Here is a 214,815-nt window from a genome sequence, read left to right as displayed (position 1 = left end):
GTGGAACCCCCCAGGACTGCATTCTGCGTAGGTGACCTGTGTGGCGCGGGCCGGGCGGGGCCTTTTTGTCCTTGGGCAAACGTGGTATACTTTCTCAGTGGTGGTTGGAAGGAAATTTGTTGCCCTGTCATTTCGCAAGTATGGAAAAAGACCTAAAGGAGAATTTAGCAGCTGCAGCCGCTGTTTTTATTGCGTACTTTACTAGCGCCAACTCTAATAATCGCTTGTTAGTTGTTACCCCTGTTTTATGGGTCAAGAGACTCAATATATCAGTACTTTGGTAAGGCCAGGCAGCAGGTAAGTTGTAAAACCAGTAAAAAAAAAAAACACAGGTCATTAGTCAAAAGAGTGCTTCAGGTCTCCTGACTCCAAATCCGAGAATCCTTTCACTGTAGCATGTTTACTGCTCAAATATTTCTACAACCCTATTGCTTAACAACAGGAATGAATTATTTCACCATTTGTTGCAAACGTGTGGGTCACGTTTTGTGCCAGCAGCAGAAAATACAGAAATTAGTAAGAATTACCTGCCCTCCAGGGGCATCACCAACCTGGATTCCCCTCTCGGCCCAGTTTTTCCACCCTTATTGCCTTCTCCCTTCAAGAATAATGAACTCGTCCTGGAAACGTACCTTACTTTTTAATATGTCTGCCTTGTCATGTGCTGTTCGTCTTACCAGGAAACTACCCTGCTTTTCCCCCAGTTTTGGTCTGTGAACACATTTGGGAAATTCTTCTGATCCTACCGCTACTCTCTTGAGGTACAGTAAATTGTCTTTGACTTCCATCACCTTTTGTAATATTACAATTGCCATCTATTGAGTTCCTATGATCAGCCTGGCATTGTACTAAGTGCTTTATATTTTCTTGTTCATTTTTTTATGCCAACATAAATGAGTTTGACTCAATTCTTATTATAACCTGCCAAAATAAGTATTCCTCTTCCTTTTTACAGAGAGAGAAACAAGGGGAAAAAAAGTTAATTGCCTGAGGATACACTGCTAGTGTTGCGGGACAAATAGAGACGGGAGAGGCCAAACAGAATTCAGGAGAACCCTTTATTATTAAGGTGATCACTGGCTCAGTCGGACTGAGGTCCAGAAAGTCTGAGCCCGGAACAAAGGGATCAATCACCTTTTAAGCAGTTTGTGGCGGGAGTTTGGTGCTACAGGAAGCCTACTTGCAGAAGCAAGAACAAAGGCAGTTAATTATTCTTTTACATTTGTTACACCACATGTCTTACATCCTTGGGAATACATGCTTTTGTAGCAATTGCTTATCAACCTTGTGACTTTACAGCCGCGCTAGGGAGGGAAGCAGGAACTCGTGGTGCCTCAAGGAACGTGAAACGGTGGAACACAGATAAGCCTCTCCGTGCGTAGAGGAGAAATAAGCGGTTAATATTCTCTCTTAACCCAGGCCTCCAGAGGGTGGGGGGCTATATTTCATTCTACCTCTAAGGAAAAGAATAAACTTCTTGACTAATATACTTATAAAATTCATTAATTCCCCCTTCACTAGTAAATAATAAATACCTGACTTAGGATTCCAAAATAGGTCTTGAATTTTTCTGCAGGAGCTCCTCAAAGTCTCTGAATTCCCACAACCTTTTATTAGATCACTTATCCCATTGTATTATAAATATCTGTTTAACAATTTTTCCTCACCCCTAAAGGACCCTGAGCTTCTGGAAGGTAGGGACTGTATCTTAAAATCTTGGCATTTCTGATGTCTAGAATATTTCATTTAAGAGAAGGGCTTAGTAACTGTCGTGTGGGTGGGTTAATGAGTTAACTGTCAGGCAGGTGAACTAATAGGCTGAAGATAAAGTTTTTCACTGTTGGAAGTGAATTTGGGATTAGTCATCCTAATTCCCTCACTTTTAGAGATGGGGCAACTGAGTCATGCGCGGTGGCTCACGCCTGTAATTCTAGCACTTTGGGAGGCCAAGGTGAGCGGATCACCTGAAGTCAGGGATTTGAGACCAGCCTGGCCAACATGGCGAAACCCCATCTCTACTAAAAATACAAAAATTAGCCAGGCATGGTAGCAGGAGCCTGTAATCCCAGCTGTTCGGGAGGCTGAGGCAGGAGAATCACTTGAACCTGGGAGGCGGAGGTTGCAGTGAGCTGAGATCGCGCAATTGCACTCCAGCCTGGGCGACAAGAGCAAAACTCCGCCTCAAAGAAAAAACAAAACAAGACATGGGGCAGCTGAGGCCTTTTGTATACCAGGCATTTATCGAGTTATTCATGTGGGCCAGTTTCTGTGATAAATGATTTGCAAATAATACCCAACTTAATCTGTATTGTTATTTTTATTTTTACAGATGAAGAAACAGCTCAGATTTGACCAAGATCACACAAGTAGGAGTTGAGGAATTGGAACCCACTATGACTGACTCCAAATTAATATAGTGTTTATAGCCACTTACATAATAATGGTAAAGGTTTTATTTTTTTCACTATACAATATGTAGTAGATAAATTTACTGAGGAAATGAGACAGCACATGACAAATCCTTAAAGGATACACACATGACAGGAAGGATTAGAAGAGGAAACAGAAACAGGTAACAGAGAAGCAGAAAAAGTAAAATCTCCCAAAATAAAAATAGAAGGAATTAAAAATAAAAGCAGACTCCGGGTGCAGTGGCTCATGCCCAGCACTTTGGGAGGCCGAGGCAGGTGAATCACTTGAGGTCAGGAGTTTGAGACCAGCCTCGCCAACATGATGAAACCCTGTTTCTACTAGAAATAAAAAAAATTAGCCAGGTGTAGTGGCGTGCACCTGTAATTCTGGTTACTTGGGAAGCTAAGGCAGAAGAATCACTTGAACCCAAGAGGCAGAGGTTGCAGTGAGCCAAGATCATGCCATTGCACTCCAGCCTGGGTGACAGAGCAAGATTATAAAGTCTTCTCAATAAAATCGTCTCAAAAATAATAAAAATAAAAGCAGAAGTTAATGAAATAGCAAATAAAATTGATGATAGTAATTAGCTGGTGTTTGAAAAGAACAATAAATAGAAACTCAACAAATCTGAGGAAGAAAAGGAAAAAAAATGGTATTGGAAACAAAGGAGCCCATGGACGGAGGATGGCTTGAGCCCAGGAGGTTGAGGTTGCAGTGAGGCATGATTGCACCACTGCACTCCAGCCTGGTCAACAGAGCTAGACACTGTCTCAGAAAAAAAAAAAGAAACAGGCCGGGCATGGTGGCTCACGCCTGTAATCCCAGCACTTTGGGAGACCAAGGCAGGCGGATCATGAGGTCAAGAGATCGAGACCATCCCAGCCAGCATGGTGAAACCCCATCTCTACTAAAAATACAAAAATTAGCTGGGCGTGGTGGCAGGCGCCTGTAGTCCCAGCTACTTGGGAGGCTGGGGCAGGAGAATTGCTTGAACCCAGGAGGTGGAGGTTGCAGTAAGCCGAGATCGCGCCACTGCACTCCAGCTTGGCGACAGAGTGAGATTCCGTCTCAGGGAAAAAAAAAAAAAGGGCAAAGGGACATCTTACAAAGGAGACTGTGAAAATCAGAAACAAATTATTCTGTATAACATTATACACGTTGAGCACCCCTTATCCAAAATCTGAGATTTTCAGTCCTTATCCAAAATCTGAAATCCTTATCCAAAATCTGAGTGGCTGAGATCACGCCACTGCACTCCAGCCTGGGCAACACAGCGAGACTCTGTCTCAAAAACAATAAAGTGAGTGTGGTCCAGAAGAGATTAAGAAGCTAAGAAAAGCACACTGGTTTTAGCAAGAAGTCATTGATAATAAGAGTAATTTTAATAGAAAAGCTAAGATGCAATATCCAGACTGCATGGGATTTCAAGGTAAGTGCCTGACTATGGAAGAAATTTTTTTTTCTTTTTTTTTTTGAGACAGAGTCTCGCTGTGTCACCCAGGCTGGAGTGCAGTGGTGCAATCTTGGCTCACTGCAAGCTCTGCCTCCTGGGTTCACTCCATTCTCCTGCCTCAGCCTCTCCGAGTAGCTGGGACTACGGGCGCCCGCCACCACGTCCAGCTAATTATTTTTAGTAGAGACGGGGTTTCACCGTGGTCTCGATCTCCTGACCTCGTGATCCGCCCGCCTCGTCTTCCCAAAGTGCTGGGATTACAAGCGTGAGCCACCGCGCCCAGCCTGGAAGAAGTTTCTTAAGTGAAACAGGGTTCAGAATACATCCTGGAGTGGTCATCTCAGTATTCTAGAGAACTGGAACCTTTTGTGAGTAGGAAGGAAGGTATGATTCCAGTTAGTAAATATGACTAGTCCTCCACTTCTACCTCAGTTTTTCTAAAGTGGGGTGATAAAGCAGGATATCATAAATCAGCTTTTTACATCTTGTTTCAGAGAAGGGAGCAGGGCCAACCCCAGGCAAAAACAAAAAACGAAGTGGGTATTGGTGACAGTCTGTACTCCTTTCTGCCTATGTGCCATTTTCTGTTATTTCCCAGTCATTCTTGTTCTTTTGGTGCTCACTCCCAAATCTTCACAGGGGTACTCCTTGGGTACCTTTTGGCTCTTATTTAGCTACTCTTCCCCACCTGCTCAACACAATGCCCATTATCTCTGGGAGCTGACCCCATTTAGGATTAGGAAAAAACTTCCCAATTCTACAAGAGTGCAGGTCTTTCTTGATAATAGTCTTTATTTTCCATTTCTACCTCCATTTAGGCAGCTACATTTTTCCACCTGCAGCATGGTTAGATGCCTCCTCAGATTTTCCTGAATATTTTGTGTTAACCTCCATTAGGTTGCTTACTTGGTACTAAATTGTAAGGTCAGTCATATAAAAAATATGTATATACTAAGCTGTTACATGAGAATGTTTTAATTTTTTATATGTAATTCCTTATTTTTCTTCCCAAAGCTTTTTATTTTTAGCTGAATTGCAATGAGATTGCTTTCTATTTTCCAAAGCATCAAAGTTGGACATTTTCAGTGGGAAAATTACACTAAAACCAGGAGGATATAAACTTAATGAAATCTTTAGATTTTAGGAAACACATACTTTTCCTTTTACTTGTTCTCTCAAACTTCAATTCAATTTAAAAGAAAATGTTCCATCATCTCTGAGGCTTCATTTAGTTTTCCTTACTGCACTTTACAGTGTTAGATTACTACTTCTAGCTAACAGTGTTATGTATTGACTCTTTCTATCTTTGGGGATGCTGTTGATGTTGATTTCTGAATTATTTACCAGATCTGGCTGTTCATTAGAAAAAACTATGGAGCTTAAATACTAGAAGTGCCCCTGGATGCGAATCAACTAAATGAGACTCTCCAGAGATTAGGAATCTCTTAATATTCACTAATTCTAAGCCAGGTGTAGTGGTGTGCACCTGTAATCTAGTTACTTGGGAGGCTGAGGTGGGAGACTGGCTTGATCCCAGGAGTTCGAGGCCAGCCTGGACAACCTGGTAAGGCCCCATCTCTAAATTTAGTATTAAAATTTGTTTTAAATTCACTATAATTCTAATGCACAGCCAAATATGGGGCAGATCTGGATCACTGCCTTACATCTGGCCTTCTACCTCAAAGAGAAAATAAGAATTGAACTCAAACCCAACTGTAAATACTAGTGGCCATCTTGGAGAACACTGGCCCACCTCCATTCCAAAGCTAAATCCTTCCTGTGCTTTTATTATTTTTTTTGCAGACAGTGTCCCTCTGGTTTTTCATATATTTGGTAGCGACGGAGTTTCACCATGTTGCCCAGGCTGGTCTTGAACTCCTACACTCAAGCAATCTACCCACTTCATCCTCCCAAAGTGCTGGAATTACAGGCATGAGCCACTGTGCGCCGCCCCTCCTGTGCTATTGTTGATACTATCTTGTTACAACCTTGAGACTGGTATACCGGTCATCTCCATCTTCAACCCATTTCTCCACTGAGCTCCTCTTAACATGCTAATGCCTCTCCTATTTGTCTAACTACAATTCAATCTCTGGAGTTAAACTTCATTTAAAAAAATAGCTTTTAATATTTTGTTACCTCTCATCCACACTACCCATTGCACCAGGTGTTGGCACCCATACTCAGCTGTTCTTAGGTCAACAGTTACAGAGTATTTCTCAGTCTTACATATTTTCTTGACTTCATTTTGTTGACTACCTCGTCCATTGAAATTTTCTTCCTGCGCACACCTGTAATCCCAGCACTCTGGGAGGCCAAGGCGGGCAGATCACTTAAGGTCAGGAGTTCGAGACCAGCCTGGCCAACATGGTGAAACCCCGCCTCTACTCAAAATATAAAAATTAGCCAGGCGTGGTGGCGGGCACCTGTAATCCCAGCTACTTGGGAGGCTGAGACAGAAGAATCACTTGAACCCAGGAGGCAGAGGTTGCAGTGAGCCGAGATTGTGCTGCTGCACTGATCCAGCCTGAGCAACATAGCAGGACTGTCTCAAAAAAAGAAAAAAAAAAAATTTTCCCATTGCTGGTTTTCCCATTTTCTTTCTGACCTTCCCACCTACCAGTCTTTGTTCCCCCATCCTTGACCCTCTTCTCCATGTGGATACCGTTGATACACTTTTAGGTTTGAATATCACCTTCCTTTTAGAATGTTCCATACCTTTAAGCATTTGATAAAAGCTATGGTGGTTTCCCCAGAAAAATGTTCAACAGGAAGTTTTGCCTACATTTTTGGATTCACAGACCTCAGTTCCTATGGCGGTGTTCATATACGTAAGTTCAGCTGTTACCTGTTTACAACTCAAATCCAATGGCTACCAGTTTTCCCACTGGACCTCTCTGGATTTAGCAATCTCTAAAATTGTATTCACTTGATTCTTAAAAAAATAAAAAAGCTTAAATGCAGATAGGATGTCACCTCTGTTTAAAATTTCTAGTGGCTGCTCTGGTCATCAGTTTAATAAAAATTCCTTAGCATGACCAAGAAGGCTCTTCACTACTTAAAAATAAAGGCTGGGCACGTGGCTCATGCCTGTAATCCCAGCACTCTGGGAGGCCAAGGCAGTAGGATCACTTGAGCCCAGGAATTCGAAACCAGCCTGGACTACATAGTGAGACTCCATTTCTACTAAAAAAATTAATGGCTCATCATAATCTCCTATTCAAAACTACTGAGTTTTAACCATAAGTCAATTTTTGAAAACACAAAAGTATTTCAAGCCTTTACATTTGCTGTTCATTTTCCAAAGATACCCTTCCCATCAGTATGGACTCCACTCCTGGTTATCCTCCAAGACTCAAATGTCACCACTTTTGTAGAATCTTCCTTAGCCACCTTCCAGTAGTTTGGTGTGCTTATTTCTATCCTAACAAACAATTTGGGGGTATCTTTTAAAATTGCAGAAATTGTATGGAATTAGAGGAAACAAAGCCACGTTCAAATTCTGATAAAAATTTTAAAGTGAGTGGCTTAATTTAATCTGTAAACTGGGGACACCATCTACCATGTAGTTATTAGATGTGAATACCAGAGAAAATACATGTAGAAAGTGCTAGTGCCTGCTACATACTATGTGCTCAATAAAACTCAGTGTTTTATATGCCTATCTCCAATAAATGGCAGAAAAGACTAACCTGTCTCAGAGTGCCTGGCTCATAGCAAGTACCATGTTCATGTTTCAAAAAACAGATGAAAGACAACAAGAAAGTCACATTCTAAAGCTTTTCAAGAAATGAAGAAGTACAAACAAAGTTTCTTCATCATTCTATTTATTACATGTATGAATATTAACATCTCATGGTGTCCATCTAAGTCAAAACCAACAAAAGAAAAAAGTTAACCATATCTCAAGCAAACATTCTTACAGATTCCCGTTACTTAAAATAGAAATATGTTCATCTGCATTAAATCATTTGACAATTTGAAAAAGTCTTTTAAAAAAAATCACCTTTAGTACTTAAATATATTTGTTAACTGTTTGATGGCATCAGTGTCCAAGTTCAAGAATAAAACTTGCATCATTAGATACTTTCAAAAGTGAACATCTGGATGGTTCTCTATACCTGGAGATGTGTTTGTGTATATATATATATATATCTGCAAAATATGTCCTATTTTGTCTTTAAAATTTTTTCAAAATCTGGCTTTTCTATTTGAGAAAAGCCCTACGGTGCTCTCTCGGAACCCCCTTTTGAAGGATGAAACTTCAAACTTGCTTCTTTAATCAGTGGGAGGCTACTAGAAAAAAAATCTTATGTTGAGGTTGCTGTTCAATTCCATTTTTACCCAATAAAAAGTACAGAAACTATTTGATGGTGTGCATAAATATTACACTCCATGAATAGCAAAAATATTTTTTATTTATAATTTACAGTTGCACAGTGAAAAATCGTACATTTTTACACATACAATTTCATTTTGTTAAATTTGCACACATCTACAGAACTTTCACACAACAAGCACCTGAAACTCTGCAGGCAGTAGGAAATGCAAATACTAAAATGTATTTATTAACCAAATGATAGCTGAAGGCCCTGCCTCAGCCAGACAATTTATATAGATATGTCTATATATACATAAAAAAATTCTTCACCTTCTAGATCCAACAGCAGCTTTTTTAAAAAAGAAAAACATACCTTTCTCATTTTATTTAAACTGACTCGACTGTGTCATTTTCTGTTTTAATTTCAGAGGGTGTTGCTATGCTTTCCTCTGTACAAGCTGGTGGTGTATCAATTCGTTCTTCCTTAACTTTGGGACTTTCACAGGGTTCCTGCAATTCGTTTTTGACAATGTTCAACATAATATTCAAGGGGTTTTCAACTGGTGTCTTGCTGGGAGATGGTGTACAATCAAATGAAGATGTCTACAAAATGAAAGGCCCTATGAGTACTGATGAAAGTTCAAAATTCTCACATTAAATAACTTTTAGTCTTGTAAGACCCTTGTATGGACAAGAGAACACACATACAACCAAATGCAAATGAAACACCTGCCTCCCAACAAAATGTGCCATAAAGACAACCAAAAATAAAATATATTTTGCACGTTCAATATGTACTCAGCAGTGAGTTAAGCAGTTAACAGCTAAGTTATAGGACATTATACAGCCAAAAAAAGTTGATTAGACATGCTTCTACATTTTAATCTCTACATAGATGTTAAACTCATACATATATCCTGGGACTTGTTACTACCCTAATTTCAAATAGTCTGAGGATTTTTTAAATCCCCACAAACCATCACCCTCAACACTAGTCTTCTGACAACCTAAATAAACCTTCCAAATTGCCTCCAACCCATTATCTCTAAAAACCTATTTATTCCATTACTTGATTTTAAAAACAGACTACAAATATGACCATTTGAACTTTTTTTTTTTTTTTTTTTTTTTTTTTTTTGGAGACAGAGCTCACTCTTGTCGCACAGGTTGCAGTGCAGTGGCATGAACTCAGCTCACTGCAACCTCCACCTCCTGGATTCAAACAATTCTCCTGCCTCAGCCTCACAAGCAGGTGGAACTATAGGCACCCGCCACCATGCCTGGCTAATTTTTGTATTTTTAGTAGAGACAGGGTTTCACCATGTTGGCCAGGCTGGTCTCGAACTCCTGACCTCAGGTGATCCACTCGCCTCGGCCTCCCAAAATGTTGGGATTACAGGCGTGAGCCACCACGCCCAGCCGACCATTTGAACTTTTAAGGTCAACGACTGGTATCATTTTTAGATTCCGTATGTGATCATTAAAAAGTACACCTATTTTGGCCGAGCACGGTGGCTCACGCCTATAATCCTAGCACTTTGGGAGGCCAAGGTGGGTGGATCACTTGAGGTCAGGAGTTCAAGACCAGCCTGACCAATGTGGTGAAACCCTGTCTCTACTAAAAATACAAAATTAGCCAGGTGTGGTGGTGCATGCCTGTAATCCCAGCTACTTGGGAAGCAGGGGCAGGAGAATCCCTTGAACCCAGGAGGTGGAGGTTGCAGTGAGCCGAGATTGCGCCATTGCACTCCAGCCTGGGCAACAAGAGCGAAACTTTGTCTCAAAACAAAACAACAAAAAGAATATACCTATTTAGATGGCTGAATAGAGATGTAAGAAAAAAAAATAGTAGTAAATGCTACCCATAGCTCTAGAAACGTATCCCCATCAGGATCCTTATCTTCACTTTTCCTCACATTTCTTTGGGCCTAGTGGACTAGTAAAAGATACCATGATTCAAGTGAATAAAATGCAAGGAATGATAAACTTCAAAATTTTAATTGTTTGCGTTATCACAGAAAATGATATTCATATATGTCAATTCTGTCAATCTGGCACCAATTTTTACTGAACAACCTAAATGCTATATCAAAAAACAAAAACAGTTCAATATATTAAGTTTAAAATAACAATATTGCTCTGATGCAAAAAAAAATGAAAAGTAAAATTTATTAATGCAAATGAGAACAAATACAGTAACCAAAAAGAACTTACATTTTGATAATCTTCATAACATGATGGATGATAAATCTGAAGCAAAAAGAAAAAAAGTAAATATGTGCGTATTCATTTCTAATGGGCTATTCTGATATTTCTTTTTAACTTTAAGCCAGAAGATAGTCTTTGGAAAGAAGACAAAAATTATTTGGTCCCAAAATGGATAAAACCAAATTTTCATCTTTATGCTTAAAGAGTCTGAAAAACTGACTTCTCTTGGCCCATTTAAGTATCTAGCCTAACTTGCTTTGTTTTCAGCACAGTATAGTTTGATGATGAAAGATAAATCCACAATCAAAATAGTGTGGGTAGACAGAAAAACAACTAACTAGATTCAGAAGACCTAGTCCTGGGTCTGTCACTGACTAATAGTGCAACCTCCTGTGTAAAGCGTACAGAACCGGGTGACTGCTAAGATCCCTTCTAATTCAAACATTCTATTACTAAAGTCCAATACCTTTTTTATTAAGACCAAAAATCAAACAAAAACTATTATGAACCCCCTCCTTTCAAAGTAATGTGTTAACCCAACAAAAAAATACTAATCTTAACACTTCCTTATAAAGAAATGAAAATTACCTTTCCATCTACTCTAATAGCATTTTTCAAATGCCATTCCTCCTCTTCTTCATCCCAGTATTGTTCAAATTGTTCTTGACAGATTTCACAACTCTAAAATAGAATCATATAAAATGAAATTTACATAATAGACCATATTTAACCCCATTAAGTAAAAATATACAAACACTGTTAAGTGGAGTAAAGAATTTATGAGTGTTCCAAAAGTTTGAATAATGTCCAATATACAGTATGATTCAAAATACATTTATGGGATTCTGTCAATCTTTCCAGTAAAAAGAGTAAACATTTCACTGCTTTTGGCCACTGTAGTTATGAAACTCAAAGCTAGATTGTAAGAGTAAAATTGAAGAGTAGAGCTTTCAAGAAGTCTTAAAATCATTAAAACAGGGATATAAATATAGTGATGTGTTTATGAGTATTTACATAAAGGAAGTGAGGGACACTCCCACTGTGAGAAAACTTAAACGTTCTTCTCTCACCTCAACTGCTCCAGCTGGTCCAGCAGGTACACTTTGGAACTCTTTTTCTTTAGCAGCCTCTTGAGTTTTGAGCACAACTTCTTCATGCACCTTTTCAAAAAACTGGCTCTTTGCCCGTTCTTCCAGATCAGCTATCTCCTCAAATTCTATCCAGTCCTTAAAAGGAGTTGATTTTTAAAAGATTATTCCATTTATTTCTAAATTTTTACTGTGTATCTTCAATATAATGCCATTTAAAGGTAGGGGTATACTATTTTCTACATTATGCTCTAATATTATTTAAAATTATACTTTGAAACATATAACTAATGACAACATGAAACAACTAATAATTAAGATCTTTTCCATTAACTCTATAGTTACAACTACTAATTCAAAAAAGACAAGCTTCAAGTATATATTTTTTTTTTTTTACAAAAAACAGTCCTAGAGCCTTGGAATTTTAGAGCTAGAACAAGCCTGTAGGCTACACTCTAATCTTAATTTAAAAAAAAAAAAAAATTTCCCTTCAAAATTCATTTTTTAAAAAATCTGTTTATATTCTAGGGGTCAAATTTTATTCAGGAAATTTAAATGTTAGATTCCAGCAGTTATTAAAATTATTAAATTATTTAATTAAAATTAAATTTTAATAATTATTAAAATTAATATACTTTTAGAATGATATAATTTAAGCCTAAAAGATACTATGGAGGCACATGGGTTACTTACTGTTAAACTGTAGTACCAACGTCTATGAGTGACTTTTCTGCTAACATCCTTTTCAGTTCTATTTTGCCGATAATGCCAGTCCAAATGATCTGCATAAACATCTGTCTGTGATGTTGTAAACCTCATTCCACAAGAGTAACACTGAATACCAGTGTACAGTCGATTTATAACACTGTCATAACGTCTATTTTGAAAAAGAAATAATCTTTAGTGTTGATAATATGTCTTAATGGCCTTTAAAAGCCAATTACAAATATTTCAATTTTCCATATTGTAACAATGGTGAAACCAAGAGCTGGCTGAAACAGTTAATACCCAAAGATCAGTATTATTCTCTAACAATGTGATTGACCCTCTTTACCTTAACTTTGGTGACTTTTGGAACATGGAGCCTGTCTTCTTATTGATAGCCCTGACCCAGTTATTTATTTCCTTTTAGCTAAAAATGAAATGATCCTGTGCTAGCTAACAAGGCAATAGTTAGCTTATTCTAGTTTGGAGTCAAGTCAAGATGGACATGGCAGAACAGTTAAATTTCACCTCTCTAGATCTTTGGCATTCTGAATAATTCAACTTCTCCACTCTGGTGTAACAGTGAAAAAAGTACAGAAGAAATAATAATAGTATGGATAACTAAAGAGAAAACTTAGAATACCATTGGGAAACAATAATTAGTTTGCTGTGGTCAACAAATAATTAGTTTTTTAAATTCTGGGCTCCCTATTTGGGAAGAAACAGGTATATATAGAAGACCAAGTTAAGTGAACAAACAGAGCAGTTATTAACTCCAAGAAAAAAAAAAAATAGCCGGGCGCAGCGGCTCACGCCTGTAATCCCAGCACTTTGGGAGGCCAAGGTGGGCAGATCACGAGGTCAGGAGCTCAAGACCAACCTGACCAACGTGGTGAAACCCTGTCCCTACTAAAAATACAAAAATTAGCTGGGTGTGGTGGCACATGCCTGTAATCCCAGCTACTTAGGAGGCTGAGGCAGGAGAATCACTTGAATCGGGAGGCGGAGGATGCAGTGAGCCAAGATCACGCCACTGCACTCCAGCCTGGGCCACAGAGTGAGACTCCATCTCAAAAAAAAAAAAAAATAGAATAAAGCAAATAACAGAACACTGGTACTTTGTTACAGCAACAAAATAAACATCTAGTCACAATATTAATACTGAATAATAAAAAATAGTCTTATAACTACATGGAGGGGAGTTAGTAGGACACTACAAGAACTAGCTAAATCCACCCCCCGCCCGTTTTTTTTGGAGACGGAGTCTCGCGCTCTGTCACCCAGGATGCAGTGCGGTGGCCCGATCTCAGCTCACCAAAGCCTCCGCCTCCTGGGTTCAAGCAATTCTCCCCACCTCAGCCTCCCGAGTAGCTGGGATTACAAGTGCCCACTACCACGCCCAGCTAATTTTAGTATTTCTAGTAGAGACAGGTTCTAGTAGAGACATGTTACCATGTTGGCCAAGCTGGTCTTGAACTCCTGACCTCAGGTGATCTGCCCACCTCAGCCTCCCAAAGTGCTGGGATTACAGGCATGAGCCACTGCACCCAGCCTAAATCACTTTCAGAAAGTTAAGAGATTATGTCCAGATGTGGTAAATCAAGAAACAGAAAATTATGTGTATTATAAGAAATAGGTGGCTCAAACCTGTAATCCCAGCACTTTGGAAGGCCGAGGCGGGCAGATGACTTGAGCCCAGGAGTTCGAGAACAGCCTGGACAACATGATGAAACCCCATCTCTACTAAAAATACAAAAATTAGCTGGGCGTGGTGATGGGTGCCTATAATCTTAGCTACTCAGGAGGCTGAGGCAGGAGAATCACTTGAACCTGGGAGGCGGAGGTTGTAATGAGCCAAGACAGGGCCACTGCACTCTAGCCTGGGTGACAGAGTGAGACTCTGTCTCAAAAAAAAAAAAGAAAAAGAGGTAAATGGCAGAAAAAATAGTTTGAAAAGTTAAAAAAATAAAATGATTGCCTCTAGGGTACAGTGCTGGGTGAAGGAGAAAGGGATGCCATCTTTTATTAAAAGCCTTTATGTGAAAGTATTACTTTGAAAAAAAAAGGATTTTACATTATAGTATCTAATTCAAATTTTAAAAATGATTTTAAGAGTGAAAAACTCATTCACTGTTTTTTTTTTATAAAGTACAGGATTAATGAATTTATTCACTAGAAAAATCTTTAAATGTTTTTTATAATACAATAGAAAATTATGAAAAGATATGCACCAAATGTTAACAGTTGTTATCCATAAAGTGAGAGTTGTACGTTTTCTTGATTTTATTTATAGTATGTTCTAATTTTCCACAATTAACATTACTTATAAAATGAAAAATAGATTTTTTTTTTTTTTGAGACACAGTCTCGCTCTTTCGCCCAGGCTGGAGTGCAGTGGCGCTATCTCGGCTCACTGCAAGCTCTGCCTCCCGGGTTCACGCCATTCTCCTGCCTCAGCCTCCCGAGTAGCTGGGACTACAGGCACCCGCCACTGCGCCCGACTAATTTTTTGTATTTTTAGTAGAGACGGGGTTTCACCATGTTAGCCAGGATGGTCTCGTTAGCCAGGATGGTCTCAATCTCCTGACCTCGTGATCCACCTGCCTCGGCCTTACAAAGTGCTAGGATTACAGGAGTGAGCCACCGTGCCCAGCCGATTTTTTTTAAATTGTAAATGCTTAACTATGAAAATCTCATTTCTGAACCTCAAAAATGTTAAGAATATCAATACAGAAAAAATGATGATAAACAGAAAATGAAACTAAACAGGAATACATGAATTATCAATACCTAATATTTAAACTCCCTAAGTTTTCTGTATCACAGATTAAAAAATGAAAATTTTGAGGGACCAGGTGTGGTGGCTCACACCTGTAATCCCAGCACTTTGGGAGGCCAAGGCAGGTGGATCACTGGAGGTTAGGAGTTCGAGACTAGCCTGGCCAACATGGTGAAACCCCATCTCTACTAAAAATACAAAAATTAGCCGGGTATGGTGGTGCACACCTGTAATCCCAGGAGAATCACTTGAACCTGGGAGGCAGAGGTTGCAGTGAGTCAGGATCACGCCACTGAACTCCAGCCTGGGCAGCAGAGTAAGACTTTTGGGGGTGGCCTTTGGCCCAAGTACTTGTACAGCAGACATATTTTAAAAGACGATTTAAAAATAGGCTTCCCAACGACTATGTTATGTATATTTTACCACATTAAAAAAAAAAAAGACTTCCTAAATGTTAAAACAGTAAAAGGGATAAAGGGAAAGGGAAAGCACTAATAGTAACAATGTCCACTATAACAGTGTTATTAAAGTCACTGCCTCTTTATCTTAAAGAAAATTAGATTACATACTGTTTCAATTCTTCAACTGTAAAATTAGTAAGATCTGGAACATCTTGATCTTCATTTTGATCTTCCTCCTCTTCAGGGGGAGGCTGAGCAGTTACTTCACTTACTTCTTCAATTAAGAAGAGACATACAAATTTCTTAATACCATTCTCCATGTATTCTCTACAGAGGAACACTATAGTATTATAAGCAAATAGAGAAATCCACCTAGTCCATTCAGTGCTTCTGATCTCAAGTTTACTGGCCAAGGAACCTAATACAATTTTTTATTTTGATATGTGATGTTAACTCTGATCTCTTAAAAGTCATCTATAATAAAAGTCATTTATTTCATTAATATTCAAAACCTTTTCAAAAGTTAATCTAACATACCATTACTGGTAAAAAGCCTGCACATTAGGTATGTTAGTTAACTGAAACACATGTCCACTATAAGGTAGTTCAATCTTAGGAAATCTAAAAGAATTTCATTATAAACTGAAAATCAAAAATAAAAGCTATACCTAGGAATTCAATTATTGTAAGGACCTTTATCATAACTTATATCATTATATTACATCATACATCTCAAAAACTTAATGAAGCTTTGTGTAAATTTAAGTATAAAATCACACTTACGTGTTGTAGCTGAATCAGTTTGGGACAATTTGAGAATTCCTGTTTTTAGCAATTTTGAAAACAATTCATTTACATCCACCTGACTGAGATGATTATCAGGATATGCCTTAGGGAGGGCTCCTAACAAAAAAAAAAAAGAAAGAAAAAAAACCACTTTTGAAGTGAATGTAGAACTTAAAGATGCAAATTATACTAAGCATTTTTCAAAGTTTTCTTCAAGATGTCCTGCCAACAGTAAATTTGACAAAATCTAATTTATTAATAAGTTTAATTTCAAAAGCCCCTAAGATTATCTTTTCATTTAGGTCTACAAGTCAGCATGACTTGAGAATATATTCTTTTTTCCTTCTTTTTTTTTTGTTTTTTTATTATACTTTTAAGTTCTAGGGTACATGTGCACAACGTGCAGGTTTGTTACATAGGTATACCTGTGCCATGTTGATTTGCTGCACCAATCAACTCGTCATTTACATTAGGTATTTCTCCTAATGCTATCCCTCCCCCAGACCCCCCACCCCCCGACTGGTCCTGGTGTGTGATGTTCCCTGCCCTGTGTCCAAGTGTTCCCATTGTTCAATTCCTACCTACAAGTGAGAACATGCGGTGTTTGTTTTTCTGCCCTTGTGATAGTTTGCTTAGAATGATGGTTTCCTGCTTCATCCATGTCCCTGCAAAGGACATGAACTCATCCTTTTTTATGGCTGCAAAGTATTCCATGGTGTATATGTGCCACACTTTCTTAATCCAGTCTATCATTGATGGACATTTGGGTTGGTTCCAAGTCTTTGCTATTGTGAATAGTGCCGCAATAAACATATGTGTGCACGTGTCTTTATAAAAGCATGATTTATAATCCTTTGGGTATATACCCAGTAATGGGATTGCTGGGTCAAATGGTATTTCTAGTTCTAGATGCTTGAGGAATCACCACACTGGAGTTGAGAATATATTCTAAAACAAATGCTGACAACACTGAAAACAATGACCCTTTATGCTCCCTTCTCCCAAGCAATGCAGCACCACCCCATCTCCAACTTTCCACCTTTCTAATTCTCTCTTCCTCATCTTCTAAGTACACTGGAAAAAGTAGTTTTATATAGATGAAATAGTTTATTACCTCTTAGCACTAAGCCTAAGTGGAAGTACTCCTGACCTCAATGCTCCCTGACGTAACAGGAAAACTGAAACAGGGAGATGAATCAGATGGCTCAGAGTATACCTGCTCCTATGACCTTTGCTAAAAAGCATACTGCCCTTGCAAAGCAGCTCAAGCTATTGCTGAAAAGGTGTCATGGTTACTAAAGCTTCAATAACCTGAATAAATAAGATAAGCCTAACAATCTTGTTCTGCTTGATAAGGAATCCTCACTGGTGAGGAATCATTCCAGTCTCATATTTTTCCAAGCACTATTCTAATAATTGTGATTCATTTTTTGTTTTTGTTTTTGTTTTGAGACAGTCTCGCTCTGTTGCCCAGGCTGGAGTGCAGGGGCACGATCTCAGCTCACTGCAAGCTCCACCTCCTGGGTTCACGCCGTTCTCCTGCCTCAGCCTCCAGAGCAGCTGGACTACAGGTGCGTGCCACCACACCCAGCTAATTTCTTTTTGTATTTTTAGTAGAGACGGGGTTTCACCGTGTTAGCCAGGATGGTCCTGATCTCCTGACTCCATGATCTGCCTGCCTTAGCCTCCCAAAAGTGCTGAGATTACAGGTGTGAGCCACAGTGCCCGGCCATAATTGTGATTCTTTCACTCAACTATGAAAACAATATTTTAGGCCAGGTGCAGCGGCTCACACCTGTAATCCCAGCACTTTGGGAGGGTGATGCAGGTGGATCACCTGAGGTCAGGAGTTTGAGACCAGCCTGGCCAATATGGTGAAACCCCGTCTCTAATAAAAAATACAAAAATTAGCCGGTTGTGGTAGCCCATGCCTGTAATCCAGCTACTCAGGAGGCTGAGGCATGAGAATCGTTTGAAACTGGGAGGCAGAGGTTGCAGTGAGCCAAGATCACCCCACTGTACTCCAGCCTGGACAAAAGAGCAAGAAGACCCTATCTCAAAAAAAAGAAAACAATATTTTAATGTATTTGTATGTCACTATGATGCATCTCACTACACCTATACAGAAAAGTTCTGAACCACTAAAAATTCCTCTTAATGGCAGAAATTCAATTTGCATCCACATACAGATAATCCCTACCCTTAACCACTGTATACATTTATCATACTGCCTTATATATCGTAGGCTAATTAATGTCTGTTCAAACTAAATGTCTGAATACATGAAGAGATCAACTTCAATAATCAATTACAGTAACATTTAACTCACTAGTTTAACCTTTACTTTCCTTTAAATTAGCTATTTATATGCCTAAGATGCATAATTAGCTATTCAGATGTCTGAGGGCAGCCAAGTCTAGTAACCAACAGCATAAACTGTGGAACCAGACTCCAGGGATTTTAACCAGAAATTCCACTTTCTAGTTGTGTGACATAATCAAGTTCCTTATCTATGCCTCAGTTTCCCGTGCCTGTAAAAAGGGTAATAATAGTTCCTACCTAAGATTGTTATGAGGTTAAATGAATTAATATTTCTAAGGAACTGAGGTGTTTGGCATTATTATGTGTTTTTTGTTAAACCAAAAAAAAAAAAATCAATAGCCTTTCTATATTATAAAGCTCTTTGAGGCCGAGTGTGGTGGCTCATGCCTATAAACCCAACACTTTGGGAGGCCGAGGTGGGAGGATTGCTTGAGTTCAGGTGTTTGAGACCAGCCTGGGCTACATAGTGAGCACCCTCTTTAAAAAAAAAAAAAAAACTTTAAAAATCAAAATAAAGGTCTTTGAAGGATGAACCTTATTAAATTCATCCTAGCATACTGCCTAGCATACAGCAGATGACTAATATATGTCTGAAAAATGAACATGGGTATATTTCCTACTAGAAAAGGGATGTTTACACTTTCAAATTAGAGAAAGAACCTTGAGAGAAGCTAAATATAGCACACTGAAAACTGTTGACACATCTTTTAAGAGTAAGAAGAACTTGAAGAATGAAGACACACCTAATGTCCCATTCAATACCCCCTAACAAGGGGAATAATTATGATTTCCTCTGTGACACTGCTATGTCCTGTACACATACACATATAACCCAAGGTTGTAAAAGCAAAACAAGGCTGGGCACAGTGGCTCATACCTGTAGTCCCAGCACTTTGGGAGGTCAAGGCAGGTGGATCACCTGAGGTCAGGATTCAAGCCACCCTGACCAATATGGTGAAACTCTGCCTCTATTAAAAATACAAAAATTAGCCAGGTGTAGTGGCATGTGCCTGTAGTCCCAGCTACTGGGGAGGCTGAGCCCGGAAGAACTGCTTGAATCCAGGAGGCAGAGGTTGCAGTGAGCTGAGATCATGCCACTGCACTCCAGCCTGGGTGACAAGAGCAAGACTGGTATCAAAAAAAAAAAAAAGAAAGAAAGAAAGAAAGAAACAAGAAAATTTGTAGTTTCTGTAGAGCATCTCATGCCACTAACCCCAATATAACAAATCCTCTGCTCCACAATAAAAACTGAGTTCTAAAGGAAAATACATTAATATAGCACTTGACAAGTTACAAGTTACAAAGTACTTCTGCATATACTATATCATTTGATTCTCTAAAAAAAAAACAACAACAACAAAACAGACAAATACTGATACTACCATATCATGTTTTTTTTTTGGTTTTTGGTTTTTTTTCTGAGACAGAGTCTCACTCTGTCGCCAGGCCTAAGTGCAGTGGCCTGATCTTGGCTCACTGCAACCTCCACCTCCTGGGTTCAAGCGATTCTCCTGCCTCAGCCTCCTGAGTAGCTGGGACTACAGGCACGCACCACCACACCCAGCTAATTTTTGTATTTTTAGTAGAGACGAGGTTTCACCATGTTGGCCAGGATGGTCTCCATCTCTTGACCTTGTGATCCACCTGCCTCGGCCTCCCAGAGTGCTGGGATTATAGGCGTGAGCCACCATGCCCGGCCCATATGCTGTTTACAGAGGTAAAAAAACTCAACCTCAGGGGAGATACTTGCTTAAAGCCTGCGCATTTATAAAGTAACATAGTAGAGATTCCAACCCTGGTCTTCTGGGCTTTAGATCCCAAATTCTTTCCTTCTCTTTTCATTATAGTAACAAAATAATAATAATAACAAATATTAATTAGTCATAATTGTCCATGTAGAAATTAAAAATTAAAAGCTTCCAAATTCATTGAATTTCTTGACACAATTTAAGGACTAATGTATAAAAAAGAGCTTGGCTAGGATTTCCTAATTACTTCAGAAGTTTTGGAAAACTCCATAAATTTATTGTAAACTGATTAACTCAATACTACAGTAAAGCATGTTTCTGAAACAGCTGTTTCAATGATTCAGAAATGAAAGCAAGTATCACTAATGTATGTACTTCCCTATTACCACATATTAAAACTAAAATTCATTTTGCTGGGCATGGTGGCTCACACCTGCCATCTCAGCACTTTGGGAGGCTGAGGCGGGCAGATCACTTGAGGTCAGGAGCTCGAGACCACCCTGGCCAAGATGGTGAAACCCCGTCTCTAGTAAAAATACAAAAGTTAGCCCAGTCTGGTGGCGCACGCCTGTAGTCCCAGTTACTTGGGAGATTGAGACAGGAGAATCGCTTGAACCCCGGAGGCAGAGGCTGCAGTGAGGCAATATGACACTACTGCACTCCAGACTGGGTAAGAGAGCAAGATTCTGCCTCATAAATAAATAAATAAATAAAACTAAAATCCATTTTAAAAGTCCTTTTATCTAGTACTAAGCATCACCCCATAGTAACAAAGATGCTTATCAGTGAACCTGGCTAGGAAAGCCGCTTTTTGCTATTTGAGTGCCCACAAAAACATAAAAATTAATCAACTTTATTAATGCAGTATCCTCAGTATTCACTGAGATTTCTGAGGTCTGTCATTTATTTCATTCTATCTCAACACAAATGTCATACCTTCCCTCCCACTCCCAGTTTCCACCCAATAGGTTTCCTTCCCTTTGTTTAGTGGACTACAAGTCCCCGCTAACCATCTCTAGCTGTAAATAGGGTCATTATGAATACACATCCACAATGTAAATAAACTTAGAAAAGGAGCAAAAATATGTCAGCCAGATTAAATTTCTCTAAATTAAATATACCTTTGCAAAATTGTCATTTCCTAAAATTCACAAAGTTAGCTATTCAACAAAACAATAATCATTTGTCTTTTGAAAAACAAAGTTCAGAAAGTACATACCTGAAGGATTCTGAACAAATCCAGGATTTTGTGGATGAACTGGTAAAAACTGTTGTCCTTGACCAAAAGCTACTGGCTGAGCAACACCACTCAGAACCTTTAAGAAAAACCTTAATTTTAAGAACATGCTTTCTATATTTCAAGTATAACTTTTAACATCCTAATTACATAAAAATATTCATAGATGTCACAAGGCCTGGCTTATAAATAAAGATTTAGAAAGGTAACTTGGCTGCATCACTTCACTTCTAGGTCTTCTACAAACAGGAACAATAAAACCTTCCCTTATCTGTTTCATAGAGGTATAAGTTACTGAGAATGGGTTAAAACTTCTTTGAAAAGTTTAAGGTACCTACTAGAGAGGCAAAGTAGCCCCCCCAAAAGGAAACTGTAAGATACCATGCAAATATAAGGTAACTAGCTGTGTTACTTTACACAAGTCACTTTACCTTGCTGGTGCTTTCCCTTATTTTACAAATAGAAGAACTGACATAATGCAATATGAGCTATACACAATCACAAGGGCTAGTTAGGAGCAAAACTGAGGCCAGAACTCCTAACCCTTGCCACTTTTCCACAGATATCAAAAACCTGTTCTAATTAGCAATTTGAATTACCAAGCAGGTAAGCATCTTGCTTGGCCATCATCTTTGCACATGGTTATAGCCACATTACAAAGTAATCTTGTAAAAGGTCTTGTAAAAGATGTCAAAGGGAATGTTAAAAAACAGAATAGTCATGGAGCAAGAACTATACTGGCATACAAATACAGCATTTGCAGTTCAGAGGGAGGCAGGACTTCTACATATTGCTGGTATGTGAATAAATATCCATTTATAATCCTTGTTCAGTATACATGTGGACTTTTGGTAGTGAGTACACATAATAAAAACCCCACCGATTCTGTGTAATGTAGAAACAAGACTAAGTAAGTACCATTCTAGAGTATCTGTCAATAACAGTATCATTTCTTTCAAGGATATACAGTAGAGTAAATCTAGGCAGGCCAACTGTTTTTTCGTACCATTAGAGATGAACAGAAGGACTACTTTCTATCAATAATGTTCCTAACGTACTTTTAAAATCTTTCTTATTTTGTATTTTCTTCCATGCAATCTTACTACTATAAAATAAATCTGTCATAGTAAGAAAATGTCAGCACCTGGAAAAGAAGTAAAACTCAGCCTAGGAGAATTTCAGCATGCAAGCAAAAGTAGTCATTCAAAACTAACCGAATTAATCACAAATTGTAAACATACTGCCTTAAAGTTGTTTCAGTATGCATTTTAAAATGTATACAGAACAAGTGTGAAAGAATACCAACAGGTAACTGTGCATGTTTCGTAACCAGAGTGTATTTGGAAGGCTATTCGCTATGTTGTCATTAATATCAAACAATTGTGTTTAACTGAAGTGACTGGAAAGGTGGTAAAAAGTAGGAAAAAAGGACCAAAAAAAAAGAATTGTAGACTGTGAAAGCAGGGACAAAATTTGATCTTCTTATTTAACTCAGGTTAAGGAAATTCTTGGTCAAAGAACAGTTCAATCAGTTCTATGGCTACCTTAAAGCACATCAGGGCTCAACAGTTCTGCAATGTAGAGGTCTATGAAACACAATTGTATAATATCTCAAAAGCTTTAAAGCAAAAAAAAAAAGAAAAAGAAAAAACAGAGCTGCAGGTGGGGGTTTGATTGAGATATTTCCCTAGATCCTGAAAGAGCTAAAATCAATTTTGGATTTAAGTTGCAAATTTCATCCCCAAAAGATGCTCATCCCACTTCCTTAGCATGTGGCTTTAGAGTACATTAAAAACTTCTTTCCAATCTACACAATAAACTATGTCCTGAAAACCCTCCTAGAAACATTAAAAAATGGTTAACTTATCTGCATACAATGCAATTTTAGAATAACAGACTTACCTGTTGAGATGCCTGAATATTTCCTACTGTCATTGGAGCAGGTATATTGCCAAAGTTTCCAAATTGAGAACTCTGAAGATTTTTTTCATCAAAATAGTGTCCAGAAGCTCTGTTAAGTGGATTAGAGAAACTCTGGTTTCCAGGGCCATGTGGTCCATTAAAATTTGGTCCTTGAGGTGAATCAAATATTTGTTCATGTCTTTGGAACTGTAGTCCTTGGGATGGGGCATTAAAAGCATTGCCAGGTGGATCATTATATGGACCAGTCTGATTGAAAGATACTGATTCAAGCCTTTGTGAAGGATGATTGTCAAATCTTGTGCCTTGAAGACCAAGAGGAATATCAAACCTTGATGCTTGCTGATGTTGTGGACCATCAAATCTTTGAGGTACACCGTCAAATCTGGGTTGAACCTGCTGTCCAGGTGGTCCATCAAACCTCTGAGGGCCTGGCTGACCAGGAGTCCTTTCAAATCTAGGACCTGGCTGACCATGTAATCCATCAAATCTTGGCAAGAGTGACGGCTGACCTGGCTGCCCATCAAACCTTAAAGCATGACAACCTTCAAATCTTGGACCACCTTGACCCAGAGGCCCTTCAATTCTCAGGCCACCTCCTGGTACAGAAGGACCCTCAAACCTCATTCCACCTCCTTGTTGGACTAAAGGGCCTTCAAACCTGATACCAACCCCTGGTTGACCATGTGGACCCTCAAACCTAAGGTTCCCACCAAGTTGATTATGTTGTCCCTCAAATCTCAGACCAGCTACTGACTGACCATGGGGGCCCTCGAACCTCATTCCAACCCCTTGCTGTAGCAAAGGGCCCTCAAATCTGATTCCACCTCCTGGCTGACCATGAGGTCCATCAAACCTAATCGCAGCCCCTGATGGACCATGACCCCCCTCAAATCTAAGTCCACCTACAGGCTGACCTCGGGGATTATCAAATCTAAGTCCACCCACAGGCTGACCATGAGGTCCCTCAAACCTTAGACCACCCACAGGTTGACCACGATGTCCCTCAAACCTCAGACCACCCACAGGCTGGCCTCCTGGTCCCTCAAATCTCAAACCACCTGGAGATCCCTCAAACCTCAGACCAGGGGAACCTTCAAACCGAAAACCACCTCCTCCTGCTTGACCAATTGGGCCCTCAAACCGCAGAGGTGTCCCCACTGGTCCTGGAGGACCTTCAAATCTCAAAGGACACCCACCTCCTAGCTGACCTTGTGGCCCCTCAAATCTCAAAGGGCCTCCTCCCCCCATTTGTCCTGGTGACCCATCAAACCGAAGAGAAGCTGGTGTGGGAGGTCCATCAATTCGAGGGCTTAATTTATTAGGTCCTTCAAAAATCATCTTCGTTGGGCCATCTCTTGCTACTGATGGCCTACTAGGTCCATCAAATAACGGTCTGTCTTCAGCTAAAGCTGTAAGTCGCTGATTTGTATCCAGGCCGGCGAATCTTGATGCTGGACTATCTACAAATGGTTTATCTGAATCTTCATATCGAGGTCGCTTAAGTGGAAAACGATCATTGAATGGAGATCTCTGCTCTTCTCGCACACCTTTTAAAAAGGAAAAAAATTATTTTCACTAAATCTAAAGTTATCTTAAAATCTTCTATTTTCGTATGAATGTTTATCCAAATATATAACTATCTCACTACATTAGAGGGGCAGGAGAGACCGACAGCATAAAGCAGCAGATAAGAGGATGCCCTCTAGAGTCAGACACACCTGAGTAACAAAAAAATTACCATCCTATCAACATACTAATTATTTCATTTTGAGAGCAAGTTATTTAACCTCTCTTTTATTTCCTATCTGTAAAATAGGGAGAATATACACTTCATTGTGTTGTTGTGAGGATTAAATCAAATTACATATAAAAAATACCTAATGAAGTACCTGACACACAACTGGCCTTAGAAATATTAGCTCCCTTCCCTTCCCTTTCCTTAAAGGGAAAAAACATAACAAAATAAATGGGAAAAAAAATGGTAATCTGAACAGTCACAAAAATCCATCCCCACTTAGCTTGTTCATTTTCCCTTCACTGCTGTGTGATTCAATAGGCATAATCTGATTTAACTTTTTCTACCTTTAGCAGAGACTTGCTCGTCATGTCTTCTCCGGCCCTCATGGGGTGAAAGATTCTCAGCATAAGTACGACTCCCAGATATAGGAGAAAGACGTCTTGCTCTTTCACTAAATTGTTCTTTTCTGTCAAACTGTGCTCCACTATTCCTACTTGCATGTTTACTTTTGGATGGCTCACATTCTATTCCAGACAACAAGGCATCAGTCAAAGGGTAGTCAAAAATATCAGGATCTAAGAGATCAAGTCTTGGAAATGAATGCTGAACCTGTGTCCTTTTCAGTTTTGCTTTATGTTCATAGTAGGTTAATTCAGCATCAGATAAGAGAGGTTTCTTTTTTAATCCACCTTTATTTTCTTCTGTAGGACTATCCCGTACATTGCATCTATGTTTACCTTCTTGATACTGAAATAGCTGTCGAATTTGATGCACAACAACAAGGAAGTCATCCTGTGTAATTTCACCAGATGCTAAACGTTCACTCGTCTGTATAGGGGTGATAAAAGGAAATAAAATATTTTAAATATAAAAAAATACCAAAAAAGTAGATGATAGATAATGATGACTACATGGGATTAATCATAGTAACTACCTTTTGAAGTAATTCTCTTTTGCTTGCAAGAGTTAACTCTTTAGGAATCTGAAGATTGGCATCTACACTTAATCGATGCTGTTGCTGCTTTGGGGCTCGAGGTGATAAAATTCCTTTAGTGCTTGACCAGCTCTCCCTATGCCTCAGATGAGGAGGTTTACTATGTTCATCAACCTGTTGTAAGCTGAAACCATAAAAGCAGTATGTTACATTGAAATGTTTTTTTAAAAAATATTCAGGACCATATTTAAAGATTCTTTTCAAAGGATATAGTTAAAATGGGCATATGTAACCACAAAAAGTAATTAAATAAATGATTAAGAGCATAAAATATGAAATCAGCAAAAACAGATATGAATTCTGATTCTTGCATGTCCTGGACTGCAGCCTTAGGTAGATTAGTTAACCTTTCTAAACTTCAGTTTCCTTATCTGTAAAATAGAAATAATAATAGTATTTAACCCACAGAGATGTAAGAATTAGATGGAAAAAAAGTACTAATAGCACCTAATAAACATTTTCCAATTTTTAAATTAACACTATCTTTTGAAACATATACACTACTACACTTGACTTGAAATGTTAACATCATACCTTTTATTTTCTTCCCAACCAGATTTCCATCTTTTGGCAGACTTGGAACTTTGCCAGTTTTCTACATTCTCCTTTGGTTCAGTGCCTGACTTTGTAGAATGCTGATTTGTAGTTTCTTGTGGTCGCTCCTCTTCAGTCTTTTTCATTCGCCTTGGATCCCGAATATCCTGTTTAGTACTTCTCTTAGCATTTCTGTCTTCCCTAGAAGGTGGTGTAAACTCTTCCATATGTGACTGCTTAGCTCCAGATTGGCGAATTTTTCCAGCTTTAGGTGTCGATGTTGGAGACATACTTCTTTGCCTTCGTTTGGGTGACCGCCTATCTCTTCTCTTTGGGGAATGTATAATTGGTGACCTAGACTTGGGTGATCGAGATCTTGATCGCTTTCTAGTACTCGATCTCCCTGGTTTTGTCCCCTGTTTTTCCGACTCTTCTGTTATTGTATCCTGTTTTTGTACAATGCCATTTATGATTTTATTTCTACTTCCAGCCAGTCTGTGTTCGGATGACTTCATGTGCTCATCTTTATCCTTTTTTTCTGCAGTTTTTCTCTTCTCTTTCACATCATCATCTTTGCCATCGGTCTTATCCTGAAGATGTTTTTTTAATCTTGGATCTCTCTTGTTCATATCAGACAACCTCATACTTTCCGATTCTTGATTTTTCAAGTCTTTTGTGTGAGATAATTTGTTTTTCAAAGGTGAGGGTGATTTCGATTTCGATTTCGATTTCGAATCTAATTGGTCAAGTTCTTTCTTGGTTATTTTTTCACCTGATTTACTTTTTTCTTGCTTGGATGAATTTAGTTTTTCAGAGGGTATAGTTTTACTTGTCTTAGTATCAGACTGGTTTAATGTGTTCATTAGAAATTCTTTCCTGTGACTCTGATCTTTTCCATGAGAATGTTGGCTTATCCTGTTCAGACGAGGATCCCGGTTAGTTCCTTTTAAATCCTGAATTTGTAAGGATGGTCCTGGACGGCTTTTCTCAGATTGCACAGGAACCTGATGAGGAGCTTTAACTGCCATAGGGGGAATCTGTGAAACATGTAATTTGGATGGTGCAGATCCAGGACCTAAATTGGATGTTTCCTGCTGAACACTAAGAGAAACTGCCTAAAACACAAAATAAATGTTCATGTTAACACTGTAAAACATGCAGATTGTCAAGAAATTGCAAACAACTGAAGAAGATAATGCTTTATTCAATAAATATATTTACTCAATACTACATTTAAATTGTACACTTATAATGTATAAATTGAGATTACAATGAAAAGAAAAAGTCCATGATTTAAGTTGCCCATTATTTCTTACTAGTATTTTTTGAGACTTTATAATATAATCTCTAAATAGAATGAAAAAAAAATTGTTTCTCTTCCTTATTGTTCAGGATTCTGAGCCATACTGCTCCTAAGAAATTGCTAAATCACTACACTCCGGCTGCACAAGAATCAGAGTCATTTCAGCTAAATTCTAAGTCCTAAAATTTAGTTTCTCCCAAAGTGGTGCTATTAATGAACTTATAAAATTCTGCCTTCCTGCACCTCACTGTCGAATAAGCTCAGATGCTAAGCAAAATAACTTAGTATAAAGTCATTTACGTGTAGAAAGATATAATCTTCCTGGCCTCCTTAATTTTGTCATTTCTGTTCATGAAGCATAAGCTCATAAAACATTAAAGACTATGCAAAAATATTTGCCACAACATGCCTACCATCTTGGGACTGAAATATTAAGTCCACATAATGTAATGATTAAACAAAATTAAGATGCTATTTTATAAGATAGCAATCTAACAGAAAACTGTTTGGAGGAAATAGTGTAGTTTTGTAGTTTTTGGAGGGTTTTCTTGAGACAGGGTCTTGCTCTGTCACTCAGGCTAGAGTGCAGTGAAGCAATCATAGCACACTGCAGCCGCAAGTGATCCTTCCAACTCAGCCTCTCGAGTAGCTGGGATCACAAGCATGCACTACCCCACCTGGCTAATTTTTTTTTTTTTTTGGTAGGGCCTCACTATGTTGCCCAGGCTGGCCTCAAACTCCTAAACTCAAGCGATCCTCCCACCTCAGACTTCCCAAGTGTTGGGATTACAGGCATGAGCCACTGCGCCTGGCCTATGCAGTTTTTAATCAAGTGAATTTTACAATAAAGATATAAAAGTATAGTCTAATAAATATACTGATTTGTAAAATAAAAGTGAAAAAAGAGTACACTATTAATAAAAGTAACATGTTAATAAAATTCAAACATTAACATTACTTCCCTATTGTTAGACAGGTTTAAAATATTTAAAATGACAATCTCCCTTACTTACCAACTGTGCCTTAGCTTGCTCTAGCTCAAGCTCCAGCTTTTTCTGCTGAAGTTCTAACAACTGTTTTTGCTTTGCCAGTAACTGTTGCCTTATTAGTTGTTCTTGTGTAAGATTCTTTTGTATATCAGGAACAATTGGAGGAGTGGAGATGCTAGGGGAACTGACCACTGTACCAGGTGTTGAAGGCTCCTCGGGCTATAAGAAAAGACAATTTGTTTAAGAAAAACATATCAGCTAAAACGAAAGCTAGGGAGTAAAAATTATCAGCTTAACTCTTAATATTATCCAAATTCCTATCACACAGAAAACTTATCAGAAATTTAAAACCCAAAATAAATGTTACATAATACCTAAACAAGGTGAATATATTTCTAAATAAAAATTCCAAACATATACGCACTATTTTTTTTTTTTTTTCAAATTGAACCAATTCACTACCGAGTATTCTATTTTGACTTTCTGGCAGTAAGTTCTGTAGAAGAATTCAAAATGTGATACTTAAAAGTATGTTACTTACTATTCATATTAAAACTTACCGATTTATTTAAAAATTTAGGATTCACATGGATGCTAGACGTATTCACATTGGGGGGTAGAGGTTTAATAGGCCAAGCAGGATCTAATGAATTGACTCTGACATCCAGGGCATAAAGTTTCTTCAAAGGGAATATTTCATCCCATGTAGAACGTAACTTAAATAAACTTTTCCTAGTATTTTCATCCACCTAGAACAACAGAACAATTCTATGGCTTGTTAAGTTACTATAGAATATTTTATATATTAAATATAAGTTATATAAATCTGCTCTACTTCACATATAGAACTGTACTACCCATTGGTAAGTATATACAACAGTAATAATTTATTAAAGGTGCATTTCTCCTTCAAAAACAGAGTAATTAAAACCATTTTCACCTAGCCTTCATGCAAGCAACCAACCAGGTGAGCCTTTCTATATACAAAACGTTTCCACATCTTAGAGCTTAGCATAATATTCCTAAAGTTACTCTTTCTCTGGGAAAAAAAAAAGTAAGACAACTAGAAAATATAAAACTAAAAAATATAAAACAACTAGAAAAATTGATTACCCGATGGCTTAAATGTTTTAAATTATTTACATAGTAGTACAAAGTTAAAATTAAAGCAAAACTATCTCACTAACTAATGCTCAGCAATACTATACGGTTGGGTACATAGGAACAAGATATTGTGGTGTGGAAAGCACTTTAACAACTGAAATTCACAAAATCTTAACCACTGATAAGCCTTAGTTTTAAATAACTTATCTGTTCAGGTTTGTGATGGCGTAAAAATGTTTAGAAAATTTGCCACTGCCAGGCACGGTGGCTCACGCCTGTAATTCCAACACTTTGAGAGGCCGAGGCAGGTGGATCACCTGAGGGAGTTCAAGACCAGCCTGACCAACAATGGTGAAACCCCGTCTTTACTAAAAATACAAAATTAGCCAGGCATGATGGCTCATGCCTGTAATCCCAGCTACTCGGGAGGCTGAGGCAGGAGAATCACTTGAATCCGGGAGGCGGAGGTTGCAGTGAGCCGAGATTGTGCCATTGCACTCCAGCTTGGGCAACAAGAGCAAAACTCCATCTCAAAACAAAAAAAAGAAAAAGAAAGAAAATTCGCCATCAAGAAACCTAGGACTTGGGAAAACTGAGTTAGATTTTCAACATTAGGATAGACAGTAAAGCCTTAACTATATTCATAAGTCTTCAGATAATAATGTATTTATTACAAGGTCATTTTAATCAACTGTCATGTTAATGCCCAGTTAGATTCAGTAAAGGTATGCTACCAAACACCCAAGTGAATTTGAACATACTGAAACCGAAACCAAGAGGTTGGTTAAGGTTCTCCTTAAGACTACAGCCTCTGGTTAGCAGTATTCAGCAAATGTCTACAATATTCTATTAACAAGCATTTTAATGCTATATGATATAGAGCTTTCCAAATTTCTTCTGCATATACTGTTTTTCTCTAAGAACTTAAAAACATTTCTCAAATAGCAACTACTTATTTTCTAATAAACATGTAAAATCTAATACTGAATAGTTCTTCCAAAAAAAATTCCAATTCTACAAATCTGACAACTGACACACAGGTGTTCATCTACTAAAATATAATAACTACCACCAAATATTGACGTTAGGAAACAATCTTTAAACCTAAGTATCTCATAAGTGCCTTTTTGTTCAATGTGAAAGATATAGCCTGACAGGCAGAGAATTACCTCAGCAAATCCCTTGTCCTCCTCAACATAATACTGCTTTAACCAAACCACCATGTTACAGTGTTATGGAAGAAATTTACAACCTCTAGATATGAAAAATAAGCCTAATTTCTGAACACTAAGGTAGGGGGAAAAGTATTTCCAGAATAACCAACAGCAATTAACTGGTCCACCATTCACACATACCAACAACATTCACCTAAAACATACTTGAACAATGTAACAAAAGTAAACATTTCCAGAAAACAAAACAAAAAAACACACAAGTTTCAGGAACCAATCACAGGTTGAGACACTGAGGGATTATGCTTTTTACCCCCCCCAAGAGAACAGTCAACATCCTAACACCAGAAATGTAAACAATGAAATTTTAATTACTCTTGACGATTTCAGATCTTTTTGCCTGGTTTGTAAGTGATGAAACAGATGTTCAAATGAACACACTCAATTTTTTTAAAAAGCACAATTCTAAAAGCAAATCCATCTATTCTTAAATGGATAATGTAAACCCCTAGAATCTGTTCTAAAAATCTAACATAAAACATTAACTTCAGCCTCTTTCTTTGAAACGGTACTAACGATAAATGTCCAAAAGTATAAAACATTTCACCACCCAAGAAAACCCAACACAAAGCAAATATTTATTTAATCAGGAACACATTTTTTAAAAAAAACGCAAATGTTTCTAAATGCATATGTACCTTTTCAAACACACAAATAAATGTTGCAACTAGATTTTTAGTAAAGGCAGTGAGATACTCTCTTCCAACGTTTTTCACAATAGAATCCATAAGGTACATAACAGGAAGCTTCTCTGAGGAAGGAGCCTGAATAAAAAGAAACTGAGAAGTTTAGTATAATGAATTACCACCAAATAATTATTTAAAAATGAGTTTTTAAACCTACAACACAGACCTCTATTTTTGTTGATACTAAATATTTTTGAAGTAATCTTTATGAAACTTAAGTGTTCAATCAAGCTCTCAACTCTCACAATCCTTAGTTGAGCACAAAAAAGCTCAGAATTACCAGGATGAACAACAGCTGTAATCCCTAATATACTCATTTAACACTCAATGAAATTTCAAGTTCATGTGGTAAAAAGACCTGTGTTTTAAGTGACAAAAATAAAGAGGAGGCAAGGGAAAATTACTTTATATAATCCAAGTGTCAGTTTTGTGACCCATATTAACTTACAACGGTGTGCCTACACTCAAAGCAGTTTTTAGACCTCTTGTAGAAACTAATTTCCATGGGCATATTTTATATGTTCAAGTCTATGAAGCTTCTGTTACCTGTAAAATCATTAGGATTACTTCTCTATAATCCAAACGAACAAAAATTAAAAACACTTCACCTAGGAAGTCAATGGCAAAACACTGAAACTTGCACACGAACATGCAGGAAGTTGCAAGTTTGTTACTCAGACAAGAAAAACTGGATGGAGCAGCCGCTGAATCATGTAAATCAGGTTGAACTTGACTCTGGAAACCAGGATTTGTCCTGAAGATTTTCTTCACAGCCTGGACTCTCCGCCGAGATATTTTCCTCTGACATGCACAAACCAGGGGTTATAAATTTGTGCAGAGCCAGTGTGGTGATGCTGATACAGGTGGCCCTTTCCAAAGTAAAGAAATGTTGCCCCAGTTCAACTGCAATGCCTACCCACCACTGGCTTTTAGAAGGCACAGCAAGCTTCCAGAAAGCATCAGCAGGTTCACAGACTTGTTGAGGAGCATTAAGACACACCATAATAGTTTTAACTCTGACTCCAAAGGAGCACCCATGATTTAAAAAAAAAAAAAAAGACAAAAAAAAAAAAAAAAAAAAAACTTAGGTTATCCCCATTTACCCACCCCACGTGTATAGGAATCTTAACCCTAAGTAACACTTACCCATAGCTGCCTGAAGCTAGGGTAGGCTCACAGTTCTGGAGTACACAATGCCATCATATATAATAAAACCAATTGCCCATACAAGTGTGTGGAAATGCTCTTGCTTCTGATAACACCTTTACAACCAAAAGTTGGCTAAGGGAAGCTTTGAATAACTTTGTATGAAAAATTTCTTTTAAGGTACTGTCTAATAAAAGGGTTCACCCACTGCATGTGGGTCAACTATATTAAGTACGAATATGTCAAATGGTTTACTGCTGTGTCTTTACCTTACCATGTCATGTTTTACACCATTTTAGTCATTATTGTACTTATGAAGATAAACAGGCTCTCTTAAACACCAAAGTCTGTTAAGTAGGCTAATTTTTTATTGTACAAGTGAAGTCCTTTTATGTATTATTTTTCGCTACTGCTCTCTCGGGAGGAGTCAAATTAAGTGTGAATCCTTTAAGTTTAGTAACGCAGAGAAGCTAAAGAATAAGGACACAAACATTCACCTCCAAAACACAAAACCAGGCCAGTTTGCTACCAAATAACGGAAATCCCTCCCCTCACCCTCGATCCCAACCCAGATTAAGATAGATCCCCCAAAGTGACTTTTACATCTTTTCCTCAACCTGGCTTTACAAAAATAACCAGGAAACGTGTGCCCCCAAAATTTCAGCTGTCTTTTACCAGCAAATAGCCCATCTATTTTCATCACTGTGTAGCGATATACAAACACAAGTTTTATGTGGTCACTATATTCAGCATTTAGTTTTCGGTTCTCGAAGGTCTTCCGGATCCATTAAAAACCAGCAAGGAAGCTGTTCTTTGAGTGACAACCTGAGCTGCTAAATATTAGGCGCTGTGGAATATTAAATCCCAAGATACGAGGTAATTAGATTTTAAAAATCAATGTTTTTGCCTTAAAAACACAAGTGCTTTAAGGCATTTAATGTCAAGTTAAGCCTTCAACAAGGCAAAAACTAAGTTTTCATGTCCAAGATGTTTGTGGTATCAATAAAAAGCATGTTGAGTATGACGAATGCTTCCTTTTTAAATCTCACACTTAAAAAAAAAAAGCTGTTTTACATACACTTTCACAGGAAAAAGTGAACGAAAACTTGTATCTTAGCTGTCAGACTGAGCATGATAAACTTGTTGAGGCCCTTAAAAGGAAAAAGGAAAAAAACCCTTCCTTTTCGTCCTCTTTAAATTATGAAAGGACCACCTGAAACCGTGTATCTTGTGAAGAGGTTTACCCAAAAGAGTGGATGGAACCTAAAGAAGAATGAACCCAAGTCACTTAAAGACTTTTGTTTAAAACACACAACCACGTAGATAAAAATAAGTCTTGGAAACAGATTCTACACCTTACAAAGGTAAATAAAAAAGACAAATACATATTTTATATGTTTTATTCACAAATTTTATAATACCAGTCACACATTTCAAAACCATTTATTAGAGTCAGACCACTCAAGTTTTACACTAGACAGAAACCGTCTCTAAACAATATATTGGTGGTTGTTGTTAAAGTGGCCTTTAAAAAGGGGTTCACTCTGCTAAAAGGAGGCTCATCCTGATAATTGCAATCACTAACAACTAGAAAAAACTAAACCGTGAGTACAAGCTTGAAAAATAAAATGTAGCACTGGGACGCTATTAAAACTCATTGTAACTAAGTTTAACAGTAACTTTACTTAAATGACATATCGCTCCCATATGAATCCACAGAAGAGGAGGACTACAGGGAAATATAAGGTGGCAGAGGACCACTTCTGTCAAGGGGTAAAGAAAAACACTCCTTCGCTATCAGGGAAGGGAGAAAAAGAGAAAAGGAAGAGGAGGAGGGACTGAACTTTTCAGAGAAACTGCAAGTACTTGTTACCCTCTGGGCCAGTTCTCCACCTACAGGTTGGATAAGATCTCCTCCCCCCACCCAAATCCCACCCTCAACCCCACTTGCCCCTATTTTGGGACAAATTAGACCCTCCAATAGGAGAATAAAAGTTTTATCTAGCCGCCCCCACCCCAAAATGGGGCTGACGGGAGTGAGCAGCTGCCTGGCTGGCAGGGAATGGATTCTCCTCTCTTCCCTTTCGCATCATGTGCTTTTCAGGCGCCATGTTGGGCTCCTAACAGGCGGCTGCTCCACTCGGGGCCAAATCCCTATTCCCACCCACCAACAGCTCGCTCCCAGGTCCCCCTTCACCTCCTTCCAACCCACAGAACACAATTACCAAAAAGGGTGCTTGGGGAAAATGGGAGACCCACTCTCCCACTTCCCAGGGGATTAAAATGGCTTATGTTAACTCTTACTTCCCCAAACCACAAACTGCCTTTAAGTCTCCCCCACCCCAAAGGGCTCTATTCAAAGCGTGTGTGTGTCGGGATATACAATGCGGTGGCCTAAAAAGGGAGTTGGAAAGCGGAAGTGGGACTCCACCCTTTATCCTTCCCACTCCCTCCCCCCCAGAGGCCCATGCTCGAAGCCTGGGCCAAAGACCGAGCCTGAGTTGGAGGGGGGTGGGGGGGTTGGAGAGAAGGAACACTGTCCCCCTTGGGATGGAAGCGAGACCTGGGATGAGGCTGACACTAAAATCAGGGAGTATTAGAAGTAATAGGAGGCTGCGGGGTGTATAAAAACCTTGGCGGTTTGGGCCTCGATGAGAGAGACGATCTCCTTGGCGAAGGGCAGGTTCTCCTCGGCTAGAATGGTCAGCATATTGATGTGCGGCTTGCTATTGAAGGTCAGGTCTTCGAGCGATGACTGATAATCCCGACAGGCGTCCTCCCGGGCCCCCGCAGCACCGGCCTCGGCCGGCGTCTGCTCTGACATTGCGCCGCGGCCCCCCTCCGAGGTCCGCTGCAGCTGAAGCTGAAGCCGCTCTGGATACCCCGCCTCCCTTCCGACTCCTCTTCCTCTCCCCGGCTCTCTCGCGGCTCCGGCTTCACCACATGCTGACCGCGGAGGGGGGATGGGGGACGACACAGGGGGAACCTCGGGTATGAAACGCCGCCGTCTCGCGGGTGATCTCCGTCCACTTCCAGCCGCCACAGAAGCTTCTTTCTCCGCAGACACAAAATGGCGGCGGCAGTGGCGGCTCCAGCTCCGAAAATGTCTGTGTTCCCAACCGCTGCGTCGTGCGAAATGAACTAGGGGAGGGGAAATGTGCGGTAAAAGGGCGGGGCCGCTGATAAAACCAGGCGTGATTGGCTGGCCCGGCAACGTCACGAGCCCCGCCCCCGGCCCTTCCGCAGGACGTCCTGGCACCGCCTTCTTCTCCGGCCTCTACCCGGACTTTCGCAACATCTACTGTTCGGAGGCGCACTGGAAAAGACGGCCCTTCTCATTGGCCGATTCATAAGGGACTGTTCGGTCATTTGTTACCATAACAACCCATTCAGGGAAGCCAATAGGCCTGGGAAGGCAGTTCCCGCGGCCCAACCCAACCACTTTAAGAAGAAGACTCAGCCGTCCCCTCTTCGTCCCTCCCTCTAGCTTCCCAGCCACTGAGCGGGCCTGTCAATCATCTTTCCTCCCGCCTGCCCCGTAGCGGCTACCGACGGTGGGGGTTGGAGGGAGCGGAGGCTTTCTGCCGCCGCACCCCCTCTCCCTTAGCGTCTCAGGTGCTCTGGAGAGCCAGGGCGGGTCCAGCTGCCCCTCTGGGAACTGGGAAGTGGGAGGGAGGTGCCGAATTTACCCGGAACTTCGGAAAGCACTGCTGGAGAGTTTCTTCCAGCACGCCGCTTCCCACACCCACAAAAATACCTAGGCGAGCTTGCCTGACTTGAATCCCCAGGAAAATGCCTTTTATTTAGAGGTTAAGTGTGAAAGGCTTTTTCCTTGGGGGTTTGGAGGAGCTCTTTAAGGAGCCCACTATGAGCTCTAGGAAGAGTTTTTCACAACAGCCACACCCAGCTGGACCGTAATATCTCCACTGTGAATCTGCATTTCAGAACCTCCTTAGCATACACTATTTGGGGCACGTAGGAAAACACACACGCGCATGCACTTTTGTTTTAAACTTGTGGGGCTGTCTTCCCAGGTTGGAAATGATGCTCGTAAAACACACAAAGCTTTCAAATAGTTCACCGTGGAGCTGCGACATAACACAAACCAAACGTAATTTTTTCATTGAGTAGCGATATTGACCTAAATATAAGCTTTTAAAATGTGTCCATTACGGGCTGGGCGCGGTGGCTTACGCCTGTAATCCCAGCACTTTGGGAGGCCGAGGCGGGCGGATCACGAGATCAAGAGATCGAGACCTTCCTGGCCAACATGGTGAAACCCCGTCTCTACTAAAAATACAAAAATTAGCTGGGCGTGGTGGCGTGCGCCTATAGTAGTCCCAGCTACTCGGGAGGCAGAGGCAGGAGAACCGCTTGAACCCGGGAGGTGGAGGTTGCAGTGAGCCGAGATCACGCCACTGTACTCCAGGCTGGTGACAGCGAGAGTCTGTCTCAAAAAAAAAAAAAGTGTCAATTACCTAAAATTGCTCTTCCATTGCCTTCCGTAGGCTACTAGGCATTTGAGAGATAATTTGTTGCTCCCCAGAAGAAATTGCTCTTAAAAAATAAACTTAGCCAGGCATGGTGGCGGCCGCCTGTAATTCCAGCTACTTGGGAGGCTAAGGCAGGATCACTTGAACTCGGGAGGCAGAGGTTGCAGTGAGCCGAGATCGCACCACCGCACTCCAGCCTGGGCGACAGAGTGAAACTCTCTCTCAAAAAATAAACAAACAAACAAACTACTCTTTACTTGTCCCATATAAAGTAACATTTTCATTTCTTCTTTTTGTTTCTTTGAGTTTTTTAGCATCTTTATTGTTGTCTAATTGAAACATACTGAACTGCATAAAGTGTGCTGCAAAGGTTAAGTTTTGACATGTATTTTCCATTTTTTTCTTAGCATGATATCACACATGAATGAAAAGTAAAACCTGGGGAGGAAAACTGGTCTTCCCTCATTTGAAGCTAAGAAGTATTGTTGAATAAGTATTTATAATCTCAATAATTTCACACTATTGTTAGTGGTGCTATTTAGATATACTAGAAAGTTTCAACTAATAACGTCCAAAGGTTTTATTTTCTGGAGGGAAATGACCAGGGTGAAATAGTCCTCTGTTCATTTTCTTTTCATTTTAAAGGTGAATTTCATTATAGAAATGTCTGCCTTTTACAGTTTTTAACTTTCTTTTAACAGCAAAGTGAACTTCTAAAAAAAAAAAAAAAAGGCTCCAAAGCTCTAATTTGGCTTTTATTGTATCCCTCACAGACTATATACAGAGTAAACAATTAATATATCTTAGCCCATAAATCAACAAACTTATGTCCCCACAAATGACATGGAAAACTCAAGAGACTAGCAATCTTATTCAAATCATGTGCTGTACTGTAACAAGCATATTTTTTCTTTAAATACTCAGGACAGGGCACAAACTAGATAACTGGAATTTTAAATACAAATAAGTGCACAAAACTTCTCTCATGGATTTTCACTACCAGTTCTTTCATCAGAATATGCAACGAATTTACTTTCCACCAACATTAAGCCCCGGTTATTTCCTATCTCTATGCTAGGTGCAGTGGTGAACAAGATAGCCCCTTGGCCATACCTTCATGAAATGTATACCTCAATCATAACCTCATGTAGTAATGTGAAAAAGTACTACATTTGTCCAGGAACCAGTGGTATCCCAGAACTATTTTCAATAATCAAATCCACTAATTATTGTGTTTCTGCAGAATATGAAGCATTTCCATTGTTTTTGAGGAAAATAACTATACCCTTCCCTTGGTTCACAGAGTATTTACAAGAGGAGTTAATTCCTCCTTTAAAAAAATCTCTCAGCCTGGGAGTGGTAATAATTATCAAAAAATAAATTAATTAAAATTTTAATTTAATTTAAATTTTAGAAACCTCTGTTGTATCTAATCAGTAACACTTCTCATGTAAATTTTTTATATCATTAGAAAGACAGAAATGTGGATACTAAACACAAAAGTAGAAAGGACATAGGCCAGGTGCCATGGCTCATGCCTGTAATCCCAGCACTTTGGGAGGCCCAGGAGGGCAGATTGCTTGAGCTCAGGAGTTCAAGACCAGCCTGGCCAACATGGCAAAACCCTGTCTTCTACCAAAAATACAAAAAATTAGCTGGGTGTGGTGGTGTATGCCTGTAATCCCAGCTACTCCTTTAAAATTTATAGACTGGGCGCTGTGGCTCACGCTTGTAATCCCAGCACTCTGGGAGGCTGAGGTGGGAGGATCACTTGGGCCCCAGAGGTTGCACTGAGCTGAGATCATGCTACTGCCCTCCAGCCTGGGCGACAGAGCCAGACTGTGTCTCAAAAAAAAAAAAAAAGGAAATGAAAATTGAAAGCCAATCCCTTTAAAATCAAATAGTTATCGAGCACTGTCAGCAGGTAGAATTTCCCCCTTTTATATGTAAACCCAGTGTATGTAGATAATATGCAGCAATAATATTTACCTGTTATATATGCATATACATTTATTTATTCTTGCTAGAAATATGTATTACTTATATAAACTTTTTTTATTTTTGGAGACAGGGTCTCACTCTGTCACCCAGGCTGGAGAGCGCAGTGGTGCGATCTCAGGTCACCGCAACCTCTGCCTCCAGAGCTCAAGGGATCCTCCCACCTCAGCCTCCTGAGTAGCTGGGACCACAGGCCTGCACCACTACACCCGGCTAGTTTTTTGTATTTCTGATAGAAGATGGGGTTTCGGCATGTTTTCCAGGCTGGTCTTGAACTCCTGGGCTGAAGCAATCCTCCCACTTTGGCCTCCCAAAGTGTTGGGATTACAGGAATGAGCCACTGCTCCCTGCAACATTATTATTTACATGTTTTATAACCACAAAAGTAATGCATGCTTATTTTAAAGAATTCAAATACAAGTACACAAAGAAAAAATGAAAATTCCATCTCTCTGCCCTTGGCCATAAGGTAACCACTGCTCACAGTTTAATATCTATCTTTCCATGCCTTTTTCAATGAACGTACACATAAACACAATATGTAAAGCTTTTTTTTTGTTTCTTTAATTTCACCACCTTTCTGACTGGGAAGTGTAAATCTATGTTTTATTTTTACAAAAATATAATACACATGTGCATATATATCTATTTAATATTAATTGCTTGCATTTATTTATTTATTTATTTATATTTTATTTATTTTTTTTTTTTGAGATGGAGTCTTGCTCTGTCACCCAGGCTGGAGTGCAGTGGCACAATTTCGACTCACTGCAACCTCCGCCTTCTGGGTTCAAGCAATTCTCCTGCCTCAGCCTCCTGAGTAGCAGGGATTACAGGTGCCCACCATCATTCCCAGCTAATTTTTGTATTTTCAATAAAGAATGGGTTTCACCATGTTGGCCATGTTGGTCTCAAAGAACTCCTGACCTCAGGTGATCCATCTGCCTCAGCCTCCCAAAACACTGGGATTACAGGAATGAGCCACAGTGCCCGTCCTAACTTGCATTTTAAACTCAAGGTGTCACATTCATCCTTTCATGTGCATGGACTTCCTTTAAAGAACAGTCGAGATGCTGTATAATTCAAAGCATTTGTTTTTAAAGTCTGTGGCTTAGAAAGATAGCTACGGCAAGAATCAAGCCATTCTAATGTTGGCTCTAAACCAGGCTCTAAAATTGGCATGTAGTAGATATTCAATGAATATTTGTTGACTGATCCAGGCCCTGATTTCAATTTCACCTTGCTTGTCCATTGTTATCCTCCAACAGTATGAATAGACAAATGCAACATTAGTTGAGAACTTAGGGTGGAGGTTGAACTTAGTATTATGGAGTTTAGAGATAGTGATTATCAGGAAAGGACCCTGGCTCACAATTCAAATGCGTGATAACCAAATTCCAAAAACCAGTTCATCATTTTAAGACTTAGAAAATATATTTTGCCAGCAATCTTTTCACTTATTTGCAGAAAAATATGATTTAGTGAACAATAGTTCTTAATTTTAAGTTTTGCTCCCATATATTTATCTTATCTATTGGCATCTCCTTCCAGATATAGATGAAGAAAGCAAAAGAACAAGCAGCAAATGAATACTCACCTCCAAAACATGAATTCATAACTAATTGTACACATAATAATCTGCATTATTATATATTATTATCTGGGGTCTCTCTCTAGAAATAGAGAATAAAAAGTCTAAGCTAATAGAAAACTTCCAAAAATATTATTTCATAAATTTTATTTATAAAATGTGTAGTATTCTCTGGAATATATATGTGTGTGTGTGTGTGTGTGTATTTGTATACACGTATTTAGAGAAAGAAAGAGAATAAAAGATAAAAAGTTGCTTCTGTTCGTTCTTTCATTTGTTCATTCAGTGTGGCCCATGCTCTCAAGGAGCTCATAGTCAACTGGGTGAGATAAGAAATTAAACCAGGGTGGGGCACCGTGACTCATGCCTGTCATCCCAGCACCTTGGGAGGCCTAGGCAGGCAGATCACTTGAGGTCAGGCAAATATATAACATATAACAGGTAAATATTATTTGCCAACATGGCAAAACCCCGTCTCTACTAAAAATACAAAAAAATTTAGCTGGGCGCGGTGGTGAACGCCTGTAATTCCAGCTACTTGGAGGCTGAGGCAGGAGAATCACTTGAACCCGAACTTAAGAGGCAGAGGTTGCAGTGAGCTGAGATCACGCCACCTGCACTCCAGGACTCCAGCCTGGGCAACAGAGCACGACTCATCTCAAAAGAAAAAAAAAAAAAAGAGTTGTCTGCTTTGTGTGCCTAAGTAAAATATAATGTTGCTTAATGAAGGGTGACAGAGTGGAAGTGTCATGGGGAAAAAGCAAATGTACTGTATATCATACATTTGGTGGGGGTTGTAAGATTGTTTATTTTACACACTGCCATGGTTTGAATCTCTATTTTTTGTTGTTGCTTCTTCTTTGTCAAACATGTTATTTTGACATATGGGTTTGGTTATAAAGTTTATTCTAAAACTTATGTGAATTAGTTGTTTTTGTTTCTTTTGAGACAGAGTCTTGCTCTGTCGCCCAGGCTGGAGTACAATGGCGTGATATCAGCTCACTGCCAACTTCTGCCTCCCAGGTTCAAGCGATTCTCCTGCCTCAGGCTCCCAAGTAGCTGGGACTACAGGCGCGTGCTACGACACCCAGCTAATTTTTGTATTTTTAGTAGAGACGGGTTTCCACCATGTTGGCCAGGCTGGTCTCAAACTCCTGACCTGAAGTGATCCTCCCACCTTGGCCTCCCAAAGTGCTGGGATTACAGGCGTGAGCCACCTTGCCAGGCCTAAATATTATGTGAATTAGTTATAACTGCATTATATTCTAAAATTCATTTCCTGGCTGGGCAAGGAGACCCTATCTCTATAAAAAAAAAAAAAAAGTTTAAAAAAGGAAAAATAAGTAAAATTCATTTCCCAAATTGGTGGTGGTTTCTGTGAGTCAAAATAAAAGAGCTCATTCTCATCGCATAAGTGGTTTTCTGCTACTGGTTTTTGCTTGAGAGGCCTGGTTCATCTGCTTTCTCCAGAACTGTCCTGTGCCAGGAAATAACTTAAGCCAAGGCAAGCATAGAGCCTGTTATCAGACAAGAGAGTTAAACCAAAGGGATGTATACATGGATTATTACATGGAGAAACCATAATCAGAATAGTGGTTTAAAGCATGAAGTCTGATGAAATGATTGATTGTCTCTGCAGCAGCTTCTTAGCCTCATGACTCTTAGAAAGTTATTTAACTTCTGTAAGCTTCCGTTTTCCCATATTTAAAAAGAAAATAATGACAACTCTCACCTTGTAATGTTGTTATAAAGACGGAATGAGATGTCATACTCTATTGTGAGACTTTACCATTGTATATCTGACCCAGCAATCCCACTAAAGACCAATTTACTCAAACACGGGGAAATAAAATAAAAGAATGAAGAAACTGTACTACTGTAGAGCAATCTTTAAGATATATTTCGTTTCAACCATACCACAAAGCAACCATTTAAAAAAAAATTCATTGAAAGAATAAGTAAAAAAATAAAGGCAAGATACAGAACTGTTTATATGATATTCCAGCACTGCATTAACTAAAAAAAATTCAAGGAAAAAATATATACATATAAATATGTATTTGTATGTACATGTAATATCACTGGAAGAATATAAAAAAGAGCTGGTAACAATAATTGCCTGTGGACCAGGCAACCAGAAGACAGGGCAAGAAGAAATCTTTTCAGTTAATTCTCTTTTTAGTGTTTTAAACTTTTTACCTTAAGAGGCTGGGCACGGTGGCTCATGCCTGTAATCCCAGCACTTTGGGAGGAAGAGGCCAGCGGATCACCTGAGGTCAGGAGTTCAAGACCAGCCTGACCAATATGGTGAAACCCTGTCTCTAATTAAAAAATACAAAAATTAGCCAGGTGTGGTGGCACATGCCTGTAGTCCCAGCTACTCAGGAGTCTGAGGCAAGAGAATCACTTGAACTCTGCAGGCAGAGGTTGCAGTAAAAAAAAAAAAACAGAAAGAAAAACAAAAAAAACTTTCTGGCTCGTAAAAGTATTAACAAATCTTAAAAATAATTTGTTTTTAAATGAAGAGATTATATATGTATATATTTATGCTTTCCACATGCCTGGTAGATGTTCAGTTAGTATAATGCCTTTTGATTCTGAGATAAAACCATTATTTCAAAAGCCTTTTTAACAATAGGAAAAATGTAAAACAATTGAGAGAAACTTTTATCCTGAATGCATACTTATTAAACTGCCTTAGAATTAAATACACAAAATCCAAACATCCTGATTATTGCAGTTATTTTAAATCTTTTATTAGAATGATCATAATAATTGTGGAGATAGCCAAATATGGCTCTAAAAATAATGTCCAAGTCAATCAGGCAGTAAATATGAGTTATCTAGTCAATCCAATAGAGCCAGATCAGCATAAACTTTTAAAAAATGTTTTATAAGGGCTGGTGCAGTGGTTCATGCCTGTAATCCCAGCACTTTGAGATGCCAAGGCAGGCAGATCACTTGAGATCAGGAGTTCATGACCATCCTGGCCAACATGGTGAAACCCCATCTCTACTAAAAATACAAAAATTAGCCAGGCGTGGTAGCAGGCGCCTGTAATCCCAGCTATTCCGGAGGCCAAGGCAGGAGAATCGCTTGAACCTGGGAGGTGGAGGTTGCAGTGAGCTGAGATTGCACCACTGCACTCCAGCCTGGAGGAGAGTGACACTCCGTCTCAAAAACAAAACAAAACAAAAGCAAAATGTTTAATAAGAACAATTGATTTGAAAGTTTTTGCTGCCTATCAATCAAGTTTAAACTCTCAATAGCTTATAGCCACAAATATTTATTTCTCCTCTCATAGTTCTATAGATTGGCTGTGGCTCTGCTGTGCTTGGCTGGAATCCACTGGGCTTGACTTCAGACTGCTGATTAGGTTCAAAGCTGCTCTACATATTTCCTCATTCTCCTTGGACCAGTGGCTACCGCAGACATGTTCTTCTCATGAAGGGTCACTGGAGTCTAAGAAAGTAAGCAGAAACGTAAGATGCCCCTTGAGATGTTGGCCTGGAACTGGCACAGTTGTCACTTTGGCCCACATCTCATTGACCAAAGCAAGTTACAAGACCAAGCACATCATTAGTTGGGAGGAGGAGATGTATCCTCTGCTTAGTCATATGAAAGACACTGAAGACTTATGTGGTAAGGATATAGATGGAGAATGCTAATACAGGAAGGTCATGAAGCATTGGAATAATAATTCAATCTATCACATCATTTTAAAAGAGCTAAGAGTGGTCCTTACTGGCTCAAGAACAATGGTTCTGGGTATATGCAGCCCAAGACAAAATCTCTGATCCATAAACAACTTCATTCTACTGAGCTGGTAACCCCAGTTTCCTTGGATTCGTAAATAGAGAGACAATGAAGTAAATCAAAACCATATAGGGATCACCTGTATGTATTTGGTATTTAAAGTCCTTATTGGAGGAGAAGGGAACAAGAAAGTGGCAGCAGTAGGGGTTTGTGGCCAGGGTAAGCTGCCACTTTGCTCTGTCACCCAGGCTGACTCTTCAGCCTTTCAACCTTGTTGAGTATGTCAGCTCAAGGTGCTGTTGCCCCCACACACTGAGTCATTCTGGAAGACGGGAAGATCCAGCAGCAGGATTTTGGCTCAGCGTGTGACAGAGCATAAAATTGAAACCCTCTATTATACATAAAATCTGTATTTCCCTCGAGACATTTGAAACCAAAGATGAGATGGAACTAATTAAAGATGCAGCCCATTCCTGACCAGTTCAACTATTGATTTAATCAAAGTGATGAGCTCCTTAGATTCTTGACAGAAAAAAAGGCATGCCCTGGGTCGGGGGTAGGAGGGTGTTAAATTATATACTTCAGTGCATAATTTGGTTGGCTGGTGGCATGTTTTGTTTTGTTTTGTTTTGAGACAGGTTCTCTCGCTATGTTGCTCAGGCTGGTCTCCAACTCCTTGTCTCAAGTGATCTTCCTGCCTCAGCCTGCCAAGTAGTTGGGACTACAGGCACATATTGAGTCTATGTTTTTTTAAACAATATCTTGCAGGCAGAAATTAAAAATTAAAAAATTTAAGATGACACAGGCAACGTGACTAAAAATCAAAGGAGAAAGAAAGGTCAATAAAAGCAAATGACCCAGATGGATTAGTGTACAAGGACATTAATAAACTACTATAAATGTATTCAAGGAATTTGAGAAGATATAAATGAATGAATAGAAAGAGAAACAATTTCAACAGAGAAATGAATCCCTAAAGCGAGAAAAAAGAACGAAATGGAAATCTCAGAAATAAAATTTAAAAATCTAAAGTTAAAAATGTAATTCAGTAAACTTCTGGCAATTATATCCTAGTCACCTTGATTACATAAGTGAGATAGTTTGACATAACTGATAGAGACTTGATAAACATCTTGATCTCATCAGCAGCACGTTAACATTCTAGCTCTGTAGTGAATCCTTTGCTCAGAGAATTTGCTTCCTTTTCTTTCTCTTGGTGCATATTTTACCTTTTACCAAAAGTCTGTTTTGGACTCATGACCTTTACATCTTCACTATCTAGAACATTTAAGAGGTATTTCTATAACAATGAAGCAAATACATGCATTTATTTTTTAAATAGTTTTTATGTTTATAGTTTAACCCAGAAAAAATCAGCTGCTCTGTGATCACAGAGGAGCCAGGATTTTCATATGTTTCTATTTATTCACTTCATTTGTAATCAAAGAAAGATTCTGTTTGCAAGTTTCTATGGTCTTATTTGTACCATCCATGAAATGTTTTTACTCCTCCTGTTACAAATCAAAGGCCTCAACAACCAAAGACTCTAAGAACTTGCTACCTCTGAATCAGAATTGTCACACCATACCTCAGATAATCTGTATTTCCAATGATACTTTCAGAGACTCTTGTTGTATTTGAGATAGGTGGTGTTTAAATAAATTGAGTATTATATTAATTTAGGCATGTCTTCTTAAAAAGTACTATTTATAATTTTAGATAACTTTGCATTTTAGATAATCTGACACTTGACCTTCCAATTCACAATTAAAAATATGTAACTGAGTAATTGATTTTAGGCTTATAAAATAATTTTACTGTTTATAAATAGTATTCCAATATTTAAAAGAACTTAAGAACTTAGAAAGGTTTTGCTTATGAGGCCAACCATTTAAAGTGCTTAAAAGCAAATAAAATGGGCTGGGCGCACTGGCTCACGCCTGTAACTTTGGGAGGCCGAGGCAGGCAGATCACGAGATCAGGAGATCGAGACCATCCTGGCTAACATGGTGAAACCCCGTCTCTACTAAAAATACAAAAACAAAATTAGCTGGGTGTGGTGGTGGGCGCCTGTAGTCCAGATACTCAGGAGGCTGAGGCAGGAGAATGGCATGAACCCAGGAAGCAGAGCTTGCAGTGAGCCGAGATCACGCCCCTACACTCCAGCCTGGGGGACAGAGTGAGACTCCGTCTCAAAAAAAAAAAAAAAGAAAAAGAAAAGAAAATGTATTGAATTTATAAATGCAATTTAAGTGTTTAAAGAAACTCAATTAATTAAGTTGAAAATAGGTTTGTTTGATAAAGATTTATTTATTCAAATTGAGTTGATTGAACATTAATAAGGTAAATTTAAATATTTTACAATATAATAATAATAAAATAATTAGCTTTATTTTAATTCAAAGTCCTTCAATTGTCATCTTAATATATGGAATATTAATTTTTTAAAACTCGTGAAAAGTCTTTCCTATTTATAAAAACAATTCTAGGGCCAGGTGCAGTGGCTCATGCCTGTAATCTCAGCACTTTGGGAGGCTGAGGCAAGCGGATCACTTGAGGTCAGGAGTTCGAGACCAGCCAGGCCAAAATGGCAAAACCCCATCTCTACTAAAAATAGAAAAATTAGCCAGGCATGGTGGTGCACACTTGTAATCCCAGCTATTTGGGAGACTGAGGCAGGAGAATCACTTGAACCTGGGAGGTGGAGGTTGTAGTGAGCCAAGACCATGCCATTGCACTCCAGCCTGGGCGACAGAGCAAGCAAGATTTCATCTCAAAAAAAAAAAAAATTCTAGAACAGTTTAAAAATTCTCATTAAAAAAATCCTTTGTTGAGTCAGATTAGGTAATACAAGTTATAGGTATCTCTTATTATTTGAAAATAACATATCAATTTTTTTTGTTTAAATACAACAATAATCAGCATGTTAAATAATCCAAGCTTCGGATACATTCCTGACAACCTGATATTCTTCACTTGAAACCATCAAAGAACTTGGAGGCTATGTAGTGTACTGTGGGTTCCTATTTCTTTATTCTGCAGCCAGAGCCGTCATTCTAAATATCTGCAGCAAAAATTTAAAAAAAAATTTTTTTTTAATTTTTATCCCACACTACACTGATGTAGTGCTGCAAAAACTTAAACCCCTCTACAGCTTCTCATTGTCCCCAGTATCAAGTCCCAAATCCCACAAGGTACTACTTACTCTGCCCCTTACCTATCCCTTAAATCTCAGGAAGCCAGTCTTCCTTGGTTCTCTCTCTATTCCAGCCACATTAGCCTCTTTTTCGCTAGGGCTTTAGCAATGCCATTTCCTCTGCTTGGACTGTTTCCCTCCAGCATTCCCTCTCTGAAACATATACTTGATTATTGTCACTTTCCCAAAAAGGATTTTCCTGATACTCCAGACTTAGTGAGGGACCCCTGGGTTTAAGTTTTTGAAAAAACTTAAATCACTTCTCTTTGTCATAGGTTGTTTAGGCAACCTTAACCCCTCCCTTCTGAAGTAAAATATATTTCAGTTGTTTATAGTATTTTGCTATTATAAACAATGACCCAACTAACACCTTTGTACATTAATCTACTACAACAGATACTGTGGGTGCCTCACTGATAGTCCCTTGGCACTCATTGTTTCCTTAAGCATAGTGAAATCTTTACTTTGACCACCTGTGACTATGCCTTAGGCTTTCTCAGTGGTAGGAGAGAGCTTGGTTCACAGCTGGGTAAGGCATTAAGAACCCCCTCTCCCCAGCAGCCCACCATCCAATGATGGATAGGAATTTGTAAATATCCCAACTTCCTTGGGTAAGGCACCGCTGAGGCAATTTTTTTTTTTTTTTTTTTTTTTTTTTTTTTTTTGAGACAGAGTTTTCCTCTTGTCACCCAGGCTGGAGTGCAATGGCGCGATCTCGGCTCACTGCAACCTCCACCTCCCGGGTTCAAGTGATTCTCCTGCCTCAGCTTCCTGAGTAGCTGGGATAACAGGCACCCGCCACCACACCCGGCTAATTTTTTGTATTTTTAGTAGAGACAGGGTTTCACCATGTTGGTCCGGCTGGCCTTGAACTCCTGACCTCAGGTGATCCACCCGCCTCAGCCTCCCAAATTGCTGGGATTACAGGCATGAGCCACCGCGCCCGGCCTGAGACAAATTTTATATAGTCTCCTTGAGTGGGATTGAGCCTCAGTTTCCCACATTAGTAACCTTGCATTGTGTATGGTCTTCCTTCTTTTCACTTTCTCATTTCCCTACTCCTTCACCAGTGATTCTGGGGTCACTGTCCAAATAAACTACTTATACTCAATGCCTTGTCTCAGCGACTGTTTCAGGAAGAACCCGGCCTAAAACACTGTATTTGCCTATTTAGAGTCACTCAATAATTATAAAGGTGGAATTGCTAGTTCAAGGGTTAAGCATTTTAAATTTTGATATATGCCAAATGGCTGTCCACAAAAGTTGGTGTAAGAGGCTGGACACAGTGACTTATGCCTGTAATCTCAACACTTTGGGAGGCCAAGGCAAGAGGATCGCTTGAGTACAGGAGTTCGAGACTTGTGTGGGCAATATAGTGAGACCTTGTATCTACAAAACATTAAAAAATTAGCCAGGTGTAGTGGTGTGCACCTGTGGTCCCAGCTACTCGAGAGGCTGAGGCAGGAGGATTGCTTGAGCCTGGGAGGTCAAGGCTGCAGTGAGCCATGATTATGCCCCTGCACTCCAACCTGGGCAACAGAGCAAGATCTTGTGTCAAAAAAAAAAAAAAGTTGGTGTAAGAAATGCCTATTTTGCAACGACTACAACATTTTTATTATTTAAATGTATATTCTATTTTATTTCATATGGGATTTGAGACACATTTCTAGGGTTGATCAACTGTTAGCCAAATTACTACTAGCATCTTTTGGTAACCTGTTGAGAGAACAAGGGCTTTGAAGTCACAGAAACCCAGGTTAGAGTTCCACGTCTTACTTTTTAATTATGTGTTAATATGACTTCTTAACTATGTGACCTTGGCAAGTTATTAATATCTCTAAGCATGAGTTTCTTTATGTCTAAAACAAGCAAAACAAACAAACAAAAAGCAATATCATACATTATTTGAGGAATAAATGTGATGATATATTTTAAAAGTAAATAATGAAACTTACTATAGTGCCTGGCAAGCAGTTAGAGCCCAATACATGGTAATTATTATGGTAGCAAAAGAACAATGACATTCATATTCATGTCCCATAGTACTAAGGACAGTAACTAGGACCTAGAAAATGCTCAAATGTTATTGAACTGAATTACCTAGTCTACACAGTTATTGTAGAGATCAAATGACAGAATGTGTATAAAAGTATTTCAAAAAAACAGAAAATATTGGAGAAATGTGGTGCTACCTCTCCCCTACCAATGAGTCAAAGCCTCAGTTTTTATTTTTCAGGAACAGTTGGCTAGATATGTGTCCCTCTTCCTGTTCCTCTCTAAAATCAATATTTTGAGGCATTTTTAGACTTCACTGTGTGAAACTACCATTTCTCCACCTATCCTGCTTGCAGCTGCCCCACTTACCTGTCAGGGGCAACTGCCTTCAGTGTGGAATCTTACTGCCAATCATCCTCAATCAAGCTCCTCTAAGCCAGTGGGTTTGTGCCACAGGCAGTCATATTGAAGCCAAGAGTATACAGTTTTGATTTGGACATTTTGAGACAGTCTAAATTTCAAATATTCTGATATTTTATTATTTTATTTTATTTCTTTTTGAGACAGAGTCTTGCTCTGTTGCCCAGGCTGGAGTGCAGTAGTGTAATCTCTGCCCACCTCAACCTCCTCCTGCCGGGTTCAAGCAATTCTCTTGCCTCAGACTCCCAAGTAGCTGGGATTACAGGCATGCAGCAACACACCTGGCTAATTTTTGTATTTTTAGTAGAGACCGGGTTTCACCATGTTGGCCAGGCTGGTCCCGAACTCCTGGTTTTAAGTGATCCACCCACCTCGGCCTCCCAAAGTGCTGGAATTACAGGCATGAGCCATCGTGCCTGGCCTATTCTGATATTTGAAACCGATTTTTGTGAATTCTTATAATCCTTTTCATATAAATTTACTATTATCAATGTATTCGTTCTATCCTTGGATTTTTGTTGAATACCTATTATGAGATAAGCACTGTTACAATGTTGAACAAGACAGACATGATCCTTGTCCTCAAGAAGCAAGCTCTAGATGTGGTTTAATTTTTATGTTTTTGTAAGACTTTCTATATGAATAAATTCACAAACTGGAAAAAAGTTTTTCAAAGCTAGTGTCCAGATTTTTCATTTGTAAAAATATGGCCACTTTAGCTGTGGAGAGACACAAAGAACAGTCCTTTCAGAAAATAGAGGAGGAAGAAAGAGAATTTTACTTTAAAACCAGGCACTTTACTTAAATTATCTAATTAAATCATAACAACTTGTGAAGAAAATGTTCTTATCTCCATTTTAAGAAGAACTGAGACTTAGGCTAATAGTCTTGCCAAAGTCTACCACTAACAAATGCCATTACTAAAATTAGAACCCAGTGTTTCCTGATTCCCCAACCCAAGATTTTTCTCCAACTCCATTCTACCCCAAAGCAAGCAACCAACTATTAAGCCAGATAAGTATTATGAAATGTTACTTACAATGGGTGGGATACAAAAGAACATGGTTCTTAAACACGAGGGCCTGACATCTGGTTGAGACACAAAAATAACATGAACTAAGCTAAGTGACTTCAAACATATTAAGAGTTCCTGGGAAATACACATGGGTATATTGAATAGTTCAAGGAAGTTTTCATAGAAAATACATAAATTGCCCTAAATTCTCCCAGGCATCTCTATTTCCCATGCCACTAGGTGATTTCTCTGATCACATTGTATTCCATTTGTTCTCTTGTCTTTCTTCTCTCCAAGAATGTGAATTCTGTGAGGTCAGAAACCATGTTTGTGTATCATTAACCTTGTGGCCCCATAATCTAATGCAATGCCTACTTCATAATAGATAGTAGGAGTTTGAGAAAAGTTGAACTAAAGTGAGATGTCACTTGAGGACTGGGTATGAAAGCATGATTTAAGATTAACAAGAGAAGAGCATTCCAGGTGGCGGCACTAGTGGAGGAAAGAAATGAGGAAGTAAGATCGAATGTGGTATGTGTGGTAGTAGTAATCTGGATGGAGCAGAGGTAGAAGTCTGAAAAATTGAAGGCCATAGCTATTCCAGTGTTGATGGGGCCACCTGTGAGCTGGAAGGGAAGACTTCCCAGTCCAGAAGGCAAACTTGAGATCTTATAGGCCCCATAAGGGAAATGGGAAAAGGTAGCCACAACCATCGTGAGAACAGAAGCTGTAGGAGCACTGGAGAAACTTGCAAAGTGCTCATGATCTCCCAACAACAACACAGATTCTGTGTACAGCCAGCCCAGAGGAATCGGACTATGGCAACTGCTTCATCAGTGCTGCTAGACTGCATTCCAGGGCTGAGTTAATGATCCCATATTTCCATTTGATCCTACGTATAGCTCTGGGTGAGGTCCGAGAAAACATCCCTGAGTGCTAAGGGTAGCAATTAGAAAGCACCCCTCCTGGCCGGGCGTGGTGGCTCACGCTTGTAATCCCAGCACTTTGGGAGGCCAAGGTGGGCAGATCACGAGGTCAGGAGATTGAGACCATCCTGGCCAGCATGGTGAAACCCTGTCTCTACTAAAATACAAAAAATAGCCGGGCATGGTAGTGCATGCCTGTAGTCCCAGCTACTTGGGACGCTGAGGCAGGGGAATCACTTGAAACCCGGAGGCAGAGGTTGCAGTGAGCCGAGATCGTGCCACTGCACTCCAGCCTGGTGACAGGGCAAGACTCCATCTCAAAAAAGAAAAAAAAAGAAAAAAGAAAGCACCTCTTCCATTGCAATCTTCCCCTGTCTCTTCATACACCCTTCCCACTAAATCATGACTGCCCCTCAGAACTCAGAATCCATTGGCTGAGTTGTTAAATTCTTTAGCCTACTAGAGCAAATCAAAGTAAGACTCAAAAGATCAGAGCAAAACAAAATGAGTGTGATGCTGTTTCTTTCTTTCTTTTTCTTTTTCTTTCTTTCCTTTTTTTTTTTTTTTTTTTTTTTTGAGATGTAGTCTTGCTCTGTCGCCCGGTCTGGAGTACAGTGGCTCGATCTTGGCTCACTGCAACCTCCGCCTCCCGAGTTCAAGTGATTCTGCTGCCTCAGTCTCCCAAGTAGCTGGGGTTACAGGCGCCTGCCACCATGCCTGGCTAATTTTCATATTTTTAATAGAGAAGGGATTTAGCCATTTTGGGCAGGCTGGTCTCGAACACCTGACCTCAAGTGATCTGCCTGCCTTGGCCTCCCAAAGTGCTGGGATTACAGGCATGAACCACTGCGGCCAGCTATGTCTCTTATCATACTCTGAAGAGACACAATTTTGAGAGGCTGAGAGGAGGAGTCTTCCACATGCTGGAGCCATTTAGCCCAAGTTTCAAGCACAAAAAGGCCTCAGATTTTGGCTGTTGTTTGGCGTAGAATTTTCAAAGGGGAGGGAAAGGCCTTATTGTAAATATTAATACTAAATACATATGAATCCCTATGACAAGCTATGTCAAAGGGAAGAAGACTGATTCAAGAAGACTGATTTCAAAATTTGAAAGCTGCTCCAGCTTCACAGAGGCTCTTTCAAGATCTAAGAATAGAGAGCAGACCAAAACTACTGCATATTTATCTATGTGCCTCAAGAACTGGGAGGAGAATTTTACGGGGATTATTGTTGTCTTAAAAAGGACAAACTCTCCACTTGGACAGTTTTAAATTTGTTCTTGCCTAATAGTATAGTTTACAAGAAGAGCTTTTGTCCACAGTTGTTGACTTGAGCTTCACAACAGCCCTGTGAGGTCTTTATGTCCCAATTTATAGATGAGGCGTCAGATGTTCAAAGAGGCTACTGTTGCTGGGTAGGAAGCTCCAGGACTGGGACCAGAATCCAGGTTGTCCTTCTCTTGGTGCAGCGCAGCTTGAGGTTTTATTTCCCACTAAACATGTAATCCAAAAGTGCCTTTACAGTTTTTATTTCCCACTAGCAGATTCAAATCACATCCTCAGATCTGTGATCTTACTAAGAACTTGGCAAACATACACTGAGTCTGACCATTAGCCAGGCATTAGGCTAGGTCCTAAGAACACAGAGTTAAGTAAGTCATATACTTTACCCTTCAGGTCCCAGAATCCAGTCTAAGAGGCAGACATACAAACAATTAGTTGTAATGTAGCATGCTAAGTGCTATAATTCATTTAAGAATTGGATATAGAGTTGAGTAAAGAAAGATCGGCTCTACTTGTGGTGACTGGGGTAGAGTCTCCTGGAGAAGGTGATGATTAAGGGAAAACTTTAGAAATAAGTAGTAGTGTGTCTGGTGGGCAAGGGGGAAAAGACATTCTTGGCAATATGAACAGTTCATGCAAAGGCATAGAAGTATAAGACAGTATGAATTCAGTGTTTCATTATACACTAATGGGTGCAAAAGTTATACTTCCTAATGTGACTCTTATGAATCAGCAGTGCCCACTCCTTGCAGTGCAAACTGCAGTTTGCAGTTCCTGGCACCATTCATTTATTTAGAAAATATTTACTGAACCCCTACTATATGGTGAGCACTGTTCAAGGAGCTGGGGATACAAAAAGCCAAGAAAAGTCACTGTCCTTAAAAAGTCTAGTGGGAAGAAACAGGCAATAAAAAATAAAAAATAATACATTAGGGGTTGATAAGGGTTTTGTAAACAGGTAGCTGCCACCACCACAGAGAATATCAGCTCTGGAAATACATTATTCAAGATTAGTTTGGCTACACATAACAGAAAAATCCAATACAGGAGAGACTTACACAATGCAGAATTTATTTCTCATGTAAAAGAAGTCTTGAGATAGATGGTTATGGCAAGTTATCAGACTATCAGAGGCCCAAGCCCCTTCTCTCTAGTCCACATCCTTAACAGGTGGCTTTAATCCTTATGTTCCAGGACAGATGCTGGAACTCCAGGAATCCTATCATCATCTAGACAGCAGGATGGAGAAACAAAGAAGGGTGGGGCTTCTTCCTTTTAAAGAGATGTAAGAATCGGCCCGGCGCAGTGGCTCACACCTGTAATCCCAGAACTTTGGGAGGCTGAGGTGGGCAGATCATGAGGTCAGGAGTTCAAGACCAGACTGGTCCACATGGAATACAAAAATTAGCCGGGCGTGGTGGTGCACGCCTGTAATCCTAGCTACTCAGTAGGCTGAGGCAGGAGAATTGCTTGAACCCAGGAGGCGGAGGTTGCAGTGAGCTGAGACCACGCCACTGCACTCCGGCCTGAGTGCAGAGAGATACTCCGTCTCAGAAAAAAAAAAAAAAAAAAAAAAGAGAGATGTAAGAATCATATATCATTTCTACTTACTTGTGGCCCTACCTAGCTACAAGGGAAACTTGAAGAATAGGGTTTTTCTTTGTTATCATTTTTTGTTATTATTATTTTTTAAGATGGGTAGCAACGGGCCCAGCTAAAAATGAACATTCTGTTACACAGGTTATGTTTTGCATCTAGTCCTCCTTCTGTCTCACAGGTCTTCCTCCTCTGTATTCCTTCTTTAATTATCCTATGCCTTCTCCCTGCCTGGTGCTAATTATACTATTTTGACTCTTTCTGATTTGGGTTCTACCTATCCAAAAGACAACACTTCACTTCCAACCTCTTGATCTAGAACTAAACACTCACTGACTCTGAAACTGTCCTCATGGGGTGAGCTCCCACTTTGATCTATTTCTATCCTGGGAAAAAGACAGTCCAAACTTCATAGAAATTCACAAAATCTCAAGTGTAGAGAGCTCATGAATAATGATGAAAATTTACTTTAAAGATCAGCATTCTTCAATTTCAGACTAATGACTAATTTCAGAATTTTGGTCATCATTTTGCATTTTTACTATTTTATTTCGAATCTGCTATTAATTGGAGTGTCCTGCTGGTCTTTTTTTTAGATAGTTTAATTCCAGGTGTCAGCTAATAATAATTTTAAAAACCCATAAATACTTCCTCAGGCTTAACAATCACTGTCTTGGTGTTCCCTGCTGAAGGTACTGATAATGAATCCAATAAATAAGTCCTGGAAACAGGGAGGCCAACCCACGCACAATTTCTGATTATCAGATAAATATCAATGCCTATGGGGTAACCACAAATCCTAGGAGAAAAACTTTGGATGCTAAGCAAAGATCGAGCATTTCTGAGAGTTTCCTCTTTTATGGTTGGTTTTTGTGGGCAGTCTGTGTAGTCAGTAGCTACAACTTCCACCACCAAAGCTGTTCATTTTTTCTAAAAGTAATACAATGATTTAAGGTTAACAAATCCTAAGATCATAATTATTTTATTTCTATAGAGAAACCACCATTAAAACTTCAGTATTTATATACTTAGAACAGAATTAGTAGAATTAGTTTCAATACGGTCCCAACCACTTTGTGTGACTTCAGGCAAGTTACCTCACCTCCTAAGCCTCAATTTTCCAAACAAAATAATAGTAATAATAATCATATAATCCTATATCAGATGTGTCTCCATTTTTTATTTAGATGGATGGCTTCCATAGGTGTATTAGGCCAAAGTATCCAAAAAGAAGGTAAAAAGTCCAAATGACAATAAACAAGAAGGGAATATAAAGCTAAATTACCTTATACAGCAAGATAACTCATTGAGAACCTGGGTGTACATTATGCAATCAATTTATCTTTAGTGATACACTCCATAGGTGCTTTGCACAATGTGGACTACATTGTAACGAGGGTCTTCTCTACATAGAACCACCAGTTCACCTGGCATATTGGTTTACAAATGCAGATTTCTGAGTTCCACCCTGGATATTTTGATTCAGTTGGTTAAGAAGACAACTTTGGAATCTATATTTTAAAAGTGTATCCAAAAGATAAAAAAAAAAACTTTTCTGGGGTAACTTTTAAAAATTATTTTGCATTATAGCTTTGTTTTGTTTTCTAATTTTCCACGTTGACCATGTACAGTATTAATTTTTTGAAAGGGAAAAGAAAAACCGATATTTTATTTTTATTAAAAATAAAGCTTTCAGGGCACAAAAAGGCAAACATCACATGTTCTCACTTATTTTTGGGATCTAAAAATGAAAACAATTGAACTCACGGACATAGACTGTAGAAGAATGGTTACCAGAGGCTAGGAAGGGTACTGGGGGCTGGGTGGGTTAGGTGGGCATGGTTAATGGGTAAAAATAGATAAATAAGAAGAGTGAATAAGACCTACTATACGATAGCACAACAGGGTGACTATGGTCAATAATAACTTAACCTTGTATTTTAAAATAACTAAAAGAATGTAATTGGATTGTTTGTAACACAAATGATAAGTGCTTGAGGGGATGGGTACCCCATTCTCCATGATGTGTTTATTTCACCTTGCATGCCTGTTTCAAAACATTTCATGTACATCTACTATGTACCCACAAAAATTAAATTTTTTAAAAAATATATTTTTAAAATAGTATTAATTAAATAAAGCTTCCAGGTTATGTTCTGGAAGAATAGTTTTTGGCTATGTCCAGTGTAGAGTTTAATTGACTCCCTCATTCTCTTAGGTGCTAGAGCAAACTTAGTTACTTTTTGAGAATACTCTGTAGCCATATCTACAGGGTACACTTTTGGTCTCTCCCCTCTCAGATTAATCTCAATCAATTGACAGGTTTTACATTATTTTCTGAAAATTGCAAGATCAGATCAAGACTTGGGCCCCAGTGGGTCATTTCACCATTAATCTAAAAGCATTAAATGACTAAGGTAGGTTTAAAGTAGATGAAATAGGGGAAAGGTAGAGGGATTAAAGTTCTCGATTAAATGAAACAGATAAGAATAATACATAATGTGTATAAATTAGTGTTTTCCAAAATACTTACTTAGAAATTATGATTTAACTTATTAACAATAAAAAGTATATATAGTTCCAATTATAAGTTAATACACACACATTAAATACAATTTGGAAAATACTGAAAAGAACAAATTGATTGGTTGCCTATAGACTACAAACCAAAAACAACCACTGTTGCATTTCAGTTCTTTCTTTTTTTTAACCGTCAAGCTAGACATTTTTATTTTCCTAGGGTATACAAATAGAGTTACTACAACCATCCACACAGTCTATTATTTCTTTTTTTAATTTTTTAATTTTTTTTTTTTTTTTTTTTTTGAGACGGAGTCTCGCGCTCTCTCGCCCAGGCTAGAGTGCTGGAGTGCAGTGGTGCGATCTTGGCTCACTGCAAGCTCCGCCTCCCGGGTTCACGCCATTCTCCTGCCTCAGCCTCCCAAGTAGCAGGGACTACAGGCGCCCGCCACTGCGCCCGGCTAATTTTTTGTAGTTTTAGTAGAGACGGCGTTTCACTGTATTAGCCAAAATGGTCTTGATCTCCTGACCTCGTGATCCACCCGCCTTGGCCTCCCAAAGTGCTGGAATTACAGACGTGAGCCACCGCACCCGGCCCACACAGTCTATGATTTCTAAACATTTAAATATCAATGGTTTCTGGAAGATGCTGTTATCCTTCATAGTTCATTGAAAGTTCACATCCCTTCTGTGAAAGCCAAACTTTTCTTCGACCTATAAAATTGTCTTTTCAGAAGTCTCATGGGATGTTTTGTTTGCTTCTCCATATTGATCCTTAATGTGATAGATTTCATTTTCTTTCTTTCTTTCTTTCTTTTTTTTTTTTTTTTTTTTTGTGAGACGGAGTCTCGCTCTGTCGCTCTGTTGCCCAGGCTGGAGTGCAGTGGTGCAGTCTCGGCTCACTGCAACCTCCACCTCCCGGGTTCAAGCAATTCTCTGCCTCAGCCTTCCGAGTAGCTGGGATTACAGGCACCCGCCACCTCGCCAGGTTAATTTTTTGTATTTTTAGTAGAGACGGGCTTTCACCATCTTGGCCAGGCTGGTCTTGAACTCCTGACCTCGTGATCCACCTGCCTCGACCTCCCATAGTCACAGGCATAAGCCACCGCACCCGGCCACATAGATTTCATTTTCTAGTTGAACAATAGTCTGTTCAATCTCATAATTCTTACTGACCAGGGATACCCAATTTGACTCCATTTCTCTCAATTTAGATCCAGCGAGTTGCATGTTCTTTCTCTGCCCGTTAAACTCTTGAATATGTTTTCTTACCTTCTGAGTTCTTTGTGTGAGTGTTCAATCATACGAACTAGATTTTCATTGTAAACTTTCTAGGCATTATATCCATGCTGTGACATTAGTTCCAGAGTCTCAGTTCTAACTGCTTGCTGCTTTAACTGGGCAATAAAATTGTTTACACATTCTTACCATGCAGCAGTGTCATTTTTTTGACGGGAGAAAGGGGCTGGAAGCTCATATCATTTCGTACTGAGCAATTCAATTGGTTGTCGAGCAGCCAGTCTTGCAAATTCATTTCTCATTATGTCAGTCATTATAATGGATTATTTTCCTTCCCCTAATTCTTCTCTGGGTTAAATGCTGTCTAGAATTTCAAATGCAGAATAATTCGGGGCTGTTAGGCAGCTCAGGTAGCTCTTAGTAGGTGAGTTTGCTCTTCCACCAGCACCTCAGCAGCTTTCCACACACCAGGGGCTTCATAACCTTGATCAAAATAAGGCAACGCCTCCACCACAACCTCTTCGGCCACCAAACTTGTGCCTGCCATTCTGGGGACCTTATGTTGGCCTATGTTTTCTCCATTTCAGTTATTTCCATCCAATTTTTAATAATATACATAACATCACATAAAATGTTATTTTATTTTTCTTACTGCTACTTTTTTTTTCTCTTTATGGAGCTATAACTGACAAATACAAATTGTATATATTACGCTGGGTGCCGTGGTTCACGCCTGTAATCCCAGAACTTGAGGAGGCTGAGGTGGGCGGATCACTTGAGGTCAGGAGTTCGAGACCAGCCTGGCTAACATGATGAAACCCCATCTCTACTAAAACACAAAAAAATAGCCAAGGGTGGTGGCGTATACCTGTAGTCCCAGCTACTCGGGAGGCTGAGGCACGAGAATCACTGGAACCTGGGAGGCAGAGGTTGCAGTGAGCTGAGATCATACCACTGCACTCCAACCTGGGCAACAGAGTGAGAATCCATCTCCAAAGATAAATAAATAAATATTGTGTATATTAATATTATACAATGTGATATAAGTTGTTTTGATATGTATATACACTGTGAAATGATAGCCACAATTAAGCTAATTAATGTGTTCATCATGTTGCATTGTTACAATTTTGTTTTTGGTGCTAAGAAAATTTAAGATATACTCTTTTAGTGAGTTTCATGCACACGATACAATATTATTAACGATAGTTATTATGTTGGACTTATTAATCCAGACCTTATTCATCCTGTTTAACTGAAATTTTGTTCACTTTGATGAACATTTTCCCACTTCTCTCACCCCCAGCATTCTCCTCTCTCCTTCTGTGAATTTAAACTTTTTCAACTCCACATAAAAATGAGATCATGCAGTATTTGCCTTTTGTGCCTGACTTATTTCACTTAGCATAATGTCCTCCAGGTTAATCCATGTTCTTGAACATGACAGGACTTCCTTCATTTTGAGGAGTGAGTAATATTCCATTATGTATAGCACATTTTCTTTATTCATTCTTTGTCCCTCTGTTGATGGACACGTAAGTTGATTCCATATATTGGCTATTGAAAATAACACTGCAATGAACATGTATATACATATCTTTTCGACATACTGATTTCATTTCCTTTGGATGTATATCCAAAAGTGAGATTGCTGAATCATATGGTAGCTCTATTTTTAATTTTTTGGGGAAATTTCATGCTTTTCTTCTACAATGGCTATACCAATTTGTATATACATATAAAATATTTTTTTTTCCAGCCTGGGTGACAGAATGAGACTACTGTGTCTCAAAAAAAAAAAAACTTTTATCAGATAAATGGTTTGAAAATATCTTCTGCCATTCTGTAAGTTGTCTCTTCACTCTGTTGATCATTTTCTTTGGTGAGCAGTATAATTTGTGCTGTATAGTTTGATGCAATTGTATTTATCTGATAAAAGGATTTTTGGTTGTTTTTGATTTTGTTATTTGTTTTTGTTTTTGTTTTTTTGTTTTTGTTTTTAGTAGAGATGGGGTTTCCCCATGTTGGTCAGGCTGGTCTTGAATTCCCAACCTCAGGTGATCTGCCTGCCTTGGCCTCCCAAAGTGCTGGGATTACAGGCATAAGCCACCATGACTGGCCTATTTTATTTTATTTTTTGAGACAGGGTCTTGCTTTGTCACCCAGACTGGAGTGCAGTGGCACTATCTCGGCTCACTGCAAACTCTGCCCCAAGAGCTCAAGTGATCCTCCCACCTCAGCCTCTGGAATAGGTGGGATTACAAGTGTGTGCCACCACATCTGGCTAATTTTTATATTTTAGTAGAGACAAGATTCCACCATGTTGCCCAGGCTGGTCTCGAACTCCTGACCTCAAATGATCTGCCTGCCTCGGCCTCCCAAAGTATTGGGATTACAGGCATGAACCACTGCGCCTGGCCTGGTTTTGAGTTGCCTTTTGTATATGGTATGAGATAAAGGCTTCAGCCTCCCAAAGTGCTGAGATTACAGGTGTGAGCTACCCTGCCTGGCCTCTGTCTTTGACTTTTGAGAATTTCACCATAACGTGTCTTGGTGAAGATCTCCCTTAGTTGAACTCATTTTGTTCATGAATTGTTTTCCTAATAATCATTTAGTTGTCTGTGTTCTCTTATAGCTCCTTGAGCTTCTTTAAGATGATTATTTTGAATTCTTACAAATTTTCAAATAATTACAAATTATTTTGATACACAAATTCATGAAGTTTGCGTATCCCTATTTATTTTTTATTTATTTTTACATTTATATTTTGAGATGGAATCTTGCTTTTGTCACCCAGGCTGGAGTGCAGTGGCACGATCTGGGCTCACTGCAACCTCTGCCTCCCGGCTTCAAGGAATTCTCCTGCCTCAGCCTCCTAAGTAGCTGGGATTACAGGCACCCCCCACCGTGCCTAGCTAATTTTTGTATTTTTAGTAGAGACGGGGCTTCACCATCTCTACTACTTTCTTGGCCAGGCTGGTCTCAAACTCCTGACCTCAGACGATCCGCCTGCCTCGGCCTCCCAAAGTGCTAGGATTACAGGCATGAGCCACCATGCCTGGCCGTGTATCTCAATTTTTTAAGGTCAGTTATTAGTGCTTTAATTTTTTTTACCTTTGGTGGTGTCATGTTTCCCTGATTATTATTTTTTGATTCTGGAAGGACCATCTGATGAGTTCAAGGCTTACTTCTGAAGTCCTCAGATGGGCTGATCTGGTGTCTGGGTCTGCAGAGGTGAATCTGCAACCCTGGTCTGTGGATACAGTCCTTAATCCTGAGTCCATGGAGATGGCCTGGCACTGGGGTTCACTGGTGTGGTCTTGGTGACTGGGTCTGCTGGAGAGGGCCTGGAGCCTGAGTCTGCAGGAATAGGCCTACAGCCTGTGTCCACAGGGGCTGACAGGAAGCCCGGGTCCATTGGAGTTAACCTGGCCCTGGGATGGGTCTTGAGCATGAGTCTGCTGGGGAGTGTGCTGGTGCTAGGGCAGGCCTGGTGTCTGGGTTCTCAAGGTGGGCCTGGTCTACAAGGGCTAGCCTGGTGCTCGGACAGGTCTGGAACCTGAGTCTGCAGAGCTGGATCTGGGTCCTGGGTCCATGGGGGTGGTCCATGGGAGGGATCCCAGAGCCTGGGTCTGCTGGAACTTGGGGCCACAGGTGCCAGCCTGGTGGCTAAGGCCATGGGGGCTGGTGGCATGGCATTGGGGCAGTCCTGGAGCCTGGGTCTGTGGGGCTGGTCTGGAGGCTTAGTCTGTGGGGGCCAGCCTAAAGCCTGGGGATATGGGGGCCAGCCTGGTGTTGGGTGAGCTTGGGTCTTTGGGATGTGGGGTCTTGCCTGGAGCCCAGGGATGCAGGGGATGGCCTAGAGTCTGGATCCATAGGGACCAGCCAGCCACAAGGGTTCAATGAGGAGGGCCTGGTGCTGTGGTTCATGGTGAAATGGGCGTTCACTCCTCTTCCTCCCTCAGAAGGCTTGGAAGACAGATAATGTGGGTAATGTAAAACTGTCCTTCCTACCCTCTTTAATGCATCTTTTCTTATTTCTGTGTTCCACCTACATACTGTCATCTCTTACCTGAATTCCTTAGCTCTTATGAAAGTATTTTTGCATGTAGATAGCTATTTAAATTAGTGTTTCTGCAAGGAGACAGGCACTAAAACCTCCTATTCTGCCAGCTAGCTGACATCACTCCCAAAACCATACTGTATTTTAAATGTTCCTCTATGGTATTAAAATTTTATTAATTTATACTCTGGGAAAGCGATTTACAAATATTTCACCATCAAGTACATTTTTTGGTACACATAGACCCTATCCTTCCCATCATGGATCCCAAATTTTGAAAAGTATTGTCAGCAAAGCTATATTAATTCATAATTGTTTCATTATTTTTTAAATAGTCAAGAACATTTGTGAGTGCCCATCAGAGCTAATCTGTCACTCTGAGTTGATCACCACAGCCCCTAAGTTAACACATGACTTAGCCTGTACAGCCCCATTTGAGGTTGAAGTTTGTTCTGAAACCTCCTTTACCACTTCTACAGATCCCTTAAATATCCAGGAACCCCATGTTATGACTTAATGTTTAGAAGAAAGGGTTTGCTAAGCCAAAGTATACTTACCCAGAACCCTGTCAAAATTATCTCTAAGTCTAAATAGATGATATCTAGATTAATAAGCATTCAGAATCCATTTGTTATCTTGCTATAAACTTGATCTTCATCTTAGAACTGGATAATTTACTCATTTAAAATATGCCTTAAGATGGAATCATTCCGGGTTTATTTTTGGATAGCACGTAGGTTCTCTTTAAAAATATAAATTCCGCTGGGCATGGTGGCTCACCCCTGTAATCCCAGCATTTTGGGAGGCTGAGGTGAGCAGATCACTTGAGGCCAGGAGTTCAAGACTAGCCTGACCAACATGGTGAAACCCTGTCTCTACTGAAAATACAAAAATTAGCCGGATTGGGTGGCGCATCCCTGGAATCCCAGCTACTTGGGTGTCTGAGGCACTAGAATCACTTGAACCAGGAAGGCGGAGGTTGTAGTCAGCTGAGATTGGGCCACTGCATTCCAGCCTGGGTGACAGAGTGAGACTCTGTCTCAATAAATAAATAAATACATTCATGGCCGGGTATGGTAGTCACACCTATGATCTCAGCATTTTGGGAGGTCAAGACAGGAGAATCGCTTGAGGCCCTGAGTTTGAGATCAGCCTGAGTAACATGGTGAAACCTTGTCTTTACTTTAAGAAAAGTTAGTGTCCATAATGGTTTGAATAAGGAGCACCAACATCAGTGGTGTCAACAATATTCCTAGCCACATTCTCGAATGTGCTAATGGGACACTCACAGTAAAACCTAACCAGCAGGGTGAAATGTTAGTAATACTGAAACAGGGTTAAATACAGTTGAGGTCCAGGGCTTTTACAATTCATCTTTTTATAGCAGTCTGAATCTTCAAAGTGTTTTGGTATCATTAATTTTGATGGATAGAGCCACAGACTGGCTGGAACAAAATGTTTTCTGCCCATTATCATATCCTCAAATCAGAGCTACTAACTTGTTGTCCTGAAGACTTACTCTAAATGTTCTAAGAGAAACTGTTATTGCCAGTTACACCCCTGATTGTTGGTTGAGAACGCAGAGTGCTTCCAAATTTTTTTTTTTTTTTGAAACGTAGTTTCACTCTTGTTGCCCAGGCTGGACTGCAATGGCGCAATCTCAGCTCACCGCAACCTCCGCCTCCCAGGTTCAAGCGATTCTCCTGCTTCAGCCTCCCAAGTAGCAGGGATTACAGGAATGTGCCACCTTGCCCAGCTAATTTTTGTATTTTTAGTAGAGACAGGGTTTCACCATGTTCCTCAGGCTGGTCTTGAACTCCTGACCTCAAATGATCCACCTGCCTCGCTCTCCCAAAGTGCTGGAATTGCAGGCGTGAGCCACCGCTCCTGGCCCTTCCAAATTTCTTTGTTTTTGAATCAGAGTCTCGCTATGTTGCCCAGGCTGGAGTGCAGTGGCAAAATCTCGGCTCACTGCAAGCTCTGCCTCCCAGGTTCACGCCATTCTCCTCCCTCAGCCTCCCAAGTAGCTGGGTCTACAAGCATCTGCCACCACACCCGGCTAATTTTTTGTATTTTTAGTAGAGACGGGGTTTCTCTGTGTTAGCCAGGATGGTCTCGATCTCCTGACCTCGTGATCTGCCCGCCTCCGCCTCCCAAAGTGCTGGGATTACAGGTGTGAGCCACCGCACCCGGTCTTTTTCCCTGTTTTCTTTGCACCAAACTGTATCTGAGTTTTAGACTGTGCAAAGCAGCCAACTGTTTTTATCAAAGACTAGGTAAGATGTGCTTTTCTGGGATGTGTGGCGGTTATTCTTTGCTTTGGAAAAAGAAATTAGAGGAGATATTAGAAAATATTTATTGAGTTCCTACTCTGTGCAAGACATAAGTGAGAACAATATGATGTGGTTGGTTATGAGCATGGACACTGGTACCTAATTGTATGGGCTGTACCTCTTACTAACTACAGGACCTATAGGGATGTCAGTTTCCTCATCCTAAAACTGGGGTTATGGCTGGGCATGGTGGTTCATGCCTATAATCCCAGCACTTTGGGAGGCCAAGGTGGGAGGATCGCTTCAGCCCAGGAGTTTGGGATCAGCCTGGGTAACATAGCGAGACTCCATCTCTACAAAAAATCAAAAAATTAGCCAGGCGTGATGGTGCACGCCTGTGGTCCCAATACTCAGGAGGCTGAGGTGGGAGGGTTGCTTGAGCCTGGGAGGTAGAAGCTAAAATTAGCCACGATCATTCCATTGTACTCTAGCCTGGGTGACAGAGCAAAATCCTGCCTCAAAAAAAAAAAAAAAAAAAAAAGATATAAATAAAGTTATAATAGTACCAGTTGTAAAGATTAAATAAGACCGTCTTTGCAAAATTCCTTTAGTGGAGTATATGACACATTTTATGTCCTACATGCTTAATAAATTCGTTTTGATTATGTTTAGTGTTTATGTAGATCTTGATTTTTCCCACTGGATTATAAATCCCCTAAGAAATGAATGAACCTCCTAAAGGGAAGGGGAAATTCACATTTCTCTTTATGTTAGATAGTATCCCTATATCTACTCTGTGTTAGATTGTTTCTTATATACTTCATACACATTTAACTCCCATCTTTTGTTATAGATGTTATCAACTTTTTATAGACAAAGAAGCTAAATCCCAGAGAGGATAGGTGAATTGCCTAAGGTTGTATAGCATTGGAGACAGAATTCACATCTGGTCTAATGCCAAGCCCCATAATTATAGACCTTAATAGTTATAAAGATATGGAGGGGAGAATCCAGTGCTTGTTGCATAATCACCTTCCGCTGTTGTTATAATCTCTTAGCAACTGTCCTAAAGTGTTTAGTGCGTGTTTCCCAAATATTAAAAAGACATATATTCAATATGGGTTATAAGTAAAAAAGTATTCATTCTACTTTCCAAAAGCAAATATAGATTTATGTCAGAGAAAAGGAATAATTAATAATTATATTTTCAGGGAGGAGGGCAAAGGAGTAGAAGGGACAAAAGGGGAAAAGAAGAGGAAGGGAAGGGAAGCTATTTTGCTGACCTGAAATACTATTAATTTAATTTACAACACTGATGAACATGAACATGCAAGAAGCCTCATAAGAAACACAGAATTAGCTTCTGCCTGGAGGAAAGAGAAGGTCAGCAGATAAATAGGTCACAGATTACCAGGAAACACTGACGTTAATAGACTCAGGTGCCGTCAAGCATAGGAAGCATTCCAAAGACAGATGAGTTTCAATCAAAATATTAATAAAATAAAGAGTAACAGTAAGGAGAAAAGGGAGCCCATTGTCATTGCTAGTGAACTTCAGATAAGTCTGACAAACCAGCAGCTTTTGGAACTGAGTTTTATTTTTATTTATTTATTTTTAAGACGGTCTTGCTCTGTCACTCCAGCTGGAGTGCAATCACGGCTCACTGTAGCCTCAAATTCCTGGGTTCAAGCAATCCTCCTGCCTCAGTTTCCCAAGTTGCTGGAAACTACAGGCACATGCGGCCATGCCTGAAAAATGCTATTCAAAGAACTTGTGAAAGATTGGTCCATAAGAAACAGAGTGTGATAAGAAGAAAGGGAATGAATAGGACAGTTGTGGAACAGACAGGAGGAAAGAAAAGGGGGAGGAGAAAATAGGGTTAGTGAAGAAGAATATCAAAGGTAAAGAAAAAATCAGTGCCAGTGTGGTGGCTCATGCCTATAATCCTAGCACTTTGGGAGGCTGAGGTGGGTGGATCACCTGAGGTCTGGAGTTTGAGATGAGCCTGGCCAACATGGTGAGTCTCTACTAAAAATACAATAAATTTAGCTGGGCATGGTGGCAGGTGCCTGTAATCCCAGCTACTTGGGAGGCTGAAGCACAAGAATTGCTTGAACCCAGGAGGTGAAGGTGGCAGTGAGCCGAGATTAGGCCAATGTCCTCCAGCCTGGGCGACAGAGTGAGACTCCAGCTCAAATAATAATAATAATAATCCGACCATCTAGCAGATATTTTAATTTTGTATCTACTACATGCAAAAGACTGAAACTATATGCTCTCTGAGGATACAACAAAATAATAACAAATAACACCACTTTTTGAATGTTTACAAAGTGCCAGGTATTGTAATAACAGGTTACATACTTTTTTCTATTTTAACAGCTCACTGAGGTGAGGATCCCAGACTTGAGAAGTCAATTGCAGCTAGTTAGAGGCAATGAGGGATTTCTAAACCAGGCCTATCTGGTTAAGAAAAATGCACTTTCCTTCTCCTCCTGCCTTATCCTCCCTTCAATTTTCATAAGATTTTGAAAAGTGCATATACATATTGTGTTAATTATTAAAAAGGATACATATTTATTATAGGAAAATTGGAAAACACTGTTAACAAAGTAAACAATTAGTAAGGTTTTCCTAATCTATGCTATTTTAAAGAAGTATAAGAGGCCAGGCATGGTGGCTCATGCCAATAATGCCAGCACTTTGGGAGGCCAAGGTGGGCAGATGACCTGAAGTCAGGAGTTTGAGACCAGCCTGTACAACATGGTGAAACCCCGTCTCTAATAAAAATACAAAAATTAGCTGGGCACAGTGGCGTACACCTGTAATCCCAGCTACTTGGGAGAATGAGGCAGAAGAATCGCTTGAACCTGGGAGGCGGATGTTGCAGTAAGCCGAGATCCCACCACTGCACTCCGGTCTGGGCAACAGAGTGAGAGTCTGTGTCAAAAAAAAAAAAGAAAGAAAAGAAAAGAAGTGGAAGAAAGAGCACTGCTAAAGCATGTAAGAAAAATCCTGTTCTTTCACCCTCATCAACATGGAGTATCAATCTTTAAAAAATGTCTGATGAAAGAAAAAGGAAACTCATTCTTTTAATTTGTGTTTCTCTAGTACTACTGAGGTTTTGTGGTTTCTCATGTTTTTGGCCTCTTCTGCTTCATGTGTGTGTCACACAAATATACCTGCTGTTCATTTTCTTTTGGAATGTCTGTTTCTTACTAATTTGCAAATTACGTTAAGAATATTAACATTGTCTATTATAGGTAGCGATTTTTTTCTAGTTGTTTTTGTTCTCTTTACAGTACTTTTTGACATAAGGAATCTTTTCATTCTTGTGTCATCAAATCTACTAAACTTTTCCCTTTGCATTTTCCTCTTTTGTTTTCTTCTCTTTGAAAAGGCTTTCTCCACCCCAAGGTTGGCTATATTATCTTCTAAAAAGCTGAGTTTTGAAGGAGGTAAGGGACATGGATTGGCCCAGAGGAGGAGGGAAGGGATTTGAGTATTCAAGGCAGGAGCAATGATGGGGCTCGTGCAGCCAGATGTAGGGATGAGGCCCAGATCTGAGCAAATAGAAATTGGACTGTATCAGTCTATGGAAGACAGATAAGGCAAAGAAAATAGAAGGGCTGGGGTATCTTGAAGCCTCAGCTATGGAGCCTGGTATTGATTTGTTAAATAGAAAATCAAGATTTATGCCAGCTTTCCCCAAAGGGGAATCCCAGATGGGAAAAGGAGACTATATAAGGATACATTTGCTAGGAGGTGTACAGATGCAGGAAGCCAGAAGAGCTAAGACACTGTTGCTGCAATCTAGGCCTCAGGTGATGACATATTAAATGGGCAGGACAGACTGGAGAAATGGAATGAAAGAGGAAGAGGCAGATATGAGAAGTATTTCTGTAGGGAAGACAACAGAAAATAAATAACTGCAATAAAAACAAACCCAGAACTTTGTAACTGAGTACACTAAGAAGCATACAAAGGAGAGAGTTTTAAAGGTGTCTGATGTTTGGAGAAGTAGGTAAGATTTCTTTTTCTTTTTCTTTTTTTTTTTGAGACGGAGTCTCGCTCTGTCACCCAGGCTGGAGTGCAGTGGCGCGATCTCGGCTCACTGCAAGCTCCGCCTCCCGGGTTCACGCCATTCTCCTGCCTCAGCCTCCCGAGTAGCTGGGACTACAGGCGCCCGCTACCACGCCCGGCTAATTTTTTGTATTTTTAGTAGAGACGGGGTTTCACCGTGTTAGCCAGGATGGTCTCGATCTCCTGACCTCGTGATCCGCCCGCCTCGGCCTCCCAAAGTGCTGGGATTACAGGCGTGAGCCACCGCGCCCGGCCTGTAGGTAAGATTTCTATGTTTCAATGGCAGCAGCTGGGTGATCTGGAAGGATAAACTGTGTCAGGAGCAATGCAAAGGAGGAAATCTATGCTTAGTGTTTGGATGCTCTTAATTTGGGCTCGGTGGAATATACACAAATATCTATCCCTCAGCTGAGAGGAGAGAGAGCAGCTCACTAGTTGAATGAAGGAAACTTCAAATCCAGGAGAAAAACTGAGGTACTTGATTCTCCCTTCCCCAGCACATTACTCTGAGCAAGGCCTGTTCTTGAAGAAGATAAAGCAGCTTTCTGTCTCCTTAGGGTGTTTGGAACAGACTAATTAATGAGCACAGGGCCTAGGCTGGGTGTGGTGGCTTACACCTGCAATCCCAGCACTTTGGGAGGCCGAAGTGGGTGGATCATGTGAGCCCAGGAGTTCAAGACCAGCCTGGGCAACAAAGTGAGACCCCATCTCTATAAATAAATAAATAAATATCACAGAGCCTAAAAGGTGTAGTTATGAGAAATGACAACTTCTATGTTAGTGTCAATACTTGTGGTGAGATCCTGTAAATAAGGTTGCCACATAAAATGCACTGTAACATTTGAATTTCAGATAAGCAATGAAAATTTTCTTGGTGTAAATATAACTCAAATGTTGAATGGGACATATTTATACCTTTACAATTTTTATTCATTGTTTATCTAAAATTCATTTTAACCTTGGTGTCCTATATTTTTATTTGCTAAATCGGGCAACCATTCCTATAAAGGGAGATTCCAAAAGCCTCCAAGAGTATGGCAGTTAGTACCAGTGCTTGGTGGAAGTTGAGAAGTGGAAAACACAGCAGGAAATTTCAACTTTCCAGAGAAGAGAAGATGCCAGGGAAGCAGGAGGAAGAGATGATAAATACAACACAGATAAATTAACCAATTTGTGTTTCTTCAGCATCTGCTATGCATTCTGCTAGGTACTTTGGGGGCTTGACTCAAGGAGATTACAGTGAGTTGTAAATTAATTCCTATAGGCAGTCATTGTACAAATATGTATTGTGAACACACTATGTGATCATACTATGTGCTAGGTTCAGGCTTTGGTACTAAATTGTCAAATAAAGAAGATAGTGCTGGAGCTTACAAAAAAAAAAAAGGGGGACACTAGACTAACTCAAGTAAAACATTCAAAGAACAATTTGAGGTGAAACCCATTTGGAAACTAAAAATGTGCCTTCTGCAGAGCATGCTGTTTCACCCCTGTAATCCCAACAGCTTGGGAGGCTGAAGCAGGATGTCCACTTGAGGCCAGGAATTTGAGGATATAGTGAGTTATGATTGCAATACTGTATTTCAGCCTGGGTGATGAAGTGGGACCTTGTCTCAAAAAAAAAAAAAAAAAGTGTGACTTTTAAGAGCAACTGGGTGAACTTGCAAGATGTGTCTCCTCTAAATCTGTGGCTTTGCTTAGCTTCAAGAAGCAACCATAATTCAAAGGAACTGGCAATCAACTGAGGGTCACACATTAATTAAAGAATGGAGGGTTTTAGCCAAGCCTTGAGTCACTCTGAAGCTTTTTTGCACGACAGCACACTGCTGCTGTAAGAACTAGCTCATGAAACATGCTAATTATTTGCAATGCTATGAGGATGAAAAGTCTGCTCTCACTACTGAGCAAAAGCATTCTTCCTCTAGACCCTCTTTTCCTTCAAGTTCTTGAATCCCTTAGAAAAGATTGCTTATGTGAAAATGTTGAGGGTACAGGTGAGCTTTTCTGATCAGGGTGAGAGATGGTGAAAGTTTCCTTGCTTGACGGGCCTGAGACAGCTGACTTTGAACTTTTTTTGTGTCAGAGCTGTCCTTTATGTCCCCTTCTACCCTGAAATGTCAGTGGCCTGGCATCTGAGATAAGTGTGGCTGTTAGGTCATGAGACCTTCGCAGCCCATCTGATGGGAAACCTCGCACCTTACCTTACAGGACTATATATACTTTATTAGGGCAAGACTGTTACAGGGCCAGAGACTAAAGGACTCACTACGGTTAAAAGTGTCACAATTTATAAAGGGCTATAACCCACGTTATTTCTCTTATTGCTCAGAAAAATCCTAGGACTCATTTTCAGATGGGGAATCCAAATCTCAAAGATGATATGTGATTAGTTCAAGTACACATTGCCTGAAAGTGTCAGGGTCAGAACTGGGGGCCTAGATTCTTCTAATCCTAAATCTCATGCTGTCCCCACATCACAGGTGCTTGTCTTCTAGGCAATTCCTTGTAAACATAGCAATAAAACACTGCTTCTGGCGACTGTCTGGGAACTCTGGTGGATAAGAGAAATTATTGTCAAGGGATTTGGCCTCTCTTTCTGTTCTTTCTCTGATAATAGAAACTATCATTGGCTGAGTGTGGTAGCTCATGCCATAATCCCACCACTTTGGGAGGCCAAGACAGGAGGATTGCTTGAGGCTAGGAGTTTCAGACCAGCCTGAGACCTTGTTTCTTTAAAAATAAAAAAGCAGAAAAAAAGATTATTTACTGAGGACATTCTGTGTACTATGCATCATTGTGATAAGTACTTAACAGTAACCATCTAATCTTACAATCGTGTGTGTGAGTGTGTATGTGTGTGTGTGTGTAGTTGTATATGTGTATGACTTGCTCAGCCTCACCTACGAGTAATTGACTGGGCCAGAATTCTAGCATTCTAGCCTAGGATTGTCTGACCCTAAAGCCACTATTACAGACTTTCATTTTCTCCCTTCTAGACTAATGTTTCTCTCTTTGAAATGCACAAACATGCTTTCGTGTTTAAATTTTTACATTTCTTTCCTATATGTTTTCTTCTGTTGCAGACATAAAACAGTTCAAAACTATGATCCCTAAGAGGACTCTCAAATTTATTTTACAAAATAAAATCCAAACTTAAGGATTCTTTTGGGGATCATAGTTTTGTACTCTTCTATGTCTGTGGCCAAGAAAATCATTTGCAAATGTGTTTTTAGGGTCGTGTTTATATTCCTGTTGTAGGTCAAGATATGTTTGTTTAAACTAAGGTCTCCAAAGCTTAACCATTGATTTATTCAGACTTTAAACATGTTTCTTTCTAAAGCAACATGAGACCTGCTCATCCACAGGAATGTTACAGTCTTTCTAGTGCCCAACTTTAATAGTCTACCACAGTTTCTCAATTAGATGTGGATGGCACATTTTTTTGAACTTTGGATATAATTTTAAGGGTTGACTTCTCAAGGAAGGCTCAGGTTTTTGTTTACATCCTCTCATCTTCCAATGAAGACCTTCTGTGGATTTTCCTGAAGCTTTAAGGTGAGGAATGAAGTAGCAATGAAGATAGGGCGACGGGAGCAGAAATGAGTGTGGGTGCAGCTCCTGACTGGGAACATCCAGACCAGAGCTCCTGGGTGCTCACCCCTCCATTTATTTGATTAACAAGTACTTACTGAACAACTGCAGTGCCTACATACTAGCTGTATAGGAACTCTGACCATTTCCTCCTAACAGATAAGGACAGACAGACAAGTTAACAGGCTGTTTTCAGTTTCTTCCTACACAAAATGCTTGCAAAGAATAGAGGGTCAGTACTCCTGATCTGCAGGTTGGAGACTGTTGAATTTCTTTTTAAGCTCACCTATGGGTTTTCACTATTTGCTTGGTGATGTACTAAATATTTTTATGTTTTTTGTTTGTTCATTTGTTTGTTTGTTTTGTTTTTCTTTTTGTTTTTGAGATGGAGTCTTGCTCTGTCACCCAGACTGGAGTGCAGTGGCACAATCTTGGCTCACTGCAACCTCTGCCTCCCATGTTCAAGTGATTCTCCTGCCTCAGCCTCCCAAGTAGCTGGGACTACAGGTGCATGCCACCATGCCCAGCTAATTTTTGTGTCTTTAGTAGAGACGGGGTTTCGCTATGTTGGCCAGGCTGGTCTCAATCCCCTGACCTCAAGCGATCCACTCGTCTTGGCCTCCCAAAGTGCTGGGATTACAGGCATGAGCCACCGCACCCTGCTGTACTGAATATTTTTATATTCATCATCCAAGATTCTGTTTCTTTCCCTGTAAAATAGAAGTAGCTACCTCATGGGTTTATATTAATGAGATGATGATAATAATAGCTACAATTAGTTGACAGGAACCTTGTGTCAGGCATCGCAGTAGGCATGGCAATTACTTCATTTAATCCTTATGAAAATCATGAGGTGAGTACCCTTGTTAGCCACATTTTGCAGATGAGCACACTGAGGGTCAGACAGATTAAGAAAATTGCCCAAGCCCATAAGGAAAGTAAGTGACAAGTTTGGACTCTAATCTAGGTTGGTCAGAGGTTGAAGTCATGTACTGAACTACTGAGCCATGGTGACTTCATAAGAAAAGTATAAAAGTTTCGAATGCACTGTTTGGCAATGGCTGCTGTCTGTTGTTTATCTGAAACCCATTTTGCAACACTATAGATAAATGGGCTTTAAAATAAAAATTAAACTTTTTCTCTGTTAAACAACATGGATAGGTCCATTCTTGACCAAACAAACAGAAAAACAAGGCCATCTTTAGGGGCTTAGAAACCGAAAGTGAATACATTTCCACTTCATGTTTCCTCTTTGCTTTCAATAATTCTTTTTTTTTTTTTTTTGAGACAGAATCTCGCTGTCACCCAGGCTGGAGTGCAGTGGCGTGATCTCGGCTCACTGCAACCTCCGACTCCCGGGTTCAAGTGATTCTCCTGCCTCAGCCTTCTGAGTAGCTGGGATTACAGTCGTGCGCCACCACGCCCAGCTAGTTTTTGTATTTTTAGTAGAGATGGGGTTTTGCCATGTTGGCCAGGCTGGTGCTTTCATTAATTCTTGTTTATTTTTTATTATTATTTTTTTTCTGGTTAAAAATAGGTCTTGGTGACCTTTGGAAGTGACCTTGAAGAGAAAAAATTCGCTGAAGGGCTACGTATAGCCTGAACTGAAGGTGAGTAGGGTAGAGAGTGGGAAGATAATGAATATTTATTTATTTATGTATGTATTTTAAAATTCTGGCCTTTATCCAGATGAAGAATTAATATTTATTAAGCTCCTCTACATGCTTGTCATCTTAAGTATGTTATTCACTCATTTTGCTCAACAAGATTTATTGTTGCTGGAGGCTGGATGTGGTGGCTCATGTCTATAAATCCAGCACTTTGGGAGACCAAGGTGGGAGGATCATTTGAGACCAGGACTTGGACCAGCCAGGGCAAAAGAGTGAGACCCTATCTGTACCAAAAAAAAATTTTTTTTGAGACAGAGTCTCACTCTTTTGCCCAGGCTGGAAGTGCAGTGGCATGATCTCTGCTCACTGAAACCTCTGCCCCCGGTTCAAGCGATTCTCCTGCCTCAGCCTCCCAAGTGGCTGGGACTACAGGGGTGTGCCACCACACCTGGCTATTTTTTTGTACTTTTAGTGGTGGGATTTCACTATGTTGGCCAGACTGGTCCCGAACCCCTGACCTCAGGTGATCCACCCACCTTGGCCTCCCGAAGTGCTGGGATTACAGACATGAGCCACTGTGCCCAGCCAAGAAATTTTTTAAAAAGTAATCGAGCATGGCGACACATGCCTGTAGTTACAGCTACTTGGGAGGCTGAGGTCGGGGGATGGCTTGAACCCAGGAGTTTGAGGCTACAGTAAGCCATGATTGTGCTACTACATCCCAGCCTGGGCAACAGAGCAAGACCCTATCTCTTTAAAAAAAAAAAAAAAAAAAGGTTTATTGTCCCTGGAACTGTGCTGATGATGGCCTACCAAATTTTCACAAGACTATTGCAAAATGAGGACACAAAGTCTTGAAGAAGTTAAGTAATTTGCCCAAGATCATGTGACTGGTTGTTGACAGAAGCTAGTTTTAAACTCAGGTTAATCTGCTTTCTATCTGTGCTATTTCCATTACACCTTTCTGCTTTGTCCAAGTGATCCTAGCAAAGGAATTCGCCAGATTCTAAGTTGATAAGCCCAAAGGTTGAGTCTAAATTGATAGACTCACCTCCCCACTGTTCTTCCATTGGCTGACTCATGCTTTCAGAGAAGCTGGGAAATTAGGGGAGACCAATCAAAGAGTGCCTTTCTTGCAGATTCAGGAAACTAAATGTTGCTTTAAGCACTGTTCTAGAAAATTCCCAGTAACTTTAGAGTGTCCTTTAAGAGCTCTTAATGCTCTGGAAAGTCTCTCAATACCAGTTTTCCAGAGGCTGGACGCTTTGCCGTTGAGTGTAGTGTTTGCAGCACATCGCAGAGGCAGGTCACTAGAGCTAGTGGGGACACATACATCACTGACATGTGATGGGAATCCTCCAGGGGGCAAACAGGCGGGGGCCAGCTTCTGCTCTGAGCAGTCTAAATGGAGCTAGAAACAAGAGCCATCTAGTAAAACATTTCACAGGATAAAGTGCAGAGTCTGTTTCACACTTAGCTGTGTCAGTTCTGTGGAGAGGCAAGTGTTTGTAGAAAGTTTTGAATTCTTCTCTCATGCCCTGGAAAACCAAACACCATCAAAGAAAACAGCCTGCTTCTGAATTCTGCAGCTATAGTTTTTACACTCACCATCCTGTTTTTTCTTTCTTAAATTGCTTCGTGTGATGAGGACACAAATCAAAATAGTCTACCTTTTAGAAAAGATGGCAGATTGTGGCATTTACATCTCATAAGTAACTGATTGCTTAAAGAAAATCATCTAACTGTTCAAGTCAATAAACTTTTACTGAACACTTGTCATGCGCTAGTCATTGTGATAGTGGTGATGATGAAGTGATGTATGGTTCTTCTTTTCAAGAAGCTTTCAGTCTGGTGGTGAAAGAGCACAGACATGAATGATACTTGGAATACAATGGGATCTCTTTTACAGCTGAGATACTTTCCAGGCAGGCTGCAGGGAGTTGGTGCCAGATAGTCCTGGATTCATAATCCCTATTGCTTCTAACAATACAAGGATCTCAACCAGATACTCAATCTCATCCATCATCAATTTGCCTCTCTGTTAGAGATAAACAATGTCACCTCATAGGACTGTTTTGAGATGCAATAGACATCAGAATTGATATATGAGATTTACCAGACTCATACCATCAAGGTGATCTGCCATGACTTGCTTAACCATTGCTCTGTGCCTGATGAAAAAACTTTGCCAGAGTAGTCTCTCTACCACTCTGAATCCCTTGTCCCTTGCTCACCTCCTCAATAGCAACCACTCCCCTTAACCCCTGTATATCACTCCAGAGATATTTTAATATTTAATATATATGTATATATTTTTAAAAATTTTATAAAAATTATACTACATACACTGCTCTGCACTTCACTTTTAAACTTTATTTCAGAGATCTTTCCGTATCAGTACACGCACATCACTTTTTTTTTTTTTTTTGAGACAGTTTCCGTCTGATGCCCAGGCTGGAGTGCAGTGGCGTGATCTCGGCTCACTGCAATCTCCATCATTTGGACTCAAGTGAGTCTTGCGCCTCAGACTCCTGAGTAGCTGGGATCACAGGTGTGCATCACCACATCCAGCTAATTTTTGTATTTTTAGTAGAGACAGGGTTTCACCATATTGCCCAGGCTGTTCTTGGAACTCCTGGCTTCAAGTGATCTGCCTGCCTCGGCCTCCCAAAGTGCTGGGATTATAGATGTGAACCAGTGCACCCAGCCTGCATTATTCTTTTTAATGGCTCCGTAGGATTACATTTTATGGATAGACTGCAGTTTACATAACCATTACCCTGTTGATAGACATTTTGGCTATTTCCCATCTTTTGGGATGCTTATGTTATGATACTGCAATGAATATTCTTTGTATATATCTTTGCATGTGTATTTCTGTAGGATAAATTAAAAATGCTGGGTCAAACTTTTGGTCATTCTTGATAAATATTAAGAAGTTATTCTCTAGGCCAAACTTGGTGGCTCATGCCTATAATCCCAGCACTTTGGGAGGCTGAAGCGAGGGCAGATGGCTTGAGGTCAGGGGTTTGAGACCAGTCTGGCCAACATGGCAAAACCTTGTCTCTACTAAAAATACAAAAATTAGCCAGGCGTGGTGGTATACACATGTGATTCCAGCTACTCGGGAGGCTGAAGCACGAGAATTGCTTGAAACTGGGAGGCAGAAGTTGCCGTGAGGTGAGATCAGGCCATTGCACTATAGCCTGGGTGACAGAGTGAGACCCTGTCTCAAAAAAAAAAAAAAAAAAATCTGTTATCTAAAATGATGGTTCCAATTTGTCCTCCTATAAACTTTGAGAATGTTTCCCCACATCCTGGCCAAAATAATTTATGGTCAAACTTGTTGATCTTTGCCAAACTGATGAAAGCTAATATCTTAGTTTTAATTTGCACATCTCTTATTTTAAGTGAACATCTTTTTCATGTGTTTTAAAGTCAGTTATAGACTGGGCACGGTGGCACACGCCTGTAATCCCAGCACTTTGGGAGAGCAAGGTGAGTGGATCACCTAAGGTCAGGAGTTCAAAACCAGCCTGGCCAACATGGTGAAACCCCGTCTCTACTAAAAATATAAAAATTAGCCAGGCGTGGTGGCACACACCTGTAATCCCAGCTACTTGGGAAGCTGAGGCATGAGAATCTCTTAAACCCGGGAGGTGGAGGCTGCAGCGAGCCAATATTGTGCCACTGCACTCCAGCCTGGGTGACAGTGCAAGACTTCGTCTCAAATTAAATAAAAAGTCAGTTATAGATCTTTTGTTCAGAAAGTTTGCTATAACCTAATCCAATCACAGAAAACGTCAGAAGCTGATAGAACGGGGTGGTAAACATGGAACATGCTGTTTGACTACGGAGATGCAAGATGAAGGAGACAGGATCCCTGCAATATAAAGATTGGTCATTAAAATTATTTAGGCAAGAAATGTTGACTCATAATCAGAACTGTGTTTTGAGAAGCTCTGGACAGTGTGGAAGATGGAATGGAAGTGGCAAGACTAGAGGGAGTGAAAAAAATTAGTTAAAAGGTCGTTGCAATCCTGAACTGAGGATTCAGGAAAGAATGAAAATTATGAAACCAATTGGAAAAGCATTGCAGAAGCCAAATCAAAAGAACTTGATGACATAATAAATGTCGGGTAAGGAGAGAGAGAAATTACTTAGGCAAATGAATGGCTTAAAAAGAAAGCGAATACATGGTAGGGAATTTGCTCTCTGACATTACTAAACACCTACTAAGTAAGGGTTTATGTTAGTTATGTATACATTTATGTATATGGAAATCAAATGAGTGAAAATAAACACATTGCATTTATGCAATTTCACAGCATCTTTATTAGGGAAATATTATAATCTATTTAAGTATGAAAAAATTAGAAAAGTAACATGTGCAAGATAAAAAAACTATTAGATTTCTCCAAAACATTCATATCAGAATGCAAAGTCAGACATCTCTAATAGGATAACCAATGATTTTTATTTTATTTTATTTTATTTTAGAGGCAGGGTCTCACTATGTTGCCCAGGCTGGTCTTGAATTCCTGGGCTCAAGTGATCCTCTCACCTCAGCCTCCTAAAGTGCTGAGATAATAGGTATGAGCCACCACACCTGGCCACCAATGCTGTTTATACTAGTTCAAATTACCTAGATTTAAAGAAAACATTCAGGGAGAAAAATTATCTTACATCATGCAGGATGCAAAATGCCCACAACACTTGCACCAGGAATTATTCCCCGAGCTATCAGATCATCAGTTTAATTTAAACATGGCAATTCTCAGAGGAACCCATTATAACTCACAGCTGTCTCTAATTCTGAATTGACCAGGGTTACCCTCTTTATAGAAAAATCACTCTTCTCCTCTTGTCATTTTTCTGCAACTCATTTGGGAAAACACAGCAAATTGTATTAAGACTTTTGATACTGTAAATTTAGTCCTATTCAAATGCTGCATTAAAATGCCTTATCAAGAAGATAATATCTTCATTAAATATATTGATGGTTAAATAGGATGAGGATTTTGAACACATGATTAACATAACTATTAATACTTTGGAAGAGTAGTGGACTGTTGCCCATTTTAAAAAAAGGTTGATTATTTGGAAATGGATATTATAATCGTGTCTGTAAAAGCAGACTTTGTATCATCGCCTATCTTGGATAAATAAAATATTTCTATTTCACTTGTAACATTTATCAACATTTATCAACTTCCTTCCATATGTGTTATTAGTTTTATTCCCAGGCTTTTCAGTCGACAAATACTTTTGTAATGGTAATCAGCTAGTGTTTGCTGAGCCTAGCAAGGTAATTGATTACATAGTTGTTTAGTATATTGTTTCCAAAGCTAGTCATACACTTGATATAATAAATTCCTAAAAAGACAGGTTTTTTTTTTTGTTTTTTTTTTTTTTTGGGTTGAGCCTGGTGGCTAATGCCTCTAATCCTAGCACTTTCGGAAGCTGAGATGGGAAGACTGCTTGAGCCCAGGAGTTCTGTGCTGCAGAAGGCCATGATCCCACCACTGCACTTCAGTGGGAACAGAGCGAGACCTTGTCTCTAATAATAAAGAAAAAAGTACACATTAAACCAAAATGAAAGTATGAATTGATACCATCATTGCTTGGCCACTTTCTGGCAGACTGGAGTTGAAGGCTGTGAGTCAGTCATTAAGGCACATGAAGAAATTAATGAAGACCATGCAGTGGAAATTCATGAATATTTGTCAATGCTTGACAAATTACACTGGTGCTGTGGATAATATGCTAAAGACCATGATGTCTGTTTCTTGAAATGAGTTGTTGCAGAAGTTGGACCCACTTAAACAAGTGAAAGTGGATTTAGTTTCTATGTACACATTAAATTTAAAGTTTTGAGTTTATTTGGCAACTCAAGGAGTTAATACTAAGAAACAGCTAGTAAAGCAGGAAGGAATGGGAAAGAATCAGAATATATATGAACACAGTCAAGGAAATAACAGAAAAAGGCTGGCAAGCTGGACAGAGGTACATCTTCAACATTTGTAAAAAATGACCTCTGGGAACTGAAACCTAAAAATGCATCATAAAACTGTAGGGACTAAACTCTCCGGTTACTTAATAAGTTAGTAAAAGCTGGGTGCAGTGGATCATACCCGTAATCCTAGCATTTTGGGAGGCTGTGATCCCAGCACTTTGGGATTGCTTGAGCCTCGGAGTTTGAGACCATCCTGATTAACATGATGAGACTCTGTCTCTACAAAAATTAGCTGGGTGTGGTGGTGCACGCCTGTAATTCCAGCTATTTGGGAGGCTGAGGCACAACAGTTGCTTGAACCTGGAGGTTGCAGTGAGTGGAGACTGTGCCACTACACTCTAGCCTGGGTAACAGGGTGAGACCCTGTCTCAAAAAACAAAAAAAAAAGTTGTCAGTAGAGGCCTAGCACAGTGGCTCACGCATGTAATCCCAGCCTTTGGGAGGCTGAGGCAGGAGAATCACTTGAACCCAGGAGTTCAAGACTGGCCTGGACAACATAAGGAGACCCTGTCTCTACAAAAAATGGAGAAAATTAGCCAGACATGATGGCACGTGCCTGTAGTCCCAGCTGCTGGAGAGGCTGAGGCAGGAGGATCAGTTGAGCCTTGGAAATCAAGGCTGCAGTGAGCTTTGATGGTGCCATTGCACTCCAGCCTGGGAAACAGAGTGAGACCGTGTCTCAAAAGACAAAACAAAAAACAAGAAACAAACAAAAAGCTGTCAATAAACAAAAAAGTAAACATTTAATTTTTGGTTTTGATGTATACATATTCAAAAAGTATGTCATTTTTTCACAAAATAAATAATTATGTGGCAGTGCAAGGTTTAAATGTCTACTGTATTGAATTCATATGTAAATTTGCTGTTTAAATTTTTGTTTGTTTGTTTTTGAGACAGGGTCTGGTTCTGTCACCCAGACTGGAGGGCAGTGGCATGAGCATGGCTCACTGCAACCTTGACCTCCTTGGTTTAATTAATCCTCCTATCTCAGCCTCCCAGATAGCTTGGGCTAAAGGCACATGCCACCATGCCCAGCTAATTTTTGTATTTATGTGTTTAATTTTTTTGTAGAGATGCGGGTTTCACCATATATTGCCCAGGCTGGTCTCCAACTCCTGGGCTCAAGCGATCCGCCTGCGTTGGCCTCCCAAAGTGCTAGGATTACAGGCATGAGCCACTGGTCCCAGCTACTTGAGAGGCTGAAGTGGAAGGATCTCTTGACCCCAGGAGGTTTAAGGCTGCATTCAGCCATGTTTGTGCCACTGCACTTCAGTCTGGGCAACAGAGTCAGATTCTGTCTCAAAAAAGAAAAAACAAAACAAAAGCAAAAACAAAAACAAACCAAAACAAACAAACAAAAAACCCAAAATTAACTCACAGAAACGTTAATAAGCAACATTCAAGCTAACAATGACCAGTTTGGAAACATAATGAAGAAAATAACTTTATCAACAATACCAACAAAAAAGATAAATGTCTAGAAATACATTGATAAGAAGTACACAAGATCTATATTAAAGTATTAAGTGACACAAACAATTTAAACCATTAGAAAGGTTGCTAAGCCTGAGCCACATTGCCCAGCCAGGAAAGAGACTTTCCAAAAGAGTTGTCCATTTCTATGAGCTTCTCCAGAGAAGGGAGTGAATCTTCATTACTTCCCCAGAGACGGGAGTGGATCTTCATTATCCATGTTTTCTAGGGTCCCTCACAGTACCTGACAAAGAGCAGGGTTTGTGGAGTGAATTGAATAAATTGAATGGCTGACATGGGAGGTAGTGAGTTCTCTACCACTGGAAGTAGCCAGGAAATTGTAGTGAAACTGAGAATGCAACGGGTTAGAGACTCTTGATTATATTTACGGTCTCTTCTAATAAACTATGATTCTTATATTCTAAGATTTCCAAGAAGTTTCCAAATCTTTAGAATAATATGATTAACCTTTCTCTGCCACATATTTGACCTCCAAAATATATCTCCCATCTCCCTACTTCTCTCTACCTCTACTGCCACTCTCTTAGCTCAAGATACCATCTTTTGTTACTGGACACCTAAATGATTTTCTTGATTCCACCTTTGCAGCCAATGTAATCTTTTGATGTTGTAATCAGATTAGATTTAAGCAGGAGGGCTCTCCTGCTTAAAATCTCTTAATAGAAATCAGTGAAATAAAAAACAGGCAGGAAGAAGTAAATTACATGCTGTTTAAAAATTATATAAATTGCTTACCTGAGAAAAACAAGAGAATCAACTGAAAAACTATTATAAACAAGAAGAGAATTTAGTTCAGTGGTTGGATTACAGAATTAACTCACAGAATGACTGGTCTCAGTGGCTCATGCCTGTAATCCCAGCACTTTGGGAGGCCAAGGCAAGAGGATTGCTTAAGCCCAGGAATTTGAGACTAGCCTGAGCAATATAGTGAGACCTCATCTTTATAAAAATTAAAACAAAAAAATTTGCTAGGCATGGTGGTGCACGCCTGTGGTCCCAGCTACTTGGGAGGCTGAAGTGTGAGGATCTCTTAAGCCCAGGAGGTTAAGGCTACATTCAGCCATGTTTGTACCACTATACTTCAGTCTGGGCAATAGAGTGAGATCCTGTCTCAAAAAAAAAAAAAAAAAAAAAAAAAAGCAAAAGCAAAAACAAAATAAACCAAAACAAACAAAAAACCCAAAATTAACTCACAGAAAGGTTAATAAGCAACATTCAAGCAAACAATGACCAGTTTGGAAACATAATGAAGAAAATAGCTTTATTAACAATACCAACAAAAAAGATAAATGTCTAGAAATAAATTGATATATGCACAAGATCTATATTAAAGTATTAAGTGACACAAACAATTTGAACCATTAGAAAGGTAGCCCTTGGACAGGTGCAGTGGCTCACTTTGGGAGGCCGAGACGGGCAGATCACCTGAGGTCCAGAGTTCGAGACCAGCTTGCCCAACATAGCAAAATTGTCTCTACTAAAAATGCAAAAATTAGTGGGACGTGGTAGTGCATGCCTATAGTCCCAGCTACTCAGGAGGCTGAGGCAGGAGAATCACTTGAACCTGGGAGGCGGAGGTTGCAGTGAGCTGAGATTGTACCACTGCACTCCGGCCTGGGTAACAGAGTGAGACTCTGCCAGAAAAGAAAAGAAAAGAAAAGAAACAGAGAAAAAGATAGGAAGGCTCAACTTTTTTTTTTTCTGAGGCAGGGTCTCACTTTGTCACCCAGGCTGGAGTGCAATGGCACAATCTCAGTTCACTGCAGCCTTGACCTCCTGCCTCAGCCTCCCAAAGTGCTAGGATTACAGACAGGTGTGAGTCACTGCACCTATCCGGAAAGCTCAACTTTATAAATAGAATCTATAACTTAAGCTCTCCTAATAAAAATCTAAATAGAATTTTGTCTTGGAATTAGATAAGCTGATTCCCAAATTTATATGAAAAATTAAATAAGAATAGAAATATATATTCCAAAAATAAATAAGAAGATCTACCAAATATTAAAACATTTTAAAGTTACAATAACTAAAAGAGAAAAGAGTTCAGTGATCCAAAAAAACCCACAAAAATGAAATCAAATACACATAGGAATTTAATCTATTATAAAGGTCTCATTTCAAATTATTGAGGAAAGATGGTTTATTTAATAACTGTTACATAAAAATCAGGATATCCATCTGGGAAAAAAATTAGCTTAGAGCCGCACTGCATACTCAATGCTCAAAATAAACTCCAGATAAATAAATTATTTAATCATTATTTTTAAAGTACTTATAGAAAAGAGGAGACATTTTAGAATGTCAGAGTGAGGAAGAGGAAGAAATAAGCTGGCATTATTTACAAATGATATAGTTATATACATAGAAAATCCAAAAGAATCTACAGATAAATTATTAGAATTAAAAAGTGAATTTAAGAAGGTTGCTGGATAAAGGACCAATATGCAAATCAGATATATTTCTACATACCAACAACAAACAGTTAGAAAACTTTTTTTAAAAGATACAATTTCCACAGCATCTGAAGTTTCAAATAGGAATAAGTTCACACAAAGAAAAAGTACACAACCTGTACATAGAAAACTATAAATCTTACTGAGAGAAATTAAGGAAGAACTCAAGTTGTCTCTGCAGCCTGTTCCCAGAAGTGCTGCTGCTTGTCGTGAGCATATGGCTTCGAGGTTATGCCACAGAGTTGGAGTGCTGCCCTTGCAGACTCTGAGGGCCCATGGTTCCAGTGGGTGGCCTTGATGTGCTCCATGGCATCTGAAGGTGGTGTTCCTATTGATGATGATGTGTCTGGACTGGAGATGTAGGTCATAATGGCTGCATGAAAGGGACTGGACCCATAGAATACACTACTCCAAAAGGAAGCTTCTGGCACCAAAGAAGACCCTAATTTAGTCTCCTCCATCACCAACAAGTGAATAGTGGGCTGCATCTGTGAAGAGTACAACAGTGCTGTCCTCTAGTTTTTGGCTGCACAAAGGTGAGACCCAGCAATGCCCTAACTGTGAAATCCATTACCATCTGGTGCCCCGCCAGTTGACCCACTGAGACTCTGCACTAAATTGCTCAAAATGCGCTGTAAAGTTTCTTCTTTCCAATAAAGACTAGACATTGAATTGGCTCCTTCTCCCCCAACCCACCTGAAAAAAAAGAAGAACAACTAAATTAAGGAAAGGCTGTACCATATTCATGGATTGGAAGACCCAATGACACTAAAGATACTGCTTCATCTCAGATTATCTACAGATTCAATGCAATTCCAATCCAAATTCCAAGAGGACTTGGTTTATAAGACTCCATAAAGTGATTCTCAAATTTATAGAAACATGAAAAGGACCCAGAATGGAAAATAAACTTTTGAAAAGGAACAAGGTAGGAGTAATTGTCCCATTGAATATCAAGACTTATAAAGCTATAGCAATTAAGTCAGTATGGTAATGTTGCAAGGATAGAAAATACTAAGCCCAGAAATGAACTTCCATAAGGACATCTAATTTATGACAAAAATGACACTTCAGAACAGTAGGAAAAAGTTTTTCAATAAATGATGCTGAGTTATTAGATATCCAAGTGCTAAAAATGAAAAGATAATACAAAAACTCCAGGTGTACTATATTCCTAAATATGAAGGATAGAACAACACACCTTATAGGAGATAACACAGGAGCGTATCCACCTTGAGACGATGAAAAGTTCCTACACATAACCCAAAAAAGCACAATAAAGGAAAAGACTGATAACTTGATTACATGAAAATGAAGAGCTTTATTCATCAAGAGATAGCATTAGGAAAATGAAAAAGCAAACCAGAGTGAGAGAAGATATATGCAACACATATAATCTACTAGGACTCATATCCCTAGTATACAAGAAAAACAGCTACAAATCATAAGAAAAAGTCTAAAAAATCTAATTTTATAAGTGGGCAAACGTCTTGAACAGGCACTTTATAAAAGAAGATATCCAAATGGCCAATGAATGTCAGTATTCAGGGAAATGTTAATTAAAACAACAATGAAATATGACTGTGCACCCACTCAAGAGGACAGACAATCCCAATTGTTGGTGAAGACATGGAACAACAGCTCTCATACATTGCTAATGGGAAGGTAAATTGGTATAACCAATCGGGAAAACTCTCTGTATTAGCTATGGAAGTTGAATATATACATTCCTACAACCCAGCAATTCTACTCCTAGGAATGTACTGGATAAGAATGCATGAATATGTGCATCAGGAGACATAAACAAGCATATTTATAGCAGCACTCAGCATTATTCATAGCAGCAAAAAACTGGAAACAACTAACATCATTATAAACAGTAGAATGAATAAATAAAAGCTGGCATATTTTTACAACAGAACACTACAGTGGAACAATAAACACACAACAACATATTAAGCTAAAGAAGTCAAATATAAAATAATATTACTACATAAATGATTTGATTCTTAAAGTTCAAAAACAAGCAAAAATTAAACTATCATGTTTAGAAACTTATGTGGTAAAATTAGAAAGAAAAGCAAGAAGTTATTACCATAAATTCAGGATGGCGGTTATGTGTTGATGGGAGTGAGGGGGCACAAGGGGACTATGAGGATGCTACCTTTTTTTTTTTTTTTTTTTTTACAAACCCCTGTGTTGAGGGCTGACTGAATAGATCACAGCGAGGGAGCTGCTCGGCTATGTATGAAACCCCAACCCAAAAGCACATTTCTTGATATTGGTGGTGGTTACATGTGCTTGTTTTTGATCATTTATTGAGTTATATATTTTTGTCTGGTCAATTTTTCTGTATATGCATTACACTTAGCAATTTGAAAAAAATTTTTAAAATCCTCTCTCTAGAGAGACAGCAAATATGGCAAAATGTCAACAATTGCTGCAATAAGATGAAGGGAATATGAGTATTCTACTATTCTCCAACTTTTCTGTACATTTGAACATTTTTTTTAAAGTTGGAGAAAAACCTCTTTTGATCTAAATTCTCCTGTGGCCGGTGACCCATTTCAAATCCCTTACCCTTACAGCAAATTCCTTGAAAGTGTTGTCTACACTCTGAATCTCCAGTTTCTTTTCTCCAACTCTCTCCTGAACATATTCCTACCCAGGTTTCATCTCCACTATAGCAGTGAAACTGCTCTTCTCAAGGTCATCGATAACTTCCCCATGGCTAAATCAAATGAACATGTGTTGGGCCGGGCACTGTGGCTCGTTCCTGTAATCCCAGCAGTTTGGGAGGCTGAGGTGGGCGGATCACTGGAGGTCAGGAGTTGGAGACCAGCCTGGCCAACATGTCAAAACCCCATCTCAACTAAAAATACAAAAATTAGCTGTGTGGGGGGGCACACGCCTGTAATCCCAGCTACCCGGGAAGCTGAGGCAAGAGAATTGCTTGAACCTGGTAGGTGGAGTTTGCAGTGAGCTGAGATCATGCCACTGCACTCCAGCCTGGGTGACAGAGTGAGACTCTGTCTCAAAAAACAAACAAATAAAAAACAGATGATCATGTTTCAGTCCTCATCTTTATTTACCATCTGCAGCATTTTACATGGTTGCTTTCTCTTCTCCCTGAAATATTTTCCAGCTTTCAGGACATGTGCCTAATTTTTCTTTTACTTTTCCCAATGGTCCTTGTCATTCTCCTTTCCTGGTCTTCTCCCTGACCTTTAAATATTAAAGTGGCCCAGGATTTTGTTCCTGGGCAGCACATGGACACCTCAAACCTTTACTTAAATGTAAGTTTTTCAGTGAAGCCTTATCTGGCCACTCTTACCTAAAATTACAGTCCTACACTTCTTAACTCCTTTCCTTGGTTTGTTATAGTCTCCTTAGCACTATCTAAAATTACTATTTTACTTATTTATTTTGTTTATTTCCTATCTTCCCCACTAGAATATAACTTTCAAGAGGGAAAGATTGTTATGTTTTGTTACTGCTCCATGTCCAGCATCTAGAATAGTGCCTGGCACATATTAGGCACTCAGTTAGTGTTTGTCGAATGCATAATGAGTTGTACTTAAAGTAAAATCTATAGTCCTAGTTTACAAAACCCTGCTTAACTTGTCTTCTGCCAACCTCTCTACTCTCCTTTCATTTCTCTAAACCTATCAAGCTCTTCTCCAACTCAGAGGCCTTGCATTTAACCTTTCCCCTGCTGAGAAACCTTTCCTGGCTCTTCACATAACTGGCTTCTCATTCTTCAGGACTCAGTTTAAATATTCTCTCCTCAGAAAGGTCCACTCTGACCACCCCATCTCTCTTTGCATCCCTCTCTGACCAATTACACTATCCAGATACAGTTTCTTTATAGTACTTGTCACAATTTTCTTGTTCCTTATCTGATGACATGTTTTTTGGTCTGCCTATCCTGGTGGAATGTAAGTCTGCCGGTCTTTCTCAGCAATATATCCCCAAGATCTAACACAGGCCTGGAACATAGTTGTTGCTCAATAAATGGCTATTAAATGAATGAATAAAGGCATATGTAAATAAATGAGCAAAACAACTTTCTCAGTGCTTAGGGCAGGGTTTGAATATACATAAAGAACCAATGCCATCACTCTGTATCCAGAAGAAGACAAAGGGGATTTGTTCTGATGCATCAAGAGCTCAAGAATGAAATATTCAGCATTCCTTTAGAGCCAACTGCCTTGCAAGATTCTTTTTCCCTCTAAATAGTCTGACCAGTTACTGAGGTATAAAGAGCAAATGTGGAAATAGTCCACCTGCACCAAATGGATGCATTTGATGTACTAATCAGAGATGGCCTGAAATGGTTGGTTATGGACAATTAAGGACAGCTGGCCTTTGAGATCCTTTAATGTGTGCTTGAAGCAATAATGGCTGTGTGGGAAGAGAAGTGGGAAGGTGGCTTCCTAGTTAGGGACAAAGTACATGGTGTATTCTACCCACTTCTCCATTTATTATTATTATTATTATTATGTGTACAAGAGCAGGTTTTACAGCAAATTAAGGTCAAGCTTAAAGGAAAAAGAAGACACAAAAGATAAAAATGCAATGTGGAGGCCAGGCACGGTGGCTCACGCCTGTAATTCCAGCACTTTCGGAAGCCAAGGTGGGCAGATCACCTGAGGTCAGGAGTTCGAGACCACCCTGACCAAAATGGAGAAACCCCGCCTCTACTAAAAATACAAAATTAGCTGGGCGTGGCGGTGCATGCCTGTAATCCCAGCTACTTGGGAGGCTGAAGCAGGAGAATCGCTTGAACCCAGAAAGTGGAGGTTACGGTGAGCCAAGATCGCAGCATTGCACTCCAGCCTAGGCAGGAGTTAAACTCTGCCTCAAAAAAACAAACAAAAAAGCAATGTGGAGTGCAGAAGTTGTAGAGGCAGAGCACCCCTATATTGCTTTTGTGAGAAGGAGGATCCATTAGGGGCCAGGCATTTCACTTACATGAACCCACTGAATCTTTATAATAACCCATCATAGAATGTATGTGTGTCATTCCCATTTAACAGATGAGGGAATGGAGGTTTAGAGATGTGAAGGATCTGTTCAAGTTCACACAGAAAGTGAGTAGCAACCTCTTTGAAATCCTGATCTCTCTGATGCCAGAGCTTGTGCTTTTTCCACCATACCTGATACTCTGCCCCCTCTTCCTCCCAATGAACAGCCCAGAACCCCCATACTATGAAGCCTAAGATGATTGCCACAGTTTCCTCTGCAATGCCACCTTGTGACATATTTCTTTCCATACTAGCATAGTGCCTGGAACATAGCTGGCTCTTCAATAAAAGAATCTATTGAATAAAATAATGAAAGAATGAACATATGAACAAAGAAGATATTTTAAACAATGTGACTTTCCTTGTGAATCACATACTGAGAGTCAAAACACTTAGTTCCTAGGGGTCTTTCTCCCCACTGCAGTTCACCAGGAATGGACATTTCTTCAAGAATAGCACAAAGACCTGGCAAAAGAAGGCTATAGTCATTCTGGTGTTGTGTCTCCTCTGTCCTGCTTTGGGGAGCACTCTGGTTGTAAAGCCCACAGGGTTATCTTCTGATGGTGTAGTAGTTGTCAATAGCAATAGCTAGCACCTATTGAACACATGCCATGGGCTAAGCACAGTGGTGAACCCTTTTAAAAATTTTTATTTAATTCTCTCTCTCTTTTTTTTTTTTTTTTTTTGAGACGGAGTCTTGCTCTGTCACCCAGGCTGGAATGCGGTGACATGATCTTGGCTCACTGCAACCTTCGCCTGCCGGGTTCAAGCAATTCTCTTGCCTCAGCCTCCCAAGTAGCTGGGACTACGGGTGCACACCACCACGCCCGGCTAATTTTTTGTATTTTAGTAGAGACAAGGTTTCACCGTGTTGCCCAGGCTGGTCTCGAACTCCTGAGCTCAGGCAATCCACCTGCCTCTGCCTCCCTAAGTGCTGGGATTACAGTCGTGAGCCACTGCGCCTGGCTAATTCTCTTTTTTCTTTACTTTATTTAATCCTCCAAAGCCTGAGAGAGAGGCACGTCTATTGTCTCAGTTTCACAGGTAAGAGAAGGGAGGTTTTGGCTTGTCTAAAAATAGCAACTGCCAATTTGTAAGACAAATACTGTAAAGTCTCTTCTCTCTTTTTTCTCTTCTTTCCTTTCTTTCTTAAGATGTAAAAATATAATCCCTACACAAACTCATTCTTTGAAAATAGAGGCACCAGCAAAAGGTTTGTGCAGTCATCCAAAATTCAGGAATCCATAAGACATTGTATTTTCCCTGGTGAATGTGGTAGGACAGGACTGCTCTCAGAAAGAAATATTGCTTTTATAGATGAGAATGCATTGAATTTTATATCAAAGAGCCTAGTTTGAGTCCTAGCTCCATGAGTGAGTGTGGGTACTGGCCGGCATTAACCTTGAAGAGCCTTAGCTTTCTCGCATATGAAATGGAGATAATACAAATTCTTTCCCCATAAGATTCTACTAAGGGTCAAAAGAAATAATATGATTTGGATAGAGTGAACCAGTCTACAAATGCGGTCTATTCTTCTTCTGTTTGGAGAACTCTCTAAGATCAGGGTCCACCATGCAGCCCCAGTAGAGTGTTCCTTGCCATCCCCGCTACTAAAAGTAACCTTGTGTCCAGGACTGGATACAACAGTGCTGAGATTAACAGCAGCTGTTTCTGAACAGTTTTTAGTTCTTCCTTTTTTTTTTTTTTTTTTTTTTGAGATGGAGTCTCGCTCAGGCTGGAGTGCAGTGGCGCGATCTCAGCTCGCTGCAAGCTCCGCCTCCTGGGTTCCCGCCATTCTCCTGCCTCAGCCTCCCGAGTAGCTGGGACTACAGGCGCCCACCACCATGCCCGGCTAATTTTTGTATTTTTAGTAGAGACGGGGTTTCACCGTGTTAGCCAGGATGGTCTCGATTTCCTGACCTCGTGATCCGCCCGCCTCAGCCTCCCAAAGTGCTGGGATTACAAGATTGAGCCACCGAGTTCTTCCTTCTTATACTGACATTTGTTTGTAGCTGACTGATCCTCCTCATGGAAGAACTGGAGGCAGGAAGTTTTCTGAAGCACAGGACTTGGGTTCCAGGTAGGATACTATATCCAGAGCAATAAAAAGTAGGGTGAAGGAGACAGTGAGTCTGAACATGGCATATTTCTCCATTGACTTATGTCTTGTTTAATGTCTCTGAACAAAGTTTCAGTCTTCCCTCTAGAGATATATACATCTTTTGTTAGAGTCCTAGGTACTTGATATTTTTAATGCTATGATAAATTTTCTATCTTTAAAACTTTAAAAAACTATTTGTAGCGGATATATAAAAATGCAATTGATTTTTCCATATTTCCTTGTATTCAATAAACTTTCTAAGTTTCTAATAAGTCTAATAATGTATATATAGTGGTTTTTAGATTTTGTTTCTTCCTTTTCAATCCTTAATACTTTTTATTTATATGAATTTTGTTTTACTGAGCTGGCTAGGACCTCCAGGACAATGGTAAATAAAGAAGTCTCTTATTCTTGGTCTCAAAAGGATTTTTTTTTCTTTTTTTTTTTTTTGAGACGGAGTCTCGCTGTGTCGCCAAGGCTGGAGTGAAGAGGCGCAATCTCAGCTCACTGCAACCTCCACCTCTTGAGTTCAAGTGATTCTCGTGCCTCAGCTTCCCGAGTAGCCGGGGGTACAGGCATGCACCACTACGCCTGGCTAAGTTTTGTATCAAAAGGAAATTTTTCATTCTTTATTAAGTATAATGATATACTTTTAAGAGATACTCTTTATCAATTAAAAAAGCTCTGCTTTTTTAGCCGTATTTTTATAGATACCCATTATCAGTTTAAGAAATCTACACTCAATTTGCCAAGAGTTTTATTTTTAATGAATAAATGTCAAACAATTTTTTTTCTATATCTATTGAAATGACCCTATGTGTTTATGCCTTCAACCAGTTAAGGTGTAAATTACAGTTTTGTTTTGTTTTTTTTTTTTGAGGCAGAGTCTTGCTCTGTCGCCCAGGCTGGAATGCAGTGGCACGATCTTGGCTCCCTGCAACCTCCTCCTCTCCGGGTTCCAGCGATTCTCATGCCTCAGCCACCCGATTAGCTGGGACTACAGGCGCCCGCCACCACGTCCGGCTAATTTTTTATATTTTCAGTAGAGACGGAGTTTCACCATGTTGGCCAGGCTGGTCTCCAACTCCTGACCCCAGGTGATCTGCCCGCCTCGACCTCGCAAAGTGCTGGGATTACAGGCGTGAGCCACAGTGCCTGGCTGTAAATTACATTTTTAATTTTTAAAAATATTAAATGAAACTTGTATTTCTGATATACTTGGTTATGATATATACTTTGAATTTGGTTTACTAGTATTTTATTTATGATCTTTGTACCCAGGTTCAAAAGTGACAACAGTCTATATATCTCATTTACTTTGCAAAGTGAGTTTTACCATCTCCATTGTATTTGTGACGTCAAAGAGGTTGAATAACTTGCCAAGGTCATGTATACCTAATTGGTGGCTACGCCAGGCCTGGAAGTCAGGTCTGTCTAAACATGAAGTTGGCTTGTGTCCTCTTAATGAATAAATGTCAAACAATTTTTTCTCTGCATCTATTGAAATGACCCTATGTGTTTATGCCTTTAATCAGTTAGGGTATAAATTACATTTTTTGTTGTTGTTGTTGAGGTGGAGTCTCACTCTGTCACCCAGGCTGGAGTGCAGTGGCACCATCTTGGCTCCCTGCAACCTCCACATAGCTTCCATGAACATTTATATTTATTAAGTCTTCAAAACTCACTGCCCGGCTCCTGAATGTTTCCAAAGCATAGGACTGTGGCTGTGGGTGGTGGCTAACACCTCTAATCCCAGCACTTTTGGAGGCCAAGGCAGGTGGATTGCTTAAGGCCAGGAGTTCAAGAGCAGCCTGGGCAACATAGTGAAACCCTGTCTCAAAAAAAAAAAAAAAAAAAGTCATAGGATTGAGGGAAGTAGCATGATAAGCATGATAGCAACAGATAGTCTGGAGAGGCTGTGTTGATGATCTGATTCATCAAAGTCAACAATAAATAATTCATCCGCATTTGAGCAAAAAATATGAACCAAGAGCCTAATTAGCTATCCAGGCAATTCCATAGAAATCAATTTTGCAAGTAAGTATGAAAAAGAGAAAAACATAGTAATATATTCTAGTTGAAAAATATGCCATGAGATCATTTAGTTTACCAAGGGTAATCCAAATAACAGGAATATAATGAGTCAAGCTAAAAATATGGCTCCAGCTAAGTACTGTATGTCCTGAAAATTTGTTAGAGTAAAGGAAACTATGGGTTACATTCAGGCCGACTTGAGGAAAAAATCTTAAAAACACTTCAGCTCTTTGATCTGAATAAACAGAAAACATTGTTAAGGTAGAAGAAGGATTCCCAAGGCAGTGTAAAAAAATGCATTCATACTTGTTATTCTTTTTTTTTTTTTTTTAACTCAGAGGAATGTGTTGAACTGATTTAGTAGGCTGTAGAGCATGAGATACTAAAGGGGTCATGTCTCCATTCATTGAGGAGTCCCCAGTGGTGTCTGCAAAAAGCTTTGGAAAGCAGAGTGTAAATCTGTGATTCTTGACATTTTTCACACTTTACCCAAAGGACTTTTACAGACACTTGCTCATAAGTTATCTCATGAAGGTAATCTTCATCTTCCTTAAGTTAATGATGCTTATCGCCCGTTTTATTTTCCGTTATCTAGCAGACACTGTAAACAATTTATCTCTCCCTTTTCTGGGTTCTTGTCAAACCTTGCTGTATTAGTCAGGGTACGCTAACTCTTGCAACAAACAATTCTCACATCTTAATGATTTAACACAATAAGAGTTTATTTCTGGCTCACATCACAGTTCAATGCACGTTGGAAGTAGTGGGAGGAGAGAAGAGCTCTGTGCACCTAATGGTTCTGCTGAATCCTCCGGCAGATGAAGGAAGAATGAGAGCACGAAGAATGGAAAGGAAAGTTTTATGGGCCAGGGCTGGAGGTGGTATTGATCATTTCTTTCCATATTTCAATGGCTAGAACACAGTAATGTGGCTGCACCTAACTGCAAAGGAGGCCAGGAAATATAGTCCTGTGTGCTAAGGAAGAAAAGGAAAATGCTTTGGTAAACTGCTTAGCCTCTAGTCACTGGTATATTGAGGATTAAACAAACGCTTGTAAAGAGTTTAGCTCAGCATCTCTATGCACATAGTGAGGGGTCAATATGACCATGATACACTCTTCTTCTCAGTGAAGTAGGTATAGCATTAATCATTCTCACTTTGGAGATGGGAAACAGGCTCCAATAGGTTGTTACTTCCCCAAAATTGCACGGTTAGCAAATAGCAGAGCTGGAATTAAATCTAAGTCAATTTTCTTAAAAAGTAGAATGTATTTTGTGTGTGTGTGATTTTTTAAAAATAAAATTTTAAAGGCCGGGTGCGGTGGCTCACGCCTGTAATCCCAGCACTTTGGGAGGCCGAGGCGGGTGGATCACGAGGTCAGGAGATCGAGACCATCCTGGCTAACACGGTGAAACCCCGTCTCTACTAAAAATACAAAAAAAAAAAAAAAAAAAAAAAAAATTAGCCGGGCGTGGTGGTGGGCGCCTGTAGTCCCAGCTACTCGGGAGGCTGAGGCAGGAGAATGGCGTGAACCTGGGAGGCGGAGCTTGCAGTGAGCCGAGATCGCGCCACTGCACTCCAACCCGGGGGACAGAGTGAGACTCCATCTCAAAAAAATAAAATAAAATTTTAAAATCTTTTTTTTCTCTTTTTCTTACTTTTGTGGAGGTGCATATCTTGGTAGAATGTTTCTTGAAGGCACTTGACAAATGTAGATTCTGCCTTTGTATGGACAGGCCATACTCTCAAAGGTTCAGATATACTTAGCTCTTCTGATTTCCTGGAATATCATGTTGTACCTTTCTCATGTCACTCATAAGTGAATCTGGGCCAAGCATTGCTAAAAATTGGATTGTTTATTCCCACTTTATGGCCACAGGTCTTGTTGCTGAGACTACTGATCTCCAAAGTGGAATGTGCTCACTCTAGAGGTATACAAGATAATTCACTGAAGTGTGGTAAGAATTTTCATAGCTTCTACTTACGTTTATCATGAGAAAATTAAGCCCTATTAATCCATATGGATTGAGGTTGGCATCCCCACATTGTCTCTATATTTGATGCTCACATCAGATGAGATACAAATGGAGTTTCTTTCTTTGAGCATTAGTGACATATTGTGGTTCAAAAGGGGATTTACGGATTTTTAAAAACTAACTTTAACAAAATGAAATATTACAAAGTGAATAATTGGTTTTAAAAAATTGCTGGGAAAAAGAAAACCCTGTGAATTGAAGATGATACATAGGATCCCCCACTCTCAAATGGCAGAACCGACACTTTTACTTAGTATGATCCCTTCATCAGTCACATTATGAAGTTAAATACAATGATTAACAAAATCTGACCAGCTGACTCAAAACATCCAAAACTATTAAAAAATCTATTTGAAATACAGTATTAATTTGTATCCACTTAATAACAAGATACAGAAACCTAAGTATATATTTTCCCTGAGATAAAAGTTTATTCATTTTCATTGTATTCCTTCAAAATTTTTGTTTACATTTCATAATGTATATTTTTATATTAGCCCAATAGTGGATGTGTATAACTTATAAAGTAATATACATATATTGGGGGTATATGCTCAAATTAAGTGTACTTAATTTGAGATTATTGATTTAGACAAACAACTCTACCTTTCTCCAGTTGAGAGTTCTAGCCTGTGAACACAGCAGTGATTAGTACCTAATGATCATGCAGTTAAGAATTGGTTGCTATTATTACTATTAGGTTTGGTTCTAAAGCCCAAGAAGGTACAGATGATTCGGATGCAGACATATCATTTATATAGAACCCCCACCATTTTGCCTCAAGTAAACAACATAATCTGTCTCTCTGGAGACAGTTTCTTTGTTTGCAGCTATAAAATTTGCTGCAGTTGTAATGCTGGATCTAAGAGGCTGTCATATTGACTTGAGGAATTCCAGAAAGGCCTCCCTGTAACCCTTTTCTTCTAGTGTGACTTAGGGAAACCCAGAAAGAACTCCCTTAACTCCTCCACCAGCAAAGGCTTCCTTCCTCATTCTCACCTGAAGCCCCATTATTAGCATTTATTCCTGTGAAGGGGACTACCTTCGCTCACGCCCAGAGTTCACCTATTCCATTCTGTTCTCCCAAGCACCTAGTGTAAAACTCAACAACAGCACTTTGACTGTAGGTACAGTCCTTCCTCCATAACTGTGGGGAGTTGGTTCCAGGACTCCCCTCTTTTTTTTTTTTTTTTGAGACAGTCTCTGGCTCTGTTGCCCAGGCTGGAGTAGAGCGGTGCTATCATAGCTGACTGTAACCTCAAACTCTTTCCCCTTGAAATCTGCAGATGTTCAAGTCCCTTATATAAAATGGCATAACAGCCTGGGCACCACAGTGAGACCCCATCTCTACAAAAAAAATTAAAAATTAAAAATTAGCTGGATGTGATGGCACATGCCTGTAGTCTCAGCTACTTGGGAGGCTGAAGCAGGAAGATCACTCAAGTTCAGGAAAGAGTTCGAGGTTACAGTCAGCTATGATAGCACCACTCTACTCCAGCCTGGGCAACAGAGCAAGAGACTGTCTCAAAAAAAAAAAAAAAAAAAAAAAGGTATAATATTTGCATATAACATATGACATCCTCTTGTATACTTTATTATTATTATTACTTTTGAGACAGGGTCTTACTCTGTCACCCAGGCTGGAGTGCAGTGGCGTGATTACAGCTTACTGCAGCCTCGATCTCTGAGGCTCAAGTGATTCTCCCACCTCACTCTCCCGAGTGAGTAGCTGGGACCACAGGCATGCACCAACACACCTGGCTAATTTTTGTATTTTTTGTAGAGACAGGGTTTCATCTTGTTGCTCAGGCTGGTCTCAAACTCCTGGGCTCAAGGGATCCACCCACCTTGGCCTCCCAAAAAGCTGGGATTACAGGCATAAGCCACTGTGTCCAGACTCTCTTGTATACTTTAAACCATCTCTACATTACTTATAATACCTAATACAACGTAAAAGCTATGTAAGTAGTTGTTATACTATATTTTAAAATTTGTATTTTTTAGTTGTTTTATTATTTGTTTTTCCCCAATATTTTATATCCATTTTTGGTTGAATCCATGGATGCAGAACGTGAGGCTAGATGGGCCAGCTGTACTTGTTTATGTGTCTGCCTGCCTGCTGAATACCATGCTTCCGTGGGGATAAATGCTACCTTATTCATAGGCTTCAGAATTAGACAGTGCTGACTATATGATCTTAGGCATGTTGCTAATCCTCTCTTGGCCCATGATCTCATCTATAACATAGGAAAATACTTCATAGAGCTGTTGTGAGCATAAAATGAGACAATATTTTTTAAAAAGTTTGGCTCATTTTAGGTGTTCAACAAAAATTATTGCTATTTTCTCCATCCATCTACCCAACACAATAATAAATGCCTTTTGAATGCCTGTTAAGTGAAAACATCATGAATCAATTTATTTTGTTTAAGTGCTGAGATTGTCTTATAAAATAGAAGTTTTCAATGAATAATGACTATTGGATAGGAAAGTATTTGAAGGAAAAATTTAAAAAATGAATAATGACTAATGTTTCAAGAGTGTTTACTACATCTCAGGTACTGTGGTTATACATTTTTGTTTAATCCTCACGACAACCATATGAAGTAGGTACTCTATAACTAAAATCCCCATTTCACGAACAAGAAAACTGAGGTCTAGTAATTTATCTACAGCTGAGTGGTGAAGTCAAGATTAGATTTCAGTTCTATCTGACTCTAGGACCCATATACTTAACTGTTGTTGTATTGCAGAATACTTAAGGTTTAAACACTCAGTTTTCAGCCCTGCTTAGGGCTGGCTCTGTGTTTTATTGCCAAACTCATAACAAGCTGTATATATTTGGATTAGAGCAAACATTGCCTAGGGCTTTCACAAACACCTCATGGAGACCATCCTGTTCCCTCCCCTACAAGACTGTGCCTTCGGAAAAGCAATGTGCTTAGTAGCACCAGGAATCAGATCCTTTGAAGTATACAGCCCATGAAATCAACCTGCCTGGACTTTGGCCCATCTGCCAGCTCTGAGTCAGCTGGCAGGAAAAAGGGCCAGAGGCTCAGATGTAATCAGTTCCTAAACAGGCCCAACTACACCACCTCCACCTTCTTCAGCCTCTCTTATCCTTCCAACCTGATTTCACCACAAGAAACCTGTTTGTGAGGGAGGGCACCACATCTCTCAGAAGTGGTCCAGTGTTTCCCCATTAATGCCTCCCTCATTAACTCCCTGCCATGGACAGCCATACTTAGATCATAAACAACAGAAAAGATTAACGCTAATTAATTCTGGAGGCACTGGCAGTCTATTGGAATAGAGTGCAGACTTTGGAGTCAAATCAGCCAGGGTTCAAAGTCCCAGCTTTCCAATAGCGCTGGGCAAATTGTATAATCTCTAAATTTCAGTTTTCTTATTGACAAATTAGGGAACAAGAATATTACCAGTATTTTAAGGAGTTGTTATAAAGATTAAATGAGAAATATGAATGATGTGCATGTAATGCCCTTGGAACAGTGCCTTTGCTTATAGTAAGCATTCAAATGTTAGCTACAAATGGCGTGGCTTGTGGCAAGTGAACAATGGAGATTCTATCACTCTCCATCCAGAAAGTTTATGTAAAAATTTAAGAGCCCCTGGTGTATAGTAAGTACTCAAAACATTAATCCATTTGATCAACGAACTCCCTGTTTCCCACTTTAATAATAATAGTAAACAACTGGAGTTTCTAACATCACAAACCTAGGTGAGAGTCAGTTTTGCAGTCATGTATAAAAGGGAAACCAGTATTGAAGATTAGGCAAGCATCCAAATAGCTGTTCTGGCTAGACTATATTAGGCCTAAAGATTCTATAGCAAGGTAGGCCGGGCGTGGTGGCTCACACCTGTAATCCCAGCACCTTGGGAGGCCGAGGCGGGCAGAATACGAGGTCAGGAGATCAAGACCATCCTGGCTAACATGGGAAAACCCCGTCTCTACTAAAAATAATAATAAAAAAAAAATTAGCTGGGCGTGGTGGTGGGCACCTGTAATCCCAGCTACTCGGGAGGTTGAGGCAGGAGAATGGCATGAACCCAGCAGGCAGAGCTTGCAGTAAGCGGAGCTTGCGCCACTGCACTCCAGCCTGGGTGACAGAGCTAGACTCCGTCTAAAAAAAAAAAAAGATTCTATAGCAAGGTAAGGACCAGGTGGATACTTAGACAACTTTGTAATTTACACAGCACTTAGTTTTCCTTTCACCAATTTGACCTTCACAACTTTATGGGGTAGTTCTCATATCATATTTGGAATTTTTAAAGAATACTTGTTTTACATGTCATTCTCCTCCACTAAAAGACAAGAAAATTTTTTTCCTCATCTTCTTCTATCCAGATAAAATTTCATATACAAGGACAATGGTCTAGCAGAGTTTAAAGTGAGTTTTTTTTCTTTTTCTTCTTCTTGAAACGGAGTCTCACTCTATTGCCCAGGCTGGAGTGCAGTGGTGTGATCTTGATTCACTGCAACCTCGGCTCACTGCAACCTCTGCCTCCCAGGTTCAAGTGATTCTCATGCTTCAGCCTCCCGAGCAGCTGGAATTACAGGTGTGTGCCACCATGCCAGGCTAATTTTTGTATTTTTAGTAGAGACGGGGTTTGTCATGTTGGCCAGGCTGGTCTCCAACCCCTGACCTCAGGTGATCCACCTGCCTCGGCCTCCCAAAGTGCTGGGATTACAGGCCTGAGCAACCACGCTTGGCCTCAAAGTGAGTTCTGAATGGGGAGAGGTACAAAAAGAAATAGGAATCATTCCACCTAGAAAGCCAGACATATGCTACCCATGAGATAATTTATCTGTAAAATTGCATAATTTGTACTTCAAAAGACTAAAAAAGATAAAGTATATAATGCTGATCTTTTGGTTGTAGTACATATTAATGAACCTAAAAGCAAATTGGATGGAATTTCCACTCATAAAAAGGAAGACTGAACATGACCATTTGTTAATGGTCAAGAGGCATGGTGTGATTTTCTCAAGTCTATAAAGGACCAGTAAAGCATGGCAGAACCATATAGCACTATAAATTAATGGAACTATGCTTTTAGTCTACCTGGATACCCAGAGATGTTTCCAGGGCTGAGTTCTTGGGTCATGTGAATGGATTACAGAGGGGCTGCAAACAGTTTAAAATTATGGGTTTTACACAAATATAGATGTGGGAATGGTTAGAGTGAGGGGAGGGACTTGGCTGTTTCCTTTTGTGTGTGGCAGGGGAGGGAGGTAACATCCTGGATGTAGCCATAGCTTTTATAAAATTTTTATAAGTCCATGGATCCAAAACGTTAAGAAACACTACTATACGCATGATAAAAATCCCTACTTATTCAATAAACATTCACCAAACACTTACTACATAGAGACATTATGCTGTCTTTGTCCTCATAATGGAGGATAACATGCAAAACAAAAATTCTGAATAATTCCAGTGATTTACGACATGAAGTCATTTTTTTCTTCTTGCTATCAACACAAGCAGACTCCCTTTGTGATGTCTTTCTACCTGCTTATCTCAATGATCTAAAGAAGATCCATGTTATAAAGTGTCTAACACATAGTAGATCCTCAAATGTTAGTTCCTTGCCTTTCACTTATCAATTTAAAGCCACATTTATCTTCTCCCCTTCTTCCTCTCTCTAGTGTTTCTTTTAATTTTTATTGAAATGAGATCCTGCTGTAGGAATATGTTATCCAGAGTCAGAGCAGGAGGCATGGTGTGATTTTACCATATCTATGCACCTATAAAGTACAGCAGCAGTACAAAAGCCCTTAAATAACGTAGGTTAAATATCAAACGTTTTGACATATAAAAGGTACTGAATGAATAGTGGCTAATAAAAATAAACAACAAAAAAATCAAATCAGAAGAACAGCAGCTGCAGACTCAAAGGAAGTGTGAATAGAAAAAACACTGGTAAGTTTTCACAGATTTCATAGTCATGAAATATGAAAACGACAAGGAAGTTTAGAGTATGTAAGTCATTCTATACATGAGAAGACTGAGGGTCATACAGCTCTATCCACTTGAAGCCAATTCAGATCAGGCTTAACTTTGCTATGCAGCTTCTGACATCAAACTACATGAAATCTGAAGAGATCATAATGCTTGCTATAATTCGGTTATTAATATCCCAAATGTGTCTCTCTAGTTAAAACGAGAGGACAAAACCTTAGGGGAAAAAAACTAACACATACACACAAGGGTTTTGCTTCTAGCTGGAGAACTCTGAAATGGACCTTGGTATATACTCAGTCCAACCTTACTATTTTACAGATTATGAAATTGAGGCCCAGAAAGGGGTAGTGACTTTTTTTTTTTTCCTTTAGATGGAGTTTTTGCATTTGTCGCCCAGGCTGGAGTGCAATGGCACCATCTCGGCTCACTGCGACCTCTGCCTCCTGGTTTCAAGCAATTCTCCTGCCTCAGCCTCCCGAGTAGCTGGGATTACAGGCACCCACCACCATGCCTGGCTAATTTTTTTTTATTTTTAGTAGAGACGGGGTTTCACCTCAGGTGATCCACCTGCCTCAGCCTTCCAAAGTGTTGGGATTACAGCCATGAGTCACTGCGCCCAGCTGGGGAAGCGACTTTTGAAGAGTAAATTACTTATTCTGTATAAGTTCAGTACAGAATCCCAGGTCTGTGGCTCCCAATTAAGATAGATCATTTTTTACATGAAGGTCACCCCTCTACAGGACTCATCTCTTTCTTTGGTGCCCTCTATCTTTGAGAATCTAGGTCTCTTATATTACTCAGAACACACTACCCATATCTATCCTTCCATGCGCATTGTTCCATCTCAGGCCCTAATCTCCTCCTTAAGCCTTCAATCCCATCCTCTATCTAATCAAACACACACACCCTTTACCTTTTCTGAGTCCTAATTCTTTTTCTTTTATTTTTTGAGACAAGATCTCGCTATGTGCTTAGTCTGGTCTTGAACTCCTGAGCTCAGGCCTCAGCCTCCTGGGTAGCTGGGACTACTGGCTTATGCCACAATGCCAGGTGGAGTCCTAATTCTCTTCAACAGTTTAAACTACAAGCTAAGGTACTAATGATCAATAATGGTATAATTTAGCATTTCCTTGCTTATATTTCTACAAGGCTATTTGAAATGGCACTGTCTTAACCCAAAAAGGCATACTTTTTGAATAAGGAATAACTATATGAAACATTTAAAGTGTTTGTTTTTGTTTTTAGACAGAGTGTCACTCTGTAGCCCACTCACAGGGTGGAGTGCAGTGGTGTGATCTCGGCTGATTGCAATCGTCACCTCCTGGGTTCAAGCAATTCTCTTGCCTCAGCCTCCCTAGTAGCTGGGACTACTGGTGCACTCCAGGCGCACTGGCCCAAACGTTACTTTTTGAAAAATAACCATTTTTAATCACAAAAATTATAAATGAGACAGCTCAAGAGGATTTTTTTTGAGGTGATAGAATTGTTTAGTATCTCAATTATGGTGATGGTTATATGATTCTTTGCATTTGTCAAAACTCATAGAATTGTATACCAAAATATGTAAATTTAAAAATTAACAATACTTTTTTAAAAGAGGAAGAAAGTAATTGCATAGTCTACTGATGCCCCTTAGTTTTCCTGCCCAGAGGCAATCACAATGCAATACTGGTCTTCTAAAGAATCAGCTGGGTGTGGTGGCTCACACCTGTAATCCCAGTGCTTTGGGAAGCCAAGCCAGGAAGACTGCTGGAGCTCAGAAGTTTGAGACCAGCCTGGACAACATGGCAAAACCCTGTCTCTACAAAAACTTAGCCAGGCATGGTGGTACGCATCTGTAGTCCCAACTACTCAGGAGGCTGAGGTGGGAGGATCACTTCAGCCTGGGAGGCAGGGGCTGCAGTGAGCCAAGATTGCACCACTGCACTCCAGCCTGGATGACAGAGCCAGGCCCTGTCTCAAAAAGAAAAGAATTCTTTTTAACGGGAGAAAAAGCATACAAATTTTTTTTTTATTGATACATACATAATAGATGTATATAATTTGGGGTACATGTGACAATTTTATACATTTATGTAATTTGTAAAGATCAAATCAGTGTACTAAGAATGACATTGTAATGCTAGAAATGTAGTCACTGAGGCAGACTTATTGGACAGATGTTTTTGGAAATGACGACTTTTTAGTCCTTGTAAGCTGATAAATCCACTATTCTTTTCAAGGTAAGGTTGGCACTTATTGGGGCAAATGAAAATGAGAAAATTAGGGAGTAAGGTCTGGAGAAGATAAGTGAGAATTAACACTGACACTAAAATTTTAACATTCAGGGACTAGAGCCAAAACAATAAATACATTTAAAAACAAAGATTGCATAAGAACAAAAATGTGATTGTTTTCAAAGGTTACAGATTTTACTCCAAGGCTGTGCTGAAAAAGCATCCTGCTTGATAGCCTACCTGGAATCAAATATTCTCTCCCCTTCCTACTAATATTACTCATATGTCTAATTCAATTTCTATACAGTTCTTAGTGTTTTTTCAGTTATATGTCATTCATGCCAACATATCCATTTTACCCATTTAATTGATACTGAATGATTACTAAATGTAAAATTAATAGTTCTGGTATTTTATTGCCATTACAATATTTATATTATTCTACTGTAGCTTTTTTGGCTTGCAGATCTATTTTCCACCTCTCCCCGCCAAAACTGTCAGACTCATATTGGCATATCTGTGTTTATTTATCTTGGAATCCCTAGAACCTACCTTGTATATTATCTGACACCTAGTGGATACTGAATGAATATTTGCTGAAGAAACAAAAGCCCTGTTTTAAGCAGAAGGAAATGTGAATACAAATATGGTTGAGCTCCTGCTTTTAAAAGAACTTACAACTTGCTGGTCATGTACAGTCAATATAATTAGTAGGCCACACACATAGGTGGGTAAATAGAGGACAGAGGGTAGAGAAAGACTGAATTTAGTCCGATTACATGGAAACAACTTATCTTAACATTCTATTACAAACATTAGTGCTAGGGTATGTAACAGGAGACCCTTTACTGTCCTTTCATAGACCTGTGCTGATGATAGAAAACCTTACTGGGTGACAGGAAAATAGATTGGATAGATATAGCATATCTAAAAATTTTCTAATTGTATTTTATTTTTAAAGAAACTGAGGATGAAACAGCCATTGACAAGACTGCATATTCTTGGAATCTGTTATCATAAAGAATAAGGTCCTAAAGGAAAACAATTTATTTCACTAAAAAACAAGTCTGACTGGGCGCGGTGGCCAGCACTTTGGGCCGAGGTGGGCGGAACACTTGAGGCCAGGAGTTCAAGACCAGCCTGGCCAACATGGGGAAACCCTGTCTGCACCAAAAATACAAAATTAGCTGGGTGTGGTGGCGCAGTGCATAGTCCTGGCTACTCCAGAGGCTGAGGCAGGAGAATGACTTGAACCTGGGAGGCAGAGGTTGCAGTGAGCCGAGATCGCACCACTGCACTCCAGCCTGAGCAACAGAGCAAACTCCATCTCAAACAAACAAACAAACAGAAGAAAATCCCCTAGTCTTTCTGGAGATATTTCATAGGCTTCTTTCAGAAGATAAACTTAAGTGTTAACAGTAATGGCTTTATGGTCATAGCATTAACTACACGATGACATAAAGCTCAACCATCAACACATAATGTTTTATTCTCCAATACTATGGTCCTCTCCTGATCCTTTCACACACGAGTTCTGATGTACTGAGAATTGAGGACTCCAATTCAGTTTCCTGTTGAGGCGAGGTAGGATTTCATCAAGAAATGTTTTATTTCCTTGATTGTCTGAAACAGTGCACTTTGCTAGTGCAAAATCTGTCACAAAAGAATTGGATAAGTGGGAGGGGGGTGTAAATTGTTAAAGGTAAGCAATCTATCAGAGTTTTATAATTTAACAACTTACTTATCCATTAAGCAATTATTTCATGCCTACTGCTTACGTGCCAAGCAGAAGAAAACAGCATATTACCTACTGGTAACAATAACATGTGGCTGCCAAGGCAGCTTAGTGGTTTATGAGCCAGTCATTTTGCAGCATTGTGCTAAAAGGGAGGGAGAGTTAGAAGGTAAAATGAAGTCGCTTCTTACATGTTATCATCAGCTTTTGGGGAGCATCGTGAATTTTTTTTATTTTTTATTTTTAGTTGAGAGACAAGGTCTTGCTCTGTAGCCCAAGTTGGAGTGCAGTGGCATGATCATGGCTCACTGCAGACTCAACCTCTTGTGCTCAAGCGATCCTCTCACCTTAGCCTCCCCAGTAGCTAGGACACCAGCACGTGCCACCACAACCAGCTAATTTTTAAATTTATTGTCGAGATAAGGTCTCCCTATGTTGTCCAAGCTGGTCACAAGCTCCTGGGCTTAAGCAATCCTCCTGCCTTGGCTTCTCAAAAGTGCTAGGATTACAGGCATGAAAATGTTCATTCATTTGTTCTGTTGTGTACCAACTGTAGTGGATATAGTCAAGCTTGGATATTAAAACCTATACATTCAGGTATTAATAAAGGAGCTACATCCTCCCCCAACCTCATCCCTGATGAAACAAATGAAAATTTAGTAATTTTGAAAAAGTATCTTAGTCTTCACCATGAGAAAAATGAGATCTTCCTTAAATTCACCTTATAGTGTAAATATTTTGATTTTAAATTATATAGGGAAAGGCATCAAATTTTTCACTGCTTAGGTGTCTACAGATTTCAGTCAGGCTTTGGATACAACAGTGAAGAAGACAAGCGCCTATTAAAAAATTTTAACGAGGGTTCTTAATTAGGAGTTTATAGATTAATTAAAGGGGTCCATTACATCTCTCTTTTATTTTGAGACAGGGTCGGGCTCTGTTGCCCAGGCTGGAGTGCAGTGGCGTGATCTCAGCTCACAGCAATCTTCGCCTCCCTGGTTCAAGTGATTCTTCTGCCTCAGCCTTGTGAGTAGCTGGGACTACAGCAGGCCACCATGCCAGGCTAATTTTTTTTTAATTTTTAGTAGAGACAGGGCTTCATCATGTTGGCTAGGCTGGTCTCGAACTCATGGGCTCAAATGATCTGCCCACTTTGGCCTCCCAAAGTGCTAGGATTACAGGCATGAGCCACCATGCCTGGCATCTATTTTCAATAACTTCTAATAAAATGTAAACATAGCCAACCAATCACAGTAGTTAGCAGTAAATGTGACTGTCACAATTAAACTGATTATTTCCATATCACATTACAATTGTTGCAGATAAGTTGAAATATTTATGCTCACCACACTACTGTGTTGAAATTATAGTAGGGCCACTGCTAGATCTTATTTATTAATAGCACATATATTTCTATATCAAATTTTTTTGGTAACGATTTCAATATTCTTGGATCCTTTTGTAATTCAATGTACTGTACTTTATATGTTTAAAGGCTTTTTTTAAAAAAAGCGGTCCATAGACTTCACTAAATTGACAAAGAGGTCCATGACACTAAAAAAGTTAAGAGTAAAATGGTTTAGACGGCCATAGCCATCTGTACCTCTAGGGGCCTTATACTTCATATTTACTCAACACATACTTACAGAATGAAATAATTTAAAGTTGGTTGAAATTGTGCCCCCCAAATATTAATACTTTGGTTGTCTATAATAGAGTACTGTAGAGTTGCTTCTTATTCAAAAGCTTCCTTTTTTTTTTTTTTTTTTTTTTGAGACAGTCTTGCTCTGTCACCAGGCTGGAGTACAGTGGCGCGATCTTGGCTCACTGTACTGCAACCTCCGCCTCCTGGGTTCATGCGATTCCCCTGCCTCAGCCTCCCGAGTAGCTGGGACTACAAGCGCATGCCAGCATGCCTGGCTAAGTTTTTGTATTTTAGTAGAGATGGAGTTTCACCATGTTGGCCAGGATGGTCTCGATCTCCTGATCTCGTGATCCGCCTGCCTCGGCCTCCCAAAGTGCTGGGATTACAGGTGTGAGCCACCACACCTGGCCATTCAAAAACTTTTCTAAAAAAATCAAATACTTTAGATCAAGTTTTTTCCACCTTGCGGCCCAGGACAGCTTTGAATGCAGCCCAACACAAATTCATAAACTTTGCTAAAACATTGCTTTTGTGATTCTTTTTAAAAACTCATCAGCTATCATTAGTGTTAGTGTATTTTATGTGTGGCCCAAGATAATTCTTCCAATGTGGCCCAAGGAAGCCAGAAGATTGGCTGCCCCTGATTTAGATGAAACATAGAATGGATCATAGTTTATTTCCCCAAAAGAACTTTATTATATGTCTTTCTAGATAAGCAATACTTGCTCATGTGGCTGGACTATATTCTTTACTGAATATCATTTTAAAACCATTTTAAAATATATTTTTTGAGACAGGGTCTAACTCTGACACCAAGGCTGGAATGCAGTGGTGTGATCTTGGCTTACTCCAACCTCCACCTCCTAGGCTCAAGCGATCCTCCCACTTCAGACTTCCCAGTAGCCAGGACCACAGGCACATACCACAATGCCTCTACTTTTTTTTTATTTTTGGTAGGGACAGGGTTTCACCATGTTGCCCAGGCTGATCTCGAACTCCTGAGCTCAAGCAATCCACTCACCTCAGCCTCCCAGAGTGTTGGGATTACAGGCGTGAGGTGCCACACCTGGCTCCCCAAAACATATATTTTTAAGAGACAGGCTCTCACAATGTTGCCCAGGCTGGTCTCGAACTCCTGGGCTCAGGCAACCCTCCCACATTGGCCTCCCAAAGTGTTGGCATTATAGGCGTGAGCCACCACACCTGGCCTCTTTGTTGAATAACTATGTACATGCAAACATTAAAAATTTTGGCAGGCCGGGCGCGGTGGCTCACACCTGTAATCCCAGCACTTTGGGAGGCCGAGGCGAGTGGATCACGAGGTCAGGAGATCGATACTATCCTGTCTAACACGGTGAAAACCCGTCTCCAGTAAAAATACAAAAAATTAGCCGGGCGTGGTGGCAGGCGCCTGTAGTCCCAAGTACTCCGGACGCTGAGGCAGGAGAATGGCGAGAGCCCGGGAGGCGGAGCATGCAGCATGCACCCCGTCTCTACTAAAAAAAAAAAATACAAAAAATTAGCCGGGTGTGGTGGCACATGCCTGTAATCCCAGCTACTCAGGAGGCTGAGGCAGGAGAACGGCGTGAACCCGGGAGGCGGAGCTTGCAGTGAGCCGAGATCGAGCCACTGCACTCCAGCCTGGGGGGACACAGCGAGACTCTGTCTCAAAAAAACAAAACATTGAAAAAAAAATTTTTGTTATCTCCGTCTTGGAATTGCAGCAAGAATAAGGGGTACTGGAGCACAATTTAAATAACAGTGATTTAGGAACTATTTACCTTGGTGCTTTCAAATAAAATTAGGAATTGGATTAGGTGGAAAAATAAACTAGTAGCTTATTAAAAATGCAGATTTTAAAAATCATACATTGTGATGGTTAATACTAAGTGTCAACTTGATTGAAGGATGCAAAATACTGATCCTGGGTTTGTCTGTAAGGGTGTTGCCAAACGAGATTAACATTTGAGTTAGTGGGCTGGGGAAGGCCCACCCACTCTCAATCTGGCGGGCACAGTCTAATCAGCTACCAGCATAGGTAGAATATAAGCACGCAGAAAAACGTGAAGAGGAGAGACTGGCCTAGCCTCCCAGCTTCCATCCTTCTCCCACGCTGGATGCTTCCTGCCCTCAGACACTGGACCCCCAAGTTCTTCAGTTTTCAGACTCAGACTCTGGCTCTCTCTTTTCCTCAAGCTTGCAGCCAGCCTACTGTGGGACCTTGTGATCGTGTAAGTTAATACTCAATAAACTTAATATATGTGTGTGTATATATGTATCTCCTATTAGTTCTGTCCCTCCAGGGAACCCTAATACATACATTGTATAGAAAAAAATGCAGATTCCTAGAACTAACCCTCAGATTTTTAAGCAGTATATTCTGGTTGGGAAACCAGAATCTGCATTTAGCATATATCCCAGGAGATTCTGATGTTGGAAGTTTGCAGACCATGCTATGGAACTAATATTACAGAAAACCTTGCATTTGGTGCTCTGTTAAATGTTACCTCCTTTTAAAGATATGGAAGGCTTCAAAACCTAAATTTGCCAAAGTAGACATAGTTGCTAACTATCAGAGCAAGAATTCAGAACCCACAACTGACTCTAAAGCAATTCTTAGCTATGCCTTTGGACTTCTTACAGTTCTAACACTCTTTAACTGGGCCACAGTGCTTGTACTTACTTCAGGTATTTGCAGATCAAATCTTGAAAATGGTTATATTGGCTGAGTGTGGTGGCTCACGCCTGTAATCCCAGCACTTTGGGGGGCCGAGGCGGGCAGACCACAAGGTCAGGAGTTCGAGACCAGCCTGGCCAACATAGTGAAACCCCGTCTCTGCTACTCAGGAGGGTGGGGTGGGGGAACTGCCTGAATCCAGGAGGCGGAGGTTGCAGTGAGCTGAGACCGAGCCATTGCACTCCAGCCTGGGTGACAGAGTGAGACTGTCTCTAAATAAATAAATAAATAAATAAATAGAAAATGGTTATATTACTCAGATAATACTTACCTTATCTCAATTTTTAAACGGTCAGTGATAGAAGTAGACAGTTGAAGTTTATATACACATATGCAATATTTGGTATATATAGTATCATTTACTAAGACAGGTATTTTGGTAAAGTTAAAACTGAGGGGATATTGCTTTATAACACCTAAGGTACAGAAAATCATACTTCTCATGATTAAGAGTGGCTTTTTAATAGATGTATTTTCAGTGAATCCTAGTTAAATTTTTTTTAGCCTCAAATAAAGTGATCTCACATGTGATAGTACTTAATATATCCATTTAATTCTTATACCAACCTAGCGAGGAAGATTTTCTCCCTACTTCACAGACAAAACTGAGGCAGAGTTAAATAACTTGCTTATAGTCAACAGTGGTTGGCCGAAGTGTCATTTTAATCCTAGCTGACTGGCTCTGAAGTCTACATTCTAAGTTGCTACACCATACTACCTTTTGGGTACTTATTAAGCATTTTTCATATATTTCCTTAATTTTTATTTAATCTCAGAATGATGAACATGCTTAAAATCATGTAATGTGTTTAGATTCAAACGCAAGATTTTTGTTGCTAAACCCGAACTCTTAATGACTAACAACTTCCCATGATCATGGAGTAACGACCTTAGGTGGCTTTATTAATCATAATGCATAGTAGTATAAATACCGTGTGATAGGCTGTATTTCTATTTTGACTTTAACTAGTACACAAATATTTTAATATAATGTCCCTACCAGGGTTCTAAGATGAATGAATTACTTTCCAGTTATCTGTAAATTGTTAAATGCATTTTAAGTGAACTCTGTCTACCACAGTACCAAGCTATTCTCTAAAAATTTAGTGTTATCTCAAACAAGGGACTATACATAGCTTTTGTGTTTCTACTTAGGTTTAGGCACGTTAAATGGACCTCTATGAAGTTGCATCTCTTACTTGACTGAGCAGATATTAAGTTAAAATTAACATTAGGTTACAGGTGTGTCAAATAGCTCTCTAAATCTGGGTATAATATGGGCCCATGACAATAAACAATTACCATTAAACATTATTTTCATACCTCTCCCTCCCTCCAGCGATAGAAGATTGCTGGACCCAAAGTTTTACATTCAGCAGGAACAGGCAGGCACTGGCTTGGACACAAAATTAGGTTTTAGCCTAAATTTTTGAGATTTGGGGAGTCACACTGGATGTATGGGACTCTGCACTTAAGTTCAAAATGTGTTAACTTGTGGCAGAGTAACAGAACTAGCAGGTCACATTTTGTTTTTTCTTTGAAATGCCTCAGGTTATTTCTTCTGGTGCACATCTTGAGAGCAAATTAAATCACGTTTGGACATACCAGGTTACAGTGCCAGGCTCTAGTAATAAACAACGTCTTTTGACTTTTATTATACTGAATCCCTACCTGTCTTGGTTACTCCCTTCTTTTAACTGAAACAGGGCCTTACTCTTACCCAGGCTGGAACGCAATGGCATCACTGCAACCTACGACTCCTGGGCTCAAGTGATCCTCCTGCCTCAGCCTCCTGAGTAGCTAAGACTACAGGCACATGCCGCCATGCTCAGCTTTTTCTTTTTTTTTTCCCTGAGATGGAGCCTCGTCCTGTTGCCCAGGATGGGGTACAGTGGCACGATCTCAGCTCACTGCCTCTGCCTCCTGGGTTTTAAGTGATTCTCCTGCCTCAGCCTCCCGAGTAGCTGGGATTACAAGCACCTGCCACCAAGCCCAGCTAATTTTTGCATTTTTAGTAGAGATGGGTTTTCACCATGTTGGCCAGGTTGGTCTTGAACTTCTGACCTCAAGTGATTCACCTGCCTCGGCCTCCCAAAGTGCTGGGGTTATTGGTGTGAGACACCATGCTTATTCAACTGCTCCCTTTTTACTGACTTCTTTCCATTTATTCTGCCAGTTAAATTTCTCAAGACATAAAGCAGCTTATTTACTGAATTTGATTTATGTTACTGGGTAATGGAATGAGAAGGACTTCAGGTAATGGACGTTAGTTCGTAACTCTCAGAATTCGGTTACTTTTTATGGAGGGCTTTGTTGCCTTAAGGTGTCAGTTTCTTTCCTTGTGCATTTTTCTGTATTGATACAATTAAACCATCTTCATGTAAGTAATCTAATCAACTCAGTTATCTCAGATTTCTCTTCCTCCAGGTAATGTGTATTGATAAACATAGCTGGGCAACAACACAGACAAATCCTGTTCACATTTAACATTCTGGTTCAACTGAGCATCAGTTTTCTCTAACAGTGGTGGTGAGGATCCTAGTTAGGTTTGGCAAGGAAGTATTTATGATACAGGTGTGAAAAGCAAACACCATCTTTCAGAACCAAGTTAATTTCTCAAAAGAAGCAGAGACATTATCATTGCCATGTGTTTTTGGAATTAAGAATCATAAATATGCACTATTCTTGGGAGTACAAGTTTGGTTAAATAGGCAGCTATGAAAAACCTGGCAAACAGGGGCTATAGGAAAGAAAAATAATCAAACAAAAATCAATTATTATGTAGAAGAAAACTACAAAAGTACTTCAGAGCTCTTCTCCCTTCCTCCTGACTGGATTTCAGGGCAGGGCAGAATTTTGTGTCCTTGAATTCCTTTAAAAAGTTATCAGACTGAGGTACAGTATGATTTTGGCCCTTAAGTAGGGAAATTTAAATATGCTTATGCCTCTTCTCCTATCTTAAATCCTTACAATCCTGCCCTCTCTAACCCATTATTTCTTGCCTTTTCCACAGCCAAACTTCTTAAAAGTTTAAGTACCTACTTCTTTTCTCATTCCCATTCGTTCACTTGTCAAACCTCTGAAATCTGGCTTCTCCTCACTACTACATTAATTCAGTTTATCTGGAAAATGAGACAATCCAGCAACTCTTCACAGGGAAATACACGGCCAGTTGAAAAGTAACAAAATTTGCCCATAAATTGTCTCAAGAGCAGCAAGAAACAGAAGCAAAACAATTTTAGAAAGACACATAAACATGAATACTGAAAATGGAACAGTCATAGGACTGAAACTCAAGAAAGAGGCATAATGCCCAACATTAAAGATATGCAGAGTAAACAGCTGAAATGGAGACTCTTGCATTTAGACTGCCAAATATAAAAACAAATAAATGTAAACAGTTTATCACCAAAATAACACTTTAAACTCTTGAGAATGCATAAATGTACCATACTACTGTTAGTATTCCATAGAAATAGCACATGACCAGTATGTCATTTAGATTACACATATGGAACATGCTAGTTAGCTGCAGTATTTTAATTGCAATGAAAGCACTCTGTAAGTATCTCTGCAATAGTATACTTTATACATTACCACTTAAAGGCAAATACAAAATTCTTCAGTTGTTTTATTTCAGGATATTTAAAAACTTAAGTTTTCCTGGTTTTCCTATATAAAATACAAAACATTCACAAGGAAATGGCAGAATATGCTAATAATTGAGCCAAGAGAATACACACTGTGCAGTTTTACAGGGACAAGTACTAAGTAACTATAGAAGCTGTCACTTAATACCATATAAATAGCTAGAAGCCCCAGTATACGCCTGTAGTCCTAGTTACTTGAGTGGCTGAGGCAGGATTGCTTGAACCCAGGAGTCTGTGGCTGTCATTTGCTATGATCATGCTTGTGAATAGCCACTGCACTCCACATGGCTAGACCCCATCTCAAATAAATAAATAAATAAAATGGCTAAAAGTTTGGTCGGAGAGGGTAGGGAAGGAGGAAAGCTGTTTTATTTTGGCTCAGTCTTAAAAAAAATGTATCACTTAGGTACCTCAAGGATTACAGTTACTGAATTTTATCTTATGGTGCTGGAGCAGCTCGTCTCCAAGGTATTCAGTTTGATAAGCACCTATGTGTTATATTCATGAAATCAGGAGTTAGGTGTAAGAAAGTGACTTTGATGAACATTCCTTAAGTTTTAACCTTTAAGCAAGTTTATGTATAGGCAGCACCCTTAGATTCTACATCAAATAAGGCTTCATGAATACATGAATACTTCATGAATACATAACTGCATACAGCTGAACATCTCTGCATGTTTGAATTTCCTTAAGTGGCTATATTCATGAACATATTTACGCTCGGCAAGTTTATCTTCATATATTTATCCTTGCAAAGAAACATTTTCGGCTGGGCACAGCGGCTCACACCTGTAATCCCAGCACTTTGGGAGGCCGAGGCGGGTGGATCACGAGGTCAGGAGTTTGAGACCAGCCTGACCAACATGATGAAACCCGTCTCTAATAAAAATACAAAAATTAGCTGGGCATGGTGGCATGTGCCTGTAAATCCCAGCTAGTCAGGAGACTGAGGCAAGAGAAATCACTTGAACCCAGGAGCGGAGATTGCAGTGAGTCGAGATCGTACCACTGTACTCCAGCCTGGGCAACAGACTCCATCTCAAAAAAAACACAAAAAACAAAAGTTTTCTAGTGCTCCCTTAATTATCCAAACCTGTAAAAAATTGAGAAATAAAGTTAACAGAGGACTCTCTTTTCCTGTTAATCATTACTATGGACATTTGGATTTCAAATCTTGACCTTGGGATATTTACTGCATTTATCTTCAGCAGCATATTAAGCAGCTAAAATTATGTAAATTTGTTTCAAACTCAAGTTGGGTTACTAAGATTAAAACGCACACTTTTTATTTTCCTGAGTATTGTTAACTAAAAGTAAAAATAAAAGTTTTCTCATTGTCCAGAATGAATTAAAGATTTTCCCTAGAGGACAGGCATAGTGGCTCACTCCTATAATCCCAGCACTTTGGGAGGCAGAGGCAGACGGATCACTTGAGGTCAAGAGTTCCAGACCAGCCTGGCCAACATGGTGAAACCCCGTCTCTACTAAACATACAAAAATTAGCCGGGTGTGGTAGTGCCTGCCTGTAGTCCCAGCTACTTGGGAGGCCGAGGCAGAAGAATTGCTTGAACCTGGGAGGCGGAGGTTACAGTGAGTCGAGATCGCGCCACTGCACTCCAGCCTGGGTGACAGAGCAAGGCTCTGTCTCAAAAAAAAAAAAAAAAAAAAAAAAATGTAATCTGTTAGATCTGTTAGCAAGATTATATGATTATATAATGGTACACTTGATGGGAATTAGGAACATACCGATATATTCCTGTATGAACTCAAGTCACTTAACCAGACCACTTCCTAAGCTGTAAAGAGGAAGCTTTGAATATTAAATGCTTATCTGAAACCATTTGGAAAAGCAAAGTTTATTAATACCACTCTGAAGTATCTGAAGCTCATACTCAATTATTTAAATTAGGAACTTAAGCTCCTCTATTAAAAGGAAAATCTGTATTTTCTTGTTGAAACATATAAAGCACATTTCATGTGTACTACTGTCTTAAAAATTGAGAGTCCAACATTAAAATTAAACAAGTATTGAACTGCATTATACAAGAAATCAAAATCCTAGAGTATCATGACAAAAAAAATCCACTGTTTAAAGAGTAAAGAGAAACAGTGGTGAGCTTGCTGTATCATTAAAGACACTGAACAGGTAAGATAACTGGATTCTAATTCTGCCCTGCCTTTTGCCATCAATGTACAGTGTGACCACTGGCAATTTTTAATTTCACTGTGTGCATGCCCATTTCCTTATCTGTAAAACATGGGCTGAGGAATTTGTAAGATTTCTCAGCTCTAAAAAGGGGTCTCTGTGACCTAAAAGATACTCTATTATAATATCATTTGTTCAAAGATCATGAATATTAACATCAATAACTTAAAAATTCAAGACTTAGGGCAAGAAAATTTTTATTTTCAGAAAATTCTAAACAATATATTGTCTCTAGATACTTCAGCTTTTAAGTTTCTGCATAACTATCATAATTTTACCACAGCATTGAGCTCTTACTAGGTGTCTCTTAACGTTAGACTTTCTTAATATTAGGTTAAACTCTCATTCTAAGAAATATACAGGTTAGTCAGGATATCATGGTTGGTCCCCCCCTTTTTTTTTTTAAAACGGGAGTTTTGCTCTTATTGCCCGGGCTAGAGTGCATTAGCACAATCTCGGATCACTGCAACCTCCGCCTTCCAGTTTCAAGCAATTCTCCTGCCTCAGCCTCCCAAGTCGCTGGGATTACAGGCACCCGCCTCCACACCCAGTTAACTTTTTGTATGTTTCGTAGAGACGGGGTTTCACCATGTTGGTCAGGCTGGTCTCAAACTGCTGACCTCGTGATCCACCCACCTCGGCCCCAAAGTGCTGGGATTACAGGCGTGAGCCACCGTGCTTGGCCCAGTTGGTCCTCTTAAGGCTAAAACTGATCTCATCTCCTCTCACTCCCCTCTCCCTCCCACAGTTGCCATGTGTAAACAGTTCACCAGGTAAATTCCTTATCTACACATTTTCAGAATTCATTCATGGGTATAATTAGCAATAAATCTAAAATCTTTCTCAAAGCTTTTGTTATTGTGTGACTTACTGCAAAAATACAAACACAGGATGTAGAGGACTACTCCACCCAACTCTTGTAGACTCACCTATAGTTTTAAAAACACAATACTTGGTTCTAACCCTGGAGATTTCAACAGGGATGGGAAGGTAACAGCCATATACTTTTAGAGCTGTATAGGTTATCCTGACACCTCTACTGAAAAAAAACCCTTGCTCTAACAGCAATTGGCTTCATACTCTTAAATGAGCTACCTATAATTTTAATACAAATCAATGTCCTAATTCTCTTTATTATTTTTTTGAGATAGGGTCTTGCTCTGTTGCCCAGGCTGGAGTACAGTGGCTCAATCTCTGCTCACTGCCACCTCCATCTCCCCAGTTCAAGCGATTCTCCTGCCTCAGCCACCCTAGTAGCTGGTATTACAGGTGCACGCCACCACACCTGGCTAACTTTTCTATTTCTTGGAGATGAGATTTCGCCATGTTGGCCAGGCTGGTCTTGAACTCCTGGCCCCAAGTGATGTGCCCATCTCGGCCTCCCAAAGTGCTAGGATTACAGGTGTCAGCCACGTGCCTGGCCCTAATTCTTTTTTGAGAGATGAAAAGCTTTACCTCCTCTAAATATTCCTAATTCCACTTTAACAATATTTTCCTAAGCTGTGGTGTTTCTATGGGACACTGTTATTTTTTCAGAAGCTGGCCTCCCCAACTCCTCAAATATCAATTTTATAAATAAAATTTATAATGAGTGCAGGATTTTTTCATCTTTATGGTCAGATGTCCATTAGATACAAGGATAGAAGAACTTCAAACTACCCAAACACATGACAAATTATAGAAATCACTGTATTCTACAGGTATCACTTTTCAAACACAAGCTTTCTTTCTTTTTTAAAAACAGACATAGTCTCACTGTTGTCCAGATTGGAGTACAGTGACACAATCATAGCTCACTGCAGCCTCAAACTAATGGGATCAAGTGATCCTCCTGCCTCAGCCTCCCAAGTAGCTAAGTCTACAGGCATGCACTACCATGCCCAGCTCACACAGAAGGTTTCTGAGTAATCTGTTGCTCTTTTCCCCTACAATTTGTCTTCCATATAACTCAAACTGACAAGGCTATGGCTTATATAAAGAAATATATTATAAATCAACAAGACTCATGATAAGTTTACATAAGACATGAGAATACACCTGAATCACCAACCGGGAAAAATGATTGAAGAGCTTGAAATTAAGCCTAAGTGTAAATCTCTGTTAAGCTTACAACATTACAATAGTTAAATCGAAGGTTAGAAAGAAAATGGTAGACATTGTTCCTTTTCCTGTACTTACCACCATTACTTAGAGAAGTTTCTGAATAACAACAACTTTGAGGCTTTTTCACTGGTGTATTCATGGATGACACCAACACATACTACTTCTGCTTAAAAATCAAACTCATTCATCTTGACTTGTTCCCAGAAACATGACACAGAAGATCATTTTTCGAAAAAGTATTTTTGTAATTACCATCTGCATACACCTGAGAGACTGTTTCTAACATGTTTTGGTCATTTTTAATCATTCTATCTGCCTTTCTTTGCTATAAGGATCTATTTTTAATTTTATTCACTCCTAACATAGAGGGGAAGTGCATACCTTCAATGACGCAAAGTAACTAGTTAATGTTGTTTCAGAATAATGTGCAAAAGGGAAGGGAGGAAACAGCACAAAGTATATCAGTATTTTTACACGTCAGACACCTTCAGGAAGAAAGGATATTTCTCATCTTAGTGTGACAGACTCTGAAAAAGAACACACAGCACTGTTTCAGTGACACAAGAAAAAAAGTACAGTTCATTTTGAGATACTGTGCAAAATCACTCAAAAGACAATTAACTTTGGTTTCAGTCACTTAGTTAAAAAAAAAATTTATCCATGACCGATGTTACTCTGTAATCTATTGCCAGACGTCAGAAGGCCTATCATCAATAATATCCCACCCCTCCCGCCTTTTCTGAGACACGGGCTTGCTGTCGCCCAGGCTGGAGCACAGTGGTAGGATCGAGGCTCACTGCAGCCTCAACATCCCGGGCTCAGAGATCCTCCCACCTCAGCCTCTAGTGTAGCTGCAACTACAGGGGTACACCACCATGCCCAGCTAATTTTTTTGTTTAATGTTTTTGTAGAGACGGTACGGGGTCTCCGCATGTTGCCCAGGCCGGGGTTGGACTCCTAGTATCACGCTATCTCCCCGCGTCTGCCCCCAAAGTGCTGGGATTAAAGGCGTGAGCGACCGCACCTGGCCAATATCCCCTTTGAACATCTGCTTTCGCTGGTTGGTAAAAAAGTGTCATTTTAAATTTAGTGTTACTCCTTCAGGCTATTCCTTCTCTCTTCTTACTTGCAGGGCCAAAGCAACCTCTCTTTCCACTTTGGCCACCTTCCAACAACGATTTCTTCGGACGCCTTTGTTAATCATTCCTGTATGAAAAATCAGTGAATCTGAAGCTTTGGGGAGAGTGAAAGGGGGTTGGAAAACAAACGGCAAAACAAAAATGCATTTCGGAGGACTACCCCAACTCTGTGGGTGGAAGTGGGCTTCTCCGAATAAAGGCGAGGGTCGCCGCCTCGGGTCCTCGCACCTCAACAAAAGACACCAACTCTCTCAACTGTACTGTTAACAGATCTAAATGATACTCCAAGCCCAAAAGTAAACCGACTCTCTCAATCTCTTAGCTAAAAAATGGAGAAGGAAGCGTAGGGCCCCATGCAACCCCTTCAGGAGCTGAGACCGAGGCTCACTGGGCCTCTGGATGCCGCTTCCAGTCGGTCCCGCCCTACATCAGTCCCCAGCATGGCCTCCACCCTCTGGTTCCCAGGTTCGTGCCCGCGGCTATCCGACCAGGTCGTCCTCCACCTCACCGTCCCCACTGAACCACCACTTGACTCCCGCGCACCCCTAAAACCTCTGCCCGGCTCCGCGGAATCGTCCCAGTACTCCTAACATGGCGGCCGAGTCCCCTTTGCTCCTTCACTCTGGGCGCTTCCCACTTGGAGCATTTTGGGCATTGTAGTTTCGGGGATTGCCTAGGTATCCCTCCAGGACGTAAGAAGACCACAGTTCCCAGAAAGCACCGCTCCCGAGCATGGCTATTGGGGACGTTTGGACAGAGGGATGATGTCATTGCAAAAGCCCCACTGCATTCATTGTGCTACGGTCTCTCCACCCCCTGCTGCTGCTGGGCTTGCGATTGCCGCTCGCTCCAGCTGAGCTAAGTGTAGCCGCAGCACCAGGGCAGGGACTGACTCCAGCCCTTGGACTCAGGACATCGCAGACCTTCCCTTGCGTGCGTGACTCATTCGCACATCCATTTCTGTTTATGCCTGGGGTGGGGAGAAAAATCCCAAACCAGGTGAGTTGAAGTGATTTATTCAAATGCTTCTACCAAGTTATTCCTCCCGCTTAGTTCTCAAGGCTTTCTTTTGGGAAGCTGTGAGCGGTGGGGAGGTCGGGGGGATTGGGGAGAGGCTTGCAGGCACTGCTGAGGGGAAAAGCTCTGTGCCATTTGGGTCACTGCAAAGAACAACTCCAGCAACCTTCCCCCGCCAGAGGACGGGTGCCTGCCAATTCCCTAGTCGCAACTCCTCTCAACCTTTTTGAGGCGGAGAGAGGGGGCTGGGCTGGGAAGGATGTTGGGGAGTGCTCTTGGAAAATCTGAGGAAGGCAGAGGTGGGGGACTGCAGTCCTGTCACACACGGCCCTAGAGCTGAGGTTTGAGTGGGAAGGGGTGATGCGTGGGGAGAAATGGAGACAGTGATTTAATGTGGTCGCACTACTTTAGAACATTTGAATGTCGCTTGGACGAGCACTAGTTATTAATTTTTAAGATGAACGTGCTTAAGTTTTGTAGGGCTTTATTTTATGTGTGTATGTCTATGTGGTTTGTCTCGCCTTTTCTGCTGATTTGAGGTGACAGTGTCCTTTAATGGTGCACTCCGTGCCAGTCAGAAACATTTCACGTGTCTGGCGAAGGTTCTTTGAGGCTGCTGGAAGCAGCGTTTTTGTTAAATGTTTTCCGTTCTCCGACTGCTGGATTCAAGATTGTTTGGAAGTGGAGCCGACAGATTTGTGCTTGTGTGTTTTAAATTACATTGCATAGGCTCTTTGCCACTGACAATGGTACCATAATGAGCTGCTGTTTCCTGAGGCATAGTCACTACTCACAAATAACGGTTTGAAGAGATCGATTAGGGAAGAGGGGTTCATTTTAACACATTAGAGAAAGGGAAAGTTAGAAGCGCTGTTAACCTTCATTTGCCATTACTGAAAGGTGCCCATGGAAGAGTGATTTTGGTTGTTTTGTTATTGTTGTTTTTTTAAACGAACTGACATTTAACAGAGAAAGCATTCTGACTTACATGATGCTCTTGTAAGAGTTATAGGGATGATTAGGGCAATAGATATGTTACTTTGAGATAAACAGCTGGCTGGCTCCACAACAGACGGGGCCAGTCTTGGCTGAGAGATCTACACCCTTGGAAATGAATGGGCCTGGGGTCAACCACACCCCCTCTTGGAATGTCAAAAGAAGGAGAAATGCCAGAGTATTTGCTTAACTCTAGAATGCTAAACCGTTTCCTAGCTGAGTCAGACATGGGGGAAAGTCTTTACTGGCTGTCTTCTGCTGCTAAGCCAATTTTGTTCATTTTAAATTCAGATCCTTAGGTCTCCAAAGTTGTAGCTGTGTGATATTTCATTAAATGCTGCTTGATGCTGAATGCAAAGGACAGTCCATTGTATGGGCTTTGTAGTAGAGTGATTTATTGGGATGCCAATGAGCAGCTTTTGGATTTGGGAAAAGATCAACAGTTAGCCTTTGCCTCTACGTCTCTCTGTTGATGACGCTCTGCTCTTCTGGACACCCTACCCTTCTCTCCTGTACTTTCATTTCTTCCCCCCACCCCACCCCATCCCACCCACATCTCTTGAAATTCTGTTTATTTCCCTATGTCTCCATTTGCATTTTACATTTTTCCTTTCTGTTTCAAAACCTCTCCTTTATCACCAGCATATCACATCTCTTTCTCTTCAATCTTAGAACACACTCCCTGGTCCTCCACTTCACCTAGGAACTCCTGGGTGGATGTAGACTATGTGAATATTTTTGCAGAATCCTCTTTGAAGAGAATTTCTTTGCCTTTTCTTTTTCTTGCAGTCTGTGCTTGGCAGGATGAGCAGCAATGAGCCTGACCCCTGGTCTGGTTTGTAGTTCCTGTGACAGACATAATTTAGCCCCAGCAGCATGTGAACAATGAAATGCTGCAGTTGGGCTCATGCCACTTTTCCTTTCACTGGCACCTGCCTATGGATTAGCAAGGTTTTTAAATGCTCTACATGAAATGTTCTCATAATTCCCAAGGAATAAGTAGTCTTCAAGTGGCTTGCCTTATATAATACATTTTTTTTTTCCTTATCCTTGCTGCAGCTGGTGGTGGGAAGGCTGATCTTTCCCCTCTCTTTCTTCCTGTTCCCTGTGGATTGCTGAGTAGCAATCCAGGTGGCCAAACTGCCCATTTGGTTTTTTGAAGATACTTGGAGGAAAACAGTTCCCCACCCACCCTGGTTGTTTCTTCTCTGTGCAGGAAAGAAGTTTGTTATTTTATACTCTTCTCTTAATGGGAAGAGTGTGATAGTGGCTATATTTGTTTATGTAACAGCAGTGCTCCTCTAGGTGTGGAAAGTCTAACTGCTATCCATCTGGAGGCAACTAGTGTAACAGGCAGATTCAGAAGCTGTCCTCTTAGACCTTTTATGCACCATCTTCTCATTCCTAATTTTCTTCTTCTGAAATACTTCCTTACTCACCAAAGTTTCTTTTATTGTCCTAGGGAGGAGAAATGGGCTGAATGTAGTGTTAGATTTGGCCTCATCACTGCTGTCTCTGGCACCTTAAATAACTATTCATTTCTTTCTGCTTCGGTTTACTTATTTGCAAAGGGATAATGATCCTTGCTCTTTGGTTTACTGATGTTATAGCCCTCTATAATCTGGCCCCAACCTATAATTCTGACAATTTATATTGATTGATCAGCTACCATGTGCTAAGCACTGTGGATACATGAGTGAAAACAAATGCTTTCCCTGACCTCATGGAGCTTATATTCTAATAGGGGATATACTTAATAAATAATTGCAAGTGTGATGAATGCCATTTCCAAAAGGGTTGGGTAGGAGTGCCTGACATGGTACTTTCCCCTTGTCTAGGGTTATCAGGAAAGGTTTCCTATAGGAAGTGACACTTCAAGAGACTTGGAGGATAAACGGAAGTAGTAATTCAGGATGGCAGTGGGAGATGCTTATAGTGGGACAAAGGTTTCTGGCAGAGGCAACTTTATGTTCAAAGTTCAAAGGGAAGAGTGGTGAACCTGAGGATTTGAAAGGAAGTTAGAGACAGAGCAAGAGGAGAAAGACTAGAATGAAGAATGAGGCTGGAGAGGTGGGCAGAGGCTAGAGAGTAGGCAGTTCTTTGAGCTACAGGTGTATTTTGGTCTTTATCCTAAGGGTAATGAGAACCTAGCCTGGCTTTAAAAAACTAGATGAATGGCATATGTAGGATGATATTAAAATATTATCCTGGCTGTTAAGTAGAGGAGATTGAAGGAAAGACTTGGTCAGAGTGAATGTGTAGAGACTAAGTAGCAAATAATTTTTGTCGTCTGTATGAGGGATGATGGTGCTTAGATCTAGGGTGGTGACAGAGGGTTTAGAGAGACACTAAGTTTTTTTGTTTGTTTGTTTGTTTGTTTTGAGACAGAGTTTTGCTCTTGTTGCCCTTGCTGGAGTACAATGGCACAATCTCGGCTCATTGCAACCTCCGCCTCCCAGGTTCAAGCAATTCTCCTGCCTCAGCCTCCCTAATGTCTGGGATTACAGGTGCCCGCCACCATGCTCAGCTAACTTTTGTATTTTTTTTTTTTTTTTTTGAGACAGAGTCTCACTCTGTCGCCCAGGCTGAAGTGCAGTGGCATGATCACAGCTCACTGCAGCCTCCATCTCTGGATTCAAGCGATTCTCCTGCCTCAGCCTCCCAAGTAGTTGGGATTACAGGCACCCACCACTCCCAGCTAATTTTTATATATTTAGTAGAGATAGGGTCTCACCATGTCGGCCAGGCTGGTCTCTCAAACTCCTGACCTCAAATGATCCACCCACCTCAGCCTCCCAAAGTGCTGGGACTACAGGCGTGAGCCACCGCACCTGGCAACTTTTGTATTTTTAGTAGAGACGGGGTTTCACCATGTTGGCCAGGCTGGTCTCGAACTCCTGACCTCAGGTGATCCACCTGCCTCTGCCTCCCAAAGTTCTGGGATTACAAGCATGAGCCACCATGCCCGGCCGACACTAACTTTGAAAATTGTAATTGATAAGATTTGTTGATTGATTGGATGGGGGGATAGGGAGAAAAGGGAGTCATGAAATGACTTGAGTTTTTTTCTTGAGCAACTGGGGATGACGTTTTCAGAGAAAGAGAACACTGAATGGGAACCAGGTCTTTTTGTTTTCCGAAGGGAGGACCTTTGGACATGCTGAGTTTGAGGTTCCTGGAAGACATCTAAGATCTTTCACTCTTGCTGTTCATGTGTAGGATGTGGCATGATGGAGTAGAAGAGAGCTCTGGACGAGGCTTTCTCACACTGGGCACTACTTATTTATTAGCTGTATGATGTTGGACATATCACATTTTTTTTTCTGAGCTTTAGTTTCCTCATCTGTACAATGTATTTATTCCAATAATTTATACTTATCCCCAGCATGGAAAACAACAGTATACTCAATTTACTTATTTGTTATAACAGTTTTCCATGCACCATGCTAGGAAAACAACATTGAATAAGATACTGTTTACTTTGGAGGAATTCACTCAGGTGAGGGAGACAAATGTAAATAATCACGTACAAAGAGGTACTTTGGCAATACTAGGCTGGGGGGTAGGGGTGATGGGTGCGGGAGGCATCCACACCTTTGATCCTAGACATGAAGGCAAGCAAAAGCGCTCCAGACTGTGTTTCCAGGCACCCAACAGAATGCCTCACACAAATTAGGGACTCTAAATGTTGGTAGAGTGAGTGAATTAACCTAAGTCACTAAGGGCCTATTCGAAAGCAGGAAATATCAACACATTGGAAGAGGACTGTATTAGTAATAATACAGATGCCAAATGTAAAATGCTTTTAAGAGACCCATTAAAATGTATTCTAGGCCAGGCACAGTGGCTCACGCCTGTAATCCCCACACTTTGGGTGGCTGAGGTGGGTGGATCACCTGAGGTCAGGAGTTCAAGGCCAGCGTGGCCAACATGGTGAAACCCCGTCTCTACTAAAAATACAAATTAGGCGGGGGTGTAGTGGTGTATGCCTGTAGTCCCAGCTACTCAGGAGGCTGAGGCAGGAGAATCACTTCAACCCAGGAGGCGGAAGCTGCTGTGAGCCGAGATTGTGCCATTGCACTCTACTCTGGGCCACAGAGTGAGACTCTCTCAAAACAAAAAAAGTATTCTTGACACTTTCAGCTTTTGAGATATTTTGTGATCACTTTTAGGGAAATTCAGAAATATTTCAGATCTGGTTTCTTTTTGGGCTGAACTTCCTTTATTCAAGTCAGTTTCTCAAAAAAATCATTCTAATTGCACAGAGTTCCCTGAATCAATGGGTCTCAGACTTTTGAATTATATAGATTAGTAAAATTACAAAAAATAAAATTGAATGTACTGTGAACAATAGTTATTCTTCTGTAGTAAATTGAAAATGCCTCCTCACTTTTATCTCATAGAAAATATATTTAGCTTTATGAAAAATTCTCTACATTGGGCTTTCTCATTTTGTTGCAGAAATGAAACATCAGAATAGTATAATAATTTAGGGAACCATTGCCCTATTTTCTTGGCTGTGGTGGAAATGTGATCCATCTCCAAATAAGGGCATTTCCAAGTATGGAGGAATTTAATATGGACCACAGTTAATTTATTTTTAGTTTTTTCCCTATAGGAAGCCAACTTTTGAGAACTAGGTAGGCCTCCTCAAGATTAGCCTAACATAGCAGTTAGCCTTTCATGCCTGAAAGGTCCTCAGGAAGACCATGAACCTTTGAGATCATGTTAAATTGTATACGTATACATATTTATGTGCTGGAGTTCGTATGTACATGCACATATTTTTGTATCAGTACGCGTGTGTCCTTGAGCAAATTACTTAATCTCTTTGAGCCTCTGTTTCTTTGTAAGGTTGTTGTGAGGTTCACATGATGAGATCATGTGTTTTAAATGTCTGACACTATGCTTGGTATAGCTGGTGCTCATGGTAGCTGTTTTTAACATTATTTATCCTTTTAAACATTTTATTTATTGGGTGGTGCTTGTTTAGTATCCACAGTGACAAAATGAGGAAAAAGATAATTCAGTGTAACTACACAACCTGATTCAATGGGAAGCACACGACATCACTGATGTAGAATTTTTGCCGGAAATGCTTAACTTAAATCTAACCATGGGGCTGGGCATAGTAGCTCACATCTGGAATCCTAGCACTTTGGGAGGCCACGGCAGGAAGATTACTTGAGCCCAGGAGTTCAAGACCACCCTGGGCAACATAGGGAGACTCTGTCTTTTCCTTTCCTTTCCTTTCCATTCCTTTCCTTTTCTCTCTTTCCTTTCTCTCTTTCTTTCCAGAGCCTCACTCTGTTGCCTAGGCTAGAGTGCAGTGGTGTGATCACAGCTCACTGCAACCTCTACCTCCTAGGCTCAAGGGATCCTCCCATCTCAGCCTCCTGAGTAGTGGGGACCACAGGTGTGCACCACCATGCCTGACTAAATTAAAATTTTTTTTTGTAGAGACAAACTGTCACTATGTTGCCCAGGCTAGTCTTGAACTCCTGGGCTCAAGTGGTCCTCCCATTTTAGCCTCCCAAAGTGTGAGCCACTGTGCCCAGCTCTTGTCTCTATTAAAAGAAAAAAAAAATCTAACCGTAATAAATAATCAGACAAATCCAGATTGTGGGACATACTGCAAAATAACTGGCTTATGATCTTCAAAAATGTCACGCATGAAAGACAACAAAAATGGAAGGTATGAGGGACGATCTATATTAAGGGAGACTAAAGAGATATGACAACCAAATGGAACATGTAATCCTAGATTGGATCCTGGACTTAAAAAAAAAGCTAGAAAAGACATTTTCAGGATAATTGGGGAAATTTGAATGGGAGCTACATATTAGATAATCAGTAACAATGTTAGTTTTCTTGGATGTGATAATGATTCCATTTGTTTAACCTGACACGTTGTAGATATTGGTATATGATCAGCTGGCATTCCTGAACGTCATCAGGAATGTCATAGCAAAGCTAGAACACATCAAGGGCTGCTTCAGGAGGTAGTGATTTTCCTAGTCATTTCAAGTATTTAATCAGCCTATGGGCTGGGATACCACTTTTTGGGACATTGTAAGTGTTGTTTTATATCCTTTCTAAATACAATCCTGTATTCTGTGACTGGAAACTTCTACAGCTGGCACTCTATGTGTGACATTACTAGAGGGAGCAATGCAGGAGGAACATTAGCTGTTCCCAAATCGAAGGGAAAAGGTACCTAAATATATATCTCAAATTTGTTTTTTGATTCTAGAATTGACATAAGATTGGCTGGGCGCAGTGGCTTATGCTTGTAATCCCAACACTTTGGGAGGCTGAGACAGGTGAATTGCTTGAGTCCAGGACTTTGAGACCAGCCTGGGCAACATGGTGAAACTCTGTCTCTACAAAAAATATGAAGATATTTTTGTATTTTTTAGCTAGGTGTGGTGGCGCACACCTGTGTCCCAGCTACGGGGAAGGGTGCGGCTGAGGCAGGAGGATCCCTTAAGCCCCAGAGGTCAAGGCTGCAGTGAGCCCTGATCATGAGACCTTGTCTTAAAAAAAGAAAAGAAAAGAAAGAAATAACATAAGATTAATTAAAATTCATTACAGAAAAACACATGGACTGTATAGGGAAAGTTCTCTTTAATTCTACCCACAAAGATAATCAACTGTTAGATTTTGATGTGTATTCTTCTGTCATTTTTCCCCATATGTGTACTAGCAATATTATTATAACACATGTAATTCTGCTTGTTCTCTTTTGCTTAATATATTTTGGGCATTTCCCCCATGTATTTGCATATTGCTCCAACTTACCTGTTTTAATGGTTGTTGGGAACTGTGCTACAGTGAGCCTTTGAGTACCTCATTTTGTTATGAATTTGTGGGAATATTTCTGTAAGATATCTTTCAGGGGGCAGAAATGCTGAGTCCAAGGGCACTAGCATTGCCCCCTGATTTAAATTCTTGTCAGCAATGTTGAGAGGGCTAACTCTACATACCTTTGCCAAGTCCATTAGCCACTTGGGCTGAACTCTTTTACTAAGGGAAGCTAGTTGCGAAGGGTGAACAGAACGGGGGCAAAAATTGAACTACGGAGTTCCTGCTGGTATTTGTGAGGTGGTAATAAAGGTTGATGTGTAAATAATGTAGAAATCCCTGGAAGAGAGAAATACTTTATCCCTGCCTGCAACACAGTACAGTGTTTAAAAAGTGAACTGAAACAATAAAGCAGTCAAGAGTTTTCCCCAGAGAATTCTGCAGAAAAATTTTATTTTCTAGTTACGGTTAGTTAACTTCACTAAAATGTGGACGTCATCAACCTTGAAATGAAAATATCTTCTGCTCACTTCCTCTACATCTCAGTCATGCAACCACATTGCAAAGAGAATTTAAGCTCCACTTTTAAAATATCTGAAGCAGGTGGTTAAAAGGCCCGAGTGTTCATTTTTCTGAATTTCAGTAGAAGCAATCAAAGGGCAGATTTTTGGCATTTTTCTTTAGAGAAGCAGGTGTGAGCTTAGGAGTGGCCATCAGTGAGTCACTTTGCCCTAACAGGAACCCTGGGGAAGAGATTGTGAGGATCGCAGCCATGAATTATTTTCACTCTTTAGCCACTGTGGCTGGGTGAAGCAAACAAAAAATTTGAGCTGTTTGCTACGTGGACAACTTATCTTTTTTTTTTTTTTTTTGAGACGGAGTCCGACTCTGTCACCCAGGCTGGAGTGCAGTGGCGGAATCTTGGCTCACTGCAACCTCCAACTCCTGGGTTCAAGCGATTCTCTTGCCTCAGCCTACCGAGCAGCTGGGATTACAGGTGCCCACCACCATGCCTGGCTAATTTTTTTTGTATTTTTAGTAGAGATGGGGTTCCGCCTTGTTGGCCAGGCTGGTCTCAAACTCCTGACCTCAGGCGATCCGCCCACTTCAGCCTCTCAAAGTGCTGGGATTACAGGTGTGAGCCACCATGCCTGGCCGAGCCTCAGTTTCTTTATCTATAAAATGGGGATTATTGTGGGGCTCAAAGGAGATGTTGTGTATAAAAGGACTTTGGCAAATTTATGTGCACATAAATATATGCTGTTGTCAAAGGGTTCATGTCTCAAACTCTCAAACTGAGCAAGTTCATACTAGTCTTTCCTTTAACTCCAGTGGCCTTTGTAGGCTGAATGACTTTTTAAAAGGAATTCTGTCTCATGTTGTCTAATTGTTACTTCTTCAGCCAGTGTTTGTGTGCTAAATGCAAGGTCCTGTGCTGGATATTCTGATAGGAAAACAAAGGTGGAACCATCTGAGTGCTTTCCTTGTTCACCACTTTTATTGTAGGAAACTAATATCTTTTAATGAGAGTCTTCATTAAAAGGTGCTCTACAAAGTTGTATTGTGGATGCTGTCTTATTATCTCAATTCTAGGCAGTAGAATTTAGCTCAATTTTTTACATACAAATGAGGAACCAATTTTCAGTAAGGTTAAGTAAACTTGTTTTGTTTTTCGACATGACCTAGCCCTCCCCTCCCACTCTGAAAAATGCAGATGTAGACCCTAGGTAGGCTTTCTGAAACCAAAACTGTACTGTTTCTGTAGCTGCTTCCTGTTCTTGCCTTGCCTTCTGATTGAAAATATAAGCTTCATGAAGCCAGGACCGTCTGGTGGCATTTACTTTCATATGGTTCATGTTATTTTCAGGCACGGGGGAAGAGTTTTCTGTAGACCTTTTGTTCACTGGAGCCATAATGTGAACTGTCATAGCATCTACTGGGTGCCAGGTGGTTTATGTTTTATTTGATTCTTTTTCCAACTTAATTCGAAACCTTTCAAACCTTTAGAGCAATTGCAAAAATAGTACAGTGAAGCCAGGCACAGTGGTGCACACTGGTAGTCCCAGCTACTCAGGAACAGGAAGAATGCTTGAGCCCAGGAATTCAAGAGCAGCCTGGGCAACGTTGTAAGACCCCATCTTTAAAAAAAAAAAAAAAAAGAAAAAAGAAAAGAAAGAAAAAAATCCCGCCTAAAAAAACAAAAAACAAACGAAAAACATTCCATGTACCTTTTATCTGGATTAATTTGCTTTTGTCTTTACACACATACACACACACGTGTGCACACACACAGATACTTTTTCTACACCACTTGAAAGTAAGTTGCAGATATCGCCATGCTTTGTCTCTAGGCCCTTAAGCATATATCCCCTAAGAACAAGGACATTCTCCCATGTAATCACAATACCATTACATGGAAACAATCATATTTTTCTGATTTCGTCAGTCATTCCAATGTCCTTTATAACTTTAAAAAAATGTTTCTGATCCAGAATCTTATCAAGACTACTTACACAATACAGTTGTGTTCTTTAGTTTCCTTTAATGTAGCATATTACCTGTATTAGTCAGTGTTCTCCAGAGACAGAACCAATAGGATGGATGGATGGATTGATGGATGGATAGACAGAGAGAGAGGGAGAGAGAGAGAGAGAGAGAGAGAGAGAGAGAGAGAGGTGGGAAGAGATTTGTTAGGGCAATAGGCTCGTGTGATTATGGAGGTTGAGAAGTCCCATGACAGGCTGTCTATGAGCTGGAGACCCTGGGATGCTGGTAGCTTAGTTCAGTCCAAGTTGAAAGTCCTTGGAACTGGGGAAGCTGACAGTGGAACTCTCAGTCTGAGGCTGAAGACTCAGAGACTGGGGGGCTGCTGGTGTTAAGTCCTGGAGTCCAAAGGCCAGGTAGCCTGGAGTTGTTGTCCGAGGACAGGAGAGGAAGAGTGTAGTGTATTTCAGCTCCAGCAGACAGCTTGACATATTCGCCTTTTCTCTGCTTTTGTTTTCTCCAGGCCCCCAGCAGACTGAATGGTGCCCACCAACATTGGTGGTGGATCTTCCACACCTGGTCCACTGAGACATGCTTATCTCCTCTGGAAACAGTCTTGCAGACACACCCCCAAATAATGCTTTACTAGGTTTCTAGGTATTTCTTAATCTAATCAAGTTGACACCTAAAATTAACCACCACAGTACCCTTGCCTTTTTTGCCTTTTATGATATTGAAATTTTTGAAGATTCCAAGTTTGTTGTCTGTGAATTGGATTTGTCTGATTGTTTTCTCATTATTAGATTCAAGTTAAACACTTGTGGTGAGAATTCTTCATAGGCAATGTTCTATCCCTCCCCGTGCATCATAGGTGACACCTAATGTCAGTTTGTAACATCACTGGTGACATGAGGTTTGATCATTTGGTTGAGGTGGTATTGCCAGATCTCTCCATTGAAAGGGCACCCTTTTCCCTTTGTAATTAATAAAATTATCTGTGAGGTGATATCTTGAGATTGTTTGAGTATCCTGTTCCTCAATAACTTTAATTCAAAAGTTTTAACATCTATCGATAATCCTGGCCTCGGTCAATTGGTATTCATGAAGGGATGATTTTCTAATTCTCTTTCCTTCTGTATTTATCATATGATAGATTAGCTTTCAGCCCCCAACCCCCCTGCCGCCCTGCTTTTTTTTTTTTATGAGACGGAGTTTTGCTTTTGTTGCCCAGGTTGGATGGAGTGCAGTGGCGCAATCTCGGCTCACGGCAACCTCCGCCTCCCGGGTTCAAGCAATTCTCCTGCCTCAGCCTCCGGAGTAGCTGGGATTACAGGTGTGTACCATCATGTCCGGCTAATTTTTGTAAAGATGGGGTTTCACAATGTTGGTCAGGCTGGTCTCCAATTCCTGACTTCAAGCGATCTGCCCGTCTCGGCCTCCCAAAGTGCTGGGATTACAGGCATGAGCCACTGTGTCTGGCCCCAACCACCCCGCCCCCGCTTTTTTGTTAATATCACTTGGACCCATGATTTCTTTTCCTCACAATGTGTTATAATCTATTACTAATCTTCTTGCCTTTTTTCCCCCTCAACCTTATGCTTTCTGATATTCAAATTGTCCCAAATGTAGCTATTGTGAGCCTATCTTATTTATTTGGCCCCAAAAGCAATCTGATAAAGTAGGCGAGATTTTGCACTTACAAGTGAGTAAATGAAGGCTCAGAAACTACAGGTAACTTTCCCAGGGTCATATACCTTGTTAGCAGAGGTGGCCAGATGAAAACCCAGTTTTGATTAACTCAAGCTGGTCCTGCTACTTGGTTCCTGCTACTCCACACTGCATCCTGTTGGACCATGAACAGAATGTCACTTGCTGAAACCAATTTAAAAAGAAAGCACAATCCTTGCATCAGTGTTGCTAATAGCAAATAATTGGAAACCACCTTAAATGTGTATCAGTAGGGAACTGGTTAAATAAATGGGTATGTATACACAAGGGAAAACTATGAAACTGCAAACAAGAATTAGGGTGTTCTCTAAGTACAGATATGGAAAAATCTCCAAGGATATATTAAAAGAAAGAAGGAAGGTGCAGAACAGTATATATTTGTGAACTAAATTGAGGATAAGAAAATATATTCGATTTTGCACACAGAAACCCTGGAAAGAGGCCAGGCACGGTGACTCACACCTGTAATCCCAGCATTTTGGGAGGTCAAGGCAGGCAGGTCATTTGAGCCCAGGAGTTTGAGACCAGTTTAGGCATCATGGCAAAATCCCAGATCTACAAAAATACAAAAATTAGCCAGGCATGGTGTCATGTGCCTGTAGTCCCAGCTACTTGGGAGGCTGAGGCAGGAGGATCACTTGAGCCTGGAAGGCAGAGGTTGCAGTGAGCCAAGATCGTGCCATTGCACTCCAACCTGGGCGACAGAGTGAAACTGTCTCAAAAAGACATTAGAGAAGGCTGCTTTAGCCATTGGTGGCTGGTCAGGAGACAGAGGGATGCTTTAAAAAGATCCCAAGTGTGGGAGCCTACAAACTGGAGTTTGAATTTGTGTTATGGCATTTTCATGCTACACGATCTTGGGCAAGTCATAACTGCTCTGAGACTCAGGTTCTTCATCTATAATAGGGGATGTCTAGTCTCAAAATGTTTCTTCACAAGGTACTTATTACAAGGAAAATAGTTACAAGGAAATTACAAGTTACAAGGAAAATAGTAACTTCACAGTGGAGAAACATGGCAGACACCACTTTAAGTGATCAAAGTTTACACCAGTGATGGGACAAATCAACATCTGAGAAGTTCACAGTATCACTCGTGTGGCATTCCTGCCAAAAATACAGAACCTGATCTAATCAGAAATAGCTAAGGAAATATCTGATAAACCAAAATTGAGAAACATTCTACATAATATTTTTTTTCTGTATTTTTCAAAAAAGTAAAGGTCATGAAAAACAAAGACTGAGGAATGGTTCTAGATTAAAAGTGACTAAAGACACATTAAAAACTAAATGTAACATATGATCCTGGACTGGATATTAGAGAAATTTTATTTTATTTTTTGCCATAAAGGCCATTATTTGGTCAATTGGTGAAGTTTGAATAAGGGTTGAGATTAGATAATAGTATAGGATGAATGTTAATTTCCTGATTTTGATAATTATACCGTGGAAACACAAGGACTGTCCTTGTTTTCTAGGAAATACTAAGTATTTCAGGGTAAAGAAATGTCCATTACAGAGGGAGAATGATAAAGACAATGTAAAGCATTTGAGTAATCTGGGTGAAGGGTAATTAGTAGTTTTCTTGAAGCTTTTTGTAAGTCTGAAATTAATTAAAAATAAAGAGGTAAAGATGGTGAGAGGGGAGATGCCAATACTTAGAGCACAGGGTTTGTTGCAAGGGTAAAACAAGGCTCAGGTCTCAGCGTGGTGCCTGTCACCTGGTGTGCTTCCCAGTACAGGCTGGCATTGTAGGATGGGCAAAGCCAACAGTAGCTCTTAGCCATCATGTGGGAGCCAAATTAAAATTGGCCTGTGGCATATGGTGACAGTATTGTTCTGAATCCACAATTGGAATTCATGGTCTGACTAATACTTTTCTCTCTTATTTATAAGTTCATTTAATTGCAAAGTTTCTAAAAGTACACACATCAAATCACATTTAGTTATCCACTTAACAAATCATCTCAGTATAGTGTTAAATTTATATGAAGTTGTGATTGTCCTAGGAAAGCTAGGGGTAATGGTCCCTTTCCATCTGGGCCATTTTGGGGCCACTACTAGCATTTGGGCAACTATCTCTTACCTTTTCTTCCCTTTCCTCTCCCTCAACCCAACGCCCAGTTTCTGATTTTGTTGCAGAGAGCTATTTTAATTAGCCATGTTAAATGTTAATTGTTTTGGCAGACAAAAGAAACTTGAATAAGCTTTTCCTTCCAAAACTCAAGAACTTTGCTTTCTAAGAGTTAACATTGGCAAGAATGTTTCTGGCCTGGAAAATTTAGGTAGCAACCTGAAAAGGAATTCATGTCCTACAGGAATTGGAAGTTGGGTAGAGAGCTCAATTTCTTTTGAGAGAGATTAAAATATATACTTCTGTCTGAAATAGTAATAAAAATCTATTTTTTCATCTTTTTGCTAACAGCCTCAAAATATGAATGATTAAATTCAAAATAGATTTAGCACTAAAAAGAAAAAAACCCTCAAGCGATCCGGATTTTAAAACATTTCTGAGATATCAGACAATTTTGCTGAGTAAGAAGATCCTTAGTGTAACATTTAAGCCTGTCCCTTTGAAGTGACAAAATTTCTACCTTCTGAGGAGCTATAGCTGTATAACTCAAGATTCCAAATTCAATGATACAAATCTGTACTTACTGTTACTGCTGTGGAACTGTCCTTTTTTGACTATTGCCTGCCACAGATTGTTTGGTCTTAGAATTCTGCATGCTTTTTGCTTTTAAAATTATGGTCAGGAAGCAAAATGGCATGTTTGCAAGTATAGTAAGTTATTTTCATTCTGTAACTTTATAATAATAATATTGGCAAACTTTTTTTTAGTTGATGACCTGCCAAGCACTGTGTTAACATGTTATATCATTTAATTTTGGCAAAAATCACATGAGAAAACTGAATCTCTGAAAACTTAAGTAGCATGCCTAAGATCGTATGACTAGCTAAGAGGCAGATCCAGGACCAGAAATCAAGACTGTCTTACTGCAGAGTCTGTGCTGTGTGATTTTTCTGCTGGACAATTTGCAATTTTATGTGGAAGATGATTCATTTTTTCACCTTATAATCTTGAAAGCTGAGTCCTTTTTTACTTGATAAGTATTTATTGAGAGCCCATCACATGTCAGGCACCTTGAGAACTATAGAGATGGTTGAAACACATCTTTATGATTAAGGCGTTCACCTAGCAGCATTATTCACCATAGCCAAAAGATGGAAGCAACCCAAGTGCCCATTGATGGATGAATGGATAAACAAAATGTGGTATTTACATACAGTGGAATATTACTCAGCTTTAAAAAGGAAGGAAGTTGTGACACATGCCACCACATGGATGACCTTGAAGACTTATGCTAAGTGAAATAAAAGCCAGTCACAAAAAAACACATTTTGTATGATTTCAATTATATGAGATATTTAGAGTAGTCAGATACAAAGAAATATAAAGTAAAATGGTGGTTACCAGGAGCTGGGGGCAGGAGAGAAGTGGGAAGCTGTTTAGTGGGTGTAGAGTTTCAGTTTTAGAAGATGAAAAAGTTCTGTAGATTGGTTGCACATCAATGTGAATATACTTCATGTTATTGAACTGTATACTTAGAAATTGTTAAGATGGTAAATTTTATGTTATGTATATCTAAAAAACCAAACAGATACACCTTATGTCTTAGTCCATTTGTGCTGCTATAGCAAAATATCTGAGACTGAGTAATTTGTAAACAACAGAAATTTATTTCTTACAGTTCTGGAGGCTGGAAAGTCCAAGATCCAGGCGCCAGCAGGCTTGGTGTCTGCCGAAGGATACTCTCTGCTTTTCTACTCTTGTGCCCTTTGGATGGTGCCTTGTTCCTGCATCCTGCAAAGGATGTGTGGTTACATGGTGGAAGGCACAGAAGGACAACTCACCCCTTCAAGCCCTTTTTGTAAGGTGCTAATCCCTTCATAAGCATGGAGTGCTCATGGCCTAATTACCTCCTAAAGTTCCCACCTCTAAATACAGATGCATTGGGGATTAAATTTCAACATGAATTTTGAAAAGGACACAAACCATTCAAATCATAGCACTCCTTTACTACTTGGTAGAAAGTGATCAGTGAGACAGGAAGGACTGAGAAGTAATAAGTGTTAGAAATGGCTTCCAAGACAGGGTAGATCTGGCTGCGCAGCAGAAGATGGATAAAATTTGTGTGTCAATGAGGAAGGTGAGAAGGGCAACTCAGGGGAAGGGAACAGTGAGCAAAGTTATAGACATGCTTTAAAGTCCAGTCCTTGCAAGGAACAAATCTCCAAGTTCATGGTTCTATAATTGTGGGTGTCCCAGCCATCTTTGCTGTGGTCAGAGACCTGAAAGCAAAGTCTAAACCAGGTTCATGAAGTTGTGGTGTGCTGGACAGGTACTCATTCATGATTCATTTAGTAAACATTTACATAGTGCCAGGTGCTATGCTAGGCACTTTACGTATGGTGGCAGATTTAATAACCCTAACAACTTTGGAGCTATTAATAGCTCCAATTAACAGATGCAGATGCAGATGCAGAAATTGTGACTCAGAGAGAGGAAGTAACCTGTCCAAAATCACATGACGGGTAGGTGGCAGGAGCAAGACTTTTCCTATAGAGCCCATGCTGTGTCCACTAAGCCACACGCTTCTTCTTGCAGGTGAGTGCCAGGTGATGTCTGCTTTTGAACTACAGTCAAAATGGCACCTGGCCGCCACCACTTGCCATCTTCTTGCTGCTTCTGAGGATACCTTACATTTCTGAGGCTCAGCTTTCTTTTCTTTTTTCTTTTTTGTTTTTGAGACAAGGTCTTGTTCTGTTGCCCAGGCTGGAGTGCAGTGGCATGATCACGACTCACTGCAGCCTTAACCTCCCCTGCTCAATCAGTCTGCCCACCTCAGCCTCCTGAGTAGCTGGGGCTACAGGTGCACACCCCCACATCTGGCTGATTTTTGTATTTTTTTTTTTTCGTAAACACAGGGTCTCATTCTATTGCCCAGGCTGGTCTCAAACTCTTGGGCTCAAGCGATCCTTCCTCCTTGGCCTCTCCGGTAACTAGGACTACAGAGGTGTGCCACCATGCGTGGCCTCAACTTTCTTTTTTGTTGTTGTTGTTAATGTTGTTTTTCCTAGCCACCTAGATGACCAGGGACAGGCTCAGCTTTCTTGTCTGTGAAATGAAGGCCTGTATTAGACCAGGTTATTTCTAAAGTTTCTCCCAGATCTAAAAACCTAATTTATTCATTCATCAAACACAAGTTTTATATCTATTATATGCCAGATACTGTGCTCATGGGTAGTAGCAATCAAGATTTGACAGCACACTGTTTTTGACTATAAGGAGATTGTAGGCTAAAGAAAGAGACGTAAAAGAGATGATTATCATACAGTATGGTCATATTGCTGGCAGTGTACATAGAGATAACTATTGGAGCATAGAGGAGGGGCACCTGACCCTGTCTAGGATGAGAGGATGTTAAGAGGAAATGACTCCAGGAAGATAATGAAGAAGACCACAAGAACCTCATCCTTCCTGTTGTCCCTATGGTCATAACCATGTTATTTATTTATTTATTTGCAGAGTCTCCCTCTGTCTGTCACCCAGGCTGGAGTGTAGTGGAATAGTCTCGGCTCACTGCAACCTCTGCCTCCCAGGTTCAAGCGTTTCTCCTGCCTCAGCCTCCTGAGTAGCTGGGATTACAGGCATATGCTATCACTCCTGGTTAATTTTTGTATTTTTAGTAGAGACGGGGTTTCGTCATGTTGGCCATGCTGATCTCAGGCTCCTGACCTCAAGTGATCCACTCACCTTGGCCTCCCAAAGTGCTGGGATTACAGGCATGAACCATAACACTTGGCCACTTATTTATTAAAGTCATTAAAGCTTTGGCAAACTTTTTATTTTAAGTCTTATGGAAAATTTAGTCATATATGACAGTTAAGTTCCCAGCAATATGTCAAATATCTATAAGGTTTAGAATCTCTTCCAGATTAGAGAAAGATTATAAGGTTAAAAAGGGACCTGTGGGTTAGATTTTTTTTTTTGAAGGCATTTAGGAAGCATAGAGCAGATTAGTAAGAGACTCAAGGGTCCAGAGTTATTGGAGATGCTCACAACTAAAGTCACAGATGGTTATGCTTCAAAAAAGCAAGTGAAATTGCCAAGACACTGGGTAATATATGTGATTTTCTCAAAATTACTAAGTACCGCTGAGTTACTAAGGATTAGAATTACTAAATATACAATTTCAATACTAAGAAATTGAAGTGGAGGTTGAGGGGCAAAAGTTAGGCACTAACCATTAATTGAGCAGCTGTGCTCTGCCCTTTGCATTTATAATTTTATTTGATCCTCCCCACAATCCTGTAATGCAGGTGTTCTTATCCTGGCTTTATAAGTACAAAAACTGAGGCTCAAAGAGGTTGTGACTTGCTTAAGGTCACAGCTGGAAGGAGACTAAACAGTGGTTTAAGGCTCCTTCCTCTACTTCATGCTCCTTCAAAACACTAGAGTTTCTATTACTGGAGGAACCACCCAGGGTGCAGGGCATAGACGCCTCCCTTCCATCTATGGAGCCCAGGGGATTCATGATAGTTAGGGGAGGCCAGCTCTTCAACTTTTCTAACACACTGAAGGACAGCTCCAGGTCCCTGTGTCTTCTCTCTGAGGTGGTAGATCACCAAGTCACAGGGAAAGTTTTTTTACTAAAACATTAATATATTAATATTGCCTTGCACCTCACTTTCTCTTTTCCCAGTCAATGTATGAGTGTTTGATCTTGGCAATTTGTCTTTTAGAAGTGGCTCATAAAAATCATCTGAGAGAATGCTGATTGAGGTCAGCTAGGTTTGTAGTGGATCCCTTCTCCCTCCCCAACAAAGGAAAACTTCAGCTCATTTGCTCCAGATTCTATCTTTGCAGTTCTGAGAGACCTTGTCAACTGGTTCTTAGAGGCCTTGAACTATAAGATTATGACAGGATCACATGTAAGGCTCAGCACTTCTAATCTGCTGCCTCAGGCTCCTTCTTCTCTCATGGTCCCCTGTGGGCACAGTGTCTTGTCAGGGAATGTTTTCCCAGCTGGCTTTGGAGGCAGGCCAGACATCTCTCTCAGGCCCTTTAGCCCTTGCTGTTAAGTTCCCACACATGGCTGCATGCAACATGGAAAACTAGCTTCCAACATGGGTTGATGAATTATGGCAGTGGGGAAAAGTCTCCTCTAGCCAGGCCATTTCTTTTCCCTGGTATTCCATAGTTTGGGCTATAGCGAAATGGATAGAGGATCCGAGGTCAGGAGATCAGACCTTAAGTCTTGGCTCAAGTCGCAAATCCTGGGGCTGTGAGCACTTGATCTGTTTGAGCCTGTTTTTATTGCTGAAAAGGAAGGACTGATGACAATCCCAGCTTCATGCTGCTGTTCTGAGTCACGTAACTCAATATATAGTATAAATGGGCTTTATAACAAGCCTGTAGCGTGTTTTACAGATGCCAGAGCTTGTTCTTAAAGACCAAATTTGGCTCAAAGAGAAATGTTTCTGGAAATTGAGCAGGAGACCTGCTCTGTCATCACTGGTCTCCAGTTCCTGGCAAACCTGATTATTGCTCAAGGAGGCATTTGTGGCATCATTCTCCTGTTTATTTTCGTAATCTCATTTATAGTATTGTAAATGCTACCAGAAGCTTTGGTGATTGTTGAATATTTATCTTTGAAAACTCTAGCCAGGGTTGTACACTCATACCCAGAACTGTTTACCCCAGAGTAATTATTTGAATTCTTAGAGCTATGTGTGATTCATTTTCCAATAAATTCTGGGACAGCAGAGCTGGCTATGTATGATAAATGAGGTGTATCTCACTTGCTAGATGAGAACTCCTGAGGGTATCTTAGTAGGTAAACCATACGTCAGGGCTATTATAACTTCATACATGCTTCTGAGAATGAAATGAGGGTGGGGAAGAGGGTTTTTTTTTTTTTTTAACTGTAAGTGCTTTATGAGTTTAAAGCTAGAAGCCCTTGTAAAGTGAAAAGGGTCTTTCGTGGACTGTCATCAGTTTGTTGGAATTATTACCCTGTTCTGACAAATTTTCTAGGTGTTCCCAAGACACTTAGGGATCGTTGCTTACTTCCACCTTCTTGCCGCTTCAAATGATAGCTCTTCATTCTTCCTGGCTGTGTTAGAACTCTTTAAGTTATGGACGGAAGCAACCCAACTCTAATTGGGGTAAAGAGAGAATGTGTGGGAAGGATACTGAGGTATTTTATGTAACCATGAAAAGAGCAGGTACAGCCGGAACCAGGAGGTTTTAGAGCAGGTAACTTCCCTACCAGCCCCCAAATTTCAGTGGCTCAATAAAAATGAAGTTTATTTCTTGTGTGTACAGCAGTTCAACATGGTTATTCCTGGCTAGGCTGCCTTTAATGTTTCGGGCACCCAGGCTCCTTCCATCTTGTGACTCCTCTGTTCTTAGAGCTTTCTCCTTTTAACCTGCAGATGGAGAAGGAGATGGAAGGATCTCACATGGAAGGATTCCATGGGCCAGGTCTGAAAGTGGCTTATATCACTTCTGTCCTCAATCTACTGATTATAATTTAGTTTGTGACCCCATAATTTAGTTGTGACCCAGTAACAACTGAGAAAGGCCTGTTTGCCCAGGAAGAAAACAAAATAGGTTTGGTGAGCACCTAGCTAGTTTGAACCACACAGGGACTCAAAAGCTGTTAAGAGACAGAGTCTCGCTTTGTTGCCCAGGCTGCAGTACAGTGGTGCGATCTCGGTTCACTGCAACCTTTCCAACCCTTATTACCACAGCCACACCAAATGATTGCATTTCATGGAATCTATGTCACCATCATTTCTAACATGTACAACTATTTTATGTACCACTGAGAAAAAGAAAATGAGGTTCCTAATAAACTATCACAAAATGCTAAGATGCCATTATAAAATGCATCCTAGTTTCCAACAAGTCAAAAATGTAAGAAAAAGTATTTTTAGAATTGATGAAGGATCATATTTATCACTTTAAAACAAAGCTCTATAATTTCATGCCTTGGTACCACTGCTCATTTAGTTTTTTCAGTCCATTTAAAAAATACTTGCAGGCCAGGTAACAATGAATAAAACAAATTCAGCTTCTGCCTTCTTAACTCTTACTGCCTCTCCCCTTTTCATTTTCAGCGATCCTCTCTCCTCCTTTTCCATCATCCTGTTGTTATGAAGTACCTGTTGTGTGCCAGACAGTCTGTTGAACAATAGGGCTCAAGAAGGAATATGATGGTTCTTATAGAACCTCAAGGTTCTTACAGTGTGGGTAGTAAGGGGAGCGGGGTGTTGAGAGACGATCATGCAAACAAATGGGTAAATAAAGGGATTCAGGTCCTGTTATTAAAGTCTTTTTTTTTTTTTTTAAGACATGGTCTTGCTCTGTTTCCCAGGTTGGAGTGCAGTGGCTCAATCATGTCTCAGGGCAGCCTCAACCTCCCAGGCTCAAGTAGTCCTCAGCCTCCTAAGTAACTGAGGCTACAGGCATGCACCACCATGCCCAGCTAATTTTAATTTTTTTATTTTTGGTAGAGATGAGGTCTCCCTATGTTGCCCAGAATGGTCTCAAACTCTTAGGCTCAAGTGATCCTCCCACTGTAGCCTCCCAAAGCACTGGGATTATAGGCATGAGCCACCATGCCTGGCCCCATTATTAAAATCTCTATAGGGTACTGTGGGCCCCAAAAGGAAGGGGAATGGCCAATTCTACTTTGAGGAGTGAGAATAGTTGTACCATTCTTATTCTTACTGTTAAAATGATTGTACACTATTAAAAGAGTAATAGTCTCTTTGGATAATTGATGTGTAGTTATTTCCAAAGATGCCTGATAATAATCAATAAGTAGGCCAAGGTGTTTTCCAAAGCCTATTTGAATCACTTCAAATTTTCTATTGAACTTTACCTACAAAAGGCACATGTTCCAGCCTGGGCAACATAGTGAGACCCTGTCTCTACAAAGAATTAAAAAAAAAATTAACCAGGCATGGTGGCGTATACCTTGTAGTCCCAGCTACTTGGGAGGCTGAAATGAGAAGATTGCTTGAGCCCAGCAGGTTGAGGCTGTAGTGAGCTATGATCACGCCACTGTACCCCAGCCTGGGCAACAGAGTGAGACCCTGTCTCAAAAAAAAAACCAAAAACTGCCCCCTGCACCCCCCGCCTCCGCCCCCCCAAAAAACCAGGCACATGTTGGCCTCCTTTTTTTTTTTTGATATGGAGTCTCGCTTTGTTGCCAGGCTGGAGTGCAGTGGCTTAATCTCGGCTCACTGCAACCTCCGCCTCCCGGGTTCAAGCGATTCTCCTGCCTCAACCTCCCGAGAAGCTGGGACTACAGGTGCATGCCATGACACCAAGCTAATTTTTGTATTTTTAGTAGAGACGGGGGTTTCACCATGTTGGCCAGGATGGTCTTGATCTCTTGACCTCATGATCCGCCTGCCTTGGCCTCCCAAAGTGCTGGGATCACAGGTGTGAGCCACCGCGCCCAGCATCTTTTTGCAAACATTAATAAATAGTTTGCAAGGACTTTTATAGTTACAAAACAAGGCGATATCAGATTTATCTTATTGTAGAGGCAGTCTGCCCTTCTTTACATTAATTATCTACCTACTTTAAAAAGTTTCTTTTTAACCATGTGGTTCTTTTTCGAGCTTGAGTGGATGCTCCAGCTCACATGCTCCAGCAGGGAGAAGGGCAGAGCATCTAAGAAGGGTGGAGTACAGCCACTCAGGGCCATGCTGGGGCCCAGCAGCAGGGCTTACAGCAATGGGATTTGGAGAGACGGTGGGTGAGGCTGTTTGGGCCTGGCATCAGCGAGCAGCCACGACAGGACCTTTCCTTAGATGTCGCAGAGCTCAGACAGCATGAACCTAATGCAGGCTCCTTACCTCTCAAACAAGGATGCAGGCTAACATTAAACTCATTTTGATTGGCTAGACAACCCCAAGGTTGGGAAGTAAAGAGATTTTTTTTGAGGTTCATAGAAAGGTCAGCAGAGGGGCCAATGTTTGCCTACCTCCTCCGGCTATTGGAAAAAGAAAAAGCTTACCTACTGAGTCGGGGAAAGAATCCAAATTTAAACTGTCTCTCTTCTGGTTTATGAAGAGCTTAGAAATGAGCATTATAATATTCAGGATTTTTTTTTTTTTTTTTGAGACAGTGTCTCACTGTTGCCCAGGCTGAGTGCAGTGGTGTTATCACGGCTCACTGCAGCCTTGACTTCCTGGGCTCAAGTGATTCTCCCACCTCAGCCTCCTGGGCAGCTGGGACTACAGGCATGTGCCACCACATTTGGCTAATTTCTTACTTTTTTAGGATTTCACTATGTTGCCCAGGCTGGTCTCGAACTCCTGGTCTTCAGCGATCCTCCTACCTCAGCCTCTAAGTGCTGGGATTAGAGGTGGGATTTTTTTTCTTTTTAAACCTTCTAGGCCAGCATATCTAGAGCAGGGTGCCTGGGGAGAGGGTGAGATTTGTGACTCCATGTCATTACTGGGCATACGGGGCCTTGTGGAGAGAAGTGAGCATCGTTTTATTTTTTGTAGAGACAGGGTCTTGCTATGTTGCTCAGGCCGATCTCAAACTCCTGGCCTCAAGCCATCCTCTTATCTCCCAAAGTGTTGGGATTACAGGTATGAGCCAGCATGCCCAGCCCCAAGTTGCTTCTTTAGAGGAAAGGAGAAAAGGCAGAATCTCTAGATCAACTTTGTGATTTATATGTAACAGTATGACAATGAAGTGTGTGGTTGGAGTGTATTGTACTTGTAAATGGAGATGCTCTACTGAGGGATGGTGGAAAAGCACTCTCAGCCCTTTTCAGAACTCATTGTTAGCAATCAAAAAGAGGAAGACTGAAAGAAAAAAAAAATCCTTTGAATCAGCAAGAGGTTTATACATAGCAGTGATTTATGGGTGAACAGAGGAGGAACATTAAAAGAATAATTGCTGGCTGTTTATTTTGGGAAAGTATGTGTGGTCAAGAGTCGAGGCAGGGAGCTTTATTTTTTCTTTTACCTTGCTCTATCTTCTATTATTGTTAATAGGATCATATATTCAAGACTTTCCTTGGCTTGTTGCCCTGACATAAATATTTGAATTCCTTGTTTTGGTATCATGTATTTTTAACAACAATAGAGGGAAAAAGAAATAATGTTGTGAGCTAAATTATTCTATATGCCTTATTGTGGATGGAATTTATTCTCTTGGGTCCATGGCTATTAAGATGATCAGTTTAGATGATCTGTGTTTCTGATGGCTCTTTCTAGATAGCTTTATAATTTGCCCAAGGGGTTTGTTCAGGGGATGGCTACATGTATTTTTTTATTTGGTGGAACAAGGTGAGTTTTAATCCTGGTTATCTGAGCTCCAGGCCTTTCCAGGTGCCACCGTCATCCAAAAGGCCAGTAGAGTAGATTGTTCCTCTCATTGTGGCGTCCACCCTGGGGGCATTTATTAGGCAGTCACTGGATACACATTGACCCAACTTGCCCCCTTGGTAGAGGATTTAGTTCTTAGGGTTGCTGCTGCAGAATTCATTTATTCAGTTAGCAAATTGTAGTTGAGTTCCTGTTGTGCCTTTGGTATTGTTTCAGACTTGGTACTGCTCTGCGTGAAGAGCCGGAATCACACAATTCAAGGAAACCCAGCAGAATTAGAATGTTAAAATGTCAGGGTTTAAAGGGACTTTAGAGATAATCTAATCCAGAGGCAGCAAGCTGTTTCTATTAAAAGGTCCAGAAAGTAAATATATTAGGCTTTGGGGGCCACATATGATCTCTGATGCATATTGTTCTTTGTTTTTGCAATCATTAAAAAATGTAAAAATTGTTTGGGTGCTGTGACTCACAGCTGTAATCCCAGCACTTTGGCAGGCCAAGTGGGGAGGTTCACTTGAAGCCAGGAGTTCGAGACCAGCTTGGGCAACAAAGTGAGACCCCTGTCTCTACAAAATAAAAATAAATTAGCTGGGTATGGTGGTACACACCTGTAGTTGTAGCTACTCAGGAGACTAAGGTGGGGAGATGGCTTGAACCCAGGAGTTCAGGGATGCAGTGAGCTATGATCACGCCACTGCACTGAAGCCTGGGCAATAGAGTGAGAACCTGTCTCTTAAAAAAAAAAAAAAGTAAAAATTATTGTAAGCTGGGGGTAGAGATATAGGCTGGATTTGGCCTATGAGCCATAGTTTGCCAACCCCTGATCTAATAGATTCCCTTCATTTTACCAATGAGGAAACTGAAGGCCAAAGGGTGGAATACCCCTCCAGCCCTTTTTCTAAGTGGTGACACTTAGAAAAGGATCCCTAGAGGTCAGGCCTACACCTCAGAGTGTCCACTCACCTTGCATATGTATAGCTTTGGTCCCGAGGGAAGTATGAATCTTAATTTTAAGACACTGGGTGCCTATCACTTTCCAGGACGGTGTTTGGGATTAAGGATGCACAATTTGGTACACAAAGCCTTAGCTCTCAGTCAGCTTAGTATATCCCATATATGCCTGGGTAAGTAATGAGGTTAAAGGAAGTAAAATGAAAGATTCAGACAACTACTGAAGAAAGGTGATTTATTTGGCAGTTGCTTTGTTTCACCAGTTTATCTGAGCAGTGTCATTGAGACATATATGAAACCATGTAAGATCAATCATAGAGCCTTTTAATATTCCAGAGCTTGAAGAGATTTTAGGATCACTTAGCTATAACCTCTCATTTAACAAATGACGAGCATGAAACCCAGAGATTTTAAATTACTTACTCTGGGTCACACAGCTAATTATTAGAATCTCAGGGTGGATTTTAGATACCTAGTATAACCACTCAGATAATAACAAAGATTAATAATTATAGCCAACATTTACCTAAAGTTACTATAATATGTATAGTCATATACGTAATCTCAGTTCTGACAGTAACTCAATGTAATAGGTTTACCATACCCATTTTACAGCTGAGGAGACAAAACTTGTACAGGTTAAGTCAATTTTGTCCAAAGCCACCAAGCCAATAAGTGGTAGAGTCAGGATCTAGGCTCAAGTGCTTAACCGTGGCAAGGCTGTTTATTGCAGTTTGACTAAGTGCTTGGATTGTGCTTCTCCATTCATTTGCGACTTCCTGGTGGGCAGTGGGTATGCCCTTTTAATCTGTGTTTTCCTACTCTGGGCTTGGCATATACAATTTGTTCAATAAATGTTTACAGAGCTGGGTGTGGTAGCTCATGCCTGTAATCCCAGCACTTTGGGAGGTCAAGGCAGGAGGGTCGTTTTAGCTCAGGAGTTCGAGATCAGCTTGGGCAAGATGGCAAGATCTTATCTCTAGGAAAAAATATATATATATGGGCACAGTTGTGGATGCCTGTAGTTTCAGTTGCTTGGGAGGCTGGGTGACAAAGCGAGACCTCGTCTCTATAAAAAAAAAATGTTTATAGAATAAATGAGTAAATGAGTAATCCACCCTTCTTTAAACAGTTGACACTTCCGGTGATGAGTCAATGGGAGTTCAGTGTCTGTGTTAGACCATGTCTAGGTCTGCTGACGGCTAGTCCTTTCATGAGATAGGCTAATGTGCAGATTTGGGCTAGGAAAGCCTATTGCCCTGCAGTTGTTTTTACAGTGCCCCTGAACATTTTTGAGAATTAATGTGTACAGTAAAATTCTCTTTGAACATCAAAGATTCCTTGAAGACCTGATAGCCTGCTTGGTTTCTCTGAATCTGATGAAGTTTGTAGAGATAACTGGAAAATTCTCTCTGTATGTGGTACCTGCCTTTTGCACAGCCATTTTAATTTAAAGCTATAGTTTCAAACTATATTCTGAAGCATCCTGGGGTTTGTGCGCTAAAAAATCCAGGAAATCTGTAAGAAAAATGAGGCGTGGATTTGGCTTTGAGCCCAATGATGCCTAAAACAAATTCTTTGCTGCATTTATTTTTCAGTTCTGATGAACGAGAACAACCAACTCATTAAATGTACAGTATTACATTTTCTTCTCTTTCTTTTATAAGTTGAATGTTTTCTTCTCTTTCTTATATAAGTTGAATGTTTTTCTCATCTGACAATGGTAATACATGGGATTGCTCTACTGGACTTTTTCGAAGTCAAAGATCTTTGAACAGACTTGTAGTGATATTTCTAAAAAAAAAAATCTTCCTACCTGGATTACTGTTTTTTATATAGAGAATGGGCTTTGTTTGCCATTCACTCTAAGTGGAATTTTTCTATATGGCATAATAAAGCTGAAGTCCTTAGATTTTAGTTCAGAAAGCCATATCCTTTGAATGTAGGCCTCTGGGTTTGTTCACATAAGTCAATATACAGCGTTAATAATTGCTGCATATCACTTGAGGGAAAATCCAAATTAAAGAAGGCTTTCATTAGGTTGTGAATAAACAGATTTTGGTTATATTGGTAAGATTCTTTAGGGATTTTCAGGGGGTAGAGATGAATACAAGATACCCTTCTCATTTGCAGGTGTTTGAGAAATCTCTTAAAATAGAGAAACACAGGAATATTTGTTTTCCAACAAAAAATAATTCAAAGACCTGCCCATGTTTCTTGCCAAAGCTTTGTTCTTTTCAAGTCCCATCCAACCCTACACAAATTTTTCTTCTGATTATATTAGGAAGAAAACCTTAATGGCTGCTTGCTGTTAACATCTACCTTTAAACATTTCTTAACTATTAATGAGTCTTTCATTTAACTATATCATAATATAACCCTGGTTTACTGCACTTTATATCTACTTCCCTCCCCACTCAGCAGTAGTAGTGTTTCCTCCAGTAAAAAGGGTCAGGGGGTGGGAGATGGAAAGGATCTGTTCACTGCACGGTAGCTTGCTGTGTTATGGGGTAAATAGAGGTGTGTGGTTTTTTTTCTATCTAATTTTTTATTTTGAAAAATTTAAAACAAACATATTAATACAAAGGACAACCAAAAAACCCTTTACTTAGGTTTACCAATTGCTAACATTTTGCCACATGTGATTTATCTTTCTTTATAAATGCATATTTACACTAGGGGGTAGGGCAGACATCATGATCCTTTATCTCTAAATATATCAGTATTCTCCTAAGTGTAAGGGGGATATTCTTCTTCACAATACCATTATCATGCCTTAGAAATTTAACATTGATTCCATTATGTCATCTAATAGAGTCCATATTTAAATTTTGCCTTTGATCAGCTAGCTGATAAACAAATCATGTCAAAACTTAGTGGCTTAAAACAACCACAGTTTATTAGTGCTCATAATTCCACGGGCCAGTTGGGTGGTTCTTCTAATGTGGATTAGGCTCAGCTGATCAACTGGGCTCCTTTATACCTCTGGAGTCAGCTGCTGGACTGACTAGGAGCTGGCTGGTCTAAGTCGGCCTCAGTTTGGATGGCTTTTCTTTGCTCTAGAGGGGTCTAGAACAGGCTAGAACAGGCTTGTTTCCATGGCTTATGGGAAGGTTCTAAGAGAGTGGAAGAGTGCAAAGCCTTTTAAGGCCTAGGCTTGGAATTGGCACAGCATCACTTCTGCAATCTTTTGGTCAAAGCAAGTCACACACTCCTCTTGATGGGAATAACTGCAAAGTCATATTGCTCAAGGGCATGGATACAGGGGCATGAACAATCACAGCCATTTTTGCAATCTATCATACCCCTATTGTCCAAATACCGTTAATAATAATGTTAATGTTGTAATGTTAATCATTATAACTGTCGGTTTGTTTTTAATCCAGGATCCAAACAAGATTACACATTAAATGTAGTTGTTTTACCTCTTTAGTCTCTAAATCTATAGGAGTCTCCCTGCTTATTTGTGTTTTATGATATTTTTAAGATTCCAGGTCTGTTTTCTTAACAATATCTCACAATCTGAATTTGTATAATTATTTCTGCATGATTATATACAGGTTAAATATTTTGGGCAAGAATTCTAAAGCTGAGGTTGTATATTTCCCATACCATCACAAAAGGAGGCACATAATTTTAGTTTGTCCAGATCATTAGTGATGCTAAGTGGAATCACTGCCTAAAGTGGGGGCTGCCAGATTTTGCAGTCATGAAGTTGCCATTTCCTAGAGAAAGATTTGTGGGTTTTTTTGTTTTTGTTTTTTGTTTTTGTTTTTTTTGGAGATGGAGTCTCGCTCTGTCACCCAGGCTGGAGTGCAGTGGTGCGATCTTGGCTCACTGCAACCTCTGCCTCCTGGGTTCAAACAATTCTCCTGCCTCAGCCTCCCGAGTAGCTAGGATCACAGGTGTGTGCCGCCACACCCAGCTAATTTTTTGTATGTTTTTTTAGTAGAGATTGGGTTTCACCATATTGCCCAGGCTGGTCTTGAACTCCTGAGCTCAGGCAATCCACCCACCTTGGCCTCCCAAAGTGCTAGGATTACAGGCATGAGCCACTGCAACTGGCCTAGATTTGTTTTAAGTCTCGACATTTGGTGTTAGCATCCTTCCAATCACATCAACATATATTCATTAGATACCTATTGTATATCTAGTCTGATTTAGTGCTATGGGGATCTAAAAGAATGGTAAGGCGTGTTCCCTGCCTGAAGGAATTTATAGTTTTCTTGAGTTACTCTTTAAAAACTGAACAAATAGTAGAGGAGTGGTGATTCGAAGTTAAAAACTAATTTTTTTTTTTTTTTTTTGAGACAGAGTCTCACTCTGTTGCCCAGGCTGGAGTGCAGTGGTCACTGCAACCTCCACCTCCCGGGTTCAAGCGATTCTCCTGCCTCAGCCTCCTGAGTAGCTGAGATTACAGGCATGTGCCACCACACCTGTCTAATTTTTGTATTTTTACTAGAGACAGTGTTTCACCATGTTGGCCAGGCTGGTCTCACACCTCTAGCCTCAAGTGAAATCTACCCAGCTCAGCTTCCTAAAGTGCTGGGATTATAGGCATGAGCCACTGCACATGGCCTAGGTTAAAAACTTTTTTAAAAAAGTTTTCAAGTTAAAAAGTTTATAAAAACTTTTTTTTTTTTTAGCTTAATAAAGTTCACAAACTGAACACGTCAGGGTAACCAGTATCCAGATTAAGAAACAGAACATAACCAACATCTCAGTAAGACTGATTTTTCTGCAGCCAATTAAGCCGACCTAGTTTCTTTCCTCTTTGGGGCCTGATGTTCAATAGCTGCAAACAGCAGCTTCCTTGGTAGTGTATGCAGCCTGTTTCTTGTATGGGTTGCTCTAAGGGACCTTGGAGACAGCCCTTTCTAATATATGTTTATGTCTCTGACCTTGTACTGTCCCCAGTGTAGGCTCCAGACAGTGGAGGTGCCTTTGGAAAGCCTCAAGGAGCCTTGATCAGGGTTCATACTGGCCAAGTTGTCTTGTCTATCCACATCAAGCTATAGAACCAGGAGCATGTGATTGAGGCCCTCCACAGGGCCAAGTTCAAGTTCCCTGGTCACCAGAAGATCCACATCTGAAAGAAGTGGGGCGTTTCAAAGTTCGATGCAGATGATGTTTTTTTTTTTTTTTGAGACAGTTTCACTCTGTCTCCCAGGCTGGAGTACAGTGGTGTGATCTCAGCTCACTGCAACCTCCACCTCCTGGGTTCAAGCAATACTCCTGCCTCAGCCTCCTGAGTAGCTGGGACTACAGGCACATGCAACCACGCCCAGCTAATTTTTGTATTTTTTTGGTAGAGATGCGGTTTCACCATGCTGGCCAGGGTCGTCTCAAACTCCTGGCCTCAAGTCATTTGCCCACTTTGGCCTCCCAAAGTACTGGGATTACAGGTGTGAGCCACCGTGCCCAGCCAGTGCAGATGAATTTGAAGACATGGTGGCTCTGCTATGAGAAGTGGCTCATCCCAGATGGCTGTGGGGTCAAATACATCTCCAGTCTGGGCAAGTGGCAGGCCCTGCATTCACAAAGGCTTCCACTGTGCTGCTCCCTCCTAATGCCCACCAATAAATCCTACTTCCTGTCCAGAAAAAGAAGATTCTGATTTTTAACTGTATAGAACTTACATCCAAATGGTGGTTGTCCTTTTCAATGCCAAGTTAGGAGTGATCCAAGAAAATCAATATTATTTTAAGTTCAAAATAGTGTTATTCAATTTTTTTTTTTTTTTTGAGACAGAGTTTCGCTCTTGTTGCCCAGGCTGGAGTGCCAATGGCGCACTCTCGGCTCACTGCAACCTCTGCCTCCCAGGTTCAAGCGATTCTCCTGCCTCAGCCTCCTGAGTAGCTGGAATTACAGGTGTCCACCACCACACCCAGCTAAGTTTGTATTTTTAGTAGAGATGGGCTTTCTCCATGTTGGTCAGGCTAGTCTCGAACTCCCGACCTCATCAGGTGATCCACCCAACTTGGCCTCCCAAAGTGCTGGGATTACAGGCCTGAGCCACTGCACCCAGCCCAAAATAGTGTTATTCAATGTGATCACTCTCTGTACTGTATTCAAGGTTGATTCAGAGTAACTTTTCACCATGTCCATTTGTCAAAATCTCTTTTCTTTCATTTCTGTCTTAGAGCAGAAGGTGACTTATTTCCCAAGGGTAGCCTTTCACTTGTGTGTTGTATCCTATTCCCTCTTGACGTGCTGGAGTCTGGTCCTCCTGTTTCTTTCTTACATCTTCTCCATGTATCTTCTGTCTTCAACTTTTCCTTTTCTTTTGGCTCCTGCTCCTCACCTTATACTCTTATTAACAGTCTTGCTGCTTCTCCTCATCAGACTACTTACTTTTCTTACCCTTTCCCTCCTTTTACTGCCAAACTTTTTAAAAGACTGCCTCCTCTTCCTCTTTAACCCATTCATCCAGTTGCCCTTTGAAACTTGGTTTCTTTCCCCACAGTTCCAGAGAAGTCCATTGACAAACTCCTACTTATTAAGTCGGCCATTTTTTCAGCCTTTCTTCTTTTTGATTTCTGCTTCCTGTGGAAGTCTTACTCATACTCATCTTTTCTTTGAGACCGCCTCCTTTCTCAGCTTCCATTGTTGTGTGCTCTTGGTTATCTGCCTACTGCTCAGAGCTCTCCTCTAAGAGTTTTGACTTCCCCGAGAATTTTGACTTCCCCAGGCTGGAGTACAGTGGTGTGATCTCGGCTAGCTGAAGCCTCAACATTCCAGGCTCAAGTGATCCTCCCACCTCAGCCTCCCAAGTAGCTGGGAACACAGACACACGCCACCACACCCGGCTAATTTTTGTATTTTTTGAAGAGATGGAGTTTTGCCATGTTGCCCAGGCTGGTCTAAAACTCCTGAGCTCAAGTTATCTGCCTGCCTTGGCATCCCAATGTGCTGGGACTACAGTCAGGAGCCACTGCGCTTAGCTGAGAATGGCATTTCTTAGGACTTTTTATCGTGGACTAAGTGTTGTTATGTTGGCAGTTTATTTGCAGTTTGAAGATTGTGGTGTTAATGGCAAACTCTCAATTAAATTGATGGACATTTTCTGTAACCCTAGCTTCTTGATGTTGTGCCTAGCAGGAACTCAAGAAATATTCATTGGAATAATTCATTCATTCAGTTATTTATTTATATATTCAATAAATATTTACTAAATGACTAGTTGGTAAAATGAATTGTTTGTTAATTCAACAGTAGGTAACTTTCTTTCAAATTATCTAAATATGGTTTTCTTTGTCTTTTTCTTTCAACTTTGTCGAAGTTTGTTTTTTCCTAATTTGCGCAATTACTAATTATATGACTCTTGGATAAGTTACTTTACCTTTAGAAATCAATTTTCTGATTTTTACAATGGAATAATAATAGTGGCTACTTTCTGGGTTGTTGTAAGGATTGGATTTTTTTAAATGCACATAGCACATGCGTAGCATATAGTTATGGATCTGTAGTAACAGATGTTAGCTATTTTTCTTCTTCTTCTTTTTTTTTTTATTTTTTTTGAGATAGAGTTTCTCTCTTGTCTCCCAGGCTGGAATGCAGTGGTGCGATCTTGGCTCACTGCAACCTCTGCCTCCCAGGTTCAAGTGATTCTCCTGCCTTAGCCTCTCAAGTAGCTGGGATTATAGGCGCCTGCCACCATGCCTGGCTAATTTTTGTATTTTTAGTAGAGACAGGGTTTCACCGTGTTGGCCAGGCTGGTCTTGATCCCCCGACCTCAGGTGATCTGCCTGCCTTGGCCTCCCAAAGTGCTGGGATTACAGGTGTGCGCCACTGCACCCAGCCTCATTATTTTTCTTAATAGAATGTATCAGGCATAAGGCTTTGGTCCTCACAGTAAACATCTTGAGGTAGGCATTGCTTTCCCCCTGTTTCAAAGAAATGAACTGAGATTCAGAGGATTTAAATAATTTGCCAGAGGACACAGCGCTAATCAATTGCAGATATGGGATATCCAGTTCCATAGCATATGCCTTTCACCTACACCAAAAAGCCTTTCAGCATCTTGTTTGACACTTAGAAATGAACTAGGAGTCACTTTATAGTGACTAAAATTAGCTAACGTTGTTCTCATTTGCCTTCTGAGAGGTAGGACATACCAAGGGAGTTCTGCCCTGTTGGAGAAACTCCAGTCCTGAAGGTTAGATTAATTAAGATTTTATCTTAAAACCACAGAATTCCAGAGTTTAGAAGGATTTTATGTAGCATTTTCCCTATTCAATTACTGAATTCTCTCTCTAACCCTCTAGTCAAGGAGTCATCTGTTTTTTTCTTTAACCCTTCCAATGACAGAGAAGTCATCATTCACCCTCTCCCACTCCCAAGGCAGCTTATTTCACTCTGACCACGAGACAGCCTTCCTTATGTCAGACTGAATTCCTTTCCTGTCTGTCTTCCGCACGTTGGTCCCAGTTTGGCAGTGATGGCCACATGAAGTAAGTGGAACCCCTGTTTCCTAAGGCATCCTTTCAGATTCTTGCACTTTACTCTCTATCATAACCCCCAAACACTTTATCTTCACCAGAGTAGCAGCTTCAGGCCTTTAATTCCTAGCTTCCCCTTGAACAAACACAACTGGGGTCCACTTTTTTTTTCTTCTTAGTGTGATATAGTTGGCTATCTCACGAGCATTTTGCTTCTCCTCCAGTCTCTCTTAATACGTGGTACCACTCTCTACCCAGTTGTTCAAGCTAGAAACCCAGGAGTTTGTTCCCTTCACTATTCACATACCATTCATCAGCAAGTATTTTCATTATTTTTTTAAAAATTCATTTGGCTGGGTCCAGTGGCTCACACCTGTAATCCCAGCACTTTGGGAGGCCGAGGTGAGTGGATCACATGAGGTCAGGAGTTCAAGACCAGCCCGGCCAACATGGCGAAACCCTGTCTCTACCAAAAATACAAAAATTAGCCAGGCATGGTGGTGGGCGCCTGTAATCCCAGCTACTAGGGAGGCTGAGGCAGGAGAATTGCTTGAACCCTGGAGGCAGAGGTTGCAGTGAGCCGAGATCACACCACTGTAGTCCAGCCTGGGTGACAGAATAAGACTTTGTCTCAAAAAAAAAAAAAAAATTCGTTTGTCTTTTTATTTTTTTAAATTGTAATTAAATTTCAAAGTTTTTATTTATTTATTTTTTAAAAAACACTTAGTATCACCTCAAGTATTTTCTTTCTTATTCCCAAATATAAAATCCTCTCCCCTACCATTATCTTGGTCCAGGCCACCATTATCTCTCCCCTATTCTTAAGTCTTGCCCACTCCCTACACTCACTTCTCCACACAGCAACCAGAATTATCTCTTTAAAGCGCAAATCAGATTACACTATTTCCCTGATTAAAACTCTTCTTTGATCTCCCATTGCCCTTTGGACAAAATTCAAAGTGTTTTCCATGGTCAACAAGGCCCTGTGTCATCTCAACCGTTCTTTTTTCCCTGTTGCTTACCCAGCCTTGGTCCCTGTTCTCCTTTATGTTCCTTGGACACGCCAAGCCTTTTCTGGTAGCCAACCCTTGCACTTCTTGTATCTATTGCCTGCACTCTTTTCCTAGCTTTGCAAATGCCTGGCTCATTCTCATCTTTCAGGTCTCAGCTCACATCTCACTTTCTCAGAGAGGCCTGATCCCATCAGTCCTCTAAGGCCCCATCTCATCATTCTGTAATTATCTATCTGCATTGTCATCTATCCTCATGAGAACAGTAGTTCTTTGGTAACTGGACCTACCTTACGTTAACAGTTGTATCCTCTGTAGGTGTCACAGTAGCTGGCTCATAGAAGGTGCTCAATAACTATCTGAGGAATAAATGAATGGACTCATAATTGACTGAAAGGGTGTTGGAGTCATATTAAAAATGAATTTGAGGCCAGGCCTGGTGGCTCATGCCTGTAATCCCAGCACTTTGGGAGGCCGAGGCAGGAAGATCACTTGAGGTCAGGAGTTCGAGACCAGCTCTGGCCAACATAATAAAACCTTGTCTCCATTAAAAATACAAAAATTAGCTGGGCATGGTGGTGCCTGCCTATATTCCCAACTACTGTGGAGGCTGAAGCAGGAGAATTGTGTGAACCTGGGAGGTGGAGGTTGCAGTGAGCCAAGATCGCGCCACTGCACTCCAGCCTGGGAGGTGGAGTGAGACTCCATCTCAAAAAAAAAAAAAAAAAGAATTTGAACCTGAGCTTTGCCACTTCCTGTGTGACTTTGGGCAAATTATGCTATCTTTCTGGGCTTTAGTTGCCTCATCTGTATAACAGCAATTCTATCTACCTTACAGAATGTTGTGCGGGTCAGTTAAGATATTGGCTGTGAATGTACCCACCACAGTACCTGATACATATTAAGTATTCAGTCCACCACCAGTCAAAGCCTGGCACTTAATTCTGAACATGCATAGAAGAGTTCTATCAAGTTTCAGCCTCATTAATGGAACTGTTTGTGTGTTGTGCCTGTGTGTGTGTGATCCATAAGATGCCTGTGACTTCCCGCAAGTAACACTTGCCTGGCTGGATAGACAGTTCTAACCCAGGGTGTCAGCTGCTGCACTGAGTGATACTCAATCTGATTACCCAGGGGTGCCAAGCACAGAGGCTTCACTGGAGAGCTGAACACAGACCCTAAAACTAAATTATCAAACCTAACATCGTGTGGCCCAGTCTGGTTGTCAAGATAGATGCTGTGTCTAGACAGTCATCTCCCTTGGGAAATCACAGTTGCTTAAAAAGGAGGCACGTGGTCTCCTGTTAAGAATACAAAACAGGCCTGTGAGCTGTTGAGGAAGAGGTTGCTGCTTGAGGTTGCATGGGCCTATGGAGCAGGGCCTGGGGAAAGATGCTGTCTGCTTCTATACTCATGTGAGTCTCTGGATCATGGTGGTGGCCTTCTCCTTCACTCATGTCGGGACAACTGAGTCCATGGTGCATGGGAAGGTAGAGACATAGCTATCACCTTCCCCAGAGCCAGCGATACTGTGCCTCCACTGAAGATTGCTGGGAGGAATTGAAAGGCAAGTCTGGAATATGCATTACCTGCTGGGGAGGGGAGCAGAAATCTTGCTGCAACTTGCGTGCTTGGCATGATGATCTAGGTGGCTCCCTTCTGAATGCTGTTAGGATGAGTGTTTTAAGGTGAGCACTCTAGAATTAGATAGACCTGGGTTCCAATCGTGGTGATGCAGTGACCTTGATCAAATTATTGAATGTCTGAGCCATAGTTTGCTCATTATTAAATGGAGGTAATAATGACCTGTATCTTATCTAGTTGCTGTGAGGATTAGATGATACGGCGCATGTAAAAATATTAGCTTAGTGCCTGGCACATAGCCAGTGGTCAATAAATGACCATTCTTTTTATTAGTCAGGATTTTGAGTTTAGTATTTCTTTTTCTTTCTTTTCATTTTTTTCTGCTCTCTGTGAACAAAAAGTTTGATACTTCTGATGAGCCTCACCCACACTGAACTTTCAGTCTTGCTTCCCCTCTTGCTAACTGTGTTCCTTGGACAAGTTATGGAACCTCTCTGAGTCAATGTTCTTATCTGTTACATGCAGTTTACAATTCCCATCTCACAGTGAGGATGAAATGAGATCAGAGCACCTGATACATAGTAAGTGCTCAAAATACTTATTTCCTCCCACCTTGGTTCTGGAGTATCTGAAATACGGCCCCTTTAAGCTTGTTAAGATTCCTCACTAGCCTTGTATGCAGCTGTGGGCAGAGAGCTTTGGCAGAAGGAAAGACTTTTTGTTTTTTTTTAAATGACTGTTTCATAATCTGTTGGCTCAAATCTGCTGCTGCCACACCCTGTGCCTCTCAGGGTCCCTGGGTCCTGTTGCAGTTATCATATGCCTCACCTTTAACCTAAATGACTCTGCGAAGTGGCTGCTGTGGAAGGATTTACTGAGTGCAAAATGGATTTTCTTCCCTGCTCTTTGGGGCAAAGCTGGCTCAGAGATTCTTAGCTGCAGGGGGAGGGGCTGGCAGGCCTGAACTGCAGTTGGATTTAGCAGCCAGGGGTTTTCTGGTTTTCATTAAAATTCTCTGGCTGTCTTTCGGGATAGCTCCATTGGATATGACTGTGCACTGGAGCCGGTTGTGCTGTTCTCTCAGCTGTACACACCCATCAAATCACAGTGCCCCTGAGGACGAGAGAAAATTGAAGGTAGGCAATAGCCTGGCTGAGGGGTCTTGCTCAGCAATCTTTGTGGTAAGTGGCCTCCGTTTATAACTGCAGAGCTTGAGTTTTGCAAAGTCTTAAATACAGATGGGGAGGCATACATGGCTGAGCTGGGAATGGGTTGCAGAGAGAATCCTGTTACAGCTTGCTTTTGAGGATGGACTTGCTCTTGAGGACAGATGGAGGTTTCCTGGCAGCTGTCGAGGTCCCCAAGTGTTACATTAATGAAAATGGCCTGATCTGATTATTCTTTTTTGTTTTTGTTTGTTTGTTTTTTTTTCATTTGATCTGATCATTCTTTGGAGGTACTTGATACCCTCATATGCCCAAGGGTCTTGAGGTTGGGTGATGCAGTTTTCTGAGGGTGACAGGCTGAATTAAAGAGGATTGAGATTTTTATTTATTTATTTATTATTGTTTTCTTAATTCCCAATGTGATAGCAGAGGATTCAGTTTTGAATGTTAATTTCTGGTGGCTGAAGGAATCTCACTTGAGACTGAAACTTGAGCCTGCAAACCTAGGTTCAAATCATGACTCTGTTATTAACTTGCCTTATGACCTTGGGCAAGTTACTTTCCTGGATTTCAGCTTCACAGTGTGGTTGTAGGGATTAAGTGAGATAAATTATGTAAAGCTCTTGGCATATCGAGTGTTCACAACAAATGGGAGATGTTATTAGAAATTGGCCTAAATTTGACCTGTCACTCCAACTTGCCAAGATATATTTTAATTCTGTAATATAAAACATTTGTTCCACATCCCTCCCAGCTTTGTGTCATTTAAGAACTTGAGGCAGGCCGGGCTCAGTGGCTGACACCTGTAATCCCAGCACTTTGGGAAGCCAAGGTGAGCAGATCACCTGAGGTCAGGAGTTCGAGACCAGCCTGACCAACATGGTGAAACCCCGTCTCTACTAAAAATACAAAAATTAGCTGGGTGTGGTAGCATGTGCCTGTAATCCTAGCTACTCCGGAGGCTGAGGCAGGAGAATCACTTGAACCCGGAAAGCAGAGGTTGTAGTGAGCTGAGGTCATGCCGTTGCATTCCAGCCTGAGTGACAGAGTGAGACTCTGTCTCAAAAAAAAAAAAAAAAAAAAAAAGAATATGAGGCAAACATGTTCCCTAGGGCAAGCTGAAACTCCTCTCCCTGGAAAAATACATCAAAACCATATTATTATGTTCCCCAGTGAGATGCTTAAGATGTCGGGTATTTCATATCTAGGTAACTTAGAAAAAATGGATTTTTCCTATCATTCTTGATAGATAGATTATGAGAAAGCCATTTTAATTAATATTGGGTATAAATGTTCCCTGATGTTACTCCCAAGAGAGCATGATTAAGGTTCCTATTTGCCTTTAGAGTAAACTCTTTTTCCATTCTTTTCTCCTTTTACTCTACTCTTCAAACCCTGTGTTCTAGCTATGGTGGACTGCTTACATAAAAATAATTAATGCGAAACATACAATGCATATGAAAGAATGTTTTAAATACATATTTACAGTTTAAAGAAGAACATAAAAATTGTGGCCAGATGCAGTAGCACATGTTTGCAATTCCAGCTACTCAGGTGGTTGGGGTTGGAGGATTGCTTGAGGCCAGGAGTTCAAGACCAGCCTGGGCAAAATAGTGAGATGCTGTCTCAAAAAATAAAAGAAAGAAAATTGTGAATTTGCCATCCAATTTATCAGATGGAACATTATTTGTATCCTAGAAGCTGTTTGTCTACTCTCTGCCCTGAAATCATACCCCCTTTCCTCCTCACCAGACATAATGATTATCCTGACTTTTGTGTTCATCGTTCTCTTACTTTTCTGTACAGTTTAACCACCTGTGTTTGTATTACTAAAACAAATGTTGTTTTTTAAAAAACCAAGAAGCAAGCACAAACCTAGCAAGCTTTGTTACTGTTAGATCTAAACTCTGGGTCATAATATAGCTTTAGATTCCCAGAGGGTTTAAAAGGTTCTAATGGGGAAGTCAGTGGGCAAGGATGTGAGTGAGTCCTAGGAAATAAGGATCACTACTATTGAGACATCTGACAGGGTTGTAGTGTGGGCACACACTGGACATGTGGAATATGGTCACAAAGAGTGGACGGCTCTGTCTTTTCTACTTCCAGTCTTTCTTTGGCCTCCTTTCAGCTCTCAAGGGGTAGGTCAAAGCAAAACTCTTCTGTAGGATGAAGTGAACGTCACCAACTAACCCAAACAAATAGTGTGGACATGAGCAGGTACTTCATCAGCACATGGTCAAGACAAATAGAGGCAGAAAAGAACCTCGACCAAGTTTACCTATGCATTTTTTGTCAGGTTAAAAAGAGAATATGCAGGCCGGGCCTGGTGGCTCACACCTGTAATCCCAGCACTTTGGGAGGCCAAGGCAGGCGGACCACCTGAAGTTGGGAGTTCGAGACCAGTCTGACCAACATGGAGAAACCCCATCTCTCCTAAAAATACAAAATTAGCCAGGTGTGGTGGCACATGCCTATAATCCCAGCTACTCTGGAGGCTGAGGCAGGAGAATCGCTTGAACCCGGGAAACGGAGGTTGCGGTGTGCCGAGATTGCACCATTGCACTCCAGCCTGGCCAAGAAGAGCGAAACTCCATCTCAAAAAAAAGAAAAAGAGAAAAAAAAAAAGAATACGCAGCACCACTTACGGAATATTCTTACCCAAATGTTGACTCCTAAAATCTCATCAAGTCTCTAGTGCTAACTTTAATATATTGGAAAGATGGGGGTAAGGATGACAAGTTGAATTACACTCTAAGGAAACAAACAGAAAAATTTAGAATGTAGAACATTCTGTCAGACAACTGACTTGGCTTCCACAACAAGGCAATGACATGAAAAAAATAATAAAGTGACTTAAGAATTATAACCAGATGTCATGTGTGAACCTTGTTTTCATTCGGATAGTCTATGTGTTAGTTTGCTAGGCCTGCCATAACAAAATACCACACACTGGGTGGCTTAAGCAACAGAAATTAGTATTTTCACAGTTCTGGAGGCTAGGAGTCCAAGATCAAGGTGCTGGCAGGATTGGTTTCCTCTGAGGCCTCTCTCCTTGGCTTGCAGATGGCTGCCCTCTTGCCACCTCCTTGTATGGTCATTTCTCTATATATGCACACTCCCAGTGTCCTGCTACATGTCCTATTCTCCTCTTTCTATAAGAACACCAGTTAGATTGGATTAAGGCCCACCCTAACAATCTCATTTTAACTTAATTACCTCTTTAATGGCTTTATCTCCAAATACATGAACAGTCACATTCGAAGGTACTGGGAATTAGGGCTTCAACATGTGTATGAACTTGTGGGGGGACATAATTTAGTTTAATTGCAAAGAGACTTTTTTTTTTTTTGAGGTGGAGTCTTGCTGTGTTGCCCAGGCTGAAGTGCAATGGCACGATCTCAGCTCACTGCAACCTCTGCCTCCCAGGTTCAAGCAATTCTCCTGCCTCAGCCTCCTGAGTAGCTGGGATTACAGGTGCGTGCCACCATGCCTAGCTAACTTTTGTTTTTTAGTGGAGATGGGGTTTCACCATGTTGGCCAGGCTAGTCTCGAACTCCTGGCCTCAGGTGTTCTGCCCACTTCGGCCTCCTAAAGTGCTGGGATTATAGGCATGAGCTACCACACGCAGCCAAAAAAAGACTTTTTTTGGGGACAGGGTCTTGCTTTGTCTCTCAGGCTGGAGTACAGTGGCATGAACACGGCTCAACATAGCCTTGACCTCCTGAGATCAAGCAGTCCTCCCACCTCAGGCTCCCAAGAAGCTGGGACTACAGGCATATACCACCACACCCAACTAACCTTTTTTTTTTTTTTTTTTGAAGAGATGAGGTCTCACCATGTTACCCAGGCTGCTCTTGAACTCCTGGTCTCAAGCGATCCTCCTGCTTTGGCCTCCCAAAATGCTGGGATTATAAGCATGAGCCACCACACCTGGCATTGAAAAGACATTAAAAAAATTTTTTTAAATGGCTTTTGGGTTATAAGTGGTTTTTGGTTACATGGATAAATTCTACAGTGGTGAATTCTGAGATTTTAGTGCACCTGTCAACCAAACAGTGTACACCCTACTCAGTATGTAGTCTTTTATCCCTCACTCCCCTTGCCCCCTCCTTCCCCAGGTCACAAATTTCATTATATTGCTCTGTATTGTTTTTGTGTCCTCATAGCTTAGTTCCCACTTAAGTAAGAAAACAAGGTATCTGGTTTTCCATTCCTGAGTTACTTCACTTAGAATAATGGCTTCCAGCTCAATCCAAGTTGCTGCAAAAGACATTATTCTATTCCTTTTCATGGCTGAGTAGTATTCTATGGTGGATATATACCACATTTTTCTTTATCCACTCATTGGTTGATGGGCACTTAGGTCAGTTCCATATCTTTGCAATTGTGAATTGTGCTGCTACAAGTATGCATGTAGATGTGTGTAAAAAGACATTTTTGAGATGATATCAAGGAATTACTGTTACTTTTTTTCAGGTGTGATAATAGTAGTATAATGTAAGAAGATGAATAATATAGAGATGAGTTCTGAGGTACATAGGAATAAAATGATATGATGTAGAATTTGTTTAAAAATATTTAAACAGCCTGGATGCTAAGGTTCATACCTGTAATCCCAGCACTTTGGGAGACTGAGGCAGGTGGTTTGCTGCATCCCAGAGGTTGAGGCTGCAGTGAGCCATGATGACACCACTGCACTCCAGCCTGGGCAACAGAGCAAGACCCTGTCTCAAAATAATAATAATAATAATAATAAAATATTTAAGCAAAGAAAAAAATGGGAAAGGGATAGATTAAGTTAACGTGTCAAAATCTTGGTAGGTGTTGAACTTTGGTAATGGGTGTTGGGGGGTCTGCTTTTATGTATATTTGAAAACTTTATAATCATATATTTAAAATATTTGAACACAACACAAAAGAGGGTTTAATGGCAGTGGGGTTGTTGGTGATGGCTGTCTTCAATGTGTCTGTCTCTTGAGTTACACTTCTTTATTCTGGTTGGCTACTTCCTGTGGTAGTCATGTTGGCGTCCTCTGTTGCTTGTCTTTGGACTAGATCTCTTGATGTTTCTTGTATACCACTTAGTGAAGGACATCCTCCAGGAGCTTTTTTTTGTTTGTTTTTGAGAAAGGGTCTCACTCAGTTGCCCAGGCTGGAGTGCAGTGAAGTGAAACAGCTCATTGTAGCCTCGAACTCTTGGGCTCAAGTGATCCTCTCAAGTACCTGGGACCACAGGTGCATGCCACCATGCCTGGCTAACTTTTTCACTTTTTGTGGAGATAGGGTCTTGCCATGTTGGTCAGGCTGCTCCCAAACTGCTGCGCTTAAGCAATCTTGCTGTCTTAGCCTCCCAAAGTAGGAGCTTCTTATAAAACGGTGCATGGAATATGAATTTCTGGGTCTTGTATACTTTAAAGTATCTTTCTTCTATTCTCATGCTTTATTGGTAGTTTATTTGGGTATTGCATTCTAAGTTGAAAATCATTTTCCTTCAGATTTTAAAGGCATTGCTTTATTGTCTTTTTATTGTTGCTGTAGAGAAGTTGGAAGGGTTCTGATTTCTGATTCTTTATATATAACCTATTTGTCTTTCCCTCCACTCTGACAGTTTGTAAAATCTTATCTTTGTCTGCAGTTTTCTGAAGTTTCACAGTGTGCTTCGTGTGCTGGGCCCTTTCAACCTGGCAACCTGCATCCTTCAGTTCTCTGAAATTTTATTGAATTATATTGTTATGATTTTTCTTTTTTCTGCTCTTTCCTGGGAATTTCTCTTATTTGGACTGGACCTTTAGAATATTCTTAACTTCTCTCTGCTGTTTCCATATCTTTGTCTTTTGATTTTATTCTTTAGAAGATTTCGATTTTATCGTTCAATCCTTTTATTGAAGATTTTAAAAAAGTCTGCTATTATGTTGTCAATGTCTAAGAGCTCTTTTTGTTCTCTGTGTTTCCTTTATATAGCATCCTATTTTTGTTTCATGGATGTAGTTTTATTTCATTTTTGTGAGAATATTAATGGTATTTCCGCCCTTGCATATTATCTGTTTCCTTCAAGTCACTTTTTTTTTGTGTTTGCCATGGTCTGTATCTTTATTAGAGGCTTTCCCAAGATGTCACTCTAAAATGTGATCCTTGGCTGTGTTGCTCCTGATTAAGAGGGGGAGGAAAAAAGCTGTCAAGACCTTGACATTATGCTAAGTGAAAGAAGTCACTCACAAAAGACCACAGAGTGTAGGATTTCATTTATATGAAATGGCCAGAATGGACAAATCTATAGAGACAAAAAAATAGATTAGTAGTTACTTGCGGCTGGGGAGTTGGGGGAATGCAGAGTGACTACTAATGTGTGTAGGATTTTCATTGGGGGAATGGAAAATGTTCTAAAATTGATTGTAGTGATGGTTGTACAACTCTGTAAATATGCTAAAAACCATTGAAATGTACATTTTATTTTTTTCATTTAGTTCCTAGAGAAAATTGTATATTTTAAAAGGGTGAATTATATGGTATGTGACATAAAGCTCTTTTTAAAAAGTACCGTCAGGAAACTCTGAATACAGAATGGAGATAATTAGCTCTGAGCCTCACGGTAGGGTGATCTGGATGGGCTGTTTGTTGGGCTCCTCTGATGTTACCATCTTCAGGTTTTCCCTTGGGTACATTCACCAGCAAAGAGTCTTTCACTCTTCTTCGGATGGTGGGGTTCTATCTGACTATGTTTTGGTACTCAGGAGAAGAAACATGGGAACCTTTGCACTCTACCTTCTGTAGACATAGTGCCTTATCTATGATATGTTTCCCCCTCATCCACGCTGGATACTGCCAGGCCAAAGACACTCTTACTTTTTATTATGGGGAATGCTAAAGATTTACAAAAGTAGGGAGGGCAATACAGTGAATTCCCATGTACCCATCATTCAGGTTCACTAGTTTTCACTTGATGGATATTTTAGTTTGCTTTGTATCCTGCAATCCCCTTCCTCAGATTATTTCAAGCAAATACTGGATATTTCTGTTTTGTGCTCCCCAGAGACAGGCCTTTGGAGTTTTGTTAATGAGGAGGGGGAATCTAGGTATCTAACTCCTTGAGTAGCCTTCTCTCTTGTGTTCTTTATTCTAGCTTCCTATACACCTGCTCTAGGAGTACAAGGTACTGTCAGTTCCTGTGTTTTTTAAGGATTCTGTGGTTTAAATCAGCTGAATTCCACATTTTCTGAGTATGCTAAGTCAATTACTACTTGTTCATCTGCTTCCCAAGCTTCCAAAATTTGACACCATTGTCTTCTCTTATCTTCTCTGTACTTATAAGGTTTTTTTTAATAAAAAGAAAGCACTTTACTGAATTTTTGTGGGGTTTTTGGAATAAGTGAAATTAGATGCAGTAGTTCAGTGTGACACCTTCTCCAGATTGGCTGCTCTTTTTATTCTTTTCAATCTTGCCCTATCCTATTGTTAGTCCATTTTTGCATTACTACAAAGAAATACTTGAAGCTGGGAAAATTATAAAGAAAGGAAATCTAACTGGCTCACAGTTTTACAGGTTTACAGGAAGCATGGTGCTGGCCTCTGCTTCTAGTGAGACCTCAGAAAGCTTACAGTCATGACAGAAGGTGACCGGGAGCCAGAATGTTACATGTGAGAGTGGAAACAAGAGAGAGTGAGGACAGAGGTGCCATACTCTTAACCAGATCTCACATGAACTACCGGAGCCAGAATTCACTCATCACCAAGGGGGTGGTGCTAACCATTCATGATGGATCTATCCCATGATCCAAACACCTCACACCAGGCCACACCTCCAACACTGAGAATTACATTTCAACATGAGATTTGAAGGGGACAGATATCCAAATCATATCACGTATCCTATTCTACTCAGCCCTATGGCCTTATTTTTTTTTATGTATGTGTGTATGTGTATCTATATCTATGTCTTTTTTTTGAGACAGGGTCTTGCTGTGTAGCCTAGGTGGGAGTGCAGTGGCATGATCAGAGGTCACTGTGGCCTCAACCTCCCAGGCTCAAGTGATCCTCCCATCTCAGTCTCCCTTGTAGCTAGGGCTACAGATACACACCACCACACCTGGCTAATTTTTTAATTTTCTTGAAGAGATGGGGGTCTCACTATGTTTCCTAGGCTGGTCTCAAACTCCTGGGCTCAAGCAATCCTCCCACCTTGGCTTCCCAAAGTGCTGGGATTATAGATGTGAGTCACCATGCCTGGCCTTGTATCTATATCTATATCATCTATCTATATCTGTTTATCTATATCTATGTATATATTTTATTTGCCTGGAAAACTCCTTTTCAATTTTTTTAAGAACAAAGAGGAATTTTTCCTTATTTTAACATGCTTCTCTTTTGACCTTAAGCCCAGGCAAAGGTAAGGAGTCCCAGCTTCTGTGTACTCCCCTCTTATTATAGAAGTGTTTGCTTGCACTTTGCTGCATTACAGTTTGTTTACCTATCTGTCCTGGCTTGTGAAGTAACAACTATACATTATTTTTCTTTGTATCATGAGCACAGTGCCTCACTCCCAGTAAACATGTTAACTCTCAGACTGGATAATTCAGCATTGTAATTTCAGGAGTGGGGATGAGCTGCAGTGCCCCTTTCCTTCTTGTCTTTTACAAGCACAACTGTTTGGTAAATATAAAGGAGCAAAACATGCCCTGAGGGCTTGTTGTTATGCAATGTTGTTCCCTTTGCTTTCAAGTCTGGTGTTTTTTACACAGTCAGCAGGTTGCAGAGGGAGTGAGGGCAGCTATAACAGTGTAAACATCCTAACAAAGAATGAATGGACTCAGTCAGAGATGTGTTGTTTCCTTCGTTTGATTAAAAGGCTTATGGTCTACACTGTGCTTCACAATGAGAAACTTCTTAGTTCTGCAGCATCTTCCATTGCTTTTTCTCTTCTGACAAAATGTCAGGAGAATTTTAAAAAATTGCTGATTTTGTTGTTAAAAAATCAGATATGAAGGTATTATCAATGTGAAGTCCTGGTAAAATGCAAATGGATAGCTTTGAAAGGGTAACATTTAACCTGTTGTTTCTTAAAGTGTGTTCTCCAAGTTGCTATACATCTTCCTCCAGGAGAAAAGAAATAGGGAACTTACTAGCGTTCAAACAAACTTGGGATGCTCGGTTAAACGGAGTTAAATAGGGTTTCCTACTTCAAGACACCTCAGATCTTGAAAGATGCTATAACTCTCTCCTCCAGGAGGAAAGAAATAGGGAATTAACTAGTAGTCAAACAAACTTGGGATGCTGAGTTCAACACAGTTAAGTAGGGTTCTTTACTTCACGCTTGTTACTGTGCATTGCAGATCTCTTAGAGGGGTACATGGTAGGCAGCATTTTCTAAATTTACTTTTCGTCTGAGTAACAGTAGCATTTCAGTGTTGTGTTTTGTGGAACACACACAATTCTGGAAACAGCCTCTTAGCTTAAATCCATCCTTTGTGGTCTTGTTCAAATGCCACTTCCTCTAAGGCTTTTCTGTCTACCCCCAGAGATATACAATGTTTTCCTTCTTTGAATTGTACTGCCTTCACTTGTCTAATTGTCTCCTCACCCTTCCCCTACCCTATAAGAGGTCATACATTTTTTGTACATGTTATATCACTTTCCACTGCATCAGGGACATTGCCTTCCATAAAACTGCTCAAGAAATGTTTGCAGTACTGCATTGGTTCCTTAGTTGAGTCATCCTAGAGTCCAGAGGGCACTGGCAGGGTGGGGAAGCCTGAGGCAGATCTGGAGTTTGAGACCCTCACTATTTTGGCATGTAGATGGGTGGGGAGCTTACTCGCTGTGTCCTTGCTGGACAAGGGCCAGTGTAAGAAGTTGGTCCTGAAGGGCAGAATTGGAAAGCGAAAAACAAGAGATGCTGACATTATAAATCAAATGTGCTGAAGGCCTATTGTATGCCTGTGGTAAGCTTTGAATACTTAAACTTAACGCTAACCTTTCAAGTTGGTGATATTCTTCTGATTCTCTAGATGAGAAAATGGGGCATCAGAAAGGCAAAGCAGAAGTAAGTACTGGGGCTACAAAGATGAATAAAATCCAGTCCTTCACCAAGAGGCCCCGGGATATGGAGTAGATAGTCTTATAAGTAAATAATTGTGAGCAGTGGGGTAACTGCACGGATTAAACTCTGTCGAGGTATTGTGGGAGAACCAAATAGGAGACTCTGACCTCTGTATGGGAGATGGAGGGAAGGCATGGCAGGTGGTGAATCCAAGAAAGCTTTCAGAAGGAGAGTGATGCCTGAGCAAGGTGGAATAAGAATGCATGGGCTGAAGCATGGAGGTGAGACGTATCACGGGGAATTCACTGTTACTGGGCTATAAAATGTGAGTTTGGTGAGAATTGAGGCTGGCAAAATTGAGAGGATATTATAAACAGATTGAAGAGTTCTGGACTTGATTTTGAAATGGGAAGCCATTGTAGGGTTTTCAGTAGAAGAGCAACAAGCCAGCACGTGTTTTGGATATGTATTAGCCAAGGTGGAAGTGAATCTGAGCTGGGTAGGACCTGAGGCAGGGCCATCAGCTGGGGCTCTCAGCACTGGTGCAGGGGAGATAGGATGAAGTCTGACCCACGGCAGTAGCACAAGTAGAAGAGAGGAGGAGACTGGTTTGATAAATATTTAGCAGGTAAATCAGCAAGACAGGAGCAGACAAGAGTCAAGTACAACCCTCAGGCTTTGTGCTTGTGCATGCCTCTTCTTCCCTTAACCAACATTTCAAGTCTGCCCTTATCTGAGCGCTGACCTTAAGCAAATCCTATGTGAAATGTAGGTTTATGAACAATTAATTAGGAGACAGTGTTTTATGGGGAGATTGTGACATGAGATTTCTTTAAATACTGTTGCTTTCAGAGCATTTATATGTTGTGTATCTCAGAATTCTTATTTTTCTAACTTCAGGAACAAATCTATTGGGTAAAGCAGTGGTTCCCAAGCTAGATTATCACCAGAATCAACTGAGAATATTTTCCCCCAACTATTAGAAAAATTTTAATCATACTAAGAATTTGAAAGAGTAACAAATTGAACACCCAAATACCCACCAACTAAATTAAACAATTGTTAACATTTTGTCTTATTTCTCATGTTTGTGTGTATGTGTATATATACATATATATATATACACATACATACATATGCATATATACATATATGCTGGACCATTTGAAAGTTGCAGATGTTATAACACCTCACCTGAAACTCTCATTTCAGCATGTGTATTCTAAGAATAAAGACATTTGATACAACATAAAATTGTATCTAAAACAAAAAACAAAGTGATCATCTGATATCAGGCCATGTTCATATTTGCCCAGTTGTGACCGGGGGTATTTTTACTTCATTATTATTATTTTTTAAATTGCCCATTACTAATGAAAGAAACATTTTGTAGTACTCTAGATTTCACTTCTGATTCTGGTCAGTTATTCTTTTTTTTATTTAAAAGTTGTCTTTATTTTAAAATTATAAAATAAAGGATACTTATTTAAAAATTCAAGCAATGCAAAAATATCTAATAAAAATATCTAAAGTAAAAATTGGAAGACCTTTCTCCATTATTGGAAGTTAATGGAACAGACTTTCTTAATCAGAATATCTAGGGAAGGGATCTAGCAGTTTTATTTTTAAGAAGCTCTTTGGACCAAGTGCAGTGGCTCACACCTGTAATACCAACACTTTGGGAAGCTGAGGCAGGAGGATCACTTGAGGCCAGGAGTTCAAGACCAGCCTGGGCAATATAGTGAGACCATGTCTCTAGAAAAATTTAAAAATTAGCTGAGTGTGGTGGCATGTGCTTGTAGTCCCAGCTACAAGGGAGGCTGAGGTGGGACAATCACCTGAGCCTGGCAGGTCCAGGCTTCACTGGCCATGTGATTGTGCCACTGGATTCCAGCCTGGGCAACAGAGCAAGGCCCTGTTCCCTGTCTCCCCCACCCCTTCACCCCCACCCCTAATAAGAACAAGCTCTTTGGATGAGTTTAATGCAGTTCAACTGGTACCAGCATTTAGGAAACACTGGTCTATTGTAAGGCATACCTACAGCCGTGATTTTCACTTGTGATCAAACCAAGAAGTACTTAATTAAGTGCCTATGATGCATTGAGCTATGTTCTAGGAATGTGAATGATCTAATGAAATACATAAAATATATGATCTGTCTTCAAGAACATCTTGTTGGAGAGATAAAACTGACATTCACAAAGTCATTAGGAGGAAGGGAATTAATATTTATAGAGCACTTCCAATAGGCCAGGTACTGTGACAGATGCTTTACAAAAATATCTCATTTAAATCTCACAACAGCCCTTGAGGTAGTGACATGGGATCTTTGAGGCGTTGCTTTTCTGGCTGGAAACCTGTGGCCGGTGGCGCCTTTGCCCTAGTTTTGCTCAGGCCTTCTGGGCTTGTTCCGCCCACTCGGCCTGGCAGGCTGTGCTCAGCTCATGCTACCGGGCTGGATCCCATGCCTCCAAGGGAGACTGGAGTCAGGCGTGGAGCAGAGAGAGGTGTGTGAGTGAGCATGGAGTCTGGCCTCTGCACAGCCAGACATCCCAGCTGCTGCTGCCAGGCGGGCAGCTCAAGGTGCTTGCATGGGCGCTAGCTCTCTGTGAGGCTGCAGCTGGACCAGGTGCGCTGCAAGCAGCTTTCCCAGCTGGCACTGGGGAATGAGGTGGTGCCCGGAAGCTTGGAGGCGCCAGGAACCATAGGGCCCGGAAAAGGGAGTCACAGCCCTGGATCAGGGAGCTCCCAGGTCTGGGCTTCCTGGAGGGCCACAGCTCGTCTCTCCTCTTCACTCATAACCTGGCGAGCAAGGGACATGTTTCAATCCTGTTTGTGTTACAGCAACTCTTTTAGCCTCACCATTCAGTGAGTCTCAAGTTCTTGTCCTATGACCAGGAAGAATGAGGTACACAGACAGGCGGAAGGGTAAGCAAGACAGAGAGTAGCTTTATTGAGCAATAGAACAGCTCAGAGAGGACCCGTAGTGAGCAGCTCCTCTCCATGGCCAGGATGTCCTGATGAGTGTTTAACTCCTAGCGGAGAGGATAGCTCCTCTCTGCAGGCAGGTTGTCCCAACAAGTGTTCAGTTCTCAGCAGAGAGGGTAGCTCCTGCTATCAGCAGAGAAGGTAACTCCTCTCTGCAGCTGGTCATCCTGTCATCTGCAGCTCTTGGCAGAGAGGAAGTGGCTCCTCTCTGCGGGCAGGTCATCCCATTGTCTGCAGCTCTCAGCAGAGAGGAGCCCCTAGAGTTGGTGGCTCCTCTCTGTAGCTCTCAGCAGAGAGGAGGCCATAAAGTGAGTGGCTCCACTCTACAAGCAGGTTGTCCCATTGTCTGCAGCTCTCAGCAGAGAAGGTAGCTCCTCTCCACAACTGGTTGTCCCATCCTCCCTCTGTTCCGTGGTCTGACTGAGCCCAGGGCTTTTATGAGTCTTAGAGGGGAAGAAGTGCATGCAATTGGTCCATGGGTGGCCATGGGCAGGCTGAAAAAGGCACCACAAATCTCCAACCTGGTTTGTGGGACTCACAGCCCAACTCCCAGGCTTCAGGCTCCCCTGGCCTGAAGGTGGGGTCTCAACAGGGACTCGCCCCCTTCTGTCCAGGAGCTTGTCTGCCTCCTGCCTCAGTTGTGGCAACAGGCACAACAGGCTGCTCATGCCAACGGGCAAGTGCAGGCCAGCGCAGAGCCGCCCTCAGCCCCCACCTTGGCTTTTTCCCATGTTTGTCGGTGCCTAAAGTCCGGAGGGGGCTGAGGCAACAGAGTCCTAGCATGAGCACACCCAGCCAGGCTGTGACAGTGCCCGAACTTGGCCCCAACCCTGCTCTGAGATTAGAGCAGGCATAAGGAGTGGGGGAGAGGCCAGGCAGTGGGAGCAGGCACCTCTGAGCCTGCACAGGCAAGCGGGGGCCTTCCTGGACCCCCAAGAGTACAGGGATGCCTGGGTCTGGAGCCGTGGTTTGAGTGGCTGTAGCTGTGCCCGAGAGGGTGGGGCTTCTACCTGCTCCGTGGAGTGGGAGGCCTGGGTCTGCAGCCATGGTTTGTGTAGCTGCAGTGGCACCTGGGTAGCTCCCTCCCCAGTTCAGAAGGGGTGGAGCTCCTGCTTGTCCCTGGCTCTCGCTAGCTCCATGGAACATGCAGTCCTGGCCACGCCTTCCAGCTGTAGCCAGCATGATGGCAGTGGCTGCTCCAGACAGCTCACCATTGTCATCAGTAGGCAGTATTATTCCCATTTTCTAGTTAGGGGAACTGAGTCTCAGGGAATGACTTGCCCAAAGTCATTCAGCCTGTAAGAGATGGAACAGAGCCATAATTTTAACCCAAATCTATCTGAATCATTCCATTAAGCTACCTCTCATGGTAACAATAGCCAACAATTGTATTGAATTTCCTACTGAAAAAAAGTACTCTTGCTCCCACTCTGATATTTGAATCAGAGAATGATTATAAGACCAAATATGATCAAGAGCTAAATTTGTGTGTACTAGTAACTTAGTGTTCTAAAGGTTCAGAGATGGAGAGATGAGGGAGGACTTCGTGGGGGAGATGGCATGTCTGCTGCCCTGAAGGAAGAAGCAAACTAGAACAGTTAATGGGAAGCTAGGTGAGAGAAAGATGGGGCAGGGGAGTGGGGGTTTGTGTTGCCACATGGTAAAACAGGGTAGGCATGGAAAACAGGTGACAAGAGGCCACTTCCTAGCCACTTGCTTCCTGAGATAGCCAGGCAAAAGGGAAAGAAACAAAATGACCTGTACCTTAATTTCCATCTTCACTTTTGCTGAGCATAAATACATAGTTGTTATTTTTTAAAAAAACCTTTTGGCCTGGTGTGGTGGCTCCTGCCTGTAATCCCAGCACTTTGGGAGGCTGAGGTGGATGGATCACTTGAGGTCAGGAGTTCGAGACCAGCCTGGCCAATGGGCAAAACCCCCATCTCTACTAAAAATACAAAAATTACTGGGCATGGTGGCACATGCCTGTAATTCCAGCTACTCAGGAGGCTGAGGCATGAGAATCACTTGAACCTGGGAGGTGGATGTTGCAGTGAGCCGAGATCGTGCCACTGCATTCCAGCCTGGGTGATGGAGTGAGACTCTGTCTCAAAACAAAACAAAACAAAACAAAAAGCACAAAAGAACTTTTTACACTCAAATAAAGCCAAATACTTACAGCCAACTGATCTTCAACAAAGCAAACAAAATATAAAGTGGGGAAAGGACACCTTGACAAATGGTGCTGGGATAATTGGCCAGCGAAATGTAGAAGAATGAAACTGGATCTTATACAAAAATCAACTCAAGATGGATCAAAGACTTAAGTCTAAGACCTGAAATCATTAAAATTCTAGACAATATCATCAGTAAAACTCTTCTAGATGTTGGCTTAGGCAAAGAGTTCATAGCCAAGAACCCAAAAGCAAATGTAACAAAAACAAAATAAATAGATGGGACCTAATTAAACTAAAAAGCTTCTGCACAGCAAAAGAAATTATCAGCAGAGTAAACGAACAACCCACAGAGTGGGAGAAAATACTCACAAACTATGCATCTGACAAAAGACTAATATCCAGAATCTACAAGGAACTCAAACAAATCAGCAAGAAAAAGAACAAATTAATCTTATCAAAAAGTGGTTAAAGGACATAAATAGACAATTCTCAAAAGAAGATATACAAATGATCAATAAACATGAAAAAGTGCTCAACATCAGTAATTATCAGGGAAATGCAAATTAAAACCACAATGAGATACCACCTTACTCCTCCGAGAATGGCCATAATTAAAAAATCAAAAAATAGTAAATGTTGGTGCAGATGTGGTGAAAGGAAACACTTTTTTTTTTTTTTTTGAGATGGAGTCTTGCTCTGCAGCCAGCCTAGAGTGCAGTGGCACAATCTTGGCTCACTGCAACCTCCGCCTCCCAGGTTCAAGTGATTCTCCTGCCTCAGCCTCCCGAGTAGCTGGGACTACAGGCGCATGCCACCATGCCCAGCTAATTTTTGTATTTTTAGTACAGACAGGGTTTCACTATGTTGGCCAGGATGGTCTCAATCTCCTGACCTTGTGATCCACCTGCCTTGGCCTCCCAAAGTTCTGGGATTACAGGCGTGAGCCACCATGCCCAGTGGAAAATGAAACACTTTTACACTGCTGGTAAGAATGTAAACTAGTACAACCACTATGGAAAACTGTACAGAGATTCCTTAAAGAACTAAAAGTAGAACTACCATTTGATCCAGCAATGCCACTACTGGGTATCTACCCAGAGGAAAGTAAGTCATTATATGAAAAAGACACTTGCACACACATGTTTATAGCAGCACAATTCACACTTGTAAAAACATGGAACCAGCTTAAATGCCCATCAACCAATGAGCAGATAAAGAAAATATGCTATATATACACCATGATATACTACTTAGTCATAAAAAGCAATGAAATAATGGCATTTGCAGCAAGCTGGATGGAGTTGGAGATCATTATTCTAAGTAAAATAATTCAGGAATGGAAAATTAAATATCGTATGTTCTCACTTGTAAGTGGGAGCTAAGCTATGAGGATGCAAAGGCATAAGAATGACATGGACTTTGGGGACTTGGGGGGAAAGGTGGGAGGGGGCTGAGGGATAAAAGACTACACATTGGGTACAGTGTACACTGCCTTTGGTACACTGCACCAAAATCTCAGAAATTATCACTAAAGATCTTAGCCATGTAACAAAAAACCACCTGTTCCCCAAAAATTATTTAAATAAAAAATTTAAAAAAGAAATAAAAATCTCTTTGCTACATTATTATTATTATTTTGATACAGGGTCTCACTCCTGTTGCCCAGGCTGGAGTGCACTGGAACTATCACGGCTCACTGCACCCTCTACTTCCCAGGCTCAAATGATATTCCCACTTCACCCTCTAGTAGCTGGGACTACAGGAGCACGCCAACATGCCCAGCTAATTTTTGTATTTTTTGTGGGGACGTAGTTTTGCCATGTTACTCAGGCTGTTCTCGAACTCCTGGGCTGAAGTAATCTGCCCAACTCAGCCTCCCAAAGTGCTAGGATTACAGGTGTGAGCCACCGTGCCCAGCTTCTATACCTTATTAAGTCACTGAAGAGTTTAGCCCCTCAAGTTTTTCCACTTACATTGCACTGTGATTTTTCCATGTCCCCATCCTCCCCTCCAACTCATTCTGAACATGAAAGGGCAACCATTGGGGGTCCTGCAGCTAGTAGGACCCCAGCCAGATGTGCACACATAAATGACATTTGAGTGAAAATGCAACAATAGAAGTCTGTATGAGGAACAGAGTTTGCTTACATCGAAGTGAGAAGGGGGTGTGTGTTTGCATTGGTGCTCCCAAGTTCTCTGAAGCTTCCTTCCGACTCTGTTCTGATTATCTTCAGAGCCTGGAGTTGGGACCTTTTGCAAATGCTGTTGTATATATTACGGTCAATTGTGTAGAAAGAGAATGCACTTGCAAGTCAAAACACCTGGATTAGTGTCCTGGCTTCACTGCCTACCAATGTATTTGTTAGCCTTGGGCACATTTTTAACTTTTTAAGATTAAGTCTTATAGATCTTTGTAATTTGTAATTAGGCCCCCTGTCTCTGCCATCATTAAATTTATCTAATCACTGGATTATTTTCAGTAACAAATAAATATGCTGTAGTATTTCTTATCTGAAAAGAAACCAACCTTCCCAAATTCCCACAACCTTTTAAAATTTTGTCTCTTAAATATTGCAAAATAAATTTATTTTTTAACTTAAAAATCTGTTGACATTAGATCCCCTGTAGCTATCTCCTAGTTTCTCTGTTTCTTTTCTCAGAAACACTTACATAAGTTGTCCATAGTTTTGGTCTGACTTTCTCCTCCACTCCCCCAATTCTAATCTCTTTCTCTCATTTCATCAGGACCGTCCTTGTCTCTGTCAACCAGTGGCCTTCATGTTGCCAAATCTAAGGCCACTTCGTTGTTTTTTTGTTTGTTTGTTTTATTTTGTTTTGAGACAGAGTCTCACTCTGTTGCCCAGGCTGGAGTACAGTGGCATGATCAGAGCTCATTGCATCCTCAACCTCCCTGGCTCAAGCAATCCTCCTGCCTCAGCCTCCTCAGTAGCTGGGACTACAGACACGTGCCACCATGACCAGCTAATTTTTGTATTTTTTGTAGAGATAGGGTTTCGTCATGTTGCCCAAGCTGGTCTCAAACTGCTGGTCTCAAGGGATCTGCCTGCCTCATTCTCCCAAAGTGTTGAGATTACAGGCATGAGCTACCATGCCCAACCCATCTCTTTGTTTTAATCTTAGTTATTCTCTTAGCAGCATTTGACAAGACTGATCACCATTTTCTTTGACACTCTACTTCTTGATTCTCTTCCTACCTCTCTGAGCTTTCTTCAGTCACCTTCTTCCCTCAATCTCTAAATGGTGATATGCCCAGGTTCTGAAATGGCCCTCTTCTCTATTTATCCACTCTCCATAGATATCCTCTGATAATTCAATGGCTTTAAATAACATCCATTTGCTAGTGACCCTCATGTTTGTATCTTTAGCCTCAGACTCTCTCTCTGGAACTTCAGATTCATGTCCACATAGATGTCTGAGAGTCCTTACATTTCCTAACATGGCCAAAAGAGGACTCTTGATTCAGCTCCACTCCAATCTCGCTGTTTTCCCAATCTTCCCAACTTCACAAAGTGGTGCCATTATCCCCCCATGTGCTCAAGTCAAATATCTAGGTATTACTTTTCATTTCTTTCTTTCTTTCCCATCCTCTTTCCAATCCTTTAGCAAGTTCTATCTTCTCTATCTTCAAAAACACTCCAAAATTTATACCCTTCTCTCCATCTCCACTACCAGCACCCTGGTCCAAGCCATATGATCTCTCACCTAGACTATTTGCAGTAGCCTCCTAACTAGTCTGTTTGTTTCTACTGGTATCCACACCATCATACCCTCCATTATAGAGACTAGAAAAAAATTTTAAAAATGTTAATTGGTTTGTGTCACATTTCTTAAAAGCCTCTACGTGGCCTTACATTGAACTCAGAATGAAATCCAAACTCCTTGCCCTGGCTTTCCAAGCTCTATGTGACCTGTCCCACAGCAGTCTCCCAGTTCTCTTCTTGTTGACCATGTGCTCAGCCTCAGTGTCCCTTCTTTCAGTTCCTTGAACATGCCAAGCTCATTGTCACATAGGGCCCCTGTACTTGCTGATCTCTATGCCTGAAATGTACTTCTTCCATTCTTCATGTGCTTGACTCGCCCCTTCCTTCCTTCCTCTTTCTTTTCTTCCTTTCCTTTCCTTTCCCTTCTCTCTTCCTTCCTTCCTGCCTCCCTCCCTCCCCTTCTCTTTCTTTCTTTCTCTTTCTCTCTTTCTCATTCTTTCTCTTTCTCTCTTTCTTTTTCTCCTTGCCTCCCTCCTTCCTTCCTTCCTTCCTCTTTCTTTTTTCTTTCTTTCTTTCTTTTCTTTCTTTCTTTCTTTGTCTCTCTCTCTCTCTCTCTGCCTCTGCCTCTGCCTCTCTTTCTTTTCTTCTGTCTCCCCCTGTCTATCTTTCCTTTCAAAAGGAAAGAGGTCTTAGTCCGTTGCCTTGATTGGAGTGCACTGGCATCATCAAAGCTCACTGCAGACCTCCTGGGCACAAGGGACCCATCTGCCTCAGCCTCTGAGTAGCTGGGACTACAGGTGTGTACCACCACATCCAGCTAATTTTTAAATTTTTTGTAGAGATGAGGTCTCACTGTGTTGTCCAGTCTGGTCTTAAACTCCTGGTCTCAAGTGTTCCTTCTGCCTCAGCCTCCCAGAGTGCTGGGATTACAGGTGTGAACCACCAAGCCTGGTCTGGCTCTTTCTTATTCAATTCTCATCTTAAATATACCCACTTCAGAGAGAACTTCTGTGACAGCTATCCAGTCTTTTCCTCCTGTTTTAATTCTCTACTAGCACTTATCACTGTCTGATACTTTTCTTGTTTATTTATGTATATGCTTATTTTCCCATTCATTCATTCATTGCTCTATTTTTATGCTGTATGAGAGGGGGACCTTGTCTTCTTGTTCATCATGGTATCCCCTGCTTCTGGGTATGTGACTTGCACATAGTAGATGCTCAGTACAAATGTATGAAATGAGTGAATGTTTTTCTCACCTGTAAAATGTAGAGGCCAACACTTATGTCTCAGAGTTGTTGAGGACTTGCATTATCTAATTTGATAATGCAGGTAAAGTGGATAGGTCTGTGTCTAGCACATTGTTTTTATAGAAACTATTATTTTCTAAGTATCTGGCTTATTGTAGACATTCAATAAAGGTTAGTTCTCTTTCTTTATTTGTTGCAGTCTGGATCTCCTGCAGTATTTTATATTTAATTGACCTGCACTTTGGGTCCTCCAATGCACACAGAGACACTGCATTGTAGCAAGGTTTGACTTTCTCTTGGGAAATTATAGTTTTCTTCTCTTTGGTTATATGATCTTTGCCAATTAACTCTCCTTAAGATCAAATTGCTTTGGGGTTTGATTTCCTCATCGTAGTGTTTAGTTTCTCTGAAAAGCACTCTCAGCTTTTGTGTGTACTGATCAGTTTTTCTTTTGCATTTATTTAATATTTAGTCTACTGAAATGTCAGGCAATGAGAATACAGATAGGAATTTGCAGGAGCCTCTGTCCTTAAGGCCTAGTGGAGGAAACAGGATACATAAACCAACAAGAATAATAAAGTGTCTGGCCAGGCGCAGTGGCTTATGCCTGTAATCCCAGCACTTTGGGAGGCCGAGGCAGGCGAATCACTTGAGGTCAGGAGTTTGAGACTAGCCTGGCCAACGTGGTGAAACCCCTGTCTCTACTAAAAATACAAAAATTAGCCAGGCATGGTAGTGCATGCCTATAATTCCAACTACTAGGGAGGCTGAGGCAGGAGAATTTCTTGAACCCAGGAGGCGGAGGTTGCAGTGAGCCGAAATCACACCATTGCACTCCAGCCTGGGCAACAGAGTGAGACTCTGTCTCAAAATAATAAAAATAAAAATGAAAATAAATTTTAAAAAAAGTGTCTATGGAGAAACTCTGCAGAACATAGAGGAGGCACAAAGTAGAGAGTGACCAATTCACAGGGAGGGTGGGGGTATGGTTTGAGAGATAATTGGTTGTTTACCACCCAATAAAGAGAGATGAGCCCTGTGAGTAAAGGTGTGAAGGGATGAACCTGTCTAGGGGCCCACGCTCTGGGAACTTGGCAAGACTGCGTGATCATAGCGGTAGTCATAGTGGTAACAGGTCATGAGAAGCAAAGCCTGAAAGATACGAGGTGCTGGGCTGTGGAGGGCTCTGCATGCCCTGCTGGAGAATTTGAACTTCCGCCCAACAATAACAATAACAGTAGCAGCACCTAACATTTACTGAGCACTTCCTCTTTGCCAGGCCCTCTTCTTTGTACTTTATTGTATTAATTCCTTTAATCTGCACAACGGTCCTATGGGGTAAGTACTGTTATTATCCCCATTTGTAAATAAATACACATAGGATAGGTATTGAATTTGTTCTTAAAAATAATAATAAATAAATAAATGTAGGCACCAAGAGGACAAGGAACTTGCCCAGGGTCACCCAACTCATAAAGAGCATTCAGAGCATTCAGAAAGAGCAGTCTGAGGATTCAGACTCAGGCAGTGTGGCTCCAAAGTTTGCCCTCTTAACCAGGGCACTGTACTACTTCTTACAGACAACTATGTGGGGGCAGCCAGAGCCCTGGAAGAGTTTTAAGTGTGGGAATGACATGATTAGATTAGTTCTTTGGAGAGGCTGCAGTGGAGTCGCATTGCATCTTGTACAAGTGTTCATTTCTAAAAGCATTGGAGGCAAAAAATGTCAAGTTCCATTTCTTCTTGCCTCTGAGTGAGGTTTGCTATGCTAGTGGTGGCATACCACATCTTAGGCAGTCCAACACAGCAGCTTTTTTCCTCTATCCTTAGAACAGAGGACAGAGTCTTTGGAAGACATGCATATAATAGATGAATCATCAGTTTGTGTTGAGGGACTCTGTTGTTTGAAAAGCACAAAAGTATCACACTCCTGCAGAAACTGAGCCCCTCAGTGGTGACAACAGACTCAGCCTCCCCTCATTTAGTGCATGTCCAAGCCTGTGCATTGCTTAGATAATGTTTTTCCCTGCCCTTGTTTCTCTCTCTAGAGAAGTCCATAGTGATATGGGTGCGTGTTAGGCCTGTGATGGTCTGCATTGCATTTGGCAGCAGAATGGAAGAAGGACAGCCTGCAAGTGGGGAGGCAGGAAGAAGGCAGGGAAAACAAGCAGAACACAGCAGCTGCTGCCCAGCTACCAGAGTCTGGCCTTGGTGAAGGGCAGGGCAGGAGGCCAGGAGAGTAAGGGTATGAGAAATGTAAAGAAAGTTAAATATTCTGGACCTAATGACCAATTTAATTGGTTTCCTTCAACTTTCTTCTGATCTGAAAACTTAGTACATCATTGTATCATTTTGTTTTCAGTCTGTTAAATGCCTTTCTAATTCCAACTACATTATTCAGTCTTCCAGCTTTAATACACAGTACTCACCATGTTCTTGGCTTATGGCTACTGAAATAGACCTAAGAGTCATCTACAGGTGTTAGGAACCTTGATTGGTCCATTTATTTTGTCATAGTGGTACAATATTCTCTTTTTTACTTACAAACTGACATTATGTGGGGTCTCTTGATAGCCACCATTATGTTATAGTACAAGATTTATATTAAGTTCTCTGGTTTCTCAAAATTGAAATGATTTTGTAACTGCTTTAAAGAAATGTTGATGTGATTACAACAACGATCAAAACAAAACCAAACCAGCCAGTACATAGGAAAAAGAAACTAGGAGAAACACATCAAAATGTTGACAGTGATTGCATTTGTATTGGCAATTTTATTTTTCCCTTTTCTGTATTTCTAAAGTTCTGAAAATGTGTCTATGGTACATACAAAATGTTAACAACTTGTTTTTTAAAAAATAACAAACTTCAAAAATAAAAGGTCTCTGTAATCTCATAATTCTAGCATAACACATTTTTACTTTTGAAATGCCCTTGTTGATATACATGTGTATTTTTCATAGCTGCAGTCCTGACAAATGCAGCTTTGCAAATTCTTTTCATTTTACAGCCTATTGTCAACATTATTTCATTTTTCTACACAGTTTTCATAATTGGCATTTCTAATGGCTGCCTTGCATTCCATGGTGTTGATGTTCTATATGGAACTTTCCTTTGGACATTTTGATTGTTTCTAGTTCTTTACTGTTTTAGATAAGAGGTAATGAGTATTTTTGTTCATTTGGCATTTTGGGTTCGTTCAGTTATTTCCCTAAAGTGAATTCTCAGCAGTGAGCTAACTGCATGAAAGGTTTGGATTCTTTTATGGCTTTTGGTATGTGCCAAGTAAGACCCTGCCTTCTGGAAGAGCCCATTGAATGTGGATGGTCACTGGCTTCATATATGTGTACCTGTCCCATGTTTCCCTCCCCACTATTGAGCCCCTAAGATATTTTAATAATGTGCATTGGAAAAGATATAAATATAAAAAAAAGGAAATAAGCTATTCATAATCTCACCACCCAGAGGTAAGAATTTTAAAAATTTATTTCCTTCTAAGTATTTATTTATTTATTTATTTTAGAGACAGGATTTCACTCTGTCTGGAGTGCAATGGCGTGATCACAGTTCACAGTAATGCCTAACTTCTAGGCTCAAGAGATCTTCCCACATCAGCCTCCTGAGTAGCTAGGAGCATAGACATATGACACCACACCTGGCTAATTTTTAAATTTCTTGTAGAGGTTGGGTCTTGCTGTGTTGCCTGGGCTGGTCTCAAACTCCTGGCCTCAAGCGATCCTTCCTTCTTGCCCTCCCAAAGCACTGGGATAACAGGCACAAGCCACCACGCCCAGTCCAAGTATTTATTTCATAATGCTGTATCATGTGGCTTCTCTGTTAGCCCTTCTCTATTGGTATATAGAGGTTTTACTTCTCCCTCCATCTTGGGGGTCATCTTAGCCAGATGTGGTGGCCCACACCTGTAATCCCAGCACTTTGAAAGTCCAAGGCAGGAGGATCACTTGAGGGCAGGAGTTCAAGACCAGCCTGGACAACATAGTGAGACCACATCTCTACAGAAAGTAAAAGTAAGTAAATAAGTAAATCTTTGTGCACATTTAGGAAGCATTCTGTAGGAAAATTCCCAGGAGCAGAATTTTCCTCTTGCTGGGTTGAAGTGTGTGGACCTTGTGAAGGCTTTTGATGAGTATTGAAAGGCTTTTGATGAGTATTGAAAAGTTGCTATTGAGGAAAGTTGTGCCTCTTTCTACTTCACCTGTTAATGTTTGGATGCCATTCCTGCCTTCAGTAGGTTAACACCAGTGGCCATTTATTTATCTGTTTATCTTGAAATAAGTTTGGACCTCTCTGGTCTTTTGTTATTTGTTTTTATTTTATTTTATTTTATTTTATTTTATTTTATTTTATTTATTTTTGGTGTTTTTGGCTCCCTGGGCATGTTGTTCCTGGGATTAAAATCCCAGAATTTATATTTTCTTTAGGATTTCCCTCAGGTTCCATCTGTTGCTAAATTTTACACATCCACATCTTCCATCCTGTACCCTGCAGCATGGTTACAGAATTCTTGATTTCATAGACTTTTTGAAATCTGGAACTCTTTGAAAGAGACTACTTATTTTGGCTTAAAAATTTCCCTGTTTTTGGCCAGGCGCGGTGGCTCACGCCTGTAATTCCAGCACTTTGGGAGGCCGAGGCGGGCGGATTGCCTGAGGTCAGAAGTTTGAGAACAGCCTGGCCAACATGGTGAAACCCAGTCTCTACTAAAAATATGAAAATTAGCCAGGCATGGTGGCGGGTACCTGTAATCCCAGCTACGTGGGAGGCTGAGACAGAATTGCTTGAACCTGGGGCATGGAGGTTGCAGTGAGCTGGGATCTCACCATTGTACTTCAGCCTGGGTGATGAGAAACTCTGCTCAAAAAAAAAAAAAAAAAAAAAAAAAACAAGTTTCCTGCTTTTTGGCCATTTCTTTAATAAATACTTGTTGAATTCAAGTTTGAGGAGCTCAGGATTCATTGTTATGTGATGGAGTCTAACGTATATGGGAATTGAAGAGAGGTGAATTTGGGCCAGATTATGAAGAGCCTTGTTACACCATCCTACCTAAGGAGTTGAACTGCATCCTCAAGGCTGATAATTAGTTGGCACTTTTGGGAAAACACTTTGTAGACTGGCCGCAGGGAACCTGGTTAGAAGTCCACAGTAGGCTGGGTGGGGGAGAGCTGACTAGTCCCTGAGCCATGTTGGTGCAGTAGGGACAGGGTAAGCAGGGGTGTATTCAAGCAGGCCTTGGTGACAGATAGGTTATGGTATGCTGTGTGAGTGTGTGTGCATGTGTGTGCGTCCATCCCTGTTGAGGGAAAATTTGTACCCTATCTTCTGCATAAGAATTTGCCATGATACAGGAATTTGCCAAGATAATGCACTGGAAAACACTTAGGAAACTAAAAGTGCTCTATAGATGTAAAAACATTGATAGTAACAATATGTAAGAAATTCTGCCCAATGGGGTTGATTCAAGGATGCAATAATGGCCTGGTGTGTGTAAAGCTCTAGACAAGTAGTCATTCTTTTGCTTGACACAGGACCTGTCACAAACTTGGGAGAGTTCTTTTTTTGTCTTCATCTATTCAGGTTGCTGAGCATGTGGACACTTGCTTCCCTCTCACTTTTTCTCCTGCTTCCAGTGAGGAGGGAATATGAACAGCTGAGGGAGGGGTCCAGCCTGGTGTGACAGTCTTCCAACAGGGAGAAGACATCTCTGTTCCTGGTAGGCCTCTGATCTCCGGGGCAGAGGACCATCAGGGGAAAGACTTGAGCCCAGTTCTGAGCCGTGGCCCTGACCTCTGGCTGCCTGGCCAGGCTGCTTTGTGTGTTCAGCCCGGTGGGAGGAGACTGAATAAGCCGATAAGAAGGTTCTTCCGGTCCAGCCAAGCAGGCGCAGGGAAGCTTCTGCAGAGGAAAGATTAGACACGGTCCCTGATTTAGAGAATACAAGGGGGAAGGCAATGGGGCAAAGCCCAGAGCTCTTTGCAGTGGTATTGTTTATTGTTGGAGGAGGACAACAGAGGGAGCCCCACCTGCTTGTGCAGAAGACAGAAACAGCAAGTTGGGTCTGCAGGTGCCTTTTTAAGGGCAGTTTAACAAACATGTTTTGCAGACAGAAGTCTCCAACTTGGAAGGGGGTCGATGAGTGGGAAGGGTATCCTTTTTCTTCCCCCAGGAAACAAAGCAGGAGTATTTCCAGGCACATCTGAGCCTCTTTGTCAAGCACCTGCTCCCAGGTGCTGTGGTACGAAACAAATTAGCCCCGCCTGGGGAGTTAACTGAGTGGGTCCTAAGCGGTGGCCTCTTCCCTTCTCTTCTCACCTATATGTGGAAAACCAAATCTGTGCTTAGTGTAGGGATGCTCCCCATGGCCAGCTTCTCACTATGGCAGAAAGAGCACCAGAAGATAATTCAGGTGTTTGCTTGGGTTAATGCTGATGAAATGCTGCTTTGTGGAATCATTCTCATGTTTGGAATCCCAAATCCGTTTTGTATTTCTAGGAATTAGGAAAATATCAAACATAATATATGAAGAATAAAATAAAATATTTGATTGTCTTGATTTTTGAAAATAGTATTATGGAGGTCTCAGGCCTGCTTTATTTTTCATTTTCATTTTTACTTTTTGCATATCTTAAAAAGTATTCTAAGGGCTGCTTCTGAGCTGCTTCCTCCTAACTCCACCCCCAATCCATGGCATGTGTTCATGCCAGCCACCCCTGACAGTTTTGTCTGTGGCCTTGCCCAATGGAGATTTATACTTGCAGATCTTATTTGTCCTGGAAGCAGCTCTGATTTGGAGTCAGGGGACCTGTGTTTGCTCTTCTGGCTCTGTTGCTTACATGCTGCGTGGCCTGAGGCAAGTCACTATCTTGGTTTCAAATCTCATTTCTGTAAAATGGGGAGAAAAAGATGAGCTCCTTCTGTTTCCTCAGAAATGTTCTGTGTCAGAGTGAAGTGAGAGTAATTTGTAAGCTGTAAGAATGTGTGAGAGTTTTGTTTTTATTCATGACACAAGCAAGCTATTGTTTGATCCATTGGTTTTGGCTGCCATACTGTGGATACTTGGTTTTGAGGGAAGTTGGTCTGAAAGAATGAATCCTCCTTGTAGAGACTCACTATGCTGAGACATGGTTTAGAGAAAGCAGTGATACACACAATGAACTGGAAAAGCAACTCCAGAGTCTGGGTGGGACATTCCTTCCTGGGGTCCCTGTCCCATGAAGGGGTGCAGCTGGGCAAAGAGAAAGACACAAAGATTGAAACAGAGTACCCCAAATAGATTTTTTTTAAAACAGGGCCTTTCTCCCTGTATTAGGAAAACTGTCTTGCTTTTGAAGCACTACTATAGACTGAATAAAAAGGCAGAGTATAATTTAAGAGTTGGAGGTTATCTTCTTTCCTAGAAAGAGCTAAATATTATAGCCTCCCCAGGGGCAACTACTGTTGCCAGTTTCTTTTGTGTCATTCCAAAAATATCTTGTGCCTATACAGATATAGAATCATATGCCCCCGCCCTTTCTTCATACTGTAAACACACCATTCTTTGCCTTGCTTCTTTCATTTAATACATCTTGCAGATATCCATAGCAGGCTGTGTGCTGGTCCATTGTTGTATGGCTACCTTAATCTATATAACCATTTTCTGCTAATGGACTTTTAGGTTGTTTTTATAATTGCTATTCCAAATACTGTTGTAATAAATATCCTACTACATGTGCCTTTGTGAGTATAAATGTGATAGATTCCTAGAAGTGCAATTGCTGGGTCAGAGGGTTTGTAATAGCGTTTTTAGCTTTAAATCAATAGTGCTCTCCATAGAGGTTGCATTGATTTACCTCCCACCAGTAGTATACAAGTGCCCCATTTCTCCATAGTGTCACCAGTACAGGATAAACTTGGCCAATCTGAGATGAATGGCCTCTTATTATAACTACATATAGTTAAAATTATAATTTATAAGTATAAATTTACTATAGTTTGAATTTACTTTTGTGAGTAAGGTTGATCAGTTTTTTAAAAAAAATATGTAAGTGCTATTTTTATTCCTTTCCTGTGAATTATCTGCTCATGTCCTTAGCCTATTTTTTCTAGTCGGTTATTGAATTTTTCTTATTCATTTTGTAGGAACTTCTTATGCATGTAATCAATTAGACCTTAATAATATATATTGCAGTCAGTTCTTCATTTTTATTGTTTTGCCATACAGAATTTTTGAAACATTTAGTGAAATTTCTCAGCCTTTTTACTTTATAGCCTTGATTTTGAGTAATTCTTAGAAAGCCTTCTCTACTTTAAGATTTTATATATATATATATATATATATATATAATGTTTTCTTCTAGTACTTTTATGCCTTCAGTTTTTTAGATCCAAACTTTGAATCCATCCAGAATTTATTTTAGTATAAGGAGTGAGACAGATCTCCAACTTAATTTTTTTCCACAAAGACCTGGGTTTTGAATCCAGGCACTTTTACTCATTAGCTGTTTGATTTTTGAACTAATTAATCTCTCTGAACCTCAGTTTTCTTATCTGTATAATGGGAATATTAATACCCATTTGATGGCCTACTGAAAAGATTAAATAAGATTACATGTGGAAAACATTTAGCACCGTTCCTAGCACACAGTGTGTTCAAATCACGGTCCAAGTGGCCAGGAACCTGGGGACACAGTGTGTGTTCTGGCAGAGGAGAAATTCTAGATAGCCAGGATACAGAGGCCACCTTGTGACTCACTAGTGTGTCAGAGTAAGTAAGTCACTTCATTACCTAAACCCTCAGTTTCCTCACTTGCAGAATGAATGATTAGAGCTTTCTCTTGAGGTTGTTGGGAGGTCCAGATTAGATAATGTCTGTGAAAGAATTTTGTAAACTATAAAGGGCAACGTAAAAATGCTGGAGTTTACAGTCTGGTGAATAAGGAGCAGCCACAGCACAGGTGCGTGTTTGACATTTGTGGCCAAGGAGAATAATTAACTTGCAATAACATGAAATTAGCAGCTGATGTAAAGCAAGTGAGCTTGTAGCAGTTGATTATAGTAATGGTTAGTAATTGCCTCCTAGTGATTAAGCAATAATGAGCTTCCAGGGACAGAACCTTGTTAGGCGGAAAGATGGATGAAAGGCTTTCAATTCAGTGTGCACTTACTGAACACAGCAGTGGGACAAGCAGAGACAGGTGTCTTGTTGAGGTACAGTCTTTGTCCTTAAGGATAGTAGGGGGTGAGAGACACATAAAGCATGGCTCCTTCCATGGGCCTGACACACATGCGGGGATATACTTGGAGGAAGGTCCACAGTGCTCTGGGATCATCAAAGAGGGTGAGACTCACCTGCTGAGCCCCCTGTGCCAGTCTGAACCCACCTTCCAGAGTCTGACCCAGATTCTAAAGAACCCCTATGATGCCTTCTTGAAATTTTACTTGCCCTTTTTTATTCCTCTGGTTGTTTTGGATTTATCAGGGATATCTTGTTTCTCATGCCCTGCCCATCGCCCTCCACAGCTTCTGGGCAAGCATGGTGTTATGCCTAGGGCCTCTATTTCTACTGTGACCTGAGTACTCAGATGGGATGTCCAGTTCATTTTGAATTTCAGGTAAACAACAAACTTTAAAATATGTCTCATGCAATATTTGGAACAAATTTATATTAAAGTGTATTTGTTGCCATCTGACCATCTGAAACTGAAATTTGACATGGTCAGGGTGATATGACCTGGATTTCTTATTATTTATTTTTAAAAAACTATATCTGGCAACCCTACCTGGGCAGCTCTTATTTCAAATGCTATAAAATATAATAGTGTTTACTACACTAATGTTTCATGGAGCCCTAGTAGCAAGGCATATATAAAAGGTGTTTTATATGAGAAAAGAATTCTCAGCTAAAATCATGTTTGGTAAATCCTGTATTAAATGAAGTTAACTGGCCTTCGTTATGGGAATTTTCAGAACATTTTAAACCTCCAAGATTGGGTGATAGTATTTAGTATTTCTCAAAGTTATGTTACTGTGAAGCTATCCTCTACATCCCCCACTTACTGAGTATCTAGGGTCATATGACCAAATGTTGAATGAATTTTGAGGGTCTCTGGTAATCGGTTCTATTTGCAGACCATGAGTTCTGATTTTGGGTTTTGGGAAAATACCATTCTATAGAAAAAAATTTATATAATTCTATGATGCTGTTTTTTTTAAATTAACAAATTTGTAATAAAATATACACATAGACACGAGTGTATATAAAGAAAAAGACTAGAGCCAGGTGTGGTGGCTCATGCCTATAATCCCAGCACTTTGGGAGGCTGAGGTGCGTGGATCACCTGAGGCTGGGAGTTTGAGACCAGTCTGACCAACATGGAGAAACCCCGTCTCTACTAAAAACACAAATTACCCAGGCATGGTGGCGCATGCCTGTAATCCCAGCTACTGGGGAGTCTGAGGCAGGAGAATCGCTTGAACCCAGGAGGCAGAGGTTGCGGTGAGCCGAGATCATGCCATTGCACTCCAGCCTGGGCAACAGGAGCAAAATTCCGTCTAAAAAAAAGAAAAAAGAAAAAGACTAGGAGGATATATACCAGAATGCTAACTGTAATTATTCCCCAGAGAAGGTCTGGGTAGGGAAAGAGATGATAGATGATTTTCTTTTCCTTTTCGCTTGTCTGTATTTTCTGCAGTCAGTATATATGACTTTTGTCAGAATGGTGGGAAAAACCATTTATATATTTTTAAAAGGAGTACCTTTCCATATATTATCTTATTTGCCTCTCACGCAACTCACTGGTATAGATTCTAATATCATCCCCATTTTATGGATAAGGAAACCACACAGTGCTCTTTAACAGATCCAGGCCCTCTTGCTTCATCGCCTATGCTGCCTCTTTGATATGGAAGCATAACCACACTTGCTGTTGTGGGAAGGGGCCTTGTTGCCTGTTTACCCAGCCCCTCCATTTACAGACCAAGTCAAGGCCCAAAGGACCTGACTGAGACACACAGTTTTTGAATAAGGACAAGTCACCAAAATATTTTAGGGGACTAGGGTTTGGAGGTGTGTCAGAAAGTTGGGGAGAAGACCTGGCCTCTGACTTTATCTGTTATATTGAGCCCCAAAGGGAAAGAGGAAAAATGCACAGGTGTGCAACAGTGAATACAGGCTTTTTTAAGGCCACTTATTCATTTATTTATTGACAGAGTCCCACTCTGTTGCTCAGGGTGGAATGCAGCAGTGTGATCATGAGTCACTGCAACCTTGAACTCCTGGGCTCAAATGATCCTCCTGCCTCAGCCTCCCAAAGTCCTAGGGTTACAGGCGTGAGCCACCACGCCTGGTAAAGGCCACTTTTAAAGAATGGTTTAAATGTTGCCAAATTCACATTGCTTAGAGTGGTTTTTGTTTTTCTTTTTAAGCTTTTCATACTAGATTTCTTTTCCTGTATCTTTTTAAAATTCATTTTTTCATCTTGCTTATCTATTTTTCCAGTTTGAATCTTATCCATATATCCATTTATTTACAACTATTGTGGTGACGATGATATTGGGCATTTTGCTTGCTCATCTGTGCTCCTGTTTATATTCCCTATGCCTGGTACTTAGTTACAGGGATGAATGATGACTGAATTGTGAGAGTGATGCAGCTAAAGTGTGACTTCAGGTCCTGAAAGAATCCTGGGCTGGAGGGCACGGTGAGAAGCAGCGCTTGTGTAATCTGAAGTCAGTGTCTGGCTCCATCAGTGTGGGTGTGTTGCTTCCGGAGCAGGGAGATTCTAGAACACTGTAGTTCAAAGGGCCTGGGGACTCATTCAACTGAGCCTCTAGCCCTCATGACAGAGAGACAATGTCAATTACAAGGCAGGGGGTAGCAGCATCCTGTTGCAGAAAGAACTAGGCTTTGGGGTCAGATGGATCTAGGTTTGAATCCTGTTCCTGAGACTAACTAGCTGTGTGATTTTAGGATGATATCTCTGTCTCAGCTTCCTCTTCTGCAAGTTAGGGATAATAATATGAGTACTTACATCATAGAGTTATGAGGATTAAATGAGCAAATACATGTAGGAGAGTACCCAGGACATAAAAAGCACTGAATAAGTGCCAGCTGTTATCAATGTTAACAATAATAGAATATAAAATACTGCAGTAGTGTTTGGTAGTAGCATATCTTGTGGCGTGTCTACTCCCCAGATGAGGCATGACTTTTGTTGTCAATTTAGGGCTGGGTGTAAATGCTTCTGAATGGGTTTCCCTTATTCAGGGGGAAACGCTGTCTCATCACATGGGGATTGGTGATGCCTGGGCTGTTACTTTATGTACCAAACAGAAGGGCTTCGTCAAAGAGTAGAAGTTTGCAGATAATCTTGTGATCTTTTCATTCAGTAATGTGTTTTCCACTAGAAGCAAAACAGTAACTACAACAGATAACCTGGAGTTTACAGTCCAGCTTTACCCATAGACAGCCTGCATTATTAAAGACCAATTGTTACCCAGAGGTCCATTTAAAAAACATGCCACGTCTTGGCGTGGTGGCTCATGCCTGTAATCCCAGCACTTTGGAAGGCTGAGTGGAAGGATTGATTGAGGCCAGGAGTTCAGGACAAGCCCTGGGTAACATAGTGAGACCCTGTCTCTACAAAAAAATTTAAAAAATTAGCTGGGCACAGTGGCTTGTGTCTGTAATCCCAGCTACTTGGGAGGCTGAGGCAGGAGGATCACTTGATCCATGATCGCGCCACTGCACTCTAGTGTGGGCAACAGAGCAAGATCCTGTCTCAAAAACAAAAGAAAGCAAAACAAACAAACAAAAACACATTCAACAGAGCATTAGAGTAATTTCTTATAGAAAGGGGTAGTGTCTTAACTTATGCTGTAGCTTGCTCCAGGTGGTAACCACATGAGATAATGTTCACCATGACAAAGCCTTTTTTTCACCTTCTTTTTCTAAAGGTGCATAATTTGGGCACCGTTAACTTTCTTTAAGAGCCCTGTTTCTAAAGTCTTTACTTTTGACATTCTCCTCTGGATTTCCTGCTTTGGTTCTTTGACCTCCAGCAAAGATGTAGAAATGAGTGTGTGTCAAACAATCTAGGCACAGAAAAAGAATGCAGTCCAGTCCTGTATTTCCTGTTTCTTATGGGCTTATGAAAGCAGAGAGTTGTGGTCCACAGAGCCTCATGCCTTCCTGCTGTCTGTGTGCCTTTCCGTGAGTTTTATTATTTTTCTTTCTAATAGCGTTATTGAATTTTAGTTTACATATCATGTCCCTGAGTGTTTATCAGGAGTTTGACTTTGATTCTTATTTAAACTTCCACAGGGTGGTACAGTTTTATATTTGAAGCCAGAGGGGAAGAGGAAAGGGTGATCACATTGATTAAGTGCTTGCCTTCATCATGTAATTCATCCATCTTTCTTGAGCTTTTGCTCTGAGCCAGCATTGTGAAAGGCACTTGGGTAGTGGTTCAAGGACATGAATGTGACAGCTAGATTATCTGGGTATGAATCTCAGCTCCACTAGTTATCAGCTGTGGGACCTTACGACTGCTTTTTTAACTTCTCTTGTGTCTCAGCAGCCCCCTCTACCAAATTAGGATACTAATAGTATAGCGTCCCCCTCATAGGGTTGTTTTGAGATTAAATGACTTAATAATATAGAATGAGATGATGATGATGATGGGGAGGGGTTAGGATCTGGACTCAACCTGACACCTCATTGCTCTCATGCTGCTCACAGTCATGAGTGTACATGTGTGTAGGGCTGAGGTGCTGAGGGATGGGGCCAGAGTGTGAGATATGTGAATAATTAATTACAGGTAGCATGGTGAGTTTACAGCAGGAAAGGAGGAGGGCATTGTGGGAGCCTAGAGCAGGGAGGCCCAGGACCTTCGTAGGTCAGAGGAGCAGACTGGAGGAAGTCATGTTGAAGCTGAGATCTCGGGGAGGCTTGGGGTGGTGGGGGAGGGTGCGAGGTTCAGTTGTGTTTTGTGTTCTAGGCAGATGGAACAATATATGTGAAGGTCTAAGGAGAAAAGCAATCCCATGGTATTTAAGTAACTGAGGAAATCCAGTGAGCCTAGAATGTGGATTATGAGGAGAGTGGTAGGAGACAGAGCTGGCAGTGACAGCAGGAACCAGATCATGGAAAATTTGAGAATCCTTTTAAGGAGTTTGGGTGACAAAGAGCCAGGTACTGTCCTTAGGGGCTCCCATTCATTCTTTCATGCATCACAGTTCTGTGGTATAGGTGTTATTGGCCCCATTTTGTTGATGGGGAAGCTGAGGCTTTGAAAAATTGTCATTTGCCCAAAGGCACAGGCTTAGAAGGTCAGTGCAGCCAGGGTATGAACCTTGGTCTCTCTGGCTCCATTTTTCATGATACCATATGCCTTTGGAACATGAAATCTGGTGCTTAGCTTTATGATTTCAGGCCACCCTCTTAATTTCCTTTAACCTCAGTTCACTAATCTGTAAAACAGATAATGTGTTAGTAAATACAAACCTTATATACTTGTAGAAACAAATGGAAATACACATAAAGGGCCAAGTATAATGCTACCACTGCTTATGGACCCAGATTCTTGTACAGAGAAATGTTTTTCCTTCACAGGCCCAATGAACTGGGATGGAACCCCATGAGCTACCTACATGTTGGCTTGGTTGTCAGTCATTTTTCCAAGGATTAATTGAAATCTACACAGACATCATCTTTGCACACAGGGAATTTACTCCCCTGGCTACTTGACAGGTTCAGCTAATTGGGCTCTCCTCTCTGCCCTACAAGCCTGCAGGCATTTGAGCTCCAGGTCTGCTGGTAGGAGTGACCCTGACGCTTTCCCATCTCCCAGCACCCTTCCCCTCATGAGCTCCCTAACTGCCCATTTCCTCTCTCTCCAGAGTCTATTTGGTCTGTTCTGCCTACATCTTAAGAAAAGAGCTCCACTGTTGCACTGTTGGCGCAAATTGTTATTTAGCTTTTTTTTTTTTCATTATTTAACTTTTCTCATGTTGGTCTTGAGGGCAGACATTGTCTCTTCTCTGTATTTCCTGTGGTGATAACAGAATACTATAGTAGGCACCCAGTAGATTACAATTGCTTTTACCAGGATAGGGCTTTATGTGTATCAAGGTTGGTTTTTTTTTTTTTTAGACAGAGTCTCACTCTGTCACCCAGGCTGGAGTGCGGTGGTGATCTCGGCTCACTGCAACCTCTGCCTCCCAGGTTCAAGCAATTCTTGTGCCTCAGCCTCCTGAGTAGCTGGGATTACAGGGGCACGCCACCACACCTGGGTAATTTTTGTATAAGGTTCTTTTCTAAGTTTTAAAAAATCTTCACAGCAGTCCACTGAAGTAGACAGAGCATTCTTTTAGTTGCCCTTTTAGTCACAGTCTTTCTAGCGCAGTTGGAGAAACTAAGGCCTACACATAAGCAACAGGCCCATTAATTAATTTTTTATTTCTATAGGATAGACATTTACAAAGTGTAACTCTGTCCCAGGGGCTAGGAAATAGAGCTGACAGGCATAATCCCATCCCTTAAGGATGAGGCAGATATTTGAACAAACAATTGTATACGGCAAGTGAAGTTTTAGGACAGAGGAGTGTTGAAAGTGTTTAACTTTATTTGGGGAAGATCAGTGAAAGATTCAAAGTGAAAGAGTTGCTGGCATTGGACCTTCAAGGACTTCAAGGTGCAGAAGGGGTGGAAGGGAGGGCATCCCAGGCAGAAGAAATGGCACATACCAAAGCCCAGAGGAGTGAACAGACAGGCACTTTGGGAGGCCCTGTAGCATCAGCATGGCTGGCAGGAGATGTATAGGAGGTAGAGGGGAAAGATGGCTATGACTACCATTTGTAAGACCCTAAGACTTCCAGAAGCAGGAGACTAAAAGGGCCCTTTATAGTTCCTTTCTCTTCATTCAGTCTCCGCATCACTAGCACTTCTTTCCAGAGTCATACACATTCCATAAACGTCCTTTAAGCTCTGGATGGGCTCGCTATTGTCCTTGCTTTTTTGCACCCCAGCTTGCCTACACAGAGGTTTGTCATCTCCTTTTCATGCTGAAAGAAAACAGATTTATCACAGGAGGAAACTGCGACATGATAGCTTGGAGGAATAAAGGTTACCAGGTGAAAGGATATCTGCGTCATTTATTCTCTGTGGCATGAGGTAGCTGAGAAGGAATAAAGTCCGTCTGTGACCAAACACCTGTGTTTCTGTCTAGCTGGCAGGGTCACCGGAGGGGAGCTTTAAATTGCTCTTTAAATGAGTCAGACCTGTTCCCCCGGAGAGAAGGCTGGTGCAGCTTGAGCTCTGTGGGCAAGTCTGACTGGGCCTTTCTCACTTTTGCCTGTGTTTGCCTTGCAGCTGTGTAAATGAGTATGGAAGATTATGATTTCCTGTTCAAAATTGTTTTAATTGGCAATGCTGGTGTGGGGAAGACGTGCCTCGTCCGAAGATTCACTCAGGTAAGGGAACTCGTAAGCCCAGGGTTGGGTTTGTCAGTCTAGCCTGAGGGGTTGGGGGAATCTGTCGAGATGGATGACCAGTTTCAATGCCAGGGTCTTAGCTGTGAGTTCCTGATGCACCCTTTGAAAGCTGCATCTGCTTTGTAGCCAAGGGGTTTTTAAACCACCTCACAGGAGCATGGCCCTGGGAGTCTCCACCAACCCTCCCATGCCTCTTCTTGCTTCCTTTAATGACAAAGGCAAGTGGTTTTGCTGTCAGTGTGCAGTATCAAAACTAAATTATTGGATAAAAGGAAGTTACTAATTAATAATCCCCAGGTGGAAACAAATGAATCTGGATGTCAAACTGAACCTAAATTTTTTAAAACTCTAATACAAATTAAACCAATGAAACTCTGCCTATGCCCCCTTACATCCTCCCAGGAAACCTGAGTGAATCATTTTCATTTAGGACCAAATAGGCCAATTTTCTAAACCTCTTCAGTAGGAATGAAATGAAAATAGTGAAGAATTATCTGAACTGAATTGAATGGTCTCTCTGGGTTGAATTCAATTCTTATCATATGATCTAAGTACAAGTTCCCTTTGGGACTGCCCTTTTGAGAATCACTGCTGGAGATTATATACTGCTTTTATATAGAAATCATTCCGAAGTTGACCTTTTTTGTGTGTTTTCCCCTGAAAAATATGAATGATACCCTTTGTAGGACCATTACATACATATCTTGAATTTTCATAAAGTACTTGTTCAGCAAGTTGGAACTTGCTCCTCTATCTAAGGCATAGGATAACCTGGTGCTGTGGAAAGAGCACTGGCTTGGGAGTTGAGACATGGGTCTTAGTCCTGGTTCTGCCCCTGGCTTGCTCTGTGAGCCTGGGTAAGTTACCTCCCTTTCTTGGGACTGCCTGTTGCACATCAGGGGCTGGGTGAGCTCCAAGGCCCCTTCCAGCTCTGACAGTCTGTGGTTTTGCGGAAAACGAAAGAGGCAGATGGAATAACAAACAGCTAGAGGGCCCAGAGTCACTTTGGAAATGTCAGAGTTTTTCCCATGATAAGTGAATAGAACCCATGCTTTTTACTAAGCTGTGGCCTGGTGAAATCAAAAGTAACAAGCTAATAGGCATCTGGGCTCAGTCAACCGCCATGGAGATATATTGGAAACTCCAGCTGGTTTTACTTCCACCTAACATTAGTCATATTTTCTGCTTTTGACAAAAGGATAAGACTGCAGAGATGTAGTAAAGTTTTCAGTCCCTTTATCAAAAGTTTCCTTGACCTTGTCTTAGTATTGAAAGGTCGCTTAGAGATTATTCAACCCACCTCTCTCACTTTATAGATGAAAGGTCAGATCTAGAGGGGCTAAATGCCTGCTTAGGATCTTATATTGTGAGATTAGATAGAGTGGCAAGGCTAGGATTAGAACCCGGGTTCCAGGTTCTCAGCCTGATAATTTCTGTCTCCTATACATTCTAACTTCTGAGACCATTCTCTTTAAAAGCACAAACTCTGTCATTAGATGTGAAAATGTCTCCATTTTCAACAGTAATTTTTTGCCAACAAGCTCTTTTTTCTTCTTTCTTATTTGTCTTTTATGTCTACGTTTTACCCCTCCCAGCCCCTCAACTCCAACATAAACTCATATTTCAGAGGCAAGATTATGTTCGTTTTTGTTATTTAGCAGACAGTTAAAATGAACTGGATCTAGCTGTTTTTTAGGCACAGAGGTTGGGGAACAAAATGGTAGGTGAAACATTGGGAAGAATCTGTTTAACTTCTTGGCATTTGTTGAGGTGCAAAACATCTGGAGCTATAAACTTGAAGCTTGACAGCTTTTGTATCTGAGCCAAGCCAAAATAGAAGAAAATTGATTCAATATTTGAAAGTAAAGTTATGAATGTTTATATTTACATCTTTTGCAAACATGCAGTAGAACATTTTCTTTTGGTTTGAAGTTCAGTCTTTTAAGCTAAAACTTTAAATACTTTTTAATTAAAGATATCTGAGTCATAGTTGCCAGAACTAATAACGTCCATTTTACTTTAATTTCTGGAAATTCTGGAATATAAGTGAAGAGGGAAGAGAAACTGGGTGAAGAGTTCTTTCTTGACAGAATTTCTTGCTACTCCCAACTCCCTCCCTAAGCGTATAGGAAACATTATGTAATAGTAAATTGCATAAATTATACTTGTACCTTTGTTAAAATCTCATCTTTCTGGTTAAGTTTCCAGTTTGAAGTAAAGCATTTTGTTTATTTGTCTTAAAATGGCTTACATTAGCCTCAAACTCATTGAATTTAAGGCCCAGAGAGGGTGAGTGGTTTGTTTGAGGTTACACAGAGATCCTAAGGCTGCTGCCTCCTGGTTTAGTGCTGTTTCTACCCTACTGTCTCCTTGATGACTTAATTTTCTTAGATTATCTTCCCAGTGTCTTTGGCTTTGATCCCATGTAATTACACATGCATGGTACATTGTACTGAGGAAAACAGTGATCACCCTGGGGCAAAGGAAAATTCAGAAGCTTCAGGAGATCCAAAAAGACAGATCCCAAAACTGTCTTATTCCCGCTTCTCATGCTGAGTTCTTATTTGTTTTTTCATATTGTTGCCCATTCCCGTGGCTGTCCATGCTCAAGACTGATAACTAGTTTTAAGTATCCTTGATTTTATCTTTTAGAAAGAACCTATCCATTTTGCCCTGACCCTTCCAATTCTGATCTCATCCCTGTAGTCGCATGCCCTTCAATCTTATCTTCGTGTCTGATTTTTCTTTTTCATTCTTAAAATCAGGTTCCCCTGCCCTTTCTCAATTTTCTCCTTCACCTGTCTTTATCTCCTTTTCTCTGTCCTCCTGTCTCTTTCCTCTTCTTTCAGCATTTCTCTCTCCCACTGTCTCCCTCCTTTCTCTTTCCCTCAAGACATACATACAGAGTTGCACAGGGCTCCCTTGAGAGTAACCAGAGTTCTCTTTTCTACCAGTCAACTCAGCTGAAGGAAGGACCCCGGTGATGGGTGTTGCTGGGGGAGAGGAGAAATAATTTCATTTAATGGAAATATTTGCTTAGCTGTTCTTTTCTATTATTTCTTCTTCAGGGTCTTTTCCCCCCAGGTCAAGGAGCCACAATTGGAGTTGATTTTATGATTAAGACAGTGGAGATTAATGGTGAAAAAGTAAAGGTAAGGTGCTAAATATTCACTAAGGTTGTCAGGTGCTATGTGAGAGGTTAGGGGAAGTAGTGCTTTCATAACCATTTATTAAATCTCCTAATTGAAACCCACATTGAAACAATGCACTCAGCCATAATGGCTTATTTCCAGAGTTCTTCTAGTCTTTTTTATGGGGGAAGGAAGGAATTTTGGATGATGTGTTTACAGATTAGAAGACAGAAAATGGCTAAGGCAAGTTTGTCCTGTCTCCTGTCATGTCACAAGTGACATAAAGATAAGGAAGAAATTTCTTTTTGGATCTCTTGAGCTGGGCCAATAAGCAGGTGCTACCTCCTCTAAACAGCAGCCCCATGAAAGAGCCTCCCGTTTCTACATTTCATTATGAATCACTTATTTAAATTATCCTGTCTCCTATCATATCCTTGTCTCTAAAAAGGAAAGACACTAAATGAGGTGTATGGGAAAGGATACATGCTCTCTAGCCCCTGCTTCCTGCCCCTCCAGCCTTTGTGGCTTCTGGATGGTTTGGTACTTGGAAGAAGTATGGTGTGTCCAGGAACAGGACAAAGGAGAGAATGTTTATTGAGTACCTACAATCTGTCAGTGCCTCTGCTGGGTGCTTTTACATATGTTATATTTAGTTTAGTCCTTACTGTAAACCTGTGGGGTAAGTGGTATTATCCTCGTTTTACTGGCTTCAGAGAGGTTAAATAACTTACTTATCCATGGCTACACATAGATAAGTATAGGAAGGGGGACAGGCAGGATTTGAACCCATTTCACCAACCAGTACACCCCACTGCCTTTCTGGGGTCTCCTCTGCCATGAAAGAAGAAGGGAAGAAAGGCACACTAGGCCTATCACCTGGAGCAAGGAAAGGAGGAAGGTGATGGAAAGAAATGTGAAGGGAGACTAAATCACCTGGAAGGAGGATAAATATACTGATGTTTGGCACTGTGCTCTACCTGCCGTCAGAGTTACTGAAGTTCCACAGTTGGCTCTTCAGAGCTGGGTTTTATGGAAAGAAGTGATAGCCAAGGCCGGGTACAGTGGCTCACGCCTATAATCCCAATACTTTGGGAGGCCAGGAGTTGAAGACATAGCGAGACTCCATGTCTTCAAAAGATAAAAAATTGTCTGGTCATGGTGGCATGCGCCTGTAGTCCCAGCTACTCGGGAAGCTGAGTGAGAGCATTGTTGGAGCCTGGGAAGTTGAGTCTGCAGTGAGCCATGATTGTGCCATTGCACTCCAGCCTGGGTGACAGAACGAGACCGTGTGTGTGTGTGTGTGTGTGTGTGTGTGTGTGTGTGTTGGTGACAGAGAGAGAGAAAGAGAGAGAGAAGGCTGGGGGAGGGATGGAAAGAAGGAAGGAAAGGAAGGATAGCCCAGCTATCAGCAGCACAATGAAAACTGGCATTTTAGAGTTCTACCTTGATTCCCAACCTAAGCATCCTATGTTTGGGTCCATTTATTTGCATGCTTCTCCCATACGTACATGCTCTCCTTCCTTTGAGTGCCTTCGGAAGAGCAGAGAAGCTCCATAATGCTCTTCAGCATTTTCTAGATACTTGCCATCACAGAGAAGTGTTTAGGAGGAGGTCCTTGAATGGGGGCCAGAAGCTCTCTCAGTGTCTCTTCCAGCCCTGACTCCTTAAAATAGCTCATACTGCAGAGACATCCACACCAAATACAGCAGTGAATGGGGAGCTGGAGCACTGGAAGATAAAAGCAGGGTATGAAATCCACATAAATGCTAACTAAAAAGTGAACAAAAATAATGTGGGGGGTGGGAAGAAGGAGCTAGGCTGTGGGGACAGGAAAGAGAGACAGGAGTGTGCTCAGGAGGCATTGATGGGAGGAGCCTTTTGTAGCTTTCTGTTGTCCTAGTGGAGGGGAGGTAGTTACCCAAGGAGTTGGGTAAAGATAACTACTATTTCATGCATTTTACTTCCAGATATTTGGGTTTTCCATTCATATATATATGAGTTCATTTATTTGATTTAGTGCCTACTACCTTCCAGGCACTGGCCATAAATAAGGGTGAATAAGGAATGGTCCCTGCTGTTAAAGAACAGGATTATTTTTCTTTCCTGAATTCCCAGGCATAAATATTCCATTTATTCTACTTTCTGCAAACCTTATTTTACAAAGTGCTTATTACACTGCAAAAATTGATATTTTTATAACATCTGACTCCACCATAAGGCCACAGGCTCCCCAAGAGCAAGGTTTGTGTCTTACTCATATTTGTATTCACAGCACACTTTCTGTCCCCAGTGCTTCTTCAGGCTTCTAGAACTTTATCTATAAAAAGTGACAGTTGGCTTATCTCCCAAATCCAGTCCAAATCAACTTGCCTGTGATTCTTTCAAGCCCAATATATAAAATAAAGATACAGGGTGGCCCTCTTCAACCACATGAATTTAAGGGCCTCATTAACATGTAGGCATATGAGGAACAACTTCTTTAATCCTTTCTTAGAAGAGGGCAGAACTGCATAGTTGTCTTATTGTCATCTTTTTTTTTTTTTTTTTTTGAGAAAGGGTCTTGCTCTGTTGCCTAGGCTGGAGTGCAGTGGTGCAATCACAGCTCACTGCAGCCTCGACCTCCTAGGCTCAAGTGATCCTCTCACCTCAGCCTCCCAAGTAGCTGGGACTACAGGTGTGTGCCACCATGCCCAGCTATTCATTTTTATTTTTATTTTTTGTAGAGATGGGGTCTCACTATGTTGCCATGTTGATCACTCCTGGGCTGAAGTAATCCTTCTGCCTCAGCCTCCCAAAGTGCTGGGATTACAGGCATGAGATATCACATCCAGCCTGTCATCTTTCTTCTTTAACATTTACCGAGTATCTTTTCTCAGTGATGTTAAAGTGTCTTTTTGCTAGTAGTTTGCGGGCTTTCCCAGAGCCTCATAAAGTCAGTGGATAAGAGAATCCACCAGTGATTCGTATGGCATCACCCGCTTGGTGAGTGGCAGGACCACTCTCCTGACACCCTCATCAGTGTCCTCTACAAGTATCATTCTTTCCAGGATGGCTCCCAGGATTGAAGGCAGGGAATCCAAGGTATTAGATTCTTGTAGCTATTAAGGCCAAGTAAGCGCCAAATCAGTAAAAACAAAATTAATGAAGAGGCCCTTCTCTTAAAAGGGTCTGCATTATGAAGGTGACCTCTGGTAGAAAATATAATTAAAACATATATAGACCACTGAACTGTATGCTTAAAAGTGGTTAAAATGATAAATTTTATGTATGTTTTAGCAGAATAAAAAAATGGAAAAAAACACAGAACTTTCTCATATATATTTTAGTCTATTATAAATTAATGAGTAATAAGCAAAACTCTAAGCCAAATTTAAACCATTTTAGCCTTAGGAGATTAATCATAATAGAAATAGAAGATTTGCTGTATCTCTTTCCAATCAGATCTATGTTGATAGATAGGAGAGTCATGAAAGTATTTATATGTATTTGTTTCTTCAACCATCTGTCCATCCATTCATTCCTCCATCCTGTGTTGTAGTAAACGTTTTGTGCCAAGCACTGTGGTGGTAAAGCATCCCTGCCCCTTAGGAACTTACTATCATCTAGCTCCATCTGTGAAATCTTCTTTAATACCCTACTAATCTGTTAAGTAGAATTGACCATTTCCTCCCTTGTGTTTCCACAATCCTTTGTTCATTTAGTTAGCCATCATTCAGATGTTTCTACCACGTGCTGTGTGCTGTGTTAGGAAGGTACAGGGGGTGTAAGGTCAAATAAAAGACAGCCTTTGCTCTCAAAGAACTCAGTAGTATAGTAGTAAACCAATGATTGCAGTACATTATTATGACGGTGAGGCAATGGAGTTTAAGTAGTGGTGCAGAGAAGAGAGTAGACAAACAATGTAGCCACATGCTGAAGGTGAGAGTGGTTAGAAAGCCCGTGGCTGCAGTATTGAAAACATATTGACAGGCATGAGACTAACAGCAGGAGACGCTCTCTTCCTTTTTAATAGAACATCTTGTATTCTGCTATAGTTAATTAACTGTGTGTGTCCTTTCTATAGACTGTGAGCTGTTTGAAATCAGCGTTGATTTTATTCATCTTTATATCCTCCCCGTGTTTTATTCATCTTTATATACTCCATGTGCCTAGCACAGTACCTTGCATATATTAATGTCCTATAGATGCCGAAAGGCACAAATGAATTGTAGAGAATGGTGAAACCAAGTTGAGTGACAAAGGCAGTAGAATATGAATATCCTCAATAATCAACTGTCAGCTAGAAACAGGCAGCCCCCTATGAGAAGGTAACATATCTTGGCATGCTCATACAATCGCTGTTCTAGAAAATATTTCAGTGACTTTAATCCTCGAAGCTGTTCTCAAGATGTGGGAACACACTGATTTCTGATACTGAACAGTACCTAAATCGCAATCACAAGTGTTTTAGGGGCTCAGTGCAGCTTTAAAACAATAGCCCATTATTCTAAGACACATCCTGGCAGAGGGGAACCGTGTCCCTAGGTTTGAGGCAGAGAAGAGAAATAGCCTTTGTCCCAGCAAAAACCGTAACATCTGTACAGTGGCCTTTAGCATACACAGGCTTTCATGTGTATCATCGAAGAGCAGCTGCAACTGCAGATCAAAGGAGAGCCTTTGTGTGCTGCTGATTCATGGCAGGGACTACGGGTCACTCAGCAGTCTCTTTAGCTAAGCTAGTATGAGCAGAGGGTGACACCAATGGATTCATCCTCTTTGGATACAGATGCACATTTTAGTTAGTCTTTGGTGGCAACAGCAGCATGGGAGCATGGAATGAGTCCTCAACTGGAAATAGAAGGCCTGGATGCCATGTCCTAGCTTTGTGAATAACCAGTTAGTTAAGGGACAGTTTCCATTAATACGGGGAGATGTACACTTGCCTACCTCACTGGATTGTTGTAAAGATTAAATGAGACCACCAATAAATATTTGAGCACCTCCTATTTGCCAAGTGCTCTATTTGCTCTAAATGGACCCTGACGTCTCCCTCATGAAGCTTTCAGTTTAGTGGGAAAGATGGCTATTAAACAAATTATTACAAATAAATGATTCAGGCATGTCAGGTGCCATGAGGGAGAATGACAGGATGTATCGCAAGAGAGACTGTGTGGGGTGGGGGAGTGGGGAACCTAGCCTAATCTGAAGGTTCTGGAAAGCCTTCCTGAGGAAGCAATCTTATGTCCCTGGACATGAATACACCTGTGACCTGTGAAATTCGTGCAATTAGAAGGAAAGATTATTGTTTTTGTTGATGTTCTTATTTCTCAAGGCCTTGTGTTTTGTTCTACACTTAGCAGCCACTCTGGAGAATAATTCGTTTTCAGTAGTTGTCTACTCTGTGCAGGGAAATTGACAAGTATTGTCTTCTTCTTTGTTATTAGAATTATTAGTTATTAGGACTTAGAACTGGTAGATAACTGCAGAAAAAGTGAACCTTCAGCAGGTTGTGTGTTATTAACCACTTTTTATAAAGATATAATCAAAGCCCAAAGAGATTAAGTGACTTGGCCAAGGTCATAGAACTTAAGAGACCTGAAGGAAAATTATATTGTTGTCTTCCATGGCATGATTCCTGTTTTCTTTAACAAAGATAATACCTTAATACATCCATTTGAATTTTGAACTGGAAAAGTGGTGAGGTTGGCTCTCCCTCCAGTTGCTGATTAAATGCCAACAGTCACAGCTTGCCCTGTATCATGCCTTTTGTAATATGGCATTGTGATTAAGAACGTGGACTCTGGGACCACAATGTTTGGTTGAATTGGTTCTGGGACATATTGGCTATGAGATGCTGAACAAGTTAATTAATCTTACTGTGCCTCAGTTTATTCATGCAAGAAATGGGTATTATGATAGTATCTACCTCATAGGGTTATTGTGAGGAATAAGTGAGTTGCCACAGGTAAAATGCTTAGAATAGAGCTTGGCACATAATAAATGCTTGACGAATTTCCTATATGTATTTTTTTAAGAATGAAAAGGAAACTCTTAACAAAGAAAAAACAAAACAAAACAAAATAAGCCCCTCTCCCTAACCAGAAACACACCCAACAAATTTTTTTTTTTAATTTTCAGTGCTTTTTTTTTTTTTTTTTTTTTTTTAGGGCAGAAAATAACCATGAAATTGTTTGGGTAAAGGTGTTCCCATTTTCAAACCAAAGCAAGGCAAAGCTTTTTTTTTCTTTTTTTCTCCAACCTGATCCTTCTCCATCTGATTCTTATCTTATGCCTTTATAGCTACAGATCTGGGACACAGCAGGTCAAGAGAGATTTCGGTCCATTACCCAGAGTTACTACCGAAGCGCCAATGCCTTGATCCTCACCTATGACATTACCTGTGAGGAATCCTTCCGTTGCCTTCCTGAGTGGCTGCGGGAGATAGAACAATATGCCAGCAACAAGGTCATCACTGTGTTAGTGGGTAAGTAAGGGCTAACGAGGAGGGAAATTGATTTGTGGGCATTAGAGGATTTATAATCACATAAAGCTTATACATTGGTGCCTTCCAAGAATATAGTCTTTAGCTAATAATTCATGCAGTCAACCTTCAGTTCTTCTGCAATTGAAGAGAAAATGAAATAGGTCCTATCCCATGGTGACGGTTTAGAAAAATAAAGTAGAAAACATTTTCTATCAATGTAGGCGCTAGGGAAGAAGTTGGATGGCCATGAAAGTTATGTGAGCTGCTAAAAATTTAAAAAGTCTAATTACAAGATGAAAGAAATGGCTGTTCTAGAAGAAAAATGTATCTTTTAAGTTGATAAGGAATTCATTATTGAAGCAATTGTTTATTGCCTAAAAGGTGGATTTTGGTAATTTTTTTTCCCTTCCTAACATTTAGGCTGATTTGAGAAATTCTATGTTTCAGAAAGAATCTGCTAAGGGCAACGCTGTAGTTTGTTTCATCTTGTAGGAGAATAAAACCTCTATTTAGTATGGGGGGAAAGCACAAAACAACCCTTGATTTTCTATCATGACTGATATATGCATTGAAATGGACCAGGTCATTAAAAACTTCTCTGTTTGTAGTGGAAAAGTGTTAGTAACCATTTGATCATTAACATATTTTCTTCCTAGAAAGGAACGTTCCTATATAGTCTAGCAATACCTGAATTAGGGAAATTTGAGTAGAGATCCTTAGAAGCATTGTTAAGTTACAAATTATGGTTAATAATAAGCTCAGTAAACACTTTAGAATAGTGTTATAATTGGTATATATGTGCCAGGAATGATACGAGGAACTTTATGTGTCATGATCCCTGATTTACAGATCCCTGATTTACAGCCCTGAAACCACGGCTCAAAGAGGTGAAGTTCTTTTCCCAAGGTCACATAGCATGTAAGATCAACTCCAAGCCCTGTAGTTGTCCAGCGGTAATATGTTACGTTGTAACAAATTGCTGGACTTTTCCTTCAGGCTGCTGGATGAAGCATCTGTGTTTCTATGAGCTAGTGCTCCCTGTAAAACCCTTTTGGACAATGTTGAACCTTTGCCATAAAGCATTTGAGAGGTCTGCATTTGTACCTTCTGTTTTACAGAAAGCCTTTGGGAACTTGAGTCAAAGCATTACTACTTGGGATTTTATCTAAGGAAGGTAAATGAAGATTTGAGGGGAGACAGTTCAATATGAAAGAGGAATTGGCTTAAAAAACAATTTTACTATGGAAAATTTCAGACATAAACAAGAGTAGACAAACAGTATAGTGAATCCCCTTCTACACATCTCCCAGCTTTCACAGTTACCAACTCATGACCAATCTTATTTTCTCTTCCCTAGCAATGCTGTCCACCTTCTCCCTCAGATTATGTTGAAGCAAATCTCAGAGGTTGTATTAATTCATGTTTCAATATCTGTGTATATCTCTAATAGATTTTTAAAAAGAAAACCTAACCTCAGTGGCATTTTTACACCTAAAATATGTTAACAATTCCTTAGTATCCTTAAAAACTTAGACAGTGTTCAAATTTCCCTGATCGACTCATGATTTTTTTTCGTTTGTTTGTTCAAATTAAGATCCAAGTAAGTTCCAGAAGCCGGGCATGGTGGCTCACACCTGTAATCTCAGTGTTCTGGGAAGCTGAGGCAGGAGGATTGCTTGAGCCCAGCAGTTCTGACCAGCCTGGGCAATGTAGCGAGATTAGCCAGGCATGATGGCATCTACCTGTGGTCCCACCTACTCAGGAAGCTGAAGTAGGAGGATCACCTGAGCCCAGAAGTTGAAGGCTGCAGGGAGCTATGATCACACCACTGCATTCAGCCTGGGTGACAGAGCCAGACTCTTGTCAAAAAAAAAAAAAAAAAAAAAAAAAGCCAAGTAAGGTCCATATGTTGTAATTGACAGCTACGTCTTTTCATCCTTTTTTATGAAGTTTCCACTCTCATTTTTTTTCTCTCTTAGAATTTTTTGCTAATGCATTTGTTTGACCTATAGGCTTTACAAGTCTAAATTTTGTTTTATCGCCCCTAAGGTATCATTTGATATCACCTCCATCACCTATATTTCTTGCAGATTTATAGATAAGTCTAGAGGCCTGATGAGAGTCAGGATTTTTTTGGTTTTCTTTTTAGACAAAACACTACATATATCATACTCTGAGGGGTAGTTCTCATAGAACAGGCAGGAAGAATGCTTGATTCTTTTTTGTTCACCACTTTTCAAGGTAATAAGCTGGTTCTCCAGTATCTTCTAAAAGTTAACTATTGACATCTGTTTATATTTGTAATATTATTATAAATTTATAGATTTAAATACATTTGATGGGCTGGGCATGGTGGCTCATGCCTGTAATCCCAACACTTTGGGAGGCTGAGGCGGGTGGATCACTTGAGGTCGGGAGTTTGAGACCAGCCTGGGCAACATGGTGAAACCCCATCTCTACTAAAATATACAAAAAATTAGCCAAGCATGCCTGTAATCCCAGCGGGAGGCCAAGGCAGGAGAATCTCTTGAACCTGGGAGACACAGGATACAGTGAGCCGAGATTGCACCACTGCACTCCAGCCTGGGCAACAGAGCAAGACTCTGTCTCAAAAACTAACTAAATAAGTAAATTTGATGTATTTCAGTCCCTTGCAATTATTATTATTGATGCTCCCATTGTTCCGACTTTGCCAGTGGGAGCTTCTTCAAATGGGCTCCTGAGTCCTTTTGACATGACCCCAGGAATGTTGGATAATTTTTTTGCTTTCTGGTATGACAAGTGTTCCAGCCACAACTTGTGCATTTCCTGCCCCAGACCTGGAATTAGCCATTTCTTAAAGAAGTGCTTTCTTTTCAATGGGAAGTCGTATTTAGAGGCCACAACCTAGGTGTTAGGAGCCCTCCTGATGGGCCATTGTTTTTAGGCCTTTCAGTGGACAGAGCTTGTGTGTATGTGTGCATGTGTATGGTGGATTCTGTAGTATCCTCAAGAGAGTTTTCCTATTAGGTTCTGCTAGCGTTCCGACTCACAAGACTACCGTAGACCACGCGTGGCATCGTGTTCACTTAGAAGGACACAGGACAGGAAATACAGCTTGACAGCAGATCAGCATCCGGCAACCCTCTTCAGTGGAAGTAATCCCAGTAGCAGTCCACGTAATTTTCCAGGACCTCCTACCCAGTCCGCAACCGCCAGACGATTCTAGTATGAGGGAACAAGGCTCATGTCAAAAAAATGGAGGATCTGCCTTGGCCTAGCAGCCTCAATACCCCATAGGAGACTAAATCTATTATAACAACTCCACAATCATAACTTCCAGGGTCTCTTCAAATGAAGTCACCACATTCAGGGAAGCTCAAAGTTATGGCTTTCCATTAGGTATTTATAATTCTTAGATAGAATTCCCAGGCCAGAAGTCATTTATCAATCAGGGGTCATTTTTACCATAAGCGGTGTTGCCAGATAATACAATTGACACACCTTTGTCAGGTTTCCTGGAGAATTTGAGGTAGGTGGAAAACTTTTTAAAGATAAAATACATCATGAATTATTCATACTGATACTTCTATTTATAATTCAGGACTGCAGAAATTTTACTTAACCACATTAATTTTATATTTATATTTCCTTTTTCCTATGCCAAAAGTCCCAGTTCCCAATGGTACCAGCATAATTACTCATTTGCTTTATCCCATAATACACAGATAGCAACCTCAGAATAATAATACCAACAGTACCACCAAAAAGATGATTACTGAAACAGTTCAAGATTGTTTCCTTCAATTCTTTTTGTCCTTAGGCTATATACCACTGGGGTTGCACTGTTAAATTACTGTATCTTAAGCACCTTGAAATAGTTACTCTGTTGGCCCGGCTCGGTGGCTCAGTTGCGTGTAATCCCAGCACTTCTGGAGGCCGAGGCAGGTGGATCGCTTAAGCTCACAAGTTCAAGACCAGCCTGGACGTGGCGAAACTCTGTCTCTGCAAAAAATTAAAAAAAAAAAATTCGCTGGGCATGGTAGTGCCTGCCTGTAGTCCCAGCTACTTGGGAGGCTGAGGTGGGAGAAGATGGCTTGAGCCCAGGAGGTGGAGTTGCAGCAAGTCAGGATCGCGCCACTGCCCTCCAGCCTGGGCAATAGAGCCAGACCTTGTCTCAGTTAAAAGAAAAAAAGGGTTACGGTCTGTGTGGTTATTCCACACATGATGAACATGTTCATTTGTTTAATTTTGCTCTCAGTTTTTAGGGATTGCTTTTTAATTTTGAAATTAATTGTATAATTATATAAAGCATTTTTAAGTTCCTAAAGTAAAATCTACAAAACAAAGTATATTCAGAGAGGTCTGGTTTCTATTCCTTTCACCTCAACCCTGTTCCTTTCATAGGTAACCATTTTCTTTTAAATTAAGATTTTGGTCTATTCTTCTATTAAAAAAATAAATAAAATGTGTGTATAATATATGTATTCATATCCTTCCCCTTTTCTTGGATAGACAGTTGCATATTGTATATGCTTTTTTTTTCTGCTTCGCTTTTTTTTTGGTTAACAGTATATCCCAGTGTTTCCATTACATGGCAGTATATAGAAATACTCCTAATTGATTTTTATAGCAGCAAATACTCCATTGGGTGGATGTGCCATACTTTATTCAGTCAGTGCCCTACCGATGGACATTTGGGTTGTCTCCAGTTCTTGCCATTATGAATGGCACTCATTTTTTATTTATTTATTTATTTTTGAGACAGAATCTCACTCTGTCACCCAAGCTAGAGTGCAGTGGCATGATCTCGACTCACTGCAACCTCTGCCTCTGGGGTTCAAGCGATTCTTCTGCCTCAGCCTCCCAAGTAGCTGGGACTACAGGCGCGTGCCACCACACCCGGCTAATTTTTGTATTTTTAGTAGAGACGGGGTTTCACCATATTGGCCAGGCTAGTCTCGAACTCCTGACCTGGTGATCCACCCGCCTTGGCCTCCTAAAGTGCTGGGATTACAGGTGTGAGCCACTGTGCCCAGCTGGCACTCATATTTTAAAGTAAACATTTCAGTAATCACAGTCACATTTGTTTTGTTTTACTCGCCCATCTGTCTGGCTTGACTTCAGATCTGGAGTTGAATTTTGATGCTTCTCAGCCTGCAAAAAGTCAAATGCTGATTCTTTATTTGATTTTACTACTGTTATAGGCAACAAGATTGACCTGGCTGAAAGGAGAGAGGTTTCCCAGCAGCGAGCTGAAGAATTCTCAGAAGCTCAGGACATGTATTATCTGGAGACCTCAGCCAAGGAATCTGATAATGTGGAGAAACTCTTCCTTGACTTAGCATGCCGACTCATCAGTGAAGCCAGACAGAACACACTTGTGAACAATGTATCCTCACCCTTACCTGGAGAAGGGAAAAGCATCAGCTATTTGACTTGTTGTAATTTCAACTAAAGGCTGAGGCACGAGAAGAAAAGGAATCAGCAACTGCCCTGATGGGCCATGAGATGCTGGGGAGATCTGGCGATGACTGTGGCTCCCGCTCTCTGACCTTCTGACTCCTGTGGGCTCCTGAGCTTACAAAGCATGGCAGGCCAAGGGCCTCGACCACAGGCCAGCATTAGCAGAACATATAATGGTTTCACCCTTTTCCAGTCTGGAGTTGGAGCAAGGAGAAAATTGCACTAGGCACTCCATGATCTGCAGAGCATGTTGCTTTTGTTTTTTTAAAAAGCAAGTAAAAGCGCATTCCTAAACAGAGTCCAGGGGGAAATGTACTGTAGGAATCCCTCCTGCACATCAGTGGGTGCATGTGGGAGCTGTTCTTTAGGGCTTCGGTGGTAATCATCTGGGGGCCCTGGTTTTCTTGTCTACCAGATAAACCAAAACTGGGAAGGCCAAGTACAGTCTCTGTGGTGCGTATTGACGACCCCATGGAGATTTTGAAAAGTGTTATTTCTCTTGTCCACAGGCACTTTCAAGAACTTTGGGATGTAAAAATGAAATGAAACCTTTACCCATGACCAACAGTAACAATCATTGTTTTAATAATATATACAAGCTCCATAACTCCTTTTGGTGCTAATGATTCCGCTATTTCACAGACCAAACGTTTTAGTACATTAATGTCCTTAAATGTGTTATATAGAAATAAAAAAATGGGGGAAGTCCATGAATCAGCACTCTTTCTCAAAGTCTCATTACTACCTTTTTAAAGGTGGATTTTTGGGAAAAGAGAATACTTTTCCTTTTATGTTCCCCTCTGAATCTCTACCACTTTCTTCTCTTGTCTCTCCAGCCCTTTATGTAAATGAAAACGTTTGCAAAATGAAAAAAATAAACAAATGGTTGATGACATTCTAATATAAAAACTTAGCTCTAACACATTTTGAGTAGTATGAGGAAACAGACCAGATATGACCAAAATACTGTGGATTAATGGACTGTAGTGCAGGGCTCCTAGCAGAGCACAGTCCTTGATAGTAGGTCACATCTTTTACTTCCTGGTACTCTCCATCTTGGACAGACCAAGGCTTAGGATTTTGTAGATTTTTTAGTATGATAAGTGAGAATAGCAACAGATGAAAAGTCTCACGACCCATTTTTATATCTTCGATGATAACCTTAGAAAAATTCTGCTCCTGGAAGCAGATTGAACGGTCATTTATCCCCTCCTTCTTGTAATAATGTTACCTTCAGACGCTTAACCATACGTTCTTTCTTTTTTCTTTCTCTTTTCCTCTCTATTTTTCTGGTCTCTCCTTTTCTTCTTCCCTCCCTCCCTCCCTCCTTCCCTCCCATCCTTATATGCATGTGTTACTGCAAATCTCCAATTCAAATGGAGGTGTATATGCCTTTACTTAGCCAATTTAAAAACAGGACTCAAAATGGGAGATGTGCTGCTGAATATGTGTTTCTTTTTCTTCAGTGCCATACTTTGATAGCTTCCAATTTGTTCACTGATATAAATGCAAATTGGGAAAATAATTAAACCTGTATGCTGTTGATGCTGTCAGATGTTTCTGTAGCTTGCTGCTTAGCATAACTGAGGGATGAGTAATGGAATAAGGATATGATGTGTAATTCCACTGTTGCTGTAGATGGTGACAATCTCAGTTCTGATATGTTGATGTTTGAAAGCTATTTAATTGTAAAGAAATGAGTCATGTAGAGACATGATGTGGATAAAGCATTTCTGGCATTTCTCTAGCAGGTTCTAGATTGACCAGTGTCTTGCACATGAGATTATGCATATTTTTTAAGGGGCTGATACTTTTGGTTGGCCTCACTGTGTTTTTCCTGATCCTGTGGGAAAGAGAAAGGCATCCCAGAAGTTTGACTTGTTTTTCTTTTAGAATCTGTCTCTGCAGGAAAGAAAAGTCATTTTAATAAAAACCAAAATAATTTATAATAATTGTTGCCTTTCCCTCCCCATCCTCTCCACTAAGCCAGCAACTAAATGTATTCAGAAAACAAGTTAATCAAGGAGGGCAGAAGAATTTTTTTTTAACTGTAAGGAAATGTTCCTAAGTTTAGATTTATTACCTGTCATTTAGGGCAAAAATCCAGTGTCCCCAGCACATGATGACCCAACTTTGTCTCACAGTTGCAAGTGTGTTGAAAATAAAGTTGCTTTGTGAACTTAGAGGAAATGGCTGTGTTAGATTGGACTGATTTAGTTGCAAAATAATACCTTTTAGGGTCACACTTGTATTATTCCCTAGGGTTTAGCCTTCTCTATATACCCTTGGCCAGACTCAGAAGGGGATTAAAAAGCTCTGGTCTTGGCCTCTATCTTCCTTGTTGCTCCTCCCAGCCTTTCCATAACTTACCCATCCACAGCCCATTAGCAGGAACACATGAGAATGTGGGACTTTGTTTCTTTTTTTCTTAGTTGTATGAATTCCAGATTAGGCCTTATGGATACTTGTCTACTAATATATCTGAAGTTTGAAAACAATCCCTGACAATATTGTAGGTGCAATAAATATTAGTCAAATAAACATTTAAGTGCCAAGGTGGGGTGTTGGTGGTCGGGGGAGCTTTTTTTGATTAAACAGAAATTCCTTCAAGTAGAACTTGAGAAAGGACACTAAATACAGTCATCTTAACCCAGGCCAGGACCTAAATTTATTGGTTTGCCTAACAGTCTTATTGTCATGGCAATATTTGCTAAGATGAGCCTTCTTTAGATAAAAATGAACTCTCATTTAGTGGTGGATGAAAAAAGAGAAATTGCTTTATCATATAGTTTAATTTGTCTCGGTCTACTAAGACCACCAGGGTTGATGTATTCCTCCATTTTTGGTGTGATCTTTTTCTTCATTCAATAAAGTTATTAAATATATGGCAAAACTTTTTTCAGTTTCCAATGAAAATGCATGATACTCATGTCATGGAATCAGGCTTGGGAAAATCTATGAAATAATAGTTTGCTGATAATGATATTTTCTTATGGCTTTGTATAGACTACATCCTCAAAGGATTTTGTGCTTCTTTGCCCATAGAAGGCTTTTTCTCCCTTTGTGTGCTTTTATTAAATCTGTTGAATTATATTAATATTTTTTGAATTTACAGGGCCAATTATCTTTTTGGTGGATTACTTAGATTAGGCCATGGGCTCTTCCTGGCCTTTCTTTTTCTCGGTCTTTTAATCATTTCACGTTTTTATCTCTCCCTGAGTAAAGTGGCAAGAAAACTAAAAATGAAAGTTAAATGGGTTGATTTGACAATGTGTCAAGTTCTGATTTAGAGTTTATAAGGAAGGTAGAAACGATTGGCCAAAATAAGATATTTGGATGAGGATTATTTAAGCCATTTAGATTTGGCCAGAGATGCCAGATTTAGCAAAGGACTGGGTTCTTATCTTCTTTCATTCATGAATATATGCCTTGGGAGGACAGTGGTGATTCCCACAGAATTAGACCAATGATTTGCCACATTACCCTTTAAGCTAGCCCATAATTCCACCAGATCCCACACCAAGTTTCAGTTCATGACTCATACTGAATAAATATCAGTTGTAAATTATGTTTGAATTGGTCTTCCTACTAAAGTGAAACATCTTCTTTTAAGCCAAGCCACATGAATGAAATAGCACAATCAGAAAAAAATGTTTCTTTTTTTTTTTTTTTTTTTTTTGGCATATCAAACCAATGGCCTTCTCCACTAAGCCAGCAACTAAAGGTATTCAGAAAACAAGTTAATCAAGGTGAGCAGAACTTTTTGAACTGTGAGGAAATGTTCCTAAGTTTAGATTTATTACCTGTCATTTAGGGCAAAAATCTAATGTCTTTTTAATTTCTTAATCTTGTAGAACTCTGTATTTCATAGTAATGAGTACTTAGGGATCATTGCTCTATTAGCCTCTGGGAGAGATCTTCTAGAGTTTGCCATTCCTTTTTTTCCATAATTTTTTGTTGTTGTTGTTTTAACTGCAACTGGTTACTTTTCTCAACCATGGTCCTGACATGTTTATACTATGATACTTTTGAGACTTCGCTAAAGAATTAAAAGCTGTGAAACAACATTTGCTTCTCATCCTTCAGACAAAATGTGTTCCATTTAAGCAGCATGGTTAAACACTAATTTTGGGATAAGGGAGGGATATGTTTTCTTTACTTTCTTTTTGGATTTCATTTCTGTGGCATGAGCCTATTTGTGTTTGGAAGGAAAGATGCCTTCCTTTACATTCTTCACACTGGTAATTTTTTCATACTGAATTAAGAAATTATCATCCCTTCAAAACACATATTAATATAGCAACATTAGAGTAAGGGAGATGGCATTTCATCTCCTCTCCTCAGTCCCTTGATGTTGGAATGTTATTATCATTTCCAGGAGCCATACTTTGAAATTAAAAACAAATTGAGGCATTACCAGTCTGATGAAGGAATTTTAAATGCAAGACATTTAAAGAATACTTGAAGGATTTGGGGAGACTTAGGTTAGGAAAAAGAGGGGAATACAATTAGTGCATTAGAACAAGATGCTCTGTGGTTCAGAGGGGTGGAATGAGGCCTACTGAATGAGGCCGTAGGGACACAGATTTGGGTTCCATGTCAGGGCGACCATTCTCAAGAAGTTGGTTCACTATGGGACAGTCTGCCTCAGGTAATAGCCTCTGTCAAGAGGCAAAGATGTGGAGAGGATCCAATTGGTTGGCGATTGGAGCAGGTGACCTATTAACCTAAATTCCATGTTGTATGTAGTACTTTGCCTCTCATAACATGTTCAATTAAATATCTGTTAATTCATAGCTAATGATTTTTTTAATGGGGCCTCATTCTTCTGCCACAAGTGCATCCCACCTTCATCTTTCAGGGAAGAGGTTGGTTGCACGTTGTTAGGCCAAGAGACTGGCCCTCCATTATGCCCTATGCTGGACTTGCTTTGTCGGTCCATTCATTGATGTCCTGTTGAATCAAAAGGTATTGTTTTAGTAGAAGTTACATGAAGTATATTCATTTATCACTTGCCAAACATAGGCCTTGCTCTGTTTAATAAATAATGGGTGTCTCCTTCAAGATTTTAGGATAGGCCTTTTTAACAGAGCAGAATCTTCTGTTAAAGTTCTCACAAACAGACCAACTCCCAAGAGAGATGGGCTGGTGGGTCACTGACATAAAGCAGTCC

The 214,815-nt window shown here is 40.5% G+C and overlaps 2 protein-coding genes, 1 long non-coding RNA gene, 1 other non-coding gene and 1 pseudogene across 24 annotated transcripts; 2 read left to right on the top strand and 3 right to left on the bottom strand.

The window, feature by feature from the left end:
- Positions 1–7,675: 7,675 nt before the first annotated feature.
- PCF11 (PCF11 cleavage and polyadenylation factor subunit) lies at positions 7,676–36,759 on the bottom strand. Of its 11 annotated transcripts, XM_016922457.3 has the most exons (17): positions 35,742–36,759; positions 31,916–32,041; positions 29,502–29,690; positions 28,966–29,160; positions 26,650–27,764; positions 26,056–26,239; positions 25,466–25,949; positions 24,580–24,930; positions 23,363–23,685; positions 21,443–21,539; positions 16,151–16,270; positions 15,536–15,707; positions 12,176–12,359; positions 11,465–11,620; positions 10,983–11,075; positions 10,401–10,436; positions 7,676–8,789 (listed from the first exon to the last, which is right to left on the bottom strand). In XM_016922457.3, the coding sequence occupies exons 1-17, from the start codon at positions 35,931–35,933 to the stop codon at positions 8,574–8,576; spliced, it is 4,233 nt and encodes a 1,410-aa protein (XP_016777946.2). In that variant the 5' UTR covers positions 35,934–36,759; the 3' UTR covers positions 7,676–8,573. The 11 variants fall into 11 exon arrangements, 9 of the variants coding, with proteins under 9 accessions (XP_016777946.2, XP_016777937.2, XP_016777939.2 ...); XM_016922448.3 differs by having other exon boundaries at positions 23,363–24,930; XM_016922450.3 differs by having other exon boundaries at positions 15,536–15,641; positions 23,363–24,930.
- On the bottom strand, positions 36,046–59,684 carry LOC107967299 (pre-mRNA-splicing factor SPF27-like; annotated as a pseudogene).
- Positions 59,685–84,385: 24,701 nt separating this feature from the next.
- Positions 84,386–119,967, bottom strand: LOC100610822 (uncharacterized). 4 transcript variants are annotated; one of them, XR_672992.5, is made up of 4 exons: positions 119,880–119,967; positions 119,222–119,403; positions 118,579–118,724; positions 84,386–85,416 (listed from the first exon to the last, which is right to left on the bottom strand). It is a non-coding gene; the product is annotated as an uncharacterized LOC100610822 (long non-coding RNA). The 4 variants fall into 4 exon arrangements; XR_672993.5 differs by lacking the exon at positions 84,386–85,416 and adding an exon at positions 94,584–94,857; XR_672994.5 differs by lacking the exon at positions 84,386–85,416 and adding an exon at positions 103,887–105,774.
- RAB30 (RAB30, member RAS oncogene family) lies at positions 119,506–212,535 on the top strand. 8 transcript variants are annotated; one of them, XM_054661582.2, is made up of 6 exons: positions 120,120–120,335; positions 131,869–131,970; positions 194,482–194,582; positions 197,672–197,755; positions 204,014–204,197; positions 209,384–212,535. In XM_054661582.2, exons 3-6 carry the CDS (start codon positions 194,490–194,492, stop codon positions 209,632–209,634), a joined length of 612 nt encoding a protein of 203 aa, XP_054517557.1. In that variant the 5' UTR covers positions 120,120–120,335; positions 131,869–131,970; positions 194,482–194,489; the 3' UTR covers positions 209,635–212,535. The 8 variants fall into 8 exon arrangements, with proteins under 8 accessions (XP_001175176.1, XP_016777214.1, XP_054517557.1 ...); XM_016921723.4 differs by lacking the exon at positions 131,869–131,970 and adding an exon at positions 157,815–157,915 and having other exon boundaries at positions 120,129–120,335; XM_063783317.1 differs by lacking the exons at positions 120,120–120,335; positions 131,869–131,970 and adding exons at positions 157,305–157,360; positions 157,815–157,915.
- Positions 150,483–150,617, top strand: LOC112204886 (small nucleolar RNA SNORA70). Its single transcript, XR_002938632.1, has one exon. It is a non-coding gene; the product is annotated as a small nucleolar RNA SNORA70 (small nucleolar RNA).
- Positions 212,536–214,815: the final 2,280 nt, after the last annotated feature.

The sequence above is a fragment of the Pan troglodytes genome, chromosome 9 (assembly GCF_028858775.2).
Source record: "Pan troglodytes isolate AG18354 chromosome 9, NHGRI_mPanTro3-v2.0_pri, whole genome shotgun sequence".
NCBI lineage: Eukaryota > Metazoa > Chordata > Mammalia > Primates > Hominidae > Pan > Pan troglodytes.
The sequence above is the reverse complement of the archived record's forward strand: the minus strand, read 5'-3'. Positions and strand labels throughout refer to the sequence as shown.

Coding starts and splice junctions, on each gene's coding strand:
- PCF11 (XM_016922448.3), bottom strand. CDS start 35,933: ATGTCAGAGCAGACGCCGGCCGAGGCCGGTGCTGCGGGGGCCCGGGAG. Junction 27,765..28,965: donor AGCAAGCTAAGGCACAGTTG/GTAAGTAAGGGA, acceptor TTTGTGTTTTAG/GCAGTTTCTCTTAGTGTTCA. Junction 21,540..23,362: donor ATATTCAGGCATCTCAACAG/GTAAGTCTGTTA, acceptor TTTTTCTTAAAG/GTTCTGAGTGGTGTTGCTCA.
- RAB30 (XM_001175176.6), top strand. CDS start 194,490: ATGAGTATGGAAGATTATGATTTCCTGTTCAAAATTGTTTTAATTGGC. Junction 194,583..197,671: donor TCGTCCGAAGATTCACTCAG/GTAAGGGAACTC, acceptor TTTCTTCTTCAG/GGTCTTTTCCCCCCAGGTCA. Junction 197,756..204,013: donor TTAATGGTGAAAAAGTAAAG/GTAAGGTGCTAA, acceptor ATGCCTTTATAG/CTACAGATCTGGGACACAGC.